The 238063-nt window shown below is 40.0% G+C and overlaps 4 protein-coding genes across 8 annotated transcripts; 1 reads left to right on the forward strand and 3 right to left on the reverse strand.

The window, feature by feature from the left end:
* Positions 1-8768: 8768 nt before the first annotated feature.
* Positions 8769-10494, reverse strand: LOC126262588 (modifier of protein aggregation 4). The gene is made up of 3 exons (XM_049959326.1): positions 10341-10494; positions 9639-9762; positions 8769-9324 (listed from the first exon to the last, which is right to left on the reverse strand). The coding sequence occupies exons 1-3, from the start codon at positions 10345-10347 to the stop codon at positions 9258-9260; spliced, it is 198 nt and encodes a 65-aa protein (XP_049815283.1). The 5' UTR covers positions 10348-10494; the 3' UTR covers positions 8769-9257.
* Positions 10495-10546: 52 nt separating this feature from the next.
* Positions 10547-132945, forward strand: LOC126262587 (peroxisomal membrane protein 11B). 5 transcript variants are annotated; one of them, XR_007546744.1, is made up of 6 exons: positions 10548-10838; positions 13015-13130; positions 27406-27956; positions 55850-56005; positions 104479-104624; positions 132315-132943. XR_007546744.1 is itself a non-coding variant. In XM_049959325.1 (4 exons), the coding sequence occupies exons 1-3, from the start codon at positions 10783-10785 to the stop codon at positions 27945-27947; spliced, it is 714 nt and encodes a 237-aa protein (XP_049815282.1). In that variant the 5' UTR covers positions 10547-10782; the 3' UTR covers positions 27948-27956; positions 132295-132945. The 5 variants fall into 5 exon arrangements, 2 of the variants coding, with proteins under 2 accessions (XP_049815282.1, XP_049815281.1); XR_007546745.1 differs by lacking the exon at positions 104479-104624 and having other exon boundaries at positions 132295-132943; XR_007546743.1 differs by lacking the exon at positions 132315-132943 and having other exon boundaries at positions 104479-105878.
* On the reverse strand, positions 59160-60127 carry LOC126263368 (uncharacterized). Its single transcript, XM_049960460.1, has 4 exons — positions 60058-60127; positions 59675-60015; positions 59281-59343; positions 59160-59177 (listed from the first exon to the last, which is right to left on the reverse strand). Exons 1-4 carry the CDS (start codon positions 60125-60127, stop codon positions 59160-59162), a joined length of 492 nt encoding a protein of 163 aa, XP_049816417.1.
* Positions 132946-135363: 2418 nt separating the features above from the next.
* LOC126262589 (ciliogenesis and planar polarity effector 2-like) lies at positions 135364-166675 on the reverse strand. The gene is made up of 4 exons (XM_049959327.1): positions 166399-166675; positions 149351-149616; positions 138578-138714; positions 135364-138460 (listed from the first exon to the last, which is right to left on the reverse strand). The coding sequence occupies exons 1-4, from the start codon at positions 166508-166510 to the stop codon at positions 138253-138255; spliced, it is 723 nt and encodes a 240-aa protein (XP_049815284.1). The 5' UTR covers positions 166511-166675; the 3' UTR covers positions 135364-138252.
* Positions 166676-238063: the final 71388 nt, after the last annotated feature.

Below are 238063 nucleotides of genomic sequence, written 5' to 3' on the forward strand. Positions count from 1 at the left end.
AAAATATTGCTGAGGTTATGACCAATGCACTGGTCAGATAAATAACCTGGATGGAAAAAGTAAAGACCAGGTGTAGTGAAGAAGCTGAGATATGAATTGTGATTTATTCATATCATGACTCACACTTGCAATACAACTGGTCTGCAACCAGGAGACATGTCAAACATTTATCTTACAATTACAATAATTGTTACACTAATAAATAGTATTATAACATTAAAATGAAATTTCAGTGAACATATTTATATATTTAATGGGATATGTAATAAGTTGTATCCCACTCAAATTACCAGTTCGTCCTGCATGAGTTCATCTGTGAGTAATAGCATTTCAGTACCTGTGCCTTGTGTGGCTTTCTTTTCAGAGGACGTGAATTCATCTCCATCAACTTGTTCCCTTTTAATTAATAATACATTTTCATTTCCTTGTATACAGTATGAGGTAGTGGGTGAGAAGCTCTTTCTTTGTTTCTTGTGTCAAGTAAGTGAACAAAGTAGTTTCCCTCAAAAGCTTCCTGTTCTGTATACGAAAAGGTAACAGTCTCAATGCAAAATTGCTCAGTTTGTTAGCTAGGTACTCAAAGTGTGCCTGTCAGCTCAAATTTTTATCCATATGTAATCCTTAAAATTTGACTGAGTCTCTTTCTTCCTTATATTAGTTGCTCTGAATAATTATAATCTGCTTACTTTTTGTCTGTTTGAGTGTGAATTATATCATGTTTAGATTCATCATGTGTTAGACTCAACCCATACAGCTGAAATCAGGTTTATAAGGAACTAAGGATACTGCTCAATGATTCATAAATTTGTTCTGCATTCTGATTTTCAATTAACACAGAAGTACTGTCTGAAAACAGTACTGATGCTTAGCTAATATTTGCTGGTAAATCATTCACAGAGAACAGAAATAGGACTGGGTCTAGTATGGAGCCTTGTGGAACACTGGGATGTTATTTTCTAGTTATTTTCCTCACTTACAGTAATGCTGACTCTTTGCTTTATATTCCACAACTAGGATTTGAACAATTATAGGGCAATGCCCATAGCACCATACTGGTCAAGTTTGAAAATAACCAAGGTAGGGTTCACAGAATTGTCAATGGCCTTGCCGCAATGATAATTGACAGGTCAGCTCACCAAAGTTAAGCAGTTAAGTGCTGTCGGGCTTGGCTAGCACTCAGATGGGTGCCCATCTGGGTCTGCCAAGCACTTTTGGAAAGTGGACTGCACTCAGCCCTTGTGAGGCAAATTGAGGTGCTACTTGATTTAAAAGTAGCTGCTCTGGTCTCATAAACTGATAATGTTTCCCATTCAGATGTAAAAAGTTAATTACTGAATGATGCTGTACTTTCTATCTCGGCAAAAACCATGTAGTACAGCTGGCTGAAGTAGCTGCCATAAACAAACTATTAATCAGAGTCATTATTGTTCTAGTTTTATGTAACAAGGGGTGCCACATGATTGTAACACCAGCTGGCAACAGCAACACCAGTCTTCAAACAGAGGAACTTACTGAATCATCTTCAAATAAGCCACCACCAATGCAAAATGTTTCACACTTCATAAAACCACTGGCAAATGTATAAAGAAGATAGTATTGCTTATATAAATTTCAAGCTATGTCCAATCTAGTATGTGACTTGTCCAATGACGACATAAAAGAACATTGTCCAATATTCATTGACAAAATGTTTCTAAGTCAGCTCGATTTTAATGAATTTCAGGCTTCACAATAGTGGAACAATAAACAAAAACATTAAAGCAGAGTTGAATGTACTTGCCATTAATGAGGGTATAAAAGAATACAGACACAGATGGAAACAACATGTGAATAGAATGAGAAATAAGAGACTAGCCAAGAAAATCCTTAACTACAGCCTGAAAGGAAAGAGGGGAATGGGTCAAACAAGGAAGAAAATGGATACACCCTTTGTGAAGACCAAACAGGCGGACGTGTAATCCCCCTATGTGTAAGTTGACGATGTCAGTTGTGAAATCACAAAGGCATGTTTTTTGAGTAAATAAAAATAAAACAAGTGGACATTTCTTAGCAATTTTATTTCTACATGGAAGCCTACGCTTCAGTCTACTTTTCTACATAATCCCCATCAATACTGTCACTTACCATATCTCACAACCAGCTTTCAAATACCATTCTCATAGAAATATGCCACCTGGCACAACTTTCGATAATTGAAACATTGTGCAACAGTTGCACAAAGCACACTTCATGACACTTATGAGCGACTGGATGGTATGAAAATAGGTGAGAGCTTTTAAAGATGACTGTGCAAGTGTGCACAGTGAGGAATGAAGTGGGAGAGCTTCAGTCATTACTGACAACTTGGTGTGGAAAGTTGATGAAAAAGTGAGAGTGAACATACCCTTTATGCTTTAAGATTTCTACTTTGTGTGATGAGTTTCCTCAAGTGCCAAGAAGTTTGTTTCATGCAATTAAAGAACGTTCAAATTGTTGAAAGTTTTGCTCAGGCATAAGATTTCTACGAGGATGGTATTCAAAGCTAGTTGTATGATACAATAAGTGCCTTAATATGGGCAGTAATTATGTGGAAAAGAGCATTAAAGTAAAGCCTTTCATGTAAAAATAATATTGCTAACAAGGGAACCTCCCCATCGCACCCCCCCTCAGATTTAGTTATAAGTTGGCACAGTGGATAGGCCTTGAAAAACTGAACACAGATCAATCGAGAAAACAGGAAGAAGTTGTGTGGAACTATGAAAAAATAAGCAAAATATACAAACTGAGTAGTCCATGTGCAAGATAGGCAACATCAAGGATAGTGTGAGCGAAGTAGCGCCGTGGTTAGCGTGGCAGCTACGGAATGAGAGGTCCATGGTTCAAGTCTTCCCTCGAGTGAAAAGTTTAATTCTTCATTTTCAGTTTATGTGACAAACTCTTATGTTTTCATCACTTTTTGGGAGTGATTATCCCATCCACAAGAAAACCTAAATCGGGCAAGGTAGAAGAATCTTTTTACCCATTCGCCAAGTGTACAAGTTAGGTGGGACGACAACATATTCCTGTCATGTGACGCACATGCCGTCACCAGTGTCGTATAGAATGTATCAGACGTGCTTTCCTGTGGAGGAATCGGTTGACATATGACCTTGCGATCAAATGTTTTCGATTCCCATTGGAGAGGCACGTCCTTTTGTCTACTAATCTCACGGTCACACGCTTTTCCGGTGCGGTCGCAAAGCACAGACACTAAACTTATTACAGTGAACAGAGACGTCAATGAACAAACGGACAGATGATAACTTTGCGAAAATAAATAAAGTAAAATTTTCACTCGAGGGAAGACTTGAACCAAGGACCTCTCGTTCTGCAGCTGCTCACGCTAACCACGGGACCATGACGCTCCTTCGCTCACAGAATCCTTGATGTTGCCTATCTTGCACATGGACTACTCAGTTTTCATATTTTTTCATAGTTCCACACAACTTCTTCCTGTTGTCTCGATTGATCTGTGTTCAGTTTTTCAAGGCCTATCCACTGTGCCAACTTATAACTAAATCTGAAGCGGGTGCGATGGGGAGGTTCCCTTGTAAGAAAAGTCTACTTGTTTTATTTTTATTTCCAAGCAGTTGTTAGTTTAAAAAAACGTACTATGTTAAATTTGGGTTTGGAAATTTCTATGTTGATCAGTGGGAAATGGTATACAATGTATAAATGGTAGATATTTTATTCTCTTTTAAATATCCAAGCCTCCCAAGTTCATTCAAGTGTAGTAACATTACATTATGATAATGACAGTCTGTTAGTGCAATGAAAGAAAACTGTTATCACTGTGTGAAGATTGGTGTGATTTAGCTTCCTACACTAGTAAATCCCTTGCAAGTCCCTTCATCTCATCATACCTACTTGCATCTATTATTCAAGCTTCAGTCTCCTTCTACAATTCTAACCTCTCTTCCCTCTGTTACTCAATTGACTATTTCTTGGTGTCTCAAAGTGTGTCACACCAGTCTATTCTTTCTTGTAGTCAGGTTGTGCAGTACATCTCTATTCTCACCAATTTGACTCAGTATCTCTTCGTTAGTTACCTGGCCTATCAAACTACTCTTCAGCATTGTTCCATACCACCACATTTCAAAATATTCCCTTCCCTTCTTGTTGTACTGCTTATTGTCCACATTTCAGTTCAATAGAGGCTAAGCTTCAGATACATATGTCCCAAAAAGACATCTTAACATTTAAACTTAGGCGTGATGTTAACATGTCTCTTTTTTTCAGGTAAGCTTCTGCTATTGTCAATCTGCATTCAATATCCTTTTTACTTCTGCTGTTGCCAGTTACGTTGCGGTACAAGTAACTAAACTAATCTACTACTTCCAGCATATCATTTCCTAATATGATTCTCCCAGTACCACCTGGCTTAATTTGACTGCACTATATTGCTCCCATTTTATTTATATTGATTTTCAGCTTATAGTCCCTTTTCAAGATGTTAGCCAACTGATCTTCCACCTCCTTTGCCATCTCTGACAGACTGACATCATCAAAACTTTTAAAGCTTTCATTTCTTCTCCATGAACTGCAATTCACTTTTCATATTTCTCCTGATTCTTTTATTGTTGACTCTACATGCAGACTAAATGACACAAGGGACCGACTACATCCTTGTCTCACAACACACTCAGCTACCACCTCCCTTTCTTTCCTTTTGACTCTTATAACAGCAGTATGGTTTTTGTAAAAGATGTTAATATTCTTTCGCCCACTGTATTTGTCATGACAAATTTGAGTTTTTGACAAAATAGTTTACAGTTCCAGTGGAATCAGGATTTTAACATTTTCATGAAAAGAGATTTGATGAAAACCATTTTGCACCCTTCTCACTTACTTAAAAGGATGTGATTCACACTGTCAAAACCTGTAACAAGTGAAACCATTCTAATTTATTGGGCAAATAAATTAAGTAAATTTGTTGTATGTATAAACATGTTTTTATAATACTGAAATCCATGTGAAATCTAAATCGTGACGTGGACAATACACTATTTGAGGTCAATATGTAAAATAAAGAAAAGGTAACCATTCACCTATAGTGGATCAATGCGTGGAGCAAAGTAACATACCAGAAAACAGCATTCACAGTCTAGCTTTTAAGTACCTGATCTTTTTCCAGCAATAGCACACAAACTCTCTCTCTCACACACACACAATCACACAGACACCCAAATGCCCACTCACATGGCCAAGCCAAGACTTATCGTGGCCATTGGAGTGTGCATTTGGGTGTCCCTGTTGTTGAATGAACTATTGCTAGAAAAATAGCTCAATAGCTAGAATGAATGCTGTTTGCTATGTTTAACTGTGCTCTACATATCGATCTGCTATAGGCGGGTGGTTGCCTTTCCCTTATTTTAGTATTGCTCTATCCAGAAAATTCAGTTTTTCTTAAATATTTGAGGTCAGATGGTTAAGCTTTTTCCTAAAGTTTTGAGAAAGATGGTTAAGTAAGAATAAATAGATTTTTATGGTATTTCTTAATTCTTTTTCTTATACTGACAGTTAACTTTAACACATTTGAGACAATCATGGTGCTCCAGTGATAAATGACAGGTCAAGTAAATGATTTTGGATTTTATTAAATTATAAGAACATTTTTAATTAGCTTTGTTGATATAACAACTAGATGTTTTTTTTAATTGGGAGATTTTCCACTGGTGACCTGAAAACTTTCAGTATTACAAGTGTTGTGTTTCCTGATCCACTATTGTGGCATACCATTCAAAGCATATTATTATTATTATTTATTCCCTCCTTCAGGCCACAATTTATTACAACAATGCCTAACCAATTGTGAGGAATGTACAAGAACAACTTTCTCCACAGTGTGCTGAATACCACTGCTTCCATTTGTTCACACGACACATTACCCATTGAATATGTGTGAACATTGTTGGTTGGAAACTTGTTCATCACATACCTCCAGCAACTGCTGTTTATGCTGTAGGGACTCAACATATAAACCATGTCAAGGAACATATTTGTAACCTGTCTAAATAGAGTCAATTCAGTTTGAGCTGTGCTTGGACATAACTTTCAGTATTCGACTTCTAGACAAAAATGCCATCAATATTTTTGATCTTTCAAATTCCATTGTCTCACAGCACAATCTTTAATGAAAATGCAGATCATATCAACAATGCACTTAATAGTGAAAAACTAATAAACCAGAAAATCTGTAGATTTGGTAATTGAACCTCCTGCAGAAGCATCTTCAAGGACCTAAAGTCCATGCTGATACCTTAAAAAGTAAATGTTAATTGGGGCCTACAGAAAATTCTCATTTTAAATAAAATTCAACAGACAATATCAGTAGAACATATAAAAATAATCTCTATGTGATCTCTGTTCTATTTTTGGGCAGAACAACATGCAAAGACATACATTAGTCAATCCTGAATAAGATGCCTCTTTCAAGGATTGTTAACTATGTGACAAACACTGGCATTGATTGTAAACATCCCTCTATTCTTATAGCATGTATACATCTGTTCAATAAGGCTGCTACAAACAGCATTCTGATATTCATGAACATTTCTTTAAAAAAGTCTACTCAGTGACTGGTCTCACTTAAACATGCAAACTATTAACAATACAATAGATTTAAATTTTCAGTGAGTAAAATATGAGTATCCATTGTAACACAAAATGGCACATAACATTCAAAGATGAGTAACAGCTGTGATGCCCAAAGGAGCCCATAAAGCTGCATAAATGAGCAGGCAATTATGGGGTAGCTCTCCTATAGCAAATGATATGATGGGCTCTTAGTCAAGGCATAGTATCACTGGTCTACCATATAATGGATATCACAGCAGACACACACACTCGCACTTAGAATGATGTCACGACTTACGACACTGAATGTGCAAATGTAAATGAACGTGAATATGCTAAAGTGTTACTTCAAGATGTCCAATGCCAGAAAGTAAGCTGTACTGTACCCGATCCAACAGAAAGACGATGTAAGTAATAGTAATGATAAAATTTGATGTAGTCATGCCAGTAGTGTGCAAAAATTATAAGACAGAAAAAGTTCTTATTCTTTCAAAATAGTGGTTACCTGCCATCACTTATCAGTTGTAACTTAGACATACGTTATGCAATTTTTAAGCAGTTTTAGGGGAACAGCAACTGATAAAGTACAACTGGAAAAAACCAACTGTTTTTTTTTTTTAATACTATCAGCCATTTAGATACCAATATAGTATGAATGATCACTGTGGTTGTAACTATCTACCACACTTCATTCATGAATCCTCTACATCTGATCATGAAAGCAGAGTGGGTCACAGTAAATCTTAACACAGGAAAGCTAGTGTTAGAAAAAGGCATAAACTCCTTGTGCTTACTCAAATTAAGGTTCACATCTAGAATTAGCAGGGAAGCCACTAATTTGAAAAATGTACTACTTTTATTACAAGAGTGCTCTTTCCTACTGCAGGTAATATAATACATGACCATACTAACACGTACCATGAACCTATGTGGAAGAATAGAAACAAGTTTATAGTGAAAAATTTGTCCCACAATTTATAAGTGTGTTACAGAAGGTAAGTTTTCAGTTTATTTTGGGCTTATACGGTTTCAGAATTTCACTATCCTTACATTACGTCTGACTGGAGTTTGCACACTTGCACCACAGTAAAGAAAACCTATTGACTTATTAATGTCTCAGTTTAATGAATTGACTCTATACAGCTGTCCAGAATTTGAAGAACTGCGTATTCTTTATCAGCTGTACAAATTTATTGTTCATTTTCTACTGGTTTCAATTGTAGGAACTAGCTTCAATAGAGGGGAGGGGGGCAAATCTGTACATTGTATGGATATGCATTTCAACTTTTCACTGGATAAATTAAAAACAGTCTGTATCTGTAAATGTTTCGTAAATCTGATGGTTTTCAATTTGTCATCTGGGAAGTTGAATTGCATATCCATCCAATGCACGACTTTGTTTTCCTTCCTCTACGATGACTACTATGACGAAAACTGGTAGAAAATAAATAATGAATCTATACAGCTTACAGCAAACATGCAGTTGTTCAAATTATTTGTCTATTGGTTTACACTAACACGTTTTGACACCTGCCTTTCTCAGTTTGTGTTATTTAACGTTAAGTTTTATTCCAAGAATGACTACAAAAGCTAGTAGTTTTGGAAAGTTTATCACTTCACATTACAACATTATTACCTCTCTTAATCATTATTCTTACTAATAATACTTCATTATGCAAATATCACCGAGAATAAACATATGTCATGAAGAAACAAAAGTTTATAACAAATGGAGTTTTGCAAGGGCAAGGCTCTAGCAATATACAGAACATTCACGAGTTGCTGCTGCAGATTAAAACTGTCGTAAGAGCCCTTTTTCCTGGTATTTTGTGTGTCAAGCCTTTCCACATTCCTGCAATTTCATTGTAACAGTGCCTTCAGCTTATGCACTTCAATACATGAAAGTGTCACGCATTTAACATCATTACGTAATTCATTAGTTGAAGGAAACTGAAACAGGAGTTCTCACAATTGATATTTCTTTGAACAGTCACAAAACCTGAAATACCTAAACAAATAAAAATAAACCCTCAGTATCTGTTTATTTCCTACTTTTTAGGTCCTGTTTACTGTAAATGAATAATCTTTTCATTTGTAGTAGAGAGAGAAAATGCTCCCCACAAAAATCTGACTACTTTTTCTTACCGTGGGTGGGCCGAAGTACAACAATCATGTAACACTAATGAGATTTATTAATTTTTGGTACACTCACAATAAAAAGAATTTGTAAACAATATTAACAACATCCAACATTACATTAAAAATGAGTAGGGTGTCTTACTTACACAAATGCATTTTTAAATCTACTGTTATCAAAGCATTTAAGGATGAACCCATTAGAAAAAAAGATCTTTTACCTTTTACACTTATCCACATGTGCATATCTTTATTGAATTGGAATATTTCCTTACAGTTAAATATTTATTGAATTTACTGCACCTTGCACACAGAACAAAACAAATGTGTTTAGAGTCATATTTCTTTAGGCACTAATGCAATCTTTATTTCTTGACAGTCATTTTTATTATAAAAGTAGAACAAATGCGAATTTTCATCAATTGCCTCAGCATGCCAAATCACACTGGAAGAAGAGATCCTGCCATCAAATGTTAGTAAAAAATAATTTTTTGGTAATAATGTAGAAATGTCAGTAATAGTTATGTTTAACTGGCAGCAGCACCCTCCTTTTGAAGGGCTTTCATTTGTTTTTGGCGCATAAGTTCTGCATCCCTGTAACAGTGAAAGGTTTCTTTTATGAGCATTTTGAACCAATAAACACGTTTTCCTCAATATACAAATTATGTCTTATTTGGAATGGAATGAAAGCGATCTGGTGACATTCCAACAGGGTGGCAAGTGTTCTCTGAAATCTCACCTGCCAAAAGGCAGTAGTAAGGATTGCCTGTCAAAAATTTTAATCGTTTGTTACCGATACTCTCATGACAGAAGTATCAAGTACTAGCATCAATGCCATGCAACACAAAAAATAAGGCATTAACATACATTTCCTCGAGAATATTAAGTATTATTTTCAGGATACTAACCTTTGTTTGCGCTGTTCAAGTGACAGGCCTTTATTAGAATCTTTATCATTTGCACCTTTCTTCTTTTGTATTTCTTGCATTTTCTTCTGGTTCTTCAAACGTGCCAATTCACGCTGGTTGCCACCTTTTCGCGAACAGAAATATATTTTAACAACTCATTTAAAATGAATAATAATAATAAAAAAATCCAACCTGAAGACTCTTTAAATCTTTATTACAATACGGGCGTTCATTTCCTACAATCCAATCTGCTTAGCGTCGTACCTCCGTAAACGAATCTATGCAATGCAGTTTACAAAGATAACTTTATAGTAAAAACTACGTTTAATAGTAATTTTCACAGCTCCAGAAATCAAAATCAGGATCTAGTGCCTCTTTCAGTAAACAACTCTAAAGAATGTGTAGCATTGACGTAGGACCTTGAACAACAACTTTCACAACATTAACAGTTATTTGTGAGAGAGTTACACGCAATCAAGGCTTTCTATATAGAAGGTTATTTCACTTTCACTAGACATTAAATCAAATCCTCACATTACAGATACAACTGAAAGCACAAGAATAATAGTATACTATCACAAACATTCCACAGAAGCTTTTTGTGGAAAGATCTAGCAAGGCGTACTGCAGACATAGTGAAAGTTTCAAATTTGCTAATTTTAATTTGATAGAAATATTAACAACAAGCAGAAGTAGACTCACGGGTCATTTTTACTTGGTCTCCGACTATCAAGCAGTAATGAAAAAAAAACCAAATTAATGGCTGGAGGCCACCGACGTCAACTACGTTACTGTACTGGAAACACTACCCAAAGATAACGTTCGCGGCATCTAACGCCCAATAAATATATGTGCAAAGACGACAGTAGCGACCTCAATTCCGTTTGAAGTTGCTTCGTCGATATGCTGACGGTGGCTTGAGGTGGTATTATATCGTTGGTTTACAACTGTCAAAGATCTGTCCGATTCGGATGAAAACCAAATTTGTGCGATGTAGCCGGCTAACCGAAGTCGAAAGTCCTGAGGTGATAAGATATTAAAACAGATTACTGTGGCCATATAAATAACGACAGTCGTGGATATTTTAGAAGCATCAGTTGTCTTTTTCATCTGTTTATTTTTCATTTATAAAGTAGTGTACGCTATGGAGGTAATTGTTAAGCTAAATTCGCAAACAGCCGGCCGCGATAAACTTGTTAGGTGAGTTACACATTTAATTAAGCCCTATTTACGTATTTTATAACATTTGCCATTAATCAGTGTTACGAAAATAGTAAAAGCATAAGTAATTTCAAGTATGTAGATGTAGACAGTTGATGGTATTTATTATGACAACGGATTTCGAGCCTTTGAAATCCAGTAAGGGAGGAATATATTGGCACTCGAAAAATTACTGCTGAGCATGTGAAATTCTGTTGACTTAGCAAAAGCTTTTTTTGAAATATGTGACTAGCTGATGGTGTTTGTGCAAGTTACATAGCTTCTTAGTATGAACTAAACTGTTAGATCAAAACTTCAGCCTCACGGTGCCTTTTATCAGTATGGGTGCATTGCACTAGTAGTAAATAGTTGAGGTTATACAGAAGTGGCCATATTATTATGATAAAGCTGCTTGAAGCCCAAATTTTATTGAAAATTATGATAAATTCAGTGTAAGTTTACAGTTAATATGTGTGGATTCCATTAGCCTGTATTAACATCTTGGCGCATTTAGGCGTACTTCCTACTAATTTTATAGACGTTTTAAACACCTGGGTCATGTAACCACATTTTTATCCTGAATTCAGTCGAACCATCATTTGTTGTGTCTTCCGTATTCTGATTTTCATCCTAACTGTTGCCCAAACATTTTCGGTTATGTGCATGTCGGGGCTATTCCCAGGCCACAGGAGCACAGTGACACCATTTTCGTCCAAAAGCGTTCCCACACTCTTTGCTTTTTGACATGGTGCTTGATCATGCATAAAAACAGTCTTCGCTATTAAACCATTCCCTACTCTGTTGCAGAAGTCTCTCTTTTAACACTTTGAAATATTGTCCTTGATTCATAGAACTTTTAACAATGAAAATGTACAGGTTTCCTGTACCAGCCATGGGAGAAGGGGAGGGGGGGGGGACACCAGACCATAGTTGAAGAGGGGTGGGTTGCTTCATAGTGTGGTGTACAGTTTTGATGAAACTTCTGTGATTCCCTTCTCTTCACGTACTGGTTGCTTTCCTCTGTGATGCAGAACATTGATTAATTGGTGAACCACACCTAAAAGAAAATATTAAGCCTTTTGTTACTACCACAGCTTGTATCACTAAAAATTTTAAGTGACGGTCCTATTCATAGGCAGGTTTTGCTAGTTGTATAGAGTGTATCCACAAATGTTCAAGATCATCATCTGGCAATATCAGTAGTTAAATTCTGTGGGGATTTTCCTCAGTTTAACTGCTTTGAGGCCGTTCTTGGAGTGATCTTGGGCTTAGGTTGGGATGGGTGTACTGAGAGACCAGTGTTGTACAACTCTATCCTTCCAGTTCTAGCTGACACAGTCATTCCGTAATAATCCAGCTGCACAGAGAGTTGTGTACTTGTAGCTTTATGATTGGAAATGGTGATATTTTGTCAATTTTTACTGAACTCTAGGGCTCAATGTTTGTTTTCTTCCACATCTGCCTGTGTGTTGCTGCTGATCAACAAAGTTTTTGGATTTATGTTTTTTAATATTGATCACTGTCTGATGTGAAATCCTAGTCTGAAAGCAATTTGATGCTGTGTGTTGCACCTCTCTGCTAAGTGTCCTAAGAGTAGTAGTTGTGGATGAAATATTTATTCCTACACATAACATCTAATTGTATGACTCCAAGTGAACTGAATTAAATCACTCACTTGGCCACTGATCTGTTACATGGATTTAATTCTAATTAGTTCACTGAAGTAATCAGCAATAGAACAACAGATGATGGCTAATATTCCCAACAATCATTTCATTGTAACACTGAAAAAAAATTCACCTTAGATAATGTAACTAGGGCTGCAAAAACACCTGGTTTTCAGCTGTCAGTCATTGTAGCCAACCTATATAATTAAAAACTCTCTAAAAATGCTGAAACTTTGCGCCAGACACCCCATGTGCACATCAGAACAATTTTATCGGGCCTGCTTATGTAAAACGTATATCAAACGCAGAATTTCAAAACATGTTGATGCTACAGCTTCACCATAACAATTTGGCCACTATTGTATCCTACGGAAGTAGTCTACATGGGTCGTCCCTGCTATTTAAAGTGTAATGTGACTCATACCACATCCCCAAAGACTATTCTTCCTGATAGGATTAATAAAAGGCTATGTATGAATGATTGAATGAGTGACAGTGTAATTTTTCAGGTTATTGCAGTATACGAGCAAATTCGCTTGGCATTATATGCAGGAAAAGCAGCATAGCAAACAGTCAGTAGATCGATTAAAGGATCTGGAATACACATTTAGTTCTTTCAGAAAATGTAAGTATTTTTCTCTTAGGTGTCCTAGATACCATGCAGCTCATGTTGTAATCATCAATAAACATATAATCAAATGAATGGTGTTTGTAACAGGCTTGTGGAATCATTGTTTCACTGTAGAGCTTGTCATTTTTCAGTGATATTTGGTGATCATGTAATACCAGGTACTGGGTGATGTGGACCAGTGGTAGGTCACTGGATTGTTGGTGAGGAGGACAGTGATCAAATATCTGTCCTGCCACCCGCACTTATGTTTTCGATGAACTTCATAAATCATTTAAGGTAAATGACTGGATATTTCCTTTGAGAAGGGTATAGGCAAATTCCTCCCTCTCCTGTGCATTTCTGAGTGCGCCCTTGCTTACTAATAAAGTAGTGTAGTGGAGGTGAAGGGTATGATCGAAAATTTTCAGTGTGGCTGGGAGTTGACAAAACCAATTAATGTAATATCAAGCGATAAGTTGCTAAGGTGCATATTTTCTTAGGTATATTTTGTGTAATATACTCTTCCATTTTCCCCAGTTAGAGTATCTGAAAACTTCCTTTACTAATGCTGAAAATAACTTTATTGTTATGGAAGGTCTTTGCCTCAAGACACTTGTTTAAACTGTGATTTTCTCACCACCGTGATGTAATATTGTAGGCTGTGTTGCATGTTCTTCTGTATATGTGCTTAGGTTAAATCAGTGCTTTGTTTCTGAAAGGCTGTTAGTACAGATTTGACACTGAGTTGTAAGCATCCTCAAAGTCTTTAAATCTTGGACAGAGTAGTGATTTGTACTTGCTGCTCCAGTCTATAATTTATCTATTGAATAGCAATCAATATAAGCTCTGAGTTTCAAATTACAAATTTTACTAAAGAAAAACTATTTGCTAGTCAAAAGGTCTTTTTGGTAAATCTTTCCACAGTAACAAGTCTAGAGCAATACTAGATATCCAGTTAATAGCTTCAGCTTCTAATGATATGATATGGGAGACCTCGAGGCTACAAGGGTTGAATGTAATGTGAGTTTATAATATTAGTGAACATATGCCTTCCCATAATCATGATCTAAAACTTGTCTTATATTTGATGTTCTCCGTAAAATGTGCTTCTTGTACATGGTGCCACAAATAACTTACACTATCAATGATTCAATTAGTGCTAAGCAGAGTAGGTGTGGTATTAATACTATCATATCTCTAATTATGTATTATGTTCTTAACTTTTTGCAGTTAAGCAGATTCAGCTCATTCGAGCTTATATAAAAGTTCTGGAGGGAAGGAACTTTCGAATATGACTCAGTTATTTCAGCTGTTTATCACCATTGTCGTAACAGTCATTAACAGTGTTTGAGTTAGACATTAAAGACTATCAATGTGGTGTTAATCTTCTTTAATAACTCAGTTATATACAAAATTTTCTCATGAAATATTCAGAACATTTCAATCTGTCTGAGACATAGCATTTGTTTGACCCCGTATCCTGACCAAGTATAGTAAGACAGAGATTTCACCAACTTTGAGACCCAATACCTCGTGGTACTTTTTTATTTATTTATTTTTTAGTTTATTTTTTAAAGTTAGAAAACTTGTACAACGTTTGGTGCTCTTTTTAATGATAATAATTATTTTTTCTGTGCTCACTGTAAGTTGAAAAATTGTCAGTCAGCCTAAAAAAATTGGCACTCTTAAAAAGTTCAGAGTTACATAGCTCCTTAAATAATTAATAGATGTCAAATACATAGTTCATCTACAAGTTGGTCTTTCAAAATTTATAATTTGATGTTGCTAGCTATTTTTGTAAAAATGCTAAAAATTGGGTATTTTCAGTCCCATTTTGTACAAAAGTATCTGCTAGTGGCTCTCATTGACTAACACTAGCATTCAGCATCAGAAAATGAGGGCCAAAGCTGGACAAGTCACAGAATCCCATGTGCAGTACCGGTTTTCTTGGCACCATGCCGCCGTGTTTGTTTACAAATAGCTATTATTTTGATCTGAAATGTATTTTTTTTTTTTTTTTTTTTTTTTTTTTTTTTTTTTTTTTGTGGTCTACACCAATGTGGGAATCCATTGCAAATGCCAAACATAAATGAGTACATATGTAACCTAGTATACTGATTTTGTGATTCACATTAATATTAATTTGCTAATTAGCTTAATTCAAAATGGATGTCAATTAATAATGATTATCCTGTAGCGGAATGCACTGTTGGGTGCAAATTGTCATCAAAATGCCACCACAGCTCACATTATTTGAACAAAGGAAATTGTTGGTATTGTTTATTCGAACAAAATTGGACTCATTTCTGTTAGCCAGACTGGGATGTTCAGAAATCAATTTAATTCAAACAGTGCTTTCACACTGACAGCAAAGCACTAGAGACTAATATCTTAACAGTATAGGACCTTATTGAAAAACTCTCAGGCAACATTTGGAGGCTAACAGGCCATAATTTTGTTGCGAAACATCAAAATAATACTTCAAGTTAATGAAGACTGACTTAAAAGAAACAGAATTGATAGTTCTGATGGACTTTGCTGAATACTATTCATTTGTAGTCAAAGATGCTGCCCAGGGCTTTCATTGGGAAAATTCACAAGCCGCAGTACATCCATTTGTTGCTTATTGTGTTGATAATGTGGGCTCCTTGCAAGCTGTTAACTGCTGCATGATTTCCAATGAATTGCAACACTATGCAGTGTCCGTACATGTGTTTATTCAAAAGTTTATCGAATTTTTGGAGGCTTGAGCAAATGTTACTAAAATATACTACTTCACTGATGACTCGGTGGCACTATATAAAAACTACAAAAACTTTATGAAATTATCCAGCCAAAAAAACAATTTCAATATTGGGGCTGAATGGAACTTATTTAGTACAATCCATGGGAAATCTCCCTGTGATGGAGTTGGTGGAACAACTTAATGGTTGGCTGCACACGCAAGCCTCCCAAGACTTCATCTGAACAGATATTGATGTCAAAGGATCTCTTCAACTTCTGTGATCAAATTGTAAATGGAATTTAATATATTTTTGTCACAAAAGCTGACATTGAAGTAAGCAGAGAGTTACAGGAAGGAAGATGGCGAGAAAGCAGCACGATAGCTGGAACTAGATAGCATCACAAATTTGTACCATTTGAGTCAAACTTAACTTGTGTTTTCAAAGTTTCCAATGATGTGATATATTTTGTTGCCAGAATTTCTGACGCCACTAGTCTGTATTTTAAATTTCCTCAACTGTCCCCAGGTTGTTACGTTGCCTGTATTTATGACAACAAATTGTGGATTGGCCATGTTGCTGAAGTTTCAGTTGTGGAAAATGATGTGGTGATAAAATTTATGCATCTGCTAGGTCCTGCGCATTTGTTTTATTGGCCAGAAAAGCAAGATATAGGTTTGCTTCCAGAGCAACACCTAATTTGCATGCTCCCTGCCCCTTCAGTCACATCATCTGGCCACCTATGTCAGTTTCCAGAAACCCCACTGGAGTAAGTGGCTTGTAAATGTAATAGAATGTAAAGAAAGATTACTATCAATCAAAATCAAGCCGTGGTCATTGGCTTGGGAACCCTATAAGATACCCAATTTCGGCAAGAGAACCTAGGATAAGATGCTAAATCATTGGCTTGGGAACCAGGCAGACACCCACTTAAGGCCTTAGAATTCGAGTAAGAAACAAAATTATAGGCTTTGGACCTGGACTAAGAAACCCACCTGTGGCTGGTATTGCATTGGTATTGATGTGATAATGATGATGATGATGATTGGTTTGTGGGGCACTCAACTGCACAGTTATCAGCGCCCGTACAAATTCACAACCTTTCTTCAGTCCAGTCTCGCCACTTTCATGAATGATGATGAAATGATAACACAAACACCCAGTCATCTCGAGGTAGGTGAAAATCCCTGACCCCGCTGCGAATCAAACTCGGGACCCCGTGCTCCGGAAGTGAGAACGCGACCGCGAGACCATGAGCTGCGGACTGCATTGGTATTGGGCATGACCCCCACGGCGATGGGGATAGTATTTAAAGTTTTTGAACTGGTAGAGACAATGTCACCATGGACCAAAGCAATAGAATACTGATAATTTCTAAATAAATAAAGCATTAAATAAGTCTGAACCAAAAAACATAGAATTTGAATTCTAAATAAATTTGTATGGAAATGCTCCTGACTTTTACAATCCCAGAGAAGGAAAGTTGCTACTCACCATATAGCAGAGATGCTGGGTTGCGATAGGCACAATAAAAAGATTCACACAATTAAAGCTTTCGGCCATTAAGGCCTTTGTCAGCAGTACACACACACACACACACACACACACACACACACACACACACACACACACACACACACACACACACACAAATGCAATTTCACACATGTCTGCAGTCTCAGAGCTGAGACCACACTTACTTTTACCCTTTTCTTAAGGCACTGTATGCCAGCGTTGATCAAAGCCACTTTTCTAGGAGGTTCAAAACATGCTCTTTCTAATGAGAGTGGTTTTAAAACATTTTAGAAGATACTTTTGTGCAACATTGGATTGAAAAATACCCAATTTTTAGACTTTCTACAGAAATCGTTAACTTTACACTATATTTGTAAAGTAACAAAAAGAGCTAGCAACATCAAATTATAAATTTTAAGAGAACAACTTGTACAAAAACTAAGCATAAAATTTGACATCTATTACTTAATTATTTAAGAAGCTTATATAACTTAGAACTTTTGACCTTTTTTAGTGTGCCAATTTGTACAAGGTAGCTAAGTTTAATGGTGGTGGTGGTGGTGGTGGTGGTGGTGGTGGTGGTGGTGGTGGTGGTGGTGGTGGTCGTGGTCGTGGTCGTGGTCGTGGTCGTGGTCGTGGTCTTCAGTCCTGAGACTGGTTTGATGCAGCTCTCCATGCTACTCTTCCCTGTGCAAGCTTCATCATCTCCCAGTACCTACTGGAGCCTACATCCTTCTGAATCTGCTTAGTGTATTCATCTCTTGGTCTCCCTGTACCATTTTTACCCTCCACGCTGCCCTCCAATACTAAATTGGTGATCCCTTGATGCCTCAGAACATGTCCTACCAACCGATCCCTTCTTCTAGTCAAGTTGTGCCACAAACTCCTCTTCTCCCCAATTATATTCAATACCTCCTCATTAGTTATGTGATCTACCCATCTAATCTTCAGCATTCTTCTGTAGCACCACATTTCGAAAGCTTCTATTCTCTTCTTGTCTAACCTATTTATCGTCCACGTTTCACTTCCATACATGGCTACACTCCACACAAATACTTTCAGAAACGACTTCCTGACATTTAAATCTATACTCAATGTTAACCAATTTTTCTTCTTCAGAAACGCTTTCCTTGCCATGGCCAGTCTACATTTTATATCCTCTCTATTTCAACCATCATCAGTTACTTTGCTCCTCAAATAGCAAAACTCCTTTACTACTTTGTCTCATTCCCTAATCTAATTCCCTCAGCATCAACAGAGTTAACTTGACTACATTCCATTATCCTCATTTTGCTTTTGTTGTTGTTCATCTTATACCCTCCTTTCAAGACACTCTCCATTCTGTTCAACTGCTCTTCCAAGTCCTTTGCTGTCTATGACAGAATTACAATGTCATCGGCGAACCTCAAAGTTTTTATTTCTTCTCCATGGATTTTAATACCCACTCCGAACTTTTCTTTTGTTTCCTTTATTGCTTGCTCAATATACAGATTGAATAACATTGGGGAGAGGCTACAACCCTGTCTCACTCCCTTCCCAACCACTGCTTCCCTTTCATGTCCCTCGACTTATATAACTGCCATCTGGTTTCTGTACAAATTGTAAATAGCCTTTCGCTCCCTGTATTTTACCCCTGCCACCTTCAAAATTTGAAAGAGAGTATTCCAGTCAACATTGTCAAAAGCTTTATCTAAGTCTACAAATGCTAGAAACGTAGGTTTGCCTTTCCTTAATCTTTCTTCTACGATAAGTCGTAGGGTCAGTATTGCCTCCTGTGTTCCAACATTTCTACGGAATCCAAACTGATCTTCCCCGAGGTCGGCTTCTATCAGTTTTTCCATTCGTCTGTAAAGAATTCGTGTTAGTATTTTGCAGCTGTGACTTATTAAACTGATAGTTCGGTAATTTTCACGTCTGTCAACACCTGCTTTCTTTAGGATTGGAGTTATTGTATATTCTTCTTGAAGTCTGAGGGTATTTCGCCTGTCTCATACATCTTGCTCACCAGATGGTAGAGTTTTGTCAGGACTGCCTCTCCCTAGGCCGTCAGTAGTTCTAATGGAATCTTGTCTATTCCGGGGGCCTTGTTTCGACTCAGGTCTTTCAGTGCTCTGTCAAACTCTTCACGCAGTATCGTATCTCCCATTTCATCTTCATCCGCTTGCATTTCCATGATATTGTCCTCAAGAACATCGCCCCTGTATAGACCCTCTGTATACTCCTTCCACCTTTCTGCTTTCCCTTCTTTGCTTAGAACTGAGTTTCCATCAAAGCTCTCGATATTCATGCAAGTGGTTCACCTTTCTCCAAAGGTCTCTTTAATTTTCCTGTAGGCAGTATCTATCTTAGCCCTAGTGAGATAAGCCTCTACATCTTTACATTTGTCCTCTAGCCATCCCTGCTTAACCATTTTGCACTTCCTGTCGATATTATGTTTGAGACGTTTGTATTCCTTTCTGCCTGCTTCATTTACTGCATTTTTATATTTTCTCCTTTCATCAATTAAATTCAATATTTCTTCTGTTACCCAAGGATTTCTACTAGCCCTCGTCTTTTTACCTATTTGATCCTCTGCTGCCTTCACTATTTCATCCTTCAAAGCAACCCATTCTTCTTCTACTGTATTTCTTTCCCCCATTCCAGTCATTTGTTCCCTTATGCTGTCCCTGAAACTCTGTACAATCTGTGGTTCTTTCAGTTTATCCAGGTCCCATCTCCTTAAATTCCCACCTTTTTGCAGTTTCTTCAGTTTTAATCTGCAGTTCATAACCAATAGATTGTGGTCAATTTAAAACCTGGTTCCTAAATCTCTGTCTTACCATTATATGATCTGATACCTTTTAGTATCTCGAGGGTTCTTCCATGTATACAACCATCTTTCATGATTCTTAAACCAAGTGTTAGCTATGATTAAGTTATGCTCTGCGCAAAATTCTACCAGGCGGCTTCCTCTTTCATTTCTTAGCCCCAATCCATATTCACCTACTACGTTTCCTACTCTCGAATTCCAGTCACCCATGACTATTAAATTTTCGTCTCCATTCACTACCTGAATAATTTCTTTTATCTCATCATACATTTCATCAATTTCTTCGTCATCTGCAGAGCTAGTTGGCATATAGACTTGTACTACTGTAGTAGGCGTGGGCATCGTGTCTATCTTGGCCACAATAATGCGTTCACTATGATGTTTGTAGTAGCTTACCCGTTCTCCTATATTTTTTATTCATTATTAAACTTACTCCTGCATTACCCCTATTTGATTTTGTATTTATAACCCTGCATTCACCCGACCAAAAGTCTTGTTCCTCCTGCCACCGAACTTCACTAATTACCACTATATCTAACTTTAACATATCCATGTCCCTTTTTAAATTTTCTAACCTACCTGCCCGATTAAGGGATCTGACATTCCAAGCTCCGATCCATAGAACACCAGTTTTCTTTCTCCTGATACCAACGTCCTCCTGAGTAGTCACCGCCCGGAGGTCCGAATGGGGGACTATTTTACCTCCTGAATATTTTACCCAAGAGGACGCCATCATCATTTAATCATACAGTAAAGCTGCATGCCCTCGGGAAAAATTATGGCTGTAGTTTCCCCTTGCTTTCAGGCGTTCGCAGTACCAGAACAGAAAGGCCATTTTGGTTAGTGTTACAAGGCCAGATCAGTCAATCATTCAGACTGTTGCCCCTGCAACTACTGAAAAGGTTGCTGCTCTTCTTCAGGAACCACACGTTTGTCTGGCCTCTCAACAGATACCCCTCCGTTGTGGTTGCACCTACGGCACGGCTATCTGTATTGTTGAGGCATGCAAGCCTCCCCCCCCAATGGCAAGGTCCATGGTTCATTGGAAAGGGGGGGGGGCAGCAAAGAGATATATTAGGTCTGAAAGTTGATGAAATCCCAGTGGTCACAGTATGGGCTCAAATGAGTAGCTGTATCTCAACAAGCAGTCCACAGGAGAACCTAAAACTTTGCCAATTCAGCTAAATCCTAGAAAGTAGAGTGAGGAGCCTAGACCACTTGATGTGGAATGACATGTCTGTAACTTGTTCTGTCATCATCTTAGAATTTAACTTTACTCGTCATAATATTTTTGGACCAGAGGTATGTTACATTTTTAATAACCTTCAATGAAACTAACTTCTGGACAGAATATTCAAGCAGATGTCATTCCTCCCTTAGGCCTAACCACAGCAACTGAAAAGTGTCTTCTCTTTTCCAGCATGAGGATGAAATGGCACTCGTAAACCAGTTGTTGTTAGTGAAAACACAAGAACAAAATTTACTGTACCTTTTATGTGTATTTGGTTGTGTAATGATATTGTGAAAAGGAAACTTGCTACTCACCATACAGCAGAGATGCTGAGCCACAGATAGGCACAACAAAAAGACTGTCACAAATTAGCTTTCAGCCAGTAAGGCACAACAAAAAATTTTGACAAATTAACTTTCGGCCAGTAAGGCTCTCATTATCTGCTTCCCCCCTTTTCTGATACTCCCACCTCTCTGCTGCCTCTAACCACCTGATTGCTCACAACGAAAAATATACCTATTTTTTAAAAAAAGCAGATAAAAATTCACTTGATGCCTTCCTGAGAAACAATCTCCACTCCTCCCAAATTAATAATATAAGTGTACACCAGATGTTGCTTGGATTAAAAGAAATAGCATCGGCAGCAGTTGAGAGATTTATACCGAACAAATGATGGAGCTGATCATCTGTGGTACACAAAATGGGTCTGAACACTGTTGCAGAAACAACAAACAAACTTGCCAAATTTAAACAGGTGCAAAATCCCCAAGATTGGCGGTCTTTTACAGAAGCTCAAAATTTAGCACGAACTTCAATGCGAGATGCTTATAACAGTTTCCACAACTAAACTTTGTCTCAAAACCTGGCAGAAAATCCAAAGAGTTTCTGGTCGTATGTGAAGTATGTTAGCGGCAAGAAACAATTGACGCCTTCTCTGCACGATAGCAATGGAGATACTATCGAAGACAGTGCTTGCCAGAGTAGAGTTACTAAACACACCCTTCCGAAAAGCCTTCACAAATGAAGACAAAGTAAATATTGCAGAATTCGAATCAAGAACGGCTGCCAACATGAGTAATGTAGAAGTAAATATCCTCGGAGTAGTGAAGCAACTTAAATCACTTATAAAAGCAAGTCTTCTGGTCCAGACTGTATACGAGATAGGTTCCTCTCAGAATAGGCTGATGCATTAGCTCCATATTTGACAATCGTTTACAACCGTTCGCTCGACGAAAGATCTGTACCCAAAGACTGGAAAGTTGCACAGGTCACACCGATATTCAAGATAGGTACTAGGAGTAACCCACTTAATTACAGGGCCAAATCATTAATGTCAATATGCAGCAGGATTTTGGAACATGTATTGTGTTCGAACATTATGAATTACTTCGGAGAAAACGGTCCATTGACACAGTCAACGTGGATTGGAAACCATTGTTCTTGTGAAACACAACTACCTCTTTATTCACATGAAATGTTGAGTGCTATTGACATGGGATTTCAGATTGATTCTGTATTTCTGGATTTCCGGAAGGCTTTTGACACTGTACCACACAAGCGGCTTGTAGTGAAATTGCATGGTTATGGATTATCATCTCTGTTATGTGACTGGATTTGTGGTTTCCTGTCAGAGAGGTCACAGTTCATAGCAATAGATGGAAAGTCATTTAATAAAACAGAAGTGATTTATGGTGTTCCCCAAGGTAGCATTATAGGCCCTTTGCTGTTCCTTATCTATATAAATGATTTGGGAGACAATCTGAGCAGCCGTTGTAGGTTGTTTGCGGATGACGCTGTTGTTTATCGTCTAATCCAAGTCATCAGAAGATCAAAACAAATTGCAAAACAATTTGGAAAAGATATCTGAATGGTGTGAAAATTGGCAGTTGACCCTAAATAACGAAGAGTGTGAGGTCATCCACATGAGTGTTAAAAGTAATTTGTTAAACTTCGGTTACATAATAAGGCATCCGAATCTAAAGGCTGTAAATTCAAGAAAATATCTAGACATTACAATTATGAACAACTTAATTTGGAAGGAACACACAGAAAATGTGGGGAAGTCTAACCAAAGACTCATTTTATTGGCAGGACACTTATAAAATGATCAGATCTACTAAGGAGATTGCCTACACTACATTTGTTCGTCCTCTTTTAGAATACTGCTGTGCCGTGTGGGATCCTTACCACATAGGACTGACAGAGCACATCAAAAAAGTTCCAAGAAAGGCAGCACGTTTTGTATTATTGTGAAATATGGGAGACAGTGGTACTGAAATGACACATTATTTGCTGGACATCATTAAAAGAAAGGCGTTTTTCGTTGCGACGGTTTCTTCTCACAAAATTCCAATCACCAACTTCCTCCTCGGAATGAGAAAATATTTTGTTGACACCGACCTACATAGGGAGAAACAATCACCACGATAAAATAGGGAAATCAGAGCTCATACAGAAAGGTATAGGTGTTAGTTCTTTCCGCATGCTGTACAAGATTGGAATAATAGATAATTGTGAAGGTGGTTCGATGAACCCTCTGCCAGGCACTTAAATGTGATTTGCAGAGTATCCACGTAGATGCTGGTGTAGACGTATATGCTGCTGCCATCCTTATGGCATGGCATGTGATGTCATTGGTGCTTGCTTCAGTACCATAAAAGTTAATTTCCATTGCGCACCTACAGTGCTCACTTCAACCTTTGGATGGCAGGGCCCCAAGCTGTGCTTACCTGCAGGCCACAATCCTTATTGAGGGTGTTGTCAAAAATTTTTATCTTAATTGCTTTTTTTAATTGTGCTATGCCAGAAACTTAGTCTGTGTAGTAAGAGATGTATTGTCAAATTCAATATGTCAGTTTTCTAAAGCATGCTTTGTTATTGCTGATTGCTGAGGGTGAAGGTGAAAACATCTCTCGTGTTCTACACAGTGCTGTTCAATAGTAGGCACACTCTAGCTGACAAAACTGTCCACACTTGCATGGTATTCTCTTTACTCTGGATTTTTGAGGTCTACATTCTCTCTCACAGGCTTCATGAGTTGTCGAATTTTTGCTGGAACTCTGGAGACGATTTTATGCTTGTTAGGATCCAGCTAATCTTTCCTGTTACTGAGCCACATAATGACAAAAAATGCAGCCCTCTTTGAGTCCTCTTTGGGGTCCTTCTGTTTACATGTTTTTAGAAAGACGAGTTGTGAAATGTGGTGGTTGTTTAGCTGTTTTCCTTGAATACTTTCTCTAAGTGGCTCAGTTCCTTTGCCAGGTTTTCAGCATCAAAGATGCCTTTTGCTTGATGCATCAAGATCCTCAGAACATAATGTTTTTGCAATGAATGATGATAGTTGTTAGCATGCAGATATTGGTCTGTGTGGGTGAGTTTCCAGTAAGGTAAACCTCGACTCTCAAGAAGTCTTCATTGGAAGAGTGCCATTAAAAATTTCCTCCCTTGGGCAACTTGGCCACCTACGTAATATCGCCTTCCAAATGTTCACAAGAACAACATATCTGTACATCCCATCATGAGCACAATTGAATTACTGACTCATGAAACATCCGGCCAGCCTCATTACTTCACATGTTGGTCACTGTGTGGGCCACACAAAGAACATGACTGACTTCATCGGTCAAATAAAATGCCTGTCTTGGATAAGGAGATACTATGATCAGCTTTGATGTGGTGTCATTATTCAAGCGCATTCACATAGTAGATTCTATATACCTGCTTTGTTATTTGACGGCACTGTTGTGGATTTATTTAAGTACATTCTGACGTCGTCGTTTGGAGACTATTTTCACCAGACAAATGGCGTAGCTCCAGTTATACCCAATTGTGTGTGGAATACTTCGAGGACATCGACCTGGACACAGCTCCTGTAAAGTGTAGTTGCTTTTTATCATTACTTCGATGACATGTTTGTTGGCTGCATTCATGAACATGAAAAGCTGGGAGAATTCTTGGACCGTGTCAACAACGTCCATGACAGCACCAAATTCAAGGAGGAGGTAGACAATTTGTGTCTTACCATTCCTTGATGTCATCATCTGCTGTAATGCAAATGGGTGCCTCAGCCACAATGTTTATCAGAAACATTCTTTTCTGAGGTCCTTGGTGCATCGAGTGGAAACCATGTCAGACACTGAAAACCTGGCGAAGGAACTGAGCCACTTATGGAAAGTATTCAAGGAAAACAACTGCAACAACCACCAGATTTTGCAAGCCATCATTCCAAAAACACTTAAGCAGGAGAACCATGAGGAGGACTCCAAGAAGGTAGCACTTTTGCAATTCTGCGGCTCAGTAACAGGAAAAATTAGCCAGCATAAAAATTGATTTGGATATCAGTGTGTATGGGTGTGTGGGGGGGGGGGGGGGGTATATTTTGTCGGACAGACTGCGTATGCTATTGTACAGGGCTGTGTAGAACATGAGAGATGCTTTCGCCTTGGGTACCCTGAAATCAGTGAGAGCAGAACATACCACAAAAAACGGATATCATATTACATTTGACAAGACCTCCATTATTGCATGGGCTAATAATTTCTGGGCTAGTGTAATAAAGAAAAGATAAAGAAAAAATTTGTGACCACACTCTTATTAAAAATGGCAGTGTGAATCTAAGCACAGTTTAGGACCCGGCCATTGGAAGGTTGAAGCGGGCACAGCAGACGTGTAACAAAAACATTATCTTATGGCACTGCAGTGAGCATCACTGATGTCACAGAAGGCAGTGTGGTTGTATAAGAATGGAAGCAGTAGCCAAAAGACAGTCGCTAATTGACAATGACCAAGGAGTACTCGGCTGACATCTTGTGGATTTTAAACCATTTGATGCAGCAGGAAGCTAGAGAGAATTTTATTGTTATTGTATAATGTACACTTGTCACTTGGTTATGTGTCTTTCCTTGTCATGTATGTATTTGATGAAACCTGTGTCATGTACTTGATCAATGGTTGATATATGAATATGAAAAGGATCACTACAAGATGTAGTTTCCAGGATACCACTCCATTTCCCATGGTATCTTCTCTTGGAGTAATGTTGAATGATGTGGCCAATAGTCTGCTCTGATGCTCCAGTCACTTTTGGGGCTATTAACAATACCTCATTTGTTTCGGACAGCCACAATTCTGGCATGGTCCACTGACACCTTATCTTCCTGCATAGTTCATCCTCTGATGACAATTTAATCAGATCTTTATTGTTCCCATAAATGCCCATCATGTGATTTGCAAATACACCTATCAGATAATACGACCAGAACATGACTTGTACTTTATTTTACCACGGTAATGGGAATATAATTTTGTAGTCCAGGGAATTGAGGAATAAATATCCTTACAACATGTAAGAAATGTACCTCTAACTACATGCTACTATGTCAGTCCCATAAAGCTAAAGAAGTCTCTCACTATGAACATTATTGCTGGCAATAGTAGCAGAATTTTCTATATTAGTTTCAATACATTCAGACAGTGCCTAATGCCCTGTAAGGCTACTCTTTGAGCTTAGAAATGTAGGTGATTTATGGACTTCAGTTTTGTGTTTATGTGGGCTCAGATTAGCTCAAAGTGACTTTTTATACAATTAAATATTAGCCACTAAACTATTAAGCATAGGTTGTTCAGTTACATTACAGCCATATGTGATACAATGTTATTGGTCTGACAGTACCTTATTTTGCTAGGGGTTTTATATGATCGTGTGATGAACGTAGGATTCATTTGCAATGCCTTATGGTTAATATTTACAATATGTGCTATTAATTGCATGTCATTTTATAACATAAATTTTAAATTTAATATTATATTCTGGCATGTAACTGTACACGGACTGGATGAAAGTCTAAAATTACTATTTTTTGTTTTCCTTTTTCCCTTTTGCCCCCCTCCCTCCCTGAGAATCTAGACTTTTGGAAACTAAATTATTTTCCATTTTGTAATAAACATGAACAGTCACCGAGGCTTTAAATTTATACCCATTGTTCTTGATTTTGTTTATTTTTTACTTTGCAGTGTTGCGTTTGGGCAGGTGTTTGGATGTGCTTTACGGGGCTTTGTCATCTGTGCAATATCCTGATTTGACCCTGAGGATAACTTGTACACTGTCCAGAATTGCTAATGCCTTGTACTTGTTGGCTGACCATATTCTTTGGTTTGGCAGAACAGGCGTGTTAAATATCAACAGTGCCAAATGGAATCAAGTTGCAAATAAGTATTGGCTGTACTCCATTGTCATGAATTTAGTGCGGGATGTTTATGAGATACTGCAGATTGTGAAATATGAGACTCATAACTGTATAGGACTTAAACGCATGGGTAGCCCTGATTACTACAGAAAGCCTGCAACAGATAAACTATCTGTAATTAAGTTTGTGCAAGAACACAAGGATGTTGTTATTGACACAGTGAAAAATGGTTGTGACTTCTTCATTCCAATGTCTGCTCTGGGCTATATCAGATTAAATCCTGGTACAGTTGGTGTACTTGGTGTGATTTCTTCAGTGGCAGCTATCATAAGTCTCGTCGATCCTTTCGCCCGGCTTTCACCAGCATAACTCAGTACGGTAAGTATTTTTATTTTCTGATGTACACAACAACTTTTTTGTAGATATGACAAATTTTACAACAAACATTTAACACATATAACTCCGTTAATGCTAGTTTGAGTGGATGATTGTCCTTACTTATATCATAAACTGAATTCTTAAGTTCAGAAATATAGTTTTCATTTGTTTTACGTTTTCTGTCATTCCTTACCTGCAGAAATACCTGGTGCAAGTTTTTCAGTTTGATCCCATCTTCTGACTGGAGAGTTTCTAACCTACATTAGTAATGCTACCACAATGAGGAGCCTAAAGTTTAATTTGGAATCCGAACCTTCTGTCATTATGGTAAATCTTCATGTAATTGAGAGGTGAAGTCTAAGTAAAAGGCAGACTGAAAATGCCACGTGGTCTGACCAGAATTTGATATTGTGATTCGTTTGTTTTCATGCAAGTTTTGCCACTAGACCTCTAGGTCCAATGCAGAGGATATGCCATCAGTGATTGAATAGCATTGCTGCATGATGGTGGCAGACAGCACAGGGTGGGCAGGCTTGTGAGATAGTTCACCACAGGCAGGGAAGATGAGATTAACAAGGCAGGAAAGTTGTGATGAACAAATGTTTACTAATATTAAGTGCCAGGGAAAATGTATTAAACCCAATTATGTATTAGACCAATTTGGTAACATGCTATTCAGTAGGCACACAATTTCCACCCTAAACTTTTAGTGTGTAACCGGAAAGAATCGCACATTCTCCATTGACACTGGACATTCATTGTAAGAAACATGTGGTAAGCAGATTTAGTGTGGACAGACTCTATGTACATGCTACAAAAATTATATTGCAAGTATCTTCTGAAACAGCAGATAAATGTGTCTGATGACTCTTAGAGAATACATCACAGTTAAGTACCAATCTACTGTCATACAAAAAATAATAGAAATTGCCATTCTGTTTATTTGCTTTAGTGGCATGTCAGACTTACAATATGCTGAAGGATGTAGTTAAGGCTCCATCTTTAATAAATGAGATGTATGAGCTGATTCAGCAGAGTAGCAATAAATTGCCAGCTAAATTGGCCACACTATTTCAGAAGACGTATTTGTGACAAGATATTGACATGTTTTTATTTATTGTGTGCAATGTACATTTGTTCCCCTAATTTCCATTTCTGCATATGATTATTAATAGCCCTTGAATTTTACTTATATGATGAACACTTTGCTTGAAATGTCATCAATTAGAGCAAGGAAATACTTCAGTAGGGCACTTGAACGGGGGGGGGGGGGCTATGGAATTGCTATTATACAAATAGAAAATATTGACCTAGTATTTGTGTGGACCTGTGTAAACCATGTGTGGACCTGTGTAAACCATTTTGGGGTGTTAAGTATTTCCTTGCCTTAATTGATGATTAAGGGAAACATTCAGCATCACCTGAAATAAGTCAGACACATTACTAATCAGATTTGAGAAACTGTTGAAAGAAAAATGGGGTGGGGGGAATGTGTATTCCACACACAGGTGTGTCAATGATGCTCCGAGAAATTTCTTAATGGTGGGAAGGATCTCTCATGAGAAAAGTTAAACATGTGCTGGAACAAAGTGGTGTTGCCGAAAGGAACAATCAGAGTAACTGAAAATTAAAGAAGGAGGGAAATAAGATTAGAGTTCAATAGTCTGAGTGCTTACTGTATAAGCCTTTGTGATTCTGGCAAGAAGCAGGTTTAGTAGCACTATATAGAAATGGGCCTAGAAATACATCAGTTTCATCCAAATATGGTATTGTGATAATCTGAAAGCCTTCAGATTACTTAAAACCCCACTGAAATTCCAACTCACCTCCGAAAGTACTAAGATTATTGGCAAACCTCAATTTTTACTACTTCTCCTCAAACTAAAATTCTCTTTTCTAATTTTCTCCTTGGTTTCCTTCAGCACTTGGACAGGTTAAATGTCTGAGAGGCTACAACCCTTTCTCACTCCCTTCTCAACTCTTCCTAATCCTTTCCTGCCGTCTGACTCTTATAATTACAGCTTTATTTCTCTATAAGTGGTAGATAACATTTTTCTTCTGTATTTTACCCACTATAGCTTCAGAATTAGTGTGTATTCCAGTCAACACTGTCAAAACGGTTGTCTGAAGCTACAAATGCAGTAACTGTTGGTCCGCCTTTTTCCAGTCTATCCCCCGAGGTAACTAGTGGGGTCAGCATTGCCTTGCATGTTATACATTTCTCTGGGACCCAGACTGATAGACACTGACATACCACAGAAATTTTCCCATTTATTCTGTAAATAATTCATGTTAGTATCTTGTAGTTGTAGCTTACTAAACTAATAATTAGGTAATATTCATAACCATCAGCACAGACCTTCTTTGTTATTGGTATTGCTAGCCCTCTTGAAGTCTGACAGTAGGTATTTAGAATGTCTTGTATACCAGGTCACAGTTTTGTCAAGGCTGGTACTCCCAAGCTCTAAGACTACTTCAGGGGCTTTCTTTGACTTAAATCTTTCAATGCTCTGTCAAATTCTTCTCATAGTATTATCTCTCATTTCATATGACATCTGCAACACACTGTGTACCATCAGATCACATGGAATAAATAAATAAATAAATCTAGTTTTGCCTCCCTTTACATAATATTGCCCTTAAGTTTGTTTTCTTTTTATAGCTCTCTTATATATTTCCTCTGCCTTTCAGCCTTCCCTTCTTTCCTTAGTACTGACTTGCCATTTGAGCTATCACTATTCATAAAGCTGTTTCTTTTTGTCCGAAGGTTTCTTAACTTTTCTGACAGATGACATCTTTTGCCCATAACAAAGCATGCTTCCATAGCTTTCCTTTTCTTGTCTAGCCATTCCTCCTTTGCCATTTTGTACTTTATCAGTCTAATTTTCTAGGTGCCTACAGTCCTTCACGCTTGGTTCGTGTACGGTCTTTTTCCTTTTGTTAATTACATAAAAGATCTCTTGCATTTTCCAGAGACTGTTACTGCACTTTGTCTTTTTGCCTATTTGAGCCTCTGCTGCATTCACTATTTCACCTCTCAAAGTTATTCATTCATTTTCTGTTGTGTGAGAGGTAGTTGCAAAGTTTTGTGACCTCAGAAGAAAGGTTACATAATTGAATTTTTGTTGGCAGTTACTTGTTCACAGTTTTGGTAAATATTGAAGTCCTTGTGCCACAGTACCATGTTGCTCGAGGAACCAAAAAAATGTGGCGCATTTCACTGATACAGTTTAGTGTAGAAATTTTTTTTCTGCACTTGACGGGAATAACACTGGGACAATCCTTTCTGAGGTGATGGAAGTGTGTCTCAGTGATGCACCATTGTATGGCACAGTGGTTAGGTGGTATGGACATTTCTATTGTGGATAAACTAGTCTGAAAGGAGCATATAATAATAATAATAATAATAATAATAATAATAATAATAATAATAATAATAATAATACCCGTGGAGGCCCGGGAAAAGAATAGGCCTCCGGTATGTTCTGCCAGTCGTAAAAGGCGACGAAAAGAACAAACCACTAATAGGGCTAACCCCCCTTTAGTGTGATTAGTTGGTTCAGGACAGAACTAAAGAAGCCTCGGACAAGCGCCGTCATGGTCGGGGACGACGCTTGAACCCTATGCCTGCCCACAATGGTAACGACACTGCTAGCCAACTGGAAAATGATTTAAATCCAAATAGAGGTGTTTTGCAGGATATGCTTCCTGCAACCACCCTAGAAGGAAAACAAAGACAGAGGATGAGATGGTCAGATGAAGTTAATCGACACCTCATGTTCTGTTATTACCAAGCAACAAACCTAGGAACCAACACAACTGGATACAGATCACAAGTATACACAACATTTATTACCAGATACCCAGAATTAAAATTTTTAACAGAACAACGACTAGCTGATCAGATCCGTGTAATAATCAAAAATAACAGGATACCCCAGTCAGAATTAGAAAACATCAAACAGCAAGTACAACAAATACTGGAACAAAATAATGTGCAATCAGAAGAAGAAGAAAATACAGTAATGGGCTCAAACATCCCAGAGCAAACAAACAAAGAACAACACGCACCAATTAAACAATCAGAGGAAAACGAAATGTTAAGACAGCCACCAGAACAAGCACAAATAGAACACGAAGTGACACAGATGTTAGATATAGAAGAAAAATTTCAGCTAACATATATAGAATACAAAGACACAAATACAGACATTAGACCATTCTTGCATAGACCACCAAATAACCCACAAGTCGAAACAACAATAAAAACTATCAACACAATCATACACAACAAAATAAATGGAAAAAACAACTATGGAAGAGTTACAACTACTGGTTTATATAGGAGCACTCACTACACTAAATATACACACTAGGCAGAGATCAGAACCAACCAACACACAGAAGAAACCCACAAAACCAGCATGGCAACACAGGCTACAGATCAGAATAGAAAGACTGAGAAAAGACATCGGACAGCTAACACAATTTATAAGAAATGAAATGTCGGAAAAAAAACGAAAAAGGTTAGGTAAAATCTCACAACAAGAAGCGATAGAGCAATTAGATGAAAAGAAGCAGAAATTACAAGCATTGGCCAAATGACTTAGAAGATACAAAAAAAGTGAAAATAGAAGGAAACAAAACCAAACATTCAACACAAACCAAAAGAAATTTTACCAGACAATAGATAACACACACATTAAAATAGACAATCCACCAAACATAACAGACATGGAACACTTCTGGAGCAACATATGGTCAAACCCAGTACAACATAACAGGCATGCACGGTGGATACAAGCAGAAACACACACATACAAGATGATACCACAAATGCCTGAAGTGATTATTTTGCAACATGAAGTCACCCAAGCAATTAATTCTACTCACAATTGGAAAGCCCCTGGAAAAGGTAAAATAGCAAATTTCTGGCAAAAGAAGTTCACCTCAACACATTCACATCTAACTAAATTATTTAACAGTTACATTGCAGACCCATACACATTCCCTGATACACTTACACAAGGAATAACTTATCTGAAACCTAAAGATCAAGCAGACACAGCAAACCCAGCTAAATATCACCCCATAACATGCCTACCAACAATATACAAAATATTAACTTCAGTCATTACACAGAAATTAATGACACATACAACACAGAACAAAATTATAAATGAAGAACAAAAAGGCTGTTGCAAAGGAGCACGAGGATGTAAAGAGCAACTGATAATAGATGCAGAGGTGACATATCAAGCTAAAACTAAACAAAGGTCGCTACACTATGCATACATTGATTACCAAAAAGCTTTTGATAGTGTACCCCACTCATGGTTACTACAAATATTGGAAATACACAAAGTAGATCCTAAATTGATACAGTTCCTAAACATAGTAATGAAAAATTGGAAAACCACACTTAATATCCAAACAAATTCAAATAATATCACATCACAGCCAATATAGATTAAGCGTGGAATATACCAAGGAGACTCATTAAGTCCTTTCTGGTTCTGCCTTGCTCTGAACCCACTATCCAACATGCTAAATAATACAAATTATGGATACAATTTTACTGGAACATACCCACACAAAATCACACATTTGCTATACATGGATGATCTAAAACTACTGGCAGCAACAAATCAACAACTCAACCAATTACTAAAGATAACAGATGTATTCAGCAATGATATAAATATGGCTTTTGGAACAGACAAATGTAAGAAAAATAGCATAGTCAAGGGAAAACACACTAAACAAGAAGATTACATATTGGATAACCACAGCGACTGCATAGAAGCGATGGAAAAAACAGATGCCTATAAATATCTACGATACAGACAAAAAATAGGAATAGATAATACAAATATTAAAGAACTAAAAGAAAAATATAGACAAAGACTAACAAAAATACTGCAAACAGAATTGACAGCAAGAAACAAGACAAAAGCTATAAATACTTATGCTATACCAATATTGAACTACTCATTTGGAGTAGTGAAATGGAGTAACACAGACCTAGAAGCACTCAATACACGTACACGATCACAATGCCACAAATATAGAATACATCACATACATTCAGCAACTGAAAGATTCACATTAAGCAGAAAGGAAGGAGGAAGGGTATTTATCGACATAAAAAACCTACATTATGGACAGGTAGACAATTTAAGAAAATTCTTTATAGAACGAGCAGAAACTAGCAAAATACACAAAGCAATCACTCATATAAACACATCGGCTACACCACTGCAATTTCGTAGCCACTTCTACAACCCTTTAGATCACATAACATCAACAGATATGAAGAAAGTAAATTGGAAAAAGAAAACACTACATGGCAAGCACCCGTATCATCTAACACAGCCACACATCGATCAAGACGCATCCAACACATGGCTAAGAAAAGACAATATATACAGTGAGACGGAAGGATTCATGATTGCAATACAGGATCAAACAATAAACACCAGATATTACAGCAAGCATATTATTAAAGATCCCAATACCACAACAGATAAATGCAGACTTTGCAAACAACAAATAGAAACAGTAGATCACATCACAAGCGGATGTAAAATACTAGCAAATACAGAATACCCCAGAAGACATGACAATGTAGCAAAAATAATACATCAACAGCTTGCCTTACAACATAAACTTATAAAACAACACGTTCCCACATACAAGTATGCACCACAAAATGTAGTGGAGAATGATGAATACAAATTATACTGGAACAGAACCATTATAACAGATAAAACAACACCACATAACAAACCTGACATCATACTCACCAATAAAAAGAAGAAATTAACACAACTAATCGAAATATCCATACCCAATACAACAAATATACCAAAGAAAACGGGAGAAAAAATTGAAAATCCAACTGGCTGAGGAAGTCAAGGACATGTGGCATCAGGATAAAGTTGACATTATACCAATCATACTATCAACTACAGGAGTCATACCACACAATATCCACCAGTACATCAATGCAATAGAGCTACATCCAAACTTATATATACAACTACAGAAATCCGTAATTATTGATACGTGTTCAATTACCCGAAAGTTCCTAAATGCAATATAACATATACCATACAGTTAAAAGGAAGTGACGCTTGATCAAGGTTCACGTCACTTTCCATTTTTAACCAGACATAATGTCTGAGAAAGGAAAATAATAATAATCATGAAGTGGCAGAGCACCTGTCTCTGAACAAGTGGAAATAGGAAGAGGAATGAAGGCCCTGGTACTTAAAGTATGGTTTATCACAATGCAGGCAGTAGTGGAGAAAGAAAAAGCCAGTCAAGGACTGGTCTTTATTATCTTCCACGACATTCTGAACACAATTGTCATCACTCATGAGTTTCCTCCCCTACCCCAACCACTCAAAAAGCCTGCCGAATTGCAGCAGTAGAGGAAATGTTACAGCTGTCAGGCCAAGCCAGATAACTTCTTTACTTCCTAATCATAAAGGACAGCTGGGTGTGTCAGTATGACCCAGAAGTAAAGGTCCAAAGTAAGCAGTGGAAATTTGTGGATTCACCGCCACTGAAAAAGGCGAAGGCACAGTCATCTGGCAAGGTGATGCTGGTGTGATACCAACAGATTCTGATTTTAAGGGACAAACTGTCACACAATCATACTGCCTAAAATACATAATGAGGTTATGGTACACATTAAGTGAAGCATTGTGAAAAGTTGTCAAAGAGAAAGTTTTGCTGAATCCTTATGTGACTGGGCTTTCTGCACAGGACACAGTCATACATGCTGTTTCTTTGAGCTCTCAAATTTTTGCTTCACTCTATTGTACAGGTCAGTTTGTGACCCCTAGGGTGGCAGGCGGATTAGGCTGACGGTATGTCAGATTGTAGTGCAGTTCCCCTACTGAGATGTGGACTGTGGTGGCAGTGGCAGGAGTTGAATGGTGGCCCATCAAGAAAACATCCCTTATTAAGAAAGCCGTTTATTCATAAATTAAAAGACAGTATAGAGCTGGAGAGACAACCATTGCCTTGCTGGGCCTGCTAGAATTTCCCAATGACAGCACCCTTCTCCTGTAAGCCAACAGGTGGGACGCCAGGAACACTGTTGGGCTACTATGACTTCATCCATCCTGGTGTTCCTGTGTAGACAGCTCCTTTTGAGATCCTGCCTGGCATTGTGGATGTTACAGCCTTGCCTTTGACGTGCTGGCCTCTATATTCTGCAGCAGCATCATCGCACTGAAATGAGTGGTAGGACGACATTCTGCTTAATGGACACAGTAGTAAATTCTTCATATGTGTGGCCATATTGTCTGTAGTGGCTTTACGCTTCTTGAGTGTATTTTCATCCTGTTGTTGCAACTTCAAAAAATGAATGTTTTTTTTCACCAGATACATTTTGCTTTATTGAGGTAAAGCAGCATCAAGCAGAAATCACCACCACTGTTGATGCTTCTGGTGAATAAAACTCACATTATTTGTAGTTGCAATGATCCAACGAAAATGCCCTGCGAAGCTGTGCTGCAGTACCATATTCTCCTAATATTGCACACGATGACTTCTTCCTCTTTCTTTGGATGAAGAAACATTGCATGGCAGGCATTTACATAAAAAGATAGGAGATTTTGGAGATGGACTAGTTCCCAAACAACCAGAATTCAGGTTTCCGCAACAAAAACTTTGTCTGCTCATCCGTAGCTGGGAAAAATTTGTTTGCACAGAAGGTTGAATATGCCTTATTAATGCCATCACAAAATTTTATTTGACTTTCCCTCATATTTATTTCACCTGTTTTGGGTAATTGTTCCATAATTCTCCTTTTGAAAATCTCAGCAACCTTTGTTTCTTTTAAAGTTATCCTGGCCCTATCTCTTTAATTTACTACCTGTTGGCAATTTATTCAGTCACATTCTACAGTTTGTAACCATACATTATCAGTGTCCAAATCTGCCCCTGTAAGTGTTTTGCAGTTTAAAATTTGCTTTCAAAATATGTCAGTGTTACATGATCTAATCAGGAACCTGGTTCCTCCATGCCACTTCCATGCATATAACCTTCTATCGTGCTTTTTAAATGAAGTGTGTTAGCATTTGTTAAACTGTACTCCGTGCAAAATTCTACCATGAATGGCCACCAGTTTGTTTGACATGTGGGAGAGTTTGACAGAGATTCCAAAGAAACTGAACAAATCAGATTTAAATGATGAATCTAGGAATAGGCAACAACTCCCTGTGTCTCACTCTCACAGGGCTCATGAGGACGAGGTTGCATAAACCCCTTTGACATACTTTGGCGAGTCTGACTCATGTAACAAGTTTGGACCAAACATGAATATCTTGAGGCAGACTTGTGGAAACAATAGCATGCCAAACATAAACGTTGGGAGTCTTTTGAGACAACTTGTCAGTTACAATTGTGGTTTAATTCTTACCACTACCCTGTGAGAATTTATAAAAGTTTGTGAAATCTACATGTTTACAGAACAAGCTTGCTAGTTGTTTTGTTCTTTAATCTTTGAAGAAAAATTTATTAAACCCTTAAATAATATTAATAGAGGAGCATTTACATATACTTCGTGATGAAGAATCCAGCGATAGCCATGTGATTGTAAAAAGTAGAAAGTGTGGCGATAGTGAAGAGGAAAATTCAATAACAAAATCATGTGTGTTACGGATTTGATAGAAAGCAAGAACACACCAATCATTTGGAAAATTTTGAGGCTCGTGGTATAAAAGCACCTGTTTCAAATTATCTAAGTGAAAACCCAGGGTTATTATAACTGCTTTCTATTAGGTTTTACAGCACATTTCAGAAAATACTTGCTATGGAAACAAACCTCTTTGCACGTTAGATAATAGAAAACAAATAGAAAAAACAGGAAGTGGTCGGTAATCTGTTGAAATTAACAAAGTGGAGACTTACTATGCACTGTGCATTTTGATGGCTCATCTCAGAAAACCAAATATCAAAATGTATTGGTCTAAAGACCAGTAGTAAAAATGCTGATATTTAAGAAAGTAATGCCTTTTGAAAGTTTGAAACAAGTTTTGAGATTACGAGGTCTGTCTAAAAAGTATTTGACCTTTGATTTTGCCGCGCAAAATAGAGATGATAGTGTGGCGCCACTGTAAAGGAGGAGACCTTTATGCCCATACGTGAATTTAGTCCCTGCCTTCCAGCGCATCAGTAGCTGCCTGTCGGTCACTGAGTGAGGTGCTACACAACGTATTCGTCAGATTACCAATTCTTTCAAGATGACTGAACGTGTTTGGCAAAGACACTGCATCAAATTTTGTCAGGAGCTTGGTGATTCTCAAAGCAAAACAGTTTGTAAGATTCAGCAGGTGTTTGGAGAAGATGCGATGGGTGTAACACAAATTAAGAAGTGGTTCAACCAATTCAAAAACGGCCGCACATCGGTAGAGAGGGACCAGTGTTCTGGCAGGTCCCAAACTGCTCGGAGTGCAGTTGTTGTTGAGAGACTGCAAAATTTGGTGATGGCAGATCGTCATTTGACCATGCGGGAGATTGCCCAAGAGGTTGGGGTGAGTAAAGATTCTGCACATGCAATTTTGCGTGATGATTTGAACATGCATAGATTAGTTGCAAAATTCGTGGCCAAGTTGTTATCGCCGGAACAAAAAGACCTCCGTTTTGATGTTGCAAAGGACCTTCTGGACACCATCAACACTGATCCAGTGATAACTGGAGATGAGTCATGGGTGTACAGGTATGACCCAGAAACAAAAAGACAGTCTTCACAGTGGAAGCATCCTGAGTTCTCCAAGGCTGAAGAAAGTGTGGCAGGTGCGAAGAAAAATAAAGGTGATGCTGACTGTCTTCTTTGATGTCCATGGAATTGTGCATCACGAATACGTACTGGAAGGACAAACAGTGACTATCAAGATGTTCTCCAGAGACTGTGTGACGCAGTTCAACACAAAAGACCAGACATGGACGGCAAAAAACTGGCAATTGCATCACGACAATGCCCCCGCACATTCATCCCACTTGACCCAAAATTTCTTGGCCAAACATGGAATTACAGCCATTTGCCAACCTCCCTACTCTCCAGACATGGTTCCTTGTGACTTCTGGTTGTTTCCAAAATTGAAGATGCCACTGAAAGGATCCCATTTTGAGAGTAGAGAAGAGAGAATGTGGAACATGATAACGGAGCTGAACACCATTCCAAAAGGCAACTTCCAGAGGTGTTTCCAGCATCGGTGGGCTAAGTGTGTGCAAGCACAAGGGGCCTACTTTGGAGAAGGGGATTAGGGTCCCAATCCTGTCAGGGTTTGGAAATATTTTTTGTGGCCAAAGGTCGGATACTTTTTAGATAGGCCTAGCATATTTTAACAATAATGCAACTACTGACAACACTGATCTGCTTCGAAAGATAAGACATATCATCAACATGTGGAATGAGAAATTTACACACAAGGTAAATGACAGTATAGATATGTGGTGTTGTCCAAAGAGCAAGGTGCCAAAGCAAGCTGCAGTGGTTCTTCTACTTATGGCTGGGCATGGACCACTCAGCCCAGTCTGTGAACATCAGTAGCATTGTTTTCTAGTAGTCCAAGTGTGTGTTCTAAATATTAGGATGAAATCGGTGTGAAAGTTATTGTTAAAAGTACGCTGGAGTGAAGGGACTAGAAATGTGTGTGTATTAAGTGATACATTAATGTTCAGAGACAGTTGTAAATAGTCATGATTATTCCTATGGAAATGAATTGTAAAAAGTTAAGTAATTTTTCTTATCGATGTTGTAATAATGTAAACTAATATTTTGTGCGTTGTTTTATCCACTTGGTCTCCTCTCTGAGCAAGTAAAGAACCCACCATTGTCCAGTACTACAAAATATAAAGTGTATTTAGCATGTTGTTGTTGTTGTTGTTGTTGTTGAGGTCTTCAGTCCTGAGACTGGTTTGATGCAGCTCTCCATGCTACTCTATCCTGTTCAAGCTTCTTCATCTCCCAGTATCTGCTGCAGCCTACATCCTTCTGAATCTGCTTAGTGTATTCATCTCTAGGTCTCCCTCTACGATTTTTGTCCTCCACGCTGCCCTCCAATACTAAATTGGTGATCCCTTGATGCCTCAGAACATGTCCTACCAACCGATCCCTTCTTCTAGTCAACTTGTGCCACAAACTCCTCTTCTCCTCAATTCTGTTCAATACCTCCTCATTAGTTACGTGATCTACCCATCTAATCTTCAGCATTCTTCTGTAGCACCACATTTCGAAAGCTTCTATTCTCTTCTTGTCCAAACTATTTATCGTCGATGTTTCACTTCCATACATGGCTACACTCCACACAAATACTTTCAGAAACGACTTCCTGACACTTAAATCTACACTCGATGTTAGCAAATTTCTCTTCTTCAGAAATGCTTTGCTTGCCACTGCCAGTCTACATTTTATATCCTCTCTACTTCAACCATCATCAGTTACTTTGTTCCCCAAATAGCAAAACTCCTGTACTACTTTGTCTCATTCCCTAATCTAATTCCCTCAGCATCAACCGAGTTAACTTGACTACATTCCATTATCCTCGTTTTGCTTTTGTTGTTGTTCATCTTATACCCTCCTTTCAAGACACTCTCCATTCTGTTCAACTGCTCTTCCAAGTCCTTTGCTGTCTATGACAGAATAACAATGTCATCGGCGAACCTCAAAGTTTTTATTTCTTCTCCATGGATTTTAATACCTACTCCGAATTTTTCTTTTGTTTCCTTTACTGCTTGCTCAATATACAGATTGAATAACATTGGGGAGAGGCTACAACCCTGTCTCACTCCCTTCCCAACCACTGCTTCCCTTTCATGTCCCTCGACTTATATAACTGCCATCTGGTTTCTGTACAAATTGTAAATAGCCTTTCGCTCCCTGTATTTTACCCCTGCCACCTTCAGAATGTGAAAGAGAGTATTCCAGTCAACATTGTCAAAAGCATTTATCTAAGTCTACAAATGCTAGAAACGTAGGTTTGCCTTTCCTTAATCTTTCTTCTACGATAAGTCGTAGGGTCAGTATTGCCTCAGGTGTGCCAACATTTCTACGGAATCCAAACTGATCTTCTCAGAGGTCCGCTTCTACCAGTTTTTCCATTTGTCTGTAAAGAATTCGTGTTAGTATTTTGCAGCCGTGGCTTATTAAACTGATAGTTCGGTAATTTTCACGTCTGTCAACACCTGCTTTCTTTGGGACTGGAATTATTATATTCTTCTTGAAGTCTGAGGGTATTTCTCCTGTCTCATACATCTTGCTCACCAGATGGTGGAGTTTTGTCAGGACTGGCTCTCCCAAGGCTGTCAGTAGTTCTAATGGAATGTTGTCTACTCCTGGGGCCTTGTTTCGACTTGGGTCTTTCAGTGCTCTGTCAAACTCTTCACGCAGTATCATATCTGCCATTTATATTTTACATATAAACAACTTAATCCATTGAAACGAGTTAGGTCTGGATTAAGAATTTGCAAACAGAATGTTGTCATGGACTTTCCAAAATTTGTATTGAATGAGTGATCTACTTTGTTTCTTGACAACAGGTTTTCCTCCCCCTTCCTCTTTTTAAAATTACACCAGGGAAACATGTGTTAGTAGGATAGTAAATGCCAAAAAAAAGTTGAAGAGAGGAGAATGTTTATGGAGAAGTTGTAATAATTTGTAGACACTGAGATAGACAAGTGTGATGTATATATGACATTACTGAAACACAGAAGTGTCAAGATGTTTGAACCTATCGACAACCTGATTAGAAAAACAATGAAGCCCAAATGCATCATCAAATACAGAAAGGGAATGTGTGAAATTGATCGTCAAGATCAGACGTTGGCCTGTTTCTGAATCATAAGAAAAAGTCTTCAAAGGATACAAAAAATGTGTTTTTAATAAGTTGGCTATGGATCTGTTGAAAGCATACATTATCTATATAAGAATATAGAACTAAAGGGAGGAAACAGTTGTTGATTATCAAGTAAATATAACAGAGGTAATTTTAAGAAGTGTCGAATTCCCAGACTACGAAAGGCCTAGAAAACATTCACTAGGTGAAACCTGTCTTAGACTCAAAGTGCAAGATTGGGTCCATTGCCCATAAAATGTTTATCTGACAACTGAAAAAAAAAATGCAGTAAGGCTGTGCAAAATTTGCATAAAACACACGACATGAGCGAAATGACATGGGAATGCATGGAGGGTAAGTGGTTTTACATCTACCACAGTGCTTTGAAAACTACCACATTATACAGTACTACAAATTTTTGGAGTTGTAAGTACTTTACTACTAGGAATTAATTCAGGGGCAGCTTTTCTTCATGTAATTAAATTTTTTGTTGACAATATCTACTTTTAAGGAACAAGAATTAAATTAGTGTTGTTCATAAAGAGCAGTATCATTTGAAACAAATGTGTACAGCTATGTAGTAACTATGCACATGTCAGCTTGTATTGCAGTTGTTTCGTGCATCACGCTGGCCCATTTAGTGAACATTATCTCCAACCGATGGGGCACAGATTTTGTCAAACTAAATGGTACGAGAAAGGTTTAATTACAGTTTACAGTGTGTACAGAGGCAAACAGTTATTTGTCATGCTCTCAGTGCGTGAAATAAATTGGGAGAAATATTAACTGGTACCCTCTGCCATGCACTTCAGTGTTTTGCAGAATATGGATGCAGATGTAGAACCACATGTTAGTCAGGTCTCTCTACAGATGACTTTACAGTGTACAATCACATACTGTATGGCTATCTGTATCACTGAGGCATGCAAACTACACCACTATGGCATGGCATGGACAATGGCTAGTGCAGGAATTGGGATGCTAACCTCTCAAAATAATTATTCATGTCAACTGTTCTTTGCCATAAACAACAGCATACTGAGTTATTGCTACAGCGTGCTATGGAAAACTACTGTAGCTAGTGTTAACCTACTACGGTGATGTGAGAAAATCATATAATGTTTCAATCTAACAATGGGAAATCCATGATGGAATAATGACAACATTATGGAAAGGATAGATTGTCACTCACCATATTATAGGGATGTTGAGTCGCAGTCAGGCACAACATTTATTGTGGTATTACGTGGTGCGTAGCAATGTATCGTTTTCATAAAGTTTAATTCAGAATGATCAAAACAGGAAATAAAAGTTAGCCCTCTTTAAATCTAGAATTTGATTTCTGCTCTGTTTGATTTGTAGTATTACAGCAAAAGGTAATGAATACTAATAGACTTCTCAAAAATAGCAATGTGTGTTACAAGAAATTCAGTTTGTGCTTCAATAAAAGGGCTGCTTTGTAAGAAAAGACATCTTCTAGGGGATCATGAGTTAGGATGACATTCTTATTTGATGGCTTATCTTCGTGATTAAAATGAAATGCCATGAAGGCATCTTGCTACTGTACAAAAGAAAATAATGTTTACTTCATATATCAACTGTCTCTCAGACGATATTATTTTAAAGCAAGTAAGTAGCCAGACAACCCTAAGAGCTTTCCTCCAGTATCATTGTTGTCACTGTCTGGAGATCTTCGAATGTCTGTCTTCAAACAAATTAACAAATTAAATTTAATTCCTCGACCAGCTGATTTTCAACCTGGGAAACAGTGCTGCAGTCAGATATTGAACATTTCAACACATTGAGAATGGTTTCAAACAGGCTAAGATAAGTGAAGTTGCCTTTGTCAGCTTAACAACTGTCGAAAGAACTATCAGCCATAGAAAGTTGCTGAAGAAAATTTACCAGCTCACCAGTGGACACCAGCATCATCCCTCTTAGGCACTGTCCTGTCCTGTAGAATAGGAGGTTATAGGTCTTTCTCCAGGGTAAGAAAAGTAGATGACCTGTACAAAAGAACAGCTTACCTTAAGGCAGTGTTCTTGGTCAGTGACAAGGCCATTACTGAACATTCCAATCATATCAATTACGCTGATTATACAACACTTGCTGCCCAGCCGGCCGTTGCGGTTGAGCGGTTCTAGGCGCTTCAGTCTGGAACCACGCGACTGCTACGGTCGCAGGTTCGAATCCTGCCTCGGGTATGGATGTGGGTGATGTCCTTAGGTTAGTTAGGTTTAAGTAGTTCTAAGTTCTAGGGGACTGATGACCTCAAATGTTAAGTCCCATAGTGCTCAGAGCCATTTGAACTTGCTGCCCAAGGAAAGACATCTGAAGAGGTAGAAGGAAAGTTGACTTTGTTTTTGGATATGCTTGGCCTTTACACTGCATGAACATCAAGCTGTATCTGATGATTGAAACACAGAAAGATTTTCATCGTTAGGATTCAGCCACCGGAGGGAACATAAAAGTCTAACCACATCACCAGATGGAAGAGCAAGCTGTTGCTGGATATCCCTGCAAAGGAAGAGCTAGCCCCAACCCCATTTGGAGATAATTGCCTTAGAGTGGGTGTCTTCCCCCCTCCCCCCCTCCCCCCCCTCCCCCTTTGCAAGACCAACATGCAAAAATGGGTGATACTTCCAGCTGATGAAGATGTATACTGAGTGTGTGGAACAATCTAACATCTGTGTCACTTGCTCATATGCGCTGTACTACTGGAACAACATTGAGCAACATAGAACTTGATTGAGGCAAATAACAAAGAGATTTCCACCCTGTGGGTCCAGGGGTAAGAGTAGGCCCGAGGTATTCCTCCCTGTCGTAAGAGGCAACTAACAGGGGTTTCACACATTTCGACCTTTATTTGATGACCCCCTGTAGGGTTTGAACTCCATTTTCCAAAATTTTCCCAAAAAGAAAGCAGTGAAGCTTATTCGCCACGGTACCTCATATGTACGAGAGTTGATGGGGAATCTTTCATGTCCATGAAGCCTCAGCTTTTTGTGGAGCATTTGGAGGACAAGTTGGGGAGTTTGAGGGCTTGTCCAAAATGTGCTCTGGGTCCGTTTTGATAGAAACAGCATCCTCTGCCCAGTCATGGGCATTACTCGCTTCTGGCAAGTTGGGGGATGTTTTGTTACCATCACGCCTCAAAAGAGCTTAAATATGGTCCAGGGTATCATATTTCACAGGGACCTTCTTTTGCTGTCTGACAATGAGCTGCGCGCCAATTTAGAGTGGCAAGATATTCATTTTATCCTTCGCGTCTGTCGGGGTCTGAGGGATAACCAGGGTGCCACTGTTGCCTTCATCTTGGTCTTCGAGAGTGACACATTGCCCGAGAACATAAAGGTGATGGCCTACCACTTTGACATTGAGCCATATATACCTCCCCCAATGCGGTGCTTTAAGTGCTGTAAGTCCGGCCCATGTGCCCCACCTCCCATATGTGTCAACTGCGGAGAGCATCATTCACCTTGCTCGCCAGACTGCAAGGTTTGACAGAAAGAGGAAAATCATGGAATATAAGACCCTGGACCAACTGACCTACACTGAGGCTAAGAGGAAATTTGAATGCCTACATCATGTGGCCATGACCTCCTCACATGCCACTACTACGAGAACAGTTCTTGCCCCATCAGTTCGTCGAATTCCTGTTGCCTCTCAGAACCGGCAGACTACACCAGCCCCCTTGATGGTGGGGGGTACTTCCCTCCCTGTCACTCCCCCAAGACCTACAACAGGAGCAGCACCCCCTCCCCTCCCTCCCCCCAACCATTGGGGATTTCAGTCCTCACTTCTGAGCCAGAGAAGCGTAAGGCTTCTTCAGCTCCTCTCGTTAGGAAGGGGTCCCTTGAGTCACTCCCTTCCCAGGTTTCTGCTAGTGGGAAGGATGACACCTGCCAGTGGCTGAACAGCCCAAAAGCAACTGGTCGTAGGGCTTCATGCACATCCTCAGTCCCGGAGACTGATTCAGTGAAGTCCTCCCAGCCAGGCAAACCCAAAGAAAAATGAGAGAAATAAAAAAAAGAAGACTTCTAAGAACAAGGAACTTGCAGTGGCACCCACACCACCACTACCTACAAGCTCTGTGTCTGAGGATGGGGTGGAGATTCTGGCGTCTGCTGAGGACCTGGATCTTACCGGACCCTCAGACACAATGGATATAGATTGCTCAGGCAAAAAGTCAGTGGCAGCAGGTGACCCAGAGGCGTAAACTGCCTCATTGAATGTTTCTTGCCTTCCCAGTCTCATGCTGATGTCATCCTCCAGTGGAATTGCGGCAGTTTTTTCCATCGCCTGGATGAGCTTCGGTAACTGTTCAAGCTTTACACCTACTTTCTGCATTGCCCTCCAGGAAACCTGGGTCCTGGCAATGCAGACCCCTGCCCTCCGCAGCTATAAGGGATATTACAGGAACCGACCGTAGCGACTATAATAGAGTGTCAGGTGGAGTTTGCATTTGTCTTAAACTCAGTCTCTAGTGAACCTATGCCCCTTCAAACCCCTCTTCAAGCTGTGGCTGTTGGAATACGGACGATGCAGGAAATAACTGTCTGCAATGTATATCTTCCTCCAGATGGTACAGTACCCCTGAATGTATTAGCTGTACTGATTGATCAACTCCCTAAACCTTTCCTACTTTTGGGAGATTTTAATGCCCATAATCCCTTGTGGGGTAACACCGTGCTTACTGGCCAAGGCAAAGATGTCAAAACTTTACTGTCTCAGTTCAACCTGTGCCTCTTAAATTCTGGGGCCGCCACACATTTCAGTATGGCTCGAGGTAGTTACTCGGCCATTGATTTATCAATTTTCATTCCAGGACTTTTCCCATCTGTCAACTGGAGAGCACATGACGACCTGTGTGGTAGTGAGCATTTCCCCCATCTTCCTGTCACTGCCCTGGCGTCAAGCCCACAGACGCCTGCCCAGATGGGCTTTAAACAAGGTGGACTGGGAAACTTTCACCTCTGATGTCACCGTTGACTCTGCCGCACATGGTAACATCGATGTGATAGCTGTGCAGGTGACTACCACAATCATTGTTGCGGCAGGAAACGCAATCCCTCGCTCTTTAGGGTACCCCGGTGAAAGACAGTCCCTTGGTGGTCGCCAGATGTCGCTGAGGCAATTACAGTGTGTTGGTGATTCCTACAGCGACATAAGCGGCACCCTTCCCTAGAGCACCTAACAGCATTTAAGCGGCTCTGTGCGTGAGTTTGCCTGCTTATAAAACAACAGAAACACGAGTGTTGGGATAGGTACATTTCGACCGTTGGGTGCCACAAGTCAGCTTCCCAAGTCTGGACGAAGATCAGACGTCTTTTTGGGTACCAGACCCCAACAGGTGTCCCTGGCGTTACCATCAATGTTGTACTATGTACCCATGCAAATGCGATTGCCGAGCACTTTGCTGAGCACTATGCTCGAGCTTGTGTGTCAGAGAACTGCCCCCCCCCCCCCCCCCGCCTTTTGAACCCACAAACAGCAGATAGAAAGAAAGTCCTCTCGTTCACTACATGCCACAGTGAACCCTATAACACCTCTTTTACTGAGTGGGAGCTCCTGAGCGCACTTGCATATTGGTCCGACACAGCTCCTGGGCCAGATCGGATCCACATCTCTCGTCTGTCTACAAGTGCCGTCTCCTCGTCATCTTCTTCAGCCAGATCTGGTGCAATGGCATCTTTCGATTGCAATGGCAGGAGAGCACCATTGGTCCAGTGCTCAAACGTGGCAAAAACCCACTTGATGTGGATAGCTATTGGCCCATCAGCCTCGCCATCCTTGTTTGTCAGCTGCTGGAACATATGGTGTGTAGGTGGTTGGGTTGAGTCCTGGAGTCTTGTGGCCTACTGGCTTCTGCCAGGGGTGCTCTACCGCTGTTACTCTTGTGTCCTCGAGCCTGCCATCTGAACAGCCTTTTCCAGACCAACACCTGGTTGCCATCTATTTTGACTTGCGTAAAGCATATGACACGGCCTGGCAACATGTCCTTGCCACATTGTATGAGTGGGGTCTCCGGGGCCCACTCCCAGTTTTTATCCAAAACTTCCTGTCGCTCCATACTTTCCATGTCCAACTTGGTGCCTACCATAGTTCCCCTCATATCCAGGAGAATAGGGTCCTGCACGCCTCTGTATTGAGTGTATCACTACTTTTAGTGGCCATTGACGGTCTGGCAGCAGTTGTATAGCCGTCCGTCTCACCCTCTCTGTTTGCAGACGACTTCTGCATTTTGTACTGCTCCACCAGCACTGGTGTTCCTGAGTGGCGCCTACAGGGAGCCATCCACAAGCCACAGTCATGGGCTCTCACCCACGGTTTCCAGTTTTTGGCCACGAAACCGTGTGTCGTGCACGTCTGTCGGCGTCATACCGTTCATTCTGAACCAGAACTATTCCTTCATGATGATCTACTCACTGTAGTGGAGGCATATCGACTCTGCTGCAGCTCTACAAAGCCCTTGTTCAATCCCACCTTGACTATGGGAGTCTGATTTATGGTTCGGCGGCCCCTCATCATTGCGTGTACTCAAGCCAGTGCACCACTGTGGCGTTTGCTTAGCGACGGGAGCTTTTTGAACGAGTCCAGTGACCAGTGTCCTTGTGGAGGCTGGAGTCCCTCCATTGCAGATCCAACACAGCAATTCATCTCCAGCATTGGCGGCCCAGGTCAGGGTTAACGATTTGTGTGCGAATCCCTTCTGTCTGAACTGGAGTCCTGCCATTTACCACCTCCCACCCCAGTCCGTCTGCATACACCTCCATGGTGTAAACCTAGGCCGCAGATTCGTCTGGACCTTTCGCATGACCCGAAGGACTCAGTTACTCCTGCCGCTCTCCACTGCCCTTCCTCTCGATTCTCGATGTGTTCCAGGGCTCTGAAGTGGTTTACACTGACAGCTCGATGGCTCATGGTTGTGTTGGCTTCGCCTACATCGATAGAGGTAATTTTGAACAGCATTCCATGCCCAATGGCTGCAGTGTATTCACTGCAGAGCTGGTGGCCATCTCTCGTGCACTTCAGTATATCCGTTCATACCCCGGGGAATAGTTTCTTCTGTGTACTGACTCCTTGAACAGCCTACAAGTTATCGACCAGTGCTACCCTCGCCATCCTTTGGTAACATCCATCCAGGAGTCCATCTATGCCCTGGACTGGTCCCATCGTTCAGAAGTGTTTGTGTGGACTCCAGGACACATAGGTATCCCAGGCAACGAACTTGCCGACAGGCTGGCCAAACAGGCAATGTGGAAACCATTTCTGGAAGTGGGCATCTCTGAACCTGACCTGCGTTCTGACTTACACCGTAGGGTTTTTCGGTTTTGGGAGCCGGAATGGTATAACAGTACACACAACAAACTGCATGTCATTAAGGAGACTACGAAGGTGTGGAAGTCTTCCATGCAGTCCTCTCATAGGGAATCAGTTGCCCTCTGGCAGCTCTGCATTGGTTACACCTGCGCTGCGAAGACCTGGCTGAGTGTAGGTGTGGTGCCCGGTTGACAGTGGCCCATATTTTGGTGCACTGTCCTACTTTGACTGCCCAGCGACAAAATCTTGTGTTACCAGACTCACTGCAGCTAATTTTATCTGACAACGCCTCATCAGCTGATTTAGTTTTACATTTTATTAGTGAGGGTGGGTTTTATCATTTGGTCTAAGTTTTAGTGCATATCCTTTGTCCCTGTGTGTCCTCCACCCTTGTTGTTCTAAGGTGGAGGTTTTAATGTGTTGTAGAGTGGCTGGCTTCTCCTTTTTTATTCTTATGGTCAGCGAGCCATGGTAATCTGCATTGTTGTTTTAATCTCTTCATCCCATTTCTTGCTTTTCTGTGGTTTTCTTCTCCCTGTTTGTCCATTTACAGGTTTGTTGCTCTTCATAATTATTGTGATTTTTTTCCTTTCATTCCGTTTTGAATTGTCAGTCTCGTTTGTTTTATTCTCACACTTGTGGCATTGTTTTATTCGGAACAGATCTGGTAATTTGGTCCCTGTCCCCCCCTCTTTTAACCCAACCAACCAACCAAAGCAGTTTGTGTTGCTATGTTCTGGAAATGCTGACTGGGCATGGAAACAATGACAAAGTTCAAATGCTTAGATAATAAATGTGTGATTTTGAAGTGATCTCTTGCTTGTCTTTATTTAGATGAATCTAACATCCTTATCAGGTACACTTTCATTTGGTTGGGAATTTTTTTCCCTGAAATGACTTCAAGGAAATGAAAGCATCTTAAACAAAATAGTTGTAGTAAACAGGCATAAGTTTTCATTTGTACATAATTCACTTCCAAATCTTCAACAAGCAAGTTCACATTGTCTGCTTTAACAGATTTCATGTGTTTGGTTTATTTACAAATTTGTCACTTATTAGTTGCTTATTACATTGCCAGTATGTAAGACTTCAGAAGCGATTAAAGTTAAAAGATTAACTCTTAGAGATTATCCTCTGAAATAAATTGGCATACAGACGAGTGTTGATTGGATAACAGACTACAGCCACTAAGATCCAAAGTTCATTTCTCAGTTGTCCAGAGGATTATTTGTCACTTACAGCTTATTTCACCTCTGGCAGTTCATAGACCTGAAAAATATGTTGTTGTCCTAGGGTTTGGAGTTCACATTTAACTATGGCTACCCCAATACGTGGCTAGATTATTCAGTTCAAACATCAGAGGAAGGTAAATGCATACCACCTCAAACAGGAACATGCCTAACAAAACATTGTGGTGTTCAAACCAACCTTCAGATTGAGAGCTTTACCTCTTCACAAATTTATCACTTATAATACAACCAGAACATCGACAAGAACTGTATTAAATTTTGAGCTAGTCATTTTTTATCAATTCTAGGAAGTATTTTTCTTTCCAGGAACAAAATTTCTTCTTAGAATAAATTTGTGCATTTCAAAAGTGCTTCCAAAAGTAATGAAATACCCTTGACCTTGCACATATTTTCCCATGCAAAATACAGGGTGATTCAAAAAGAATACCACAACTTTAAAAATGTGTATTTAATGAAAGAAACATAATATAACCTTCTGTTATGCATCATTACAAAGAGTATTTAAAAAGGTTTTTTTTTTTTTTCACTCAAAAACAAGTTCAGAGATGTTCAATATGGACCCCTCCAGACACACGAGCAATATCAACCCGATACTCCAACTCGTTCCACACTCTCTGTAGCATATCAGGCGTAACAGTTTGGATAGCTGCTGTTATTTCTCATTTCAAATCATCAATGGTGGCTGGGAGAGGTGGCCGAAACACCATATCCTTAACATACCCCCATAAGAAAAAATCGCAGGGGGTAAGATCAGGGCTTCTTGGAGGCCAGTGATGAAGTGCTCTGTCACGGGCTGCCTGGTGGCCGATCCATCGCCTCAGGTAGTTGACGTTCAGGTTTCATAACTAACCTTTTTTGTAGGACTCTCCATACAGTTGATTGTGGAATTTGCAGCTCTCTGCTAGCTCTGCGAGTCGATTTTCCTGGGCTGCGAACAAATGCTTGCTGGATGCGTGCTACATTTTCATCACTCGTTCTCGGCCGTCCAGAACTTTTCCCTTTGCACAAACACCCATTCTCTGTAAACTGTTTATACCAACGTTTAATACACCACCTATCAGGAGGTTTAACACCATACTTCGTTCGAAATGCACGCTGAACAACTGTCGTCGATTCACTTCTGCCGTACTCAATAACACAAAAAGCTTTCTGTTGAGCGGTCGCCATCTTAGCATCAACTGACGCTGACGCCTAGTCAACTGCACCTCAAGCGAACAAATGTACAACTAAATGAAACTTTATAGCTCCCTTAATTTGCCGACAGATAGTGCTTAGCTCTGCCTTTTGTCGTTGCAGAGTTTTAAATTCCTAAAGTTGTGGTATTCTTTTTGAATCACCCTGTATTTTAATCAACTGTTTCCATTACTGTCACATATTTTTAAACTGTTATCTTGATAGGTTGTGTTGTAGATGCTTGAAATTCTGTCAGTTCCCATGAAACTGAGAACTTCTATATTTTCCGTAAAATTTTTTCTGAAGCAATAAGTTCATGTACTGTGTAGATGTAAATCTAGGAAATGTAGGGTATTGAACTGTTTATTGATTGCACATGATTATTAAAGAGTTGGCACACATCTTATGAAATCCTGAAAGTAAATGTTAAGAATTTCAGTGTGACACTTACTTATTTTCATTTTTCTTTATTTGTTGTAAAATTCATAGAAGGTATATACATACTTGTATCCACCATTTATCAACCATAAAGATTGCTTGCCTACCTCATAAGCTATCTACAGTGACTGTGTGTTTTGCCATCCATTTAGATTTAACCCCCAGATGTCTTAGATCTTTCATGATTTTTCAATAGTTTGCTTCCTGAATGTGCGAAGAATATGTTCCTTCAGGTCTCCCCATCACTGCAACTTTGGCTCTAATGTTTAGATGTACAAACCCCATCTTTGGACCATTAGTGCCTTCTTTCTTAATTTTCTACACTAGGTATGTTTAACACAGTAGATCGTATATTTCCTGGATCCTCCTCCTCCAGCCATCTGCATCTTGCACTGGACCAAGTATCCTCTGAAATTACTTATTCAGATGCTGTTCTCTTTGTACACATTGGTGGTACTCAGTCTCAGTTCTATACAATGCCACTGGAACTAATATTTCATTATATGCATCACATGGTGATCTCATTATGTTTCATGATGAAGTATCTTCTGGGGACATTAACTGTAATCTGCAGTTTTCTCTCAGCTGCAACTTGTCATTTTTAAACCAGTTGGCCAGGTGATAAAAATTTTCCTGTGTAGGCCAAACTAGGATCTTCAACTTAGAGGGACTCTCAGCACTGTTCCTCTGGATAGCTCCAGCACTTAGATCTCAGCAATGAGTCAGGGTGACTTTGCTTACATTTTGGACTAAGGCCCTCACTGTCTTAAAATATTTCCACTTCAGACTGCCAGGGCTGTAATCAGCATATGCTAACAAATATGTTCGTTCTTTTGGATTGACATCTGTCTCACTAGTTACAGCGTTCTACAAAGATGAATTACAGAGCAAAACACCTAAACTGTTCACTTTTAATGTCTTTCGATATACCGATATATTGTTACTGATTTCATCCAGATGAACTAAAGTGGCAAGATGAATTTACACACTTAACTTTCTTTCTATAATTCCCTACCCTATAGAAAAGTATATGCCCCTATGTTGTCTCCTGTCCCCTGCACATCTAATTGCAGTTTTGAAATGATGGTGGAAATATTTGACCAGTTAACTACTGCATAGTGCTTTCCAAGAGTTGAAAAAACAAAACAGCTATACATAAGAAACTTCAGTCATCAGTAATATTTTCTCCTTCTCTATTTACAACAATCTGCCAACACTGGGGTAACTTCTCAATTCCACAACTGTAGAAATCACATTGTTTTAAGGGAAAGAACTCGACAAGCCATGTTCAAAGCACATTTTCATCCGGAAAGGAAGTTCCTTGAAGACTGTTTGATAGAGAGCGGAAAAGGAGAAAATCTGAGGGTGCGAAGATTAGGTGAATTAAGTTTGGTGTGGAAGTCATTCCACACCCTACCTCCGCATAGTGTTTTCTGCCAGTCCAGCAGAATGTGGATGGGCATTATTGTGTAGTAGCATCACATCACTCAGTCTTCCTGCTCTTATCTTGAGTTACGTCTGCAAGACATCTCAGTTGTTGACAAAAATGTCAGCATTGGTGGTTTCATCTTGGGAAAGCACTTCGTAGTACACCACACAGTCAGTGTTCCACCAGATGTATAACATTATCTTTTGTGGATGCACATAAATTTTTGTGCATGGAGTTGCTGCTTTGTTTGGGCTCAACCGTTCCTTTCTTCCCCTTGTGCTAGCATAAAGACACCATTTCTTGTCACCAGTGACAATACACGATAGGAATGGTCAGTGTTGTTCATGAGCCAAAAGAGATGCACATGTGGCCATCCGCTAATTTTTATGATTTTGTCTTAGAGCATGCGGTACCTGTACACTTGATTTTTGAATCTTTCCCGTTGCATGCAAGTGTTGCATCATAGTGGAATGATGACAGTGCTTCATGTTTGTCAGTTCTTGTGTACACTGATTATAGATCACTGTGCATTAAAGCATTTAAATGATCATCAAACCCCGAAGGTCTCCCTGATTGTGGAGAGTCACAAATGTAAAAACGATCCTCATCAAAACGAGAAAACAGTTTTCTTGTTATACTCTGTCCACTGGCATTATCCCCATACATGACACAATTTTTTAGGCTGCTTCCGCTGTGTAACCCCTCCGTTGAACTCTTTAACAGAAGAGTGTATGTCAAATATTCAGATTTCTCCACTTGGCACTCAATGTTAGAGCGTCCACACCATCTCTAAATGACAAAATAACTATATATGAATTGGGATAGTAACAGTGAACTACAAATAAAAACTGTCAGTCAATAATTAAACCCATAGTAGCTGCAATACCAACATGCAAAACAAAAATCCTATGAACTTGTGCATCAACCTAATATTTATATTATTGCTGCACTAGATTAGTTACGTACCAAGTGCACAGTAAATGGCATGGCAGTGGAGATTGTGTCTTAACCTAAAGTAACTGTCCTGATTTCTGTCTTCCATTTCCTGTATGTGGAGATGGAAAATTGAGAGAAATTGTGAATGTTTGCTTCTCTAAAATAGTGGCACATTCTTAACTGCCATGTCATTTACTGGATGGTTCCCAGTTTTCAATGAAGCCATCATTAGCAACTGCTTTAAGAATTCTTTGATATGTGATAAAAGACCTTATTAAATTCAGTACAGATAGTAGTATGAGGTACTCAACCTGTGTATCAGCCACATGTGTATTTTTTGTATTTTCTGAAAAGTTTGCTTTAAACAATAATTTGTTGCTGTTAAAATTTGATTTACTGAAAGAGTTTGTCCACCATGTATTTTTAGAAAATCAAAATACAAAATGTAATACTTAATTTGTTAACTGAATAATTTTTCTTTTCTTTTCATGAGTTTTCATAAATATGAGGGCAAGCTGAAAAGTAATGATTCCAATTTTTTTCTGTGAAAACCTTTAAAGCGTTTTAAATAAAACAAACTTTTCCAACATTCTACATCTTTGTTCCTCATGTCTACATATTTATTCCTGAATATAGTCACCCTGCCGACAGTCACATTTCTTCCAATGAAAGACCAGTTAGTTGATACCGTTGCTGTAGAGTGTTTGAAGTTGGTGACAGAGCCATAGCTTCATCTCCTCTTGCACCACTTCGTCACTATCAATGTGACGTCCACAGAGGTGTTATAGTTTTGGAAACAGATGAATATCAGATGGGCCGAACTTGGGACTGTATGGAGAACCATCAGTGATAGTGAACCCAAGGAAATGCCTCAGTGCAGCATTCACTGTACATAGCTTTCATTCTTTTATGGGTTTCTATTGGAGACATGTTTTCTGCTGTTAGAAACTTGATTACAGCATGCTGTTTCTCATGCACCGACATAGTTAAGTTACACACAGCCATGTTACATGCTGCAATGTAGGTCCCTATAGCGGCAAAGGCTTGAAACTTAAGTCAGCAGAATGGGAAAGTAGATAAAGTAATAGGCATAATGTGTAATACCTTAACCAATATTGAGAACAGAATGGATAGTTTGGAGGCATTACTTCTCAGCAAGCCTTTGTATACATCAGGTGTTTTTTTTTAATAACTGGTCAAGACAGATGACATTCAGCATGATGTATAACTTATTATTATGGCTACTTTCAATTTTCCTTCTGCGAACTGCTCTTAGTATTTTTAAATAAAGTACACTGCAGAAGAATAATTTTTAAAATGGTATATGTTCTCCATATTTATAGAAACAAAACTTTCTGCACAGTATAACTGTTAGTGATTTTTTAAATCTGAACGTAATTTCAGAAATTTAGGCTTTTGCTTAGTTTATTATTTATTTACAATTTTTTGACCACATAATCTTGTTGCATGCAATGTATCATTGTTGTGCAGGGTGGATTCCACAGAAGTATGGTATTACAGAAGATACTCGAGATTTTAAGTAAAAGGGGCTTCTAACAAGAGCCCTGATGCTAACAGTTACCAGGCTGTAGATAACACGCACCTAGGTATTGCTGTTTGAAGCAGTCAGTGCCAGTTGTGGAGAAGGTTGTATACAGATTTTTATTAAAACTGCTGTGAATTAACATTTATTTGGTGATAGTGAAAGAATGACTTGACATCAGTTTCTTCATTAACATGCTGCCTCCTTGTAGGCTAACATTCTACCTCCTTGTAGGCTTTCTTTTAAGGTGTTGATACTAATGTCCCAATAACTTGGTAATTTTTGGGCATGCATCTGGGACATCAGTCCTGGACACATGCTTGAAAAATTATGATTGCATATTCTATCCGCAGGAGAAACTTGAAAAATCACATCCCAGTAATGTACACAAAATCAGTATACATGCATGACCTTACTATTGGGTGATTGCTGTAGTGATGGTACTGATGCAGTCTTTGAAAAGAACATTTTTGTATTGTACAGAACAGTGAAGAGAACTATTTTTGAGTGTCATTCATACGAGGGCCGTTCAGAAAGTAACCTCCGGTTGATTTAAAAAAAATACACCAAGTTAAATAAAAATATTTTAATATATACATCTTACAACTACATCTTTGCACTATTTTTCTACATAGTCTCCATAGCGATTGAGGCACTTATCGTATCTCTTCACAAGCTTTGAAATTCCTTCTGCATAAAAATCACCCGCTTGTGCCTGGAGCCAGCCTGTGACCGCATCTTTGAGCTCTTCGTCGTCATCAAACCGCTGTGACCCGAGCCATTTCTTCAAATGCATGAAGAGGTGATAATCACTTGGCGCCAGGTCTGGGCTGTAGGGTGGATGGTTGATAACATCCCACTTGAAGGACTCAAGAAGGGCCGTTGTTCTGCGAGCAGAGTGAGGACGGGCGTTATCGTGCAAAAAAACGATACCGGAAGTCAGCATACCACGGCGTTTGTTCTGTATAGCCCGTCGTAACTTTTTTATTGTTTCACAGTACACGTCTTGATTAATGGTCGTACCACGTTCCATGAATTCAACCAACAACACCCCTTTGGCATCCCAAAACACCGTTGCCATCAGTTTTCTGGCAGAAAAATCTTGCGAGGCTTTTCTTGGTTTGGTAGGCGAATTTGAATGTGCCCACATCTTTGATTGTTCTTTTGTCTCAGGGTTCACGTACTTAATCCAGGTTTCGTCACCGGTCACGATTCTGTTTAACAATGGTTCTCCTTCGTCCTCATAACGTGACAGAAAGTCTAATGCAGAGGCCATTCTTTGAGTTTTGTGGTGGTCGGTAAGAATTTTGGGCACCCATCGTGCACAGAACTTACGGTAACCCAATCTTGCTGTCACTATCTCGTACAAGAGAGTCTTAGAAATCTGTGGAAAACCAGTAGACAACTCCGACATTGAGAAACGTCGATTTTCACGAACTTTTGCATCAACTGTCTGAACGAGTTCGTCAGTCACCAATGATGGTCTACCACTCCTCTCTTCATCATGAACATTTTCTCGTCCACTTTTAAATAAACGTACCCATTCACGGACAACTCCTTCACTCATAACTCTTGGTCCGTACACGGCACAAAGCTCACGATGAATAGCTGCTGCAGAATATCCTTTGGCTGTAAAAAACCTTATGACAGCACGCACTTCACATTTGGCGGGGTTTTCTATTGCAGCACACATTTCAAACTGCCACAAAAACTAAACTAGCGCAGGTACGACGTTCACTCGACCACGGCTTGATGCCGACTGACCTGTTGAGTGCGTGAACGCACAGATGGTGTCGCTACTCCCCCCACAACCCGCACTGTGACCAATCGGAGGTTACTTTCTGAACCGCCCTCGTATATTTTGTGGATGTGGGTAACCTGATTATTCTTAATGCTTGTTGAAACTAGGCTTGAATTTAGGTAATTGACTGATTTTTATTAATTAATTCATGAAGATCCACAGATACCATCAAGAAGAACCTTCAGGCATGTAGAATTAATCAAAATATACATTAAGAAAACATAAACTAATGATAGAAACCGAATCTGTGGGCTTTATTAACAATAAATGTCACTGTACTGCTTAATGCTATTCATTCTTATGCCAGCTAAATCTATCCAAGTAGTTCAAAAAGAAAGAGGCTACTTTTTAAAAAAATCCTTTGCTAACACTGTATTCTAAATAATAAGTTACTTACACCTGTAAATACTGAGCCCTCATTGCAATACATTGGTTATCATTCAAGTGTACAGACAACATTGTTACTTGCTGCGTAACTAACAGAAATTTTCAATCTTCGAATCTTGCTATATGGATAACTTGTAGACAATATCGCTATTGAGATTTGTTTTAACTATCTTTTAAATTGGTTGCGATTCACTTTTTGTTTCATATAGCAGGGGAGCTCGATGATGCCTTTGTACCAGAATACATAAATCCACTCTGAACCCAAGACAAGGGAAATAATTTTTGTGTCGTATTGTGACTGTATATATCACAATTCAAGAAAAATTTTTTAAGAAGTAAATGTGCTAGGAAACAAGTGCAAGAATTCAAAGATACTGAAAAATACTTCTGATAAATGTGTGGTTATCTACTTCACTGCCCATTGCTGTGGGATTCGCATGTTATGTTCACCCACTCTCTGTTTAGTTCCAGGCCTATAACTGTCAATGTGAACCTTGCATTTTGTTATGAAGGTAAGGCTTTGTCCATCCAAAAGGGTTACATTAATACTATAAACATTTACTTTGTCAAGGATAATTTTGTGATCGTCACAAGTGCTTTGGTAAGCTATCAGATGTACAATTTTTCCTGTTTACTTCCTCCAAGGTGGTGTTTGTGAGGTCTTGTTCTACTTTCTCCGTGGAGAATGGAACACAGTTAACAAATTCAGTTCAGTTAAATGAGTCTGTATTCTCTGTTACTTTCTAAAACACATTTGAAAATATTGGAAATAGTGGAATAAGTATGTAATTGGAGGGGGCCTCTTTGTCTCTAGTTTTTTAGCATGGATGTTACTACACCATATTTTTTAGTTAGGGCATGATCGATTGGGAAAATAGCTTAAGGGTAAAGCTTATAAAGTAAGGAAATAATTTTAATATTATTCTAAAAATACAATCATTGCTGCTTAACCTCCAGATAGGTGCGCTTTCTGGTCATACAAGGGCAGTTATGCATATCTCGCAGATACCACTTGTTGTTAATAAACTTAATGTCTCTTTAAACACTAAATGTTTATCATAAAAGTAATATTAGATATTACTCATGGGCTATACAAACAAAAACAAGGTAAAAAATTTATTTAAAAATAAGGTTGTTATGTTTCAAAACACACATTTTCTTCTCACAGCTTCTCGAGATACTGATACTTACCTTTCCGTGTATGAATGTCAAATTTGTACAGGAATGTGCTTGAAATTTTGGTTTCTCAATATACTGAAGTTATTTAGAAGTTGAAATACAATCAATGCAAACATTTCTTGAATGATGTAAACAAAACATACCGTCAACATATCTCACATTTGAAACTGGTGATTATTTAGAAGCTGAAATATAATCATTGCAAACAGTTCTTGAATGTTGTAAACTGTTCACATATTTCACATATGAAACTGGCGATTCTCATTTTCTTTCTAACTAAACATGGTCTACATATTTTCTTCAGAGGCTCCTGAGCTTGATCTTCTTCTCCTCTTCCTTCTTGCTGTTGGTGTTCATCTTTTGTGTACGACACATTTAAAACTTTTGTATGGAGGTCTCAAGTTACTTTAGTACTTCTCCTTGTTACATGTTGCTGCACAAGTTCGTTAGAAAGATATTTGATATATTTTCTTCTCTTGAAATTATTACTGGTGTTTCCGTCCCAAATTATAAATGAATTTATGGCAGCAACATTCACCATTGAGAAAAACACCATCAAAGGCCATTGATTTGTGTTCACCGCAACATTGAAAGACCCAAAGTGTTTGTCAACAGTATCAATGCCTCCTTTTGTATGACTGTAAAAAGTTATAATTTCTGGTTTCTTCAGATCACCTGTTCCTTCATAGATTTTTCCATCACTGTGAAAGCTGGATATCAACAAAACATTCTTGTACTTTTTTGGCACTTATTTCATAAGTGTTGCCTCTTAGCGAAAACCCGACAGACTTGACTGGGGCTCTCGTTTTCTGCTCGCTGTGAATTCTGGAGGGATCTGAGGCTTATTTTTATGTAACATGCCAATATATGAATTTTTTTTTGATGCCTATTCCTTTACCAAATAGTAATCTGTAAACCAATTGTCAGCCGTGATATTTCTCCCAGTATAGAAAATGGATGCTGCTAACCTTTTCACAATGTCAGATGATTTATTACTTACACTAAATGGACCTTCTGGTTGGCTTCCAGTGCATATTTCCATATTACATGTATAATATAGCAGAGTCTACCAAAGCATACATTTTTATGCCATATTTGCTTGGCTTTTTTGGCACGTATTATATGAAGCCGCATGTACCTCAAAAAACCTAGAGTTTTTCAACGACTGTGTCATCTTCACCAAGTGAAAAGTATTTTTGACAGTTCACAACAAATTCTTCAAAAATAATTCTCATAGGAGCTAGGCGGTCAGTTTTTCTTCGTTCTCTTGTTTCCACATCATGAAAATGAATAGATCGCATTAAAAACTTCACTCATGACGATTAGGAAGTCATCCATCCGCCATAAGTCGTCAAGATTCAGACGATTCGCATGGTACATCCCCAGCGAGATAAAGCAGCCCGAATAGGGCTTTCGTTTCTGCTATGTCTGTCTTTTGAGTGTCCCTTGAATGAGAATAGTTATCTTGTATCGTAAGAATAAATTTGTTTCCATTTTCTACAATACATTGAATATTAATGTCAGAGATCAGGCATTTCCATAAATCTAGAATATTAGTCGCATTTTTCAGAGGTCCGATTACTCCAGGCAGATGAAGTAAAAATTTTGTTTACCTTGTCTTTGCCTGTTCCTTGGCTTTTTTTGCCATGACCAAACGTCAATTATTTTTTTATTTTTCCTTTGAACAGCTAGATATGTCGATTTCTCATCTTCGTCATCTTCTGAGCTGGACTGACCACTCAGTTTCATATCAGAAACTCCATATGTTTCCGATACGTGTTTTTCTTCATCAGTGTCGCTGTCCTCTATAAAACTGATGTCCTGATCATCCTCATCATTGGTATCGTGCAGAATTGCATTTATCACAGCTTCAACACCCACAGGATTGTTTAAATTATACATCTCTTTGTCCCTCATAGCACCTAAGAAATAAATATGAAACGAAACTGAATAAATAAAATATGCAAGCATTGAAGGTCGCGCGTATCTGACACGTACAATTTAATTTAATTTCATTGTCGATTCAAGACACATTAACACCACTTTAAATTACTAATAAGCATTAAACATTCAACAATAAATAATGGAAAATGAAAAGTTAAAAACTTACACAGAGGATCGTGCGTATTCCTCAGTTACGAAACATGTGTTACTAGCTTGTTGTTTACAGTAGCGGGCAGAGGCCAGGACTGGAGTAGGATGGGGTCAAAAGAGGAAGCTAGAATAAACGAGGGATTTCCCTCCCTCTCTTGCAAGAAAAGGTAACAAACATTATCACTGCGTATCTGATAAATACGCATGCCTATCGGAAGGTTAAGAAAGATCTAAACATTGATAAAATGTACATGGATGTATACTGAGGTGAGTGCTTGGAAGCCAAATTAATTATAAGATAAGCTGTAGATAAACAGCTCTCTTTTGTTATAATCAAGGAAAGTAGAAAAGTATGTAGTATTTGAACTCATTGTTGTTAATATATTGGGGAAAAGCTAGTGCAGAGACAGCACAGGGCTAATTTCAGAATTACTGATCCATTTCGTCCGTCAAAAGTGCTTTTCATTACACAATAATATTTTATTGTTTCAGAGGTTCTATGTAATTCTCACACTACTGCAAAGATGTTTGATATAGGTGTTAGTGTCAGTGATATTGAGAAGCAACTAAAATCACAAAAACTGACCGAATCTCTGGGACCGATTCTATACAGAATTTGCAGCTGACTTAGCCCCTCTTTAAACCATAATCTACCATACATCCCTCGAACACAAAAAAAAAAAACCTTACCCAATAGCTGGAAGAAAGCACCAGTATCCTTGATATTCATTCTTTGTAGAATCAGAACACATTCTGAACTCAAATGTAATAAAGTATCTTGAATGAAATGACTTCCTCCGAGGATTTCGTGATAGTATGTACCATGTTAACTTTGAATGGAGAGTCATGAACATAACTTAGTGTGTGCTCCAGGGAAGTATGATGGGGTCTTTGCTGTTCATGTTATATGTTAATGACCTTAAGGACAATATTAATAGTAATGTCAGACTGTCCACAGATAATGCAGCTGTCTGTCATGAAATACTGTCTGAAAAAAGCTGCACAGATATTATAAGATGTTGATTAGACTTCATTATTAAGGGTTTCTCTGGATACTTGGCTGTGCAGCGAGCTACGTTAATTTAAGTATTAACTGTATTTTTCTTACTTGTCACTTCCTCTTCAGTGTGTTTGCTTTTAGGAAGCTTTAATTTTCGAGTACTAGTAATAATGTTCCATAGATTTCGTGTTTGTTTTGAATACAGTCAGAGAGAGTCCCTTTAGTCAGCTGTAGTTCCAGTAGTGCTAGTGTTTGTTTTGAATACAGTCCAGAGACAAGTAGTGCTTATTTTCATTGTTTTCAACAAGAAGTGTCCAGTAACCACAGTTTAGTCAGCTATCAGCCACCTTTAGTGAATTAGCAGTCTAGTTAAAAGTTGATTAACTCTCTACAGTAAATTGATTTCTTAGGATGGATAGGATGTGTGACTGCTGTGTACGGACGCGGGAGGAGCTGGCCGCTGTTCGCAAACAGCTGAATGTGTTGATGGCCACGGCTAGCCGTCTTCAGGCTGCTGCCTCGGAGTGTAGCAGTAGTGGGGAGTCTGCTGCGTCGCATGGTACACCCCAGGTGTTACATGTTTTGCCCACAGTTCCTACTGTCGAGACATCTACGCGCGCAGTTGGGCCACCCTCTCCCCAAGGGGAGTGGCGGGTTCAACGGTGTTCGTGTCACACGAGGCCGAGGGTCAATGTGGAGGCTGGCTGTGTGGCATTGCCCGCTCAGCCTGTGAGTGGACATGTGGCCGCTCATTCAGCAAGGTCCAAGCAGGCACACGGGGGGACGGGTTTATTAGTGATTGGGAGCTCCAACGTTGTGCGGGTGTTGGAGTGCCTTAGGGAGATAGCAGAAAGGTTGGGGAGAAGGCTAGTGTTCACTCTGTTGGCGTGCGGGAGGCGGGGTCTCATCCGAGATGTGGAGGAGGCCCCTGCCGGCAGCGATAGAGCACTGGGTGCACCGGACTGCAAATTGTTGCTCATGTCGGCACCTATGACTCCTGCCGTTTGGCTTCATAGGTTATCCTCAGTTCATACAGGCGGTTGGTGGAGTTGGTGAAGGCGGAAAGCCTCGCTCACGGGGTGGAATCTGAGCTAACTATTTGTAGTAGCGTTTCCAGAACCGATCGCGGTCCTCTGGTTTGCAGCTGAGTGGAAGGCTAAAACCAGAGGCGGACGATTCTGCGGAGTTCTGGGGTGCAAATTTCTCAATCTCTGCTATCAGGTGGAGAAATGTAGGGTCTCCCTGAATAGGTCAGGCATGCACTATATGCAGGAAGTGGCTACAAGGATAGCGGATTACATATTGAGTGCACATGTGGGTTTTTTAGGTTAGAGAATTCCCTCCCTAGGCCCAACTAGACACCTCCTGAGACGCAACGTAGTAGTAGTAGGCAAAACTCAACGGGGAGTAACAATATTAATGTGCTAATAGTAAACTGCAGGAGCGTCTATAGAAAGGTCCCAGAACTGCTCTCATTAATAAACGGTCACAACGCCCACATAGTACTATGGACAGAAAGTTGGCTGAAACCAGATGTAAACAGTAATGAAATTCTAAACTCAGATTGGAATGTATACCGCGGAGACAAGCTGGACAGTGAATGGGGAGGCGTGTTTACAGCGATAAAAAGTGCAATAGTATCGAAGGAAATTGACGGAGATCCGAAATGTGAAATAATTTGGGTGAAAGTCACAGTTAAAGCAGGCTCAAACATGGTAATTGGATGTCTCTATAGGCCCCCTGGCTCAGCAGCTGTTGTGGCAGAACACCTGAAGGAAAATTTGGAAAACATTTTGATTAGATTTCCTGATCATGTTATAGTTCTGGGTGGAGATTTTAATTTGCCGTATATAGACTGGGAGACTCAAACGTTTATAACAGCTGGCAGGGACAAAGAATCCAGTGAAATCTTTTCAAGTGCATTATCTGAAAACTACCTTGAGCAAAACAGAGAACTGACTCGTGGCGATAACATATTAGACCTTCTGGTGACAAACAGGCCCGAACTATTTGAAACAGTTAACGCAGAACAGGGAATCAGTGATCATAAAGCGGTTACTGCATTGATGATTTCAGCCATAAATAGAAATATTAAAAAAAGTAGGAAGATTTTTCTGTCTAGCAAAAGTGACAAAAAGCAGATTTCAGAGTACTTGACGGCTCAGCACAAAAGTTTTGTCTCAGGTACAGATAGTGTAGAGAATCAGTGGACAAAGTTCAAAACCATCGTACAATATGCATTAGATGAGTATGTGCCAAGCAAGATCATAAGAGATGGAAAAGAGCCACCGTGGTACAACAACCGAGTTAGAAAACTGCTGCAGAAGCAAAGGGAACTTTACAGCAAACATAAACATAGCCAAAGCCTTGCAGACAAACAAAAATTACACGAAGCGAAATGTAATGTGAGGAGGGCTATGTGAGAGGCGTTGAATGAATTCGAAAGTAAAGTTCTATGTCCTGACTTGGCAGAAAATCCTAAGAAATTTTGGTCTTATGTCAAAGCGGTATGTGGATCAAAACAAAATATCCAAACACTCTGTGACCAAAATGGTACTGAAACAGAGGATGACAGACTAAAGGCCGAAATACTAAATGTCTTTTTCCAAAGCTGTTTCACAGAGGAAGACTGCACTGTAGTTCCCTCGGTCCTGATGGGATACCAGTTCGATTTTACACAGAGTATGCGAAGGAACTTGCCCCTCTTCTTGCAGAGGTGTACTGTAGGTCTCTAGAAGAGCATAGTGTTCCAAAGGATTGGAAAAGGGCACAGGTCATCCCCGTTTTTAGGAAGGGACGTCGAACAGATGTGCGTAACTATAGACCTATATCTCTAACGTCAATCAGTTGTAGAATTTTGGAACACGTATTATGTCGGAGTGTAATGACTTTTCTGTAGACTAGAAATCTATTCTGTAGAAATCAGCATGGGTTTCGAAAAAGACGATCGTGTGAAACCCAGCTCGCGCTATTTGTCCACGAGACTCAGAGGGCCGTAGACACAGGTTCCCATGTAGATGCCGTGTTTCTTGACTTCTGCAAGGCGTTTGATACAGTTCCCCAGTCATTTAATGAACAAAGTAAGAGCATATGAACTATCAGACCAATTGTGTGATTGGATTGAAGAGTTCCTAGATAACAGAACGCAGCATGTCATTCTCAATGTAGACAAGTGTAATGTGTTGTGAATACATAGAAAGAAAGATCCTTCATCATTTAGCTACAATATAGCAGGTCAGTAATTGGAAGCAGTTGATTCCATAAATTATCTGGGAGTAGGCATTAGAAGTGATTTAAAATGGAATGGTCATATAAAGTTGATCGTTGGTGAAGTAGATGCCAGACTGAGATTCATTGGAAGAATCCTAAGGAAGTGCAATCCGAAAACAAAGGAAGTAGGTTACAGTACACTTGTTTGCCCACTGCTTGAAAATTGCTCACCAGTGTGGGATCCGTACCAGATAGGGTTGATAGAAAAGATCCAATGGAGAGCAGCATGCTTCATTACAGGATCATTTAGTAATCGCGAAATTGTTACGGAGATGATAGATAAACTCCAGTGGAAGACTTTGCAGGAGAGACACTCAGTAGCTCGGTACAGGCTTTTGTTGAAGTTTCGAGAACATACCTTCACCGAGGAGTCAAGCAATATATTGCTCCCTCCTATGTATATCTCGTGAAGAGACCATGAGGATAAAATCAGAGAGATTAGAGCCCACACAGAGGCATAACGACAATCTTTCTTTCCACGAACAATACGAGACTGGAATAGAAGGGAGAACCGATAGAGGTACTCAAGGTACTCTCCGCCACACACAGTCAGGTGGCTTGCGGAGTATGGATGTAGATGTAGATACTGCTGTCATTTCAGTCTTCTTCACATTAATCCGCAGTCCACTCTCACTGCCATTCTTTGTTAAGTCCTCTATGGTTTCTGCCACCTCTTCCTTTGACTCTGCTATGGCTGCAATGTCGTCTTGCATATCTCAATAGCTATGTTCTTCCATTTAGCTTTACCCCTTTACCTTCTCTGTTTATTTTCTGTATGACTTTCTCCAAGATATGGAATATAGCCAAAGTGGAAAATTTGAAATACCTTGGACCCCGGTTCAACAGGTATAATAACCTAAAACAAGAAATTAACTGAAACTTACTACAGCCTGAAGCAGATGTAGCATTATATGAGTACGTCCAATATAGTCGGATCTACTTTGTGTCACGTGAATGTAGGGGAGTCGAAAGAAGTAGTGACCCATGACGTCATATCAACTTGAGATTTTTTTTATACATGTAATTCATTTCTAAATTTTATTGATTATTTGCAGAGTAAAGAATTAAATTATGTACAACATGTAATAAATACTGAGTTTTAATGAGGCAAATATAAATATGTTTTGACATAGCATATCCCCTTGTTGCGTTATACATGATATGATTTCTGTTTGTAAAAACAAAAACTTCCATGTTGCTCGAGTGTGCGATCAAGTAGTCGTCGTGTGCGGATCTTCTGTAACTTTCATGAATGGGCATTCTTTCTTTCTTTTTTCTTTAACTCCGTCTACAGGCCGCAAGCGACCCATCGGGACCATCCGACCGCCGTATCATCCTCAGGGGAGGATGCGGATAGGAGGGGCATGGGGTCAGCACACCGCTCTCCCGGTCGTTAAGACGGTTGTCTTTGACCGGAGCCGCTACTATTCGGTCGAGTAGCTCCTCAATTGGCATCACGAGGCTGAGTGCACCCCGAAAAATGGCAACAGCACGTGGCGGCGGGATGGTGACCCATCCAAGCGCCGGCCACGCCCGACAGCGCTTAACTTCGGTGATCGCACGGGAACCGGTGTATCCACTGTGGCAAGGCCGTTGCCCTTCATGAATGGGCATAGATTGTTAATTTACAACCCGGAGTTGATTTAAAATTTATTCTAGGGAAGCACGGCCCGGCTTTGGTGCAAACTAATCATTTGCAAATTCTCAAATATTGGGGCGGAGTTTAAGACACGCAGCTGGATATCAGGCGTTGTCGTCATGTGTTGGATTCAGTAACATTAACCACAATTTATGGACATTAGCTGGGTAATAATTATCAAAGACTTATATGAGCAGCGTAGTAATCGTTTTGATGCTTAAAGCAAGCGAGAAGCAATTTACTGTTGGGATACGACAAATATTAATCATTGCCTAGTCAGCTTGTTGATACGTTGTTTAGTAACTCATAAACAGACAGTGATAGAATTACTGAAACGATCTTTTAAGTATCAATGACCACTACACACACATCAGAAACTAATTACTCTGTGAGTGACTTCTGGATTGGATGAGTTTCTTTTATTTCATCTAATTGGTATTGATAAACTTCATTTGAGGTTGAAACTTCATCAATGGTGTCACGCTCATTCAGTTTAGTAGAATGATAGATGATACTAGCTACGCTACTATTTATAGTTTTAAAAGAAAAGAGAGCACGTACCTGTTTTTCTTTTGAGAAATGCTTGTACTTCAGTCATCAGTCTTCTCAAACCAGAAGCACAAGTGACACTCCCTCACAGCACTATGATATCATGAACCACCACACACGTGCCCCCTTCTCACTACATTTCTGCATTGAAAACCCTGAGATACAGCCGCAGTATGAAGGAAGAAATAAGAGGAAAGATCAGCGAAAGAAATGGAGCAAAGTGAGAATGGGAGGTCACAATGTCATCAAAAAATCTTTCAGTTAAGACCAGACTTAAAGACTACAAATATGCTGATAGTAACAGTGTTGTTATATGGGACAGAAATGTGAAGCACAAAAAGGGAAGAGAACATGCTCATCTTTGAACAGAAAATCTTGAGATTTTTATGCCAATATGCAAAGAGAACATGTGGAGATGTAGAAAGAACTAGCAACTGTACAGCCTAATGAAACAACCAAACATCTTGCAGAAAATGAAATTGCATGGAATAAACTAACAAGGCACATTACTAGGAGGCCAGAAATATGCCAAGCTAAAGCTGGGCTTATGTGAAAACCTGATAGAACTTGTCCAATGTGTAGACCAAGGAAGCAATAGGAGGATAAACTGCAGAAGGATCTTCAGCAGTTGGGTGTCCATGAGAATTGGACCCAAAGAGCACAATATCTCCACATATGGAGGAACATTGTAAGGTCAGCAGGTAAAATGTCAAATCTCAGACATTGCAGTGCCCCGAAAAATATCCTGCAAGAACGGGACCAAGGATGACTAAAGAGAATCGTCCAACGTGACATAAGTGCAACCCTTCCACAAATTGCTGCAGATTTCAGTGCTTGGTCCATCAACAAGTGTCAGCGTGTGAATCATTCAGCTTTCGGAGCCGAAGGCCCACTCGTGTACCCTTGATGACTACACGACACAAAGCTTTATGCCTTTCCTGAGACTGTCAACTCTGACATTGGACTGCTGATGACTGGAAACATGTTGCTCGGTTGGACAAGTCTCATTTCAAATTGCATCAAGTGGATGAACATGTATGGGTATGGAGACCACTACATGAATCCATGGATCCTGCATTTCAGCAGGTGACTGTTCAAGCTGGTGGAGTTGTAATTGTGTTGGGCGTATGCATTTGGTGTGATATGGGACCCCTGATAAATCTAGATACGACTCTGGCAGGTGACATGTACGTAAACATCCTGTCTGAACACCATTTGTGTCCATTGTGCATTCCGACGTACTTCGACAATTCCAGCAGGACAATGCGACACCCTAAACGTCCAGAATTGCCACAGAGTGGCTCCCGGAAAACTCTTCTGAGTTTAAACACTTCCACTGGCCACCAAACTCCCCAGATATGAATGTTATTGAGAATATTTGGGATGCCTTGCAACGTGCTGAACAGAAGAGATCTCCACCTCTTTGTACTCTCATGGATTTATGGACAGCCCTGCAGGGTTTATGGTGCCAATTCCCTCCAGCACTACTTCAGACATCAGTAGAGTCCATGCCACGTCGTGTTGCAAAGCTTCTGCATTCTCGTGGGGGGGCCCCCCCACGATATTAGGCAGGTATATAAGTTTCTTTCGCTCTTCAATGTATGATAAGTAGACCGCAGACATTTAAGTTCTAAAAATCTTAAATTAGGTACCTAAAATAGGTTCTATCACTTACAAAAATAGGTTATGAAAATCAGAAAATAGGTGAACAAAATTAGACATTTTACTGTCTAGAAATAGACAAAAATCCACATTATATTATTGTCCATGTCCATAATTACAGTCACAGAAAATAACTAACACTTTCTCCAGATTTTCCGTTGAGAAACTGCATCTCATCTGTTAACAGCATCGTACATGCTGAGAATGAGCGTTCCACATTAACAGATGTCACCAGAGAATATTTAAATGACAGTATTAGGTGCACAGTCTTGTTCTGTTGATTTACCTGTTTAAGATGTCAGCCACTGTGCAGAGGGTGGTCAGTCTGGGTTTTTTGGTAGCACTGGCTTTAGTTTCTCAATAACTTTCATACCATTAGACCCTGGGGCCAAGTTGATTTTTTTCTGTCACCTCTTCTATGAATCACAGTTGCGTGTAGACTGCTTTGCCTGAACATTCTAGAGTTTTAATAATAGGGACCAAAAATGCATAATGAGATTTTACGTATGCAATGTCATTGGAAATTGTTGGGTCCTTTATAAGATCTTTAACTGAAGTAATGCTCACTGCCTCCTCTTGCAATTTAAGGGGACCACACCCTGCCTATCTAACCCATGTTAATTTAGGCAAGTATTTGACCCATTTCTGAAAGAAAAAACAAAAAAAAACTATTTGATGCAGGACCTTAGTATTTTTACTGTATGTTACATGATGACAACAGTCAACTGTACTAAAATCTACTTTATCCATTTTATAGTTTTTAAGAAATACTTTTTAAATTTATTAACAAAAATGTAAAGATTTTTTTCTGCGGAAAATATTTTTTGTGGACTTTCTAATGGGGGAATATTAATAAATGTAGTACCAAAGGTGGCTTTTTATGTTATGTGGAGTCCCTGAAAATTTCTTTCATCTATCTATGCTGATGATGTTGTTGTTGTTGTTGTTGTGGTCTTCAGTCCTGAGACTGGTTTGATGCAGCTCTCCATGCTACTCTATCCTGTGCAAGCTTGTTCATCTCCCAGTACCTACTGCAGCCTACATCCTTCTGAATCTGCTTAGTGTATTCATCTCTTAGTCTCCCTCTACGATTTTTACCCACCACGCTGCCCTCCAGTACTAAATTAGTGATCCTTGATGCTTCAGAACATGTCCTACCAACTGATCCCTTCTTCTAGTCAAGTTGTGCCACAAACTCCTCTTCTCCCCAATTCTATTCAATACCTCCTCATTAGTTATGTGATCTACCCATCTAATCTTCCGCATTCTTCTGTAGCACCACATTTCGAAAGCTTCTATTCTCTTCTTGTCTAAACTATTTATCGTCCATGTTTCACTTCCATACGTGGCTACACTCCATACAAATACTTTCAGAAACGACTTCCTGACACTTAAATCTATACTAGATGTTAACAAATTTCTCTTCTTCAGAAACGATTTCCTTGCCATTGCCAGTCTACATTTTATATCCTCTCTACTTCGACCATCATCAGTTATTTTGCTCCCCAAATAGCAAAACTCCTTTACTACTTTAAGTGTCTCATTTCCTAGTCTAATTCCCTCAGCATCGCCCGATGTAATTCGACTACATTCCATTATCCTCGTTTTACTTTTGTTGATCTTCTTAATGTTCATTGACTTTACAACTTTTGCAATATTTAGACATTATCTCCACATCTAACACTTTACTGGTGTGTACACTTGTGGCAGTAAGTACTCCATTCAGAGAAATATGTCCTCTTTTCTGCCAACTTCTATCTAGTGCAACTGCAATATCTGAACATTCATTATTTTCTTCCACTGCTTCCCTAGCAGCCAGTTTCATGCTTTCCTCACTGACCTCACATACAGCTTTCTCTAATATTGCAGTCAGTTTTTCAAATTTATTTGGTGGCTGATGTAAGTTCATCACTGAATAAAATGTTCTCCCTGCAGCCATGCCCTTGCCAATGGATCATAAGGCATAAACTAATCTAGTATTGATTTCATAAGAGCCACTTGCATCTGGTTTTGAAGAACTCATAAATGAAATCACAGCTGAGCATTTAGTGCAAATTAAATCCAAAGCAATTTCTAGGCCTTATCTCCCACTGGCACTCTCACAAATTTTCACAGTCTGTGACTCACCACACTGTCTACATTGTACAAATTTAGAAATTACATCTGATAATATTCTCATATTTATAATAATGTTACTGAACCCCTTGTCACTTACAGTAAATTTGTTGTAACTCTGTTGAAATGGTGAGAGCTTCTTTGATACTGCACATGTTGAAGAATTACAATTAGAAACATCATTGCCAGGTGACATAACCTCTTGTACAGAAAGCTTTCTAAACTTGTTTCCTCTAAATCGTCATTTCTTGAAAATGCTTTTACGTTTTGTCCTCTTCAATAAACACAACAAAACACACGTAAACAAGCACTGTAAATGGAAGTATAACTACTACTCGCAATCACACTTGAACAAAACTAACCGCGTGTTTGAAAGTGTGTTGTTTACAAACAGCAGAAACAAAAGAACACCAACCGTTGCATTCCAAGGATAGTCAACAAACTCGGGAGTAAAAAAAAAAAAATCCATAATGTGCAATGTAGGGAAATAAAGATCTAAAATATATGCAGAAAAGTTGGCATGGCACATAAATACACGTAGTAGGAAAATGCTTTTTAAATGCTTGAAAAAATTTTTTTTCAGAAAAATCCTTTTCAGAAGACTTAAATAAAACCTTAATCTATCGAAATGTGATGAAAACCGAAAATCAATTTTTTTTTTACCTTAACCACAGTGTGGTCCCCTTAAGAGTAATGTTCTTAATGTCTTCCAAATGCTCGCTGTAATATTCCATGGCCTCTAGCCACATTCACCGGCGAGTAAGTATGAGTTCTGGTGGAAGTGGTATGTTGGGAAGTTCCTCTCGAAATAACTGGATTATTGCAGATGCTTTAATAAAAACCTTTTTGATGGTTGAAACTGGCTTATTTACATGTCAAAATTCGAGACATCGTCTCAACTACACGATTCATGACATGGGCAATACGTGATATGGAGGAAGGTTGAGTAAAATACTTCCAACAATTTAACAGCAGCAATCATGTATGCCGCTGCGTCAGTGTAGATTACAAGTACTGTATTTTCATCTAGACTTGCTTGAAAGTAGTGTACAAAATGTAACAAAATGAGCAGTTGTTTCCTGGTTAATCTTTTTTAGCTCCTTGTTGCAGATTAGATGAGGTACAGTGTCAGGATCTAACTTTCCAATAATCAAATTAGCAACATATCAACTTTGTCAGTTGTCTCATCGACAGAGATCCACAAGTATGAATCGTCTATATATCTTCCCTTATCCTGCTTATGTATTATCATATAAAGTAGCTAAATAGTTCTTTCTCAGTGTGGATTTTCATGGAATGCTGCGTTGACGCTATGTCTCTAGAAAACTTTTGAACTGGCTATTTTTAACTGCGTTGAGTGGTATGTTTGCTGCAACATTGGCTTGACACAGGTCAAGATTAAATTCGTTTTCGTTTGTTGCATTTGGTTTACTTAAAAATGTATGTTTAAAGTTTGATTTATTGTTAAAATTTGCCGTGTGTTTAATCCCTGCAACATGCTGACTTAAATATTACCTCTGTTCAGAACACACCTAAAAACAAAAAGAAATCAGAGAAACTTTGTGGAAGAATTTACATACCTGATCTACTTAGCAAAATTAACCTACATTAAGGGCTTAGAAGCAATATTTTTGCATTGGCATGTATCTGGTCCAAGTTAACTTGGGAAGAACAGTGGCATCACTGTTCTCTGAGTGGGCGTAGCAGATAAAAGGTTAACATTTTACTTAAGTCTTTGTTGCACACATTGCAGTGAATAACTCTTCCATCTGTAGAGAAATCAGGAAATTCTTGTAACTGCTGATAAATCGGAGATGATTTGGAGCTGGCTAGTTTTGGCATGCTTGACTTTCCACAAATACACTGTTGCTGTCATCGTCCGACTCATGATTGCGGTTCACGCACGCAGACAAACCAGTTATCATTCATGTACTGTTTTCTAAGTAGCTGGGAAGACCAGAAGAGTAGTTAGTCATACAAATTTAATTTTACTGGATTTTTAAAAATCAGATAGTCAGGTTCTAATGTGAAATTTTGGTATTTTGAGTACTATAAAATTAGTTTTCGATGAAATATTTGCGCAATTCTTAGCTGGGAGGACCACAAGAGAATATTAGTCATAAAATTTTTTATTTAATTGGATTTTAAAAATTTAGGTACAATTGGCTACTAACATGAAATTAGGAATTTTTAGATGCTCTAAAACTAGCGTTTTCGATCATTAATGCACGTAATTAGTGTATTTACAACTTTTATTGCCTTTATTTAATGAGGAACAAAATAGGTTTTTCCCTAAAATCCTGGATCTAATGATAAGCTTTCAAAGTGGGCTCTCACTTCAGACTTCAATGAAATTTTCCGGGCCATCACATCTAATCCTGGTACTATTGATCCCTCCAAAAAACAACTGAAGTAATCCTCTTGTCACTCAGTATTATCCTGGCCTTGAACGTGTTAATCAGCTACTTCATTAAGGTTGTGACTTTGTAATATTAAAAAGACTTCCCTCCTATATTCAAGACACCAACCATTTCCTAGATCATGTGAAATCTGTGCTCTTCCCACTCACACCACACACCTTGCTTGCCACTATTGGTGTTGCCTTCCTCTATACCAACATCATGTATGTGATCTGTCTGCTGCTGAACATTGCTTTGATCAGTGCCCACCTGATTCCAAAGCTATGACATCCTTCCTGTTCACCTTAATCAACTTTGTTCATACCGACAACTACTCTACCTTTTAGCGTCAGACAAACAAACAGATCATTTGCATGGACATGGGGACCAGGATGCTTCCTTCCTATGCCAACTTTTCGTGGGTCACTTTGAGGGGGCTTTCCTGGGATCCATAAGCCTCCTGCCCTTAGTTCGGTTTAGGTATCTTGATATGTGCCATAAGGACTCCTGGTGAGGATGACCTGTTAAAATTCTTGGAATCTCTAAATACATACTCCAAATTAAATTTCATGTGTTGCTATTCTGACTCCCGTGCCACTTACTTGATCCTCACTGAGAGGTCAGCTACACACGTCTGTTCACCCGAAACCTACTAACAAACAACAGTACTTTCATTTTGACAGTTAGCATCCTTTGTCAAATGTTCCTCCCATGCAATCTTGGCATTTGAGGCAAATATATTTGCTCAGATAGATACTTTTTACAGCAGTCTTTACTGGAATTTCCCCAGCCTTCACGTCCAAACCTGGTACTGCTGATCGCTGCAAAAAATGACTTTGGAGTACACCTCTTGTCACTCAGTGTCATCGTGGTCTTGCTTGCATTGATTAGCTACTTCGTCAAGGTTGCAACTTATAAAATCAAATTCTGAAATTAGGACCATTCTATCAGACAGTTTCCCCATCACACACACATTAGCTTTTCCTCACCTGCCCAATCTCCACAATATCCTTGTCAGACCCTGTACTGCCAAAGGGGGAGCCACTGGTGAAATGACCCTTGCCATGTACCAGCTGTTATGGAAATAATGTTCAGCCTTTACAACCACCAAGTTATCAGATAGGAATAAAGGACATAGTCAGAGGGTGAATAATGGTATCACACAATATCCTGTTGCAGAGCATGCTCTCCAACATGCAAGTCATGACCTTGGTGCCTGTTTCACCACATGTGCCGTCTGGATTCTTCCATCAGACACCATTTTCTTAGAACTCTGCAGGTGGAACTGGATTTACAATGTGTCCTTGATTCTTGCCACTCATCTGCCTTAACTTGCGTTACTTTCTTAGCTCTAAGCTGTTGGGTCTTGCCCACTCGTCTCGTGCCTAAGGGATGCTATAGCAAATAATTTCAGTAGTTTTATTTCTATAAAGGAGATTGACAATATTTAACTTGGGAGAGGCAATATGCTATAGACAAAGTTCCTGCAAGTTGGCTCAAGTCACTGATACTACTCTGCGAATCCTGTTCACTAATTTCCGTATACTGAGCCGATCTGACCATCTGAGGCTGGCAGGAGCGATGCTTGTATTCACTTCGGTTTGAGGGCGCTCCTGTTGTGATGCGAGTTATTCCATGCACCATTGGCAGTCATCGTTTCACTGCCTTCTCTGGTCTTGCGTTCTGCATCTTTGTTCCGGCACTTGTGGTTACGCCAGAACATTCGTGCCGTCGACCCCCCCCCCCCCCCCCTCCAAAGTGACAGACTGTTGTCCTGCATGGAGTGTGACCATGGCAAGGATGCAGGAGTGTGGGCACAAAGTTGGGCCGGAAGCTGTGGGTGCAGGGGACGTCGAGCTTCCGGCCGTACCCCACCATCTGACCTGCTCTCTGGCGGAAACGTCCCGTGCAAAATGACCAGAAGGGTAACGTCCACCTCCTGCTGCCATGAACCACATGAAGAAGACGGTGACTAATGTGGTATAGGCGGATCCAGCTCCATCAGTAGGACGAGGGGAGGCGGAAGCAGTGAAGGCTCCGTCTCCATGAGGTCATCCTGCAGTATCACGTTGAAGCCGTCTGGTAGCTGCTGTGGCTGCACTCTCCTCTGGACCCTTGAATCTGGGAGAAGAGAAACTGAAAGATCATCGTGTATAAGACAGAGGCAAAGTTGATTTTGATGGCGGAGCTGCAAGCCATGTGGACCTGAAAGAAGATACATGCAAGCGACAAGTCGACGGATGATCTTGCCTCACGCCCACCGTCTGCTGCCGCTAAAAACTCTGTCGAGGAACAGTTGCAATACTTGATCTCTGATGTGTGTGGAGCGAAGTTAGGCTATCTGCTGCTTGAACGTTCTGACAAAACATTGCACTTTGCTGTTTGACTGTGGATGGAACGGTGCACTAGTTAGATGCTGTATGCCATTGTGCGCACAGAATGTTTCAAATTCATTTGATATGAATTGAGGGGCTGTTGTCTGACACTATTACTTCACATAAATCTTCTAGGCAAAAAATCGATGACAACACCTGAATTGTGCTATGTGACATTGTCGAGTTCATTGGCACAGCAAAAGGAAACTTGCTATACGAGTCAACCACAATCAACCAACGAGTGTTCCAGAAAGGTCCCGCAGAGTCCTTTGCACACGTTGCCATGGTGAGTGCAAATTAGGCCAAACAGAGAATTTTTGTTGCAGAGCAGACTGGTTTTCTTCACATGCCTGGCACTGTGTTGTCATCTGTTCTATTTGGGCTTCCATACACTGCCATGGAGAAGAAATAAAAACTTTAAGGTTCGCCGATGACATTGTAATTCTGTCAGAGACAGCAAAGGACTTGGAAGAGCAGTTGAACAGAATGGACAGTGTCTTGAAGGGAGGATATAAGATGAACATCAACTAAAACAAAACGAGGATAATGGAATGTAGTCGAATTAAGTCGGGCGATGCTGAGGGAATTAGATTAGGAATTGAGACACTTAAAGTAGTAAATGAGTTTTGCTATTTGGGGAGCAAAGTAACTGATGATGGTCGAAGTAGAGAGGATATAAAATGCAGGCTGGCAATGGCAAGGAAAGCGTTTCTGAAGAAGAGAAATTTGTTAACATTGAGTATAGATTTGAATGTCAGGAAGTCGTTTCTGAAAGTATTTGTATGGAGTGTAGCCATGTATGGAAGTGAAACGTGGACGATAACTAGTGTGGACAAGAAGAGAATAGAAGCTTTCGAAATGTGGTGCTACAGAAGAATGCTGAAGATAAGGTGGGTAGATCACGTAACTAATGAGGAGATATTGAATAGGATTGGGGAGAAGAGAAGTGTGTGGCACAACTTGACTAGAAGAAGGGATCAGTTGGTAGGACATGTTTTGAGGCATCAAGGGATCACAAATTTAGCATTGGAGGGCAGCGTGGAGGGTAAAAATCGTAGAGGGAGACCAAGAGATGAATACACTAAACAGATTCAGAAGGATGTAGGCTGCAGTACATATTGGGAGATGAAGAAGCTTGCACAGGATAGAGTAGCATGGAGAGCTGCATCAAACCAGTCTCAGGACTGAAGACCACAACAACAACAACAACAACAACACTGCCAAGTACAGTGTCGATGTGTGTTTCGTACAAACAATCCCCCAGTGTCCTCGAGTAACTCCAGCACTTCTTTTATCGACGCTTTAGGGATCAACACGCATGACTGTCCACTGTCATTCTGAACAATCACACATTTCTGTACAGCGTGACTACACCGACATGCTAAGTATCGGTGCACTACTGAGTTCTTTATGCAATGCAAGGAACAAGGCCAAGATGTGCGAATGTAGTTGAGCAAAATGTTCAAATCTGGCTCATTTTCTGTGGCCTGTGCAATTTTCTTGTAGTTCAGTGGAAAAGACTGAAGCAATTGGGAATCCTGAGCATCAGTGTGACAACAAGGTACAGCAGAAGTGTGTCTGGGCCAATCAGAAGGCATGAAAGGGTGTCCGCATTACCATGTTGTGCTATCAGATGATACACAATCTCATACTGGTATTGAGACAACAACAATGCCCACTTTTGCAATTTTTAGGCAGTTCGTACCGGGACTGGTTTTGTTGGATGAAACTAGGACTGCAAAGGGTTGTGATCCGTTATTAAGAAGAATTTGCTGCCATACAAGTAGTGGTGGAATTTGGTGGAACCATACACAATAGCTAAAACCTCTTTTTCAATTTGTGAATAGTTACAGAGAGCTTTGGGCAACACTTTTGACGTGAAAAGAATAGGCCTGTCTTCGTCACCAATTCAGTGCGAAAGCACTGCACCAATTCCATAAGAGGAAGTGTCAGCTTGCATTACAACTGGTTTGTCCGAATCAAAGTGAACTAAGCATCGATCACTGAGCAATCCATCTTTAAGTTTTCGAAAAGCTACTTGGCAGCTATCTGTTCAAACAAAGGGGACATTTTTGCGATGCAATGGAGCTGTGATTTATGCAGCATTTGGTATGAACCGAATATTCATTTTCCCTAAAACTGACTGCAATTTTGTGATATTGTGAGGAACCTGCAAATTCTGTATGGCTAACAAATGCGACTGAAGAGGATGTACACCTTGCCTGTTTGACATAACCAAGATACTGCAACCCAGATTTAAAAAAAAATCACACTTGTCCAGTCAACACTCTAGGCCTGCCTCAAATAGCATACGAAAGCACGTAAATTTTCAGTATGTTCTTCAGTTATACGACCTGCTGCTACAATATTGACCAAATAGTTTGAACAGTTTGACACTTGTGCAGTCAGCGGGTGTGGAAGCACTGCCAAAAGACAAATGCAAATATTTAAACAAGCTCATATGAGTATTTACTACACACTCTTTTGAGATTCTTCATCGAGCGGTATTTGAAGAGACGCGCCGTGCAAATCAATTTTTGAAAAGTTGCGTTCAGCGCCTAATTTGTCCACGAGATCTTCTGGGTGTTGCAATGGATAAGTATCAATTACAGTTTGTTGGTTGACTGTAGCTTTAAAGTAGACACAGAGGCGAATGCGACCTGAAGGTTTAGGGAGCAAATCTAGTGGACTTGCCTGTTGACTAACTGATGTGGGTGCAATAACTCCGTTATCTTGCAAGTCTTTAAGTTCAGTAGCGACTTTGTCCCATAATGCAGTGGGAACAGGTCTGGCCGAGCAAAAGTTTGGCTGAGCATTGTCTTTCAGCATAATATGTGTAATAAAATTGTTAGCTTTTCCTAAACCTTCAGAAAAGAGTTCCAGGAATTATTTTAGCAAGCTAGCTACACTGTCTTTTCCATTAAATGCAGACTGCAGACACTGACAAAACATTGTCCTGAATGTTAAACCCAAACAAATCAAATGAATTAAGACCAAATATGTTCTCACAATCGCATGACTGTAGCACTGGAAAGTCACTGTTCACATATGCAAGTGATACATGGCAGGCAAAGTACATGTTCCGAGAATGAGAATGTTTTGTCCATTATCCGTCAGTTGGGTGCCAGTTTTGGACAGGCATGGGGAGCCTTACAGTTCGTATGTGTGACGATTGAGCAACATGACAGAGGCACCTGTGTCCAACTGAAAATTCATACGTTTCCCACAAATAAGTAAATAAACAAAAAGTTTGTCTGACTGGTGTATCACTGTAGAAACAGCACGTTTGCAAGTTGTGGACTTGGAATGTACTGCATTAATGACATGGTCCTTGTGACTAGATTTTTGCGAGTGGGTTAAATTCTTATGTATGTTCTGTTGCAAACATGCAGACTGCATATGTTCTTTCCTACCACAAGCGTAACACTGAGCTTGTCGGGAGGGGCAGTCTTGGCATTTGTGTCATGTATAAAAGCGAGGGAAGACTTGATTCTGTTCGCCTGCATAGCCGCCTGTGTAGCGAACTGCTTATGTGGCGTGGTGGTCTTTACTTGGCTTGGCTAGCGCAAACCGCCGGTGTGGAATGGGGCGATTGCAACTAAGGGACTCTACCTGACAAATAGCTGCTTGCTTAAATGTGTGAGCTGACAAGGCACTGGAATCATACTGATGTAGTATTTGCACTACCTGCTCAAATGATGGATCGGACTGTTTCAAAATCTGTTCCCTGAGTTTGGCATCAGGCACACTGTACACGATTGCATCGCGCAACACAATATCTGAGTATAAGGCACCGAATTTGAATTTGCGTTTCCTTGTCATACACTGCAAATCTGTTACCCACTTGTGAAAAGTTTGTTCTGACAGTTTTTTGCAATTAAAGAATTGATATCTAGCTCCTACCACATTCACATGTTGGTCATAATAGTTTGTTAGCAAGGCGATCACATTGCTGTATGCAAGTCCACTCGAGTGGCACTAGAAAAGAGTTTCTGAATTAATCTGAACACCACACTTCCTACTGTGGATAATTGATAAGAAAGTTTCACAGTACCTGTTGTATTGTGAGCTAGTAAATGTGCTAGTAAATGTGCTAACCACTCAAGCCATTCCTCCTCTTCGTCACAAAACTGTCGAAAAGTTGGTATAGCAGCTGTAGTAGGCAGTGCTTGTTCTGTCGGGCGCACAGTGTTGGCCAGTAACTGCTGCACCATATTGAGTAGTGCTGATATTTGCTGCACCTGAAACTGAAACATATGCATTAGCTGTGTGGCATCTAACACTTGCAACTGTGGCGCCTGAGCAGGGGGCAGGACAGGATTGGTGGGCATGTTGGAAGACACAAATGCGAAAAATATACAAGGCAAGCAATTTAAATAACGACAAAATCAAAGTAAAGTTCTGCAACACCCACCTGTAAACACTGATTAGCAAAAACGACAAGAAACTGGTAAAGCAATAAACCCCTGTAAAGTAAAGACAAGAGAGAATTAAGGCGCCAGCACATAAACTTTGTGGCCGTCGGGCACAGGGTTTGTTTGTGGCACCTCGTCACCAGTTGTTAGTTCTTGCCCACTCATCTCGTATAGGGTGCCTAAGGGATGCTGTGTTCTCGGAGTGCTGTACAACAATTCAAGCAAATAACTTTAGTAGTTTTATTTCTATAAAGTAGAATTGACAATGCTTAACTTGCAGATTTACAAGTAGTAGTCGCAAATGAGAGATGACATGCAAACAGTAATATTCTTCGCTATAGACAAAGTTCCTGGAAGTTGACACACGTCACTAATACTGCTCTGCGAATCCTGTCCACTAATGTCCGCTAATGACCTTATAATGAGCCAATCTGACCGGCCAAGGCTGGCAGAAGCGGTGCTTATATTCACTGTGGTTTGAGGGTTCTCCTGTTATGGTGTAGCCCTATTCCGCACACCATTGGTCGACGACGTTTCACAGCCCTCTCTGGTCTTGCGTTCTGCATCTTCTTTCTGCTACTTGTGATTATGCCAAAACATCAGTATTTCTTCTCAGTAACTATTCCTTTCTACACTACCTTTTAGTTCTCTGTATCATTTATTTTATGACCTGTCTATTTTTTCCCCACCTCCCTCCTGTACCATGAGTAATGCACTTAGCTTTCCACTCTTATTGACATTCATTTTGTCAGTAATCTGTCATAAGTATTACCTTGCACCTTTAAGCTCTAAGGTTTTCAAATCTCTTCCAGTGCAGTCCCCAACAATCAGTCTTTCTTTTCATCCCATCTGGTAAATCTCCTCTGACGAGGGGTTCTGGGTGACTTTCCTGCACTCGCCCGATTTCCTAAACCTCACAAGTCCTTTTCCTTCACACTTCTTCCTTCCCTTCAAACCTTCTACCAGGAGCAACTGGCTCCAAAAGCTTAGAAATTTCAGTACCTTTGTGCGTGTTTCCCGCTGCTGCCATTTGGGGAGTAGATTTTTTTATCTATCGATTCACATTATATTTTCAAAATTTGATTGTTTTCATTGGTGTAACAACCTTACAGCTTGAATAGTCCATCAGAAGCAATTTGGCATTTGTGGTACCTCTGGTGGAGGAACTGCCAAACTTCAGAAAAAACAAGTGTACGTGGTGTCTCTAATAGAATAAGTGTGAACTTGTAAAGCTAGTTTATCAAACAATGGAAAATCCAGGATGGAATGTAACAATATTTTGAGAAGGAAAATTGCTACTCACCATGTAATGGAGATGCTGAGTCGCAGATGGGCACAACAAAAAGACACTCACAATTAAAGCTTTCGGCTGTTAAGGCCTTTGTTAGGCAGACTTAAACCCCCCCCTCCCCACTCCCTACACACACACACACACACACACACACACACACACACACACACACACACACATTACCTCTCCCTACATGTCCTTTCTGCATGGATAGTGAGGAGGGGGGAGATTAGATTAATTGCAGCACGTACAGAGGCATTTAGATAGCCATTCTTCTCATGCTCCATATCTGATTGGAACAGAAAGAAGCCCAATAAATGGTACAAAGGGAAGTACCGTCTGCCATACACTTCAGTGGTTTGCAGAGTATGGATGCAGATGTAGATTTGCAATCAAGTGGTTGGTTGCCTCAGTGACTGACAAAGTAGCATGAAATTTCTAACACAGGTTAGAGTGCAAAAGCCTGGTTGTGGAGACACTGATCTGTAACATAGCCATAAGCTTAGGTTGGTGTGGAATCCAACACTTCGGTTACAAATACGATAGCAGAAAACCTGGCTGTGATGACAGACTAATCTGTAGCGTAAGCCACTGGACTAAGTTGGGTTGGAATGCAACACTGGTTGAGAGTTGGCAAAGCCAATAAGTGTGAAAGCAAAAAAAAAAAATTCATTGTAGTGACTGACTGGTCTGTGGCTTAGTTTGTCTGGACTAGGACAGAAGGTTACATTTCAACTGTTATATGTTAAACTTCAATTATGCTATTTGAAATATGTTTCAAATGCGTGTTATACCCAACCAGTCATTTCCAGGCCTATATTACAGCAAAAGTTTCAACTTTCCCCTGGATGGGAACTGAACTATCAGATACAGGAGTGGTGTATATTTTATTGCATCTATATCATATAACGAGGATAATGGAATGTAGTCGAATTAAATCTGGTGATGCTGAGGGAATTAGATTAGGAAATGAGACACTTAAAGTAGTAAATGAGTTTTGCTATTTGGGGAACAAAGTAACTGAGGATGGTGGAAGTAGAGAGGATATAAAATGTAGACTGGCAATGGCAAGGAAAGCGTTTCTGAAGAAGAGAAATTTGTTAACATCGAGTATAGATTTAAGTGTCAGGAAGTTGTTTCTGAAAGTATTTGTATGTGGAGTGTAGCCATGGAAGTGAAACGTGGACGATAAATAGTTTAGACAAGAAGAGGATAGAAGCTTTTGAAATGTGGTGCTACAGAAGAATGCTGAAGATTAGATGGGTAGATCACATAACTAATGAGGAGGTATTGAATAGAACTGGGGAGAAGATAAATTTGTGGCACAACTTGACTAGAAGAAGGGATCAGTTGGTAGGACGTATTCTGAGGGATCAAGGGATCGCCAATTTAGTATTGGAGGGCAGCGTGGAGGGTAAAAATCGTAGAGGGAGACAGAGATGAATACACTAAACAGATTCAGAAGGATGTAGATTGCAGTAGGTACTGGGAGATGAAGCAGCTTGCACAGGATAGAGTAGCATGGAGAGTTGCATCGAACCAGTCTCTGGACTGAAGACCACAACAACTACTATATCATGTTACATTTTGTATTAGTAATTTCAATCTCTAAAAGCAACCTGTATCTTGTGGTGATGTGTTTCCAATATGCAATGTTCTCTTTATATTTACAGTTTGTGATCAACTGGAAATGTTGCTGCTAAACATTTGATCTTTAGTTTCTTTCTGTGATGTCACTTGCATTTTCTTTGGCTACTTTTGAGGAGCAAATAGTTTGGAGGCCGTTCAGATACTGATCAGTTTCAAATACGTGGTGAGTTCTTGTAAGAATTGCCAATGATTTGGAGTTTTTCTGTACTTTGAAAAGCGATTCTTATACTACATTGGTGCATGACTAGTGGTTTCATCGCAAAAGAGGAGTAGTGAAGTGTGACAATCAAAAATGAAACTGGTACTGAAGAAGAGTATGAGTGCCAGTTTTATACGGTGGTGTCACATAAAAGGAAATAATTGGCACGAGAAACAGTGCTTAGCAGAGAAAGGTTTTTGGTTTGAAGTTAGCAGAGTACCAACAAATGCCTTTTTACGACTCACATAATTTTGGATGTTTAAATTTGGCAACAGATATATGTCTTAGGAGTTGCAGCTTGGCAGTTAGTATAGTTGATTGGAACCAGTACTGTAGATCAGTTTGTATCTGTGTTTAGAGAAAAATTAAAAACTTGGTGAGAAAGATGGTAATTATGTATATTGATGATTTCCTATTTGGGAAATGAACATTTGGGGGAGGCAATAATGCTCATGGCGATGGGCATTTGTCGCTTTTGAAAGAGGGCACTAATAAGGTTTTCTCCTTGTTGCCGAAGAAAATACTAAGGAGGTACCTTTGGACCTAATAAAGGAAAATATATCACCTGGAACAACAGTGTGTGTTTCAGCTCATACAAGTGCCCAGAGTACAAAGGATTCAGTCGCCTCTCCATAAACCATAGCCTCCATTTCAAGGGTCCAAAACCAGGAGCACATATAAATAGCTTAGACGGAATGTGATCTGATATTAAGAACCTTAAAAGTACCAAGGCAGTGCAAAGAGTTGTTTACTTCTAATTTATTTCAATATGTATGGAGAAGACAAAATAAAGACATGTATTGAACGATGGCAGCTCATAAATGACTTTATTTGCAGGTATACCATTAATGAAATGAATAAGTCTTCAGTAGTCTACTGTTTGCTCTATATGTATTCAAAACAATTATCGATGACAATTTTTCACTTTTAATAGAAGGCCGCATTTTCTGTATTGTTTCTATTTGCTCCAGTATTCATTTCCTTGAAAGTTATATGATTTACGATGAGGTTCTGGGATCTTTCGTACCTACACAAACTGAAGCAGTGATATACCGGGTGATCAAAAAGTCAGTATAAATTTGAAAACTTAATAAACCACGGAATAATGTAGATAGAGAGGTAAAAATTGACACACTTGCTTGGAATGACATGGGAGTATTGCTAGACGCGTGAAATATCTCTTGCGCGCGTCATTTGGTGATGATCGTGTGCTCAGCTGCCGCTTTCGTCATGCTTGGCCTCCCAGGTCCCCAGACCTCAGTCTGTGTGATTATTGGCTTTGGGGTTACCCGGAAGTCGCAAGTGTATCATGATCGACTGACATCTCTAGGGATACTGAAAGACAACATCCAATGCCAATGCCTCACCATAACTCCTGACATGCTTTACAGTGCTATTCACAACATTATTCCTCAACTACAGCTGTTGTTGAAGAATGTTGGTGGACATATTGAGCATTTCCTGTAAAGAACACCATCTTTGCTTTGTCTTACTTTTTTATGCTATTTATTGCTATCCTGATCAGATGAAGCGCCATGTGTCGGACATTTTTTGAACTTTTGTATTTTTTTTTTTTTTTGTTCTAATAAAAACCCCATGTCATTCAAAGCATGTGAGTTAATTTGTACCTCTCTATCTACATTATTCCGTGATTTATTCAGTTTTCAAATTTATACCGACTTTTTGATCACCCAGTATCTGAAATTCTTCCTTCTAGTCAGCTCCTTTTGCAGATTCTATTAGTATTGCTTTGCTTCTATGTGCTGCCACATACAGAAAGTGTCTTTTTGACTTGGCAGAATACCCACCCCATTACCAATTTCACTATGCCAGATACGGATTTGTGTTTTTGCTGTTACGTACTCCCTGCCAACTAGTTCATTATTCAGAAAGCACGTTTAGTATACTCTTTTTCTTGATTCATTACAATTTACAGCACATTTATTTCCAAAATTAGACATGTAAAATAAGGTGATTGCTATACTTACCTCTTTCAAAAATTGTGGTGTGTGCAATCAGAACATCATTTTCCACTTGAAAATGATTCCTTATGCTGATTTTCCTACTACCTCCATTTCTCGGATAACTATATTCTTTGCTAGGTAGCAGAGTCATTGTGTAATGCCACTTCTGAAAACATCTCTTTCATGGTAAACACAGTGGTCTACTGTCAGTCTCACAAGACTACTAATCTATAAGGTAGGCATGAATTTCATTCCTGTTGCCTCTGATGTCATAATGACAATATTTGAACTGACTTTATGACTGGGTGAAAGATTTCCGACTTCTGAAACTATCTGTTGTTGCCAACATTCACTCATATTTAAGACACTTTTTCTGATGAATTAATCAAAAGTGCAAGGTAAACTGAGAAGAGTTATTTAACATCATAGAAAAAACTTGGAGTATTTCGACACACATTCCATTTGGATATAGAGGAATGTTCGATACGAGTGTCGGCTTTGATCAAGTGACGTAAGAAATGTGCGGCAAACACCATAAACAATATGGTGACTATAATGTGATGTCAGTGGTGATTCTTTCTCCCCGCCCCCCCCCCCCTCCCCCTCCTTAAGTGGGCTAAGCTACAGATCATTCTATCACAACTATATTTTTTAGTGTCACATTCATTGGCTTCACCAACTCAACTAATCTGTCACCTTCCGATCTAGCCTATACCTCAGGCTAAGCTACAGATCAGTCTGTCGCCACAAACAGTTTTATATGCTTTGATATTTTTTGGGCTTTGCCAGCTAACAGAACTGTGAATATATGAACCGTAAGGTGACATAACTGCAGCCAAAGCTTACGACTTGTGTCAGACATTGCTCTTCACCCATTACATATATATACCTTACCTAAATTATGAATGATGGAAGGCAGGGGTCTAATATGAAACTTTTACCCACAGATTGTCATTTATGTTAGCACTGTCAGCTCTTAGGAAGTGCCATTTCTTGGTCACATTTCACATAACAATCATAATTATAATGTATACATGGAACTGAGAGATAGGCTGTTGCTGAGCAACAGTCATACAATAAGTTTTAAATGAACGCACTGCTATTTGACTATATTGTTCTTTATTTTATTCTGACCAGGTTTTGGCACTTTTATGCCAAGTACTCGAAAATGGCATAAAAGGCCGAAACCTGGGTCTAATTAAATAAACAACAGTACAGTCAAGTGGTGACATGTTCGTGTTCATTTAAAAAAATATACAACACATCTTTTGCTGTTTCTGAGATTATATTTTATGCATCTGTCACATGCATTGATGTATATAAAATACCATATTTGGGCAGTTATTGTGTATGGGTAGTATATACAAAAAGTATAAAATTGTAAAATATATACAAAAATGGGTAAAAACAGATGTCATTTGTCACAAACCACTCATAGAGTGAGTTGGCCTTAATGCAAAATCTGCATCTATTGTACCCTTACACACTAATTGTTCAAACATGGCATTTTACATATATTAATATGAATGTGTGTGTCACAGATGTATGCAGACTGTTAAAAAAAGTGTCCAATATTTTGAGTGGTCAAATAAACATCAACTCTAAAATGCATACCTTAAGAGTTATGAGCACGTCTTCAGTAGAAGAAATTTTTCGCAGTAGTGGAAAAAATGCTCATAGCTCTTATCGTATGCATTTGAGAGCCTTTGGACGTTTTTCCTTATTTTGGTGGGTACTAACAGCTCTCAAAATATTAGACACTGTAGTGCCTTGTATAAGATCAGAAATAACAAGATAAATATGTAATATAGACACTTCGGCTTATGTCAATTCCATGATGACAGTTATCAAATATGACCAAGAAATGGCACTGCCTGCCTGCGCGCGCGCGCACACGCACGCACGCACGCACGCACGCACGCACGCACACATATTGAAATAACTTCAGTGATTTGTCTGTACAGTTGAAGATATGGCTCTTGGAGTAATGTGTTAGGAGAGTCTAGTAAATTCTTGCATTAAACAAACAGGTCATTGAACTGGGTGCTGCAGTGTATGCCTGTCAGCTCAAGCTGGAGGTAATCAGGTGGTACACCAGCAGCCAAAAGCAAGAACAGTCTGACAAATAAATCAAAATCAGTCTTCAGAAATGCAAAGTCATGGAATCTCTTTGAGTACTTATAATGAAATGTTTCAATCATTGAAATGTAGTCAGTCATGCCTGTCCACAAATGACTGCCTTCAATTTTGGGAAAATTCCATGTAATGAACTGCTGATTTTTCCCATAGGATTAATTATTGTTTGATAGAGTCAATCTTGTCTTCCATGTGTTACCAGATGGTTCTTCCCTTGCATTAGGACTTAATGAAATCAAATAATTTGTGGTATCAACCTTAAAAGATTTTGTCCCAGCACTGTTTACCCATATCTCAAGTGTTTGCCTCAGTGGCCGCCTTAAGTTCAGCTAGCATTCTCTCCTATCCATCAGAAGACAAGTGCATCATACCACCTTTCTGGCTGGTGTTGCAACAATGTTCCAGTAAGTATTTTCCCACCTCATAGTAGTACAGTGGTGTGTTAAACACTTTGCATGGCCTTCAAACTATACAAAAAGTGAAGCTGTTCCCATTCCTCGTTGAATGATTTGGCTTCTTCACTATTTTTTGATAAGTGCGTAGACACCATGGTATTCCTAGTGCAGAATGTAAATCTAATTTAACACAACTGGTATTGCTAGCAAACTGTGACAAGCTGAGTGCCTCACTGTAGCAGAATTGGCTTCCAGCCTTTTCCTTTTCTTACTCATGCCCCAGCCCCACTCGCACTGCACTAGGAGCACTGGGCAGGAGCGTGGCCAGAGTACTTGCACTTGGTGGCCACTGTTTGGCCAGGCCTAATGTAGGTTTTCACAGCTGCTGTTTACTTTTAGTGCAATTCACGCTGAGGCAATAAGATACGGCATGCAATGCATGATACAGTGCAAAAGCAACAGTCATTGGCAGAATTCATTGATGCATAGTGGAATTTACTTAACTGGTTCGCATGGGGATGACAACCATACAACACCAACATGTATCTCTTTCATATTGACCAACGCAACATGGAGTGCTGTTCTCTCCACACCACTTGTGTTGTACAATATAAGGCAGGTAAAATCTCAGGTGATTCAGTGTGCCTCCAGTGTTTTTCTAGATGAAGCAAAGCTACATCTGTCTTTGTAGTCAGTTTCTCACTAAAACTTTTACTTTTCGCATAAAAAACTCAAACATGTTTTGAGATTTGTGCATGTTCTCCATTATGCAGGCTCTCACATCTGATTTTGAGATAACTATTCAATAAACATATCATACAGTCTGATGTGACAGTTTAATACTTAACTGGTTTCCTATTCAGTATTGTTCATATTTATTGTGATAATTGACATACAAGTAACCCACTGGGCATTGTTTGAAAAAATTGCTGTAAAGACGGTAGTTGCTGGTCTGTTCACATTTGGTGGATTTTAGGAGATAGATTGCTGCATACAAGTAACATATTGAAACTATTTTTGACAGTGAAAAGCCACGAAGAAGCTAGCAACTCTCTCTCTCTCTCTCTCTCTCTCTCTTTCTCTCTCTCTCTCTCTCTCTCTCTGTTACTGTGCTGCCAATTCTGGCAATACCCTTGGCTGGAGAGACTCGGCTACTCATTGTCTATTCTGGGTCTGATACAATCTTTGCCAAGGGTTGGTCACTTTTTAAAATAAAAATAAGCAGCTTCCATATGACATATGAACCAGATAAAGAAGCTACTGTTAAGTTGAACATAGGTGCATACAGTGTTAAATAACATACTCCAATTAAAATTGTTAAAGTTTAACTAATAAAGTTAATTGTCTATAAATTCATACTGTAATTTGTAAGCTGGTGACAAGGCACTATGTTATTAAGTGAATTGAAATTAGCTCGAGGCCCCAACAAAGTGGTTAGCAAACTCATTATATAAAAAATAAATAAAATAGCTGTAAAATATAGACAGTGCTCACAGTTAAAATTAACTGAAGTTAAACTCCACACTAGCTCAACTAAACAGGAGTCTAATCAACAGACAACATATTAAACGTGTCAATTAGTAACAGAAAATGTTCAAAGTTCCTCACTGGCAAAATGAGTTAAGTTCAGACTCAGTGCAATTAATTAAGAGTACATATCATCTTAACATGCAAAATTACAAGTTCTGCTAAACAACTAGTGAAAATAAAGAGTTCTGACCCCTTCAGACTGACTCTTAAGTCCCTGATGAATTCGTGCGAAATATTTTAGTGTCATGACCAACAAAACAAAAAATTTTATCATGAGAAACACGCAGCTGGATCACAGCCCTGACCAGCATGCTTCTTACCTCTCTAAACCTAATCAAGACAGTGCCAAAGAGTAAGATAACCACCACCCTTTTAAGTAATTGGCCCTCGCCTCCCCTACGCAGAAACACCCTGCATCCATGTTATTTAGTGCACCTCTCTGTCATCTACTTGGATAGCAGCTTGTGATGTGTAGTGCACTCCTGACCAGTTCAGGGGCACCCAAGATTTCTTAACTCTATGGTGCAAGTCCACGAAATCACAGCCTGGCTTGTCACAGAACCTTTGAAGTCTCTGGTTCAGTCCTTCCACTGGACTGAGAACCAGGTGGCCATGATTAGTTCCAGGGCCAGTGGTGCAAATTGAGAGTTACGTTGAAACTCCGTGTGCAAGGATGGTCTTGTCAGCTTTCTTTTTCAGTCGCTGGTATGACCCAAGTATGTCATTGTAGCCCAGACTATAGGCATTGTTTGTTCTGCATGCGACACAATCTGTGATTAGTTGCACTCCGTTCCCTCAGTGGCTGCCAGAATAGTATCTTCAACATGTTGAATAAGGCCCACAGACACCTGATATTCTTTCCTGTCGCTTGCTTCATTTCCTTAAGAGGTACTATTATTCACTATACATCTGAACTGCCCCCTCTTGACATGGGATGAAACAGACGAAGTGTGTTCCCTTGGCTCAGTTTCAGTGCAACACAACACCTCGAACTTGTTGGTTAGGGGAATCAGTGTAACAACCAGAGTCCACCCTGTTCCGACATGCCGCTCACTGTCAAGTGGATGAGTAATGACAGACCCCCTACTTCCTGAAGAGGGAAAAGGATCCAAAGGAGAGGATAGTATTTGAGGTACCTTTGGTACCGGTACTGTAGGTTCATGATTCTTGGGAGCTCTTCACACACACAGATTTGCAGCAGTTGCGAATCATTTGCAAGTTATCAGGGTGATTTTTAGCTGCTTATGAACATCGACCAACTCGTCCCCATGTTCAAAAATAGCATTCACAGTGCAACTGCATTATGGCTGGTGCAGTGTATTACAGGACTGTGAACAAATAACTTTAAACAAAACCTGACTGTCTTCCATTCTGTTGAGCTAAAAAATTGCCAATTTCCTATTTCTGTAAAGGCATCAGAAAAAATTTTGATAAAAAATACTAGTTCCGTAAAACAAATTTGAAATAGAGTTAATACATGATAAATGTAGATGATATATACTCCTCTTGAAGGGAACACTAGATGTAACATAATGTTAGTCACAATATCTGAATGCCAATTTACTACAGATAGGATTAAGCACAGGACAATAGTAACTTCAGAAAATTCTCAAAAATATATGTTTATTTGCATTTATATAAACTGAAATTCAGTGCGATATATTCTTTGGCAGTAAATATTAATCGCAAACAGTGTTTTTATACAAAATAAGTTATCCATAGTACTTGTACTGGTAACTTGCAAAAATTTTCAAAAATATAGCTTCATAAGTATCTGAAAGTTCTTGAAAATAAACTGTTTCTTGTGTAATTATACAATGAAATTAGAGGACTGTGGTTTCGAATGAGGATAGGCATACCAATCTCAAAAATTTTAAAAGAGCACAAATAAGTTTAAGCCTATAATTGAAAATAACAGTACTTTACTGCAAATGTTCAAAATTCTGCAATACAAACCAGTATTGATATAATTGATGAAAGATTATGCAAAAGTGACATGAACAGTAAAATGTTGCAAATTTGAGAATATCAAATCAGCACACAAATCTGGCATATGCGGTCTCACACACAGACGTTCAGATCACATATTTACTTCAAACTTTGCGCACCTTCAATAGTTTATTAGGTCAACATAATGTGCAAGTAGAAAGACATACTACTCAAAACATTTTTTAGAAAATCTCACGTTTTATGAATCAGTGATTTACTGGTGCATTGTGACCCTGAGCACAAGCTGGCGGCTGTTGTGTGGTAAGTGTTCAGACTTTGTAATAAGTGGCGTAATGGATCAAGACCTTCTCATATTTTTTAATTTATATTTTTTTCTACACTAGTCATGCTATTTCATGTATGTTCTATTTGAAAGGTAATAAGATGAAAGGATACGCATATTTGCATTAACTTTTATTGAATTTTCATTATAAAAATAAATAGTATGCGACTTTTATTTCTATAGGCAAGTTAAAAATTTTATCGACTGCCTTCAAACATGTTCATATTTGACTGACAGTGAACGAGAATTGCTTCTCTTGAAGATGCTATTAAAATACTTTCAATTGTACATCGCCGTTTTTTGCACCAATATTTGCAAAAATGTTCCATTACAAGTCGTTTACCAAATTGTCAGAAAAAAAGAGAAATTTCAGTATGGCAACGAGCTTTGTTTTTCTTAGAAACTCTGAAGATTCCTTTTCCATACAGGAAAACTGCATTCATTTGACAAAGAAGATGCTGTTTTGCTTTGTTTCCCATGTCTGTGTGAAAAATATCATCCTGCAACTCATAATGTTGAAAGCACATCCAACTATTAATCAATACATTACCCTCATATTCTGGCACATTTTAACTCCGTATTATTGAGTAAAGTTATTTACACTTTTATTTATTGTGATTTACTTGGGCTTCCAAGCCTGTACCTCATCATTGAACCTGTCTGCAGATCGAAGTATCCACGTGAAAAGCTATTCTCAGTACCTTACCTGATCGCTGGTATAAGGGATTTCAGAAGTCATGACAAGCATACATTTTCATGAAAACTGTATTTGGTCATTGGTTGTCAATAATTATAATATTTGTTGTGATTATAAAAATTAATAAGCAACCAAATAACGCTGGAAATTCAATAAAAGTTCATGCGAATACTCCTGTCTTTTCATTGTATTACCTTTCAAGTGTAATATGTATGAAATAATATGACCTCTAGTGCTGTGAAAAATAAAAATTGAGAGGGAGAGCACGCAGGACTCAATGCATCAGTCCAATGATTAGAGCTTGAACTTAACCACACGACCACCTCCACCTCCAGCTCGCGCTCAGGATTGCAACACACTGGTATCACACTGATGTGTGAAACACTCTTGCAGTTTTTCCTAAATAGTACTTCTTGCTCGTTATGTTGTCCTAATGGACTACTAAAAGTGTACAAAGTTTGAAGTAAATCTGTGATCCAAACGTCGTAACGTCCCTTTGTTAGCTGATCCTGACAAAAATTTCTACACTGCTATGCTGAAGATGATCAGTGCAACATTAGTTTCTCAGTGAAAGTCACGAAAATATGCACCACCGACAAAACACACCTTTTGTTTGGAGCATTTAAATTGCTGTTGTTACAACACTTGGTGGTCTTATCAGAAATAAACTTTTCATGGTGGCATTTTTATCATTCATACACTTTGACTAACTTGCTGTACAAGTCAAAAATTTGTGTCCTACTTTGTCAGACTAGCTGATACTAGTTGCTCTGAAAAGTGCAATTTTGGAGTTTATCTCATTGAGTTTTTCTCATTTTGGAGTTTCTCTCATTGAGACATCGCTAGAAACTATGAGACATCACTAAAAACTGTAGCCGCTCTGTTTGCTACTTATAGCATTGTATGGGTGCACCCAGTACTTTATTTATTTATTTATTTATTTATTTATTTTTTGAGCCTTAAACAAGAAGCCACAATGTCTCTTCAAAAGTTTTGAGCCCATGATTGCAGCAGAAACAGAAATGAGATTTTGTGAGAGTTGCCTTGCTTGTCGTATCATCCCATTGGGAACAAAACAAGAGTGCCACAGCAATAAATGTTGCTCACTTGACCTTTATTGCTACATGTTGTATCGTGTGTCATGTCATCATCTCTCTGAATGGCGCAGTAGTTAATTTTAACGCAGTTGGTTTTTTGACTGGCATTAGTAATAGGATTTTCATCCTAACCAACCTATTGACAGGTGATTAAGTAACAGTTTCAAGCTCTGGTTGAATTACAGAAAAAAATGAAAAAGTATAATTTTGAAATTTTGTAGAGGAAAAACAATTTGGGTCAGTAGTCTGTTGCAAATTGATTGTAATAACAAACGTGTTAAAAGCCTAAATTCTTTGGTTGTGCATTTTTACTCCCAGAGAAAGCTAATATTAAACATACAATCAAGAAATTTAACAGCATTTGTGGAACAATAATTGGGAAAGAATGTTGAAATTTTAAGACAATGGCGGTATCACTAGGCATGCATTATTGTGAAACATCTTTCTTTACTAGAAAGGAAAGGAAAGGTATAATCTTGGTCTCAGAAATTTATCATTTTACTGATTGTGGTGTAGTGAGAAGATACAGATTACATAATGAAGCTGTGTTAATTTAACAAGTTTTACTGTGTAAATTAGAAAATAAATGGAATATCATTAGAATCCAAGTTTCATACAGTGCCAATGAGTGATGCATGTTTACAAAGATCAGTGTAAATACCAGCCTGTTGTTTCCACAGACTAGGGATACCAAAAACCAACAGTGAATGGGGTTGCAATAGTTTGGGTGGCCTGATATTTGAAATTGGCAATGAAGATTTTAGTTTTTTTCATGTATCTCAATTTACCCCGAGTACTCAGTTCACGTTGCACAGTTCTCTCTCACACATTTCTGCAAACTTTGTTCAGTGTTTCACAAGTTTTTTGATTCTTGTTTGCACCTGTAGCAAATTTACCACATCAATGACTTCGGCACTGGTTACAATTATTCTTCCCCTGATTGCTTCCTTCAATGATCCAAACAAATGGAAATCACTTGAAGCCAGGTCTGGAATGTATGGAGGGTGGTCCAGCAATTAGAATCCCAACTACTTTATTATTTCGGTCGTCCATTTGGCAGAAGTGTCTGAGTGTTAACTTGCTGCAGGATGATGTCTTTTCAGTTTTACACCACATTTGCGTCTGATTGCATGTTTCAGTTTAATTTGCAACACATCACAATAGTTCTCACTGTTCACAGTTTCACCTCTTGGGGTGAAATGAATGGCTACCACATATTCCGTGTCCAGGAATAGTGTTAGCATAATCGTACCAGCTGATGGTTGACATTTAAATTTCTTAACTTCTGGTGATGGGTGTTTCAAAACCTTGCTTGCAGCCTTGCTTTCTGCTTCATGACAATGCACACACGTTTCGTCTACAGTAACGATTTGCTATAAAAATCCATCTCGCTCGCGATGATAATGGGCTAGACGTTAGCAAGAGATGTCCATCTTTTGCGCCTACCTTCTGTGCCTACCTTGTGCACACATTCCAAAAATTTAGTCCGTGTGGGATGGAATATGCTGAACAATGATGGATATGTGAAATATTGGCCCAGTACCACACCCTCGATGACTTCCAAATTGTCCTCAGTTGTTATCAGAGGCCTGCCTGATCTCTCCTTGTCACACAAAGTAGTTCTTACCTGTTTGAAGTGCCCTATCTATTTATAGATCTTGCTTCGTGATAAACAGCTGTCACCATACTGTGCTTGCATTCAACGAATAATTTCCACAGGCTTAACACATTTTGAAAACAAAAAGTGAATACTCCCCTTGTTTCCTCTTTAGTGCGGATTGACAGAGGAGCTGCCATGTTTGACGGTCTGCTACAATACAACAACTAGAAATTGCAGAAGTCCCTCTCTTTTTTGACTTTCCCTCTTGTTTGACCTGTGGAATCATATGAGTTTGTAACTTGCTGTTTCCTTACACACCGAAGTATCCTTTTTGCTGTATTCAAGTGGCTCATATTAAATTTTGAACAATATTGTGACAACTTTGGCACAGAGAAAGCTATCTCTGGTAGAGTCCTCCATGAAAGCTAAATGAGTTGACCATTGAGCTCACTTCTCATCAAGGAAATTTTGTTTGATTTCCATTGGGTCATGGCTCTCTTAGCATTGTGAAGTATAAATCTGTCAAGTAGTTGATTAATATACTCAATCTCGCCAACTCAGTTTGCATCTGCACCCAACAATCGCAGCCCTGTCCATACTAAAGTCCGTGGAAAACTGAACTATGCAGATAAATGGACTATCAGCACGTGCTGCACAACTCTACTGTAGACCCAGACGAAAATGCACGAACTGTGTCTAGTAATATGCAGATACTCAAAAACCTAACTACTGAAGCACTCAGGTGAAACTAAATAATTTGCCCCTGATTAGGAACTTGTAATATGTCACAAAATCGGTTTACTTTCTGACGCAAATGAAAAAGCGGACAACTGTGGCTATTAGATATTAAATTTACATGGAGAAACTCAAGAAACTACACTATTAAAGCACACAGATGATATAATAATATTCACTCCTGGTTAGGAACTCATAAATATCACAAAAGCGGTTACTTCCCTGTTTCTGCATCTGTCTCGGTCGGCTACTACTGCCTGAGTGAGTTACTCGGTACATAGAAACACAGCAGAGGAAAGGAAATAAATTACTAACCTGACTATAGGATGTTGAAGTTGACCACCATTCACCTCTTGGCACTTTTGGTCTCTGTTTAGCAAGTTGCTCAATGTGGATTGAAGCTGAACTGCTGGAATTGCTGCAGTTGCATTCCAAATGTTGTGTTGCAGGTCGTGAAGACTAAGAGGGTTGCTGCGATTCATCATACATGTGAGGGCTTCCCACACAAAGCAATTGTACACTGACGGATCAGGTGACCTGAGCGGCCAGCTAGGACCGCTACCAGACTGTCGTCGGCTAACAACTGTCATGCAGAAAGATTGTGCAAATTTGCTCCAAGGTTTGGCTGACTGTATGGGTAGTTGCTCCATCCTGTCGGAAGTAACTGTAGGTCTTTTTATCCTCTGTTAGTGCTGCCACAAATAGTTTCAAAATTTGGGCCATGTAATGTACTGAAGTCAGCATCTGATGAAAGAAGATGGAACCAATAATACAGCATGCAGACACTTACCACGCAATGGTGTTTTGTGAAAGCTATTTGGATTCTCCGGTGCCCAGAACCTATGGTTCTGTGAGTTGACAATCAATCAGGTGAAAAGGCTTCATCAGACGTAAAGAACAGATCCATGTCCAAGCCATTCATTGTTATCTCAGAGAACAGCCACTCACAAAACAGGAGGCACTGAGGAGCATATGCTGGTTTTAATGCATGAACAACTGACACTAAGTAGGGATGTAGGTGGAGGTCCATGTGGAGTATTTGTCCCCATGATCGACGTGATATGTTAGTCTCTTGTTACAGACATTGGGTGGATATGGTAGAACTTGAAGCATTTTCTGGTGAACTGCAGCCAAATTTTCTGGTGTGTGGGCATGTTTCAGAATGTTTTTTAACCTGTTCTTGGACTAAATGTTGCATGGCACTCTGTGCTGGCTCTTTGACACTTCTCAGCAATCAACTGACCGCACCCTTTCCACAGTGTGTGTGTGTGTGTGTGTGTGTGTGTGTGTGTGTGTGTGTGTGTTTTATATGCATTCATTCACGTCTAACAATATCCACTTGTCTGGGCCAATTCTTCACATTATTCCTTCTTATTTGTTAAGAAGTGCACAAATATATGTATCTGCTTGCATCATTCAAGATTCTCATTAAATATATATTGCCTGCCAAACTTGGTACATCAGTAGATCCAACGACATCTCAGTAGATCCCGCGAGATCACTGTGGACAAGTTCTAAAGTGACTGTTTGTTCCTTCGAATCTGGTGATACAGTTTTGGAAACAGTCTTAATGTCAATTTACCTGCCAAACAGTCTTCACACAAATTTATTTTATCCTTTTCGCAATCTGATCCCAGAACTGATTCCTATTTCATCACGTTATTTGATTTTACTCTTCCTAATGTACATCATTCAGTGATGTTGGAATATCAACATCCGACATATCTGTTGTCTGCCCATGGCTTTGTATTTATGTTGAGTTCTTATGAGTTGTCTTCCAGGGTCATTGTAGATCTTGCAACCGTCTTTATCGAAAATAATCTTTCTATTGTTTTCAGTGAGCTGGGACACAGATAAAATTTTGTGCTTGATCTCGGGCACAAGTAGTGTATTCTTAACTACAAATTCTTTAGGTAACGTTTCTCTTTAACAATCTTTGCCCTTACCGTATCGTTCTCTGTGGCTTCTATTTTTCTGCATTCAGCTGTAGTTGTGTCTTCAGTTAAAATATTTATCATTTTTATCAGCAGCCGAAAAATAATTTTCATCTGGAACCATGTGATGAGTTGCCCCAGATCCACTATTCAGTTACCATTATTCATTGTAAGTGTACCACAGGAAGCATTCGTACCGACAGCACCTAATTTATTTTGATCTTTTTAAAATTTTCCATTTTTAGGACGGGTATGTGACCAACTTTGTGGCAATTGCAACAAATAAGTTTTGTGTGTGTTGCTTCTCCCTTCGTTAGTTCAGTAAGTGGTGTTTTTCAGTGCCTTTGATTACCAGTATTAGCTTTCAAGGACACTACAAAATGTTCAACTTCATTATATTAAATATATGTAGCTTTTTCAGCTAGCAGTTGCATTTTAATTGTAGCACACTTAAAATCATTATTTGGCTAATTGCACAAAGCTGTAGCTACTGCATCCCATTCATCTGGAAGTCTTCATAGAATGGCCATTGCTAAATCTCAGTCTTCTCTTTTGTTACCAGTGTTCACTAGATCCAGTACAATTTTGTTCATCAGTCCTAGATAATTTTCTATATAAATTTTGTCTCAGTTGCACAGTGCGAAATTTGCTATCCTTTAGCACATATAATTGTTGATGTTCTTTCCCATACTGTTTTTGGATATGTCAGATATTGTATACACATTTGCTGTTCATTGCATATGGAAAGTACAGTTTTTGGTAGTGAATTACCGTGATATGACACACAGACCTTTTCATCAGCAATTTATGCAGCTTCGAGGTTCCATATCACCATCTCAATTACAATCCACAAATCAGAATCTATTAGAAACAAAATGGAGTGAATTAGACTTCCTGACTGTATCAAATGAAAATTATTCTCAGTGCTGTGTCTGTCCTCGATCATTGCTGTATATTTCAGTAATTGTCTTACAAACAATTGAAAATCCATCTACATCTACGTTTATACTCCGCAAGCCACCCATCGGTGTGTGGCGGAGGGCACTTTACGTGCCACTGTCATTACCTCCCTTTCCTGTACCACTCGCGTATGGTTCGCGGGATGAACGACTGCTGAAAAGCCTCCATGCACGCTCGAATCTCTCTAATTTTACATTCGTGATATCCTCGGGAGGTATAAGTTGGGGGAAGCATTATATTCAATACCTCATCCAGAAACACACCCTCTCAAAACCTGGACAGCAAGCTACACCGCGATGCAGAGCGCCTCTCTTGAAGAGTCTGCCACTTGAGTTTGCTAAACATCTCTGTAACGCTATCACGCTTACCAAATAACCCTGTGACAAAATGCGCCGCTCTTCTTTGGATCTTCTCTATCTCCTCTGTCAACCCGACCTGGTACGGATCCCACACTGATGAGCAATACTAAAGTACAGGCCGAACAAGCATTTTGTAAGCCACCTCCTTTGTTGATGAACTACATTTTCTAAGGACTCTCCCAATGAATCTCAACCTTGCACCCGCCTTACTAACAGTTAATTTTATATGATGATTCCACTTCAAGTCATTCCGTACGCATACTCCCAGATATTTTACAGAAGTAACTGCTACCAGTGTTTGTTCCGCTATCATATAATCATACAATAAAGGATCCTTCATTCTATGTATTCGCAATACATTACATTTGTCTATGTTAAGGGTCAGTTGCCGCTCCCTGCACCAAGTGCCTATCCGCTGCAGATCTTCCTGCATTTTGCTGCAATTTTCTAATGCTGCAACTTCTCTGTATACTACAGCATCATCCGCAAAAAGCCGCATGGAACTTCCGACACTATCTACTAGGTCATTTAAATATATTGTGAAAATCAATGGTCCCATAACACTCCCCTGTGGTATGCCTGAGGTTACTTTAACGTCTGTAGACGTCTCTCCATTGAGAACAACATGCTGTGTTCTGTTTGCTAAAAACACTTCAATCGAGCCACACAGCTGGTCTGATATTCCATAGGCTCTTACTTTGTTTATCAGGCGACAGTGTGGAACTGTATCGAACGCCTTCTGGAAGTCAAGGAAAATGGCATCTACCTGGGAGCCTGTATCTAATATTTGCTGGGTCTCATGAACAAATAAAGCGAGTTGCGTTCACACGATTGCTGTTGATGGAATCCATGTTGATTCCTGCAGAGTAGATTCTGGGTTTCCAGAAATGACATGATACGCAAGCAAAAAATGTGTTCTAAAATTCTACAACAGATTGATATCAGAGATATAGGCCTATAGTTTTGCGCGTCTGATCGATGACCCTTCTTGAAAACTGGGACCACCTTTGCTCTTTTCCAATCATTTGGAACCTTCCGTTCCTCTAGAGACTTGCGGTACACGGCTGTTAGAAGGGGGGCAAGTTCTTTCACGTACTCTGTGTAGAATCGAATTGGTATCCTGTCAGGTCCAGTGGACTTTCCTCTGTTGAGTGATTTCAGTTGCTTTTCTATTCCTTGGACACATATTTCGATGTCAGCCATTTTTTCGTTTGTGCGATGATTTAGAGAAGGAACTGCAGTGCGGTCTTCCTCTGTGAAACAGCTTTGGAAAAAGGTGTTTAGTATTTCAGCTTTACGCGTGTCATCCTCTGTTTCAATGCCATCATTCCAGTGTGTCTGGATATGCTGTTTCGATCCACTTACTGGTTTGACGTAAGACCAGAACTTCCTAGGATTTCCTGTCAAGTCGGTACATAGAATTTTACTTTCGAATTCACTGGACGCTTCGCGCGTAGCCCTCCTTACGCTAACTTTGACATTGTTTAGCTTCTGTTTGTCTGAGAGGTTTTGGTTGCGTGTAAACTTGCAGTGAAGCTCTCTTTGCTTTTGCAGTAGTTTCCTAACTTTGTTGTTGAACCACGGTGGGTTTTTCCCATCCCTCACAGTTTTACTCGGCATGTACCTGTCTAAAACGCATTTTACCATTGCCTTGAACTTTTTCCATAAACACTCAACATTGTCAGTGTCGGAACAGAAATTTTTATTTTGATCTGTTAGGTAGTCTGAAATCTGCCTCCTATTACTCTTGCTAAACAGATAAACCTTCCTCCCTTTTTTTGTATTCCTATTTACTTCCATATTCGGGGTGCTGCAATGGCCTTATGATCACTGATTCCCTGTTCTGCGCTCACAGAGTCGAAAAGTTCGGGTCTGTTCGTTATCAGTAGGTCCAAGATGTTATCTCCATGAGTTGGTTCTCTGTTTAATTGCTTGAGGTAATTTTCGGATAGTGCACTCAGTATAATGTCACTCGATGCTCTGTCCTAAACATCTGAGTGTCCCAGTCTGTATCTGGTAAATTGAAATCTCCAGCTAAGACTATAACATCCTGAGGAAATTTATGTGAAATGTATTCCAGATTTTCTCTCAGTTGTTCTGCCACTAATGCTGCTGAGTCGGGAGGTCGGTTAAAGGAGCCAATTATAAACCTAGCTCGGTTGTTGAGTGTAACCTCCACCCATAATAATTCACAGGAACTATCCACTTCTATTTCACTACAGGATAAACTACTTCTAACAGCGACAAACATGCCACCACCAGTTGCATGCAATCTATCCTTTTTAAACACCGTCTGTGCCTGTGTAAAACTGTCGGCAGAATTTATCTCTGACTTCAGCCAGCTTTCCATACCTATAACGATTTCAGCTTTGATGCTTTCTATCAGCGCTTGAAGTTCCGGTACTTTACCAACGCAGCTTCGACAGTTTACAATTACAATACCGACTGCTGCTTGGTCCCCGCATGTCCTGACTTTGCCCTGCACCCTTTGAGGCTGTTGCCCTTTCTGTACTTGCCCGAGGCCATCTAACCTAAAAAACCGTCCAGTCCACGCCACACAGCCCCTTCTACCCGTGTAGCCGACTGCTGGGTGTAGTGGACTCCTGACCTATCCAGCGGAACCGGAAACCCCATCACCCTATGGCGCAAGTCGAGGAATCTGCAGCCCACACGGTCGCAGAACTGTCTCAGCCTCTGATTCAGACCCTCCACTCAGCTCTGTACCAAAGGTCCGCAGTCGACGATGCTGCAGATGGTGAGCTCTTTCATCCTGCTAGCGAGACTGGCAGTCTTCAGCAAATCAGATAACCGCCGGAAGCCAGAGAGGATTTTTCTCCGATCCATAGCGACACACATCATTGGTGACGACATGAGCGACCACCTGCAGATGGATGCACCCTGTACCCTTCATGGCCATGGCATTCGGAAGGCTACTCACTGTAAACATGACACTTTGAGTTGCAGACGGGCACAATGGAAAGACTGTTACACATTGAGCTTTTGGCCAAAGCCTTCTTCAGCATATATATTTTCATTCACATAAGGAAGCATACCTCACACACACGACCACCCTCTCTGGCAGCTCGGACTGGAATGCTGCCCGAGATGGCAGCCATTTGTCTGTGGGTGAGCTTGCGTGTTTGAAATATATGCATACATCTGTCCTTTCCCTTATATTGTTATTCTATCCTAGAGTCTTTTCATTTTATTGATTTACATTTTCATCTATTATTTATGTTCCACATTTTGTGTGAATTTTGTTTTATTTATAATCCCTTCTTTCATATAAATCTTCATGTGGGTTGTTATAACCATAATAAATATTTTAAAATTAATGTTGGTAATAAGATATATTTTGTCAAAGCAGATATGATGAGATTTGCAAAACTGAGCAAATGAGAAAGTTAATGGCATGCTTAAGATGATACTGCGAAGGATTAGAAATAAAAATTTAAAAGCACAATAGGATTCAAACTGACACCCTTCAGAATGAAGGGAAAGTATTTCAGCTAGTACACTACACCACTGCTCTGATTAACACTGTCATTTTTCTAGCGGTTCTAGGCGCTCAGTCCGGAACCGCGCAACTGCTACGGTCGCAGGTTCGAATCCTGCCTCGGGCATGGATGTGTGTGATGTCATTAGGTTAGTTAGGTTTAAGTAGTTCTAAGTTCTAGGGGACTGATGACCACAGATGTTAAGTCCCATAGTGCCCAGAGCCATTTGAACACTGTCATTTTTAATGCTGTGGTGTAGTATGCAGAATTATTTTTCATTGATTACTCGCAAACAAACCTAGGGTGAAAGGCTGGATCATGTGCAATTCCTGGGACCCTAACCTAAACCATAGTAGAGATAGTTTCAAGAGGGAGATTCCTCCCTTGAGGTCCTCTCCTTGATAGTATTGTGCCAACAATGTTGTACCCTGTATCTAATAACTGCTGTATCTTGTACCATTATCAAGGTAGTGTACTACACTCAAAATCATCAGTACACAAGAATATCCTTCCACTAGACATTCATTTGTGCTTTCCCATGAGAGTATATCAACAGAACTCTCCAGCTGTATGTAAAGTAACTTTTCTGTGGAAAATTGTGGTATTGTATCACATCACATGTCATGACTTGTACTTTTGTAGTAAAAGCATCAATATGATTTGGAAATAAGAGCATGACAGAGAGTATTAGGTGCCTGTTGCTATTGCAGTAGGCACTTCAAAATATTTATTCACATTATTAAATATTTTCAACATTTCGCGGCCCTGTCAGCAACTGTATAAATATTAATTTTAATAAGCAACAGCCTCAGTTGCACCGTTTAACCAGGTTTCAGTAGGGACAACCCAACCTTCTTCAGAATAACAGTAATTACTGTTTGTCCATCGTGGACATCATCAAGCTAAAACTACAAATCCATAAATTATGGGTACCGGTACAGGACTTGTGGCTGCCACATCGCGGTTGCGAAGTGGGGCCAAGGCAGTTTCAGATAAGTTTTACAGTCTGACGATAATTTATGGATTTGTAGTTTTAGCTTGACAATGTCCACTAGGGACAAACAGTAGTTACTGTTATTCTGAAGAAGGTTGGGTTATCCCGACAAACTTACATAAACTCTAGGTAAATGGTGCAAATGAGGCTGTTGATAATTAAAATTAATCCACATTATTATACTGCATTGTTAATGTTTATTAATTTATGTAATTTTGTATTGTCATTCCACTCAGATTCTGTTAACTACACACACACATCAATAAACAGTAGCAAGGTATTTACATGTCTGGCAGTCTTTGAATGCGATACCAGTTTATTCATCTGTTATTTATGATATGTTGTTCTTATCTTTCTGACAATGGAATTGTACCATTTACAGGTGTGATGGCATACCTCAAACAACAGCAGCATGCTGGCAGTATATAACAACTTGGAACACAGAATGGTTGAGATGCTGCCCACAGGAAAGTTAGAGAGGAGGGAAAAAAAAAAAAAGATTTTAAATCATTCAGTGTTATTTAATAGGTAACTTAAGCCATTGAATTGTATATGTACAGAAGTTTCCAAAGTGGAAACTATATAAATAATTATCATTACATTGTCACTATAGGCTGTGAAGTGTTTGCCATCCAAATGTAATACATCATAAGATCATGTTATAAAAAACAATTGTAGAAGAGTATTTTTAATGGGAATTCCTTATGGTGGTTCATACATTACCATTCTCCATGTCTCAAGTTGCCACAGTTTAGTTATAATGACTTGACTTGGGGGACTGTTATGCATACGGCAAATGGCTACTCTTGTTTGTATTGAATTTAGTTTGTTGTGAGTTTGTTATATAAATTTTAAATTCATGGCCTATATAAAATTAACCAAAGACCCTTTCACATTAACTGCTGAATCAAATTGTGGATGTATTTTGGAGTTAAAGAATGCTTGCCATTTAATACTGACATTCAATCAAAGAAAGAGCATTACCCATTCTATAAATATGACAACTATTAATGGATGTGGAATAGTATTACTGACTGTGCTTTAATATTTCATAATTGGTTGTGTCAGCTTCTACAAATGTATCCTAGAACTTACATACTTTGTCTTTACTGTGTTTAGGAGCTGCTCTTTCCTCTGTAAGAAAAGTGAAAGTCTCCTTGCAATAATCTGTAAATCAACTAACATTAATATGTATTGTATAAAAAGATTGTTCAGAAAATTATCAAAACAACAAAGACTGCAGTACTACATCCAGGAAGTGCAATTCCCAGTACTGTCAATAGGCACAAATGTAGATCACAGCACTCAAAGCTTTTTGAACAGTAGGTACCTGTCATAAAAGTGTGTCCTCGTAGCTTGGGATTTTAATGACCCGATAGGCCTCACCTTCCTTCATATTGAATTTAAACTCCCCGAGCAATATCTCTTTCCTGCACAAGGACAATTTCATTTGGGGGGGGGGGGGGGGGGGGAGGGGAGGGGAGATAAGAATGCTGTACTCTACTTTTGTGTGTCGTTTTTGGCAGTACTAGAAGTTACACGTCTTGGAAGGTAAATACTGGCCAGCCTTTCCCATTCTGTGATTCAGCGCGCGCGCGCGCGCGCACACACACTCACTCACTCACTCACTCACTCACTCTCTCTCTCTCTTTATCCTAAATCAGCTAATTTAATTTTTGCGATTTTCCACTGTTTCACCAAAATTATGACAGTTTATACTGTTTTTTTTATTACACTACATATATGTACAAGCATGAGAAGTGTGTGTACATTCATGCATATGTGCACAGAAAATGTTGATGTTTTTTAATGTTTTAATCAATAAAATATGACATTCCATTCATTGTACAAGCTTCAAAACGCCATTTCCTTAATTTTTACATGATTTGAATTAAAAATTGTGTGTGTAGCGTTTTGTGAAAGTGCTGAGCATTTTCATGTGTTCAATTAACACTTTCGTTGCGAAATCGGTGCAGCCGCACAGCTCTCTCCAGTGCAGCCCGGCAACGTGCGAGTGCCGGCCGGTAACACTCTGAAATCTCGGGTACCGCTCGGAGCCGATGCTCCTAAGTACACCTGAGCTACAGGCTGACGTCAAGACCTTGTAAGATCTGTAGGATCATGTTCTGTACTGACTTAATGATGACACCTTAGATGCTTTACTTCAAATACGCTTCGATTGTATTGTGGTCATGTTTTAAAGTCTGTTTGCTGTCTAACACCTATAGGGGTCACAGGCATCATTCAAATGTTCGTGATTTGTTGATAATGTAACAAAAAATACAATTCAAACAAGCAACAAATCCACTGCATTCAGGAAAAACTTGGATTCCAAAACTCAAATTCTTAAGAAGGAAAAAAAGGAAACTGGATTCATTTGAAATTATATTTACTTCAAATGCGCATTTTTTAAGATTGACTCTGGTAGAGGTCGTCAGTTTAGTAGCATGTTTACTCCTCCTACGAGAGAATTAGCTGTCTACATTTATCTTAGATGCCCAGGGGACGATCGGATGTGTAGAAAATAGTAAGCAAAACACACCCTATGTGGCGGCTTCTCTCGTGTCCCCCATCACTTCAATTGCGGTGCTATTAAAACAAATTTAGCACAACAAATTATTTCGCAGAAAACTGAAGTGAACGCTTTACAATGCAATAAGAAATAAGTCGACTTAACACAAAAGAAAACATTTTCTGAGTACTCGTGAAAAAAAGTTCTAATCTGTCACTTGATAAAAAGAAACAATGCAATGTCAAAAGAAATAAAAGAAGTCGTCTTTGATAATCGAAATTTCCCCGATATCGCGTTTTACGGGAAATTATACAGGAGTTCAAGCAGTATCCAGGTTTGTCTGGGCAGGTTGTACACTTGTGTGGTGTATCAGTGCACTTGCCTTGTTCCACACACTTCTTACACCGCAGTAGCTTCCTGCTTTTGCACATTTGTTTGTGATGTTTCTTGCTCACATTTTGTGGAAACGTTCATTGGTGGAAGGAAGCCCTTTATAATGTTCATTCTGTAATCGTACGTCATTTTATTTCCTGGGTATTTGTTGTACAGATATAGATAATTGAAAACTAGCATGTCAGTGACATGATAGAATAGTTTTTTGTTCACACAAATAATACGAAAACATCTGATCTTGTTTATCAGTCCCAGACATACACGCATTGTACCTATTTTTTTTTTTATAATAATAGGCAAAGGTTTCATGACTATTTGCTGGCGTGCATTCATCACTTGCTCCATAACATTTGATGTTCTGTGGAAATGTTGGAAACCTCGTCGATCCTTCCATTTTCCAATCATAACTCCATTAGAAAACCGCGCAATTGTCTCTACTCTCCCAAGTTTTGCCGATACAACGTCTTCAGGGGGCATATTTCCTATTTAATTTCAAAGTACCTGTGGGAAGTGTTTTTAGGTTCAACAGAGTTGTAGCTAAATGAAAAATGTTATAATAATTGTCCAAGTAAATGTGATGACCAACATGCAGCTTTTCTGCCATCAAATACAAAACGACCTTTTCAGCGTGACCTTTCCCCGCATATCTCCACTACTTCCCGTGTATACAGCGCACTTATTTATGAAACTGTCTGGATTGTTGAGCATGCACATCTTAATGCCATATTTATTACGTTTGCTTTTTATGTATTGTCTAAATGACAATCTTCCCCTCCAAAGAATCACTGAATCATCTATTGATAAATCTCTTCCCGGGTGATACACTTGAGACATTCTCGTGTCAAATAATCCAATATAGGTCGTATTTTATATAAACGATCGTCTGGTTTCGGGTTTCCTGGAAGTGGATTTTTTGCAAAATGCAGAGAGCCTAATATGATGAAATACCGGTCTCTGCTTTACTTATCGCTATTCCTCTATTCTCAAACAGTGGTTCTTTCTTCCAGTAGTCTTGTAATCGTGCATATGTAACGAAACACCCATAAAAACTAGTGATTTGCCTATACTTAGAGGTTTCCATTTACAGATCCTAGATCCCTCAGCAATATGTTGACTGCGTTATCGTTCGTTTCGTGAACTACAAGTTGCAGCAACAATTTGTCTGTTACCAATAATCTGAAGAAATCCATAGGAGAATTGCCAGCAGGATGAATTTGCAAAACTTCTTCCTTCGTAAATGGGCGATACTGCATATTATGTGGTTTTTTATGCCAGGAATCACCTGGATTATTTCCGTGTGACAGGGTAGGTTCTTTTTCGTCATAGATTTCCACACAATCGTGATCCATATCGTCAGATTCAGAACTGTCATGAAACAGATTCGAAAGCCGTGCTTCCACGCAATTCTTCAGCAGCCTCTAAATGACAACCTCCATGATATGCCTCGTCCTCACTACACAGAAAATCACTGTTGTCCAGTACACTAAGTAACTGTTCCTCTACCAATTTAACACTTTTCCTGCTCCTTTTCACATTGGAAGGCCTAGGTGTCAGTTTATTAGCCGCCATTACGAACAATATACATTCGATAACTGACCACGCAGAAGAAAAGTTTACACGCTTTGATGCTAGCTTAGTCGCTGCAACTAAACTGAGTAATCCGACAGCAAGCACGGATGCTTATAAGCGTCAGCCGCACTGGCTCATGGCTTGTTGTGACGCTTATAAGCGTCAGCTGCAGTGAAAGTGGTAAAGACCTACTTCAGCCCAAAAACACATTCATAGTACAGCAGTTGTCAAATACAGTCTGCATTTTTAACAGGTTCCTTAACCATGTCAGAAATTGTATATATGGTAATAGGTGATCACACATTTAGAGCTGTGTGCTTTTTCAGGCATTTTAGCTAATATAATAATTTAGAACTTTCATTTTGGTCTGAATTTATACCATTTTCGTTTTATGCAGTCACACAGTGCAGAAAAACAAACCAGTTTTTTTTTTTAAATTGTCAGCATGAAATGCAATACAGAAAAATTGGAAACTAATTTATTTATTTGTATAATATAACTATTGACCCACCCCAGCTTTGCATGGGTAACACTAATCATGTATGCCCAGACTACTACTGTGACTTAGCAGTAATAAATTATATGTACAAACTTCCATTGTGAATAAGCCTATTTATTAGTGAAAACAGTAACAAAATCCCCATGGTAGTTCCTGAGGTTAGCTAACAGAAAGAAGCTCTTGCAGACTTAATTTTATAGTATGTATGTATATGCTCTATTACCACAAGCAGTGATGGTGTTCATTTAAGAATTTGAAGTACCTTGTATATGAAGTCTATCTTTTGGTGTTACATATTTCGTCAGCCACTCTACATCAGATTCTGAACTACAGACTACTCTAGACTTTTCCATGCATTACAGTCTTCAGCTGTACACACCCATGTTGCTAGCAGCCTCTCTCTCTCTCTCTCTCTCTCTCTCTCTCTTTCTCTCTCTCTCTCTCTCTCTCTCTCTCTCTCTCTCTTTTTTTTAAAAAAAAAAATATCACGTAACTAATGAGGAGGTATTGAATAGGATTGGGGAGAAGAGAAGTTTGTGGCACAACTTGACTAGAAGAAGGGATCGGTTGGTAGGACATGTTTTGGGGCATCAAGGGATCACAAATTTAGCATTGGAGGGCAGCGTGGAGGGTAAAAATCGTAGAGGGAGACCAAGAGATGAATACACTAAGCAGATTCAGAAGGATGTAGGTTGCAGTAGATACTGGAAGATGAAGAAGCTTGCACAGGATAGAGTAGCATGGAGAGCTGCATCAAACCAGTCTCAGGACTGAAGACCACAACAACAATAATACTGGTCTTATGTTTTGAAATCTGGCAAAGGAGTTTCCTGTCCATATATCATCCATTTGTTTTAATAGCCACCCACAGCCAATTCATTTTCATTAGTCCTTATTAAGTCTTCCACTCAAGTCAGTTCCCTGATCTGTTTGTCGGCACTAGCAACCAGTGCTTCCATGCAGTGTAACTGGCAACACCAAACAAGAATTTGGCAGCAGAACTTTACCATACTACCTAATCTTTGATCCAGGCAGGCAGTAGTTTATACACATATGCACACTATCTGTATTTAATCTGTAAATACAGTAAAACCCCTTTCCTACATCCCCCTCACTTTAAATTTTCCTGCTTTTTACATTAATTTTTGTTGACCTCAACAGAAGTCCTACTCTGTCAGTATGTTTTCCCATCATTAATGATTCCATGTTACAACATTTCCAACATTTTTTCTTGGTGGTATCAACACCTTTAAAATTGATTTTGATACAGATTTCTGCAAAAAGTCAGCCTTGGAACAAAACAGAAAATGCAGTCTATTTGCATAGTTATTGATCACATAATGCGTTAGCGCAGTAAGCAAGATTTTCATTATTGGCATGTTGGGTCACGGCCACCTGTATTATAAGGTTTCCAGTGTTTGAAAGGGTGGGAAAGTAAGCTGGGTCACTGCCTTAATGATGATCACAACCTGATGACAATGACTCTAGTACCAACCTTCCTTCTGCTTATTGATTGGCGACTCCATGGAGTGTACTGCGCACCATGACCAGATAATGGATATGATTGGAAGGAGAACCAGCATTGGTCCTATTTTCTGGTTTTATTATCCGCAAAATCGATTTTCGGTCACTTAGTGACCATCCTCAGTGCTGTAATATACAATTAAAATTGGTAGGTACTGGTATCAACAAGTTTAGAGCAATATGTGATCGCTCTAAGCTTGTTGATACCAGTACCTACCAATTTTAATTGTATATTACAGCACTGAGGATGGTCACTAAGTGACCGAAAATCGATTTTGCGGATAATAAAACAAAAAAATACGACCAATGCTGATTCTCCTTCTGCTTATTGCGTTGTATTACAACAGCTTTAATTTAATTCCATAGTGCTTTATGCAAATAAGCACCACTTTTGAAGACAGCCATCTCTGTAATGGGCTTTTACGAATCATCTTTACTTCAGTGTGAAATTAATCCATACTAGGCATGCAGTTGTAGGTTGCTGCGACCTAATGTCAGGTGTAAACATTTCTCCTCAAGACGCTCCATTACATGACAGTTTCCACCCTGTTTCTCACCCAGGTTGTCACTGAACCTTGTCACCCCCTTGTTGACAACGAGCTGCAGATTTCATGCCTATTGTTCTCTGTTTATGAAGAGTGCCAGCTTTAGTGTTTTAACCAATATTGTGTTAAGTTTTATTTGCTAATATTTTGTAATGATTATCTGTAAGAAGTCTCACATTGGAACATTAATATCTTTTTAATGTGGTTTCACAAAAGACTTTTGCTTCCATGTTTTATTTATACCATTGGACGTGATCAGAACAAATAGGGGAACCCTTGCACTTTTGTGTGTCAGCACTCAGCTACTGGTTTTGTGATAATCATGAAGATGTGTGCCGTCTAATGTGAGACTTTATTAATAATCATTATAAAATCACGCACACAAAACTAGTAACCCAATATTGATTAAAATGCTAAGGTTGACAGTCTTCGTAAACAGAGAACAACAGGCATGAAATCTACAGCTTGTTACAGGCTTCCCTGTATATTATATTTTCATGCATTTCACACTTTTTTGGGTCAGTCTGCTGAAAAGTGTAAAACGATTGTTTTACTGTACAAGAGTGTGGACAGGCAACAAAGTTCCTGGATTTTTCCAAATGTGCTGGGTGAAAATACATTTTTTTTTCCCACACTAAAGTAAACTTTTCCCGGTCCTTCAGGAAATGAAACACAGCAAAAAAACAGTGCATTTTGGAAAGATCTTTCATGTGCAGCAGTATATACATTGCATATTTTTGTGTTGTGAAAGTATAAATAAGAATTCCACCAATTGTAGCATGATATCTTTCAAAGCACTGGAATTGAGATTGTGATGCGCTTTTGTCAGCTAATCACAGTTCATGTTACGTGATTCACCAGCCAATGACAGCAGATGTTGAGAGCATATGACTTGTAATGTAGTCACCCAATAGTAACATCAATTAGCGCAAACACGTGAATAGGAAAAGTTATTGGTTTAAATTAATATAAATTCAGTGTTGTTACATGGTAAGCCTAGCTTTCATCTTTAATATGGGTCGTCAAACTTTTTTTGCTGTTTTTCTGGGGGTATGGTTAGGCAAGACCCCAAGAGCACAGCTAAATTGCAGCAGCTGAATATTTCTGACAAGTACAATTCAAATTTAACTGCTGTGCACTGAACATTTTGTGGGTTGTCAGGCAGAATAAATGTTCTGATTAGCAATTCAACTTTCCATACAAAAGTCAGTTACATGTGAAATTGTTCATTTGATATTGTTTTTTGCATAATTAGTAATCTATGAAAGAGTTAAAATAAATGTAAAAAACTAACCTTGAAGCTTGGTCTTTCTTAGTGTATTACCCTTTAGGATAAATCCATCATAAATATGCCAGTACGTATTAAATAACTGCATAAATGGCTGGTCTTCTGTGCTCAAAATTTTTGTAACGGTCTGGTCCTCAAAGTGGTAAATGCTCCATGATTTAAGAAATTAATCACACGTTCTCACACATAACATAATTCATCTTGTGTAAAACAAAATTAACTTTGAAAATAATGCTTCTCAAATGACCACTTGCTATATTTTCTGCAACCTGTTATAAATGTAAACAGTTGTGACATTACACTCGTCAAAAGCAGTCTGTTGTTATGAAGTATTCCACAGTCTTCATCCTGAAGCATTTGACACATTTCACTGTCAGAAGACATGTGTTTGTGCAGTTTGTTTTCTTGTAAAAGGCACATTTTCTTCGCAACTAAAATTTTACTTTGGTGTTAGTCTCTCGTTTGTTTTCTTCCCGCAGTATTTTTCTCCAATAGCAGTCCAAAGTAAATTTTTTGTTAGAGTATTGGATCTTACCAGACAAAGTTACAAAAATTTAACTAGAAACTTACAACAATGAAAAATCCCTGATTATTATTATTATTATTATTATTCCCTCCCCTGGATGTCCTGGGGTGTATACACACCCTGTGTACATACTTCACATATTTTTTGGATCTCTTCAGCTGTAATATATGGAGAACTCTGGAGCATGCCTTTATCCAGCAGTGAATGTTGAATGTCAGATGATTTTTTTTTTGTGTGTGTGTGTGTGTGTGAGAGAGAGAGAGAGAGAGTGAGAGTGATTTGTTTCTCTTCATATCTGCTTTGATATACGAGACAGAATGGCTCCCCACTACTTACCTCCAATAATGTCAGTGCTGCCAATTCACACCTGAAACAACATACACTATCCTGGCTTTCAGAACTAATCATTCCTTCTGCTGCATCGTAGTTGTATAAGGCTTATTGAGGCAACTGTGGCTCTATAAAGGTGTGTTGCCCAAGGTACAGTTGTTGCCTGCAGTCGTGGCTGAGCCTGCCCACTTTTGTTGCTCAGAAATATGGCTACTCTGCTGTAGCTGCTGTTGGTTCCCAAGGTGTCACTGCAGCTGCAGTAGGCATTTGGCAGCAGCATGGAGAGAAGCATGACCAAATTGGATTTTTCTTTGAACTACATAGATATTTTACCAAACAATAAGAGGAAGAATATTAATATTGCGGCGGCATATGACGGTGGAGGTTGTTATAAGGGTAAGCACTAATTGAGATGCGTATAGCATGTGATGCGATCCTGTGCACACTGCGATGCGTACACGTACTTCGCACATGCCGATTGACAGAACCGAAGCACCTGCACCCTGAAATCTTTCTCAAACAATTTTACAGAAACTATTCAGCGAAAATATTTGATTTTTGCCTTACTTGTAGCACTATATGTTATCATCGTGGCGAAATGCCCATCACCTCGCTAATGGTCATACTTATTGTGATTATATACATATAATTTATTTTATTAAGACACTACACAAAATTCGAAAAGTTGAAAAATTGAGGTCGCTATGATTACACCATGCTGCTGCATATGAAATTTAGCTAACATATTGAATTTTTGTTTAGACTTGGGAGGAATTCTCTATCTGTCTCAGATCTCGAGAAAATGGATCCTATGTAGCGTATTCACTCCCAATCTCACGCCTGCGGGAATGAAATATTCACGACATCCCTCGTATCTCCTAAACCGCTCGAGACATCGAAAAGATATTTTGGCAAATGCTGGCACTGAAGAAGAATCTTTTTCCACTTCATAACCACACTGAACTTTATCTATTACAATATAACAGAAGTTGTACTTTCTATTTCATTTTTTTCATTCCAGTGACTGCAATTCTTTAAGAGTTACTGACAGCTAGTGAAACGAGAGTTTCCTGGTATGAAAATAAACATGAAATTTCTTCTCTTATGTTACCACAGACAGACACAATGAGGTATTTTGTGAGCTACTGAGCTCTCTGGTCGCCAATTACTTGTTTAATGAGACACACTGTTCAGAATTCTCTCACAATAGCTGCTGCAAAAATGAGTTTGTGCAAATTATACTGTGTTTTGGCGAAACAAGTATAATTAAACCTGTCAACAAGAGAAATGTGGCTGTTACATAAATGCTGATGCTTCTCCAAATGAGAAAAGGTTAATATTCACACAAAAATAAATCTGCAATTTTGGATGAATCCCATAACCCATCATATTTTTAACACTGAACGACTGGAATGGAAACTTACCATAGGATTTTATTCCTTTTCTTCATCTGAGCAGTATTAAAGTAATGACAAGCGTACCCTTCAGGCGGAATGACATGCACATGTCAGACACTGGTTATTCACCTGCAGCTTGCCAAACTGACAATGTGTGATTCCGAATAAAATAGTTGATATTGAGAAAAGTAAACAATTGACACACGGCACAACATAATGGTCAGTGTATCACCAGCAATACATTTCAAAAAATTAAATACATCAAATCACCACACTCTTTCAGGATAGTAATAGTTTCGGAATAATACCGACCACTACTTCGTTTGTGTAGCCTGCTGTGTAATTAGTTTATTAACACTGACAGTGTGTATGCAACCACTGAAATGCTTTTTTCGTGTCACGATGAGCCGATTAAAATATCGCTATTTTTTATGGCTTCTAGACTGTTTCCAGCTTGCAGTGGAAATGTGATGTCCACATGTACGTAAATTGCCTCTCATTACATCCGTATTCAAATAATGATAGTGAAACTTACGTACTTCATATCTTGGACGTTTTCTACTTACCGGGAGCGCAAAGGGGTGATACCTGTAGAAATTACGCCTTTTTGACTTTTTGTAACAGATCATGGAGATACGTCTGCATAACAGGCAGCAAGTACATAACCTCGTTTTACTTTCCTGCCTCGCTTCTAGATCACATGATTTTATAATATTCCTCACTTCCTTATTCACTACCATCACGATGAATCGTCTGTCCCTTCTTATGATCTGAAAACATTGTGGAGGCAGAAGATACAATTCCAGTGGCTAATGGCTCTTCAGTTATTTAATTGTGCATTGTTCTTGACAAAAGAATAAACAAAACAAGAAAGTATACAGATATATATGTAACGAAAACTATTATGTACTAACGAAATGAGATGGAGCACTTAAACAGTGAAAAACGAAACAGTATTAAGTGACAATAAAATTCAATATACCGTAAGGCTGTATTTTTCGGATGGGTAATACTTCGTGTGCCGATATGCAGCATGTTGAAAGGTTATACATGTTTTTGACTGCTCAGCGAATTTTTACTTGCGAAAAAGATATATCAAAGAATTTGCATTAAATTTTGCTTGAAAAGTTGAATAAGTGCAGCACCACACTCAAAATGGTGACTAGGGCTTTTGGCGAATCTATTATGGGTAAAACAACAATTTACAACTGATATAAACATTTCTAACAGGCTCGAGAAGACGCTGAAGACGATAACTGCCCTGGATGCCATCAATTACTGATGACAGCTTGGAAGACATAAAGAAAATAGTTCTGGAAAATAATCAAATCACCAGCAGAACCCCCCCTTCCCATGAACCATGGACCTTGTCATTTGTGGGGAGGTTTGTGCGCCTCAGCGATACGGATAGCTGTACCATAGGTGCAACAGAGGCCAGAAAAAGGTGTGGTTCCTGAAGAGGGCAGCAGCCATTTCAGTAGTTGCAGGGGCAACAGTCTGGATGATTCACTGATCTGGCTTTGTAACATCAATCAAAACAGCCTTGCTGTGCTGGTACTGTGAATGGCTGTAAGCAAGGGGAAACTACAGCCGTAATTTTTTCCGAGGGCATGCAGCTTTACTGTATGGTTAAATGATGATGGTGTCCTCTTGGGTAAAATATTCCAGAGGTAAAATAGTCCCCCATTTGGATCTCCGGGCGGGGACTACTCAGGAGGATGTTGTTATCAGGAGAAAGAAAACTGGCGTTCTACAAGTTGGAGCGTGGAATGGCAGATCTCTTAATCGGGTAGGTAGGTTAGAAAATTTAAAAATGGAAATTGATAGGTTAAAGTTAGATATAGCGGGAATTATTATTTCTATGTATTCGCAGCACATTACACTTGTCTACATTGAGATTCAGTTGCCATTCCCTGCACCATGTGTCAATTCGTTGCAGATCCTCCTACATTTCAGTACAATTTTCCATTGTTACAATCTCTTGATGTACTACAGCATCATCTGCAAAAAGCCTCAGTGAACTTCCGATGTTATCCACTAGGTCATTTATGTATATTGTGAATAGAAATGGTCCTAAGACACTCCCCTGCGGCACACCTGAAATCACTCTTACTTCGGAAGACTTCTCTCCATTGAGAATGACACGCTGCATTCTGTTATCTAGGAACTCTTCAATCCAATCACACAATTGGTCTGATAGTCCATATGCCCTTACTTTGTTCTTAAACGACTGTGGGAAACTTCGAACGCCTTGCAGAAGTCAAGAAACACAGCATCTACCTGTGAACCCGTGGCTATGACCCTCTTGAGTCTCGCGGACGAATAGTGTAAGCTGGGTTTCACACGATCATCTTTTCTGAAACCCATGCTGATTCCTACAGAGTAGATTTCTAGTCTCCAGAAAAGTCATTATACTCCAACATAATACGTGTTCCAAAATTCTACAACTGATCGACGTTAGAGATATAGGTCTATAGTTCTGCACATCTGTTCGACGTCCCTTCTTGAAAACGGGGATGACCTGTGCCCTTTTCCAATCCTTTGGAACGCTACGCTCTTCTAGAGACCTACGGTACACTGCTGCAAGAAGGGGGGCAAGTTCCTTCGCATACTCTGTGTAAAATCAAACTGGTATCCCATCAGGACCAGCAGCCTTTCCTCTTATGAGCGATTTTAATTGTTTTTCTATCCCTCTGTCATCTGTTTCAATATCTACCATTTTGTCATCTGTGCGACAATCTAGAGAAAGAACTACAGTGCAGTCTTCCTCTGTGAAACAGCTTTGGAAAAAGACATTTTGTATTTCGTCCTTTAGTCTGTCATCCTCTGTTTCAGTATCATTTTGGTCACAGAGCGTTTGGACATTTTGTTTTGATCCACCTACCGCTTTGACATAAGACCAAAATTTCTTAGGATTTTCTGCCAAGTCTGTACATAGAACTTTGCTTTCGAATTCATTGAATGCCTCTCGCTTAGCCCTCCTCACACTACATTTCGCTTCGCGTAATTTTTGTTTGTCTGCAAGGCTTTGGCTATGTTTATGTTTGCTGTGAAGTTACCTTTGCTTCCACAGCAGTTTTCTAACTCGGTTGTTGTACCACAGTGGCTCTTTACCATCTATTACGATCTTGCTTGGCACATATCTAATGCATATTGTACAATGGTTCTGAACTTTGCCCACTGATCCTCAACACTATCTGTACTTGAGACAAAACTTTTGTGTTGAGCCGTCAAGTACTCTGAAATCTGCTTTTGTCACTTTTGCCAAACAGAAAAATTTTCCTACCTTTTTTAATATTTCTATTTAAGGCTGAAATCATCGATGCAGTAACCACTTTATGATCGCTCATTTCCTGTTCTGCGTTAACTGTTTCAAATAGTTCGGGACTGTTTGTCACCAGAAGGTCTAATATGTTATCGCCACGAGTCGGTTCTCTGTTTTACTGCTCAAGGTAGTTTTCAGATAATGTCCTTTAAAAAGTTTCACTGGATTCTTTGTCCGTGCCACCCTTTATAAATGTTTGAGTCTCCGAGTCTATATCCGGCACATTAAAGTCTCCACCCAGAACTATAACATGGTTGGGAAATCTATTCAAAATATTTTCCAAATTTTCCTTCAGGTGCTCTGCCACAACAGCTGCTGAGCCAGGGGGCCTATAGAGACATCCAATTACCATGTTTGAGCCTGCTTTAACCATGACCTTCACCCAAATTATTTCACATTTCGGATCTCCGTCAATTTCCTTCGATACTATTGCACTTTTTATCTCTATAAACACGCCTCCCCCTTCACTATCCAGCCTGTCTCTGCGGTATATATTCCAATCTGAGTTTAGAATTTCATTACTGTTTACATATGGTTTCAGCTAACTTTCTGTCCCTAGTGGGCATTGTGACCGTTTATTAATGAGAGCAGTTCTGGGACTTTTCTATAGACACTCCTGCAGTTTACTATTAGCACATTAATATTGTTATTCCCTGTTGCATTTTGCCTACTAATACCTTGTTGCGTCTCAGGAGGCGTCTTGTCAGACCTAGGGAGGGAATTCTCTAACCTAAACAACCCACATGTGCACTCCACACGTACTCCGCTACCCTTGTAGCCATTTCCTTCATGTAGTGCACGCCTGACCTATTCAGGGGGACCCTACATTTCTCCACTCGATAGCGGAGGTAAAGAAATTTGCACCTCAGATCTCCGCAGAATCGTCTGAGCCTTCCACTCGGCTCCAAACCAGAGGACCGTGATCGGTTCTGGGAACGATACTAAAAATAGTTAGCTCAGATTCCATCCCGCAAGTAAGACTTTCCGCCTTCACCATCTCTGCCAACCGCCTGTATGAAGTGAGGATGACCTCTGAACCCAAACAGACGAGTCATTGGTGCCAACATGAGCAACAATTTGCAGTTGGGTGCACCCAGTGCTCTCTATCGCTGCCGGCAGGCCCTCCTCCACATCTCGGATGAAACCCCCCAGCAAGCAGACAGAGTGAACACTCGCGTTCTTCCCTGATCTTTCCGCTATTTCCCTAAGAGGCTCCATCACCCGCCTAACGTTGGAGCTCCCAATCACTAATAAATCCGTCCCCCCGTGTGCCTGCTCGGACCTTGCTGAAGGAGCGGCCACATGTCCACTCACAGGCAGAGTGGGCGATGCCACATGGCCAGCCTCCACATTGACCCTCTGCCTCGTGCGCCGTGAACACCGCTGAACCCGCCACTCCCTTTGGGGAGAGGGTGGCCCAACCACGCTCGGTACCTGTGAAGATGTCTCGACAGCAGGGACCATGGGCGAAGCATGTAACACCTGGGGTGTACCATGCGACGCAGCAGACTCCCCACTGCCGCTACACTCCAAGGCAGCAGCCTGAAGACGGCTGACTGTGGCCATCAACATGTTCAGCTGTTCACGAACAGTGGCCAGTTCCTCCTGCGTCTGTACACAGCAGTCACACATCCTATCCATCCTAAGAAATCAACAATTTACTGTAGAGAGTTAATCAACTTTTAACTAGACTGCTAATTCACTAAAGGCAGCTGATAGCTGACTAAACTGTGGTTACTGGACACTTCTTGTTGAAAACAATGAAAATAAGCACTACCTGTCTCTGGACTGTATTCAAAACAAACACGAAATCTACGAAACATTATTACTAGTGCTCGAAAATTAAAGCTTCCTAAAAGAAAAAACACACGGAAGAAGAAGTGACAAGTAAGAAAAATACAGTTAATACTTAAATTAATGTAGCTTACTGCACAGCAGATGTGAAGCAGACGGCAGTTACGATGACCTTAAGTCGAAACAAGGCCCCAGGAGTAGACAACATTCCATTAGAACTACTGATAGCCTTGGGCGAGCCAGCCCTGACAAAACTTTACCATCTGGTGAGAAAGATGTATGAGACAGGCGAAATACCCTCAGACTTCAAGAAGACTATAATAATTCCAATCCCAAAGAAAGCAGGTGTTGACAGATGTGAAAATTACCGAACTATCAGTTTAATAAGTCACGGCTGCAAAATACTAACATGAATTCTTTACAGATGAATGGAAAAAGTGATAGAAGCTGACCTCGGGGAAGATCAGTTTGGATTCCATAGAAATATTGGCACACCTGGGGCAATACTGACCCTACGACTTATCTTAGAAGCTAGATTAAGGAAGGGCAAGTCTACGTTTCTAGCATTTGTAAACTTAGAGAAAGCTTTTGACGATGTTGACTGCAATACTCTCTTTCAAATTCTGAAGATGGCAGGGGTAAAATACAGGGCTATTTACAATTTGTACATAAACCAGATGGCAGTTATAAGATTCGAGGGGGCATGAAAGAGAAGCAGTGGCTGCAAAGGGAGTGAGACAGGGTTGTAGCCTATCCCCGATGTTATTCAATCTGTATATTCAGCAAGCAGTAAAGGAAACAAAAGAAAAAATTCGGAGTAGGAATTAAAATCCATGGAGAAGAAATAAAAACTTTGAGGTTCGCCAATGACATTGTAATTCTGTCAGAGACAGCAAAGGACCTGGAAGAGCAGCTGAACAGAATGGACAGTGTCTTGAAAGGAGGATATAAGACGAACATCAACAAAAGCAAAACGAGGATAATGGAATGTAGTCGAATTAAATGGGGTGATGCTGAGGGAATTAGACACCTAAAGTAGTAAAGGAGTTTTGCTATTTGGGGAGCAAAATAACTGATGATGGTCGAGGTAGAGAAGATATAAAATGTAGACTGGCAATGGCAAGGAAAGCGTTTCTGAAGAAGAGAAATTTGTTAACATCGAGTATAGATTTAAGTGTCAGGAAGTCGTTTCTGAAAGTATTTGTATGGACTGTAGCCATGTATGGAAGTGAAACGCGGACAATAAATAGTTTAGACAAGAAGAGAATAGAAACTTTCGAAATGTGGTGCTACAGAAGAATGCTGAAGATTAAATGGGTAGATCACATAACTAATGAGGAGGTACTGAATAAAATTTGGGAGAAGAGAAATTTGTGGCACAACTTGACTAGAAGAAGGGATCGGTTAGTAGGACATATTCTCAGGCATCAAGGGATCCCCAATTTAGTGTTGGAGGGCAGCGTGGAGGGTTAAAATCGTAGAGGAAGACCAAGAGATGAATACGCTAAACAGATTCAGAAGGATGTAGGTTGCAGTAGGTACTGGGAGATGAAGAAGCTTGCACAGGATAGAGTAGCATGGAGAGCTGCATCAAACCAGTCTCTGGACAGAAGACCACAACAACAATAACATGCAGCATGCCAAAGTGAGCATTTGGCTGGACTGCCTCCCCCCCCCCCCCCCTCCCCTCTGCCCCCTTCCGGCAGCGCACTGTGACATGCAGTGTGGGAAACTGTGCCCCAACCACAAGCCGGGTGACCTGGTGCAGGCGCATGTCACGTCGCAATTTGCGCGGTCTCATTTGAACCTGTGAAGTTTCAAAAAAGCATAGTGCACTGCGTCGCGCCACACGCGCTGTACGCATCTCAATTTGTGCCTAGCATAACATGTTAATTGACAGTCACCATCTAAATGACAGCCCATGTTTTCCAACTTACAGAAAGTTATGTACGGAATTGGCAGGGAAAGTGCAACCAGTTCAGGAAATCCGTGATTGCAGATGAAAAACACAGTGATGCTAATTGTTCTCTTCTGTTCCACAAATTTTTGGCTAAAATTAGTTAGAAGTAAAATTTTTACCACTGTCATAATGGTGTAAAATCTCAACAATTTTACACATCACGGAACATTAAGTTATTCCTCATTTCTTCGTAAGTGTGAATGTTTATGGATGGTAATTGCACCACTTCCAGTTACATGCTGTCATATTTCTCGTTTAAGTTAAAGACAGTGGAATGTTTGGAAGTTGGCTGTTTATTGGCAACTTTCCATATTATGTAAGCATTAACTTCTGCATAGTATTGATTCACAGAGTAAATGTTGTCACTTACTCTCCCACCATCAATAGGTTCACAGCAATGAAGGAAGAGTATAATATAATCAGTATTCATTAAAATGACCAGCTGCTTTTAAGAAACTTACAAAATGTAGTAAAAAATTACACACTTTAATTTTGTATTAAAAAGGTGTAAATGATGCTCCTAAGACCACTAGTCTCAAATAATAGCAGTCTGTTCTGACAGTGTTTGTCATTTTTGAGTTGTATAGTCATCATTAAATTCCACATGATCTTTATTTTTCTTTCTTTTTACTAAAGTAGTGAGGTGGGATGTCATAGCTGTACCCATGCTTGGTAGAAATAGATGTACGAGGGTAAGTCAACTATTATCCACAATTTAATTATATTTTTCTTTATTTTGGTAGTACTGTCATTTTATGTGGGTGACGCGTGCTTTATTTATTTGTTGTTATATCTTTGCAATTTTCAAGCTGCTAGGTTAGTTTCGGTATCACTGCCGTGCTGTTAATCATGGCTGTTCATCTGTCTATTTGCACCAAAGAAGAGCAACATTCAATGATCTGTTTTCAGTGGTCAGAAGGCGTATCGGGCTGAAATTCATCGAAGACTTTCGGTACAGTACGAGAACAGTGTTTTGCCACAACGGAGTGTCTACGAATGGATTGAAAAATTCTGAAATGTTCGCACTGCATGATGAAGGAGCCGGACAACTGTTTTCTGCCACAAATGAAGAAACCATTGAGCATTCTCATGAAATGATTCTCTTAGACAGACGATGAACTATTGACGAAGGGGCACATCGTCTGCAAATTAGTCACGGTTCTGCCTACGAAATCATCCACAACAAACTTGGGTTTCATAAAGTTTGTGCAAAATGGGTCCCAAAACAACTCACACAGTTGCATAAACAAACACACTTGGACATGTGCAAAAACGTTTGGATCGCTATGGTAATGAAGGGGACAACTTCTTAGACAGGATCATTACTGGTAATGAAACATGAATTCATTATCACTAGCTGGAGAGTAAACAGCAGAGTATGGAATGGAAACATCCAAATTCACCTGCAAGAAAAAGTTCAAGACCCAACCATCCGCAGGAAAACTGATGCTTATGATTTTTTGGGACACCCAAGGTCCAGTACTGGAACATTATGGGGAAAGAGGCACAACAATAAACGGTGTGCATTACAGTGAGATGCTTACTGCCAGGCTAAAGCCTGCAATTCGAAGCAAATGCCGAGGATTGCTGTCAAAAGGTATTATGCTGTTGCATGACAATACCCGTCCGCATACTGCAGCCCACACTGCTGTAACACTCCAGAAACTCAAATTTGAAGTACTGGATCATCCTCCATATAGTCCCGATGTTGCCCCTTCTGACTCAAACAGTCATTAAGGGTCCGTCGATTTGCCTCGGATGAAGCAATGAAAGAAGTGGTGCATTCCTGGCTCGCAGCTCAACCAAGAACCTTCTTTTATGAAGGCATCAGGAGCTTGTACAACCATGGACCAAGTGCGTTGAAACGCAAGGAGACTATGTCGAAAAATGATGTTCTTGCAAGTTTCCTATTCGATTACAGTACAATTTTATAACTACTTTATGGATAATAATTGACTTACCCTCATACATCCTCTTCCTTCCTAGTTGCCTCTAGGTATTGTATTTTGAATTCTATGGCTGCTTTCTCCATTTTTCGAGCCGGAGATACATCTTATCCTCACCACTCATCATCTTCCTCTTAAGTAAATTTTTCACGCTGGGATAAGAATCTTCGTTTGTCTATATGGAAGTTGTATGTTCATCAGAAACATTTGATCGAACTTGCCCATCTCTCATCTCAGACACTTTCAGGTTAAGTGATATAAATTCATCTTCTGATTTGAAGCAATACCGTGAATCTTTTCTTCTGACAGAGAATAAAACATTGAAGACAGATCTGCAACAAAATATTTCTTGTTGTACTTCTTTAAATGTGTCAATAATAGACCAAATTTATTTTTCTCAAAGGCAAAAACTTTACAAATCTGTAATGTTCCTCTATCTATTCTTGCATATTTGCCTCAAAATTCTATTAAGTATAGCCTTTTTTTTTAAGTACATCAATTTGGTTATATTTGTTTCTGGTCCTCTGCTACAAGAGATTGTTACCGATCTGTACTATCTTCCTTCCAAATCTGTACAGGATGTATCAGTTGAATTGTAGTCGTATTGTGCACATTTTTCTACAGACATTTTACTATTTATTTGCCACTTCTTAAGAAGAAAAACACCTTACAGAACAAGCAAAGAAATTTTCAACCAAATGGCAGATTCCCAACTTTGATGGTGCTGGAACAAAGTGTTCTTGTACATATGATGCTTTAAATCACAGAAGCAGTGATGTTGTGAGACTAACTCACAGAGCATAAGTTCCTGTTGATGGCTTCCAGTTTCCTTTGGCTAGACATCTTGCAGCAATACTACGTAGATGACGTCCTCACACTATTTATGTTGCAGCACTGGTCACTGATGCAGTACTGTGGTCACAGCTGCACAGGCGCTACTCATTACAGCCCAAACTCAAACTGCGCATGTGTGTCCATGCAATCCTTGTTGCATTGCGGTGTCCTGTTGCAGCCCCAAGGAATGGTTGCAAATTGGACAAGGCACCTTAGAGCAGTTGAGAAATGAGACACTGTTGGTTGAAATATCACATTCCCAACAGGCAAAAAAATTTCTGGCAGCTATGTGCCTAGGGCATGAGTTATAAAAACACAGCTGCTAAACATATAGAACTATAGCTAAGATGTTGTCATGCAGAGTTATTACAGACATTCTGAAACAAAAACACAAAGATAAGTGGGCTCCAGGAGCTATTGCTATCTATTATATTTGTTATTTTTTTCATGTAAAACTAGTAAAAACAGATGCTTTTGTACTGAATTTAATAGCACAACACTTTCGACACATCTTTAAAAGTGAGTCCTTATATATGCAATTCAAATGTTTTAAATGCCAGCACATTTGACTCACCACTCTTAGCATGTAAGGGAGAAGCCATTTGCGGCAAATTGGGAAGGCTGCCCACAAGTCATTTATTCATCTTCTTTGAGGTGTATTAACTCTTTGAGGGTTAAGAACATTTTTAAAGGAAAATACATGATTTTGTCAAAATTATAAAACTTATTAACAAACAAAACAGTTTATTTTAGTCCAATTTTACAGTACTTTACTTATTTTTTAATTACAGCCAATTAATTGTGGTTACCTCTGTTAAACACTGCCCATAATACTCATTGTTATTTATTTGTTAACGAATTATGAGAGGTAAAAATGAAACATATTTCTTATGGAATTATTTACACAATCAGCTCACAAGTACATTGTTATTGAGAATGAAATGTCTGAAAGCAAGTTTTGTCTTTTCTTAGACAAAGAGGCACATTACATGCCGAGCACATCTTCTAGATGTGGCCTGTTTTGTCTGACATGCACTACCTTCGAATCTGAATTGTTTGTCCACATGTTACTTTCTCCACCACAGTCTCTGGTGAGCAGTACTTCGTACACTTTCCTTCAGGAAGCTGTATTTGTGAACTGCTCCATTTCAGTTTCTTTGTGTAGGATAAAAGCATTCACTTCACGTACATCAATAAAGTGAAAAAGCGTATGACACCATTTTTTAGTTTTTATCACAGCCATAGTCAAAATTGCCAACAAAATTCATGCTCCTCTTTAATCACTCAGTACACAGGGGCGTGTCACTATAGTAGTTGATCTGATTCCTTCATTTGTGATTTCACTTAAATCATGCACAGACCAGATCAGGTCCACAGCTCATTTGTCCATCTACTTGTAAAATGCTACACCATGTTTGCAGAATCTGCTGTCAAAGTCCCCTAATTTCATCCTTTTATCTTCCCTTAGTTTTGGGAGGAATTCACATGTGGGGTTCAGTGTTCCAACTGCTAATTTTTTATGGGCTTTTAGTAGGACAAAGAGATTTCTGATAGGACTGATAGCATGCTGCAATCCTTATACCATAAAGTTCATCACATAAATATGTCACTACCTACGCAGTTTCTGGCTTCTCGTTAGCTAATTTTCCAGTATAAATTAGGAACTTTAAACCATATGCAAATTCACCACACATCATCCATATTTTATAGCCTCTTTTCACGGGCTTGTCCCTTGGGTACTGCTTCGTTGAGCTCCTACATTTAAATTTCACCACTGAATCACCAATTGCAGCTTTTTGATAGGACTGATAGCATACTGCAATCCTTTTATTCAACTTGTCAACAAGTGGCCTTATTCTATAAAGCTTGTCAAAATTGGCTTGTCCTCTTTTAGGCATCTTAGAGTTATCATTTGAATGGATATGACTCAGGAAGAAACTTAATTCTTTTACAGTCATCAACTCACATACATGATTCATTTAAATCTGGAGATGATGAACAATAATTTTGATAACATGGAAATACACTTGTAGATAAATTGATAGATAAGAAAACTCTGATCTCATCTTCAGTAGTTGGTATCAAAGGTTTTTCTTCTCTGTGATGTACAGTTGGTGTGAAATGTTACAAGTTTTACCATTTCATCACTAAAAAATTCACAAAATACTTTGTGGTGATGGATTTGACATCTGTAAAAATAGCTGTAGAGCCGCTTCTTTCCAAAACATTAGGCAGTGCTTCAACTCTGTATTTGTGGCTCCATTGAGGAGGTTCATTCTGAACAAAAGGTACACTTGGAGTTCCAACAGAGATACCAGAATGATTTGATATGTTTGGTTGTAGTCTGAAGAACTAATTCCCATAGAAAGCTGTTGCTATAGCCAGTGGTGGTACTGAACTTACAGGCAAGGACAGAGTAATTGATTCAGAGGCTAAAGAAATATCAGTTGATGGAGTTAGCCATGGAATGTTGTTTATTATTGCACAAGTGATGACTATGCTTCACTAAATTATCACTGGAATCATTTGCTATTTTCTTCTGAACATGGTAATATCATAATATCACAGTCGGGTTTGAATGTAGCATCACTATCAGAGTCCTGAAACCAATTTATTTCACTATCTGACTCTGATGGAAGGTCCTTGAAAAGAAAACACCTCCTAGCCATAGTGAATGAAAGCTGTATCCCAGATATGTGATAATTTGCAGTGCTAACCTATATTAAAGTAACAAAAATATGAAATAAATAAACTTGTTTCACACAAGTATTGCACTGAAGTTCATTAGCAGAAACTAAATTTACTTCAAAATAAAACTAGCTTATATGTGTCAAATTTGATCTTCAAATGTAAACAAACTAAATCATGCAAGACTGCTGCAAGCCAACAAACTAACTGTAATGCACCAACAACAGGAAAGTGAAATGTTTGATATCCAATGCTCTGCCATCTAGTGAAAACTCTCCTCAACTAACTGTGTGACTCAACAAGAACTGCTGCCCAATTCAGCTACCAGGCATCTTAAAATAAGTGATTAATATCGATAACCAGTGCCCCTGAAAGAATTGTGCTCTGGGGCCCACCATGACTGGAGCAGAGGCTGCACTGAATACCCAGAAGAAACAAATATACAGGAGGTGAAACCTACAAAGCAGATTACGTATGGTGAAGCAATAAGGGTCTACAAAGCTATGGAGTCTCCTACTTAGCTACTTTATTTGCTCTAGCTCTTGAAAAACTAATGTGAAAAGCTGCCTCTATATCTCTTCAAACACACACATACACAAATAGTGCTAAACACAAACACATGCAATTGCAAAAGTGTTATTATCTCAAAAGCTGCAGTTCCCTACAGTCAATCAGAATTGCCAGCATTCTACGGCTTCCAGCATGGTGACAGGCAGAGTCAAGTAAACAGACAATAATATGGTCCATTATAGCAAGTAAAGGGAAGGACAATACATGACTGTATAGTTATACAAAAATTTCCCTCACTAGATGTGTGGGAACGACCTTGGAGCACATAGTCAACTGGTACCTTATTTGGATTTTAGAATCCAGGCAGTTTGTAATCACCATTGATACCCTGATTCTGTTGGAGGCAGCTCTACAGCAGGCTCTCTTTCCAAGGCACCACCTAATAGATATTTTCTGTAGCTTTAAGAAGACATATGATATTATATACTTAAATGCATGATATCCTGGACAACTCCACAAATGGCCCAACTGGGGATTTTTACCTATATTCCTAGGTTCCTACTTCCCCCCCCCCCCCTTCTTATTTTAACTACAGTCAGCTATTATGCCCCAGTGTTTCAAATAAGAGAACAATGTCACTCAAGGTAGTACTTTTAGTGTGACAATGTCTGCAATTGCCATTATCAATATTATGTCCATGATAAGAATGGATGACTTCTCTATTTTTATCTCATCTTCCAGCATTGCAGGTAGTATGTACCAGCTACTGGCTGAATGGGCAGATAAAACCAGTTTTAGATTTTCAACTGAGAAATCTATTATGTACTTACTAACCATTCATGCTCTCTTATAACATGCACTGGTTGAGTATGAGGAACATCATTTTAAATTATCTGTATTGGTTGTAGGCCTCACTTGTGGTGAAAATTTAATTTGGCTGCCACACCTGGATGATTAAATGAATTACGAGACACAATTTCTTGTGTGTCAGGATGCAAAGTGTGCTGGCAGGCAAGTTTGCATCATTTACATGGTCTACAGCAGTACTATAGAGTTCGCATCCTGAAGATCAGAACTGGCCAGAGAGAGAGAAAGAGAGACTATAAATCCATATACATGTGAACTCTTTCACACTTTTTAGTTTTGGAATGAATAGTTCCTTCAAGTGAGGTTACATCCAGACCTGTGTCAGGATGCAAGGTGTGTTGGCAGGCAAGTTTGCATCATTTACATGGTGTACAGCAGTACTATAGATTTTGCATCCTGAAGAGCACAACTGGCCAGAAATACTGTATCATAATTCATTAGTCTTGTCAATTAAATTTTTCTCTGATACGATTAAACACCCGAAGGAGTTGAAGACATGTGCTTACAAAGCACTATATATTTTTAATGTGTTAGCTGCAGGGTTTGGGGAGCAAACAGAACTTGTCTGCTCCAGTTTTATCAAATCTTTGTATGATCCCTCCTCAAATAAGGATGTATAGTTGTATGGGTCAGCCACAAAACTGTATGTAAAGATGTGGAATGCTTTTCACCAATGCTACTGGGGCATTTAAGACCTGTGCTGTGCCATTTCCAGACTATGCAGGGGCTGGTCAAGTGCCACTTGACATTAGGTGGGTTTCTTCATGGTGCAACAGGCATACAAAATGTGTTCCTATCCCCTCTCTCACACATACCACAATGTTACTTTGGGGGGGGGGGGGGGGGGGGGGGGAGGAACCCTTGGCTTCTGAAGAGTTGACCACGCTCAGGGGTGAATGATGAATGCACTCCAGTTTTAATTTTTAAGTCTGCTTTTGTAATATTTTAGACAAGCAACACAATTTTTACTGAATTATATACAGATTACTTAGACCAAGGTAATACCCCTGGCTGCTCTGTTTTCAGTAGTATTCCCATCTGTCTTCAGGTACTGATTTCCCAATTAGTCTAATTTTTAGTACTGAGTTACATGCATTTTTTTAGGCTCTGAAGCAGGTGAGGTGTCTTTAAAGCAATAAGTTTCTCATCTGCTCAGATGCCTTTAGTGTCATGCAAAAATACACTCCTGGAAATTGAAATAAGAACACCGTGAATTCATTGTCCCAGGAAGGGGAAACTTTATTGACACATTCCTGGGGTCAGATACATCACATGATCACACTGACAGAACCACAGGCACATAGACACAGGCAACAGAGCATGCACAATGTCGGCACTAGTACAGTGTATATCCACCTTTCGCAGCAATGCAGGCTGCTATTCTCCCATGGAGACGATCATAGAGATGCTGGATGTAGTCCTGTGGAACGGCTTGCCATGCCATTTCCACCTGGCGCCTCAGTTGGACCAGCGTTCGTGCTGGACGTGCAGACCGCGTGAGACGACGCTTCATCCAGTGCCAAACATGCTCAATGGGGGACAGATCCGGAGATCTTACTGGCCAGGGTAGTTGACTTACACCTTCTAGAGCACGTTGGGTGGCACGGGATACATGCGGACGTGCATTGTCCTGTTGGAACAGCAAGTTCCCTTGCCGGTCTAGGAATGGTAGAACGATGGGTTCGATGACGGTTTGGATGTACCGTGCACTATTCAGTGTCCCCTCGACAATCACCAGTGTTGTACGGCCAGTGTAGGAGATCGCTCCCCACACCATGATGCCGGGTGTTGGCCCTGTGTGCCTCGGTCGTATGCAGTCCTGATTGTGGCGCTCACCTGCACGGCGCCAAACACGCATACGACCATCATTGGCACCAAGGCAGAAGCGACTCTCATCGCTGAAGACGACACGTCTCCATTCGTCCCTCCATTCACGCCTGTCGCGACACCACTGGAGGCGGGCTGCACGATGTTGGGGCGTGAGCGGAAGACGGCCTAACGGTGTGCGGGACTGTAGCCCAGCTTCATGGAGACGGTTGCGAATGGTCCTCGCCGATACCCCAGGAGCAACAGTGTCCCTAATTTGCTGGGAAGTGGCGGTGCGGTCCCCTACGGCACTGCGTAGGATCCTACGGTCTTGGCGTGCATCCGTGCGTCGCTGCGGTCCGGTCCCAGGTCGACGGGCACGTGCACCTTCCGCCGACCACTGGCGACAACATCGATATACTGTGGAGACCTCACGCCCCACGTGTTGAGCAATTCGGCGGTACGTCCACCCGGCCTCCCGCATGCCCACTATACGCCCTCGCTCAAAGTCCGTCAACTGCACATACGGTTCACGTCCACGCTGTCGCGCCATGCTACCAGTGTTAAAGACTGCGATGGAGCTCCGTATGCCACGGCAAACTGGCTGGCACTGACGGCGGCGGTGCACAAATGCTGCGCAGCTAGCGCCATTCGACGGCCAACACGGCGGTTCCTGGTGTGTCCGCTGTGCCGTGCGTGTGATCATTGCTTGTACAGCCCTCTCGCAGTGTCCGGAGCAAGTATGGTGGGTCTGACACACCGGTGTCAATGTGTTCTTTTTTCCATTTCCAGGAGTGTATAAACGAATGTACCCAGCAGAGAAATTGGCCAAATTAATATAGAAAAAACTGTTTCTCCTTCAACAGCAAGGGAAGTAGGTATCATTGCGCAAGGTACTACAGCATGTAAGAATTAAGAAAAACGAGCTAGCAGATATAGCAGCCAAGGACTACAGGGAACTTGTTGTGGCTACTGCACCATTCCTCTGCAAGCTGTCAGCTCTCTGTTGAGTCAAAAAGTTGTGCAACTATGGGAGGAGGAGTGCCAGGCAATGAGGAACAGTAAACTGCAGTGGGGATCTGCCCTCTGTGTTAGTGAATGAGGCAAGTCTAGCTGAGTTTATAAAAAATTGTGTAATGTCTTCACTCCAGCCCAAGCTTTTCGGGTGGAGATTGTAGTGGGCCTATTAATTCCTTTTATTCCAGTATACAGCCAGTCACAGCTATCTGCTGTATTCGGTCACTTAACATGTTGACTGTCATGTGGCAGTGGCCACAGCAGAGCTGTCTGTTGTGACCCCTGCTGGCATCATGACAGTCAATGTGTTAATTGTGTTAGCTGTATTTATGCTTTTTATCGTAGGTTAAAACTGATTAAATATGATTTTTAACAGTATAACAAAAAGATAGATTGCTACTTATTGTAAAGATGGCACATTAAGTTGCAGACAGGCACAATGAAAAGTCACCTACACATTAGCTTTCGGCTAAGGCCTTCATCAGAAAAGGAAGCGCACACACATTCAGTCTGAGATGGTGGTCATGTGTGCTTGCTTGTGTGCAGAAATATTTTTGTGTTTCCTTTTTTGACGAGGCTTTGGCTGAAAGCTAATGTGTAAGTGTCTTTCCGTTGTGCCTGTCTGCAACTTAATGTGTCATCTTTATGGCAAGTAGCAATTTATCTTTTTCCTTATATTGTTGATATTCCAACACGGAGTTTCCATTTTTTAAATATGATTTTTGCCCCCCCCCCCCTCTCTCTCTCTCTCTCTCTCTCTCTCTCTCTCTGTGTGTGTGTGTGTGTGTGTGTGCGTGTGCGCACGCGCACACGCACACACTTTTTAATTTTTATTAGAGTTTCACTACTTTGCAACTTTTATCCACAGATGTCTCGAAATTTTTTTAGTACTGGCACTGAAGACCTTGCTGCCATGTGTCCGAACCAACAGATCACCAGCTGACTCAGATTTCTTGGGGGAATTTTGGGAAAGTGTGATACATCTGTAGAGGAATCCATCTATGACTGCAGTTTGACATTTTACAGAACAGATCCAGTCTTCATAAAGTACAGTGACAGCAAAAATAAAGGAATGCAGACAATTGCTACTATACTTCACTATAACCCATATGAAAGTGTAATAGAAATTATGAAGGAACTGAAATAAAGATCTTTGGAAGAAAGACAATGTTGTTCACGTGAAACCCTGCTGTGTAAATTTAGGGAATAAGTATTTGAAGCGGAATGTTAAACTATATTATTGCCTCACTTGTACATCTCACTTAGGGATTGATATTAAGCATATACACTGGTATAAAATCATTCATTTCTCCCTTGCTCCATTTGCACACTGAATAGGATAAGGAACTGCTTATGTGGGTACGAAATACCCTTTTCCATGTATGTGAGATGTTGCTTTTTTGGAGTAATTAATAGAATATGCACCAATATTTTAATTAAGCCTAAAATAATTTAAGAATAAATGTTCTCCCTGTAAATAAATCTGCAAAGTAAGGTGAAAAGGTCACAATTTAATGTATGGAATGTATTTTTTTGCTGTTCTGGTATGGAAAGATCGAGAGAAGTGTTTATGTATCAAAAGTAAGTTGAAGGCATTGTTTTTGGATTATATGAAAGCAGGAGCTGTGAGTGCTGTAGCAAATAATTATGCTAATTTAATTTCAAAAGCTGTGTTTTGATTAAGACTGTACTTTCCTTTTTTCATTAATTCCACATATCAAATTATTATACTACATTAAAGAAATTTTTCAGCCTGCAGCGGAGGAGAGTTGCCAACGAATTGTTTGGTGGCCACGGCCAAACGCTACTAGTGTTCAATCGGCTATTACTTTATAAAACTTTTATTTCAGCATCCCTGAGATTTCTGTTACCAGTCTTCTCTATCAGTATCCGGGCAATGTAATTATTCAAACTGAGTAATTTTTTGATCGGTCACTGGCCTCTAAACATTGCCGTCGGTCAACGTTCTCGTCGGTCTGATGGGAACCTGATGCTGGTTGGCAGAATATATAATTTCATCAGCCACAAGTAAAAATTTTCTATGCAGCATTATATCATTTTATAAGCTTGCCACCAGTAAAAGCAATAAATATAATATTACATTATATTAAAAAATAAATAAAAGTAACATTAAATATGGTACAGTGGCGTTTAAAGTATACCTATCAGCCAAGACATGCCACCTCAAATAGATCTGGAAAGGACCGCAGTTTTCACTTACAGTGGTCAATGTAGGGAATTTTCTGTCATATGCAAGAAATTTATAACTTTTATAGCTGCCGAAATACGAAACAAAGATCTTGTTCCTTGTTGTGTAACTGTAAACTTCTTCCTACAGAAATGGAAGGGGCCTTTACAGGGAATTTTGACATAACATGTAAAACTTGATAAAATAGTGACAGTGGTTGAGGAACTTAGTTTTAAGTAACCACAATGACACTGTCAATCTTAAATACTTTCTTGGTGATCAGCCTGTGGATAAGAAGTTTTTATATAGTGGAACAGAGATCAATAAAGGTGTCAATGAGTCTAATTTAAATACATGAGTGACAATTTGTCTCAATACAAGCTACTGATGACATGGAACTTCACCCATGTAACACTGACTGACTGACTTCATGAACATTTCTCAAAGAAGCTTTGCCAAGAATGGCATTGTTCATGGGGCCTACTTAAAAATTTGCATAGGAAGGTTTTTATTAAATGTTAAAACACAGAGCAAGTACACCTTCAATAACAATATGAAAGAAAGGAATTGCAAGCACTACTTTTGCAAATTAGATCACAAAGTTATTTTGATTCACCAATTGCAGTATATTCTTTAATCCTTAACTCACAAAGTGTGATCTCTCAGAAAATGTGAAAATTTTTGAACTCACTTCCCAACTGCGATTAGTTCTGGCAGAATACCCCCCCTCCCCCCCAAGTCCTCCCTCAATCGCCAACTCTACTATGTTTTGTCATTTGTTGCATTATCACCTTCTATGTTTATTATTAACATGGGTTACTGACCCATCTTGGTGCTCCTGACACCATGCCTCATGAACTGTGTACCTGTTTTCTTCAAGATGTGTTTGCAGGAAAGTGTCAGTTTCAATGATCCTAAGTTTCATGAAATGGTTAGCCAGCGGATGGAGAAAGATGTCTGATATGAGGGGGGGAGGCGGCGACAATTTTACAATAGCAGTGATCACAGTTCTGCTAGCAGAGAATCATTCAGAGGAAGAAGTTCAGGACAACTATGATTGGGACTTTTCTGTTTCTCCAATTAAATAATTAAAGTGTTAGTTAAAATGAAATGTGGTCTGAATAGTCATAAAGAAAAATGTAGATCCCTGCAATGAATGCAATTTTGCAGACTTTTGTATCTACCAAGGGCAATTTTTATGTGGAACTTTAAGCCTGGAATTTAGTTTTATGTGAAAATTTACTTGCTAAGAAGATACTATGATTTTTCAGAATGTTCAACTCAGTTCTTCAACAGCTCACAAAAAAGTACGTGATTTTGTGTGATAAAAGTAAAATACTGCATGCTTTATTTGATGCAATAAAATCAACAAGCAGTATTTCAACAACTGAAAGTAAGTGTTACATAATTTAAATAAAAAGTTTCAAGAGATACGCACCTGAAGACTCCAACTAGTTGTTTACATTACAGAAAAAAACTAACAGATTTTTTAAAATCTAAAGCATACACTTTTGGATAGAGAGATAAAAAACAGTAACATGGGATTTTTGAATAGTTTCCATTCTAAAATTTGAATGATTGTGCAACATTTTTGAGAAAATATAAAATTTATTCTTTTCAGTCTTAGAAACAGGGGTTTCAAATGAAGTGGTCAATCTCAAAACAATTATTACTAGACTCAGATTTTTAACTGCCTTTTGGTAGGGTTGTAGATTCATAGATACAAGACAAGCAAATTGCAGAACAGCTTTATTCAGTATATTTTTTATTTCAAGGCTAAACAAGCCTTTTAAATAATTACTTGGTACAAGAAAATCATAAAAGAAACAAATGAAACCACTTGGTGGGAACAGTTTAAATCTTAATTTCCCCATTCGGTTTTTACAGCTGTGGGACAAATGAAGAACCAAGTCTTAAGTTAGAAGATTTTACACTTAAAATAAGTATTACATGAAACAACTGATGAATGTTGTAACTATTTTACATATTTATTACATTATATGTAAATTTACTACAGCATCTTATTTAAAATAGTTCATAAAAGAAGTATTAATTTGGTGTTGAAATCATTCCCCTTATTAGTGAGTTAGGGAGCTTGTTAATCACATATAACCATTTTTACAAGGGCTTTGATATGTTATTTTATAATGTTGTTCTTTCTTAAAAGTAGTTACATTTTTTGGGTGATATGATCTTGTACATTACTGCACATATTTGCTTCCTTTCATTAAATCACAAAACACTTTAAATACTTACAAAACTATATTGACAAGTATTTAAGCTGCACAAACATTTAATGACGAGATACTCCACGGTCTATGCCATGTACATGCCACTTGCTCTTTTCTGTGACAGCAATATTCGGTTAACATATATGTCTGCAGCACAGCCCCAAAATTAAATTCCATAGTTGTTAGTTAAAAAAAGTTTAATTTTTGTTACTTAACTTTATGGCAAAACCTTGGTTAAGATTCATCAATGAATGTTACATAAGCGGAAGAGTCACGGAGACAATGGTAGGTTTCATGTCGATTATATAATCGTAAGAGAGAGATTTAGGAACAAAGCATTAGACTGCAAGACTTTTCAGAAGCAGGCATAGAATCTGCTCATAATTACCAATTATCACTTGCAGAGTGAAGATGAGGAAATTGCAAACAGATAGGCTATTAAGGAGTTGTGATCTGCATAAGTGGGAACAACAAGAGATTGATGAGTGTTTAAAAGAGAGCACAGAAAGGGAGAACAACTGCTGATGAATGGGAAGTTTTGAGAAATGAAATATTGAAAGTGTGAGAGGCAAAACTATGAAAAAAGATAAGAAAGTACACATCCTGGGATAAAACAAGTGATATTAAATTTCATTGATTACTGCAGTCATTAACATGTGTCAGTTACGTGAACAAGAGTATACAGTGTCATTTATAGTACACATAATAAAATGATGACTGTGCTGTGCACAAGTATGCATAGCACTGTTTTTTGAGGAAATGAGGATGATGAATCCGCTTCAGTTACTACACATGCAGTCCAGAATGGTCAGTGCCCAATACAAATAGCAAATTAAATAATGTCCTTCTTCAAATTTACTGAGGTTGTGGGGCTCGACCCAGAAGAAATTACCTGACATTGAGATTGACAGAATGATCAAAGCAATGAAGGAGGAATGGCTAGAGCAGATGTGTCAAGTTTTAGAAGCATGTGTGACTGAATGAAAGATAGTTGCTGCATACAGGAAAATTAAAGAAACCTCTGGAGAATAAAGCAGCTGTATGCATATCAAGCCAGAATTAAGCAAAGGAGAGAAAGCTGCAAGACAGAGGGATAAATAGAAGAGTTACAAAAAAAAGAAAGAAACTAGAAGAAAATATCATGGAAAGGGAAGAGGACGTGACTGAAGATGCATTACTGCATGAAATATCTTACAAGAGTACTGACACACTTAAGGGTAAACAAGGCCCCAAAGTAAACTACATTCCTTCAGAATTATTAAAAGACTTGGGAGAACCAAAACTTCTCACCCTGGAGAGAAGGACGTTCGAGATTGGACATAAAGAACATAATCATTTCAATGTCGAATAAGGTAGGCAATGACAGTTGTATTACTGAGCTATGAATGTGGTATGTCATAGTTAAATGAAGAACATCAGTTTAGGTTCTGGAGAAATGCAGGAAGACGAAAGAGTTATCTTAGAAGACAGGGTGAAGAAAGACAAAATCTATTTCTATATACTGCAATTTTAGATCTAGAAAAATCTTTTGACAATGTTGAGCAAATTCTGTAAAAATTGGCAGTTATAGGGATATAATACAGGAAGTGAATGGTTATCTACAACTTGTATAAAAATCAGACTACAGTTACAACAGCAGATTGGTATTTTAGGGCAGCAGTAGTTGAGAAGAGAAGGAAACAGTGTTGTAGCTTATCCCTCATTTAGTTCAATCTGTGCATACAGCAACCAGTAAAGGAAACCAAAATGAAAACTGAAAAAGGAATTAAATTTCATAGAGAAGAAATCAAAGCTTTATGATTTGCTTTGACTAGGATTTCTATCAGAGATGGCAAACATCTTGAAAGATCAGTTGAAGGGAATGGAGGGAGTCTCACAACCAGTTTATAAGATGACCATAAAAAAAAGTAAAACAATGGTAAGGGAATGTGGCTAAGGTGAAGAAATTAGCTTTTTTAAAAAGAAAAAGGAGAGAGAGAGAGAGGACATCTATGAAGAAGAGAAATATTTTTCTGAAAGTATTTTTATAAATCACAGCTTATATGAAAGTGAAACATGCACAAACTATACAGACAAGAAGAGAATGCAAGTTTTTGAAATGTCACATTACAGAAGAATGTTGAAGATTATAGACAGATACATCAGATTACTAATTATCAAATCAAAAAGGAAAGAGCATTATGGCACAACTAGGCTGAAAGACTTGTTGAAGTTATCCTGGCAGTCTGAAGAAGTTCAAACATGCACCTTCCAATGAACAGAAATCCACTCAGTTTACATTTTCTGAAGGCACAACACCCACTGACGATACTATCTTCACTGATGATATGCGATTTGAAGAAAATAGCTGCACAGTTTTGTTCTCACTTTTTTATGCACTAGCCACGCTTATTTGAAAAAATCTTTGCTATTTAGAAATACCCTGTTTCAATAAATATTCTTGATCTCTGACCCATAGCCTCTCACAGATTATGTTCAATATGGGTGCAACCTCATGAACCTCACCTCGATCACCTGCCCATCTGTTATCAATTCGAAGTACAGGTACTTGCCACTTCTGTTCAAAGTCTTTTATTTCAGTGCTTAACGTTTCACCTCTTTCTTGTACACTGTACCTACAACACAACCCACAAATGCTGTTACTGTACAACTTTTCATACAATTCTTGGTCTATAAACGATACAGCAAAAAGTGTAATTTGCTTATGTGTAAAATAAAATTAGTTCACTAACCTTGTACCAATTGCAATACATGCAGGATTTTCCCCCTGCAAAGCAGTTCTGGCCATCTGCTGTGGAAGCTCAGCCAAACTATTTGGATCCGTAAAGGAAAAAATGTATACAATGGCATCTGCTTTATCCCTACATGCCTGAAATTTCAAGTGCCAAATCTGGCGTAACAGTTCACCAACTAGACAGAGCATACTAGCATCAATGTTACACTTTCGCACAATGACACAACATGGTTACTTCATGTTAAAAGGCAGACCTACCATTTAATTATTTCATCTTACAAACTTTTCCCTGAACAACACTCCCATTTAGGATGAATGTGAACACTTGCCTTTTGCAAGCAGTGAGCTTCAAACTATGCATGCTTGGGTTTCACAGACATACCTGAAGAAATATTTTCTGACAGCTAAGAGAAATGAAGAGCTAAATAAGAAGAGAAACTGAAAATGCAACTGAAATGGCCGATTGAAAGGGAATAGGAAGTAACCTGAATACTGAGAGAATTTTTATATCACAATTAACTACTCTGACATATTTTCACCTCCAGTAGTGGCTGTGTTATCAACAATGAATTAAGAAAAGATGAGTGTGAGAGACTGCATATGGCTGTGGAATCCCAAGTAATAATTGTACAAATATGAGCAGTGTACTAAAAAGATAGAAACTATATTTCTATTTATATCATTTGTGTGAAACACCACAATAGTGTTTAGGATTGCATAGTGTGTGAACCTACACACTTCTAAGCAAATTTATTTTATTTATTTATTTATTTCATGTTCTGTAGATCTCGTATTGTGAGCACGTCACATGAGATGTGGAACAAGTCAAACATACAAAACAACAAACATACAAAAAGATACAAAACAGTCTTCATTAAATATATAAAAAATTTCTACATAACTGCATATAGTTAATACAAAGTTTAGAAGAAAAACAGATTTTGTACATATAACAGCAGATTTCTTTGAGTGTTAATACAAAATTTCATGTTTTAATTTGGAGAAAAATTGCAAGCACATTTCTTTGTTAACAAGACGGATAATTCTGTCTAAATGCTATTTCCCTTTTTGCATCATAAAACTCTTCTAATGTATAAACAGACATATTTAACAAATATTCCTTTAGTTTCGCTTTAAAAATAGATTCATTTTCTCTTAAACATTTTATCTGGTTAGGGAGATGGTTAAAAATTTTTGTTCCTGGCCATTTGACACCTCTCTGAACAACTGTCAGGTTCTTAAGTTCACAATGGGGATTTTCTTTCCCTCTTGTATTATATTTGTGATAGTTCTTATTTGATGGAAATTGTGCAGGGTTCTTAATTACAAAACACATCAGCGAATATACGTACTGTGATACAGTGGTCATTATTTGCAGCTTTTTGAAAAGGTTACGGCATGATGTCCTAGGGGGTACTCTGCACATAATTCGAATAGCCCTTTTCTGGGCCACAAAAATTTTCTTTGCCAAAGCTAAATTTCCCCAGAAGATAATTCCGTAACACATAACGGAGTGAAAATACCCATAGTATGCGGACTTCATAGTGGTTAAATCTCCAATGGAAGACATCATTCTGATAGCATACATAGCTGAGCTCAATTTTTTTTAGTGTCTGTTGTATATGGAAGGACCAGTTCATTTTGCTATCAATATGTACTCCAAGAAATTTAGACACATCCATTCTTTCTATTGGTTGATTTCCACATTTTACATTTATTTCTCTCACTTTTTTGTTTTTGTATGGAACAGGATAAAATTTGTCTTACTTGAGTTTAGAGAGAGACCATTAACACTGAACCAGTTAATCACTTCAGAGAGTATGTTGTTAACTGACTCCTCGAAATTAACATCTGATTTTCCACTCATGAAGATGGTGGTATCGTCAGCAAAAAGAGTAAATTTGCAAGGCAGGCTTGCACACAATGGTAAGTCATTTATAAACATCAAAAACAACAGTGGCCCCGGAATTGAGCCTTATCATCATCATCACAATAGAATGAGATTTTCACTCTGCAGCAGAGTGTGCACTGATATGAAACTTCCTGGCAGATTAAAACTGTGTGCCGGACCGAGACTCGAACTCGGGACCTTTGCCTTTCGTGGGCAAGTGCTCTACCAGCTGAGCTACCCAACATGACTCACGCCCCATCCTCACAGCTTTACTTCTGCCAGTACCTCGTCTCCTACTTTCCAAACTTTACAGAAGCTCTCCTGCGAACCTGCAGAACTAGCACTCCTGAAAGAAAGGATATTGTGTAGTTCGAGTCTTGGTACGGCACACAATTTTAATGTGCCTGGAAGTTTCATATCAGAACACACTAACCTGCAGAGTGAAAATCTCATTCTGGAAACATCCCCCAAGCTGTGGCTAAGCTATGTCTCTGCAATATCCTTTCTTTCAGGAGTGCTAGTTCTGCAGGTTCGCAGGAGAGCTTCTGTAAAGTTTGGAAAGTAGGAGATGAGGTACTGGCAGAAGTAAAGCTGTGAGGACGGGGCGTGAGTCGTGCTTGGGTAGCTCAGCTGGTAGAGCACCTGCCCGCGAAAGGCTAAGGTCCAGAGTTCGAGTCTTGGTCCAGCACACAGTTTTAATCTGCCAGGAAGTTTCATCATCACAATACTTATGTGGAAGGCATTTTATGAGAGAAGAAGGAATGATGATTACAACTGCCCTGGAGTGCCTATGTATCCCTCTGGAAATTGGAAACATTAATGTTATTGTTTCTATTGGACTGCAGGTGAGAAGATGGTTCTAACCACCATGTACTGCCACATTACATGTTAAATGAGTGATTCACTTTCCCAATGTGTATTCATTTTAAGAACTGGGTAATTACATGTATAAAAAGCCTTTAATTTTACAGTGAACAGTCAAGCAGTAAGAGAGGAAGATAGGGCTTTAATGTTGGCAACTAGGAGATTAGAGATGACAAGCAAGCTCAAATTGGCCAAGGCTAGAAAAGGAAGTGGCATGGTCCTTTTCAAATCATCTTCATATTCACCATAACAATTTTAATCAGGCTTTGGAAAACATAGAGCAGAGTGGCCACAGAGGGATTTGGACCCCATTTCTCTCGAACAATATCCATTGCCTTATTACAATAAATGTAAAGTACACAAGGGTAGGTAAACAACAGCTGAATATTGTAACTGAATAAAGCTGCAGCTTTTCTGTGCGTTGAATATGGAATTCATTTGTGGTGAACTATTAAAAACAGAGTACACATAACACTTTCTTATCAGATCAGTGTATCATTACTGATACAGCTGAAACCCAATACACAGTAGATTTTAATACACACAATGTCAAGTATGTCCTGCAAAATAAAATATCATTTAAAAATTATTTTTGCATTCTCAGTATATTTTATAAATCTGAAAAAGAATTATTACAGTGTGTAACCTTTCTGCAGTATAATTTATGCTGCAACTCCAAGCTCTCCAAACAATAACCAAAATAGATGGAACTAATTAAGTTCAACCTTTGGTTTGTCTTATCAAAATATCAGGATTGTCGCTGGACAAAAACTTTGAATAAACATCTCACGGTTAACATTAAAGTGACTATGCAACAGTGCTTGGAAATAATCAAAATGAGCACAAACATCAAGAGGATAAATTATTCATTCATTGCCTAGATTTCTGTGTGCTTGTTACAATATCACAAAATAGAAAGTATATTTTGTGAGCAATAAAATAAAAATTATTGACTGTGTAAGTATGGTGAAACTAAAGCAAGTCTATCACGCAAGTGTGGTGTATCTGAAGGAACATTCAAGGGATGGGGTGAAAGATGAGAATAAACTTAGAAATTCTCTAAATGTAGTTGAAAGTGATGTGGGACTGGGCAGAAAAAGGACTAACCTAGGGAAAGACAGAGAACTTGTCGAATGTCTCTATAGGTGGTTTTTAATAAAGAGAAGTGAGAGGGTGCCACTTTCTGGGCCAATTATTAAAGCAGCTCAAGCTGACAAATTTCACTGATTTATGTGGCAACGAAGATTGTATAGCTTCTTGTCGATGGTTTTCAAGATGGAAATGTTGCCAAGGAATTCGCCAATTTGCCCTTGAAGAAGAAGCAAGGTCTTGTGACAATGCTTCATAGTTTCCTGAAATCTGCAAAAAGTAGTGGTAGATAAAAATTTAAATGATCATTAAGTGTAAAATTGTGAAGAAACAGCACTTTATTATTGACTGCATCCAACCAGAACTATTGAAAAAAAATCAGGAAATAAGATGGGTTTTAAAATGAATACAGACAAGATAAATCTCCGCTTTGCCTCAAATAAATCAGGCCGTCATAAGCTGAAGCCTTGTTGTACAGGTAAAAGTAAAATACTGAGATATTTGAAGCATGTAAACATTTCATCATTACAATTAACTTACAGGCATTCAAAGAATGATTGGATGACATGACATTTCCACCAAGTGATTCCAAGAAGAGTTTTTCCATCAGTGAGAAAGCACCTATAGTCACTTAAACAGAGATAAGAAGCTCTACTAATCCTTGATCACTGTCCAGCTCATCCACCTACTGATGTGCTGCAATCAGAAGATGGAAGAACAAAAACTTTGTTTTTGACAAAAAACAGGGCGGCATTAATTCAGCTGCTGGACCAGGGCATCATATGAGCATTTAAGGGTCATTATCACAGCGAACTGCTCACTTCAATAATAAATTCAGCTGAGGAAATGAAACTCTTCTCAAAATCTATAAATCTTTATAGAGTGTTGCGTATGCAGTGGGCCTCGCATGGCAAAGCATGGTCCGGCCATAATTAGGAATAGCTGGAACAGATGTTCCAATGAAGAAAATACAGCTGATGAATTCTGTAGTGACACAATTTCAACAGCAGTGACCACCAGTCTGCATGTGATGTTCTACAGTGCAATATTGATCTTGAGGACTTGTACCACTGGGTAGCCATCAATAATGAAGAACGGATTTTGGAAATCATAGATGACAAGGGCATTATTGATGCTGTTCGAAATGAAGAGTAGTGAAGCTGAAGAAGAAAGTATAAATGATGTTTCCAGTACAGTGAAATACTGGACAATATAAATAAAATGATTATGTGGATGCATCAAGAAAGTGAACCAAACCAAACTGAGTTCTTGCATCTGATGAGCATTAAACAATACATACTAAAGAAACTGTGTGAAATGACCCATCAAATAAAGCTAACTGACTGCATTAAAGCTGTAAAACAAGGATGTACTGTAGCTTGCAGGCAGTGTTGTAAAGTATCATGCTGTACTTGACAGTGTACTTTATTTGCCATATTGAAACTCATGTAATTGGATGACTTTTAAGTGAAGTTTAATTACTGTGCCCTATTTGGTAGCTTCTGAAATGTTCTACTTCCCATGTTCTTCAAATTTAAATACAGTATAGTACAATATATATAATATTGCGTTATGTGTCCTTCCTAACTATCCATTTGTAGTTTGTCATTACACGGGTCACTCTATATACACAGCAGTTAACACTGTAACGTGGGAGTAAAGCACATCCTCAGACAACTGCTTTGTATCAGGCTTCTTCTGCAGTTTAAAATTAGAACAACATACAGAAGCAGTGTGTCAAAAATTTTCTCTCTTTAGTAGTGTATTCCTTGGCTCATTACATACCACCAGTTTCTTGTTCCTGTTGGGGTCAGTGACACATAAGTAAAAATAAAAGTTAAAAGTCTAAAATCTTATAAAATTTTAGATAATTATGACTACAGTGACGCCTTCAAATTGGTGATAACCAGGAAAGAAATCGGCCATGGCCTGTTTGGGGAAAACACCCATGAATTTACATAATGTGATTTAGGGAAACAGCAGAAAACTTAATCAAAATGGCCAGGTATGTAACTGATTGTTTGGTATGTTATGTTTTGCAATTATGGAGTTTAATAGTGATTAAAACATCTAGTGATTAAAACATCTAATTATACATCCATCTCTCCACTTCTCCTGGTGTCAACATTTTTTGAGGTGGTAGCATAGAACAGAATATTGAATCACCTTTTTGAGAAGCCAATAAAGCCTTCTCTATTGAGAAAGCATAATATGATTTCACAAACTTGGTTCTAATAGAACTAAACAAAAAATGACCATTTTGCCATTTTCTGTCAAGGCTTCCAAATGTGTAAACCATACAATTATAACATTGCATGTATGGAATCATACGCTAACACTAGAAGAGAAGCAGAATATTAAAGAAAAAAAAGGTTACACAGGAATAACACTGTTAAAAATACATGACTAAGTACATGGCCTACATAAATGATATACCTGTGATGTTTGCCAGTTATAACTAGTATGCCGATAAAGGACCCAAATGCATTAATATCAGACAGACAGGATAATAGCGAAACAGCTAACAACCAGAACAAAGCAAACAGCTCTGTCTTTAATCTTAAAAACAAATATGATTCACATACAGACATACAGGTACAGGAACTAGAGATCAACTGGTACACACATGATGAGGCTCCCTATGCATCCAGATGGATAACAAACTGAGGTAGCATTAGCAAATTCACCAGTTAGCCAAAAAGCTTAGTTCTGCCCACTTTGCATTTAGAAAACTATTATTGTGTTACCTGTAGGTGGATTGGTAGCATACTTTCACTCAGTACTGCCCCATGAAGTAATCTTCTATGGTGAGATAACTAAAATAATAAAAAAAAACAATAATATGAAAAGGATAGTTGCTACTCACCATATAGCAGAGAAGCTGAGTCGCAGATGGCACAAAAAATGAGAGTTTGGCCAACAAAATGAGACAAAAACACACACACACACACACACACACACACACACACACACAGAGAGAGAGAGAGAGAGAGAGAGAGAGAGAGAGAGAGAGAGAGAGAGAGAGTGAGTCGCGCGTCTTTTTGTTGTGCCCACCTGTGACTCAGCATCTCCACTATATGGTGGGTAGCAACTATCCTTTTCATAATATTGTTACATTCCATAGTATATTTTCCATTGTTTAAGCTAAAAAAAAATCATTCAATTCTGTGAAAGCAAATATTACGGATATTGCATAAAGTTGATTACCAAAGATCTTGTACAATCTTCTTCACAGACATAGGGACTCTTACACATGCCAATACATATACTCCATGAAGGTATATGTGATTCCCTCTCTCCTATGGTTACTTTATTATACTCACTGATTAGCATACAATACTTAAAACTGGCAGCACTGAAATAGTAGTGAAATCTATTATTAAGATAAAAAAATGAAACTCCTGAAGAACTGGCCACTAACCAAAAAGAATGAGTCAGCCACCTTGAAAAGATATGAGAATTTAGACACAAGGCAAAAATTTAAACTTGTACTGCCTTTATCACAATATTAGGCATGATAAGAGAATAACTGACAAAACAGTTTCACCTTTCTGTTCCAAAAAATATACATCTGATGTACAAAACTCTGCACATATAAACTTCCACACATGGTGGATGCTCCTGCTATAGAAGGACTAAATGTGTAATTAAGATATATCATATCTATAAGGGCAGCAACATTTTCACACCTCTGCTTTTTCACTGGAAGGAGTAACAGCATTGCTCGGATGTGCAACCTGTCAATTTTCAACTGTAGCCAATCTTGTTCCCATTGACTTGTGCTAAGGTGATCTTTTTGTGTGTTTCTATTTCTGACACTGAAGCTTCCCTGATAGCCTGAGTTATTTATGTGTCAACAGTATGCTCAATAATGATAAATATTCTACATTTGAATGCTCCATACAAAATTAGTGTATGATTCAGTCTGCCTTTGAGGAGCTATATGTGTCCAAGTCTCATACTACTGCAGTACCCCAGCCCCAGAAGTGATTAACAACTTTTTTTGTCTTTACAAACACTTTTTAACAAAGAATTCACAAGAAAGTTTTCTGCCATCTACTTCAGCCACATAGCTAACATAAAAGCTGTTCTCTCTGGAATGAACAATGTTCCACCATTGTGTCTAACAGTGATTAGAACTGCTGCCAGCCCTAAGTTTGGGAATTTGTATTAGACAAATTTGTACCTATCCACTACTATCGATTCCCACCTGAGCTCCTGTATGTGATCGCCAACTAGCAGCATTCAGGGAATATTTATACCTTACATAGTCTACAAAATGGATAAAATGTGCCTCAAGATATGAATTTGCATATGGGTCAATTTCCATCTCGGGACGCTTCGCTTTGGGAACTTACTGAGTTGTCAAATGTATTTGCAATAAATTACATATGGTACATTGGAGGACTAGGAGATGTGTTGCTATTTCTATATACTGTGAGAGTGTGCAATAAGTAATGCAACACTTTTTTTCTCGCCCAATTTTGGTTGAAGGAATAAAGAATTTGCTGTGGGACAGCATTGAATATTCCCACTTCAACCCTTATAGTTTCATGAAGTTCCGATACGTGGCGGTGCTATACGTACCCTTCAAACTGGCATCTGTAATGCAGGGGCTTCACAAGCAGAGATATTCACAGGCATTTCCAGAATGTCTACAGAGACCTGGCAGTGAACAAAAGCATGATGAATCATTGGGCGAGGCATCTGTCATCATAGCAACAACATTGCATCATAGCAACAACATTGCACAAACCCCGATCTCCATTGCACTGGCCGGCTGTGACACCTACAATGTTGGAACATGCAGGTACACTCATTCGAGCAGATCGATGGTTCACAATAAAACACCTTGCTGCTCAACTAGATGTCTCTGTGGGTAAAGCTGACACACTCATCCACCAGTTGGAGTACTCAAAATATGTGCACCCAGTGGGTTCCTCAGTGCTGAACAGAAGACTATAAAGAGCAACGAAGGACCATCTGTGCGGAACTGCTTGTACATTATGAGGCTGATGGTGACAATTTTTTTCGAACATCAACATAGGCAATGAAACATGGATTCATCAGTTAACACCAGAAATTAAACAGCAACCCATGGAGTGACACCACACCACCTCTCCTCCAAAGAAAAAGTTGAAAGCTGCACCCTCAGCTGGAAGTCATAGGGACATTCTTCTGGGATTCTGAAGGGGTTATTCTGTTTGACATCTTCCCTCATGGTTCAACGATCAACTCTGAAGTATTGTGCTACCCTCAGCAAATTGAAGAAAATTCACTGTTTTCATTGCCACAAAAATGAAAAAGAACTACTTCTCCTCCACAATGCAAGGCTTCACACAAATATGCACACCTGCGAGCACCTCACAAAACTTCACTGCACTGTTCTTCCTCATCCACCCAACAGCTCAGATCTCACACCTTCTGACTTCCATCTGTTTGGCCCAACAAAGCAGTAAATGGATGTTGAGGAGGTTATTGATGCAGCATGATGTTGGCTCTGACATCGATTAGGGCATACAGGTCCTCCCAGAAATGTGGCATAAGGTCATCACAATGAACAGAAATTATGATGAAAACTTGGGTTTTGCAACCAAAAGAGTGGGGAGTAATACGGTGTATTGGAATCGGAAATAAAAACAAACCTCCTTTAGGGGAACAAATACATTGCATTGCTTATTGAACGCCCCTCATATATTGGTCTTTCTGTGTAAACCAATGACCCCCCTGAGAACGTCACATTTCATGTGGATACATCAAGTATGAGGCAATAACAATGCTGCTCTTGGTCTCAATCCAGCAACCAGTTCTGCCTCGCCCACATGTCAAATACCAACAGCTTTCACAGAGCATTCTCAACCCATTACAAGTCCCAGGAAAGTAGGGGTGAATGCTTCCATATCATGTTGTCTGTACTCGACAGTCTAGTCTGTGGCATGTACATTAAACATGTGTAGTCCTGGAAGAGGGCATATTCTGAAACAATCAACAAAGCAGTGTTAGAGGAACTGTGATTCATCTGACAAGGTAAATAATTTCCAGTCCTCCAGTGTTCAGTTATGAGATTTGTGTGTGTTCAGTTATGACATTCGTATGTCCAAAACAGATGAAACTAACATAAGTCTACAGCCAACTAGACCATGTATATGGTTGTGGAACACTATTTGCAGCAACACCCGATGAACTGTGTGCTCTAAAACACTTGTGCTTTATCCAGGATAGTATTTTACTGTCAGTTTTTTGACAGGTTGTTCCTTAGTCTGCTTTACAGCTTCTATATTCATATTCTTGGATGAGGTACAGATATCCATTACCATGGGATCTTAACATTACTTGTCCACGATATACAGCAATGGTAGCATCTGAACATTTAATATTCATTTCTACTGATTGATCCATCACAATCAGTCCTATGTCAAATTCAATCCAGTATGTAGTTTTATCCATTATCTCCATACAAGCACGATCTTCCATGCATGAAATGAAATTCTGGAAGTCTGCAGAATGCCCGTATACAACTTCCATAAATTCTTCACTGGACTCAGAACTTTTTGACTCACAAATTTCTTTTGTTGTAGGGGGAGGTGGGAGTGAATGGGAGCAAAATTTGGTGATTTAGGTGGATGTCGCAACAATTTGTTCTCCAAATCCATAATTTTTCTCATTCTTAGCTATGTGGGCAAGACTGTGGCCACAATAAAATGTGATGTTCTGCTTTCATATAATGGAAGGAATAAAGGTATCTAACCCGTGGGCAGAAGGGGGGAGGGGGGGGGGGGGAGTGGGTGAGAGAGAGAGAGAGAGAGAGAGAGGTCTGCTGCTCAGCAGGCATAAACTCTCCTGCAGTTTCAACTGACACATGAATCTTAAATATTCAGTTCATCGAAATCTTAGTTCAAATAATAAAAAAGTCAATAAACAACATACCGGGAAAATATGTGCATACTTCTTAATAGCATTTTCACCTGCATCCCAAATTTGTAGTTTAAACAATATGATTTTGTCCCATATTTTAACAGGCCAGAATATATTTGATTTCTGTATGCCATGAGTTTCGGTATGAGGTATGCGACATCTGCTTCCTGCCAAACGAGCAACTGTTGCAGTTTTCCCAATTCCACTTTTGCCAGTAACAAATAGTTTGTATGACACCTCCTCAACATTTGATGCTATGCTTGGACGTTCAAGAATTCCTGAAAATGAGAAAATATTGTAAGCCAGAAACATATATGAGTTAAAGGGGAAAGTAACCAAACATTTATTTCCATATGAGAATTATCTAATTATTAAGAAGCAGTTATGGGTATATCTACATCGGCATCTATACTCTGCAAACTACCATGACGTGCATGGCAGACGGTATGTCCCATTGTACCAGTTATCAGTTATTAGTGTATCCCTGTTCCATTCATGAATGGAGAATGGGAAGAATGATTATTCAAATGCCTCTGTGCATGCAGTAATTATTCTAATCTTATCTTCAAGATCCCTAAGTGAGTGATACATAGAGGGTTTCAGTATATTCTTAGGGAAATCATACAAAACCAATTCTCGAAACTTTGTTAACAAACTTTCTCAGGATAGTTTATGTCTACCTTCAAGAGTTTTCCAGTTCAGGTCCTTCGGTATCTCTGTGACTCTCTCCCACGGACGACCATTCGTGCTGTCCTTCTCTGTATACATTCAATACCCCCCATTAGTTCTATCTGGTACTAGTCCCACAGACTTGGGCAATATTCTAGAATTGGTCACATAATTGATTTGTAAGCAGTCTCCTTTGTAGATTGATTTAAACTGAAGTCTACCACCTGCTTTACCCATAACTGGACCTGTGTGATCATTCCATTCCATTTCTCATTACACACAAGTATTTGTACAACTTGGATGATTCCAACAGTGACTAACTGATATTATAGTCATAGCATACTAAGTTTTTTCATTTTATGAAGTGAAAAACTTTACATTTCTGACCATTTAAGGCAAGCTGCCAATCTCTTCTTCAATGTGAAATCTTATCAAGATCTGACTGATTGTTTAGCACCTTCTTTCAGATAGATAACTGCATCACCTGCAAAAAGCCTGATTTTACTATTAATATTGTCAGCAAGGTCATTAATATACAACACGAACAGTACGGGTTCCAACACACTTCTCTGGGGCACACCAGAAGTTACTTCTACCTCTGATGATGACTCTCCATCCAAGATAACATGATGTGTCCACCCCAACGAAAAGTCCTCAATCCAGTCACAAATTTCATTGACTCCTCATGTGACCGAACATTTGACAATAAGTGTAGGAGTGGCACTGTGTCAAATGCTACTCAGGCATCAAGAAATACAGCAACTACCTAACTGCCTTGATCCAAAGCTTTTAGTATGTCATTGAGAAAAGTTCACATGATTGATGTTTTCGAAATAAATACTGGTTGACACTGAGGAGGTCATTCTGTTCAAGATACTTCGTTATGTTTGAGCTCAGAATATGCTCTAAGATTCTACAACAAACTGGTGTCAAGGATACTGGATGGTAGTTTCGTGGACCACTTCTTGTACCCTTCTTGTAAACAGGCGTGACCTGCGTCTTTTTCCAAGAACCGGGCACAGTTTTTTGTTTGATGGATAATAGAAGAGGAGCTAACTCAGCCACAAATTCAGTGCAGAATCTGACAGATTCCATCGGGCTCTAGAACTTTGGTCAATTTTAATGATTTCAGCTGGTTCTTAACGCCACTGACACTAATACTTACCTCAGTCATCTTTTCAGTGGTATGGGGAGTACATTGGGATAATTCTCCTAGGGTTTCATTTGTAAAGTAACAGTTGAAAATGGAGTTACGCATCTCAGCTTTCATTTTGCTACCTCAGTTTCAGTTCCTGTCTCATTCACGAGGGACGGGACACTAACTTTGCCACTAATGGTCTTTACATAGAACCAGATTTTCTTTGGAATCTGTGAAAGACCACTTGACAATACTCTGCTACAGTAGTCACTGAAGGCATCATGCATTGCTCTCTTGACAGCCAAATGCATTTCATTCAGCATATCTCTACCTGTGGCCCTACACTTTGTTTTACACGTGCTATGCAGTAACCTCTCTTTCTTAATTTCATTCGTTATATTAGATGTTTTGGGAAAGCCTGCAACTGTGTCATTCATGTTTTAAATATTGAATATATATTTCTTTAGAAGTTTCTTTACAGTGACTGTAAACCATGGAGATTCCCTCCCATTATGAAGCATTTTACTAGGTACATATTTATCCAATGCGTGGTTAACTATTCTTTTAAACTTGAGCCTGAGTTCCTCTACATGCTCCTGCCTTGTGCTGAAAGTTTCAAGTTCCTCACCGAGATGTGACACTACTGATTTATTATCTAGTTTACTGAATATATATATCTTCCTGTTGGTTTTAATTGTCCTTTGTATTTTGGTAATCATTGCTGCCACAACCGCATAATGGTCAGTGATACCAGTTTTGATGTGGAGGTCCTCAAAGTGATCACGTCTATTTGTTGTCATTAGATATAATATATTTCCATCATGAGTGGTGTACCTAACTATCTGTTCTACATAGTTTTCACAGGATGTCTTACACCAAACACTAACAAAACTGTAATTTTCCCAATTAATTGTTTGTTGATTAAAGTCTCCACCAATGATTATAGTATGATTGGGGAACTGGGGTTTCCTCTAAGGTTTCCATTCACATCATGGGTAATTGGAATTCTGAAAACAGTAGCATGCACATTAGTCCAGCCAACATTATTTTACGTTATAATATTCTGCAGTTTTTGTGTTAACCCAAGAGCACAGTACAAATCAGATGGAAATCATCCTAAAGGCTTGTCTGCCTTCTGGCATATGAGTGAACTTAGCTGTTCTGTCTGGCAGACAGCTCTTTTGTTTAACAATCTGCTTCTGTTGCTGGATCATGGAATGCGTTACACACCAACAAATATACCCCCATAATTAAGGGCTACAAGCTATGACTACTAATCTGAATGAGTCGCAGTATTATGGACACTTGTTCATAGTGTGTGAACTATTTGAGAATCTGAGAGCTTGTCAGAAGAATTTAGCCACCTCAACTTTGTATTTGTTCAGAATGCTTTGAAGCAAGTCTGTTTTGGATTTCAACTAACACAGATTAAACAAAGTGAACTGCCAAATGAGCTGATAAAGCTAACAATGGTGTTCTTGTAGTTACTGTGGCAGTCTTTTTCCAAAATTGTCAGCCTCCTCAAGAAGCAATGAATCAAATGTCTGTTGTTTCTTGGAATGAGTATAATAATTGCTGGCTCCAATAAAATATGATCTTGGCATAAGGAAACAAGGAATATACAAGATTCTTTGTTGGTATTATAAATCTTCCATTGGTCAGATGTGTTTCACAATTAAAGATAGGTGAAGTGAACAACAAGATTAGGTCAGTGAGAAAACCATTATTGTGGTCCTCCATCTAGATACAGGACGTGGCAGAGAGTACAAAGAAATCGGAGATTTTCTCAGCTGTCTTGGCCTACTGTGACTTCACCATTAATAAAGCCACTTGGAAAACATACAGGTAACAAATTTAACAAGACAGGTAAGGCTATCAGCTCCATAAAATATGTGAACCAGCACTCGTATGCTAACACACTGCTACCTACAGAAGGAATTTGGTACGAATGTACCAATGGGTAGCCAAAGCCAAGACAGCCAAATCAGACACAAACAACTTGCCCCAATTCACTTATCTGTATCTGTACCTGTAGGTAGGTGAATTTTCTGCCTTGCACAGCTGGGTCCTTATTTTTCTTTACCATGTGTCTAGATGCCAATTTCTTCCACATTGCACTTGTAGCAAGTTACTATCAAAAACTGATTAGTCACAGAAATTCTTTCTAGTCATACCAGCATCTGAAGACTGCTAAAAGCTGCATCATAGGGGAAGAAAGGTACAGTTTCCACAATAGCACCTATCATCATGCCCGAGAGTTACCAGTATAAAACTATCATTAATTAAACCTTCACAAGATTATAATAACTTTTCAATAAAATGTTATATAGCAATACCCCAATGACCAAGACCAATCTACATTCACACTCTGCAAACCACCAGGCATTATTATCACAAAAGCTGACAGGGTGCCATCCTTTTATTCCACCATTTGTGAGGCCTCAACTTTTGTGAGAAATACATTGGGCCAGTAGTGCAGTTCAAACATTGTCGATGGTTTTATGTAGAGTATAAAGGAACTGTGTGTTGCTGATGTGAATGTTTTTGTACTGTCAAGAAAACCGACTAGTAGATCTACACCTACATTCTGCTAAGCACCATGAAGTTCATGGTAGATGGTACGGTCAACTGTGCCATTTTTTAGGGCTTCTTCCTAGTCTATTCACATGTGAAGAATGATTGTCTAAATGTCTCTGTAAGCAATTTAATTAGTCAATCTGCTCATTCCTTACTTAAAACAGGTCCTTTAAACTGTGTAAGTGGGTGTCGTGGGACAGTAGTTGTCTTCAGGTATCTCTCAGTTTGGGTTTCTCAGCATCTCTGTGACAGTCATCCAGAGGTCGAACAAACCTGTGGCCATTTGTGCTTATCTTTGCGGAGGATGACAAATTTACTCATATTGCTGAATGAAGTTTAGCTGCAGCACTATCTCAAGCTCTTCCATTCTACTGCACGGAAGTCACAAAAGGTCAGTTTTTCTTCTTTTTATTTATTGGTCCTCTAATCATTCTTGTACAAAACATGCATGGGGTGTACAAAAGGTGTATTATGTAATTGGACAAATAAGATTAGATGGTTGGTGAACTGAAGTGGTGTAATGGTCTGTTGGAAAATTACTAAGTAAATCATTTTCCTCACTACACATTATAGGATACATTAGTAATGCATTTTATTGAGCTAAGGAATCACAATATAGTGACAATAGAATAGTAGTGAATAGATATGAGGGTGGTCTTACAATTGCTTTCAGTTCTAACAAACAATGTTTATTCAACATAGTACAATCAAGTACAATCCCTAGAAATAATAGTTTCAGGACACTGTACAAATTATTCTTCTGTGTACACAAGTTTACAAATTACAGACTAAAGATCTGTGTGTAATAATAAATTTTACATTTGTTAATATGGAAATAACATAGTTACAAATATTTGTATTGTCATTACATCACTTGTGCATTAAGTAAAACTATTTGTTTGACACATATACAAAGCACTTTTCATGAAGAAATCATCTACGAAATAAAATTCATTTTCATTCAAATTATTTTTAGCTGGTCTTTTAATTTGTTAGCAGGGAAGGCTGAGAGACTTTTTGGTAGGGCAATGTCTAGCTTCTGCCCAACATTTGCTAACCAAATTTATGGCAAAAATGTTTCCAGACGGTTTACAGGTTAAAGAATCTATATGCATGTCCCAATTGAGATTGTCCTGAATGTGATTGCTAAGAATTTTGTCCATTTTTCATTTTTCACAATGTCATTTCTCATGGATAATTTCAAATTCATATAAAATTCTATTTGTCTCTATGTTAAAATTCATTATTTGAGTTTCCGAAGCACTTACATTTAGATGGATTTCATCGAAATACTTGGCTATTTCATTGGTTAGACTGTTGCGCAGCACCTCCAGACTGTCATAAGCTTTATGTTTGCATACAATTGATATACAGTCTGCATACAATATTCTTTTAGAGTTAGCAAAACAGCACTGCGTACCATTAACGTAAATCACGAAAAGAAGCGGTCCCAAGATGGGACCTTGAGACGCACTACATTTGATATCAGTAATTTTGGATTTGAAAGATCCACTGTTTGTTTTAAGCAAAATAACTTATTTTCTGTTGCTCATATATGTTTTTATTAACACACAGCCAACTCTTCTAATACCCAGGTTCCACTACTTATCAAGTAAAACTGTGATATTAACACAATCAAATGGTTTTTGTACGTCACAAAACACTCCAGTAACACACTCCTTGTTCTCTGCTGCGGTTATATTCTGATTTTAAAATATTAGATTGTGTTGACTCAAGAACGTCATTACTCTTTAGTCTAGTCATGCAGGACAAACTGGAAATTTGAGCTGGATACAATGTGTTACACATTCCAAGAAATATCCTTATAGTGTTATTACATATTGTAGTGCTATTATTTATTAACCCATTAACCGCCATGATCCCCATTTGGGGACCAGATAGTTTTTGTCCCATCAGTTGGCAGCAGTGTCTTTGTTTTAATGCTGATTAGCTTATAATATTTGACAACAGTCTAACTGAAGTGAGTGACAGAGAAGAATCAAAATATTGCATTTGGCTTCTCTTGTAAAGTTGAATAAACCATAAATCGGATGGTAAGTCATGTAATATGAATATAATAGATTTTCAGTTGTGTTATTTTTGTATTATTTTTATTGTTCCATCAAATGATGTGATCATATTGTAAATTTGTAGGTTACAGTAGCTCACAAATGTTTCTTTGTTCATTTGTTATTAGTAAATATTGTTTTATTACATGTTTTAAAGCGATACCCATTTGGGGATTGTGGCCAATACGAAGTACTTTCATACAATCACAATCATTGTATCTTATTTTTTTTTACATATGGGAAACAGAAAGTTCCTCGCACTAGCTGAAGTAGAAGATATGATAAATGATCCTAACTTTCTCACCGAAGATAATTATGATGGTGTGATATGATATTGTAGTAGGACTTCCACCTGACAATGTGGATCGTGTTTCCAATGCTGAAGAATTTGATGACGACATTTTGGAAGACGCTTATCCTAACGATGTTCCTTGTAGGCTGGAAATTCATTCAAGTGTAATTGCAGTTGCCGATACCTATACAGAACCTCTGGCCAAGGAAGACCCTAGTACTTCATGGCCCACACGGTCAAAGAAGTTTGACTTTGAAATGGTTAAAATAGTTTCCGATTGGTAAAAAGTTCAGCCTGATTACAAAAAGACATTTGGGCATAACAACAATATAAACGGAGCTATGAAACACGTAACTTCTCTCAAAGGAAAATCAGCAATCAAACTTTTATGTTTTCAGTAGACTGTCTTTGAAAATTTGTAGGCTTTTTATGCCTTACAGGTTACCATTCTTTGCCTCAGGAGCAAATATATTGGTGCGAAGATGAAGACTCAACATTAGAAGTTTCAGAAAACGTTTCTCCAGAAACAGGCATTTAGAAATAAAGAAAAATTTGAACTTCAGTGACAATTCTAAACTGACAGATAATAATTAGGCAATTGCAGATTTCAAGATATGCCCCCTCATTGACAAAATGGATCAAAATTATATGAAATTTGGTGTTTTTTCAAAAAATATAATCATTGATCAGCAGATGGTCAGATATTACAGGCATCATCATTTCAAAAAAATTATTCATGGTAAACCCATATGGTTTGGGTTCAAACAGGTGCAGAAACAGGATACTACTTTCATACAGATTTGTACACTGGGAAAAGGAACGAAGCCAATGAGGTGCATCAGTTATAATAAGCAAAATATCTGTGGTGAACAATCCCTCTAACCACATTTTCTTTTTAGATAATTTTTCAATAGTTTTGATCTAATGAAAACCTTAACAGACCAAAATGTAGCAGCAACAGGAACAGTTCGATCAAACCGGATAAATAAATGCCCTCTCAAGTTAGATAATAAATTCAGAGAGGAACCTTGTGGAGCTATGGATTACAGATTTGATGTCAAAAGCAAAATATTCTGTGCTGTCTGGAAAGATAATAAATGTGTCCGAGTCTTGTCAAACCATCAAGGAATATATCCACAGAAGAAAGTAAATAGATGGTCCAGATTGGAGAAAAAAGATATCAAAATACCCCAGCCTCTCTGCATACATCTCTACAATAAATTCATGTGTGGAATGGATAAACTTGACTGGTATATAAATAAATATAGAATAAAAATATGCGGAAGGAAATGGTATTTTCCCATATTCACAAACATAATTGATGCTGCAGTAGTGAATGCTTATGTATTATACTGTCATGCTAACAGCAATATACCCTTTTTAGAGTTTAGAGGCTACCTACCTACCTACCTACCTACACACACACACACACACACACACACACACACACACACACACACACACACACACACACACACACACACACACAGTCTCTTCCTTATCCTAGAAGTCTTGGTAGACCATCACTGCAGAAAAAAGACCTAGAAAGGTGTTCCAGAAACAGTGAGAAAAAAATTCATTTGGACATTATCTAGAAAGAACCTGCGAAGGAAAACAAAGGAAATGTGTGATATGCAAGAGGAACGTAAGAAAACAATGTAGAAAATGTAATGGAGGCTTACATATGGACTGTGTGGAACAGTGGTTGGTTGGGGGCTGGGTCCCTTGTTGCCAGTGAAATAATTACACAAGGGGGGGGGGGGGGGGGGGACGTACAGCACATTAACAGGAGAAAGGAAGAACCAGAAGAACAACAAAAGGACAACCAATACTACTATGGACAAAACATGAAAAGAAAACCACAGAGAGAAGCAAGAAACAGGTAAATGGGATAAAAACAAGAGAACAGATGACCGTCACTGGCTGAACACGAGAATAAAAAGGAAAAGCCAGCCACTCTGCAACACATCAAAACACCCACCCAAAAAGCATTAGAGTGGCGAACACAAAGGGACAAAGGACATGCGCTAAAACTTATATAGAACAATAAAACCCTCCATCACATATAAACGTAAAACTAAATTAGCCAATGGGGCATTGTCAGCTACAATTAATGGCAACAAGTCCGGTAACTGAAGAGTCCGTTGCAGGACAGCCAAAGGAGGAGAGCTCACCACAATATGGGCCACTGTCAGCTGGGCGCCGCACCGACACTGAGGTGGGTCATCATGACGCAGGAGGTAGCCGTGTGTCACCCAAGCATGGCCAATGCGGAGCTGGCAGAGAACCACAGTGTCCCTGCAAGAGGCCCGCAAGGAGGACTGCCACACATTCGTCGTCTCCTTAATGGCACGCAGTTTGTTGGGCATGCTGACGTTATGCTATTTTGTCTCCCAAAGCCACAAAACCTTGCGGTGTAGTACTGAACGCAGGTCAGTTGCAGAGAAGCCGATCTCCATAAGCGGTTTCTGCATAGTCAGTCTGGCCAACCTGTCAGCAATTTCATTGCCTGGGATTCCAAAATTTCATTCCCTGGGATTCCAACATGACCTGAGGTCCAGACAAACACCACTGAATGACTGGACCATTCCAGGGCATATATGAACTCCTGGATGGTCACTACCAAAGGATTACAAGTGCAGCACTGGTCGATAGCTTGTAGGCTACTCAAGGAGTAAGTACACAAAAGAAATGACTCCCCAAGGCATGAATGGATGTGCTCAAGAGCACGAGATATAGCCACCAGCCTGACAGTGAAAATACTGCAACCAGTGGGCAAGGAAAGCTGTTCAATATGTCCTCCATGGACACACGCGAAGCCGACGTTAGCATCAGCCATCGAGCTATCAGTGTAAACCACTTCGGGGCCTTGGTACATGTCAAGAATTGAGAGGAAGTGGCAGCGGAGAGCCGCGGGGTTAACTGAGTCCTTAGGGCCATGTGAAAGGTCCAGACGAAACCGTGGTCTAGATGTACACAATGGAGGTGTACGTGTATGAACCTCAAGTATAGGTGGTAAAGGCAAGGACTCCAGTTCGAAAAGAAGGGATCAGACACGAACTGCAATTGGAAGTCCAGGCCTGGGTCGCCAATGCGGGAGATGAACTGCAGTGGGTGATATAAGGAGACGGTGATTCGGATGCTCAAGAGAACTACAAACGTGTGCAACGTAATTGGCCAGCAGCTGTGCACACCTAACCTGCATTGGAGGGACCCTGGCCTCCAAAAGGACAATAGTCACCGGGCTCATCCTAAAAGCTCCTGTCGCTAGGCAAAGGCCACAATGGTGCCCTGGGTCGAGTAAAAGCAACACTGAGGGTGCCGTCGAACCATGAACCAGACTCCCATAGTCGAGGCAGGATTGAACAAGGGCTCTGTAGAGCTGCAGCAGTGTAGAGTGATCTGCACCCCAGTTGGTATTGCTCAGGCAGCAAAGGGCATTGAGCTGCTGCCAGCACTTCTGCTTAAGCTGACAAAGGTGAGGAAGCCAAGTTAATCGGGCGTCGAAAAACAGTCCTAAGAATCAATATGTCTCGACTACAGTGATTGGATTGTCACAAAGTTCTGGTTCTGGATGAACGGTATGATGCCGACAGAAGTACATAACACACAACTTTGGGGCCGAAAACTGGAAGCTGTAGTAGACACCACTCAGCAACACCAGTACTGGTGGAGCAGTACAAAATGCGGAAGTCGTCTGCATACAGAGAAGGTGAGACGGACAGTCCTACAGCTGCTGCTAGACCATTAATAGCCACTAAAAATAGAGATACACACAATACAGGATCCTGTGGGACCCCATTCTCCTGTATATGGGGTGAACAATGGGAGGCACCAACTTGGGCATGGAAAGTACGAAGCGACAGGAAATTTTGGACAAAAGACAGGAGCTGGCCTTGGAGACCCCACTCGTATAATGTGGGAAGGATATGATGTCAGGTTGTGTCATACACTTTTCATAAATCAAAAAGGACGGCAACCAGTTGTTGGCATCTGGAAAAGGCTGTTCAGATGGCAGATTCGAGACACAAGATTATCAGTGGTAGAGCAACCTTGGTGGAAGCTGCCCTGACATGGAGCTAGTAGGCCACATGACTTCAGGACCCAACCCAACTGCCGACATACCATATGTCCCAGCAGCTTACAAAGAACGTTGGTGAGGCTGATGGGCCAATAGCTATCCACATTAAGCGGGTTTTTATGGTTTGAGGACCAGAATGATGGTGCTCTCCCGCCATTGTGATGGAAAGACGCCTTCACACCGGATCCGATTGAAGATCACACGGAGATGTCGCTTGTAGTCAGATGACATATGTTTAATCATCTGACTGTGGATCTGATTTGGCCCAGGAGCTGTGTCGGGGTATTTGTGCAAGGGCACTGAGGAGCTCCCACTCTGTAAATAGGGTGTTATAAGATTCATTGTGGCATGTAGTGAATGAGAGGACTTCCTCTTCCAGCCACCGTTTGAGAGTGTGAAAGGCCGGGGGGGTAATTCTCAGACACAGAGGTTCGAGCATAGTGCTCAGCAATTGCATTTGCGTCGGTAGACAACATTCCATTTACATTAACACTGGGAGCACCTACTGGGGTCTGGTACCCGAAAACACGTTTGATCTTAGCCCAGACTTGGGAAAGCGATGTATGGCACCCAATGGTCAAGACATATCTCTCCCAACACTCCTGCTTCCATTGTTTGATAAGTTGGCAAACGCGGGCATGCAGCTGTTTAAAGGCTATGAGGTGCCCCAGAGTAGGGAGCCACCTATGCTGCTTTAGAGCTCAAAGATGCTCCTTAATCGCTTCAGCAAATTCCGGCGACCACCAAGGGACTGCCTTTCACCGGGGGGCACCCTAAAGAGCGAGGGTCATGTTTGCTGCCACAGTAATGATTGTTGTAGTCACCTGCTCAACCATCACATCGATGTTACCATTTGGGGGAGATTCAAAGGTGACAGCTGAGGTCAAAGTTTCCGCCTTGTTTAAAGCCCACCTGGGCAGGTGTCTGTGGGCCTGATGCCGGGGCAGTGACAGGAAAATAGGGAAGTGGTCACTACAACACAGGTCTTCATGTGCTCTCCAGTGGACAGATGGGAGAAGTCCTGGGCTGCAAATTGATAAATCAATGGCTGAGTAACTACCACGAGTCACACTGAAATGTGTGGTGGCCCCAGTACATGAGAGGCAGAGGTCGAAGTGAGACAGTAAAGTTTCGACATCTCTGCCTTGGACAGTAAGCTCGGTGCCACCCCACAAGGTGTTATGGGCATTAAAATCTCCCAAAAGTAGGAAAGGTTTAGGGAGTTGATCAATCAGTGCAGTTAATACATTCAGGGATACTGCACCATCTGGAGGAAGATATACATTGCAGACAGTTATTTCCTGTGTTGTCCTTACTCTGGCAGCCATAACTTCAAGAGGGGTTTGAAGGGGCACAGGTTCAATACAGACTGAGTTTAGGACATAAACGTAAACTCCATCTGACACTCGATTATAGTTGCTACGGTTCCTGTAATATTCCTTATAGCCGGTGAGGGCAGGGGCCCGCACTGCTGGGAACCAGGTTTCCTGGAGGGCAATGGAGAAAGCAGGTATAAAGCTTAAAAGTCGCCGTAGGTCAGCCAGGTGGTGGAAAAAACCGCCACAATTAGACTGGAGGATGACGTCATCGTTAGACTGGGAAGGCATGGAACATTCAATAAGGCAGTTTACGCCTCTGGGTCACCTGCTGCCACCGACTTTTTGCCTGAGCAGTCTATAACCATTGTGCCTGATGGTCCAGTGAGATCTAGGTCTTCATCAGACGCCAGCATCTCCACCTCATCCGCAGACACAGAGCTTGTAGGTAGTGGTGGTGTGGGTGCCACCACAATTCTCTTGGTCTTGGGGACATTCTTTTTGGACTTCTCTTGCTGCTCCTTGGGTTTCCCTGGCTGGGAGGCCTTCACTGATTCAGTCTCTGGGATTGAGGGTGAGCATGAAGCCCTATGACCAGCTGCTTTTGGGCTCTTCAGTCACTGGTGGGAGTCATCTTTCCCTCTAGCAGAAACCTGGGAAGTGAGTGACCCAAGGGACCCCTTCCTAGCAAGAGGAGCCGAAGAAGACTTATGCTTCTCCAGCTCAGAAGTAGGGGACTGATATCCCCGATGGTTGGGAGGGGGCTCCCAAAGTAGGTGGTGTGGGAGCAACAGGGAGGGAAGTGCCGCCCCCCCCCCCCCCCACATGTGTAGTCTTCTGGTTCTGAGAGGTGACAGGAATGCAAGGAACTGATGGGGCGACAACCGTTATAGCAGCGGCGTAAGAGGAGCTCATAGCCAGAGAATGTAGACACTCAAATTTCCCCTTAGCCTCAGTGTAGGTCAGTCGGTCCAGGGTCTTATATGCCATGACTTTCCTCTCTTTCTGTAAAACCCCACACTCTGTCGAGCAAGGTGAATGATGCTCTCCGCAGCTGACGCAGATGGGAGGCAGGGCACTTTGAGTACTGGGATGTGATGGACGTCCACAATCTCGACATGTGACGCTGGAAGTACAGCAGGAAGACATATGGCTGAACTTCCAGTAGTTAAAGCACTGCATTGGGGGAGGTATATATGGCTTGATGTCACAGCCGTAGACTATCACTTTGACCTTCTCGGGCAATGTGTCATCCTCGAAGGCCAAGATGAAGGCACCAGTGGCAACCTCATTATCCCTTGGACCCCGATGGACGGCCGGACGAAATGAACACCTCGCTGCTCTAAATTGGCGCACAGCTCGTCATCAAACTGTAAAAGGAGGTCCCTGTGCAATATAATACCTTGGACCATATTTAAGCTCTTATGGGGTGTGATGGTAACAGAAACATCCCCCCACATGTCACAAGCGAGCAATGCCCATGACTGGGCAGAGGATGCTGTTTTTATCAAAACTGACCCAGAGCACATTTTGGACAAGCCCTCCACTTCCCCAAACTTGTTCTCCAAATGCTCCACAAAAAACTGAGGCCTCATGGACATGAAAGATTCCCCAACTCTCGGACCTAGGAGGTACTGGGGCGAATAAGCTTCACTGCCATCCTTAGCCTGGCTTTCCTCCCATGGTGTGACCAGGGAGGGAAACAATTTGGGGTCATATTTCTTAGCACTGAAGTTAGACTTTGCCCACTTAGAGACTGCTGGCAGCAGACCACCAGCAAGAGACGATGTACTACGCTTCATGACGTGTCATCCGCCCTGATGCCACCCACTTCGAGCAGGGTACCTCCCCACAGGTGCCACCCAGCCGCAGCAAAGGCCACCTAGCATGATGGCCATTGCCAGGAGTTCCGATGCCCCAGGCTGACAGGCACCTTCTCCTTGGCATACGTGGGGAGTTAATAGTGCAGGCATCCGCAGAGTGATCCCTGTGAAGTCAGGGGGCTACAACCAACAGGGTACATGGTGGCCCCATCACAAAGGACTGGCTACCGAGCTGGATATGAGGTGCAAAGAATTCCATGGTCATCGTCGGCACAGAAAATGACACTGCATAGTGGGTGGAGGAAAACACACCCAGGAAGGTGTCCTTGCCCAAGAGATGGAAGATGAGCAGGACTGCAATGCCTTGACGAGAAAGTGGGCTAAAGATTTCAGTGCACGATGGACATGATGCACCATGTAAGGCGCCCTTCTCCAACTGGCTCGCTCATCAGGAAAATTTAAAAAAAATGGTCAAACCCTACATGGGACCATCACATCAAGGCCAAAATGTGTGAGACTCCTTTTAGTTGCCTATTACGACAAGCAGGAATACCTCAGGCCTATTCTAGCCCCCCAAGCCCACAGGGGTGTATGGATCAGTGGCATCAATAAGTTTCTTACTTACACAAATGTAAAAAATGAGTTCATATGAAATGTTACTTTTATTTATGTCCAAATAATTACAAATAAACAGAACTGTAAAATATTATCGCAAATAAAATTTTTTTCCAATTATTCCTTTTTTTTTCCATGTCATCTGCCATGATCCCCATTTGGGGCTTTCTGGAAGGGGGAAAAAAGCTGATATACTTTTGAAAAATGTATTATGTAGATAAAAGTGTTATGTCAAGTTCAAATCTCTTACACAAATAAACAGAATTTCTCAGGAAATTTAAAAAAAAAAGATGTGAAAATCATTGTAACTGTATGATAAATTTTTGACATGTCTCCTGTAAGCAAACCAAATGGATTGCAGACGTACGCTATGAGATGAATAAAACACATTTCACAATTCTAGTAAACATAACTTTTCAAACTACCTTAGTAAATACAGATGAGACTGAGATGGGGCTGTAGTTTTCAATTCTAAATTTATCACCTTTCTTGTTAATTGGGGTACTTGTGCTATCTTTAGTCTACCCGGGTAACTACCTGATGCAGTTACACCAAATTTGCTGCTGTGGCCACAGCATCAGATATATTACATGTGCACCTTTTTAATGTGTCGATAAACAATTCATCATAGCCTGCTGATTTTTTATTTACCTATGTTTTTTTAATTCCTTGCTAGTAGTTGCGGCCAAATATAAGCTTTGTTTGACTAGGATGCCCTTGTATCTATATAGGAGATTGTTGAAATGTTCACTGATGGATTTTCCAACAGAAGAAAAGTACTCATTAAAAACATTCAACCCAATATTGGCTTTTGACAATACCCTGTTGTTTATGGTAATATCAAAAGTCAATTTGTTTCTATAGTTCACAAAGTTATTTATTACTCTCCAAACAGCTAAGCTTGTGTTAGTAAGAGTTCCCTAACAATGTGGGTACATAGGCCTATTTACTTTTACATTCTAATGGCAGATCTTTGTAATACTCATGATAATTCTTACATTCCACCTTTAGGCTATTATTAATACTATTCTCTAGCTTTGCACATTGGAAACGTCTGATTTCTTTTCTTGCCGTTTACACTCCATGACTTACGCAATCATTATTTTGATTATTTTTTGCCATTATTTACTGGCAAGATGATTTCTTGACATGAGACATAGAGGCAATAATATAAAGCTGATGCAAATTCACTGAAAGTAATGCAGTTCTTTTCACACCATAGTAAACTTTGTAGCATACTGTCGAGATCTTTAAGACTGTCACCATGAATGGTTCTTTTTGTCACATATTGTCTGTTTTGTTACTGGGATGGAGATTTTCAGCTTCTATCAGTACCTGTACAGCATCATGATCAGAAATGGCAAGCCTCACAACTGATGAACTGCACACAAAATGATACACATTGTCAATGCAAGACCACCTGTAGTGGATAAGGTTAAATTGATCTAGTATTATCACTACTTATTTCGACCCAGCGTCAATAGACAGCAAGTCAATGTTTGTATCTTAAGTTGTATTATGTTAATACAGCCATTTTTATTGCAGTGTTCACTGTGTCTGTCAAAAAGCAGGTCATTAAGAACAACAAAGAAAATATCTAGGCTACCACAGCAAGGCACGTAAAATCCTGTAATAATGAAGTTCTCTTTTCTGCCACTTATGGTCAATTGCTTGTTGCTCTATTATACCCTCCGTGGTGGAACTACATACATCTGTTATGTTTAGTTACTATTTGTAACTGCAAGGTTAGTTACACCACCACCACATTTCACTTTTCTGCTGAAGGCAGAGCAGAAGATCACGAAGAGTGGCTGACAGACACTAATAAGTTAATCTGAGTATGAATGTTTCATTTACAACAAAAACATCAGGATTATCAATTCCCGCAGTTATATCCAATTAAGTGGGCTTATTTCTGACACTTTGAAAGTTCTGTTGAATTAATTTGAATGTAAGTTTGGACTGGTAAACACTGGCTGCAGGTGTCACTCTACTGGGTGGTTTGTTCTTAAGGTTGTGAAAATTCCTCTGTATGATATTAGGGTCGAGTTTCTACAGCTGGTTTCGGGGTTACAGGCTGTCTAGCAAGCTTTACAAGTTTCCTGGCTTGCTTACAGTGGCTGTTTGTGTGGCAGATCATGTTTGGATGGGTTTTGCCATTCCAAGGCAACGCACTTATTTACGACGGTGTAAACTTTTGTCTGATTTCATTTTTAATTAATTTACTGACAATCATTTTACCTCTTTTATTCGTGTGCATACCATTATCTTGAATTTTTTTTTTTAACATAATCACTCCGTTATACGAGTCCTAACCGCTACTTACAAAATAAGATTTGGTATAATTTACAAGCAAGAACGCAATTTGCAAGCTGCTACTCTAAATTAAGAGTTCAAGACGAGCTCTTCGGAAACAGCATTGTAATAAGAATACGTGTATGATTCATTCACTAGACAGGTGCGGTAACGAAAATTATTACCAAATGTTTTCCTGCCCGTGGTTTGCGGGTTGTAAAAATGTTGAAGCATTGTCTCTCCTTCTGCCGAGCTGTGCCAGTCTAGTGATATAATATTTCCAACGCTGAGATTCATTTCTTAAAAGTAAAAAGTTTTCGTTTAGCAAACCACTTGACACATGCGCAACAGCTACACGATCATACAGTACACGACGCTTGTTCAGTCGCGCACTGAGCCACTGACGCACTCGTAAACGTAAACACGGAACACCAATATAATACTGCTGACAGAACATTGCAGCGATGCTAGCGCTCGAAGTGGTAACATTTCACATTGCAGTGAACAGAAGACAAGCTACTTTTATGATCAAATTTACAGCGAGGTCATAGATTTGATCATATTTGTTTGACGACTGTCGAGATTTGACAAAGTTCTCTATTACTCCATCAAATTTCTTTGACATAGATATTTGACATACCAACTTTGACAAAGAAATATGATAGTGTAATACTGGCCGAAGTCCATTTCTTAATGCTGACTGCCGCTTTAACATAGTCTGTCCGAATGATGCAGACTTTTCACAGAACAGGAGGCCAGATGCCAACAGCAAGGTGACAGTGCTGTATGTAGCCTCGTGCACTCTTTGGGAGTGACATAACCAACAGAGAGAGTACCTAGCCATTGCCATATTTAATCAGCTTGCCAAACGTCTCGAACATGGCTCGTTTAACTCGTTGCGTTCATCTGAATTCTGTGTAACCCATGTTATGACATTTTTCTGATGTCAAGAATTTTGGGATTTCGCCGATACCTGTGATTTTTGGGTGTTCCATCGGTGCTAAATAATCCTTTGGCATCCACTGTTAATGAAGGCGCGAACAGACTTGTCGGCAGTCTTAAGATGTCCTCAGAAATATTAGTTACCTAAACCCCATTTCATCCAGGCCAGACGAAAGCAGGGGGCAAAATCGCTGGGGCCCAAGCCTCACTGGGGACCCCAGTCTGTCAAAAGTTCGGATCCCCCAGGGTGCTCTGTTGGAAAATATCATTACTATCCTAAAATAAATTTTGTATTTTATTAGGTTTTAGCACGAGTAGTGACTTGACCCGGGGTCTAGCCATCTCCTCTCCACACTGTCTGAGCTCTGTAGCTAGCGACCAATAAGGAGCCACCAGACCACCAATGAAAAAGTGCTGTGCATCAGGCGCAAATGTCTGCGCACATCACATCTGCGCAGACAGATCGTTGCGTGTGGACAGAAGATTTGCACCAACCTAAGGTGTGTACAAACCTGGAATTGGAGTTGGAGGTTTGAGCGAAACCTCTCAAATCTGTGGGTTCAACCACATTTGCGCAGATAAGTTGGAGCGTGTGGACAGGAGATCGCCGCAAATCTGGCGCGAAACAGCTGTTTGCTCAGTCTAGTGTTTGTATCTGTGCGCACAGAGCATTAAAATGGCCGATACTCGTCAGTGTTCTCGAGAGTTTGTAAGTGAATTCATTGAAATATATAGAAACCACCCATGTTTGTGGAAGATTAAAAGTAAAGAATATAGTGACCGAGACAAAAAGACAGCAGCATACAATGCTCTAATTGAAAAATTGCGGGCAGTTGAGCCACGGCAAACAGAGAAACGGCAATAAAAAAAAAATCGTTGCGAACTGGCGAAATTATTTGCAGATGGGTGTCGAAACTTATCTCTTAAAGCTTGTAACCCCTCATATTATGAGAAAAAAATACTTGTATGAGAAGGGCAATTTCTTCTCATAAACGGCTGGCGTAACATTAAGATTCCTAGCAACAGGAGGGAGCTACAAGGATTTGGAATTTTCAACTGCAAAATCGAAACAAGCGTTGAGTGAAATAATACCCAACACATGTGAAGCTATTTATACTGTCCTGAAGGATGAGTTCATGAAAGCAAGTCAAGTAAATTAAGTCTGTCAGCGAACTGTTTACCGAAAAGAGTTATCCAAAGTTCAGAAATCTAGAAGATCTGGTGTAGGAGTAGATCAAGTATGCCAGCCAACGTTATGGTATTTTAATCTGCTTGGCTTTCTTAGTGATCAAGAAACGCCAAGACCATGCAGGAGTACAATTGAAGATGAAATTGGAGTGTCAATGAGCCAGGAAATGAAACACGAGATAATGTAAAACAAAACAGGTTCGCCCTGCAACTCTCGCAGTAAATGTACGTGAGAAAACTGCTTTCGCTTTAGCAGCCACTGTCTACACCATTTTGACCGCCTTCTCTGTTTCCTGCGGTTGGTCTGAATGTTTTTTGCAACACAAGTTGCGAACACAGACCACAACAGAACTTCCTCCATTTCTATATTTCAAAATAACTGAATTAAGTTTTTGACGTTTACGGGGAGCGTAGTCGCTTGCCACTGATATTTCTTTTCTGCACCGACAGATGGCGGGCGAGTAGTAGAATGGGGTTTGTGTCGTGTGAACACACCACATTTGCAGCGATCTTTTGCATGTACAGACATCTGTGCCAATGTCTGCGCAGACAGATCGTTGCGTGTGGACCGGGCTTTACAGATGTCAGTGTTGCCAAGTCAGCAATATTATAGTTTACCTCCAGCAAAGTATGGTTGCAGGTGGCAGTTTTACTCTTCTGTGAACGAATAAAAGAAACAAAAGAATGCGAGGACCGAGCGCCGTATACTTTGTCAGCTCTCTTCGCGTCAACGGGAGATAGCAACCGCCGATGTCGAAATAAAGAATTACGGTAACTTCGCCGTCTCTGGGATACCCCTTGCTGTTCCTAAATATCACAGTTCCCGTGCACACCCATCACCTGTCAGTTGAACCAGAGTGGGGAACTACCGAAGAGTAGTTATATGTTAACAGGATGTGGCAGTGTTCAAGCTGTGAAATATAGAACAAGTCTGGGACGCAGTATGGCCGCTCAAGCACTCTAAGCCCTCCTGACAAAGTCGTTACAGTTTTCCTGGTCTGAGAGCTATGGCGATCAGCTCTCAATAGACAGAGGTTGTCGCCTACAAGAGAGGCCTAATGTGTCAGAGTGTGACTACCTGAGATCCTGCTCTGCTGCAGTCTCAGGTACTGCCGGCGAGCTAACTCCTGGCGCTGTTGACACAACACTTATTACTCGCAAAAGCTCTCTGAGATACAAAAACTGTAATGCGTGTACCTAACTTAAGGCCTACAGTTTTGTACGCAGTGATACCGAGAGCTGACCCCAATGCGCCTCAACCTCGTCTCCAGAGTTTTGAGTTCGCAGCTCTAACAGTGATTTATTTTACACACTTTTGACAGCTGTAGGTACTGATGTGCAAGACTGCTACTTGATTTAAATGGTGTCAACATGATGGAATCTAATAAAGTCTAGGGCAATGAAGAGAATAGAAAAAGAGCGAAAGAGGAGAAAGGGACAAACGCTCAGACAAGCATATTTAGCCTCGGGTTTCTCTCCGCCTCAGTGTATGAAGATAAAGAAAACGATAAAAACCAGTCACCTGATGTTCACGCTGCAGTAGTGGAAAACGATAAGAATAAATCTCCGATGCGACTGTGGAATAATTTCCATTTATTAATTTCTCAGTTCGTGTAATTCTATTTCCTCGAGTGCACTTTTATATGAAATTTCCATTTATACCCAGATAGCTTGAAAGCCAGCTAATCATTTTTAGTTGCCTTTTCATTAATTGAAGCACACTTGGTCTGCGTAACTTAACGTCCTTGCAGATCATTTCCAGGCTGTGTTTTAATCCTCTCTCTTCTCTCACTGCCTTCCTCAATTCAGTACTGTGATAAATAAAGTAAGAGCACAGCCCAGAATAATTAATTGTTCACCAAATAAGATCCTCCTCAAAGACTACGTTGGTGGGGAGGTTTGTGTGTATCCACTGAGCCATGCTGGCGAGAGCTATGCTCCCGGTAGGGTCACTCATTCCAGCAGGTCAGTTGGTGAGATTCCAGACAAGAAGTAGTCCTCCGAGGGGGCTCCTGTCTTGTGAGTATGTAGGTGGCAGCTACATGGGCTTTTAGCTAAGTCTGACATTACTTCCACTTACTTGTGCCAGGCTTCTTCTGTTTTCTTTCCTATCGGCCTCCCTTGGCCAACTCTTACTCTTTCGACCCCAATGGTATTAGGTTTCGAGGCCTGAGGGTGTCTTTCATTTCTCTTTTCTATTCTCCAACAATCAAAGGTTGGCAAAGGACTCTGCTCAGACTGCTGATACCTGTTTGCAGAAAGAAAACTATGGGAAATGTCCACTGAAATTTGAGAAATCAATCAGATCTCCCCCACATGAACCATGGACCTTGCCGTTGGTGGGGAGGCTTGCGTGCCTCAGCGATACAGATGGCTGAACCGTAGGTGCAACCACAACGGAGGGGTATCTGTTGAGAGGCCAGACAAACATGTGGTTCCTGAAGAGGGGCAGCAGCCTTTTCAGTAGTTGCAGGGGCAACAGTCTGGACGATTGACTGATCTGGCCTTGTAACATTAACCAAACCGGCCTTGCTGTGCTGGTACTGCAAACGGCTGAAAGCAAGGGGAAACTACAGCCGTAATTTTTCCCGAGGACATGCAGCTTTACTGTATGATTAAATGATGATGGCGTCCTCTTGGGTAAAATATTCCGGAGGTAAAATAGTCCCCCATTCGGATCTCCGGGCGGGGACTACTCAGGAGGACGTCGTTATCAGGAGAAAGAAAACTGGCATTCTACGGATCGGAGCGTGGAATGTCAGATCCCTTAATCGGGCAGGTAGGTTAGAAAATTTAAAAAGGGAAATGGATAGGTTAAAGTTAGATATAGTGGGATTAGTGAAGTTCGGTGGCAGGAGGAACAAGACTTTTGGTCAGGTGATTACAGGGTTATAAATACAAAATCAAATAGGGGTAATGCAGGAATAGGTTTAATAATGAATAAAAAAATAGGAGTGCGGGTTAGCTACTACAAACAGCATAGTGAACGCATTATTGTGGCCAAGATAGACACAAAGCCCATGCCCACTACAGTAGTGCAAGTTTATATGCCAACTAGCTCTGCAGATGATGAAGAAATTGATGAAATGTATGACGAGATAAAAGAAATTATTCAGGTGGTGAAGGGAGACGAAAATTTAATAGTCATGGGTGACTGGAATTCGTCAGTAGGAAAAGGGAGAGAAGGATTGGGGGGAAGAAATGAAAGAGGAAGCCGCCTTGTAGAATTTTGCACAGAGCATAACTTAATCATAGCTAACACTTGGTTCAAGAATCATAAAAGAAGGTTGTATACCTGGAAGAATCCTGGAGATACTAAAAGGTATCAGATAGATTATATAATGGTAAGACAGAGATTTAGGAACCAGGTTTTAAATTGTAAGACATTTCCAGGGGCAGATGTGGATTCTGACCACAATCTATTGGTTATGATCTGCAGATTGAAACTGAAGAAACTGCAAAAAGGTGGGAATTTAAGGAGATGGGACCTGGATAAACTGAAAGAACCAGAGGTTGTAGAGAGTTTCAGGGAGAGCATAAGGGAACAATTGACAGGAATGGGGGAAAGAAATACAGTAGAAGAAGAATGGGTAGCTCTGAGGGATGAAGTAGTGAAGGCAGCAGAGGATCAAGTAGGTAAAAAGACGCGGGCTAATAGAAATTCTTGGGTAACAGAAGAAATATTGAATTTAATTGATGAAAGGAGAAAATGTAAAAATGCAGTAAATGAAGCAGGCAAAAAGGAATACAAATGTTTCAAAAATGAGATCGACACGAAGTGCAAAATGGCTAAGCAGGGATGGCTAGAAGACAAATGTAAGGATGTAGAGGCTTGTCTCACTAGGGGTAAGATAGATACTGCCTACAGGAAAATTAAAGAGACCTTTGGAGAGAAGAGAACCACTTGTATGAATATCAAGAGCTCAGATGGCAACCCAGTTCTAAGCAAAGAAGGGAAAGCAGAAAGGTGGAAGGAGTATATAGAGGGTTTATACAAGGGCGATGTCCTTGAGGACAATATTATGGAAATGGAAGAGGATGTAGATGAAGACGAAATGGGACATAAGATACTGCGTGAAGAGTTTGACAGAGCACTGAAAGACCTGAGTCGAAACAAGGCCCCGGGAGTAGACAACATTCCATTAGAACTACTGACGGCCTTGGGAGAGCCAGTCATGACAAAACTCTACCATCTGGTGAGCAAGATGTATGAGACAGGCGAAATACCCACAGACTTCAAGAAGAATATAATAATTCCAATCCCAAAGAAAGCAGGTGTTGACGGATGTGAAAATTACCGAACTATCAGTTTAATAAGTCACAGCTGCAAAATACTAACGCGAATTCTTTACAGACGAATGGAAAAACTGGTAGAAGCAGACCTCGGCGAAGATCAGTTTGGATTCCGTAGAGATGTTGGAACACGTGAGGCAATACTAACCTTATGACTTATCTTAGAAGAAAGATTAAGAAAAGGCAAACCTACGTTTCTAGCATTTGTAGACTTAGAGAAAGCTTTTGACAACGTTAACTGGAATACTCTCTTTCAAATTCTGAAGGTGGCAGGGGTAAAATACAGGGAGCGAAAGGCTATTTACAATTTGTACAGAAACCAGATGGCAGTTATAAGAGTCGAGGGACATGAAAGGGAAGCAGTGGTTGGGAAGGGAGTGTGACAGGGTTGTAGCCTCTCCCTGATTTTATTCAATCTGTATATTGAGCAAGCAGTAAAGGAAACAAAAGAAAAAGTCAGAGTAGGTATTAAAATCCATGGAGAAGAAATAAAAACTTTAAGGTTCGCCGATGACATTGTAATTCTGTCAGAGACAGCAAAGAACTTGGAAGAGCAGTTGAACGGAATGGACAGTGTCTTGAATGGAGGATATAAGATGAACATCAACAAAAGCAAAACGAGGATAATGGAATGTAGTCAAATTAAATCGGGTGATGCTGAGGGGATTAGATTAGGAAATGAGACACTTAAAGTAGTAAAGGAGTTTTGCTATTTAGGGAGCAAAATAACTGATGATGGTCGAAGTAGAGAGGATATAAAATGTAGACTGGCAATGGCAAGGAAATTGTTTCTGAAGAAGAGAAATTTGTTAACATCGAGTATAGATTTAAGTGTCAGGAAGTCATTTCTGAAAGTATTTGTATGGAGTGTAGCCATGTATGGAAGTGAAAGATGGACGATAACCAGTTTGGACAAGAAGAGAATAGAAGCTTTCGAAATGTGGTGCTACAGAAGAATGCTGAAGATAAGGTGGGTAGATCACGTAACTAATGAGGAGGTATTGAACAGGATTGGGGAGAAGAGAAGTTTGTGGCACAACTTGACTAGAAGAAGGGATCGGTTGGTAGGACATGTTTTGAGGCATCAAGGGATCACAAATTTAGCATTGTAGGGCATCGTGGAGGGTAAAAATCGTAGAGGGAGACCAAGAGATCAATACACTAAGCAGATTCAGAAGGATGTAGGTTGCAGTAGGTACTGGGAGATGAAGAAACTTGCACAGGATAGAGTAGCATGGAGAGCTGCATCAAACCAGTCTCAGGACTGAAGACAACAACAACAATCAGAGCTCAAGGATTTCAATGCAGCTCTGCCAACAAACCCTACTCCCACTACCTAGAGACCCCTAGACAATGTATGACACACAGTGGATACAGGCTACAAAGGCAAGGGGAGAGAATGAAAGGCGGACTTATTTCAGGCGCCTTTAAATAACCGGAATGTATCGGCTAAGGGAGATAACCCCAAAAGAAAATCCTGGTCCTCCTAGAAGGGGGTTAACCAGATTGCTGGTAACCGACTCTCAGAAAACACAGACTACTCCCAGTATCCAAATGAGCCTCTGGAACAGGACGGTGTCAAAGGTCAATGACAAGGCTATGAAAAAGGACACACGAAAATGGATAAATGGACACATCAAAGTAACAACCTGAAATGTGAGATGAATTTTTTTTCCCCAAAAGGAGGTAGAACTAGTAAATATACTAAGCAACATGAATATCGATGCTGTAGCACTCACATAAATGAAAAAGAAATTAAGAGGAAATAAATATTTAGGGGATTACATTATGTTGTATAGTGGTGTTGAACAACGTAAAAGAGCAACCCACTACTCCTGCATAAAAAATGGGATAAAGACATCCAAGATTATACATACGTAAGTGAAAGAATACTTAAAGTCAGGCTGAAACTCATAAGGGGTAACGCAACCTTTATAAGTGTATATGCACCTGAAGAAGTGAAAAAACATGAGTCGGAAAGCTTCTATGAAGAACTACAGAAGACTGAGTAAATACAGTGCTGCTGATCAGACATTGCTCGAGTGATGAGACAAAAGTATCTACAAGACATCACTAGTACAATTAAGCCAAATGCTTGTTTCCAGGATGTGGCAGCAAGAAACGCTGAAATGGATGATCTGGATTCTGAATGTGTTGCCGTGTTCCTGGCTGGCACAAACGATGTGGCTAGGAATGAAACAAGAAGACTTCAGCTTTCCCTTAACGAAACATTACATCGTTTAAGAAACACTAATGTCCTAGTTTTCTCAGTGCCTCACCGCCATGATCTACCCATGTGGTCCTGCGTCAATTTAGAAGTAAGAAAAGCAAATGAAATTATGTTTAATATTTGTAAGAAATATACGATGTATTATTTGTGGACATCAGTAGATTAGGAAGTAGATTTCATACATTACACGGACTTTACCTGAACAGTCTTGGTAAAAAAAACTATGTAAGTGAAAGAGTTCTCGAATTTTCCAAAATGTAGTATTAGACTTTGGGACTAAATTAAGTAAGAGTAGTTCTACATCAATCCAATATAGTAACATGAAAGCAGGTTTAAAGAGCCAGGGAAACGCGAGTCACTGACCAAGCCTAGTCCAGACCAGGCTTGCTCACTTCCTGTTGACCAGGGCCTAACTCATACTAAAAACAGCAAATAAATAGTTCAGCAGGCAGTATCTCCAAATCTAATAACATTATACCTAACTATACCGCTAAGATTATGTTTCTTAACATACAGGGCTTATTGCATGTTCTGATCGAGGAAAAGCAAATAGAAGTTCTTGGTTTAGCTGAACATTGGATGAACCCTGATGGCCTCAACTTGACAGGCATTCCAGATTTTAAAGTAGCCTCTTACTTTTGCCATAAAGATAAGAAATGAGGTGGCTCTGCCATTTTAATTAAGAACCACCTTGTTTTTGAGCCACTACCTAGTGTAACAAATTTATTTGTCGAGGAAACTTTTGAAATATCTGCCTGTTACATTGTGACTTATGGAACAGCCTTTATCTGTATTTACAGAAACCCAGTATTGGAAAATAAGAGAGAATTATTTGAAAGGTTGGACATCTTATTAAACACATTGTTTTTAATGAAAGTTAATGTAATTCTGATGGCTGATTTTAATATTAATTTCAACTCCAGTACTTCAACAACTTGGAAATAAATAGCTTAGTTAAAAGCTATTGGATGAATATCATGCTGAAGAATGTCGTCATAAGACCTGGTAGTGTAAACATGGGTACTTGTATAGACAATATTGTTACAAACTTTTCATTCTTCAAAATATGATACAAATGTGATTGACACTCTTCTTTCTGATCATCATGGAATTATTATTCATGTAAACATCATGGAATTATTATTCATGTAAACATCATGGAATTATTATTCATGTAAACATCATGGAATTATTATTCGTGTAAACATGGTTGCAATGATTTTTAATGTCACCAAGCCTTCTGTGATTTATAAGACACAATGTACAATTAGTGACTGTAATATATCTGTTTTTCTAAAATGTCTCAGAGAAATTAATTGATTGTGTGTGTATGGTAACACTGGAGCACAATACCAGTTCAACAACTTTCTTGAATTATTCATGTGGGCAGTTAACATTGGCCTACCACTAAAGAACAAATGTGTTAAAATGAGCAGGGTATCGACTATAAATAAAAATAAGTGGTACACACAGGAACTACAAAAACTTAAAGATCAATGCAACAATTTCTACTACCTAGCAAAGAATTCATCTCATCTGCATGCCAAAGTAAGATATAAAGAATGCAAATATCAGTACAGAATGGGTATTAAGAAAGTTAAATTAGAATATAATTGCAAATTGGTTGCACAAGCTATTAATAAACCAAAAGAAATGTGGAAAATCATTAATGAGAATCTAGCAACGGGTAGCAAAGAATTTGTATCTAGATCCAAAATTAGTGCTGATAGTTTTAATAATTATTTTGTAAACAGTGTAGATAGTATAGTTACTAAGATACCTGATAGTAAACATGAACCTAGCTACTATTTGGATATTGCCTATAAAAACCGAAATGCTACGGAAAATGTGTTTTATTTTGAACACATTTGTGTAGAAGATGTACACTCTGTCATTCTTTCTCTTAGCAAAAGTGATTCACTGGATATTTACAATATCATCTCTAAAATATTGAAACTTAGTAGTCATAATATAGCAGAGGTTCTCTGTCACATCATAAACTACTAGTTTGATAGAAGTTGTTTCCCTGAAAAATTAAAGTAGCTAAAATAATCCCTGTCCACAAAAAAGGTGATAATAATTTGCCTAGCAGTTATAGGCCAGTTTCTCTTGTGCCACTTTTATCCAAGGTCATTGAGACACTAGCGAGTATTCAAATAATCAATTTTCTAGATTCTCGTCAATTACTTTCAAATAGCCAGTTTGGGTTTAGGAAAAATCTATCAACATGTGATCAGTTATAGCAAAAGAAGAAAAATTTATTGTAAGTACAAAGTTTTTTGATTTATCAAAAGCATTTGACACTGTGTGCGTAACACTCTGCTGCTGAATTTAAAAACTCTAGGTTTCTCAGTCTCTGCTGTTAAAATTATTCAGTCATACTTATCTAATAGATCTCAAACTGTTTACTTCAATAACCAATTTTCTAGTTTCTTACCCATTAACCATGGTGTTCCTCAAGGGTCAATCTTGGGCCCTCTCTTGTTCATATTATATATGAATGACCTACCTAGCAATTTAATAGATGATACTACAAACTGTTACTTGTATCCAGCTGATATCAGTTTAAGTGTTACAGTGCCTACAGACAATGACATAAATAACTCTACTTCACTCAAGGTAGATATACTTTCTGGCTAGTGCAATGCCAATAGCTTGTCTATGAACATAAATAAAACACAGGAATTAAACATTTCGTATAACAATGGAATGACGTTAGAGACTGTTCCTGTTCTTGGCATTGTTTTGCAATATAATTTAGGCTGGTTGGCACAAGTGAATCATTTAACACCAAAAATTTCTGAAGAAATATTTATGCTCAGAAAATTACAAGCAACAGTAGATGAGAAAATTTAGTTTTCTGTCTACTATAGTTCTGTTCACTCTTATTTGACGTTTGGGACAATCTTGTGGGGAAATAATTGCTACTCAAAATGCGTATTTCCAGCCCAGAAAAAAGCTGTGAGACTGATATGTAAAGAACTCACTGTAGAGAATTATTTATTAAACTTAGTATTATGACCTTGCCATGTATATTCATATTTCAATGTCTCTTGTACATTAAAAAGAACTTGTTTAGTTTTGATCTGATTTCTGATGTACATAGTTACAACACACGACACTGTAATGATGTAAAAAACGACTACTGCTCATATACCAAAACTCTAAACAGCTCGAAACACACGTCTGTAAAGCTATTTAATAAACTATCAGAGTCAGTTAAGAGTCTAGAGCTGAAAAAAATGTAAGATATTTGTAAGAACTTTATTAATTCAAAATTGTTTTTATACAATGGAAGATTTCTGTGAGCATAATTTCTAACATAGATTAATTATTTGTGTAGTTATTGTCATTATTGTCTGTACATTTATTGACGTTGCTTATACAAGCTTTACATTCCTGTAAACATTTTTTTTGAGCAATCAATCAATCATTATGATGGCTGATTTCAATGTCAGAATAGGAAATATTCCAGTAACAAATGTTATATGTCCGTTTGATGAATTGAAACGGAAAATTACTAAGACATTTTGTCACTTTCAACAATTTGAAAATCACAAATTCACTTTTTAAGAAAAAGGATATACACAAGTATACTTGGGCCAAGAGAGGTCTTAGATCAATAATTGACTACATCTTAGTAAATAAGATAGCAGGCCAAGTAAGGGACACAAGAGTTTATAGAGGACAAGGTATAGGATCAGATCATTTCTCAGTAATCTCCATAATAGATATTTTTACAAAATGGAAGAAAATAAATAAACAAGTAACAAACCAATAATATTAAAGCATTTATAAGGTATACGTACTTGAAGAGGACAGTATCAGACACCTGTACCAAAGGAGAGTAAATGAAGAACTAGCAAACTTACAAACTAAGGACAATATAGAAGAAAACTGGCAAACTCTGAAGAATACTGTATGCAGAGTTGCAGAAGAAGCTCTCGGTAAAAAGAAAAGAATACAGAACAGAAGAGGCCCAAAAATTTTGAATGAGGATATAATGAAAGCTGTCAAAGAAAATCAGGATGCATATACAGGGTGTTCCAAAAAGGTACGGCCAAACTTTCAGGAAACATTCCTCACACACAAATAAGGAAAAGATGTTATGTGGACATGTGTCCGGAAACGCTTAATTTCCATGTTAGAGCTCATTTTAGTTTCGTCAGTATGTACTGTACTTCCTCGATTCACAATCGACATCTGTGGGTTATCGAGAATCCGCACGCAATTGTGCAATCACGTCATCAACAGAGATTTTCTGTGAACGTTTGGGCAGGCATTGTTGGTGATGTCTTGATTGGGCTCCATGTTCTTCCACCTACGCTCAATGGAGCACATTATCATGATTTCATATGGGATGCTCTACTTGTGCTGCTAGAACATGTGCCTTTACAAGTACGACACAACATGTGGTTCATGCACGATGGAGCTCCTGCACATTTCAGTCAAAGTGTTTGTACGCTTCTCAACAACAGATTCGGTGACCGATGGATTGGTGGAGGTGGACCAATTCCATGGCCTCCATGCTCTCCTGACATCAACCCTCTTGACTTTCATTTATGGTGGCATTTGAAAGCTCTTGTCTACGCAACCACGGAACCAAATGTAGAGACTCTTCGTGCTTGCATTGTGGATGGCTGTGATACAATACGCCATTCTCCAGAGCTGCATCAGCGCATCAGGGATTCCATGCGATGGAGGGTGGATGCATGTATCCTCGCTAACGGAGGAGATTTTAAACATTTCCTGTAACAAAGTGTTTGAAGTCACGCTGGTACGTTATGTTGCTGTGTGTAGCCATTCCATGATTAACGTGATTTGAAGAGAAGTAATAAAATGAGCTCTAACATGGAAAGTAAGCGTTTCCAGACACATGTCCACATAACATATTTTCTTTCTTTGTGTGAGGAATGTTTCCTGAAAATTTGGCTGTACCTTTTTGTCACACCCTATATAAAATACTTAAGCAACCCCACTATGGAGAACAAACAATACTATAAGGAGAAAAGAAATAACATTAAATGCATGATAATGAAAGCATATGAGAAATTCTGGGATAGGTTTCACTCTAATATCGAACATGATATACACAGAAGACAACAAATGGTATATAAGGATTTAAAAACCCTAAACACAAAAGAAAGAGAGAAGATACAAATAAATAGTATTGAAGAAGAACAGTGGATAAATCAATATAGCGAATTGTGGTATGATCATACAGCACAAGAAACTGGAATCGAACAACTAGATGAGAAAGGATTAGATGAAATACAGTCTGACAAATTAACATCTGCACTAATATCACCTAAGAACAGAAAAGCAACAGGAAAAGACGGCATTGATGCTGAATTATTAAAATATGGAGAAATTATACACCAACAACTGCTACATCTCTTCAACAAATGTTGGAAACAGAAGAGTATTCCCAAAGACCAGAAAACAGCTAGAGTGATATCAGTTTTTAAAAAAGGAGATGAAAGCCTATGCATTAATTACAGAGGAATAAGTTTACTAGACTCAGCATACAAGGTGTATGGTAAGATTTTAAATACAGGACTTAAAAACATTGCAGAAGCAGTACTGAATGAGGAACAAACGGGTTTTAGGGAAGGACACTCCACAATAGATACAATTTTTATTCTACAGCAAATAACAGAAAAACGGAGAGAGTATAATAAAGAAACACACATTGCTTTTATTGATTTTAAAGAAGCTTTTGACAATGTCAATAGATAGAAACTTTGGGAAGTAATGACGAATTGCAGATATACAATGCATCTATTAAATGCAATAAAAAGTTTTTATCAAGTGACATATCACTCCAGATGTCAACGGTAAAACAACTAACGAGATACCAACTAAAAAGGGGTATGACAAGGCTGCTGCATCTCTCCAAATTTGTTCAACATCTACATTAATGAAATAATACATATATGGAAATCAGAATTTCAGAAAGGCATCTACCTAGACAGGAACATTCTTTTAAATAATTTACTATATGCTGATGATGCAGAGATCCTAACAGATAAGGAAGATGACCATCATGGAAATTTCAAAAGAAAAAACGAAGACAATGGCCTTCATTGAGAAAGAACCAATCAGAACCAAAATAGTGATAGATCAGAAGATTTTAGAGCAAGTAAACCGATTGAGTTGCCTCAGATGTGAAGTGACATATGGCTACAGCAGAAATGTTGAAATTAAGCTTAGTAAATTCAGCCAGATATGTGGAACAATTAATAGAAACCTAAAAAACAAAACCAGTAAAGATAATCAAATTAAATTTTACAAAACTGTTGCAGTTCGCACACTGCTCTGGGGAAGCGACGCCTGGGTGATTACCAAGGCAAGAAAGCCAGATTCAGGCACAAGAAATGTAATTCCTTAGAGGTGTTAAAGGTTGCACAAGAGAAGACAGGCTAAGAAATCAAGATATTAGAGAAGAACTGCAAATCTTTAGCCTACTACTACTACTACTACTACCACCACCACCACCACCACCACAACATGATCAGGCCCAGTGGACCGCACGCATCTACAAGTTTCCTCCTCCACTGTATTCTGTCCATTGATGCTGTCCGCCACCCATTCACATCTATTGACAGTTGGTTTAAATCTTCATGGAGACCATGTCTCTTTCCTGTAGGTGTGAAATCCAGGAGCTTCCGAGGCCATCTGTGATCCTCCATCCGGGCCACATGTCCGGCCCACTGCATTCGTTTGGCTTTGACAGTTCCTGCTATGTTGGGTTCCTCAAGCTCTTGGTTGTATCTGATCCTCCATTCCCCTGTATCTGCATCCTCAATGATAAAATTCGAGATTACAGAAAAAAATGGATTCGAACATCTACAAAGAATGGAGAGTGAGAGACTTCCTTTAACCCTCTATTGCACAAGAACAGTAAAACTAAGAATTTTCCAATAACAACTTTGGATTTATACTTCATAGTGCCCATGAATGAAAAATAGATGATGATAAACTTTCTAGTATATATATTTTGGAAAATATCACTCTGTATGTTCAAATATACACTGCGCAAATACGGATGTAATGAGTACGTACATATTAGTTCGTATAAGGTACTACATTTTTGGAGAACAGAGTTCAAAATTTATGGTACATCGACAAATTAAGACTTTAAATTAAATTTTATTTAAAAAACGAAAATAAAAAACATTATAAAAGTTGGGTATACATCAGTTAGCAAAATGTCACTACTATGCAGTTACATATTTCCAGAATTTATACATTGTGAATATTGTAGAAACAATTTCTATCTGGTACAAAACACAAATAGGTGTTACATTTGGTACACATTACTTTTGTTATTTTTTGACATTTATTATATTTACATCAGGCAGATTTTTCACAGTAGTTAGGCCAGTGATCGATTCTGTCCTTCCTGATGTCAGCATTTGCTGTATTTGGCTGCCTTCTCTTTTTGGTGCCACTGCCTGGTGAGCTATCCAGCGATTGTCTCTTGGATGGTTTTCCTGACCAGCATAAGGATTCAGCAATATCAAGCTTGAATTCAAACAAAGCCATCTGGGTTTTCTCTTCAATACTATTTTCATGACAGGCTCTCTTGTAAAGTAGCCAAGCAACAACACAACTCATGTCCAATAAATGGAAGAACAGTCTCATGTAATATTTCTTTGACCTGATTTTCGTTCTGTACAGAGCTAATAAGGAGTCAATAGTGTCAACACCTCCCATAAACTTGTTGTACTCCTTCACAATCTTTGGGCATTTTATTTCGATATGTTGCTTTGTTTTTTTGTCATATCTTGCAACCTGGCTTTCTGGGTGAGTGCCTGAAAAGGTGCCCAGAAGGCTGACACATCTGTTGTCTTGCCATTTCACAAGAATCAGGTCATATCCAGAAACAGATGCAGTGGATTCAACAGATGTGCCTCTTCCCTGCTTTTTCATTTCAGCATCAGATGGCATCTTATTGTTTCTCACTCTATTCAACTGTACTGTTCCCAGACAGTGAATACCACATTTTACCAGCTCAACTTGAAGCTCTGGACTGCAGAACCAGTTATCATAGAACAGTTTATGATTTTTGTACTTTGGTATTCTTTCAGCCAATCTGAGCACTACATTTCCACTGGCGTTTACATTAGGAAGATGACTGGGTTGATTGACGGGTCCAGAATAGATTTCGAAATCATAAATAATACCACTGGCACCTGCTATGCAATATATTTTGTAGCCCCACTTTTTTGGTTTCTTGGGATTATACTGTTTCAAGCTACTGTGACCTTTGAATGGCACAGTTTGTTCGTCCACTGCAAGGTGTTCTTCAATTGGTATTTTTGATAAATTTTTTCGCAGCATATCTGAGTATACAGTGCACGTCAGTGGCACAGTTACATCACATGAGCCAGTACAGAGTTCTGAAAATATGTATATTTAAATATACACAGTGCAATAGAGGGTTAAAGGTAAGAAATTATAAGTGCCATCGCAGAAGAGACAGAGGAAGACCTTAATACCCGAAGAGAAGATGAAGACCAAATAAGATTCATATTAGCATAATGGATAATGCAAGTGAGTGATGTCCATTTCCACAATGAATGTAATTTCCATACACAAAAGGCAATGTAAATATATAAAACTGCAACCAGCCACTTTTTTAAATAGTTGTTTATTAATCTATGAACCGGTTTTCGAGCCATTTCAGATAGTTTTCTCGAAGTTACATCACTAAATCTAGCATAATGCTGGATGTGACAAGAAGATGTTCTGAAAACATGTCACTATTAAGGCAATTTTCAAGTTAGACCTACAAAAATCGATATTTGGCTTCTTGGTCACATATAACGAAATATGTGTTTAAGTGTTTAATGAAATTTAGGCCCTATGGGTGTAAATTAGTAGATGAAAGTGTTTTTGAATATAATTTATTAAAGAACTACTAAATTGTTTTTAAAGCTAGATCTATAAAAAATGGTATTTGACTTCTCAGTTAGAAATAAAAAATAATTGTTTCAGTGTTAAATTCAACCACTAACGGAGTATTTTATTAAATATTTCTTAATGAAAGCATTTTTAAAGCTAAATCTTGAACATTTGAATTTGGCTTCTTTGTTAGAAACAAAGGACACGTTTTTCACTGTTTTTTGGAACTGAACCCCATGGGGATGAAATACGGATGTAACTTTTTATGGAAATATTTTATTATGCAAGCATTTTTGAAGATAAATCTTACGAAAATTTGTATTTGGCTTCTCTGTTAGAAATTAAAAAAATATACATTCACTGTTTTTTGATATTCATCTAATGAGGGGGTGAAAAGGGGGGGGGGGAACGAACATTTTATGAAAAATTTCATTGTGAAAGCATCTTAAAAGCTATGTCTATGACAACTGGTGTTTGGCTTCTCAGTTACAAATGAAAACTCTGGTAATTGAATCCATAAGGGGTGAAATAGGGCCATACTGTTTCACTGACCACCATCACCCAGCTTAAACTGCTAATAACAACCTGAAATTTGGGAATGATGTGGATCTTATACTGTAGTCATTGTTTAAGAAGTAATTATTCGAAATTACACTCCTAAGGGGGTGAAATCTGGGATGAAAGGCTTTTTCTAAATATTGGGCCAATAAGGCAATTTTGAAGCTAGAACTACCAAAATTGGTATTTGGATTCTCAGTCAGAAATTAAAAAAATTCGTGTTTCAGCATTTTTGGAAATTCAACCACTAAGGGGATTATTCATTATATTACAATTTTTTAAAGGTAAATCTATGAAAACTGGGATTTCTCTTCCTGGTTAGATAAAAAGAAAGATGTGTTAGAGGAAAATTTCCGTGGAAATAACACCCTAAGGACACAAAAGGTGTGGATAACAATAACATTGGACTCCAGCGACCAGAATAGCTTTTTGGTCAGAAGTACATTCGGCAAATACCATACCCCTATGACCCCTATTTAGTGTGAAAAGTTCAGGAGGTACAGCAATTCGTGAATAACATAAAAATTCGAACAATGAAAAAAATTCTGTGCAGATCATGCAGTCTACATGAGCAAAGCAGTTGGAGCTAAGCTAGTATTCAATATTTTCATGTTCTGGACCTTACACATCACTATCACTTTGAAAATTTGTTGTTAATATATGTCGACAACAATTAATGAATTCTGTTTTTTAAAAAACGTTTTTTTAAGATGAACGTAAAGTGCAACATCCTCTGGTAAGGCGTGCTATGGATAATACGTTGGTACTGCTAAGATTAATGAATGACACACTACAGTCTGAAATTTGAATACACTAGTGAGTCACTTTGAATTTCCTGACAGATTTGGACAGCCATCTCATGACCTTAACCCCTTTGAAAATAACACTTTTCAAATGCTTCACGAATTTCGACCAAACAAATCCTAACAGGATACCACGCTTTAAAGCCAGGTTCCCAATGGTCGTGAAACAATAGCATGAGGCATGCTGTCATGGAACCCTACCCATGTGAACAAAGAGCCGCGAGTGTGGGTCTGATGTCACAAGCAGGTATGAGAGCTCACACTTCGTAGCAAACGTGTTTGCTGTTCAGCCGTCAGTTTGCCTCTTCTGTGGCTGCGCCGTATTACAATATCTAGTGCTATGAAGAAAAAGATGACAATCAGTGCCATTAAAAGATGTGTGATCAAGTTGAAAGATTTTACAATTTCTGGAACTTTACGCTATTGGGAAGGTCCTGCATGATGTAAAGGGGGAATAGTATAGAGACAGATATGGCACCATGCCAGCTGCCAAAAGAATCAGTGAGTTCAGTGAGGCGCTCCAAATTCCAGGAATCAGAATGAAAGATATAATCGAAAAATTGCCAAAAACTAAAAAAAAAAAGAAAAAAAAAGCCAACAGCGAACAGTATGGAGCTGGCACTGACGACGTTTATAAACCAAAAGTCTTCTGGTTTGAGGAGATGAGTTCTTTGAGTCGCCTATTCGATCAGCAACGACCCAGGATATCAAATCTGATAAGTGAAATAGAAGTTCATGTTTTCATTTTTAAAATTTCATATTTTTCAAAATTGTTTCTTACCTTTACATCATTACTGCAATTTTTATAATGATTATACAAAACAGTTCGTATATCAGAGTGACTGTACCCTCTTTTAATACGAAAATATTTAGCGCTATAATCAATACATTCATATTATAAAATATATGTAGCAAAGCATTTACCTTGTAACGCATATTAAATGAAGTTAACCTTGTATAAATTAACTGATGAAAATGCTGACTCTGAGATGCTCTACAGTTCTACGTGCGAAATGACAGTGATCAGCGCATTTTGCCAGGGCACAGCACCTTCATTATTAAAATAATCACGGTACTTATCCCTAATTTGTTAAGCCTGTCATGAGGATGTCTGTGGGCAGTTTTCGGAAAGTTTCAGTAGGCTAGTAATTTTTTCTTGATGCCACGATCCAGATGTTTTTCATCCTTGAAGTCAGTTAAACCTCATGAGATGTAGGCAGGATTCCTTTTCCGCAGCCAGTTGTGCAATGAGCAGCAGGCTAGTTCTACTTTTTGTCCATTGACTGTATTTTTAAAAATGTTGGCTTTTCAAATACTCTGAATTTACTCACAAGTGCGCCGAAAGTATTTTCTACAACCTCATGAGCCGTTGAAACTCGATAGTTGTAGATTAATTCATGTCGACATGTGTTAAACCGAACAGGGGCGCCACTTTCAAAAAATATTGGGGGGGGGGGCATACTGGGGGTCTTGCCCCGGGAAATTTTCTAAATTTCAGATGAAATATAGTGAACTTTAAAGTTTTTTTAAGCATTTTAGAGTCATATGATCAATATTAGAACCCTGAAAATTGAAATCTCGATAACTCGACTGTCTGGGAGACTCGACAGTCTGGGAGACTCGACAAGGCTGACATGTTTTTTTGGATTTGAAAAAAGAAGCAAAACATAAACACGCATGGTATTTTCGTAAAAAGCTACTTTAATCTACAGCAATAATCATCCTTATAGACTATTACAAGGCAGTGAATATATAGCTCTGAAAAGACTGAAATTATATTTAAATAAATCCTAAACTATCATTAAAAACATGTAACATAAAATAGTGCTGTCGCACAGTAATAGCACTTTGATTAATAAATGAAATAGGCAATTTAAGCGCACTTTGAGTAAGGCTCAGGGTTCATTAAATAAAAACAATATCTCGAAGTTAATGCTTTAATACAGTCAATAAAGTTAATGCAGTATGCCTAATACTTTCAGTCAAAAAGTATGTAAATAGCGGGTTTTAATTGGGTCTTACATCTTAAAAATATTTAGGTATTTGAAAATAACTAATACAGTACTATAGTAATATACTACTAAACTAGTACTAATATTTCGAACCTGAAAATTTAACATTATGTATGTATTTAATTCTCTGTTTTACAAAGATTTTTAATTTTGCGCTATCTGCCATTATTAGGGTTAGAGTGTCTTTAGAAAGGTGCAAATGTCAAGCATCTGACTGGATTACTGAATATGAAGTCGCTGATGACTGGTTGGATATCCAATTCATCCAAAACATCTTGGTGGGCATGAAGAACAGCCAAGTTGTTCAATCACTTCTGTCCCAATGTTGATCAGAGGTATGACTTTAGACGTCTGAGGGTGCTAAATGACCATTCTGCTGTTGCCGTCATGATTGGAACTACTTGGAGAAGCTTAATGCACTTCACTACTTCACATAACATTTCTCCTATTGCAGGCTCTTGTATAATGTACTTTCTTACATCATGCATGTTTCTTACGACCAGTTGTTTTTTATTAGCAATATTGGCTAACATATTCAAATGTAAGCGCAGTCTCTCAATGTCTAGGTCATTTTTGAAAAACTCACTTGATTTTTCCTAGTTTGTTTCACCTCTGTTTACTAAAAGCACTCTTGTTCAACTGCAATGACTGTGTGAGTCCAGTTGAAGCAAACCGCTCAGTAATGCAAGATTGAACCGTTTCACAAACTTCAATATAATTAGCTTTGTAGTATTCCTCTGAGGAAGCGAAGGGCAATCAACTTGTGAAGGTTTTTGTTTTAAAAACAATTCCCAAAAGTGTTCAAAACTATCGCGCCTTCCATTCAATATACAAATCAAGTCCTCATATATTTTTTCCAGATCAGCAACACTTAGATGAGGGCATTGAATTTTTTCAGTGACATCCTCTACTGGGTTCATTGTATGGCAATAAAGATGTGAAAAGAAATAAGTCTTGAATTGTAACATTGACTCAAGGTAGCCTGCACATTTTTAACCTGCCTCTGTTTTGTCCTCTGCAGAAAATGTTACAAAAAACTCTAGAAGTTCTTCAAAGTTTTTCAATATTCAAGATACAAGAAGCTCATATAGTCCACTGAGTTGGGCAAAGGGGTCGTAGACTAGCTTGGTGGTTGGCATTCTCACAGAATATGCTTCTGGAAAGTCCCATCCATTTGTTGTATTCCATTATGGTGTTTATTACGTCCTTGGCTAAAGCCATAATATCCCTCATAGACGTAAGATGGTGGAGACTGTCTACAAATGCCAAGTCTAACCTGTGAGCAGTGCAGTGCACATAACATGTTTTTAGTTATATATCCAAAAGTAACTTTTTTAGTCCTTTGAACTTCTCATATTCGAGGCACCAACATAGCACTGTCCTCTTAAGTTATCCATTGACAAAGTAAGATGAGCAAACACATCTATTAAAATACTAAACAAAGCTTATGATTAAGTGTTGGGGGTCTCGTATAAGCCAACGAAGTCTGCGTTTATGATTAAGGAATCATCGACAGTATGAATACAAAATGACACTTGTTTGTGAACTTGTTTCGTCAACCATAATAGAAAAATGTTCATTCTTCTTGATTGAAGCCAATAACTTCCTCAACACAGACTTTCCTAATAGATCGATGACCTCGTTTGAATATCGTGTCGTGAGACATGCCCCAAAAGCCCTAACCAATCTTTAATCTCAGGTATGTCATTCTTTTGGAGTTCCAACAATTGAAAAAAAATTGAGTTTACATCTTCATGCCCTCTAATTCCTAGTCCTTGTCGGCATAGAAATCACATGGTAGTAAAAATTGTCATGGCCTTTCTTCATATCACTAACTGTTCATTCAATTGGGAGGCCACACTTCGGTTAGTGATAGAATTTAGTTTCAGAACACCTTCTTTATGCATAAATGTATTTTCATGAAGACGGAATTTTTCCAAAGCATTTTACCAGTTAGAAAACCCTATGGAAGTAAATGTATCTTTGATATTTGAAGAAAATTGTAATAGATTTTTGGCACCTGCCTCTCTGCAGGTTTTGCAAAAAACGTTTTTTGTACATGCTTCATATTCTAGCCATGTACGTTTGATCATCCAAGACTACTGAAATGATCTTCCCTTACCAGATTGTCCAGGTTTTGGCTTTGAATGGTTCTCGCCTGAAGACAACAAAGACATTGATGACACAATAATTGTTGGAGGTTGACTTGCAGTATCAATAACTTCCAAGTGCACTTTTTTGGTGACAAATTTATCCATTGCAAACTTAATTCACAATACACTAAGAGACTAAAATAAACGAATAAAATGTAGTCATATAAAATAGTCCACTAGCCACTAAAGTCGGAAACTAAACACGTCTGTGGCATGCAGTGAACGAAACTATCAACACTGAATGGCTGTGACGGAAGGGTGGGCTTTATATAGCTGTGGCGTCATAATGTCTCAAAGCGTCAAGGCGACATGAGGCAGAGGGTTCCAGGCGCTTCTGCTCCAGTCCTTTTGATGTCGCCGTGGCCGCAGCACTGGCCCGACAGTGCCAGACTTGAAAGTTTGCGCACTGCGACAAATTCTAAGTGTGCCTACAGCACCGTAACACTATCATGATTCATACCACTTGTTTTCAATTAACCTGCTTACTACCATAATAATTAATTTAACTCATTACTGAATGTATTTAAAAGGTAACTATTGTCAAACAAGGAAAATAGAAAATTCCAACATAATTGTGATTTTACTAAGCATAATATAACTAATATTTTTTTAAAATTATTTGGGAGGGTTCAGAGAAGAGAGAAGGCGGCTAGAGGCCCTGGAGATGTGATGCTATAGATTACAGTACCTGTGCCCAACTGCCAAAGCACTCAGCCTTGCTTCACATTTCCCCCAGCGCCATGCCACACCATCTGAGCATGAGGGGGTGAAGAAGGGAAAACTGCAAATGCTCCGCATTTCAATGAAGGTGCAGTTACACTACATGCGACTTTGTTCTGTATTTCACATTTCTTAACAAAATCGACCACAAAACAAATTTTAGTATTATTTAATTTGTTTTTGCCCGCTAAAGACATAATATAATTTTTGACTGGTATAAAAAGTAACACATAAACAGACGCACACAATTCCAGTGAGTTTCACATTCAAGTTGCCGAGTAATCGTGACTTATTTTAACCCGAGAATTACAAGGTGGGGTAAAAAAATTACCTTCGTCCATATAATTTTTATATCCTGTGTTGGTACTACTGCCTCCTTGGGCAGAAGTCATTGTTTATGTTTCCATTCAGTATTGTTGCTTGCAATGAGGAGGCTATAATCTCTCAGGGTTTCTTCTCCACCATCCTTTAACAGGTAAAGTGTGAAATTTATCTGTTGGGGTAAAACAAAACACCTTGCCTTGTTTTTTACGTTAATTTTTTTTTTCAGAAAATAGATGGTACTTTCCCTTGCAGACCTAGAAAATGTCTTCTGACAACATATTATGAACTCCAGAGGAAATAATAAGATAATTTATGCATCAAGATGTTGAAAACTTATGTTAATGTGACACAGACGAAGATGTGAGTGAACCTGAAGACCGTTATATCACAGATGACAAGGAGGATGACGAATTCAATATAAAGCCATTTGATGTTGATTTTTTATGTTGAAGGTGATCGTTAAGTAAGGAATATTTTACATGGCAGAAATGAGTATTGTTGGAACACACACCCCTTACATAAAAAAGCATCTAGAGTGTCAGCACAGAATATAGTGGTACAAGCAGGGGCGGATACAGGAGGGGGCGCTAAAGACATCTTGAGCTACATTTACTTTTACCATAATAAAAAAATAATTGAGTCACATATAAAGTTTAAGAAAGTTTTATTTAAACTGATTATACACACATACAAGACAATGCCATCTTAGGATATAAAAAAGTTACAATTGTGGTTCTTTTCCTTAAATGATAAATTCTATGCACCTATACTTCACGTCAAATTGGTTGATTACATCACCAATAGTACAATCAATGTCAGGGTGAGTATTAAACAGAGGTAAGCTGTTAAGTCGAGCCTCCAAATGTCTTTCTACGCCACAATGTTAAAAAACTTCTTTATACTGTAGCAATAGATGCAGGTAGACAAGCAAATATTTTGTACAGCGTGGGAAAAGTAGGATGGTCAGCTCTAGGACAAAAAAAGACACTGCTTGCATAACAGAACCATGATCATTAAGGACTTTTATGTTCGTTTGTTTGTATTGAAGACACTCTCCCATCAGAGATTCTTCTTCGAAGAACGTTAGTTCAGTTAAGCACTGATTCAATTTATGTGCCAGATCATTACCGTCATGTTTCAGTAGTTGTAAGCGCAAAAGGATGTTGAATTTTAAATGATAAATATTTTCTTCAGCAAAACGTGTGGGTAGCAATGCGGGTGGCCCCACAAGGGGTGGGGGAGTGGGGTCGCCCGCGTGCCCCCCATAAGTATCCGCCACTGGATATCAGTACCTGGTGCACTAGGCAAGGCAACAAACTAAACGTCTCGCCTGAAATTATTTGAACTGTTGTTTACTAACAACATCGTTTCACTATTAGTTACATACACAAACCAAAAAAATACTGATTTAAGAGCAAAATTCACATAGCTGCAATGGTGTATTAGACGCAGCAACCAAAATGAAATCAAGGCATTCTTTGGTATACTTTTTACAAGTGCAGCTAAAAATATGCATATGTCAATTGTACTGATGCGCGATCTTTTAGTATACGAGTTGTGGGGCAGCATGTTTAATATGACGATGGTTGTATGTATGTATGTATGTATGTATGTATGTATATAATAGAGGGAAACATTCCACGTGGGAAAAATATATCTAAAAACACAGATGTTGTGACTTACCGAACGAAAGTGCTGGCAGGTCGATAGACACACAAACAAACACAAACATACACACGAAATTCAAGCTTTCGCAACGAACTGTTGCCTCATCAGGAAAGAGGGAAGGAGAGGGAAAGACGAAAGGATGTGGGTTTTAAGGGAGAGGGTAAGGAGTCATTCCAATCCCGAGAGTGGAAAGACTTACCTTAGGGGGAAAAAAGGACAGGTATACACTCGCGCACGCACACACACACACACACACACACACACACACACACACACACACACACACATATCCATCCGCACATACACAAGCAGACCTGCTTGCTTGTGTCTGTGTATGTGCGGATGGATATGGGTGTGTGTGTGTGTGTGTGTGTGTGTGTGTGTGTGTGTGTGTGTGTGTGTGTGTGTGTGTGTGTGTGTGTGTGTGTGTGTGTGTGCACGCGCGCGAGTGTATACCTGTCCTTTTTTCCCCCTAAGGTAAGTCTTTCCGCTCCCGGGATTGGAATGACTCCTTACCCTCTCCCTTAAAACCCACATCCTTTCGTCTTTCCCTTTCCTTCCCTCTTTCCTGATGAGGCAACAGTTTGTTGCGAAAGCTTGAATTTCGTGTGTATGTTTGTGTGTCTATCGACCTGCCAGCACTTTCGTTCGGTAAGTCACAACATCTGTGTTTTTAGATATATATATGTATGTATGTATGGTACGTGGTCTTTCTCACGTGAGACTGGCAACTATATATGAGACTGGCAACTATTTATGTGGTCAGCCAGAAAGCGATGGAGAACACACTGACCTTAGTTTCCAGTCTACATGGCCACATTTTGGTCCAGCCCTTGAAAGAAATGTTTCTATTCTCTTTCTATATAGCGGGATTAGGACTATGATTATAAATGAAGGTATAAAGTTCTAGTTCAAACATATATTGAGTAAAGTATCTCACGCACAACACTTTGAAATTCACTATGTTCAATTGACAGTAAATCTCTCTATTCTAAACAGCAGAACTAAGAGTTCAGAGGTGACTTCTACAGTACGTTCCTACCAAATTGTCGTTCGCCCTCACTAATAATACTAAAATACATGTATAAAATAAATGCTCGCCACAAAGTGGAAATCATAGTTACTACTTGCCATGCGGATTTGTAATTATCACGGATGGCACACTATCAGTAACTTTAGCGAAGTCAAAGCGATCCGCGACGGTGTACACACTATCCGTTATTACAGAAAATACGCGTTTTGTCACAGTTCATCTCTGAAGTCATCCAAGGCAGAGCGCGATCCGACGTTTAGTAGACACGGATTTTACAGTGGCTGAGTGCGAAGGGAACCTTTTCCCTGACTCTCGGGCCATATTTATATATGTGCCGCAGCGGACGGACGAGAGAACATCTGTTGTTATCTGGCTTATGCATACGGCAGCAGCCTCTGAACGACCGCTTTCTCGGACGCATAATCGTTAACAACTAAGTTATGAATTAATTTAGAATCATCTTAATTTTTACGTGTATTTATGTAAGTTGTTTGAAAGTGCAGCAAAAGTTTCAGCTCGTTTGAATAAAAACATTGCCTTCTAGAATTTTTGTAGAACCATACCTTTACTAAAACTTATATTGCATATTATTACTATTGTCGTTCTAAAATTAGGTATAACTATTATTTAGTAGGTTTTACCATGTGCTGAAACCAAAATTTTCTATCATTAAAATTACAGGCGCTTAATCTGCTACAAATGGGTATATTTTAGTTACAAATTTGGTTTTCCTTAAATTACTCAAAAACTGTAAGAGGTAGGTTAACGTGGTCTCTTAGTTATTATTTTTAGGGTGAACTGAAGCATAAAACAAATTTTTACGTTTATAAGTCCAATATTTAGCGCCAGTAATTTTTCATAAAAACGTGGATTCCGGTTGTAATTTTCATTCTTTTACTTTGAAACTTGCACCAGTTATTTATGAGCTCCATAGGCACATTCTGGCTTTCTACTTTTATTATTTTCCATTTTTACGAAAACTATTTGTTTAGTTACATTAAGACTTGGATATTTAAAATGTTATTACAATAAGATATATGTTGACAAAGTTTTATAAGGAAATTTTGACTTTTAATTTTATACTTAATTGGGGAGCAATACTTGTGCGCTACCCGCAGACGCGGTAAGGTGACGTGTGCTACTACCAGTGAACTGGGTAAGTCCCGGCACACTCGCTCGTCTCTGTATTTCACACACGACACAGCGCCTGTTTTGCTTCAGAGTTCCCATTATTCCAAGGAGCTATGACGAAAAACGGATTCAACTTTTTGATCCATAATCTAAGGTTTGATGTGTTGCAAGGAAGAACAGCAGACAAGTTCACTGCAGTCCATAATTTATGGTATATGTTTGTCAGGCATAGTCAAGAACTGTATACTTCCTCTACTCCAAACCACTCATGAGGCACTCCTCAGCTTCCGAGGCAGATGCCCATTCAAAATGTATCTGCCAAACAAGTCAGACAAATATGGCCTAAAGATAATTTCATCATGTGACACGAAGATATATTACCTTTATGGGGGCATCCCATTTCTGGGATAAAAGACTAGGATAAATGTGATTCAATTCCAAAATGTTATGTGATGAAATTATGTGAACCTATATATGGAACGAACTGGAACATTACGATGGATAACTGATTTTCTTCTTGTGAAGTAGCCTACAAACTGACCAACAAAAGTTGACAATAGTTGGCACCTTATATAGTAACAAACCAGAAATCCCAGAATCGCTGCTTCAAACCAAGACTAGACCAGTTTTTCATCTTTATTAATTTACAAAGGAGAATAGATGTTGGAGTCATACGTTCCAAAGAAAAATAAAAGTATTACTCTTCTAACAACAATGTGCGAGGTAGGTGATATAGATGAGAAGGCAACGAAATATAACGTAGTACTTTTCTACGATAGCAAAGGGGGAGTCTATGTATTTGATTTACTATGCCAAGACAAGACTTGGGCACTAAACACCAGGTGCTGGCCAATGCAATACATGTATGGGCTTTGAGATGCGTCAGGAATAAATGCCTACGTCTTGTATAAGGGGAATGGAGGCATAAACGGCCAAAGCAATTTTCTCAAGTCATTGGCTTTTGGGCTGGTTGAAGCAGACATAAAAGGCAGACTCGCAAGAAAAAATGTACCCAAACAGCTTCGCATAACAGTGGAATAGATGTTGCCACATTTTGGAAGCGATATATTCCAAGATCAGCAGCACAACCAGAAACGATCTCAAATAAATGTTTACAATGCTTTCTTTTCAGTCGAAAAGAAGACCAGGAAAGGTCCTTTGAATTATGTATGTGTTAGAAACCAGTGTGCAAAGACCACTGGTAAAATATTTGTCAAAGTTGACAAAACAGTTTAGTTTGAAATTGTTTGCTATATTGAAAATCTCATCAAATATTTGCAATTAATTTAGAAAATTTTTATATCCTTTTACATGAGGAACTACGAGCTGCGACAAAGTAATGAGACTGATGTGAAAAAAAGTGTTGCTTAACTTTTTAGTCACGTTTAGTGTTGTCTCCTTCAACCTAGTTCCCTTCTGATTGCACACACTTTTACCAGCGCTTCTTCCATTGACGATGACATTTCTGGAACTCATCTTCTGTAATATCCACCAAGACTCTCATCACAGCTTTTTGGAAATCTTGTGTTTGAAAATGGTGTCCCTTGACAGCCATTTTGACTCCTGGAAATATAAAAAAGTCGCACGGAGAGAGATCTGGTCAATAAGGTGGCTGTGGTAGTACTGAAATTTGTTTTGAGTTTTTTTGCTGTACTGACAGCAGTATAGGATGGCGCATTATCGTGATGCAGAATCCAATTATCAGCAATGTTGGCATGGACACACAGAATTTTTTATGAAGTCTTTCTAAAATTTCTTTGTAGTGATTTTGTTTGTCCAGGAGGCACCTACCCTTGGAATCAAAGAACAACATAAGCATGTATTTCACTTTTGACTTTGACATGCGAGCTTTTTTTGGTGTGGATGCACCATTGCGAACTTTGGTGTTTTTGTCTCTGGATCGTACTGAAAAAACCGACTTTCATCACCAGTGGTAACACGGCTCAACAATTCTGGTTTGATTTCCGTTTGCTCTAACAGATCAGCTGCCTCATTTTTCCGTGTTTCTCGCTGTTGTGGTGCGAGATTTTTGGGTACCATTTTTGCACACATCTTTCTCATACCAAGATCTTCAGTTACTACTAGATGAACCGTTTCTCGATTGATGTTCAGTTCTTCTGCAATCCTTTTCATGGATAATCTTCGATCAGATCGTATGACTTCACGCACCATGGCCAAGCTGACTTCCGTCCGTGAGGTTGATGGTCATCCACTGAGGTCTTCATCTTCAATATTCGTTCTGCCTTCACTGAACATTTTATGCTAATGAAAAACTTGAGCTCTTGACATCATCCTTCTGAAGCTTACCGTAAGTTGTCGTCGCGTTTTCACAACTGAGCAGTTACATCGATGTGCCGCTTGGACTAGAAGCGGCTTATAGACCAAGCTCAAAAATATTGTGCCTATGCAAGCCTGCAGGGTTGCCACATCTTGCAAAGAAAATCAGTCTCATTACTTGATTGTCGCACCTCGCATGTTTTCGTAATTGTTAGCTTTATAATTTTTACCAATTTACATATTATTTGTTATATAATGCTAACCAATTCCTTCAATGATCCTTATGCTTTATGATATGTTCCATTGTGTTTTGAAACATTATAATAAAAAGGGTAATTGAATAGAAGAGATAAATGGATCTCTTATTTTATTATATGACAACCAAGATACAATAAAATACATTGTTATTATGATTATTATTATTTGCTTTGTCATATTGTAAAACATTATAAATACTTTGTAATAAATGTTGCATATTGTTTGATTACTACTTTATATTACCCCAGAACCTTTTTTTAACAGAGAATTTAGAAAAACTTGGGGTAAATTTTTACCCCACCTTGTTATTTATGTCATAATTTGTGCTCACTTCAACATAAATATAAGAGCTGATGACAGGATTGCCATTTCTGTGAAGGACATGTTATCTACAAATGGCTTAACATTAAATTTTAGTGAGTACACTAGAATAACAGCATCTTCTGCAGCATGTATAGATAACATAGTGAGCAGTATCAACTATGGTGCTACAGAAAAGTTCATCTTAGAATTACGGGTATATGACCATTCAGCCCATCTTATCTCATTGCCGAATTCAGATAAAACTGTAACAGGGAAATGAGTCAGGAACTTCAGCCAAGAAAATGTGAATACATTCGTCTCAAGACTAAATGAAACTTCCTGGTCGTTCAGCAAGCGGTACTCAGTAAACACAAACTGAAATGCTTTTGTATTAGAATTCATGAATGTTTTCAATGAATGTTTTCTCTTCATAAAAGCACATGTCAAAAACTGCAAAAAGGCTCATGGATAACTGAAGGTATCAGGATTTCTAGTATTAGAAAGAAGAAACTGCTCATGGAAACAAAGAACAATTATGATGCAGAGTTTGTCAGCTATGTAAGTAAATAAATACAAAAGAATATTTGGTGTAGTAGTTAAGCAGGCAAAACAAATGGCAAACAGTAAAAGTATATCAGATGCCACAAATAAATCAAAAACTGTTGGGCAGACTGAAATAGATGTTGAAAAAACAAAAATGTGTAACCCTAAATTAGAAATAGATGGGGAATTGGTTACAAACTCCAGACATATATGCAAAGAATTCAACAGATATTTTATAAATTCTAACAAAATTGATGATCTCCCTCATCCACACCTAAGTCCCAATGTAATGTGACACAGATCAGGAGAATTCAAACTTACTCTTGTATCCTGCTAAGAAGTGGCTAACATTATAAAACCCGTAAAAAATCTCAAATATGTGGGCTGGGATGAAATTCTGAGAAAAATAATAAAGGCACGATGTGATAATATTGCACCCTAACTCGGTCACATAGTAAATCAATTGCTTGACGAGGGCTGGTTTCTGGTCAGGCTGAAGTATGTGAAAGTTTGGCCTATCCACAAAAAGGGCAGAGAAGAGGAGATAGGAAACTTTCGCCCAGTATCAATAGTACCAATTATTTCTAAAAAAAATATTTGAGAGAATAGTGCGTAGCCAATTAGAAAACTGCAGCAAAAAACATAACATTACACTTAATAATCAGTACAGATTTAGGAAGGGTCGAAGCACTGTGCATGCTATTAATGAACTAATAACTAAAATAAGTAAATGACATGATAACAAGGAGAGAGTATCAGGTATCGTCTGTGACCTCAATAAGGCATTTGATATGTCAAATCATAAGCAGCTACTCCTCAAATTAACTTCTTATAGCTTCCATGAAAAATCTTTAAGTTGGTTCACATCTTATCTCAAAAATAGGAAACAGAAGTTATACAACATAAGGACAAGAAAGCTTGCTCTAATTGGAAGAAAATACAAGCAGGTGTACCTCAGTGGTCCATACTAGGCCTATTACTATTTCTGCATAATATAAATGACATGTCAGGTAAGGTAACACTAGATACATTTCTGTATGCAGATGATTCAACAGAAGTAGTCTGCTGTAAAAACACTGAAGAATTAGTACAATCAGTGCGTTAAAAATATTTGTCACATTTTCAATTTGATTTGAAATCTTAATTATGTTAGAAACTATTGTCATTATTGTTATTTTTGTAATCAGTACTGAAAATTGTAAAACAAAGTATCAAATAGTAAATTTAGATTCTCTTTATTCAATATCAATTATCTGTTTAATACCACTCTTTTGTGCATGTTATTTAAATATCTCTGTTCTTGCCTACATGCTGTGTACATAACTTCTTGTTATGAGTGAGTTGCACTTGCAACTTTTAAGTCATTAGTAGTTGTAGCACCTTTTATGATCTGCTGAAATTTAGAGAGATTGATGTGTTTCAACTGCACTGTGAAGACTACTAGATGTGGGACAAATGTGTTTTGAAGAAAACATTTAGTCCTGCAATATCTTATCATTTAACCAATGTATGTAAATAGAAAACATGGAAACAAGTTGCATCCATGCAGAAAGAATCATCCTCTAAGACTCCTGTGTCATGAACAAGAATAAGGATGATCTTCAACAATTATCAAGAAACAAACTAAGCTGACAGCATTTTTACTAAAGTTACTGTCAATAATTAACTGTCCTAGTCATTCACAGGTTCAAGCTTAATACAACTGAACTTAGCTGAACATTTTCTGATTCCAACATAAATACAGTTGTGTAGACTGGAATAATTTTCATCAGTAATAATTTTTGAATGTTTCTAAAATAGGTTGATGTGGGTGGAGGATCAGAGGGTGCTTTATTTTTCTATTACAGGTACTAGCTGCTTCGACTAAAACATGTTATTCGCACTGGTCTACAATTGCTTTGGGAAGTACACATTTGATACCAGCACTAACAGCATTAACTGCAGTAACAGTACATGTACTGTAACAGTTCTGTGAAACATAAGCAATTTAAATAGTAATGTCTCTGGTTGTCTACATAGATCTGGGTAAACCTCATGTCACCGTGTATCTCTGCTTGGCTAGCTAAGTCCCACATATTACAGCTCTGACCGAATTGCCCTGAGACAGACTGGCCCGAGCTGCCAGAGATGGTGGTTGTGTGTGTGTGCGCGTGTGTGTGTGCGTGTGCGTGTGCGCGCTTGTTGTGTGAATATGTATGTGTTTTCTTTTCTGAAGAAGGCTTTGGCCAAAGCCAAATGTGTAACAGTCTTTTCATTGTTCCTGCCTATAACTTAACGTGTCATTTTTATGGTGAATATCCATCAATCCTTTTCCTAATATTGTTGATATTACCCTGACAGAATTAGACTGTCACTGTTGGTATGAACATTTTAGTAGATACTCCTCTTCAGCAGGGTGGACTAATCATTTAATGCAGAGTATGTCGTCATTATTTTGTACTTGTCCTTAAAATGGTCGACATGCCAAATGCTGGTCCAATCTTTTTTTAATCTCTTAAGTAGAAATTTAAAATCTGCTGGACAAAAACTGGCTGTTCCAGATGTTGTAAGTGCACTAGTTATAATTATACAATGCTTCTGCTATTACAGAAGTGGAGACTGTTACAGCAAAATCCTAGCCACTGTAGGAGTTCCACCCCTTGCAAGTAGACTTGGCAAACTGCAAAAGCTGTCTGACAGAGAACCCAGAAACTTCTGGTTATGTGGACATGTGGATTCTTCCTCACAGCAACATTTTTCTTTGTGTACAAGCAGAATGCCTCAAAAACACAGTAGCCTTACGAACAGTGATGGTTATAGACGAAACAGCAATAATCAATATAGGCAAAATAACTCATTTTCACATGGTAAAATACAAATTACAGCATTGTTTCTGGGAGCAATATATATCTAGGGACAAGCTATTATCTGTAGATAATAAAATTAATTTAATTTCTTCTATAAAAGACCAGTCTTTTAAAATAACTTACAACTCTGAGCACTATTGTACAATGTTGGGTTTAAAATTCTTTTATTACAATAACAAATTGCATCCAAAATTACATACTATTAGTATTACTCATTTAACAATGGTAGACAAGGATACAGTCTTCTGCAAAAGTGAATTTTCAAATATGCCATTTGTTAGCTTTTTGTCAAAGTTTAAAATTGATAATACTCCACTCCCTCATTGATCTAATAACTTTGTTCAAAACACTGCACCACTGATTCATTTCCAGACCAGTATCTGCTGACAGGAAGTGCCTAAAACAAAAGATTTAAATTGTGTAGTTTATCGGCTGGTTCTTCAAAGTTGTTACACGTTGTAGAAAACATATAAAACACAGTGATTTATGTACACATCTGACAGTGATAAGTATTTGAGATAGATTGATATCAGTGAAAAGATAAACTGGAGGAACTAATACTACTGCTCTTGTGGTTTTCTTTGGTCATTAATTCAAAGTAGATGTAATTTTACATTCCAGTTACTTGCCATCTATTCTCTTTATTGCAGTGCAACTGATGCCCCTCATATTTTTGATAACCTACCTCATATTTTTATCTAGATTTGCACCTGTGAGACACTGTTTCCATCATCTCTTCAACTACAGTTTTCAGCAATGACTCACCTTACAGTATATACTCTCTCACTCTGATGTTCTTTATAACAACCTTTTTGCATGTCTCTGTGAGATAAAGTTGTGCTACAAAAATTAGTTATCCTACAGATTTCATTCTACTGTAATCTAGATTCAAAATAGAGTAGTGTTCTGGCGTAACCACAAGAGCCGGAATGAAGATGCAGAACGGAAGCCCAGAGTAGCTAGTGAGGAAACATCAGCCAACAGTGTGTGGAACTGGACTGCACCACGCCAAGAGTGACACCTGGAAGAAGTGAATATAAGCATCACTCCTGCTAGCCTCAGTTGCTCAGATCACCCCAGTCTGCAATGGGATTAGTGCTATGCTATCAGATTTTTGTGATCCGTATGAATTGCTTACTTGGACTTTGTGTATAGCAAGAACTTTACTGTTGCCTCTCACTAGCAACATTTCCTGTAATTAAAGTTAAGCATTGCCAATTTGCTTTCTAGAAATAAAACTACTAATGTTATTTGTTTGAATTATTGTATAGCATTCATTGTTCAACAAACTAATAAACAGCATTTTATTTTAAAAATGCCCTTAACTTCCTCAGAAATTGGTTATCTTGATGTAAAAGCTAAATACAATAAACTCTTGACTATTAGTGGTAACTGGAGCCTATAAAACTGTGGATAATCACATTACATGAATAATCAGCAATTAGAGTACATTAATGTACAGGGTCATTACAAAAATTACAATGTCATTATTACAATCACTGAACAAATGTTTATAATAAATTCTATTTCAATCATCATAGTACTTGTGAAAATATGGTATTTACAAAGACTACAATTCAGTCAAATTTCATATTACCAATTGGTACTGTTGATCCAACCAAAAAATGACTTAGGAGTACATCACTTTTTACTCAGTATTATTCTGATTAATACATTCAAGTATTAATCAGCTACTTTAGCAAACTGACTTTGTAAAATCATGCCACAAAATGAGGTCCAATCCGTAAGATGAAGGGGAATTTACACTGAAAGTAAAACTTCTCAAACCACTCATAGAATAGCTTTTTGTTGTCCTCCCAATACTAGCAGTATCCTTATTGGTCCCTTTGTTCCCTTCTCGCTACCCTATGGCCCATAGCCGGCCAAGCGGTTCTAGGCGCTACAGTCTGGAACCGCGCGACCGCTACCGTCACAGGTTCGAATCCTGCCTTGGGCATGGATGTGTGTGCTGTCCTTAGGGTAATTAGGTTTAAGTAGTTCTAAGTTCTAGGGGACTGATGACCTTAAAAATTAAGTCCCATAGTGCTCAGAGCCATTTGAACCTATGGCCCATATCCCTGTGACCATCCCTGCTGAAAGACTTGCCTTATGCACCCTACCACTGCCTATACCAGATCTGTAACTGGCAAACCATATACTATCAAAGGGAGAGCCACCCAAAAAGACACAACCAACCACCATGCACTTTGGGAAGAGCTTTGATGCATAGTGGCAACATGTACACTGCATGTTTTCTTATTATGAAGGTATAAATGCAAATACCACCAAATACAGCAACATAGCTTCTAAAGGACTGAAATCGAGATTGGGATGAGCTTTTGCCAGCAAGTCATAGCTCATGTTTCATGATATCACTAGCCAAGTCAGCAGATATTCAGAGTACAGGTCATGTGATGTAGTGAGCCAATACAGCAGATATTCAGAGTACTTGTGATATAGTCAGCCAATAGCAACATTAAAACAGAGTGAACACAAAATTAGGAAAAGTTATTGTTTAAATTAAGATACTTACAGTGTAGCTGCAAGAAAAGTTAGGCTTTCACATGCAATATTGGTTGTCAAAAATTTTTGCTGATTTTTCTGAGGGTGTGATTAGGCAGGCTCCTAAGAGTTTAGTGTAAATTGCAGCAGCTGAATGTTTCTGACAAGCAGGATTATAAATATCAGTGCTCTGCAATGAACATTTCTTGGGTTACCTGGCCGATTACATGTTCTATTGAGCAATTCATCTTCTCTATAGAAAAACCACATACATATGAAATTTCTGAAGAACTTAATTTGCACTTGTTTTTGAAGGATAATTATACTTTTCGCCATTGTTATTGCTTAATTGTTAATCTATGAAACAACTGAAATAAATATGAAAAACAAATTTTGAAGCTTGGTCTTTTTTTTAGCGTGTGTTACCCTTTAAGATACCTCAAACACAAATGTGCCAGTAAAATTTTAAATAATGGCATAAATGGCTCATCCTCTGGGCCCAAAATTTTTCTGAGTGCCTGGTCCTCAAACTGTTAAGTTTTGGTTGAGGGTCAAACATTCCACGATTTAAGTAATTTATCGCACATTGCCACACCTGACATAATTCATCTTGCATGAAAGGGAATTTACATTGAAAGTAACACTTCTCAAACCACCATTCACAATGCCCTTGGCCTGTTAGAAATGTAAACAGTTATGATGCCACACTCATTGAAAACAGATTGATATTATGATGTATTACATAGCCCTCATCCCAAAGCCTTTGACACAGTTTGCTGGCGGCAGACACTTGTGTGTGCACTGTATTTTTCTGTCGTAAATGCGCATTTTCTTTGCAACTAAAGTTTTACTTTGGTATTATTCTCTCATTTATGTTTCATTGCTGCAATATTATTCTGTGGTAATGGACTTAAGTAAAATTCTTTGTTAGTGTGTCAGTTCTCACCAGCCAAAATTACAAAAATTTAACTGAGAACAAAACAATCAAAAATTCTCAGAATTCTAAAAAGCATTCTTGGGTTTTTTCTGGATGAAAAAATTTCTAGGATTTTCTGGATTTCTCAGTTGTCCCGGGGTAATACACACCCTATTTACATTGGCATGACTACCACTAAGTTATCTGTTAGGATGAATGGGCATAGGCAGAGGCGTGTATACTGGCAACATACAGTGTCCTGTTGCACGGCATGCTCTACAAAATGACAGCTGTGACCTCATTGCCCATTTCACCCCACTTGCCACCTGGATTCTTCCTGCAGACACCAGTTTCTCAGAACTCTGCAGGTGGGAATAGGTGCAACATGTCTTTGGTTCTTGCCACTCACCTGGCCTTAATTTATGTTAATTTCTTCAGTCTCAGCATGTCTTCACAGTAAATAATCCTTTTTTCACTCCCTTTGGGTTTTTTTACATCTTTTCACCTCCCCTCCCACCTCCATCACATAAAATGCACTTATCTTTTTGCTCTCATTAACTCTTTCACAATGTTTTACCAGTAATCTGTCTCAGATATCAACATATCTTCCAATTTTAAGCTTGAGGGTTTTTAAATCTCATTCAGTGCATTCCCAGACAATCAGTCTAATTCACATTAAGATGTAACAGCCCATTGAAACCCATTTAAACCACGTATTTTTTGATACAGTTTGAAATCAACAGGAATCACTGATGTAAACAAAAGATAGTGATATAGGTAAACCTATACTTTTAAAATTGTTACAATGAAACTAGTTACTAAATTGTAATTGTATTGAAGTACATAAGTCCTGTAATTGGTAGAAATATTTAGGATTAACGTAATTAGGTGAAATCTGGAACAAATGATCGAGTACAATGGTCAAAGTCATTTCTTTGAAACTGAGATGGATTTGTGTTAAAACAGTATCTAAATTAAAGTCTGTGGTATTTAAATGAAAAACCAACTGAGAGAATCAAAATTGATTAGAAAATTAAAATGCAATTAGTGAAAATGTTATAAGTGGCATGTAAACATAGACAGTCCTTTAGCTGTTTTGTCAATAATAAAAGACCTATTTTGCCACATTCAGTGTGAGACTTGGAAACATACATTGGTAGGAATATTTTCTGAACCATGTATCTTTTGCATTTTATAAAAATAGTAAAAGTATTGTTAATACTTAATATTTGAGTATTTGAACATTTCTAAAACGTTGAATGCTTTGAAATCGATAAATGTATTTGCTCTATAAGAGCCATGTAACTGTTGAACTATGTCATTAATTTTGAGGCAACAGTTTAATTGTAATTTTATTAAAAAAACCCTTTATAACAATACCAAGGATTGTTTGGATTTATATAGAAAGGGGCAGCCATGTTGACATTGGACGGCAGTGTCTTATAAGATGATGTGCAAGAAGCATGTAACTGCTTGAGTAAGATGTATGTCAGTGTTGTAAGCATGTCAGTATTTTTGAGTTTTGTCAAAGTAACATCATAATTATGACATGATATAGAATAAAGGATTCTGAAACATAATGTTTGTATTGCTCATTCTTGGTGTAAAAACCAAGTTACAGTGGACATGAAGGAACACAGTGCTTGAGGGAGCAGCAGATAAAAAGCAGTTGGATGAGTACACCCCACTAAATTATAAGAATTTTAATAATTTCACATGTGGTGGAGGAGATGGGATATGTCATGATTCCGTAAATTAATCTTACATTTTGTTTCAGAAAAAGTTTGTAATTCTATATTGTATTTGAGGATTGCGTGAGGAAAACAACGAGATGGTAATCAGCAACACTACGATATGAGGAACTAATGAGAAATGACGAAAGGTAAACTGAAATCATCAAAAAGTACAGAAGAAGAAAAGTACTGTAAGTACAAATTTTACTTGATTCTTTTTGGTACTTGTTTGAAAAGTTTTTGCTAGCTTTGTTAATATGGGAGACAGGGAGGTTGATGTAAATAATCAGGATGGTGCAAATGTTAGTGGGGAGGAAATAACTGATAATGACGCAAGTATTTGCTGATCAATCCATGATGAAAGTAATGTAGTTAATTGAAACAATGGAATTGGGGAGAACAGTGACCACAATAATGTAAGTGAATGTTCACCTTTTTGTGGGTTCGAGTCAAGTGCGTCTGTTTTGGATAGATTAGTTCAGTTAATGGAGGAACAGAAAAAGTCGATTTATGAACATAAAATTTCTCTCGATCAAAAATTTGACTCTATTGAAGAAAAATGGACATGGGAGCCAAATATGTGAAACAAACGATAGCTTAAAAAAATGTTGGGTACAAGTAGACAAAAACACCAAAAAAGTGTCAGTTATAGAGGGGGAAATTGCTGCTTTAAAACAAGAACAGCAGAATTTTGAAGAGGGTTTATAGTCTGTAGGAAGAAAAGATGATTAGTTTCGAAAAATTTGCAACCTCAGAATTTGAACATTTAAAAATGTTTAACAAAGAAGTTGTGAAAAAATTTACTGAGACATAAAAGTATACAAACTGTTACCAAAATTGTGAATGATAATATTACAGAACTAAAAGAAGATGTAGGTACTTGTTTAGGGCGAATTTCAAATTTCATTTCAAAAATTCAGGAAATTGAGGTCACTGTTACTATAAAATCTTTCAGCAACTACAGTTAATTTGGAATAATATCAATATCAAAACCTTTTCAGGGGAAGGGAGTATACATCCTGTTGACTTTGTTTCCAATTAAAGACAATTTTGAAAGTAGGATGAGTGACAATTTAAAAATTAAATTAAAAAATTAAATTAATTAAAAATTTAAATTAATTAAAAATTTAAATTAATTAAAAATTTAAATTAATTAAAAATTTAAATTAATTAAAAATTTAAATTAATTTAAAAAATTCTAGGATGGTGAGGCTATCTTGTGGGCTAACCAGACAATCAAACCTGACATGACTTTTTGTGAAGTTGAACATGCTTTTATGAATAAATTTTGGTTGGAAACTAGACAAACCAGAATGAAGTCCAAGTTCTTAAATGGTCCAAATTTCAAGCAAGGTAGTGGTCGAATGAAAACATTTTGTGAACAGCAGTTAAAAACATTAGTGCATTTAGATAATCCATTAGATGAGATGATTCAAATTGATGCTTTGAAAAGACATTCACCACAAAGTGTACAGTTGAGTCTGGTCTATGGGCCTCATGACACTATCGAGAAATTTTTGAGATATGGTGACAGATTAGGCTGGGAAAGAGATGAAAGGTATAATGACAGGCAAGATGACAGTCGAAATAGTAACAACAAAGTGTTCAATGATCATTTTGAACATAGGGATATGAGATGAGATTTTAGAAATGAAAATTATAGGGGAGAGTACCAAGGGAACAGTAGATTCAGAAATGACAACAGAAGAAATGGGGGAAAGAAATGATAGGCAGAGACCAGAGAACAGAAATTTTGAACCAAGAAATAGGCAGTGGGGACAAAGTCAAGGAAATGATGGTAACAATTTTGATAACAGAAGGAATGGTCCGGGAAACTAAGGCCTGCCTCTTCCCGAGCCTGGCGGAGTCAGGCAAATAGAAATAGTGTTTATAATCAGGCACATTGTGGTGATTTCAGAAAGGGAAGGGGTAGAGCAAATAGGGCATACCAAAACTATGTATCCAGAAGACAACCTGAAGTGAATAGAACAAATTTTTATAGGGAATTTTGGGAGAATTTTTTATCTGAGAATAAACATGAACAAAAAAGGAAAAGAAAATCTGAATTTAAAATAGAGGAAAACATTTTGACAAATTTATTTGATAGTAGTAATGTAATAGTAGTTACTGATAGTGATGAGAACAGATCTGATGAGTATGGTTTAGTGAACATGTTGAGTGATTATGAAATGAGTGAAAGAACTGATACTGGTGTCATATGCATGGAAGCTGATTATCATGTACTTCGAAATGAAAGTGAAGATGACAGTGTTATTCCACATAAAATTTCAGTATGCAATAAACAGAAAAAAGATGATGTAGTAGAACAGAAGGATCATAGTGTTGAAGTTGGTGTATTTGAAGAAGTGTGTGAAGATGGAAATGAATTTAGTGTTGAGAGAGATATTAAGTGTAATGATAATGTTTCTGATGATGATGAGGTTGATGATACTGTATTGCTCACAGAATTGGATGGAATGGTTTATGCAGAAGTTAAGGTTGATGATTGTATACTGAATGATTCTGCAAACTCTGATGTAAGCTTGAGTGATGATTTTGAAACAAGTAGAAAAGTACTTGACAGTTTAATTTTGCCAGTAGATGTTAGTGATATTTTATCTGAATGTATTAATGAAAATGAGAGAGAAAATTTGATCGGTGATAAAATAGTGATAGTACTGGTAGGAGTGACTATGATAACAAATGTAACCATAGTGACCAAATGTTTAAAATCACAAATGAAATCTGTCAAAATGTTTATTTAGGGAAGGAAAGTTGTTTTGAAAACCTAAAAAAGTCATCTAATAGAAAAATAATCAGTGGGTGTGTAGAAACAGTAGAAGAAAGCCATGATTGTGACAAAGGGGTCAATTTCCAGGATATAGAGGAGGATCTATTATTTGAAAATGAAGTCAATGAAATTGGCAAAGAACTTGGAAGTCCATATATTGTAGGACAGATTTCTGATTGGGTAGGAAGCTGTCTTCTGGACACAGGTAGCCCAATTACAGGATTATCAAAGACGCTAAGAGATAGGATTAAAAATAGTGAGTATTTCACAGAATTTCCAGTAACAGGGGTAGGGTAAAAGGTGCAACAGGAAAAAGTAGTAAATTGATTACCAGACAAGTCTTACTAGAATTTAAAATTAATGATGTGCAATTTGTACAAGGATGTTTAGTGATTGATGATTTGAATGAAAACTTGGTATTGGGCATGAACTGGATAGTTAAGGCAAAAGTAAATTTTATCTGGGTCTGGCATGAAAATAACATTTGGTGAACCAAAGAGTGGAATTCATGGGGAAGCTAATATTGTAATGGAAGATCATGGCCAAAGTAATCTAATTGGGGGGGTGGGGGTGGGGGTGGGGGGGTGGGGGGGGTGCAAGGACTAACAGGTTATTGTGAGGAAGGGGAACAATTTTGTATTAAATCATTAATTGACTCCTAAGTGAAGTTGTAGCTATAAAAGTGTCTGAAACTGAAATCCTTAATGTAGAGAACAGAATTTTTTGTGGGATTATAATGACATATTTGATGTAAAACCTGGGAGAGTAAAAGGGTATCGATGGAAACTAAAATTAAAAGTGCGTGTTCCATTCTTCATTAAACCATATGCTATTCCCATCTGCAAAAGAAAAGAGGTGGAAAGAGAGCTTCAGAAAATGGAAAAGTGGAAATTAATAGAAAGAAGTTGTAGTTCATACAATAACAGTGGTTTCAAAATGAGATGGAGGTATCTGATTAGTTCTTGATTCAAGACATCTAAATAGAGAAACTGACTGTCCTGAAAGCATAGATGAACTGCTTAACAATTTTGAAACTTTAAGGTATATCACTAGCCTTGACTTAACTTCTGGGTTTCATCACATTGAACTGGAGAGATATTCTAGAAAGTACACTGCATTTTTGTTTAATGGAAAAAGTTTTCAGCACTGTGTTGTACCATTTGGTTTAAATGTATCTGTAGCAGAATTCATTAGGGGGTTAGACTTAGTTTTAGGTAAAGATCTCTTGGAAAAATTAATCATGACATTTTAGTATCAAGCAAGACCTTTAAAGGAAATTGTAGAGAAAATGAGACAGGGGGTATGACACTAAAATTAGAAAAATGTAAATTTGCAATGAAACAATAAAATTTCTTGGTCATTACATAAGTGAAAAAGGGATTTTGCCTGATGGAGAAAAGATTGAGGCCATTGCAAAATTCCCAAAACCTATGAATAAAAAAGATTTGAAGTCATAGTTTGGATCAGTGAACTTTTATCGTAAAAAGTGAAAACACAGGCACTTAATGTATCATATTTAAATACCCTGTTAAGAAAAAAATGCAGTGTGGGATTGGTCTGATGAGTGTCAATTAGCTTTTGAGGAAACCAAGAAAGAGTTTATAGAAAGTTTGGTTGATGACTGACAGTTGTGATTATGGCTTGGAGGTAAATTTGTTCCAAGAAAAGGAAATCAGTGGGAAAATAGTACATCATTCTATAGCGTTTGTAAGTAGAACCTTACAAAAACATGAGAGAAATTATATGATCACAGAAAAGGGATACAAAAAATTTAAAAATTATTTGTTTGGGCATGAAGTCAAAGCCTATACAGATCATAAAGCATTAACTTACATACAGGAATGCAAATGGTATCATGGGAGAATTACCAGGTGGTCAATGTTCTTAGAGCAGACCAGATATACAGTTCATTTCATAAAAGGAAAGGAAAAAGTAATTGCTGATGCCCAGTCAAGAATGCCAGTGGGAAATGTAAATGATAATGAAAATTATAGTCAAGGAAAGAATTTGAAAATTATGTACTTTAAAGATGCGAAAGAAGAAAATGAAATTAGGAAAATCTGTAATAAATTGAGAAGATACCAAAATGGTGGTGATCATTGGAAGCTTGTTAGAAGTTATTTAGGGAAGACAGATCATGAGAAGGTACAATTGTACTACCTAGTCTGTTTTATAGACACGACCCGGACAGTGATGTATGGAGAGTTTGCTGGCCAGATGCTCACATCAATACTTTGATAAAATATACACATGAAAGTTTCAGACACTGAGATGTATTCATAAAATCCAAGAATGTATATATTTTCATAATATGTCTAGGAGGGTTAGGGCTTTACTTACCAGTTGTGATGGATGTCAAAGAACAAAAGTTAGTAACAAAACCAACAAGGGTCTTTTACAAAATGTGATACCTTATAAACAGTTGGATTTACTGGGAATAGACCTGTATGTCCAACTTCAGAGAGCTAAAGGAGGGTTTCAGTATATTTTTGTTATTGTAGACTTATTTTCAAAATATGTAAAATTTTATCCTTTAAAGAAAGCAACTAGCAAGAAAATAGCAACCAAATTTGTGAAAGACTACTGTATTAAAGTGGGTATACCAAAACCCATATCAGACAATGGGAGTCAGTTTACTTCAAAGTTCTGGAAGAAATTTGAAGAAGAATATAATGTCAGATGTATCCTAATTTCATCTTATTCACCAAAATTTAACCCGACTGAGCATTATATGAGTTACTAGTAGTCACAGAAGAAAGAGGGTCTGCTAAAAGTGGATGGATCCAGTCAGAGGAGTCAAATTATAAAATAATAAACATTAAACAAACACAGTAAAAGGCATAAAAGGTGAGACCACATCTAAAAACTGGAAGAAAGGGGCAGTCATGGGGTCATAGACCGAGAAGACTGGAAAAGAGGTTTCAACCACAACCAACCTGCCACTGCTCCAAGACTGAAGTAGAACCTTATACCTGAAAATAATAACCACTTTCATGGAGGGAACTGAGGACCAGTTCAACCATCCATGAATCATCTGCTAATATTAAATTTACGGAATAAAGAAGACATTTGCTTGAAGGGTGAAAAGGAGGGGACATTCCACTTTTATGTGGGATTCCATCAGTCTGGCTACACAATCACAGTGTGAATAAAAATCTGAAGTGGACCACGGAAGCTCCAGTCATGGAGGGCAACTAAAATGTGATGGCACCAAGCCGTGTCATACACCTTATGCAGGTAAAATAAGATTGCGACAATGTGCTGGCAGTTCATAAAAGCCTGTCGGATGGATGATTCTTATCAGAGTAAATGGTCAGTTGGAGATTTTGCCCAGAAGCCACACTGATACAGGGACAAAAGGCCCTGAGATTTGAGTACCCAACATAATATGAAGCTGAGCATCCTTTTGAGCAGTTTACGAAGTACATTTGTCAAGCTAATTGGGTGGTATGTGTCACGGGACAATGGGGTCTTCCCAAGCTTACAGATGGTGACAACTATAGTGTATTGCCACTGTGACAGAAAAGCACCTGTGAGCCAAATACAGTTGAAGACCCTGAGGAGATGTTGCCTCTGGGGAACGTCCAAGTGTTGGATCATCTGGTAGTGGATGGAATCTGGGCCTGGGGCCATGTATCGTGAAGAACTAAGAGCCTGCAACCATTCCCATTCAGTGAAGAATTCATTACAGGGCTCAGCGTAGTGTGGAATGAAACAGAGGGGGGTCTGTTCAGCTCTGCATTTCTACTGGAGAGGGGTAGCAGGATAGGAAGAGGATGCCGACACTATCACAAAGTGTGTCATTAGATGTTCTGCAAGGACCGATGGATCAGTGCACAGAGCACCTTGGAGGTTAAGACCCCTCGACAGCTGACAGTCACTGACGGCCCAGACAGCTATGGAGCTTGGACCAAACCTGTGATGAAGAGGAATATGTCCCCAGGGAGGAAACATAGTGCTCCCAGCATTCCTTATTACTCCACTTAAGGTAGTGAGCTTACCAAGGATATGCTTTAAAGTGTGGAGGTTGGTCTGTGAAGGGTGTCATTTAAATCACTTCAGCACTTGGTGGCAGTCATGGACAGCAACTGCAACATCTTTGGTCCACCATGTCACTGGTCAATGATGAGGGGAACCTGTGGATATGGGGACAGCAGCACCAGCAACATGAAGAATAGTGGCAGAGACGCATTGCACCACTACGTCAATGGAATTCGAGAGAGAGGTGTCAAAGTGCATAGCAGGTGTATATAAAGACCAATTGGCACTGCAGAATGGCCAAAGTGAGGGGCTGTCTGCCTGGCATCAGCAAGGAAACGATAGAATCACCGGAAAGTGGTTACTGTCACAAAGGTCATCATCAGATGACCAATGTAGGAAAGGTATGAGGGCAGTGGGGGAGATCATGAGATTGATAGCAGAGAAGGTGGAGTGGCACTGAAGTAGGTAGGGGAACCATCACTGAGGAGACAAAAATCGAGGCCTGTGATGAGTTGGTCAATTAGGATACCCCTACCCATTGAAGTGACACTCCCCCACATTAGGTGGTGGGCATTAAGGTTCCCAAGAATGATGAACAGGGTTTTTTTTTTTTTTTTGTGGTTTTTGGGCGCACAACTTCAATGGTCATTAGCGCCCTGACTACTCTAAGAATGCACCGCGAGGCACAAGTTGACAACAACAACTAAAAGGGAAAACACAATAAAAGACAGACTGACAGGCATAGGATTAAAAAACATCATCAAATGTCCTTAGCGAGGTTTGTCAAATTGATAAAACAAAGAACACGAGCAGCTGCTCGTGGGTCATCCGCTAAAATGGCATCTAAAGTAGTAGGCAGGTTAAGATCGAGGCGCAGTGTTTTAAGATCGGGACAGGACATTAAAATGTGACGAACTGTCAGCAAGTGCCCACATGGGCAGAACGGCGCCGGCGCAGCCGTCAGCAGATGGCGATGGCTGAACCGGCAGTGTCCAATTCTTAACCTTGCTAAAACGACCTCCTCCCGCCGAGAAGGGCGTGAGGAGGACGTCCAAGCCACGGGAAGAGGTTTTAAGGCCCGAAGCTTGTTGTCAGTAAGTGCAGCCCAATCGGCATGCCACAGCGACACAACGCGCCGACAAATGACCCTGCTAAAATCGGACGAAGGGACACAACAAGAAGCTGTCCGAGGCTGGAGGACCGCAGCCTTGGCCGCGGCATCTGCAGCTTCGTTCCCAGGGATACCGACATGGCCAGGAACCCACATAAAGCTAACCGGCGTACCGACGTCCACCAGCTGCTGAAGAGAGCGTTGGATCCGGTGTACGAAAGGGTGAACCGGGTACGGATCACTGAGGCTCTGGATGGCGCTCAGGGAATCTGAGCAGATGACATAAGCAGAATGTCGGTGGCGGCAGATGTACAGAACAGCCTGGTAGAGGGCAAAGAGCTCAGCTGTGAAGACCGAACAATGGCCATGGAGCCGGTATTGGAAACTTTGTGCCCCGACAATAAAGGAACACCCGACCCCGTCATTGGTCTTAGAGCCATCTGTATAAATGAAAGTCATGTTGTTGAACTTCGAACGAAGTTCCAAAAAACGGGAGTGGTAGACCGAACCGGGGGTGACCTCTTTTGGGAGCGAGCTGAGGTCGAGGTGAACGCGGACCTGAGCCTGGAGCCAAGGTGGCGTGCGGCTCTCGCCCACTCGAAAGGTTGCAGGGAGTGAAAAATGAAGGTGTTGAAGGAGGCGACGAAAGCGAACTCCAGGGGGTAGCAAGGCAGAGACATACAACCCGTATTGAAGGTCAAGAGAGTCGTCAAAAAAGGAACGATAAGAAGGATGGTCGGGCATTGACAGTAGCCGACAGGCATACCGACAAAGCAGTATATCGCGCCGGTAGGTGAGTGGCAATTCGCCAGCGTCAGCATGAAGACTCTCTACGGGACTGGTATAAAATGCTCCGATCACAAGTCGTAAACCCCGATGTTGTATGGAGTTGAGGCGGCGTAAGATGGATGGCCGTGCAGAGGAGTATACGAAGCTCCCATAATCCAGCTTGGAGCGGACGATCGACCGATATAGACGAAGTAGGACGGTTCGATCCGCTCCCCACGACATACCACTGAGAACACGGAGGACATTTAAAGAACAGGTACAACGGGCGGCCAAATATGACATGTGGAGACCAGCTAAGTTTCCTGTCAAAGGTAAGGCCTAAAAATTTGATTGTCTCCACGAGTGGGAGAGCAACGGGACCGAGTCGTAAGGACGGTGGGAGAAACTCTTTGTAGCGCCAGAAGTTAATACAGACCATCTTCTCGGCAGAAAAACGGAAGCCATTGGCGACACTCCAGGAGTAAAGACGGTCAAGAGAACGCTGAAGACAGCGCTCCAAGACACATGGACACTGCGCGCTGCAATAGATGGTAAAATCGTCCACGAAAAGGGAGCCTGATACATCAGCTGGGAGGCAATCCATTATTGGATTGATCGCGATGGCGAAGAGAGCGACACTCAAAACTGAGCCTGTGGCACCCCATTCTCCTGGCGAAAGGTGTCGGACAGGACAGAACCCACACGTACCCGAAACTGTCGATCCATTAAAAAGGAACGAATAAAAAGAGGGAGGCGACCGCGAAAGCCCCACGTATGCATGGTGCGGAGAATGCCCGCCCTCCAACAGGTGTCGTAAGCCTTCTCCAAATCAAAGAACACAGCCGCGGTCGGGCGCTTCCGCAAGAAGTTATTCATGATGAAGGTCGACAAGGTAACCAGATGGTCGACAGCAGAGCGGCGCCTTCGAAATCCACATTGTACATTGGTAAGTAGGCGTCGAGACTCGAGCAGCCAAACCAATCGAGAGTTAACCATTCGCTCCATCACTTTACAGACACAGCTGGTAAGCGAGATAGGTCGATAACTGGAAGGCAAGTGCTTGTCCTTCCCCGGCTTAGGAATCGGGACAACAATAGACTCGCGCCAGCATGCGGGAACATGTCCCTCAATCCAGATGCGATTGTATGTACGAAGAAGAAAACCTTTACCCGCAGGAGAAAGGTTCTTCAGCATCTGAATATGAATAGAATCAGGCCCTGGAGCGGAGGACCGTGATCGGCCAAGTGCGGTTTCGAGTTCCCGCATGGTGAATGGGGCATTATAACTTTCACAATTCGAGGAGCGGAAGTCACGTGGCCTAGCCTCCTCGGCCTGTTTGCGGGGGAGGAAGGCAGGGTGGTAATGAGCGGAGCTCGAAACCTCGGCGAAAAGGCGGCCGAAGGCATTGGAGACAGCCTCAGGGGCCACAAGGACTTCATTCGCGACCTTCAAGCCAGAAATTGGGGAGTGGACCTTAGTGCCAGATAGCCGGCGCAGGCTACCCCAGACAACAGAAGAAGGAGTAGAACTGTTGAAGGTGCTGGTGAAAGCAGCCCAGCTGGCTTTCTTGCTTTCTTTAATAATACGACGACACTGAGCACGTAATCGTTTATAATTAATACAATTCGCCACTGTAGGGTGGCGTTGAAAGGTGCGTAAAGCACGTCGACGAGCACGTATAGCGTCCCTACATGCTGCGGTCCACCAGGGGACCGGTACGCGACGTGGAGAAGAGGTAGGGTGAGGGATGGAATATTCAGCAGCAGCGAGAATGACTTCCGTGAGGTGTGCGACCTGACGATCGCAGCTTGTGAAGGTTTGATCCTGAAAGGTCGCCCTGGAAGAGAAGAGCCCCCAGTCTGCCTTGGAGATGGTCCAACGAGAGGAGCAAGGAGAGGGAGTATGCTGCAGGAGATGGATAATACACGGGAAGTGGTCGCTCGAATATGTATCAGCAAGGGCATACCACTCAAACTGGCGTGCAAGTTGGGGAGTACATATAGAGAGGTCTAAATGGGAATAGGTATGAGATGTGTCCGAAAGAAAAGTAGGGGCGCCAGTATTGAGGCAGACAAGATTGAGCTGGTTGAAAAGGTCTGCTAACAAGGAGCCCCTCGGGCAGGATGCTGGAGAGCCCCAAAGAGGATGGTGGGCATTGAAGTCTCCAGTTAACAAAAATGGTGCAGGTAGCTGAGCAACAAGTTGCGTCATGTCTGCCCTGGTAACGGCAGATGACGATGGAGCGTAAACGGTACAAAAGGAAAACGTAAAAGTGGGGAGAGTAATGCGGATGGCAACTGCCTGCAGGCCGGTGTGCAACGTGATGGGATCGTAGTAAATATCATCCCGGACCAGCAACATAACCCCTCCATGAGCTGGGATACCTACCACAGGGGGTAGGTCAAAACGCACAGAGGTGTAGTGTGCCAAGGCAATTTGATCGCATGGGCGTAGCTTCGTTTCCTGGAGGGCTACGACGAGCGGACGATGCGAGCGGAGCAGCAACTTCAAGTCCTCTCGGTTGGAGCGAACGCTGCGAATATTCCAGTTAATAAGTGCCATCGGAAGAAAAGGAAGATGAGAGAAGGGGTCACCTCGAAGGCCGCTGAGGGCCTGGCTTCGAGCGAGCACTGCCGCCGCTATCAGTAGGCGGACAGTCATCGTCCATTGGTTCTATAGGTTCATCGGCCATCTTGGGAAGATGGCCGGGAGGGGGAGCTTCCTCCGCCGGTGAACGGCCAGATGTTCGGCTACCAGCGGTGCGGCCAGGCGAAAGGGATGACGGCCTGGGGCGGCAACCGCTGGGTGGCGCAGGAGAAGAAATGCGCCGTGGCGGAGAAGGAGAACTGTGCTTCCTATTAGCCTTCTTGGATGGTCGTTTGGTGGAAGTACCGGACGAAGGCTGGGAGGTCGAGGTACGTAGGAAGTCTGCACGGGACGGTTCCTTCTTGAAGGCCCGTGCATCTGACTTCTGGGTCTTCGTCTTAGCAGAAGCTGATGAAGGGGCTGGTGTCTGTGGGGTGATGGGACGAAGAGGAGACGTCGACCGCGCGATCTTAGCACTGGCCGAACGGACGACCGTGGTGCTGAAGGTCAGATCGCATGTCTGGGTTGCTACCTCCCGGGTAGTCCGAGGAGAGGCGAGGACAGTGCTGTATTTCCCCGCTGGGAGCAGCGTGGGCTTCCTACTAGCCAATAGCTTGCGAGCAGCCGAGGTGGACACTTTCTCTTTGACTCGAATTTCCTGGATACAGCGTTCTTCCTTATAGACAGGACAGTCGCGGGAGGATGCGGCATGGTCACCCTGACAGTTCACACAACGAGGAGACGGAGGTGGACAGTCACCCTCATGGGCATCCCTGCCACAAGTGACACATTTAGCCGCATTGGAACAAGACTGTCGAGTGTGATTGAAACGCTGACACTGGTAGCAGCGCGTAGGTGTCGGGACATAGGGGCGAACAGAAATAACCTCGTAGCCCGCCTTGATGCGCGATGGCAGCTTAACACTATCGAAGGTTAAGAAAAGTGTCCGGGTCGGTATAAGGTCATTGTTGACCTTTTTCATGACCCGATGGACAGCCGTCACGCCCTGCTCAGCGAGGAAAGATTGAAGCTCCTCGTCAGTCAATCCGTCGAGAGAGCTACTATAGACTACACCACGAGACGAATTCAAAGTGCGGTGGGCCTCCACCCGGACAGGGAACGTGTACAAGAGTGTGGCCCGAAGCAGTTTTTGTGCCTGAAAGGCACTCTCAGTTTCTAGTAATAAGGTACCGTTACGCAACCTGGTACAAGATTTGACAGATCCGGCTATGGCATCTACGCCCTTCTGGATAACGAAAGGGTTGACAGAGGAAAAATCCTTTCCGTCCTCAGATCGAGAAACTACGAGGAACTGTGGGGCAGGCGGTAGTATTTTTGTCACTGTTGGCTGGTCACGTTTCCGTTTGTGGGTCGAAGTCGAAAGCGATGGAGTAGAATCCATTGCGGAGGAATCCCCCATGATTGCCAGCGTCTCCGATGGCGCGCTCCTTCCTTGTGGGGACCCTCTCAGAGGGCACTCCCGCCTTAGGTGAATGTTTACACCTCAGGTCACACCTCCCGAGAAACAGACGGAGGGACCAATCGGCATGGTCAGAAGGTATCAGCTCAGGCAATCACCCCTCCCCGGGCCTGGCCTTTACCAGGGGGTACGCGCGTGCCTTACATGTCTACCCAGGGCGGTGACTTACGCGTTACCCCGTCACCGGCTACGCGTGCGAACGCGTGGGTCGGCCTTCAGACACGCACAGGGAGGAAGGAAGAAGAGGAAAAAGAAGAGAGAGGGAGAAAGAGGACAGACTGTCTCAAACGCCGAGGCGGAGACCAGAGAAGGCAAGGAGAAGAAGGCAATGAGAAAGCAAGGAGAAGGAGGCAAGGAGAAGGCAAGGAGAAGAAGGCAATGAGAAGGCAAGGAGAAAAAGGCAATGAGAAGGCAAGGAGGAGTCAAGGGAAAGAGTAAGGAAGACAGTGAAGTGGAGAAGAGCAAAGAAAGGAACCAACAAAAGGAAGGAAGAAACGAGAAGTGAAAAACCAAAAAGACCACGATTATAGGTCGTGAAACCGTCCGTCTCCGGACGCAGGCGCTAACTACCCCCGTGAGGGGGATGGACTCCTTTTAGTCGCCTCTTATGACAGGCAGGAATACCTCGGGCCTATTCTAATCCCCGGACCCGCAGGGGGGATGAACAGGGGTGAGAGTCGCTGGATTAAGGTAGACAGTGTAACAAGGAATTGCCATACCTGGAGGGAGGTAGATACTGCAAATTGTAATTGCCAGAGCGGTTTGCACTAAATCCACTATTGCTTTGAAGTTGGTATGTAGAGGGATCCAGTCACTAATGATATCAGAGCAAACCGAAGTACAGACTCCACCGGATGTTACCCAGGGGCCAGCATGGTTCTGACAGAATGCCCAATAAACACGAAATATTGGAGAGTGGTCATCACAGAAATACATTTCTTGAAGAACAGGACAGAATGCAGAATAGGAGGACACAAGACATTGAATTTCTGGTAGGTGACGATAGCATCTATTTTAATTCCACTGGATAACTGAGTGGTGAAAGTCCAGGTTAGACATAAAGCATCCAAGAGGTGGTCATGTTACTCCATCAGTAGTCATTACCGACAAGGATTGGGTGACATCCATAAATAAGATGTCAGACTTAGGTTTTGAAGGAGGAGAAGGCACCTCCGGTGGCACCAGTGGGGGCCTTATCATTCAAAGGGATGGCCATTTGAGAACTTCCAAATTGTTGCAGCTTGATACACTTCATGCTCCAAGTATCCACCCTGATACCATCTACTCTGACAAGGGCTCTCCCCATGGGTGCCACCCAGCCACAGCAAGGGCCGTCTGGCACAGCGGCCATTGCCAAGAGTCCCAATGCTCCAAGAAGGTAAGTAATCACTCCTTAGCATATATGGGGAGGGAACAGCTGAAGTGTCAGTAGTGTGATTGATGTGTTGTCAGGGGGCTTAGCCATATGGGTACATAACAGTCCACTGCACAGACCGGTGGTGGTGACTTAGTAGGGTGGAAGGAGGCTACAGTGGGGAAGGGAGAGGAGAAGGGAGAGGGGAGAAGGGAGAGGGGAGAAGGGAGAGGAATCCACACCACAGATGCTAGGGAAGGAGTTCTTCCCCAAATGACTCACACTAAAAACAAGAAATGTAGATTGATTGATCGATGGGATCAAATGGTGAGGTCATCAGTCTCTCAATTCCAAAGGGGGTTACATAAGAGAGTCTGCTAAAAAATGAGTGGATTCAGTCAGAGGAGTCAAATTATAAAAGAATTAACATTAAACATACACAGTGTAAGCATAAAAGATGAGACTAAATCTAAAAACTGGAAAAAGGGGGCGGGGCAGTCATGGGGCCACAGACCATGAAGACAGCAAGAGGAGACCCAATCAGAACCAACCCACTCCTGCTCCAAGACTAAAGGAGAACCTTATATCTGGAAATCAAAACCACTTTCATGGAGGAAACCAAGGACCAGGTCAACCACCCGTGGATCATCCACTAATATTAAATTTAAGGAAGTAGGAGGACTATAATTAGCATGAAGGGTTGAAAGAAGGGGACATGCCACCAATATGTGAGATATCGTCAGACAGGCACCACAACCACATTGTGGGGGCGGGTCATTACATAGGAGGAAACAACAAATGAGCCAGGTATGGCCAATGCATAAACAACATAAAGCAGTGGACTCCTTTTGAGAGAGGCGGAAAGAAGTGCCCCAAACTGCAGTAGACTCCTTGATTGTGTGGAGTTTATTACTATGAGCAGTAGCGCTCCAGATGGCATTCCACTGTTGGGCAAAGAGAGGGAACTCTACAAGGATGGAACATACAAGACGCCAGTAAACCACAGGAGCAACAGAGACCTTAGGACCCTGGAAGAAAGCGGTCCTAATCTGTGATCTAGGCACCACTGAAGGAGGGGTATTGGAAGAAAGACATGTGGTGCAGTCCAGTGAGTGCAGATGGAGATCATGGCAGAGGGTAGTGAGACACATGCCAACTGGCAATCCCACCCATGGGCGGATGATAGGAGGGAGACATACCTCATTGGCAAAGAGCACAGGGTGCACAGGATGGTCAGGGAATTTGTGAATAGTGATTGTGTAAGAAACAAGGAGTTGGCTCCATCTGATATGTAGGGTGGGGATCCCTGCTTCTTTGAGGAGACTATCAACAGGACTAGTGCGAAAGGCACCAATAGCCAGACACACCTCACAATGATGGACAGGACCAAGGAGTTTCACAGTGGAAGGAGCTGCTGAGCCATAAATCTGACTACCATAATACAGTCTGGACAAAACCATAGCATGGTAAAGATGGAGAAGAGTGGAATGGTCTACACCCAAAGATGTGTGGGCCAGTAGGTGGAGAGCATTAAGCTTCCACATGCATGTGGTCTTTAGGTGGCAAATGTGGGGCAACCATGTCAGCTTGTTATCAAAAATAAGGCCCAAGAAACGGGACTGTGTTACATCATCAAGGAGCTGGTTGCCTAAGTGAAGTTCTGGATCAGAGTGTACTGTGGGTCGGCAACAAAAATGCATAACCTGCATTTTGGAGGAGGAAAACTGGAAGCCATGGGTGGTGGCCCACGTAGAGCTGGTGCTCAGCAGACACAATCAAGTGGGAGCTGCACCAGATGCAAAAATCATTAACATACAATGCCGGGGTAACCAGAGGCCCAACATAGGTCACAAGCCCATTTATGACAATGAGGAAGAGCATGACACTTAGCACAGAACCCTGTGGGATAACATTCTACTGAACATGAGGGGTGCTGACTGAAGTGCCAACTCGAACCTTGAAGAGCTGGTAAGATAAAAACTCATGGATAAAAATCGGAAGGGGACCACAGAAGCCCGTCATGGATGGTAACTAAAATGTGATGGTGTCAAGCCATGTCATACACCTTATGAAGGTCAAAGAACACTGGGACAAGGTGCCGGCAATGAGTAAAAGCCTGTTGGATGGCTGATTCCTATGGGAGTAAATGGTCAGTTGGAGATCGCCCTGCCCGGAAGCCACACTGATTAAGGAGACAAAAGGCCCCGAGATTTGAGTACCCAACATAATCTGGAATTTACCATCCTTTCAAGCAGTTTACAAAGCACATTTGTAAGGCTAATGGGATTTTCATGGGCTTAAGGATGGGGATAACTATACTGTCTCACCATTGTGATGGAAAAGCACTTGTGACCCAGATGTGATTAAAGACCCTGAGGAGCTGTTGCCTCTAGGGAACGCCCAAGTGTTGAATCATCTGATTGTGAATGGAGTTTGGCCCAGTGGCTATGTCTTGTGAAGAGCTTAGAACCTGCACCAATTGCCACTCAGTGAAAGGAGCATTGTAGTGATCAACATGGTGCGGGATGAAATGGAGGGGAGAGGGGGGGGGGGGCTGTTCAACTCTGCATTTCTGCTGGAGAAAGGCAAGAGGGTAGGAATCGGTTGACGATGCCATCACAAAGCATGTCACAAGGCGTTCTGCGAGGACCAACGGATCAGTTCACAGAGCTCCTTGAATGTTCAGACCCTGGACACTTGACTGTTGCTGGCGGCCCAGAATGGTATGGACCTTTGACCAAACCTGTGATAAAGAGGCATATGTCCCCAGAGAGGGACCATAGTGCTCCCAGCATTCCTTTTTATTCCACTTAATAATGTAATGAGCCTTAACATGAAGAAATTTAAAAGTGAGGAGGTTGGTCTGGGAGGGGTGTCACTTTAATTGCTGCAGCACCTGTCAGCAGTCCTGGACAGTGACTGCGACATCCTTGGTCCACTACGGTACTGGCCAACGATGAGGGAGCCCTGTGGACAGGGGGACAGCAGTGCCAGCAGCATGAAGAAGAGCAGCAGATATGCCTTGCGTGTCTACATCAATAGAATTTGAGAGGGAGGTGTCAAAGTGGACAGCAGACATGTATAAGGGCCAACTGGCCCTGTGGAATACCCAACATGGGGGCCTGTATACCTGGCGGCAGCAGGGGAATGATAGTGTCATTGGGAAGTGGTCACTGTCACAAAGGTGATCATGGGATGGCCAATGTAGGGAAGTCACGAGGGCAGGGGAGGAGATCACGAGATCGATAGCAGAGAAGGTGCCATGAGCGGCACTGAAGTGTGTAGGGTAACCATCATTGAGGAGACACAAATCAAAGTCTGTGATAAGTTGGTCAATTAGGATACCCCCAACCTGTTGATGTGAAACTCCCCCACAGTGTATGTTGGTCATTGAAATTCCCAAGGAGGAGAGATGGGGATGGGAGTTGCTGAATTAAGGTAGATAGTGCAACATAAGCAAGTGGCCTACCTGGAGGGAGGTAGACACTGCAAATGGTGATTGCTGGAGTCGTTTGCACTCTAATCGCTATCACTTCCAAGGTGGTACATAGGGAGATCCAATCACTAAGGACACTGGAGCAAACCAAAGTGCAGACCCTACCAGATGCTGTCACAGGGTCAGCATGGATCTGATGGAATGCCTGATAACCATGTAAAGTGGGAGAGTGGTCATCACAGAAATGTGTTTTTTGGAGAACAAGACAGAATGCAGAGTAAGAGGAGACAAGACAGAATGCAGAGTAAGAGGAGACAAGACAGAATGCAGAGTAAGAGGAGACAAGACAGAATGCAGAGTAAGAGGAGACAAGACGTTGCATTTCCAGTAGGCGACGATAGTAGTCACTGCAGTTCGACTGGATGATCATGTGGCATGAGTCCAAGGTAGGCATGAAGGAGCCAAGGAGGACATCAGGTCACTTTGTCAGTAGTTGTCACCAACAAGAATGGGGTAACATCCATAAATAAGATGTCAGATTCAGGTTGCGAGAGGGGAGTTGGTACCTCCGGGGGCACCAGGAACGCATTGTCTTGGGATTCATCTTTCTTCTTCTTCTCCTCCTCCTCCTCCTCCTCCTCCTCCTCCTCCTCCTCTTTCTGAGGTGGAGGACGCCAGGACATGGGGTGTACAGGCGTCTGCAAGATCGGGAACTGAAAGAGAGCGGGTGACCTTGGGGCCCACAGATGGTGTGCCTCATGGCCGAGTGGTGGTAACAGTCTTCTGGCCTGAGACACACTGGGGAGAGGGTTCCTGGGATGGAACCCAATCACTGGCAGATTCCGAAGAAGGGGGGCACTTCTTCAGCTGGGGTGCGGGGCAACTCCCTGATGGGAGGTCATGGTAACAGCAGGGGAGGTGGAGGGGAGAGTGGGATGGGGCTGGGGTAAGGACGAGGGAGGAGGAGGAGGAGGAGGAGGAGGAAAGGAAGTAACAGAGACAAAAGTTGAAGATAGTGACACTGGATCGAGTCTCTCATACTTTTGGCGAGCCTCAGTGTAAGACAGGCGATCCAGGGACTTATATTCTTGTATCTTCTTTTCTCTTTTATAATCCGGGCAATCTGGCGAGTAAGGGGAGTGGCGGTGAGCACAATTAACACACACAGGTGGCAGAACACAAGGGCTTCCCTCATGGATAGGGGTGGCCACAGTCACCACACAAAGGGTCTGCCGTACATACGCTCAAAACGAAAGCACCGAAAGCACCGAATAGGTGGAGGGATGTATGGCTTCATGTCACATCTGTAGCACATAACCTTGACCTTCTTTGGAGGGTACCCCCTCAAAAAGTCAGGATGAAGGTGCCAGTATCGGTGCAGTTGTCTTCGCGACCCTTCTGCACATGTCGGACAAAATGAACGCCATGCCGCTCCAGATAGCCTGGAGTTCCTCATCAATTTGCAGGGTGAGGTCCATATGAAAAATGACTCCCTGTACCATATTCAGAGATTGGTGAGGAGTATAGACACTGGGACATAGCAAAGATGATCACAGACATGATGAGCAACGGATTGTGTGGAAAAAAAAGCTTTGTTCAACAGGGAGCCCGAAAGCATCTTACTAAGAGACTCCACTTCACCAAACTTGTCCTCGATATTTTCCATGAAAAACAATGGCTTTGTGGTGGTGAATGTGTCCCCATCTGTCCTAGTACAGACGAGATGATGGGGGAAAAGGTTTCAGCCCAAGACGGCGAGCCTGGTCCTCCTCCCATGGTGTAGCCAGGGAGGGGAAGGCTGCCAGCTCATACGAGACAGCATTTAAGGATTCTTCACCATCTGAATAGATGGCCATGTGAAAATGGCCAGAGTTTTGCAGCTTGATACATTTCATGCACCAAGCATCCGCCCTGATACCACCCACTCCGACCAGGGGCTCTCCCCATGGGCCCCACCCAGCCACAACAAGAGCCGTCTGCCACGGCAGCTGTTGCTGGGAGTTCCGATACTTCAAGAAGACAAGCAACCACTGCTTGGCATACACAGGGAGGGAACAGTTCAGGTATTAGTAGTGTGATCCCTATGTTGTCAGGGGGCTCAGCCATATGGGTATGTAACAGTCCCACCACATGGACTGGCTACACATGCTGGTGACCTAGCAGGGTGGAAGAGGGCTACAGCGGGGAAGGGAGAGGAATCCACACCACAGATGCTAGGGAGGGAGTTGTTCTCCATATGGGTCACACTAAAATCAGGAAATTTTGAAGGGGAGGGCAAACATCAAGTGGGGACCAAAATGCCAAAAGGGTGAAAGAACAGGCAAAAGGCACAAAATTGCATCCAATACAGGAAACCTGGGGAATAGTCAGGTCTACATAAAGCAGAACACCAAGAGAGGGGAAGGAGGTGGCAACAGGGAAGGAATGGGGATAGGGAGGGAGGGGGCAGGGAGAAGGAAAAAGGAGCTACAATGGCTCAGGGCCCCTTGTGAGCCATGCACAAACTTGTGCACAAGAACTGTGAGCCCCCTAGGGAGAAGAAATTTTGGAGTGGAGGTATACAAAAAAATCAGGTGGATAGCCAGGTTGACATAAATCAGAACTCCGAGAGAGGGAAAGGAGGGGGGCTACAAAAGAGCGAGGAGAGGGAGGGAGGGCAGGGTGAAGGAAATGCAGCCAGGGAAGGAAGCGTTGGTTGCAATAGCTTGGGGCCCCAGGTGCGCCATGCACAAACTCACAAAAGAACTGTGAGCCCCCTGGGGGATCACAGTGAAGCAAGTTGCTTTTCCAGAAAGAGTACAACAGCTGGTGTAGAGGATGACTAAGAATTAATTTGCACACTAGTACTAGCAGTGTGCACAGATTTATGTAGAGTCTGCTCTTATGCATTTCTTGCATTAGTGTTATTAATAACTTGTGTCTGAATCCCATGTAATGTTAGTGTATTTTGCGGAAAACGCCCCCGGGTAAGCCCTTGCACTGTGTCACTAGTGCTTATTTTCCCTCGCACTTCTACCCCAAACATCCATCCTCCATCCACCCTGTTGCACCCCTGGATCTAATTCTAATTCTTTTATACATGGTCAACACTTTTAATATTTGTTTTTAACTCACTTCATTTAATTATAAACATTCATTTTATATAAGTAAAACAATATTTTTGACACTCTGCAATCTTTCCATACCTTGCAACATGGAAACTATTGGTCCTAGGGAAAAATGAATAGGACCTTTTTTGTAGGAAATTTTTGCTGTTTAATTTTACACTGATAAATGTTTTTGTTAGAAGCCACAATTTTAATGAAATGGGAAAAAACATAAGAAAGTGATATTTAAACGCCCCCTTGCATACCAATACTCACACCCCACCAGTCATAATTTTTAGTATGTTGTTCAGACAACCAGAACTAAATGAGGAAAAAGAAGAAATATTGAAGCAAGTTATCTTGAGGGCTGCACATCGGGGATTATCTTTCACTAAACTGGAGAAGACTGCCTAACAGGGCATGAGTCCTATCAGATGTGCATTTCCACATTCACATTGGTCAACTTCTTGTGGGAGGATTGTCAAGTACCTGGGTGGGTGGCCGCAAGGAGATGACTTGCAGTGAAGAACTAAACTACCTCATGCTGGTGGTCATACACCCCCAGTAGCCTTGCCTGATGGATCAGGTTGTTGCAATGCTGACAGATACAGTCCTGTCAGTTCCTCTCTTGGCTACTGTACATGGAGGCATGGGTGGTCAGTAAGTGTGTGGCTGGTTAAGGGTGGTCGAATAAATATTGTGTCTAAGAAGAAGGTGTAATTAGATAAATGATGAACACTAACTTCACTTAAGGAATGTTTATGCAGCACTTGCACGTACAAGAGTGCGGACTGAACTGCCTCTGGCCAGAACACGTATGGTATATATACAGTTACAGAACATTCCAGTACAATGATTCTTGATATTTGTGGCTACTTCTAGAATGTCCTCAAACTGAATATAGAAATTAAAATTGTACAGTCCAGGTGAGATTCGAACTCATGACCCTACATGCAACAGTCTAGTATCACAACCACTACACCACAGTGACGGTGCTACTCAGCTTCTTCTGTAACATAGCTCTGTCCTTAAGAGATCATCATCTCGGTGTTTCGTCCTAGTCTGGGAACGAGTCATCGGTATTGCATATTCCAACTCCTGATGACTGATGTTCGCCCTGGCGGTGATCTACTTAGAACTTACTTTGCTGCTATGCTCTAACTCACCTTTCTGCTTGTTGCTGGAGCTTCGAATTTGCCTGGGTTGCAGGATACTTGTAAGGCTTCATTCAAAGGATGTGGACTGTATCTTTGATCTTTTGTCATCTTGTGTTTGGGTTAAAATCTTCAACTTCATAAGTAACATCAGACAACTGTCTTCCAGCCTTATAAGGTCAAAAATAGCACCTGAGGAGCTTCTCAGAGAGACCAACCTTCCGAACAGGAGTGAAGATCCAGACGAGGTCACCAGGCTGGTAGACAATAGGACGCTGGCTCACTTCATACCTTCGGCAATAATTTTCTTGAGCCTGCAGCATGTGGAGTAGAGCTAACTGCTGAGCTTCCTCAGATCTGGTCAACACCTGGCCGATGTAGTTGTCATCCATGTCATCAGGATGTAATGGAAACACAGCACCCATGCACCAGGAAAAATGGCGTAAATCCTGTGGTGTCTTGTGTGGTGTTGTTGTAGGCAAACATCACAAAAGGTAACACCTCATCCCAGTTGCTCTGCTCAACACTGATGAACATTGATAGCATGTCAGCCATGGTCTTATTAAGGCATTCAGTATGCATCTTAGTTTGCAGATGGTAGGCAGTCGTAATGTGATGAGTAATGTTGCACCGACAGTTTCTCTGTCAGAAGATTCAATTGAAAAACTTTCCCTTGATCTGTAATTAAGGTCCTTGGGGCACTGTGTTTCAATACAATGTCTTCCACAATGAATTTGGCTACCTTGAATGTTTCGCCTGTTTTCACAGCTTTTTTAATAATAACCCATCTATTGCCACTGGCAGACGTTGGAAATTGTCCAAGGAGGTCAATCCCAACATGCTGGAAAGGTGTTTCGGCTGGTGGAATTGGTATGAGTTGGCCAGGTGGTTTCTGAGGAACTGCCTTTCACCTATGGCACTCTCGACAGTGCGACACACAGCGATGGACATTCCTAAATAAACCTGGCCAGAAAAATCTCTTGCGGATCCTATTGTATGTTTTAATACATCCTAAATGCCTGGCCTCAGGTGTGTCATGCAATTTCTGTAGAACATCTAAGCGCATGTGTTTAGGAATCGCTGGCAGCCACCTCTTTCCAAACAGATCAAAGTTTTTCTTACAAAGTAGTCCATTAAGTACCTTAAACTGTCCTTTCACATACTCTGATCAATTTAAGGCAAGCATAATTTGAAATATCTTGGCATCCTCATTCAGCTCAGCAGAGAGATCCTGGATGCAGTGAGACAGTCACTATATCAGTCTTGCACAGGGTTTCTTGAGAGACAGTTGACATCTTGGTGTTTCCTTCCACTTTTGTTTTGTACACTATGGTAATGTCATACTCTTGAAGACATAGTGCCCACCTGGTGAGTCATCCTGTTGGATCCTTAAGACCTGTCAACCAACAAAGTGAATGATGGTCTGTAACAACTTTGAATAGCCTTCCACAGGGATACTGTCGAAATTTGCACACTGTCCAGATCACAGCAAGACATTCTCTTTCTGTAGTTCAGTAGTTTCTCTTGGCTTTTGTAAGTGTCCTAGAAGCATAAGCTACAACCTTCTTTTTCCATCCGAAATTTGCACCAGAACAGTACTGATCCCGTACCCTATGGCATCTGTGTGTACTTCTGTAGGTGCTCTCTCATCATACAGACCAAGTACAGGGTTAGTCGTCAGAACTTTTCACAGCACATCAAAAGAATCTTGTTTAGCACCACCCCCAGATAAATTTAGCATCGGCTTTTAATAACCATTGGAGTGACCTGGCTTTAATACAAAATCTTTGATAAAACGGTGGTAATAAGAACATAATCCGAGGAAGCTTCTCACATCTCTAATACTTTTAGGAATAGGAAATTCCGTTAGAGATCTCACCTTTTCTGGGTCTAGCCGAACACTTTTGTTTGACACAAGGTGTCAAAGTATTCTGATTTCTTTTGTTCCAAAGAGACACTTTCTTGGATTAAGTTTCAGTCTGCCTTGTTGGAGACACTTAAGAAAGGCCCTCAATCTTTTTGTGTGTTCATAAAATGTCTCTGAGAACACCATAATGTCATCATCCATTTCAGGTGACATAGAAAATTATCCATCATCCATTCAAAAGTTGCTGGTGCATTACACAAACCAAACGGCATTACCTTAAACTCATACAGGCCCCCAGGGGTGATGAATGCAGTTTTCTCACGATCGGCATCATCTACTTCAATTTGCCAGTATCCCAGGTACATACCCATGGTTGAGAAAAACTTAGCCACCTTCAGACAATCTAGTGTACTGTCAGTTCTTGGAAGGGGAGAAACGTCCATTTAGTTATCTTATTAAGCTTCCTGTAAACAACACAAAAGTGCCAACTGCCATGCTTCTTCCTGACGAGGACCACTGGTGTTGACCATGGGCTCTGCGAAGGCTGAATGGTGTCATTCTTCATCATTTTCTCTACCTCGTCACAAATTATTCAACATTCCATTGCTGACACATGGTATGCTCTCTGGCTTATTGGTTGATGGTCTCCAGTGCTAATCCAGTGCTTCACCATCGATTTGTCTAATTTGCTTTTCACCTGTGGATTCAAGCATTCAGAGAACTCTTGAATAATGGCAAGTAGCTTATACTGTTGTTCATTAGCGTGATCTGGTGATAGTTGAGCTAGAAGATCTTAGTAGCGCTAATTTTTCCCACAGACTTGACATGGGAGGTTTCCACGATGCTCAGCTGTCTTGCAATTAATGGCTCAGCTTTGCTATGCACATTCATCTTGGAAGGATCTGCAGTTCTCGGCAATAGTTAACTATCCACAATTCACTGAATCTGTTCTTAAACAAGACAACAGAGGCTGAGATGACCAAGTTATTCTTCAGTGGTATGCTTCTCTTACCTTCCACTACAAGATCCAGGGATTGATGCATGGCATGACACATGACAGTTACCTTTCTAGCACTAACTGCAGGAATGGCGCATCTTCCTGTCCACAGTATCTCATCTTGTTTAGCATAATCTTTGAGCGATTGTGATCTATAATTGCCTGAGAAGCTTTCAAAAAGTTCCATCCGAGAATGAAGTCATGATTACACTCTTGTAAGATGATGAAATCTAAGGGCTGTGTATGGTCACTTATACCCACACAAATGACATCTTCCTGTAGGTTTTACATATTCCCCATTAGCCACCTTCAGCAGAGATGTTTTGTTGTCAACGAATACAGTTTTCTGCAACTGGTGATGGTACTTCTCCGAAATGACTGAATATGATGCTCCATAGTCTACAAGAGCTTGGGCTGGTCAGCCATCCATGAGGATATCAACGTAGTTACCTATCAATTTTGTAGTGGTCAACGGCAGAGGAGTTTTCTCTTCAGCGGCCTCACCTCCAAGGGAGGTAGCACCCTTTAGTTTTCCAGGTTGCGGTGGCTAGGTGATCAGCTTCTAAATGGTGATGGAGATCTTGATCGGCATGTTGGGGAGTGTCCTCTCCAGTGGCTAGCCTGCGGCGATTGTGACCTAGGTCGTCCTGCACCCACATCATCTTGTTCATCTTCGTCGTCCCAGAGTTGGCATTGGTTTAGATCAGTCTGCTGTCTTCTGGCATGGGCATCATCAAACATCCGCTGCCTTTTGTGACAATAGCACATGACATGTCCTGGTCATCCACAGTGGAAACATATTGGTTGGTTACCCTGAGACCTCCAGATGTCAGTCTTCCTTGGTGCCCATGCGGCATTGTAGGAATGTAACTTCGCCTGGGTCTTGACTTTTTCACCATTTTAAATGGAAATGAAAGATGAGAGATTGGGTTCAGTGACTGTTCCACTTCCTCCCTATGACCTCTTGAAGTGTCCCGGTTTTTTGCTCTCTGTGCAATCCAAGTGCCTTCTGAACTTCCTCTCGCACTATCTGACGAAGAAAATCTGTGAAATCAGTTTCTTCCTCCATCACAGACATTGATACGACATTTGGAAGCCATTCAAACTTCTTTCATGTAATTCTTTTTTGATGCATTGTCTTGATATACTGGCACTATTTTATGAAGTCGTCTGCTGTCACAACCTCCTCCAGGAGTAGGGCTTGATACGTGTCCTCAGCAACACCCTTCATGAGATGTGCAACCTTACCTTCCTCCTCCATTGTAGGATCCACTATTTTACACGGCTCCAAGACGTCTTGAATGTAGGATGCTTTAGTTTCTCCTGGTTGCTGTGCCCTACACTTTAATTTATTTTCAGCCTTGCACTTCTGTTCTATGTGTCACTGAAATACTTGCTCTGTTCTGTCTGGAATACTTCCCAGTGTGTGATTGGTTGGTTGGTTTGTGAGATTAAAGGGACCAGACTGCTATGGTCATCGGTCCCTTTTTCCAAAAAAACACTAAAACCACCCAAAGAGAATAAAAAACGAACAACAGGAAAGACAGCAGACGACACAGGACAAGAAATACTCCGACAAAGATCAGACAAAGATAATTAAAACACACAGAGTGTGACGGTGGTTGGCCGACCATAGAGAAAAAAAGAGGAAAAGCCAACCACCAAGAACACATTAAAAACTCAGTTTAAAATCAGAGGCTAAAAGCCAGAATCAACACTAAAAAACGTAAACACTCAGATTAAACAATAAAAACCCCCTGCCCGAATAAAACGCAAAATTAAGTCCACCATGGCAGAGTCATCTATTAAAAAGGCAGAGAGCATGTCAGGCAGCACAAACGTCTGCCTGAGCACGGCTAAAAGTGGACAATCCAACAAAATGTGGACCACTGTCAATGCTGAGCCGCAGTGACAGAGAGGGGGGTCCTCATGGCGCAATAAGTGGCCATGGGTCATCCGTGTGTGCCCAATACGCAGTCAGCAGAGGACGACAGACTCCTTGCGAGAGACTCGCAAGGAGGAGTGCCACATAGTTGTCGTCTCCTTGATGGCACGGAGTTTGTTAGGGGTAACCAGACCGCGCCATTCAGCGTCCCAAAGCGAGATAACTTTGCGGTGTAAGACTGCCCTCAAATCAGTCTCCGGAAGGCCAATGTCTAGAGTGGGTTCACTGGTGGCCTGTTTGGCCAGGCGGTCAACACGTTCATTGCCCAGGATACCGACGTGACCGGGGGTCCACACAAAGACCACAGAGCAGCCGCAACGGGCAAGAGTATGCAGGGACTCATGGATAGCCATCACCAGACGAGAACGAGGGAAACACTGGTCGAGAGCTCGTAAACCGCTAAGGGAATCGCTACAGATAACGAAGGACTCACCTGAGCAGGAGCGGATATACTCTAGGGCATGAAAGATGGCGACCAGCTCAGCAGTGTAAACGCTGCAGCCATCTGGCAAGGAACATTGTTCGGAATGGTCCCCTAGAGTTAGCGCATAACCGACACGACCAGCAACCATCGAACCATCAGTGTATACAACTCCAGAGCCCTGATACGTGGCCAGGATGGAATAAAAGCGGCGGAAGGCCTCTGGAGGGACTGAGTCCTTCGGGCCCTGTGCCAAGTCGAGCCGAAGGCAAGGGCGAGGAACACACCATGGGGGTGTATGCAAAGTGGTCCAGAAAGGAAGTGGAACTGTGAAAACCCTAAGCCCGGAGAGAAGCTCTTTGACGCAGACTGCGATCGTACAGCCTAACCGGAGCCGACGTTCTGCCAGATGGACGACCGATTGGGGGAACAGGAGACGATAGTTTGGATGCCCGGGCAAGCTAAAAACATGGGCAGCATAAGCGGCCAGCAAACGTTGGAGCCCTAACTGCAGTGGAGGGACACCTGCCTCCACGGGTATGCTGTCTACAGGGCTGGTTCGGAAAGCACCAGTGGCAAGGCATATCCCGCTGTGGAGGATTGGGTCCAGCACCCACAATGCAGATGGGGATGCTGAGCCATAAGCCAGGCTCCCATAATCCATACGGGACTGGATTAACGCCTGGTAGAGCCCTAACAGGGTAGATCGGTTGGCGCCCCAGCGGGTGTGGCTCAAGCATCTCAGAGCATTTAGATGCCGCCAACACGCCTGTTTAAGCTGCCGAATATGAGACAGCCAAGTCAGCCGGGCATCAAAAACTACACCCAAAAACCTGTGGGTCTCCACCACAGCAAGGAGTTCGTCGGCAAGATAAAGCCGTGGCTCAGGATGGACCGTTTGGTGCTGGCAGAAATGCATAACGCGGGTATTGGCAGCCGAAAACTGAAAACCATGTGCTACAGCCCAAGACTGCACCTTGCGGGTAGCGCCCTGTAGCTGACGTTCAACAGCTGCAATGCCAGTAGAGCTGTAGTAAAGGCAGAAGTCGTCAGCTTACAGCGAAGCAGAGACAGAATTTCCCACCGCTGCAGCGAGCCCGTTCATTGCGATTAAAAACAGGCACACACTGAGGACAGATCCCTGTGGTACCCCGTTCTCCTGGAGTCAGGAGGAACTATGAGAGGCCACAACTTGCATGCCGAAGGTACGATACGACAGAAAATTTCAGATAAAGATTGGCAGAGGGCCCCAAAGACCCCATCAATGAAGTGTAGAAAGTGTGTGATGACGTCACGTCGTATCGTACGCCTTCTGCATGTGAAAAAAGACAGCGACCAGGTGCTGACGGCGGGCAGAGGCAGTACGGACGGCCGACTCCAGACTCACCAGATTGTCGGTGGCAGAGCGGCCTTTACGGGACCCACCCTGAGATGGAGCCAGAAGGCCCCGAGACTCCAGTACCCTATTCAAGTGACGGCTCACCATCCATTCGAGAAGCTTGCAAAGAATGTTGGTGAGGCTAATGGGGCAGTAGCTGTCCACCTACAAATGGCTCATGCCCGGTTTCAAAACGGGGATGACAATGCTTTCCCGCCATTGCAACGGAAACTCACCCTCAACCCAGAGACAGTTGTAAAGGTCGAGGAGGTGTCGCTTGCAGTCCACTGAAAGGTGTTTCAGCATCTGACAGTGAATGCGATATGGCCCAGGAGCAGTATCAGGGTAAGCGACAAGGGCGCTGTGAAATTCCCACTCACTGAATGGAGCATTGTAGGATTCAGAATGGTGGGTGTGAAAAGAAAGGCTCCGACGTTCCATCCGCTCTTTAATGGAGCAGAAGGCCAGTGGGTAATTGGAAGAAAAGGAACTAAGAGCAAAACACACTGCCAAGCTGTTGGCAATTTCGTCGGAGTCTGTACAAACTGCTCCATTCAGTGAGAGCGCAGGGACGCTGACAGGGGTCCGATAGCCATAGAGGCGTTGGATCTTGGCCCAGACCTGCGATGGAAAGACATGGAGGCCAATGGTGGATACATACCGCTCCCAGCACTCCTGCTTGCTTTGGTGGATAAGGCGGCGGGCCCGCGCACGCACACAGCTGTATGAAGGTGATGAGGTGTTCAATGCAGGGATGTCGCTTGTGATGCTGTAGCGCCCGCCGGCGATCTTTAATCGCCTCAGTGATCTCAGGCGACCACCAAGGCACAGTCCGCCGCCGAGGGGACCCAGAAGAACTGGGAATGGCAGATTCTGCGGCGGTAACGATGCTGGTGGTGACAGAGTGAACCCCCGCATCAATGTCGTGACTAGAGAGAGGCTCAATAGCGGCAATGGAGGAGAACAAGTCCCAGTCAGCCTTATTCATAGCCCATCTGCTGGGGCGCCCAGAAGAGTGACGCCGTGGCAGTGACAGAAAGATTGGAAAATGGTCACTACCACACAGGTCGTCATGCACACTCCATTGGACAGATGGTAAGAGGCTAGGGCTGCAGATTGAAAGGTCAATGGCGGAGTACGTGCCATGCGCCACACTGAAGTGTGTGAAGGAACAGCGAAAGATCGAGCTGTGCCAATAAATGCTCTATGATGGCGCCTCGACCTGTCGCCACTGACCCACCCTACAGAGGGTTATGGGCGTTGAAGTCGCCCAGTAATAAGAAAGGTGGCGGCAATTGGCCTATCAGCGCAGCCAGGACATGCTGCGAGACATCACCATCTGGTGGATGGTAAAGACTGCAGACGGTAACAGCCTGTGGCATCCACACCCGAACAGCGATGGCCTCTAAAGCTGTTTGTAGAGGGATAGACTCGCTGTGAAGAGAGTTAAGGACATATATGCAGACGCCACCAGACACCCTTTCATAAGCTGCCCAGTTCTTATAATAACCCTGATAGCCATGGAGGGCGGGAGTTCGCATTGCTGGAAACCAAATTTCATGAAGAGCAATGCAGAAGGAAGGGTGAAGGCTGATAAGTTGTCGGAGCTCAGCTAGATGGTGGAAGAAACCGCTGCAGTTCCACTGGAGGACGATATTGTCCATGGCTGAGAAAGGCGTGACGGGACTGGGAAGACAGATTACGCCACTGGGTCACCTGCTGCCTCCGATGGAGCACCCGTGGAAGTGCTATCCATTGCGTCTGAGGGATCGGCGAGATCGACGACCTCAGCGGATGCAAGAATCTCCACCTCATCCTCAGACGCAGAGCTTGTAGGTAGCAGTGGAGTACGTGCAACCGCAGGTGCCTTGGACTTATGGGTCTTCAGTGTCATTTTCTCTCGCTGTTCCTTTGGTTGTCGTTGTTGAGAGGGCTTATTGGAGTCAGTCTCCAGGACCGAAGATGATCGCGAGCTCGACGACCAGCGACCTGTGGCTTCTTCAGCCACTGGTTGGTGTCTGCTGTGCCGCTGGGAGGAACCTGGGAAGGGAGTGACCCAAGGGATCCCTTCCGAGCGAGAGAAGCCGAAGAAGACTTACGCTTCTCCGGCTTAGAAGTGGGGACTGGTGTCCCCGGTGGTTTAGTGGGTGCTGCTCCTGAGGTAGACAGTGTGGGAGCAACAGCGAGAGAAGGGGCCCCCATCGCCATGGGGGCAGGTGAGGTCCTCTGACTCTGTGAGCTGACTGTTTGTGTTGCAGCTAAAGGAGCTGGAGCAGGAGTGACAGTTGAGGCGTAAGATGCCATCATGCGCATGGGATGTAACCATTCAAATTTCCGCTTAGCCTCAGTTTAAGTCAGTCGGTCCAGGGTCTTATATTCCATGATTTTGCGTTCTTTCTGTAAGATCCTGCAGTCTGGCGAGCAAGGTGAATGAAGCTCTCCACAGTTGACACAGATGGAAGGCGGAGCACATGGAGTATCGGGATGAGATGGGTGTCCACAATCTCGACATGTGAGGCTGGAAGTGCAGCGGGAAGACATATGACTGAACTTCCAGCACTTAAAGCACCGCATTGGGGGAGGGATATAGGGCTTGATGTCACAACGGTAGACCATCACCTTGACCTTCTCCGGTAATGTATCGCCCTCGAAGGCCGAGATGAAGGCACCGGTAGCAACCTGACTGTCCCTCAGACCCCGATGAATGCGCCGGACAAAATGAACACCTCTACGCTCTAAGTTGGCATGCAGCTCGTCATCGGACTGCAAAAGTAGGTCCCTATGGAAAATAACACCCTGGACCATATTTAAACTCTTATGTGGTGTGATGGTAACGTTAACATCCCCCAATTTGTCACAAGCAAGTAACCTGCATGACTGGGCGCAGGATGCCGTTTTTATCAAAACTGACCCAGAGCGCAGTTTGGTGGTGGTGGTAGTTAGTGTTTAACGTCCCGTCGACAACGAGGTCATTAGAGACGGAGCGCAAGCTCGGGTTAGGGAAGGACTGGGAAGGAAATCGGCCGTGCTCTTTCAAAGGAACCATCCTGGCATTTGCCTGAAACGATTTAGGGAAATCACTGAAAACCTAAATCAGGATGGCCGGAGACGGGATTGAACCGTCGTCCTCCCGAATGCGAGTCCAGTGTGCTAACCACTGCGCCACCTCGCTCGGTAAGCGCATTTTGGACAAGCCCTCCACCTCCCCAAACTTGTCCTCTAAATGCTCTACAAAGAACTGAGGCTTCACGGATACAAAGGATTTCCCATCAGCTCTGGTACAGACGAGATACTTGGGCGAATACGTGTCACTGGCATTCATTGCCTTTCGTTCCTCCCATGGTGTTGCCAGGGATGGGAACGATTTGGGGTCATAAATGTTACCTTTAAAATGAGTCCTCGAACACTTAGAGACTGCTGTTGGCTGGCCACCAGCAAGAGATGATGTGCCACGCTTCATTGCGTGTCATCCACACTGATGCCACCTACTCCGACCAAGGGCCCTCCCCATGGGCGCCACCCAGCCACAGCAAGGGCCACCTGGCAGGATGGCCATTGCCGGGAGTCCTGATGCCCCAGGGAGATGGGCATCTACTCCTTGGCATACATGGGGAGTAAACTGCGCAGGCATCAGTAGAGCGATCCCCGTGTTGTCAGGGAGCTACAACCAACAGGGTACATGGTGGCCCCACCACAACGGACTGGCTACCGTGCTGGATCTTAGGTGCAAAAATGTATGAGGTCATCGTTGCAGCGAAAAGTAACACTGCACAGTGCAGCGTGGTAATCGCACCCAGGGACATATCCTCGGCCAAGAGATGGAAAACGAGCTAGACACCATTGCAACAATGAGAAAGCCGGCTAAAGGTCTCAATGCACAACAGATACAGTGCACCATGTAAGGCGCCCTTCCCCAATTGGCTCGCTCTTCGGAACAATTTAGAAAGACGGACGTCAGACCCGAGAGGGGACCATCACATAAGGCCGAAACATTTGAGACTCCTTTTAATCACCTCTTACAACAGGCAGGAATACCGCAGGCCTATTCTAATCCCTGAACCCACAGGGGGTCCCAGTATGTGAACTTCTCCTCATTGTTCTCATACCAATGCTTGGCAGTGCCCTCCAAGTAGAAAAATACATTAACCAAAC

This window comes from Schistocerca nitens, chromosome 6, assembly GCF_023898315.1.
Source record: "Schistocerca nitens isolate TAMUIC-IGC-003100 chromosome 6, iqSchNite1.1, whole genome shotgun sequence".
Taxonomy (NCBI): domain Eukaryota; kingdom Metazoa; phylum Arthropoda; class Insecta; order Orthoptera; family Acrididae; genus Schistocerca; species Schistocerca nitens.

Excerpts from the sequence above, each read along its gene's own strand:
- LOC126262588 (XM_049959326.1), bottom strand. Across the intron at positions 9,325-9,638 it reads CTTGAACAGCGCAAACAAAG|GGATGCAGAACTTATGCGCC; the intron begins GTTAGTATCCTG and ends TCACTGTTACAG.
- LOC126262587 (XM_049959325.1), top strand. The coding sequence starts at position 10,783 with ATGGAGGTAATTGTTAAGCTAAATTCGCAAACAGCCGGCCGCGATAAA. Across the intron at positions 10,839-13,014 it reads GGCCGCGATAAACTTGTTAG|GTTATTGCAGTATACGAGCA; the intron begins GTGAGTTACACA and ends GTAATTTTTCAG. Across the intron at positions 13,131-27,405 it reads ATTTAGTTCTTTCAGAAAAT|TGTTGCGTTTGGGCAGGTGT; the intron begins GTAAGTATTTTT and ends TTTACTTTGCAG.
- LOC126263368 (XM_049960460.1), bottom strand. The coding sequence starts at position 60,127 with ATGTTACATAAAAATAAGCCTCAGATCCCTCCAGAATTCACAGCGAGC. Across the intron at positions 60,016-60,057 it reads AAAACGAGAGCCCCAGTCAA|TGCCAAAAAAGTACAAGAAT; the intron begins GTCTGTCGGGTT and ends TTATGAAATAAG. Across the intron at positions 59,344-59,674 it reads TAACAAGGAGAAGTACTAAA|TATATTGAGAAACCAAAATT; the intron begins GTAACTTGAGAC and ends AAATAACTTCAG.
- LOC126262589 (XM_049959327.1), bottom strand. The coding sequence starts at position 166,510 with ATGAATCTCAGCGTTGGAAATATTATATCACTAGACTGGCACAGCTCG. Across the intron at positions 149,617-166,398 it reads CACGGGCAGGAAAACATTTG|GAATTCTTGAACGTCCAAGC; the intron begins GTAATAATTTTC and ends TCTCATTTTCAG. Across the intron at positions 138,715-149,350 it reads AGTATGCACATATTTTCCCG|GCATGTAGGGATAAAGCAGA; the intron begins GTATGTTGTTTA and ends TTGAAATTTCAG.